General features: G+C 41.6%; 1 protein-coding gene, 1 long non-coding RNA gene and 1 pseudogene across 5 annotated transcripts; 1 reads left to right on the plus strand and 2 right to left on the minus strand.

Moving 5' to 3' along the window:
- Positions 1-15,288: 15,288 nt before the first annotated feature.
- On the minus strand, positions 15,289-30,750 carry LOC134382053 (uncharacterized). The gene is made up of 3 exons (XR_010024042.1): positions 30,612-30,750; positions 17,601-17,728; positions 15,289-17,517 (listed from the first exon to the last, which is right to left on the minus strand). It is a non-coding gene; the product is annotated as an uncharacterized LOC134382053 (long non-coding RNA).
- Positions 30,600-116,885, plus strand: KATNAL1 (katanin catalytic subunit A1 like 1). Of its 4 annotated transcripts, none has more exons than XM_063102168.1 (11): positions 30,600-30,669; positions 47,464-47,639; positions 50,272-50,432; positions 74,452-74,620; positions 85,468-85,595; positions 85,970-86,075; positions 93,866-94,024; positions 94,731-94,857; positions 96,580-96,714; positions 114,068-114,194; positions 115,458-116,885. In XM_063102168.1, exons 2-11 carry the CDS (start codon positions 47,478-47,480, stop codon positions 115,654-115,656), a joined length of 1,473 nt encoding a protein of 490 aa, XP_062958238.1. In that variant the 5' UTR covers positions 30,600-30,669; positions 47,464-47,477; the 3' UTR covers positions 115,657-116,885. The 4 variants fall into 4 exon arrangements, with proteins under 4 accessions (XP_062958238.1, XP_062958237.1, XP_062958239.1 ...); XM_063102167.1 differs by lacking the exon at positions 30,600-30,669 and adding an exon at positions 30,900-31,008; XM_063102169.1 differs by lacking the exon at positions 30,600-30,669 and adding an exon at positions 35,423-35,477.
- LOC134382849 (U6 spliceosomal RNA) lies at positions 48,460-48,552 on the minus strand (annotated as a pseudogene).
- Positions 116,886-288,358: the final 171,473 nt, after the last annotated feature.

Below are 288,358 nucleotides of genomic sequence, written 5' to 3' on the forward strand. Positions count from 1 at the left end.
CAGCTCAGTGCCTTTGGGAGCCAGCCAGGTAACTGTGGGAAGGGGGCCTGGGGTTAAAAGAAGGCAGCTCCCTGGAATGTACGCAATCCCTGCCTAAAGGCACTCAGATTTAAATAAAGAATGAACGAACTTTGGGAAGTAATGGATCTTAGTAATGATCAGCAATGGCTACTCACCTGACAAAAGGAAAGACCACAATTTATCTTGTGCCTTCTGATAGAAGTACACATCTATAGGAGCTTCCAGTCAAGATGGCAGAATACATGGTCCCCAGCATTACTCTCTCCTACAAATCAACGAATTTACAACTATTAAAAAGGAACAACAGCCAAGCTGGGGCTGCTAGAGCTCAGGGGAGTACATGAAGGCAGGAGAAACCACAATGAGAGGAAGAAAGAACTGCTCCAACTGTTTCAAGCTCTGGCTGCTTCCAGGCTGGAGCTTCTGAGCGCGTGGAGCAGGAGCTGGCAAAAGCCACAGCTGTGCCCTTCCTATGAAGTTGCCTGGAGGCGGTAGGGGAGAAGAGGGACTTGGTGTTCCCTAGGACAGCAAGAGCACTAACAGGGTTCCCATGGACCCACACAGGAGCAAGGAGCCAGAACAACTGAAAAAAGGAGCCACTCAGAAGCCAGTGAGTCATTGAGAGGGATCTGCGCATGGCCTGTCCCATGGGAAGTGAATGCAGCATGGGTGGTGAAGGAGATGGGCCCAGGGGGGAACATTGGGGCACAGCAAGGATAGCTGATCTGCCCTCCAGTCCATGCAGGACCACTCTGTGTAGACGGGTCAGGAATATAGAACTGTAGGGGGTGCAGTTTGCTGAAAAGACTCAGGTCCAGACCAGTTTCCACATAACCCAGGTGCACTGGATCTCATGAGACCAAGAAGTACCTACAAAGTCAACCGTTAAACCCTGAGCTTCACAAAAAGCCTTCCCCAGGAAATCAGCAGCAAAGCAGCAATTTAGCTCAACCACAGGGCTCAAGTGCTGGTCCCCACAGGAAGTTCCCTCATTTTAGAAGTAAGCAAAGGACAGCTAATTAGTTCCAGTGCAGAGTTTAAGCAGTGGAGACAGTGAATAATTCAACACAGAACTGAAAGAAAAAACAAAATACCCACAGACCAGAGACAAAGTTTGATATTAACTAGTCAATGTTTCCCTTTACTTCAAAAGGTCTCACTTTACTTCAAAGCACACCTATAAAACCTAGAAGGACTGGAAGTCCCCTGGGCCCCCAAGCCAGGGAGTGGGGGAGGGCCGGGGCCTTGGCCATGCCCCCCAACACCCACAACTAGCCCAGCGATGACCACGAAGCCACCACAAGAAACACCCCAGCTCCTGAGCTGGGGCAGTTGGGGGCTGAGGACTTCAGCCACACCCCCCGACATCTGCATCCAGCCCAGTGATGACCACCGAACCACCAGTGGAAGCCCCCTGGTTTCCCCCGCAGGAATGAGGGGGGTGCCATGGGCCTCAACCATGCCCCCCTCCTTCCTCCTTCTTCCGCCCTATTTCCTACCCCCTTTTCCTCTCCCCCTCCCCAACAACTGCTCTGCAACAACATCTAAGAATGTGAAAATATGGAGCCGGGGACCAACCCCTCCTCCTACAACCAGGCAAGGAGCATGCCAAAAATACCACTTCCATGTGGGTGGCCCACCACAGCCAGCACAATAGCCACGGGAGCTGCAAAAGTGACTAGATGCCACAACCACTGTGCAGATGGGCCACCAGCCACTCAAGTGCACTGACACAAGGGGAGTCACCAGTGGAGACCAAAGAAGAGGATGTCTCTCTCACAAAGCCCATTCCAGAGTGATAGAAGAAGCATCTGCTCTACAGTAATAGTGGGGGACCCGAATATACCTCTCTCAGCACTGAACAGATCATCTAGGCGACAAATCAACAGAGTAACCATTACTCTTTCAGAAGGAGAGAAGAAATCTAGGGTTATCAGAGGTGGGAGGGGGGAGGGAGAGGGTATGGGGAGAGATAGGACAAGGGGCATAAAGAATAAATACAATTCATAATAGTATATATGCTAATAATATTGATTTGATCAACATATGTCAACGTTGAGCCCCCAAAATATGTATAATCAATTATGATTCAATCAATCAATTAATTAATAAATAAATGTGGGGGGAGAAAAAAAGGTACACATCTGTGAAGAATTTGTGTTAAAAAGTCAAACCTGAATCCGATCAAGCTTCTAGATGTAACTACCAGTTTACAGGACATAAATGAGACAAGAAAACAATACCACAGGAACACAATTAGCAAGATCCAGACTGGGGGAAATGCTATGGGACAAAATGACCCAGTTTCTTCAACAAATAAATTGCAAGAAAAAAAATTTTTGGAAGGCAAGCCTATAGATCAAAAGAGACTTAAGAGATATATCAACCAGTTGTATACCTTATTTGGTTCCTGATCTGAACAAACAGTAAAAAAATACTTGAGGCAGAGAAATTTCGATGCTGACCTGATTAGGGAAATTTTTTTAGGTGTGGTAATGATATTGTGGTATGTTTTTGGAAAGAATCCTTATCTTTTAGAGACTCATACTGAAATATTTTAGAGATAAAATGATATTAGGGATTTGCTTCAAATTAACCCAGTATGTATGGAGGGGAGAAGGTGGTTGGTTAATTCATTACAGATGAATTAAGACTAGCTGAGGACAGATGACTGTGGAAGTTAGGTGATAGGTGCATGGAAGATCATTGCCTTAATCTCTCTAATTTTTGGTTCTGTTTGAAATGTTCATAATAAAAAGAAAAAGAAAAAAGACTAAAAGAGGAAAAAAAAAAAAATCACTGGACTGGCCAAACCATATCCACGGCAGACAGAGGTGGGTTTACCAAGCAGCAGATGAAGCACAAGCCTAGAGCCTTTCGTCAGCACAGGCCCCTTCAAGAGAATCCTGTCTTCATAATTTTTCTGCAGGCGGGCTCCCCAGATTGTAAAAGTTTCAGGCCTCACAAACCTTGGATCTACCCCTGATGACAGGCAACCAATTGATTCCTGTTTTAGGAATTCAGTAAGTGTTTGCCAGTATGATTTTTGAAAGCACTTTTTTCACGAAGATCTTCAGGCTTACACAAAAGACACGTTGTAAATGAACATCATGTACCCTTTCCCCAATTCAGGTGACCAACGTTTTGCCATATTTGCATCATCTCTCCCTTTTTTCCCCTCCTCTCTCTCCTCCTTCCCCTTCCTCTTTCTTCTTCTCCCCTAAATAGTTCTACGTTTCTTCATTTTCTTTCCTAACCACAATATCATTATCATACCTAACAAAATTAGCAATAATTCTTTAATGTTACTTAAAATCCAACCCATGTTCAAACTTCCCTAATTGTCTCAAAAACGGTTGGTTCTTAAGCAAAGATCTCCAATTAATGTCCAAAATATGAAATAGGAGCCTTTAATGAGTACTCTTTTTGCATTAAATGTTAACTTAAGTCACACGTTCCTCCTCTAGCGCAGGTGATACTCTATGAAATATTGACTAAAATTGACCTTCTAGTGAAATATAACTGTGCTTGTAAAGTTAAAATAGTTATATTTATCATTGGGCACTGAAGGTGAGTTAACTAGACATAAGCATGTTAGCTAAAAGAAGAGCTTATTTGAACTATAAATAAGACAAAGTATGCATTTGCCCTCTGCTCCTTTTTTTCTGCAGATAATAGGCAGCATTCTGCCTTCAGCTGGGACCTTTACTTCTAGCCCTGCCATTCTGTAATTATTTAATGTTTCATGTATGCTTTGCATACTATGTAGACTATACTATGTAGAATAAATGCATATTTTATGAAGTATGCTAAAAATACTACATTTTAATAGTTTACTAGGCATAACAAGGTTAAGAACCAATGAAAAGCATACATGTTGCATTACTCATCTCGGGCTGCCATAACAAAATACCATCCACTGTGGGCTTAAAACAACAGAAATTTATTTTCTCACAGTTCTGGAGGCTAGAAGTCCGAGATCAAGGTGCTGACAGATTTTGGTTTTCGTGAGGCCTCTCTTCCTGGCTTGCAGATGTCGCCATCTTGCCGTGTCCTCACATAGCCTTTTCTCTATTCATGTGCATGCATGTGCAGAGAAAAAGAGAGGACCCTCTGGTGTCTCTTCCTCTTCTTATAAGGACACCAATCAGATAGGATTAGGTCCTCACCCTTATGACCTTATTTAACCTTAGTTACCTCATTAAAGGCCCTATCTCCAAATACAGGAATGTTGGGGGTAGGGCTTCAACATATGAATTTTGGGGAGGTCACAATTCAGTCCATAACATGTGCGCGCGTGCGCGCGCACACACACACACACACACACACACACACACACACACACACACACACAAACACACACACCCTCAGGATAAAGGGCAATGAGGAAGAGAGAGGGGAAATGCTCATCAGATTTGAAATGAGTAGGTCTTTGGGGACTTTATTTTACCACCTCTGTGATATATAGAGAATAAAATATGTATTGGAAATTATCCAGGAGTGAATTGACTTGTAAACTGAACACTAGGAATTTGTATTTGAAGGGAAGGGGAGATGTATAGGGTCAATGTCAGATTTTTGTCTGCATATATGTGTATTTTAAGAGGAGTGAGTGGGGAACATTGAGTGATAGATACTAGAACTAGAAGGGATCTCAAGAAATCATCGGGTTCAATGGTTGAAGATAAGAGCAAGTGCAGATAAAGAGAACTACTGATTTCAAAATAGAGAAGAGAATTGCTTCCTGGAGGTTGGTGAGATGCTGGCGCTGCAGAGAAAGAGGGTGAGGGAAGGTCGTGATTTCAGAGGCAGATAAAATTCATGTGAAGATGCTGGTGGTCTGGGAGCACTCAATGACTTATCATTTGCAGAAAATGCGTTCGTGAAGAAGTGATTGAAACAAAAGAGGAGGTGACATGTGGGCTGCGGGGGTTGGAATTAAAGTCTTCCTGAGCTCTTTGACTTGGATGACTGTCTAACTTACTATCCCAATGGAGAACAAGAACCCAGATTGTCCCTGGTGAGCTGTATGTACGGGCACCCTGTCACTGTCCCCCTGTTCTTGGCCAGAGATTTGTTTAAGGGTTCTCCAAGTCTTTGCAATGTGGACAGACACTTGTCCTCTGCCTTTCAGAAACCATGGAGGAGAAATGTCCTCCTCTGAGTTTCCATGGGCACAGGATGGAGCAGTGGGCCAACTTTTGAAAATGAAGCAGAGTCCCTTGCCCTTGGGCTACACTATTGATTTCAGCAGCTGAGGCTGAGTTTGATTCTTTTCCTTGTGCTACAGGATCCAGAGATAAGTTTTATCATGTTGGTTCCTGGAATGAAGAGAGTTATCTTTTCCCACCTGGTGCCAACAAAATAACTTTCTAAAAAGTGCAGGAGAATGCTTCCTCAGAGCCCCTAGATCTAGAAATTAACAAATTAACGTGAAAAAGCATTAATTTTTTGAACCCCTGTTTTTAAAACATCTTCTGATTTTAGTATTTGGAAACGTGCGGAGGAAGAATTTTTGCTATTATTCCAGTCACGTAATTGTCAGGAACTTTGCATGCAGTGAGATGTTACTCCACTTGCAAGCCAACAAGTTAGCTTGCTACAGTCTCATGGATGCTGGGAAAGGACACAAGGCTGCTGGATCAGAGAAGATCAGTTAACCCACAGAAATAGCAATAGATAGACTGTCAGCATGACTTTTTAAAAATTTATACTGTTCCCCAAATGTCAACAGAGTGATTGAAGAGGGTCGGATTATGCCTGAACAGGCAGCAGGTTGCATTTCAAGAGAGGAATTCTGAGCTTAGGGGACCTGAATCTTTTCCAAAGGGCACTAAGCATGCATGCCCTTTACTTCAGGAGTAGATATTATCTTTGTCTCGCAAGGATGTAGGCAAACCTGCCCTTTGCTCCAGAGGTAGGCATGATCTCTATTTTTCAAGGTTTTTTGCTATAGAAACATCCTCCAAAAGATAGTCCAGAACAAAGGGCAGCCAATGTCTTTGCTCAAGATGTACAGAAATGCAAGAGATCCAGAGAGAATTGTATCCCAGCAATAATATGTCATTACAAGCATAAATTCATAATGAATGGAATTAGAATGAATGCAATTTTACTGTACCTTATTTTCAGTTTTACCCCAAATCCTCTATCCAACTCCCCCCTTTTAGAAAACGGTAATTTTGAAGAGTTTTGTGAATATCTTATCATTATTGATGCCCCTGGACTAAAAAAACTTCTTAAACACCGCTGGAGTCTTCTGCATGCCATTGTCTCAGCTTTAATCATTTCTAACTTTGGTATCTCAGATCCCCTCTGGCCTAAATATTCCTTTTCTCATGCCTCTGTCCAAGTGTCTGCCTGCTAGTACCTCTTTCCCACTCATTGCAATCAGCAATGTCTTCTGTCTTCCTATGTGTAACCTTTTTAGGTTTTTCTGGTCATCCTGGGTTTTCCTTCATTTGCTTTTGCCTATAAGATTTATAAAAGAAGACAAAACCCTGACCATGAGCAACTCCACTTCTGAATGCCTGAGCTTTTCTCATTGCATAAAGCTGGGAAGAATCTTAAAAGCTATCTAGTCCAACCTGCTCATTCTATAGATGTGTGGTGCTCTGTGGCCAAATGAATACAGGAAATACAAAGTTTAAAAAGTTAAACAGGCCCAACCACTTCGGAGAACTGTTTGGCAGTTTTTATAAAGTTAAACATATACCTTATAGCTGAGCTATATATTCACTCCTAAATATTCACCAAAGAAAAATGAAAACAATATGTCCACAAAAAGATTTGTATAAGAATGTGTATACCAGCCTTATTCCTAATAGTCAAAACTTGGAAACACTCCAAATGTCTATCAACAGCAGAATGGATAAACAAATACACATATGGATATATAAACTATATATGACACAGTTTTTTTTTATCCACACACACAATGGAATACAGCTCAGCAATCAAAAGAAAAAAAAAGAATGACCTACTGTTTGTTATACACAAAAACATTGATGAAACTCAAAAATCTCACTCTGAGAAAAAGAAGCCAGACACATAAAAATACATGCAGCTTAGTCCAAGAACTAGCAAAACCAGACTGTGGTGATGGGAAGTCACCGGTGGTTGTTCCTGAGTGGGGTCTGGGGTTGATGGGAGTGGGGCAATGGAAATTTTCTGGGGTGATGGAAATATTCTATGTCTTGTTCTGAGTTCTGGTAGATTGAGCCTTCAACTCTCAAAACTCATTGAGCTGAACACTTAAGATCTCTGTCTTAATTACACCATAACTAAATTTAAAAAATGATTAAACATATTTCTTTACTGTGGTACTTTTCAGAGGACTTAATAAGCTAATATGCATTGTGCATCTTTAAGAAGCAGACAGCATACAGAGAGTGGCTTAAACATTTTTGAGGAAGGGACACTATTTGAAGGAGCAGCTCATGGAACAGAGAACACTTTAGAGGATTGATGTTTTGGTTCACACATTGACCTTAGAGTATTTCACTGTGCTTACTGTCTTCTGTTGCAGATTTCCTTCTTTTTGCTCAACGTAGGGATGGACTGCTCACCAATCCATGGGGCAGGGAGATGAGTCACCTGCTGTGGTCAACTCTCTTGCCTCCCATTGCCAGACTGGATCCCTCTATTGGCACTCTCTTCTCTCCCAGGCCATTGGCCTACCACCACTGCCAATGCCTCCTATTAGTAGCAACATGCCCATTGGGAGGGGGAGCATGGCCTTCTGCTATATTTGCAGAACTTTGCCTATGTGGGCCACACTGTTCATCATTCATTCATGAATGCATTCGTTCACTCACAACCTACACTTAAGTGAGCACCTCTGTATGTCTGTCACTGTGCCATTCTCCGGAGACACAAAGCCAAGTAAGGCAAAATTCCTTCCTGAAGCAGGAGAGAGTCATGTAAACACAACTTTTAAACAATACAGAAATGCAGTATTAGAGTGGTGCTAAAGGTTTTCTTTTTATCCCATTCCTTCTCCTGCAAACATGTGATTCTCTTTTCCTCCTATGGGTCTGCCAAAGGCAAAAATAATAATACCAACCACCTGACACAAAGGGAGAATTATTACTCTGACCAAAAGGTATCGGTTGCAACAGAAATACTCTATATGTCAGCTAAGTGGTAGGGTGGTGTGGTAGGCAGGGGCTCCACAGGCTGCTGGGGTTTTGCTGCAGCTAGTAGGAAACTAGCTCCTAGTTTGCGGATACAGCAGCTAGAAGGAAACTCAGAAGTGGGTACTCCAATGATGAGGTGACATCTAGATCTGTAAGTCCCAATCCTGATGAGTCTAATGGTTTTCTTCTTGTTTGGGGGGAGGGAGGTAGGGAGGTGAGCTTTATAGTTTTTATAGAAAGAGGGCTGTCTCAAAAAGTGCCTCCTGGCTTTTTATTCATTGCTCAGCTCAAATACGATATTTTCTTTGCTTGAACTGGCAAAGTTGGAGACAAGTGGGGAGGGCGAATTCAGCTGTGAGCTGCACTCAAGGGCAGCAGAAGCAGCCTGGCACTGACCACGGCAGTGGCCTCATTGATTACCTTCACGAGCAGGCGTCTGAGGGAGGTGGCAAAGCTCCAAGTGTTATTCAAAGACTAGGAGATTCTTAAGGAGCAACATCTCTGTTGGCTTTTTTTAAAAAAAAATTAACATGCAGCAAGATTGACTTTGTGTGTGTATATATAGGATGAAGGATATTTTCTTAGAATATAGAATTCTGGGATGACAATACTTTTCTTGCAGCACCTCAACACTGTTGTGTAACTGCCTTCTCACCTCCAGTAGTTTCAGAAGAGAACTGCACAGTCTAATTGTTGTTTCCCTATAAATAGTGTGTTGTTTTTCTCTGATTGTTTTCATGATTTCTTTGTTTTTAGTTTTTAGCTGTTTGATTAGGATGTGTCTGGGTTTGTTTGGGTTTGTCTGGGGTTTGTCTCATTTGGGGTTCACTGAACTTCTTGAATCTATAGGTTTGTGTCTTTTGCCAGTTTTGGGAAGTTTCCAGTCTTTGTTTTTCAGGTTTTTTTTTTTTTTTTCCCCACCATATTTTTTCCTGTCCTTCTGGGACTCGATGATATAAATATTAGACTTTTGGGGAATTGTTCTACAGGACTCTGAAGCTCTTTCATTTTTTGGTCAATCTTTTTCTCTTTCTTTTTAGGATTGGATAATTTCTATTGTTCTATCTTCAAGCTGACTTACCATTTCCTTTGCCATCTCTCTTTTGTTATTGAGCTCATTAGGTGGGCTTTTAAATTTTTATTATTGTATTGTTCAATTCTAAAATATCTAGATATCTACAGTATTTGGCTGCTCTCTCTCTCTCGCGCTGAGCTTTCTAGAGTGTTTATCTTTATTTCTTGGAGATTTTTATAATAGTAGTTTTAAAGTCTTTGTCAGATAACTTTCACGTCTGTGTCATCTTGGCATTGACATCCATTCATTGTCTTTTCCCTTGTGAGTTGAGATTTTTCTGGTTCATATGCTGAGTGTTTTGGGGTCATATCATGGACATTTTGAATATTATATTATAGATACTGGGTCCTGTTTAAATCCTGTAGAGAATGATGTTTGTTTACGGTTTTTTTTTTTTTTTTTTTTTTTTTTTGGCAAGCAATTGACACAATTGGTTTAGACTACAAGTTCTGACCAGCCTTCTGTGGGTTGTGGTTGCAATGTCAGTTCTGTTTTCCAAGTCTTTGCAGTGCTATTCAGATTTCTCCTGATGCCCACTATCTTAAGGTCAGGCTGGACCTAGATGGTCATGTAGCTGTTAATTCAGTTCAAATCCAAGCATGCGCAGCTTAGGGTTGAGCCCATAAATTAGCAAATAACTTTATGGGTTTGTTTTCCCAAGCTCCTTTCTCTCCATGATCTCCCTGGTACTTTCCAGTTTCCTGGGGTTCTCCTTTTTAGTTGTCCATCCAGAAAGCTGGAGCCTTATTTACCATGCTCTTCTGTGTACTTCTTATGACTCTGACCCTGTCTGGAACTAAGTGGTGGGAGCACAGAGAGAAGAAAAAGCATGCTCTTGGAACCACCGCTCCTTTGATTAGGGAGGAAGGTTCCCCTTCCTCAGCATTTCATCCGCTGTGGGCCTTCCATGAAGCTGTCACTGCCAGAAGACTCCCTTTTCTCATCTTGAGCCTAAACTAGAGGGTTTATGCTAGCACTCTCTCTCCCCACACTGATGCCCACTTCTGGGTTTCAGGCTGCCTTGAGTTCTGTCTAGAGAATACTGGAAGGGGAGAAAAAACAACAACAAAAAATGGTAAATTCACAACCAGTTTGCTGATACTTTAAATTCTGGTTTTCTTCCCCAATCTACCTTCTACTGTCTACTTTTTCAAGAGTCCTCAAGTGGCTGCTCCATGTATTCTGTTCAGGTATTATAGCTACATTCAGCGGGAAAAACAGAACCATTCCTTAATGTTAAAAATGTTAAAAACTATTCTTTAATGTTTGCTGAACCACTTCTCCAATATCCCTTTGTTCTAAGAACTGGGGACATTTTCCTGGTTACAAAGGTAGAATAGATATGACATCCTGGGAGTTCATGATGGCAATTGTCAAATTCATGAGTTTGTATATTTGTGTGTATAGGAGTGCTTCTTAAGTGCTGAAAAAAGACATTGCAGGCCATTACAGGCAATATAAAAGTTAGGAGGGATGAAACTCTTGTCATAGACTGCAGTGTGGTCACCTCCTTTTATCCTAGCCACTTCTGATGGGAAGAGAGCTTCCTCTGCCTGGGCAACAATTATGGTACTGTGGGCAACAGCTTGCTGCAGATCTGTCATTAATGGCCTATTGGGCACATATGATATGCTAGATATGGAGCCATCAGCCCTGCACCTCTCTGTGGGTCCCATCTGAAACTTTCTTTTCTTTTCTTTTTCTTTTATCCATTTCTTCTCCCTGCCCCTTGTTATGAAGTAATGTGATGTTAGGATGGAATGATTAGATCCAAATAATAGAAGGGGATGGGTGTAGTGTTTATGTGAAGGAATGAGGTTCTTACATGTTGTAAATGTTGTGATATAGGCTGGGGCAGTTTTTGTTGGGGGAAAAAGCTGCAGCGTAGAAAACCCTTGATTGATGAAGATACAGCTGTGCTTGCCAATATCACCCAAGGGATAAACAGCTTGCCTGCCATAAAATCTCATTAGTCCTGCCAGGTGAATGAAGAAATGTGAAGATTTGTGGCCTCCATCTAAATAAAGCCATTATCTCAAGAAGGTGTCAATGATGTATTATAGATTTATTTGAAGATTTCAATTTACCTGTGGTAGGGTTGCTTTCTTTTCTTCCACTGGAGGAAAACATTCAGGCTGTTTTATTGTTTGGGCTTCATTTTCAGAGGACTGAAACTATTGTAGCACTCTCCAAAAATAATAAACAAACAAACAAACAAACAAATAAATAAATAAAAACACCAACTTCTTGGCTGTTGTCCCCCAGCACACACAATATTAAAGAAGATTTCAGTTTGTGCAGTGATGGTCAGTTTGGTAGATGTACAAGTTCAGTGATACGGTTGACACAGTTATGAATCTATTTGTGGTTGAAAAACATGCTGAGAATCTAAAAATATCAGAGAGTCTTTGAAAAAGACTTTGTAAATATTGTATTATTTTTCTTCGTTATATATTCGGTGAGTACAAGAAACACCAATTCTTTGAGCAGATGTTTACTAAGTACCTCTGAATGCATGGTTGGTGTTAGAAGCTGCAGGAGATGTAGAGAACACACTAAGACCCTTGTTCTCTCAGAGCTTGCAATCTGCTTGTGAAGACGAGACACACTCGCAGGTGGTGCTGTCTGAGCCTGCACTCAGAGGGCGTGGCCAAGCTCCAACCTGGCTGGTTCCTCATTTCCCACATTCAATCAGCTGTCAAGTCCTCTTGATCTTATTTCCAAAATCCTCCTCAAATTTGCTTTGTTTTCCTTGTCCCACTACCGCTGTGCTCTATCAGGCCACTACTTGCTATAATTGCCTGGACTATAGCAATTTCCTCCTAACCCAGTCACAACTCTCCCCTATCAAAATGTCTTCATGGCTCTTTATTATACCTGGAATAAGGCCCAAACTCCTTAGCACATTGTTCTAGTGCAGCATCTGGCCCCAACTTCCTCTTTCGTGTCTGTCTTCCCCTGGACCTAGGATATTAGTTGCTCTCTGAAAAGGCCAAATATTTGCCCACCCCGTGTCTTTGTTCTTGTTATTTTTCTGTTTATAATTCTCTCCTTCTCCCTCTCTCTCTCTCTCTTTTTTTTTTTTGCCAAGTAAAATAAGATTAGTCTTTCAATACCCAGGTCAAGTGCTAAATGCTACCCCTCCAGTGTGGCCAGTCAATGGTTATAGCTCACATTTCCAGGCTCCTGTAGAACTTTGCTTTATTTCATTCATTCATTCATGATCTATTTATTAAACAATACCTTATTGCGGGGCAATAGACCAAATACTGAAAATGCAAAGATAAGACGCAATTCCTGCCCTTAAGAGACTAGTCTAGTCCAGTGGAGAGATGGATTTGAGTATAAACATGTACAATGAGAGAAGATAATGGCTATAATGCTGTAATGGATGTATATACAAAGGTGTATGTGTGTATGTATGTGCGTGCATATGCATGTATGGGGGGATTCAGGAGAAGAAGCTTCCTAATCTGCCTAAGGGATCCTACAGGAGCTCCTAGAGGACAGATCATTTGAGCTGAGGCTCGAACGTTGGGAGGGTTTTGCCTGGTAGACAAGTGGATGGAGGGAATTTCAAGTAGTAGGAAGTGCACATGTAAAGTCACTGAACTGGGACAGACCAAGGACCTTTAGGATGGAGGGTGGCTGTAGGTTTGTAAGGTAGCATGCAGGACACTCACGGATACCAAGGCAGAGACAAGATGGCTCCTGGAGACTACATGCTGCGATTAGATTCCAGGAGCAAAAGCATTTCAGGAAGACGTGTGCTTTTAAAAATGTAGATAAGTAATGTCTGTTGGAACTATTTTTAATCAAAAGGGTACTCTCACTCCCCAAACGATAGCAGTATTTATGCCAGAGGAGAGGGTCTGGGGAGGCCGGACAGATGGCCTCAACCCACCCCATCCTCCTACCACATTCTTGACGGTGCAGCGGAAAGAATTCAACAGCAGAGTCACGGTAGAAAGTGAGAATATGTTTAATGTAACAAATAAGAGATACAGACTTCACAGAGAAAGTGAAGCCTAGCTCCAGAGACTGAGCACGGCACACAAATACCAAGTTTAATACAAAAGTAAGAAATACACAATCCACAGGCAGAGTTCAGGCTGACCCCAGAGAGAGTGAGCAACAGACGCACCTACTGCTGAGATTTGGCTTTTATAGTTTTGCTGTCTAATATATGTTCATAATATCTAATGAATATTCAATAAAGGGGGTGGTTCCCAGTTATGTAACTTAGTCTTGCATATGCTCAGTTGGTGTCCTTTTAGGGCATGTTCATTGGTCAAATTCTATCTCCTGCACCAAACATATTTAAGAATATTTTGTGCTCTTTAGCACCCCTAGTGGAAGGTCAATCAAAGGATAAATTCCACTTTACTGAGAGCATGCTTGGCTATTCGGGCATCCTCTCTCCTGAGCATGCCCAGCCACTGAATGTGTATAAGTCAGCTCTCTGAGGTCTCAATTTCTCCATGTTGGTGCCAAAAATAGGTCCAATAAGCAACAGTAACTCTCTTCTAGGGGAGGGCCTATAGGAGGTATTGAGACCTTGGGGAGTGGCTTGCAGCCCAGAGGTGTGTCCTGACACAAAAATCCTATCTTAGTATTAGTAAAAGAGTAAGATAATTGTTTCTGAGTGCTTAGACCAATAAGAGGGTACTTCAAAAAGTTCATGGAAAAATAGAATTAAAAGATAATACAAATCTTCTTATGAACTTTTTGGAGACCCTTTGCATATAAATTAAATTAGGTCTTCCCACTCTCTTTCCCTCTTTTCCCTTTCCCTTCTTTCTTCCCTTCCTAGGAATTACCATAAGGTAGTACTTAAGGTATGTATTCAAGTGTTGTTAAATTTTGACCAGAAATATTAAGTTCTAAAATTTAAAAATAGAGGAATATCCCATGTCTATTACTATAAATAACTAAATTTACCTTCTTTTTAGCCATGTGACTCTTCATTATGTTTTTGCTTCTGACCTCGTGTGTGCACTGTGGCTTACACACACACACACACACACACACACACACACACACACACACACACACACACACACACAGCTTCCACATCCCATAAATCACAATCGCTGGATTCCCCACCGGCTCTGGAGGACAAAAGTGAGGCTCAAGAATTTACAACACAAGCTCCCAGATGACGCTGATGCTGCCAATCCAGAGGCCACTCTTTGAGCAGCACTTCTGTACGTGCTGCTATCTTCATAGTTAAGTTCAGCACAGAAAACACTAATCCATGTGCTACTTGCTGAGATGAAAGACAGTTTGAGGTTATCTACACTAATCATCACTGTATGCGACTATCCAAGAGACTACTCCATCAAGGTGTTAAACAAAAGCAGATAACTGTAGTTTCATGTCCTTATACTCATAGAAAGAGAACTTGGTTGTCCTGGTTAGTTATTACATTTTGTTAATCTTGCATAAGAAATGATCCCATGACACAGTATGAGATTCGTTATCATACACATAACTAATGACATAACCTTCCAAACTTCAAAAGCTAATGCCTTGAGACTAGGGTAACTGATCAGTGAAACTTTTTTACTTGACCTTCAAGCTGTAATTGCCACCTATCTGCATCTTCCATCATAAAACCGTTTTTTTTTTTTCTCATCAACTCTATTGAGGAATTATTTAGGTACAATAAACTGCATTCATTTAAAGTGTGTACTACTCTAACCTTTTAAACTACTAAATTATTAATGACATTAATTTAAAATTATTCACCAACAATAAAAAAAAGTTATTCACCAATAGAAATAGAAAATAATTTTTTAAAACCCTACACAATTGGAAAGTACTACATGGCCTTTAGAGGAAGAAAGGCATGAATATGATCTTATCTTACTGCTTGGACTCTATTGGGTACACCACACATGATCTGGCAAGAGGGAGTAAGTGGGAATCAGGATGAGACAGTCTACAGGAACCTTGGAACAGTTTCTTGGGGCTTGTGGGGTCTTTGTACTGTAGCACCTAAGAAAGGGGAGAGGAAGCCTAGGGCCCAGACACCCTGGGAAACCTTGGAAATGCACCTGGTGCTCCTGGGCTTGGCCTAGTATGCTCAGATAACAAAAACTGGTCCAGGGGAGTGTCGGGCTAGATTTCAGATCCTTCTGCCCCTTCCTGTGCAGGTTGCATGTCAGGTAATTGAAAGAAGATTCTGGCAGCTTCATGCAAGGTAGATATATTTTATTCTTCAGATATGAGCTTCATAGACATGCTTTATTCTCAGACATGAGCTCTGCTGCCCAGTGGTTCAGAGCAGTTACCTTTATACTCTTAGTACACAATAGCAGCCACAAACCAAGCATTACATAATTATAATTGTGCTGAATCAGTAAATGGGCACACATGTGCAGTTACACTACTTTTATAACTTGTTTTCAGTGAATTTGCTGAATCTTGCCCATTTGTAACATATGTAAGGTGAGAGATCCTGACTAAGCTTTTTCTACTTTCCTTACAGGGAGATTTTGGCTTTGAGGGTGAAATGAATGGGACAAGTCTTTATCATGCTTTTATGGCGGTCACTTCCTTTTTATTCTCAATGTCTCCACCTTGGCAGGACCACATCTGGTTATACCTAGACTATTAATAAAGGCCATCTAACTTTTCTCCTTGCTTATTCTCTCTCCCGTACAAGCCTATCTTGCATATATTTTTTTGCCATTTTGCAACTAACAAAACTTCAGGGACTCTCAGGGTAAAGTTGGTCTGGCATTTGAAGCCCTCACAGTGTGATCTGGGCCCAGAATAGCTTTGCTGACCTATCTCACCTAATTTCAAACACAGATTACCAGTTCCAGATGAATGACTTTGTTTACTTGCCCTCACTGCACGTCTTCCTCTCTGCTGGAAAAGCTCTTCATTTTCTCCACCTGTATTTTATGATCCAAATGCAGTTCTCTGGCAACTTCATGCACACAACGAAGATTTGATTCCTCAGAATTCCTTCTCCTGCACATTTTTGTAGCTCTTATGGTCTGAACTACTCACCTTACACATAATCATGAACTATTTTGAATTTTTCTTTAAAGTTCCACAGGCGTATGCTCTGTGTCTCACGTGGAGTATAAACTGCTTGAGGTCAGGGACCACACTGTAGAATACTTCCTGGGTTCTAGGTTTGTATGTAATAATAAAAAAAACCCTTAAGTTTATAACTAAATATGTTGTTTAGACTTTCCACATAAATGAATCCACAAATCTGCAAAAAATCTTTTGTTAGACCATGGTCTTGTTTTTCTTCTACAAATATGCTAACTATTTTTATAGGCACTAAGGGAAATGCAAAGAGTAGTGATAATAATAGAGAACATTCATTGAGTTCTTACTGTGTGTTGGGCAATTTTCCTAGTGCTTTTCATTGTGATAACTGATTTAACCCTCCTGACCACCCAAAGAGACTGGTACTATTGTTATCCCCATTCTATAGCCAAGGAAACCAAGGCACGAAGAGGTGAAGTCATTGCCAAAGTCAGAAAGCCAGACTTTAGGCAGCTGGCCCTGGTGTCTATGGGCTTAACCACAGCACACACTGCATCTCTATCATGTAAGGAACATATGAAATGAAGGCTGTGTTGAGGAATAAATAGCAGAATTGTAATTAGAGGCCAGAGGAAAAGATTGTGAAGACCGTGTCAAGATTTATGCCTGAGAGATGGTGAGATGGAACATGTCCTCTGTGTGATGAAGGTGCTATGTTCTAATGAATGCAGGGGAAAGAAGAGTTCATTATCTGTAGTGTCTGTTTTTAGATCCTTTTCCTTATGTCATTATAAAGAAAATATAAAGTCTCTGATTTAATTACTCTGTATATGATAGGTCTGATCTTAATTATTATTTTTTTAAGATGCTCTAACCAAACTCTGCACTTTGCTGAGTTTTTCCATTAAAAATCTCCTTTTCAAACATAGGAAATGCTTAATCTTTTCCACTTCAATAGCTGCAAATTCTCCCTTGGGGGTCCTAAGCTCTTTAAATATTTTTAGGTTGCCAGATTTCTTCTGTTGGCTCTCCAGGAAGCCAATTTTGTTGCTAAGCCCCTGAGAGTAGTCCAGCTCCATCTTCTGCACATTGACTGCCTCACAATAAAATGCTGCCTAATTACAGTCTTTGTGGGATCCCAGAGGTGTGAATATTTGTCTCCAGGCTATTGCTGTGGACTATAAACTCTTCTCAGATGAGAGATAAACCTCTTCATTATTTAAATCCCAGGTCTTGTAACTGGGGTTGACTCTATCCAAACTGTTTCCACTGTTATAAAAAAAAGAGATCAGATGAGACATTGCAACTCATCTTGAGATAATTTCCAAAGGGAACAATTTTAGGGAATGTACCTTTTGGGTGGTGCTGAGCTCAAAAGAGGGATACTGAAAAGTCAAATCCTTTTATTATTTTGTTTCTTCATTCCTGGTATGAGAAAGGAGTTCGGAGGTGAATAGATGAGGAAGTGTTACTTTCTCTCCTGTGAAGACACAAAGTTAAAGTCTAATTATAGCTCTACTCTGGATTTTAACTGGATATTTTCTTCTGGTAATGGTTTCTTTAAGAAATTTGAGCTAAATAGCTAAATCTATGATTTTATTAGAAACTACTTTTAATATATAAGAAATATATCACATTTATATTTATAAAGTAAATTTATGCTTGTTTGGGTTAACCCTAAAATGAAACATCATACAGAACATGCATAATTTGCAAGTACATTGGAATTCAATGGAAAAAGTTAATATTAAACAATGCATGATTATTTCCGTATTATAAGTGGGAAAAATTATAGGATTGGCCTCTAGCTGGCTATGTGCTTATCCTCTGAGATTTCTTTTAAAATAAAGGTATTCAATTTCTAATCACTATGACATAGGGAAGTTACTGTGGACTATTTTTGAGAAGCAGATCACAGTGGAGGAACAGTGATGGGGAAGGGGGGCTCTGTACTGTCAGGATTCTTCACTGTGTTCCTCACCCCATCCACAGATACATCTGGCCCATGCTTCCCTCTGACAGCCCGCTACATGGGGATGGTGGGATTTTAGATTCTTTGTGGTTCGAGCTCAAGGTCCAATTCCTGGATTCTTTCCCAAGTAACCTCAAACCTAATTGACTTATATGCTTCCCTCTCTGAAACAAATGGATGGATTTTTCCAGTAACAAGCTGTGTCCTTTTAAACCTGACATCACTTTTGGCAGCCACTAAGATGCATAAATAGTCTCAATAGCAGTGCTTCCTAACCTTAGCTGCATATTAGAATCGCTAGGGAAACTTTAAAAATATTGATGCCCAGTTCCTCCCCTGCAGATTAAATTTTAATTGGTTAGGGTGTGGCCTAGACATTGTAAGTTTAAAGCTCCTCAGGTGATTCCAATGTGCTACAACATTGAGAATCCCTGTTTAAAGTCACGCTGAGAAGAAAAAGCTCCCCCTTTCCTTCACGGGCTGGCTGCTGGGGCATCTTTAGAAATGGTAGCAACAGGGGTGTTACGTAGATAATAACAAGCTGCAAAAGTATTGAATGGCTGCAATGAAGTCACTGTCAAAGTAAAAGGATTATAACAAGAATCACTCTTACTATTTTGTTAGAAAAGACATCAGTGGATTACTATCTCAGTAATAAAGCACATTTACCACTGTTTCGTCCTCATAAGCAACCTGTGAGGCTTATAGGGAAGACATTATGACGCACATTTTTTATAAGTGAGGAAATGAAGTTCAGAAAGTTTGAATGACATGTCCAAGATCACACAGCTTAATAGCGAGCAGCCTTGGGTTAGAACTCAGGTTTCTGATTGTGATTCCCTTGTAACAAACTGGTACTATTATAAATTAGAATCCCAAACAGTTCTAGTCACTCACTTGCTGTGTGGCCCACGGACAGTTGTTTAACTTCTCTGAACCTCAGTTTCCTCACCTATGAAATGGGGAAAATGCATGTACCTACCTCATAGGGCCACTCCAAAGATCAAATGAGATAAAGCACCTCGTAGACTATAAAACTTGGTACAAATATAAGCTGTTGCTATTATTAACTAGAGAGATAAAGCAGCAGTTTGAGAGTGGTCAGGTTATTTATAATGCTGTTACCCTGCTCTTGGGATTTTAAATTAAGCCCAAAGCATCATTTGCTACCTTACAATGTTTTAGTCTTTTTAAATACAGTCTTCATCTGTTTTCAGCCTGGTTTGTTCATTAATTTTACCAGCCAGGGTTGCAGAAGTGACCTGAACTGACTGAGCTTCCCAGAGTAAAAGAAGCGTCTGAAGGTGAGACACTGACTCTATTTGGTATTCACACTCCTCCTTTACCGCATTCCTGAATTTTCTGGCTCATAACGGCATCTGAAGCAGCTGGTGTATGTGTCCTTAACCACCCTTGAAGTCCGTAACATGCCATATTACCTCATTTTGGCTCCCTGGGACTATTTTGGAGGGCCTGAATTTAATCAAGTGAGGTACTTGATCAAAAATCACTTGAACGGCTCTGTTCTTTTGCTCAACACTGGGCCTCACTGTTTGAGAGCAGACTTGGGTTGGGAGAGCAGTGTGTGAGGGATGTCTGAGGTTTCTGTCACAAGAGATAAAACAAGGGAATCAGTTAAGAGACGGGATGAAAGAAATGAGTCCTTTCTATCCTACTTTTGCTCATCAATCCACCGACAGTGAGACATCTGATGGTACTCAGTTGTAGATATAGAGTCCTTATTTATAGATACAGGTCATTCTATATCTATTTTTTAAAATTTAGCACTGTCAAGTTCCACATTTTTTTCATAATTCTCTCCAGCATGATGCTCTGCGTACAATGGATTTTCGGTAAATGTTGTCAGGAACTCTTTCCTGTAAGAAGACATTCATTCATTTATTTATTCATACAAGAAACACTTATAAAGTTTTGACTTCATGTCAGGCACTGTGCTTGGGCTGGGGATACAAAACTGTAAAGACATAGTCCCCATTCTCAAAAAACTTTTCGTTTAGTGGGAAATCAGAGAAGTGAACAGATGATTAGAATTAGCATAAGTGCCCTGATGGTGGAACACAGGAGGGTCTATGGCACATACAGAAGGAGAACTGGGGGTCAGAGAATGGGGCCATGCCTAAGCTGATTCTTGATGGGCAAAAAGCAGCTGGGCAGGTGAAAAGCTCAGTGGGGGAAAGTGGCTATAGGCAGGAGGAGGAGGAGTGTTGACACAGAAGTCTGGGAGCATGAGGAGATTGGAGTGCAGAGAGCAAGTAAAAGCAAGGGGGCCAGGTCACCACATAATGTACACTGCATCCTGTGTTTTCCTGCACATACTAGAGGTTCATGAATTAAATGTAAATGAAATAGGACAGAGAATATTGGAGCACATGACAGGCAGTAAGGGCAAGTGTTGTTTCATGGAATTTATGTTTCAGTTATAGATACAAAGGTACTTCAAAGTTCATGGAAAGATTCATATTGTCTTTCAATTCTATTTTTCCACAAACTTTTAAAAGTACTCTCGTACATGGTTGAGTGCATGTGTGTGGGGGGTGGGTGCGTACATATATGTTTGTACTAATTACAGGGGTTAATGATAAAAAAATGTTTGGCCTACTCCTTTACAGGCTGGAACTGCCACTGAAGAGTTTTACCCAGAGAAATTACATGACCAGATTTGCATTTTAGCACAGTTATTCTGGCTACAGTAGGGAGAATGGATTTGAGTGGCTGGAACACAGCACAGTGGCCAGTGCTGGGTCAGCTATCTTGTGAGTGCCTTGTGAGGTAGAAACCATGTGTGGTGAATGGCAGATCAATGAGCTAGAAGGAGCATGGGACGCTGATGCTCATGGAGCTGCCATACCAGTTCTACACTGCCTATCCAGACTTTTAAGTTAGAGATAAATTAATCTCCAGTCTTGTTTAGGCCACTATTACCTGGGTCTGTAATGGCAGACTAACCTCTATCCTTAACTATTACACCTGCCTGTGGAGGAAAGACTCTATGATGTCTTGAACAATCCCCATCTAGTATCTGCACTGGGTAATCCCCTTAAGTATGGGTGGGACCTGTGGCTTGCTTCTAACCAAAATAATATGCAAAGGATGACATTTCCATGAACAGATTATTTAAGATTATGATTTCCATCTTGCTAGCAAGTCTCACCCTTGCTGGATTTGATGAAGCAAGTTGGTATGTTATGAGCTGCCCTGTGAAGAGCTCATATAGCAAAGAACTGAAGGTAGCCTCTGCCTTTGGAGTCAGCAAGGAACTGAGGACCTCAGTCCAACTGCTGGCAAGGAACTGAATCCCGGCAACAACCATGTGAGCTTGGAAGCAGATCCTTCCCCCATCAAACCTTCAGATAAGACCCCAGCCCTGGCCAACACTTTGATTGTGGCCTCATGAGACATCCTGGAGCACAGAACCCCACTAAGCTGTGCCTGGATTCCTTACCCACAGGAACTGTGAGATAATAAATGTGTGTTGCTTTGAGCCTATAAGTTTGTGGTAATTTGCTATGCAGCAATAAATAACTTATATGCTGCCTAATCTATATTTGACTTCTTCTGCTTTCTTGGCTTCAGCCTCATATTTTTGACTTGACAACACTTACACTGTGACACTCACATTACACTCAGACACACTTTCATACTTTTACACTCACCAGACCAGCAAAAATAGAAATATTGGATAATTACAAGATATGGTGAAGTAGGAATTCTTACATTGCTGTTGAGTGCACATGGATACAACCACTTTGCGGAACAATTGGTAAAATCTAGGAAAATTGAAGATGAACATGCTTTGCTATCCATTATTTTACTTCTTAGATAAAGCCTACCAAACTTTTCACATATACGTAAAAGGAAATATCCAAGAATGTTCACTGTACAATCTTTAATATTGTGAAGGATAGAAACAAACTAAATATCTGTCAATAGGAAATCGATGAATTGTATTACATAGTTACAGCAATTACAATGAATGAACTAAATCTACATTTACCAACATGGATAAATCTCAAACACAATGTTGAGCCAAAAAAGGGCGATCTCAAGAAAGCATAACATTTATTTAAAGTTTGAAAACACACAAAACCATATTTCATAAAGTTTATAATATAGAGATATGTAATGATACTAAAAAACATGTAACCAAAAAATAACATCAAAATCAGGAAATGGTGGGTAACAGGTTTTTTTGTTGTTGTTGTTATGCAACTCTATAATTTTTTTATGTTTTATTTTTATTTTACTTTTTAAAAATTGAAACATATTTGATTGCACATATCTGTGGGGTACAGAGTTGATAGAGTTGAATATCAATACCTGTGTGCAATATGATGCTCAAATTGGATAACTAGTATATTTAACATTATATGATGTAATTGTTTTTCACGGTCCTTTACCAAGTGCTCCCTTTTTCCCTCATGCCCTCCTTTCTCGTTTCTGGTAACCTCAGTTTTGTTTTCTCCTTTTGAAAGTTCAACATATGATTGTGATTGTTGTATCTTTCTTTCTTTCTTTTCAAAAATTTATTTATTTTTTTTAGCTCTCACTTGTGAGTGAAGACATATGTACTTCTTTCTGTGCCTGATTTATTTCACGTAACACGATTTTCTTTAAGTTCATGCGTGTTGCTGCAAATGTCAGTATTTTTTTTTTATGGCAGAGTAGTATTCCATTGTGTAAATATTCCACATTTTCCTTATCCAGTTGTCTGACAATAGACATTTAGGTTGGTTCCAACTCTTGGCTATTGTAAATAGGGCTGTGATAAACAGGGGAGTACAGACAACTCTTCAACATGATGATTTCCAGTCCTTGGATGATATACACCAGCAGTGGAATTTCTGGATTGGGAAAACTGGACATCCAAACTTTGAAGAACAAAACTAGACCCATACCTCTCACTATATATCAAAATCAACTCAAAATAGATTAGAGACTTAAATATAAGACCTGAAATGATAAAACTCCTAAAAGAAAATATAGGGAAAACATTTCAGAAAGTAGGACTGGGTAAAGACTTTATGAATATGACCCCCAAAGCACAGGCAACAAAAGGAAAAGTAAACAATTGGGATTATATCAAGCTAAAAAGCTTCTGCACAGCAAAAGAAACAATTAACAAAACGAAAAGACAACCTACAGAGTGGGAGAAAATATTTTCAAACTATGCATCTGACAAAGGATTAATATTCAGAATATACAAGGAACTCAAACAATAAAAAAAAAAAATTTTTAAATGGGCAAAGGAGCTAAGTAGGCATTTCTCAAAGGAAGATACACAAAAGGCCAACAGACACATGAAAAAATACTCCACATCACTCAGCATCAGGGAAATGCAAATCAAAGCCACATTGAGATATCATCTCACCCCAGTTAGACTGGCTATCATCAAAAAGACAGAGAATAACAAATGCTGATGAGGATGTAGAGAAAGGGGACCCCTTCTACACTGTTGATGGGACTTTAAGTTGGTGCAACCATTATTGAAAATGGTATGAAGTTTCTTCAGACAACTACAGCTAGAACTGCTATATGACCCAGCAATTCCACTGCTGGTTTTTTTGTTTTCTTTTGTATGTTTTAAATATTAAAAAACCTCAAATGCTTATCTGTCATGAAGGTCAATCCTGGCACATACCAAGAAGGGAGAAACATATGTAATTGTTTCTTATGTAATTGCTGTCCTTACTTTATTTCATCTTAACTTCACTTTCAGATAGTAAGAACAGGTAACCAATGATCTGGGGAAAAGGGACAGAGATGAGGATGAATAAGTGCTATTAGAATTCTTTATTGTCAGCGAGGATTTTTTTGAAATGAGAAATTTGAGGTGAGACTTGAGAAAGGAGACAGCCTGGTGAACATAAGAGAAGAGTATTAAGGAGAAAAGGATGATGAACAGTTTGCTTAACCATTTTGGAATGATTCAAGTAAGCCAACATTTATGATTCTGTATCATTTATGTACATAAATCACAAAGACGACTTAAAATGCATCACAGAAACAAGAGGGAAGAAAGGAAACAGAATTTTCCTGCAAACCTGCCACTCTCAGTTCTCTAAAGCCAAAGTAGAACAGGATACAAGAAAAACAGGAAAAGAAAGGATTTCAGCAAAGGGAGGGGCCCTCTAGCTTGGTTCGTTATCTCCTTCGAAGGGGAACCGGCATACCAGCTGTACTGCTTCTTTTTTCATTCAGACTTGAAATGTTTTGCGGTTGGGGTCGCTTGGCACAACACTGCCTTCTATGAATAGAAAGCCTGATCACAAGCTGCTTTTCCTCTGTGACATGCCACCCACATTGTAACGTGCTTCAGTGGATAAATCAGAAGGTGACATGCTTTTCAAATTCACTAGAGGATATTCTGCATGTCACAAACGAAGTAACTGTTGCCAACATTTGCCTGAGTAATTCACATTTAGTTATGGATTCCTCTACTACATGCAAAGTCCTAAAACAGTTAGTTGAAAGAAATGTTAATGTATTAGTACCTAGCAGAGCATACATGACTTACTGCAGTGCTCAATGAAAATACTATTACTCCAGCTATCACAGATGACTATATATTCATTCACTGAGTTATGTGCCCACAATATTCCAAGTGTTACAAATCCACTTAACAGCCTCTAGTCCTTAGTTTTCTGTTCATATTTCTAAATTAGCATAAAGAAATGCAAAATCACAAGGAGAATCCTCATAGACTACTGCCAAGAGGTTTTGTGTTTATCTTGCATACATAAGAAATATTTTGTATTCTTAAAATGTAGAGTTCTTTTCATTAGGAATATGTGATTAAATGAGTCTTGCTTCTAATGCGAGACTGAGTCATAAGTATAGTTAAGTTCATGAATAAATTAAGAGCAAAAGCTTCATTTTTACTGGATAAAGCAGAAATGTAGGTATAAGGTATTAGGTTCTTCATTTCTTTCTCTTGTTTATTATCTCTTCATATTGTCTGCAACAAAAGGCAGCATCAGAGAGACAAAATTGCCACTCTTAAAATCTGTCTTTGTAATCCTTCCCTTCCACTCATCGAGTTCCACTTCACGTTATGAAGTCTCTTTAACTTTTTGCTTTCTCTGACTTGCTAAGGAGGAGTAAAAGTATAGCAAGTAAAGAAGCTGAGTTTCCACATGTCTGAGAGAGGTCAGAGTACAGATGAAGCTTGGGTTCAGGCCAAACTCTGGTGGACAACTGTAGGTTTCAGCAGTAGTGATCCCAGCAATGACAGCTGGGAATCAGGCCTTTACTCTTCATGGGCCTGAATTCAGAGCAGCTCTATGTGTTAGGACTGGCCCCTTGGCACTCAGGGCACTTGTCTGTTTATTTAAGAACTTCCCACTCTTCTGAGTCAATGTTTCTTAAATCCTTTTGATTGACACTTATAGCAGGAAATAAATTTTACTTCACAATCCATATTAGTCAGGGTCCAGTCAGGAAGAAAGAAACCATAGTAAGTATTTCAACAGAGAGAATTTATCACAGAGAATTGATTAGACAGGTGTTGGAGGACTAAAAAATTAAAAAAGGATAACTGAAGAAACGCGTAGATAATAATTGCAAGAAGTAGCTACAATCTCTCAGGCTGGAGATCAAAGAGAGGAGGGTTATCAGGATGTAGGTTAGAGGACAGGCCCTGTGGAGCTGGGATGCAGACTTCTGAAGAGGGGCACTGCCTGGCTATGCAGATAATGCTCTGGGGCAGAGGGAGAGAAGACCACAAGGCTGATTCTGAAGAGCAGAAGCTAGACAGGAAAAACTGCCATCAGGCTAAAAGGCCACTGCTGGGCTGATGCTAACAAGCATAGTGGGTCAACGGGGTGGAGCAAGTTGCTCTCCTTCTCACCCCCAGCCTTGTGCTCTTCCCTAGTGCCTCCAGGAGCCAGATGACCAAGGACAAGTATGTTCATAGTTCCAGCCCTACCAACACCAAGCAGAGGATAGAGGGTATGTTTGAAGCTAAAAGACAACAGCTCAATTACTGCCATACAATACTTTCCCTATGAGCATACACTCTGAATTTAATTTTCTATTGCATTCTGTTTTACTTAACCCTACACAACCTTATCATATTTGAAATAAATCAAAGCTGGAAGAGATCCATCACATTGATTTCATGACCTAATAGCAGGCTGTGACCCATAGTGAGGAAAACTCTGCTCTAGGAGATATTCAGGGGTAGTGGGACTGAGCATTGAAATTCAGTGCTACTTACCTCTTGAAGTCCTACCATAGCAACAGTGACAAAGGAATTGCCTTCCAAGGTACTCCTCCACCATAAACATATGGGGGCCCACACTTCCATAGGCTTTAGGGATATTAAAGGGCTGAAAATACCCTGTAGTGTACTAGAAGGGGGACAGCTACCAGATGGTGGAGGTTTTGCTAAGAAGGAAAGTTAAGGAACCACCAATCAAAAATATTTATTGTGTTCTTATTATATATAAGGTATTAGAAAGCTGTTTTGGGGGGATATCTAGGAATGTACATCAGAGGAGCTTGAGGTATAGTGAGGAGAAAAGAAAAAGCTAATGAGCAAACAACAGATAAGCTACCACTAGGCAGTATGGTTAGTTGTCGAGTGATACAGGCAGGAAATATTGTTAGTACAGAGCAGGTGATACAAGGAATGATCTGGAAAGGTTTCATGTAAAGGTATGAGTTATTTTTTGCAGAATAGGTAGAATTTAGATGGGGTAACAGAATGGCATCTCAGGTGAAGAGAACAGCAGAAGCAATAGAACAAGGTAGGGAAGCACGAGGCATGCTGGGAGCAGTACTGGAACTTTGAGATCAGAACTAACAAGAGAGATCTGAGCATCAACCAAAGCTCAGAAGTGACACCTTAGAAATGGAAAGCATGTAGAGATTGAACCTTGGGAACATAAGGAACAGGTAGAAGAGCTGTGAACAAAATGAAGTCTGGATGGAAAGCTTTGAAGAGAACCAAGGTCGTGGGACACCAAGGAGGTGGACAGCAAAGTCAAATGCTACAGAACTCAGGAAAGGCCTCTGACTTTGAACCAGATACACCAAGTCTCTTTAACGAAGGTGGTGGCTCTTGACCACACTGCCTATCTGTGTGACTTAAACTGTTACTACTTTTAGCTCCATTTTTTGGATTCGCAGTGTGTTCACTGTCTCTTCACTTGAATAGGTCCAAAGTATCCGGTGAAGACAATAGTTTCTTGTCGGTCTTTATTTCTTCCCAGCTGTCCACAACCATGCAAGATGTTTTAAGACTGTGTTTCCATGGATCATGCTCTTCCCTGGCCTAACTGCCCACCTCCAGCTCACTGCAAAGCAGCTGTTTCTGTTCACTGTTGTCATCCATTCTCAAGTGGCTTGACCTGCTGAGCCGATTCTCTGGGATCCTGGTTTCAAAAAACAAGGAGGATTATACATTGGGACCTTGCCTTTGGAGATTTCTTCATGGCTGTAGACTGCACTACAACCCTGGCCAGTTGCCTTGCAAAGACAAGCGACTGGTCACAAGGGAAACCAGATGAGGGATAGATGGATCAGGTGAACCTATCATCCCCACTACAAAAACATGTGTTAAGCTGGTAGTAGATCATTATCATCTTCTCCAGGAGTAAAGAAGAACCTATTCATATGCTCATTACATATGCAGAGTTGTGACCAAATTGCTATCAGTGACAGGTCCAGGTGCTGCTTCTGTAAGGATGTCAATCAGGGCTTAATAGTCAGATTTTGTTCTGGATTTTATGGCTTAAATGCTGTCATTTCTTCAGCACAATATAAGCTATAATTAGACAGACTTTGGTTTCTTTTCTTCCTCCTTGACAACAGACTCCAGCTATTATCACCTGCTTTATCATTTATACTAAATAGGGTATACTATTATGGATGTAATAGTTTTCATAATTGAACCCACTAAGAAGGTAGCCTGGACAGGTCATGTATGCGAGCTGCTTAATATTTATTGAATAATTACATTGTGGACTAGACAGATATATTTAATAGAATATAAAGATATATACTGGGGTGAAATATATTATTTTAGTAGCTGGCACCAGAGTTCCTCTTGGGGAAGGTGCTTTCTTTGTGTAGGAAAATACTTTGACAAACAGTTTAGGAATGGTATGTATCCATGAAGGCATAGATTAGGAGATGGACATAACTAAAAATATTGTATAAAGAGAAAAAAGAAGAGAGAGATGAAACCAGAGAGATGGTGGATAGTGGGAAGTTGCAACTTATGCTGAAGGGATGATGGTTGGTGGACAAAAATGCCATGGGTGGAACTGAAGGACTTTTAAGAGCAGGGAATTCTAACTGCAGGTTTTTTCATCCTTCACTTAAAACCCCTCAGCTGCACCAAACCTTCAGAAGAGTCTGCTATACTAACAATCAAAGAAAAGCAGTTGATTCCCACATTATGTCAGGAGTAGAGAGAAAAGAGTTGCACGTAGGATATGAGGGAGTCTAAGTGTTCAGAGAAAGCTGGAACTCAGAGCCAGAAGTGACCCTGAGATCATAAGCTCCAGAGACTGTGCAGTAGTGGAGAAAGCATCGGCCTTTCCACAAGAGGCGGATAAAGGAACTCAATTTCAACAAAATCTCTGTGGACAGGGTGACCTTGACTGACAACTGAATTACATACATAGATTGTTATTTTCAATCATAATTTCTCAAAAGACATTTATCAATAGAAAATGACAGGGTCAGTCATTCACTCCCCCGCCCCTCTTTTTTTCTATTAAATCTTTAGGCCTCACTTTCCTTATCTGGACATTGGGCCTAGAATATCTCTATGTTTTCTATCAGAGTCTACAGCTCTAGTAATATTTCTAGTAACTGTCAGAGACCCTTCAAATCCATTGTACAGACTGGGTCACAGACGCCTCACATGCCAGGTTGGGTCACCAGACCCTCCACATACAGGTCGCGAGCTAGGTAACTAGGAAAGATCCCAGGAGCTGTTGACAGAGTTGACATGTTCATTCCAACGCGAGCTCAGTTATCAGAAGCAGCAGCAGCGGTGGCCTCCTGGCACATCCCAGGGGCCCTGGCAGCAACAGCCTCCACCAGCATCCCCCTCCACCGGGCATCCTGGGGGTGGGGGAGGGGGAGGCACTGTGGATCAGAGCTGCTCCTCCTTTATACTTAAGTCTGATAACCCAGGAACACCTGGGCGGAGTCAGACAACCAAAGAACACTTGGGTGCACGTGCATATTTACATCAAATGCTCGGCAAGATTCTGAACATCTGAGGGACCTTGACCATTTATTTCATTTTTTGTACTTTCTAGGAAAATTTATAGTGAAATGTATAAATCTTAACTGTACCATTCCATGAGTTTTGACATGCATATACTTCTATACCCTAAACTCTTACCAAGATATAGAGCTTTCTCATCACTACAGAAAATTCCTTCCTCGGTCAAACCCCACCGCCACAGCCAGCCAACCACTCTTCTGACTTTCATCACGATGGATAAAGTAACAAATATTTAACAGCTATTGCTAAATGCCAGACTTTGTTTTATAGTACTTCATCACAAGAACTGTGAGATATCTCCATTTTGCAGGTTAAAACGTCGAGGATCAGAGCAGTAAGGTGCCCGTGGTCATCAGCCACCAAGTACAGCGTCAGGATGTGAACTAAGTATCACTTGTAGAGGCCCACGCTCTTAACCTCATTTTATGCTGTACTGCCTGCCTCTCTGAGACTATCCTGGTGAGTCCACAAACGATTTGCCTAAGAAATACGATAGATCCAAATTCAACCGAAATCCATGACACTTACAAGTTCTAAAGCCTCTTGAATCAACCTAAAGACCCACGCATCCTATGATTGGTTTCTATCCCCCTCCCCAGAGAAAGGCAGAAAGGAGGTGTGAAGGGCTGCAAATTCGATTTGACGGGTGGAAAACACACACAGAGGTGGCTTAGGTTCCACGCCCCACGGGGGCAGGGCCGGCGGCGGGCAGCTGGTCCACACGCCCGGTAGGAAGCCGAGCGCGGCGTCGCTCCGGGCGTTCCTTCCTCAGACGCCGCAGGCATCCTCTCGGGATACGGCAGGCGCAGAGCGCCCCGCCACGGGGACTGGACACAGCCGAGGCTGGGCTCACCAGGCACGACGAGAGCTCAGTCAGCCACCCGTCCTCCCCAATGTCGCCGTCTCCCTCCTCTCCCAGGACGCGCCCTCCCTTCCTCCGCATGCGTGCGGGCTTCCCAGGCTCCTCCCTGAGCTGACTCAGGGCCCGCGCGCCCCCTCCCCGCAGACCCGCGGCTGCCGTGGCAACCGTACGCCGCCGCCGCCTCTTCACGCACGTCGCGAACTAACGGACTTCGCGGCGGCGGAGGCGGCCTGCGCCCCACCCCCACCCCCACCCCGACCCACCTAGACCGTGGCACCTCGGTAATGAAACCGAGGGAGCGAGGCGCGAGCGGGAGAGCAGGTAAGTTGGCAGCTTCGCTCCATCTCCCGCCGCGGGAGGCGTCAGGGCAGTGCACAGCGGGGGGCGTCGGGCTCGGGCCGCCGTTCGGGAGGGGGAGCGCGGCGAGAGCGCGAGGCTCGCGGGGCACCATGGGGATTGTAGTTCAGCGGCTTCTCGGGTTCGCGGCCTCGGCGGAGTGGCTCTAACTGGCGAACTACAAAGCCCGGAGGCCCTGACCGCTGGGAAGACCGATAAACTTTGAGCGGACGAGGGGAGAGAAAGTCTCTCTGTCTTTGCCTTGAGGGGGGCTCTTGGGTGGTCGCGGAACTAGGCACTGTGCGCTGGCAAAGGGAAGCGGAGGTGAGACTAGGGCTTCCCGCCTTGTCGTTTGGCCCGCCCCGGCTGCAGCGCTCAGCCCCACCCTGGCCGGGCCACCGCATTGCATAGTCTCAGGGATGAGCAGCCGCCCAAGCTGCAGGGCCTTGGGCCTTCGGCGCCTCTCACCCTCCCAGGTTGCTGCCTCTCGGTGCAGAACCGTATGTATGTCACACATTTGATGCGAGACCCGAGAAACAATGTTTTAACAGGCTTTTCTCCTTTCCCTGATACGTTTATTTCTAGTTATTTAATCATGTTTATTTTAAACTACCTTAGAGGTGTTTGCATATTAGCCCATCAATTAATAATTACTCAAAGGGCAGTAACGTTTAAAAGTTAAGCGTGGAAGTGCATAAAAGATATCATTGTTATTATATAGTGATATCTGGTATTTTTACAATTTTGCATTTTATTTATTAAGGTTCAAGGCTGTGAAATGAGCCCCTTCCCCCATACCTCACCAGCCTGAATACTGCCTTCACATTTTGATTCTGTTTTGAAGATTAGTTCAGCTTTAAATAGCTAGTAACTTTTAAAACACAGACTTTTTTTTTTTAAGGCAGTGGGTAGTGGTAATTATTTCCTTAATTACTTCAGTGTTTTTCACAATTTCTCAGGAGCATGTTTTCAGAACAAAAAATGCCATTTCTAGTTGTTTCTTTTTAAAATGCTCTGGAATATGCCTTAATCCTTAGCGTTGACTCAGGGCCTGATGTTAAGGAAACAGACACAGATTTCGAAAATCTGCCTTGGCTACCCTTTAAAATGTTTCTATAGTTAGATAACCATCCTAGAAATTTGGTATTTTATGGAGTAAGTTGGAAAATTATTGATAGCATGGTGGGTTTATTTTTGCATGTTTTTAGGAATGAAAAACATAAGACCATGTATACTATAAATTTTTTTCTCTCAATTAAAATGAACTTGATGTCTGTAAATATTAAAGTAGCAATTTCACACAACAAGGAGATGGAAAGTAGGGTTAATAAGACCATTAGAAAAAAAATGAGGCCTAATGTTTAATAGTATAGTGACTTGAAGTATTTTATTTATTCATTTGAAATTGAAGAACCTATTATTTACTAGGCATTTATGCTAGGTGGTGGGAATAAAGAGATGAATAGAAAGTAGTCTGTGTCCTGTGTGGGTAAACAGTCACGTCATCACAATAGTGTGATAGAGATATGTACAAGTTCTATAGGAGCCCCGAGTGGGAAAAAATATTCCTATAACAGCATTTATTGAATACTTACTCTGTCTGAGGCACTGCATGAGTATTTTGCATTCAGCTCCTTGTTTAATCCTCAGACAATCCTGTGAAGTAGTTACTGTTATTTAGAGATGAGGAAAAGAAGTTTAGAGACATTGCCCAAAGTCATAGCTGGTAAAGTGTAAAGTCGCAGCTGGTAAACCCCACACAACCTGGGATTTCAACCCAATGGGTCTATATTACTCATGATGTGAGTCATGATCTCCACCACTGACGCCGTTTTCTGTACCATTTAGTAGAAAGATCCTGACTGTCTGAGGAGGTTGGGGAGGTCTTCAGCATGATGTGACTTTTGACTTGTGTTAAAAAAGCTGAATAACTTTCATTGAAGAGAGGATGAGGAAAGTCATTCAAGGCAAATAGCACAACATGAGCACAGGATAGATTTAAGAATGAGTGTTTTGCATTTGGGGAATCCTAGGTAGTTCTGAATGACTGGATCCCAGAATACTTTCAGTTTAGTGGGAGAGGCAAGATCTTAAAGTATTTGGTATCATAATCAGACCTTAGAATTTTTCTTAACATTGGGCGATTGAAGAATTTCTGATAGAGTGGTAGTGTCATCAGGTGTGTGTTTTAGAAAGATAACTCCAGCGTGGAGAATGGATTTAGGAGAGGAAAGATTAGAGTGGTGGTAGGGAAGCCAGGGTAGGAAAAAAAAGTCAGGTAGAGAAGCGAAGAGAGTCTGAACTAAGCGGTTGGAGTTACAGAAGGAGATGGATTTGAGGACTATTTCAGAGGTAAAATTGACTTGACTTAAGGGTTTGGATGTTGGGAGCTAAAGAGGTTTGGAACCTTAAGGCAAATGATTTGTAGGTTTCTGGCTAAGATGACTAAGAGGATAGTGAAACCATTGATTGAGATGAGGAGCAGGTTTTTCTTGGGATGAAAGATAAAGATAAATTAGTTCAGTTTTGAGTATTTGTTCAAGGTTCCTAAGGGATATTCAGGTGGGGATGCATTTGGGTCTGGAGTTCAGAGGGATCAGGGCTGGAAGTAGAGGTTGTATATAGAAAAGTAGTTGAAGTTTTAGGAGAGGACGGACTGGCTCACCTAAGAGGAATGTGAAGAAATAAAAAAGGAAGAGGTTTGAGTATGGAACACTCTGGAGGCAATATCATGTAAAGGGGGTGGGGGGTGTTCGGGGGAGGGGCCACGTTTGAGAAGAAGTGGGAGAAGAGCCCACAATGAGACTAAAGAGGTAGAAGAACTGGGAGAGAGCATAAAAACAACAGAGGAGAGGAAAGTAAGAAGCAGGGAGTGGTCCAGGGCGCCAGGTGCCTCAGAGAGGGCAGGGAAGGCAAAGATTGAGAAGTGTCCAAAACTTGCAAAAATGAGGCGGAATCAGTGAGCATAGTACTTTAAAAATGCTTGAATTTTCTCATAATAATACAAAAGAAGAGAAAATAGAATAATAAGCCTCCATGTAACCATCACCTAGCCTGAAGAATGAACACATAACTAATTTTGTTTCATCTATAACCCCTACCCCCCAACTGGATTGTTTTGAAACTTACTCAGATATCATATTTTTTTATCTGTAATTATTTCAATATGTATCTTTAAAAGTTAAGGATTCTTTTTTTTTTTTTTTGAAGTAACTAATATCATTATCCTACTTGACAGTACTTTCTTAATATAAAATTTCCAGTCACTTTTTTTTAAAGGAGCTTGGATGTGGAGAGGAAACGAGTTGAGGCAGTAAGTAGAAAAAGGTTTGTAGAGCTGGTTTTTCTTTTTGAAGATTGATAAAAAGCTGTTAGGGAAAAAGCCAATAAAAAGGAAATGTTTGAAGATGTAGGAGATGAAGAGAGGAGAGCTAATGGAAGTCCGTGAATATGTAGGAAGGGATGGGATCAGCAGGGTGATAGAATTGGTCTTGAATTAATTTGTAACAGGTATCAATTAAGTGCTGCTTGTATTCGTAGGCAGTGGGCTAGTGTTCATAGGAGGAGAGATGCTCTGAAAAAGGAAGTGAGAATGGATATAGATATTTATATGTTGGGTGGTAAAAAGTTGAAAGAGTTCAAAGCTTAAAAGGTGGGTAGGAATAGAGGTCAATTGTTGAGTGAAGAGATTGCAGTTACGAAAGGAGAGTGATGGAGATTTGGAATAGCCATTGCAGAAAAGAAACTAAGCTAAAACAGGCAAGAATAGTCTATTTTGTGTAAATATAACAGTAAAACTAGAAGGCCCTTATGTATTGTTTGGATTAATACTTTATATTTTATTTTCTTAACACTGACAGCGATATCCTTTTATAGAGAACATTTCCCCAAGTGTCATTTACTGAATGTATTGTAGTGGAAAGAGTCAAACAGATCCGTTGTCTGATTCTGGAGCTATAACCTATTTTCTGTGTGATCATAGGCAAATTTTCAAACCTGTATCCTTATCTCGTAAAAGGTGTTAGTATTATCTATTTTATGTGATTTGGGGAAGATTAAACAGTTTAATGGAGGAAAACCATTAACTGCTCCGTAACTGAAAATATTTCTCTTGTCCTTCCCCTTCCTAATAACAATGTGGTAGGACTATCAGTTCTGTATGACAAATAGGCCAAGTTCTGTGACTTTACCTCACCATATTAAGCAGGTAGGTCAGGTGGTATTATATCGCAAAATGATTATTTGATTCTACAAAAGGATTAGTCAGTTATTCTTTTAAATGAAGCTTCCTTTGATACTATTATAAAATGTTATTTTATAAGCCTTTAGTAATGTGATTTTGCCTTGTTTTCATCTTCAAAGGAACAGGAAGTTCCACTGGATGATCTGAGATCCCAATAGCTCTAAAATTCTTTGAATTTATGACTATTTCTTAGTTCTGGACTGGTTTATATTATGATTTCACTCATATTTGACCATCTCTTTGTAAGTGAAAAAATATATGTATATTTTAATGTGCTCAATATTATTTTAAACATTTTTCTCTCTGATGATAACTGTACTTACATATGGTAGACACAGGGAAATTATGCCTTAAGGTACATAGTAAAAGTCAGGTATATACAGGCATTTGCCAGATAAATTCAAGTCATAGATTGTGAGAGTAGTTAAAAAATGCAGTAGTTTTTCGTGGTGGGTTTAATCTCCACTGGATGTCTTTAAATGTGTTTCTTTTGCTAGGATGGTTTAATTGCGGTCCTACTTGAGGGTGTGGAAAAAGAAGAAGCGACCTTGTAAGTCCCCTTCTTTTTTTTTTTTCTGACCGGTAAGGAGGTCGTAACCCTCGGCATGGTATGGTCTGCACTACGCTCAGCCAGTGAGTGCACTGGCCATCCCTATGTAGGATCCGAACCCGCGGCCTCGGCGCTACCAGCGCCGCACGCTCCCGAGTGAGCCACGGGGCTGGCCCAGTCCCCTGCTAACTCTATTTCCCTCCATTAGTAATTGTTAAAAGTTCTTATTAAGCAACCTATTAAAAAGGGAACTTTAGTTTGAAATCTTTATTCTTTTTAATATTCTTTGGTATGAAGCTATTTTTAGTAAACACTTTTTATAGCTTATAATTACATCATGTCTAAGGATTTTTTGTGTGTTTTGTAGAGAGTTTTGTGCTTAGTTATTGACCACCAGTGGTATTTACTTCCCAAAGTATTCTAGAACTTTCTAGAATGATAATTTTATGGACATTTTTCAAGCACATGTGCCTTGTTCAGGAAACATTATTGTGTGTCTCTGTGTCAAACATTGCCCCTAACTCTGATGATACACAAATAAGATCTGGCCCCTCTCTCAAAGGATCTTACAGTCTAGTCAGTGCTTAATAAATATCTACTTATGGTATACCCAGTCTTTATCTCTAAGGAGATAGTCTCCAAAAGAACAGTATTTTATTTCTAACTTTTATCACTTTCGTGTGTTTGAGGGATAAATAATATAACTTTATTTGCTTTATTTTAATACCACGTTCCTTTATTCTCATTTTTTCCTCTATCCCTATTAGTGTTTTTATACTTCAGTAACCTTTTCTTTCTGATGTTCTCCCTTTCCTTCTATTTTTCCTGGTGATTAGGAGGTAGGGAGAGAAAATGAATGAGAAAGAGGGAATCAGTAGGTTCTGTTATATTTTTCTTACCTACTTATGGGAGAATATGGATGAGAGTGGTATTTAATGCATGCTTCCAGGTATGAGTGTAGGTATTTTATACTCTAATTTCTTCTGCATTATTATATATTCTTTGAAGTCAAGAATTATGTTAGTGAACTCCATGTGGCCTTACGTAGTCTCTTACATATATATATATATATATATATGTATATATATATGTATATGTATTTGCTTAATGGGGTGGGTGCTTACTAAATAATGTAAATTGGATAAGTGAATACATATGATAATAAAATTACTTGTTTAAAAACTACTTTATAAAATAAAGTAATATGAGGCAGATGGTTTTGAAAGGTTTATGTTATTCAAAACACTATGAAATTAAGAAACAAGTAGTGTTTAATTATTATATAGGCAACTGGAACAAAATACATAATTTCATCTCTACTAATGAGCCTTTTATTTTTATTTTTGGATTAGCTGGATAACCTTAAAGGAATGTGTTTTGAAGGAATTAGAGGCAGTAGCATATAATGAGCTAGGAGGGCAGACTTCGAGTTAGACACATCTGGGTTCACATCCAGGCTCTATGGGCAAGTTGTTTCAATTCTTTAAAGATTCAGCTGCCTCTGTTAAATGGGGGGTAAGTAACCGTTTTTGTTTCGTAGTGTTGTGAGGATTAAATGAGATAATGGCAGGAAAGCTGTTCTTATCCTATTGCCTAATATGGAATAAGCACTCATTAAATGTTGTTACTATTATTTTCGTACTGAAAGAGTATTTATGCACTTAAGATAAAATTTATGGTTAAGCTGCAATCTTGAGAGAAAGTGGCAGATGATACACATTTTCTATCTTTTGTAATGTCTTAAAGATGTCAGTAGAATTCAGTACATGGGAAGAAATTATTGTAATGATTACTTCTGAGAAACATTTTTCTTAGAACCTTATATCTAGATTCTTTTATGTTTTATGGGCAGTTATATTCTAAAATATTTGAGAAATGAGCTCATGTAAGGAAATAAATGAGAAGGCTTCATTGCTGCAGACATTCTTCTGTTATCTCTGGGTTTGTGATTAAGTTATGTTCTCTATTATTTGTGGCAAGCTACAGTACTTGAGATTATTACTCAACATCAAGAGATGGGAGATACTGTAATTTTAAAGTTAACTTTTGGTGATGAGTACTCACATATAATTAATTTATTGCTATTAAAACATATTTTAAGATGCGTTAATTTGAGAAGTTGTAGTTAAGTATTTTCTTAATTGCTTGTATTTATAGCAGTCATTGCATGAAATAAACTGGACTTTGATGATTTGAAGAAACAATTTTTTAGAAAATATATAAAACCTAGACATATTGCTAGAATTCAGTGTGGTACAAAATGATGAAAATCAAACTTGATTGGTTGGTTTGCTACCACTGTTCTAACTAGTGTTTATTTAGTTCACATTACTAAAGTTAAGGCTGCTTCAGTGTTTCTAAAATGAGCATCTGCTTTTAGGAATTTACAACTCATAGAAGGAAAGGAACAATATTAGAGAAAAATGGACGTGTGAGAATGAAAATAGTTTAAAGCAGAACTTTTTTTTCTTATCCCATATGTATTGTAGGTATAAGTGAATTAAGTAGACATCACTCGCATAAAGTTAGTGTGAAAAAAATTTTTTTTCCTATTTAAAACCATTTCCGTGGAGACAAAAGAATTATAAATATTATGATTTTATTAAAAAAATTATTAGTGACATCCAGGCAATATTGGGTTCTGGATACAAGCTAGCTTTTAATTTTCACAATTATATGCCTTAGTCTTGCTATGAGATAAAAATTCAGGTGTGTTGGGAGAGAAAGCTGTGTATGTGCGCGCATGTGCATTTTGTGTGGGATGGTAGATTTAAAGGAGAGAAGGGAATGGTTGAAGATATAGCTGAGGAGGTAGGTTGGAACCATGGCTTTATGTGTTATGTTTAGATTTGAGTCAGGAAAGAGTGACACATAATAGTTATCTGGGACCAAATCAGGCAGTATTTCTTCTTGGTCTGAGCATGAACTTGAACTGGGCTCTTCTCAGTCTGAGCATAGAACTCTCCTTGAGGATATTACTTGGATCATTCTGAATAGGACAACTTTATTGCATTAGATCAGCAGTAAATATTGCAAGATGCTGAATTCATTTTTGAATACATGTTAAACTCAAAGTAAGAGATGTATTGTCATATATTAGACGTTGTTAAAATATTTCCTGTCTTTAGATTTAACCTGACCTTTTAAAAATCCTGGAAACTCTTTTAATTTATGTTAAAGGAGATTTTGAAAAAACTGTTTCAAGATTATGATAAAAGTAATTAAAGTTATAGTGTAGCTTCTAGGAATTTATAGTGAAAACTGTATCAGTTGATTTCTTATGTATGAGGAAAAATTAATTGCTTCAATCTTCTGTGTTAATGTTGAGCATGGAGTAAAACTAACACCTTACTTTGATTCAGTGCTTATTATATAGGCCAGGAATGGTGCTAACATGTGTATTACATTTGATTGTCAAAATAACTTTGTGATGATAAATACTATTTTCCCTGTTTTATAGGTAAAGAACTGAGACCTAGAGAAATTATGTGGTTTGCCGGAGGTCACAACTAAAAATTTGTGGTGCCTGGATTTATACACAGGTTTTTCTGTCTGTTTGTGTTGCCTTCATAAAACATAAACTTGAGTAGTTTAGTTTGGTATACAATTCTAGGTTGGCAGCCTCCCACTCTCACCCCACTTTACCACTTGGAAGATATTATTCTGCTGTCTCCAGGCTTCCAGTGTTCCTCTTGAAAAGTTAGCTATTAATACAATTATTTTTCCTTTGTATATAATCTGTCATTTCTCTCTATTGCTCTAATGTTCTTCATTCTTACTACATTGTCTGTAGGTGTGAGCTTATCTTTCATTTGTTTTGAAACTGACGATTATTGTCTTCTATTAATTTTGGAAAATTCTCAGCCATTATGTGCTTGAATATTACCTCTCTCCCCTATTCTCCTTCTGGAATTCATGATAGGCATATGATGGACCTTTTCTACTCTCTGCATTTCTTAACCTTATTTACTGATTCTATCTTTATTTGCTGTATTCTGTACAATTTCTATAGCTCTGTCTTCTGGTTTATTGATTCTCCTTTCATCTGTGTCTAATCTCCTTCCCCAGTCCACTGAGATTTTCATTTTAGTGACTATATATTTTAATGTTAGGAGTTCTTTTCTGATTATTTTTCAAATATGCTTATTCATTTTTTAATATCTTACCCTATGTTTTTAAATATTCTTATTTTATAGTATATAGCTAATGGATTATCAAGTGCTTTAGGTAGGGCATTAATTTGGCTATATGTTGTGCTATTTGACTCTCTCTTATGATGTTTTCTTTGTTATCTTGTAATTTTAGATGTAACCTCCATGGAAATACTGTGAGACCTGGGTCAGAGATATATCTTGTGCTTCTCTGTGTTTGTTTCTGCAAAGTGCCTTAGGGAGAACTGATGAGTGAATAGACAAATTTTAGTATATCCATGTAACAGGATACTACTCAGCAATAAAAAGCAACCAATTACCAATATGTGCAAAGACACGGTTGAATTGCAAAAGCATTATTCTAAATGAAACAAATCTGACACCATTGTAAATACTATATTATTCTATTTATGTAACATTCTAGAATAGACAGAACTGTAGTGATAAGTGAACAGTCGGAATGCATGGTGAGGTTTGGGGATTGACTGCAAAAGTGGCAGAAGGGAGTTTTCTGGGATGATGGAAATGTTCTTTATCTTGATTGTGGTGGTGGTTATGCAATTTATACATTCTTGAAAACTTATCAACTTACACACTTAAAATTAGTGAGTTTAATTGTGTGAAAATTACATTTCAGTAATGCTGATTTAAAAAAAAAGACAAAACTCATCAATGATGACAGAAATCAGAATAATGATTACTCTAGAGGAGAAATGCTATGGGAGGATGTGAAGGGTCCTTCTGGGGAGATGGAAGTGTTCTGTATCTTTATGTAGGCATTACTGGGGTTTATACAATGTATGAGGATCCTTCAAAAAAGTTGGTATTATCTTTTAATTCTATTTTTTCACAAACTTTTTGAAGTACTTTTGTATGTACCCAATATAAAAACTCATTGAGCTGTACGCTTAAGACTTGTGTACTTTATGTAAGTTATATACCTCAATAAAAAATAAAGAAGGAAAAACAGTTTTCGAGAAGGATTAGAATATAAAGTTGAGAATATTTCCAAGAAAGTAGAGCAGAAGGACAAAGAAATGGAAAATAAAAAGGATAAGAAAATTAGAGGATCAGCCTAGGAAGTCTAATATCTGAGTAAAAGTTGTTTCAGAAGGAGAGAACAGAAAAAATGGTAATAAGTTATCAATGAAATAATTCAGAGAACTTCCCAAAATTGAAAGACATTAATTTCTACATCAAAAGCCCCCCAGATAGACCCTTTTTAAAGCACATATCAAAAATTTTAAACTCATGTCAGGGAAGATCTTACAAATTTCCAGAAAAGGGGAAAAACAGGTGATATATAAAGGATCAGGAATTTGAATGACTTCAGTCTTTTCAACCTAATGTTGAAACCTAAAAGGCGATAGAGTTAATGACTTCAAAATTCTCAAGAAAAGCTACTTCCAAACTAGGATTCAGTAGCCAAACTATCACTGAGGTATGAGGGTAGACTAAAGATGTTTTCAGACATGCACAGTCCCCAAAATGTTACCTCCCTTCTATGGAAAATGTGCTCCATTAAGATAAGGGAGTAAACCAAGAAAAAGAAAGATATGTGATAGATGAAAAAAGTACAACATAGATGAGGCAAAGGGGCTCCCCAGGATGAAGGGCAGTACCAAGTTGAACAGCCTTGGAGGGTAGACAGATATAGTGTCTTCCTTCATAGCAAAGGCTGGGTTTGCTTACAGCCTTGGAAGATTTAGTACCTCCCTTTGGAACAAAGGATAGTTGTATATACTGTTCAGTATAATAGACTCAGATTCAGTAAGCTTAGTTTAGTGTTCCTTTCCTGTAATTTAGCCTACTGCATATGCGGATGTTGCCTGGCCCTTTTCGAATTGCCCTGTGGGAATTGGAGAACTGGTACAAAAAATTATCTTGGGTTAGAAACTTTATAGTTCCCTATAAAGAAATATAGTTTCCTGTATAGAACTTGGGTCTGGAAACTTTATAGTTTTAACTCTTAGGTTTGGGTCAGTAATCCATTTTGAGTTAATTTTTCTTCTGACGTGTAAAGTAAGGGTTGAGGTTCAGAGTTTTTTTTTTTTTTTTTTTGCACATGGACATCCAGTTGTTTCAGCATCCTTTTGTTACAAAAAACTGTCCTTCCCTCATTAAATTGCTTTGGCACCTTTGTCAAAAATTAATTGCTTATGGAAGTACGGATATATTCCTGGACTGTTTAATTTGTCTATTGGTCTATGTGTTTATGTCAATCCCACACTGTCTTGATTACTGTAACTTTATAGTAAATTTTGAAATCAGATAGTATAAGTCCTCCTACTTTACTCTTCTTGTTCAGAACCGTCTATTCTGTCCTTTGTATTCCCATACAAATTTTGGAATCAGCTTGTCAATTTTTACAAAAAGGGCAGCTAGGATTTTGATTGGGATTGCACTGACTCACTTGCAAGAGAATTGACATTTTGTTAAATTTATCCCTGAGTATTTAATATTTTTGAATGATTTCAGTTTTTTGATTTTAGTTTCCAATTATTTGTTGTTAGTATGTGGGAATATGAGTATAATCGATTTCTGTATATTGACCTATTGATTTTTTTGTATATTAACCTTGTATCCTTGCAACCTTACACAACTCATTTATTAGTTTTAGAGCTATTTGCAGATTCCCTAGAATTTTCTCTATTGATGATCATGTTGTCTGTGAATAAAAGCAATTTTACTTCGTCTTTTACAGTTTGTGTGTCTTTTATTTTTGTATTGACTTGTTGCACTTGTCAGAATCTCTAGTTCTAATGTTGAATAGAAGGGGTAAGAACACATATCCCAGTCTTGTTCTTTGGGGGAGAGCATTCAGTCTTTTATAATAAATATGATGCTAGTTGTAGGTATTTTTATAGATGCCCTTTACTACGTTGAGGGAATTCTTTTATTCTTAGTTTGTTAAATGTTCTTATCATGAATTGTGTTGAATTTTCTACATCCATTGCTTTTTCTACATCTATTGAGATGATTATATGATGTTTCATTTCTGTTCTCTTAAAATTATATTGTTTTTAAAATATAAACCATATCGAATTCTTGGGCTAAACTCAACTGGGTCATAATGCGTTATCCTTTTTATGTATTACTGGATTCGATTAGCTAAAATTTAAAGATTTTTTTATCTGTGTTCATGAGGGATATTGGTATGTAATTTTCTTATAATGTCTCTTTCTGGTTTGGGTATCAGGGTATTGCTGGCCTTAAAATATGAGTTGGAAGTGTTTCCACCGCTTCTATTTTCTGGGAGAGTTTGTTTAGAATTGGTTTTATTTCTTCCTTAAATACTTGGCAGAATTTACTAGTGCAACCATTTGGGTCTGGAATAGTTTTGTGGTTTTTTGTTTGCTTGCTTGTTTTGTGGGAAGGTTTTAAATTACATCTTAATTTCATTGATTAATGTAGGACCTCAGATTAACTACTCTATTTTTTCTTGAGTAAGCTTTGGTATGTTGTGACTGTCATGAATTTATTCATTTCATTAAGCCCTCTTTTGCCTTTTCATATCTCTAAGGTTTGTAGTGATAGCCCTCCATTTCTGATTTTGGTAATTAGTGTTTTTTTCTCTTCCTTTCCTGGTCAGCCTTACTAGAGGTTTATTTTATTGATCTTTCCAAAGAACCTGCTTTTGGCTACATTGAAATTTTTTATTGTTTTTCTGTTTACTATTTTGTTGATTTCTTCTCTTTATGTCCTTCTTTCTGCTGCTTTTGGGCTTAATTTGCTTAAGAATCTCAGGTTCTTAAGATAGAAGCTGAAAGTAGGAGTAAGCAAACTATAATCCAGGAGCTAAATCTAGCCCACTGCCTGTTCATGAATGGCCTATGAACTAGGAATGGTTTTTTGCATTTTTAAATGGTTGAAAAAAATCAAAGACAATTACTGTTTTATGGCACGTTAGAAATTAAATAAAATTCAGATCTTGGTGTCCATAAATAAAGTTTTATTGCAGCACAACCACACTTAGTTGTCTACATATTGTCTGTGGCTGTTTAGTTGTGACAGAGAATATATGGTATTCTCATTCCTTTACCCTGCTGCTTGGTGCACTGTAATCAGTGTTTTAAGAGCTATGTATATCATTGTACCGTCATAGTTTATTTATAATCAATGCATATACATCATTGGATTAGAAAAGATTAAAAAAATAGGCTTGAAATGTTATACTTTTAAAGCACAATGGAGCATGGATTATTTAGTTAGGTGACAAAACATTGTGTTTATTATGCAGTGACACTATAGCTGTGCTAAAGAAATACAGTATACACTGATAGTATCAGACTAAGCACTCATCACAGTACTCACAACTCACAGGAAAGTAATAGTCAAAAAAATTAGAAAACTTAAAAAGGAGTATCTTATTCCAGTAGAATGTCTTCACAAAATTAAAAAATGAAAATGAGAGGGCTGGCCCTGTGGCTCACTCGGGAGAGTGCGGCGCTGGTAGTGCCAAGGCTGTGGGTTCGGATCCTATATAGAGATGGCCAGTGCGCTCACTGGCTGAGCGTGGTGCAGACCACACTATGCTGAGGGTTGCGATCCCCTTACTGGTCAGGAAAAAAAAAAAAAGGAAAGAAAAGAAAAAGAAAATGAGGCTGCACCCAAAATAAATTTCTGAGTGGCTCATTTGTTAGCCAAGCAAAGAAATCATTTGCTGATGGCAAGTTAATTAAATTTTGTTTGATCACAGCAAGCACAGAATTGTGTTCAGAGAAAATAAACTTGCTTAAGGCTAGTATCTTTTTGGCAAGAACTGTTGTCTAAAGAGGTGAAGACAACAATAATCAATTAAAAAACATGTCATATGATTTTGAGTGGTTTTCTTTGGCTCTTGATGAATTGACAGATGTTACCAATACTGCTCAGTTGTCATTTATTTGAGAAGACAATGCTAAGTTTGAAGTTATTGAAGAATTAGTCCTAATGAATAGTGTGTGTGGAACAACTACAGATGAGTATTTTCAAAAAGTTAAGAAAACACTAATTCCATACAATCTGAGAGGGAATCTACTAAGATGTATTATAACTGATAGTGGTAAAATTTTGTGTAGAACAGAAAAAAAGCTCAGGTGGACAGATATATAATGCTGTGAAAATGTAAGATGTTTAAAGCCTATGGTTATTCCTGTTTTATGTCTTAGCAGGTATTTTGCAGAAAATATTTGAATTCATTATGCTATTTGGAACCAGCAGTGTCAACATTTGCCCTTGTGAACTTAGCCATTGTCAGCTTCATGAAATATCATCAGAAATAGAAGCTGAATATCCTCACTTGCTCCATATCACACAGCACTTTGATGGCTTAGTGTAGTGGTAAGGTTTTATTGCAAACTTTTGAGCTTAGGGCTGAAATCGAAATTTTTATGAATAAGAGGAACTGCTCTCAACCACTATTATTTAGAACACTGAATGGCTTTAGAAATCAGTTTTTCCTGCAGACTTGATAATGTTTGTTAATGAATTCAACCTGAGATTCATTACAAATGAATTTCAAGAATTAGAAGGCAAAATACTGTTTATTTAAAAACTAATACTGCAGTAAAGTTATTTCGATGCCAGCTAATGCTGTTTGAATCACAAGTAATATCAAGCTCTTTTATAAGAGCTTTCTATGCTGTCAAAAATTAAAACAAAGAAGAGAGATCTCTATTCCCACCCTGAGTCGCAGAAGGTATATTTTCTGAGCTCAAAGTACAGTTTCAGCAGTGTTTTTCAGACTTTGATGCAAGTGCAAAGGAAATTTCTGTGTTACAGAATCCATTTAACTCTGCACTTCCACCTAAATTCTTATTGGAAGTTACTAATCTGCAATGTAATGACATGCTAAAGGGCAAATACTAAGAGAAGAAGAAATTCTTTAAGTACCTTCCAAACAATGAAAATGCTGAATTGAAATCATATGCTTGTGGCTTGATATCAGGACATGGCTGTACTTAACTGATACTTTTTGAAAAAGACATTTGCTAAGATGATATATGTGAAATCTTACTAAATATTTCAATAACATGTCTAATTTGCATTAATAACATGTCAACATTTGTAATTGATTTTGATGATAGGGAACACTAACTCTGAATCCCAACTAAGTGAAAAGTTGTCCACTCTTCTCATTAGTGGACCTGGCTTACAGAAAATTGTACTCTGTTACAACAATTACTATAATATTTTGAATTTCATCAGTAAAAATTATGGAAAATGTCTCATTATATTAGTACCTATGTAATGTCTTCCAGTTTGCTTTTTAGCCCTCACAGCCTAAACTATTTACTGTGTGGCCCTTTACAGAAAAAAGTTTGCCAACCCCTACTTTACATCAAGATATTTTTATCCTGCATAGTTGTGTACCTGCATTTACTAGCAGAATTAATGCTTTTGTCTCACAGCAACCTAAAGAAAATACTTTATGGAGTAGCTTTGTTTCTGCTGGATTAATTAATTGCAGCTTAATCACTGTAATAAGACCATGTTGTTTTGTGTTAATGTTCCAGATTTGAAGAAGAGGCTTTGCATGGTTATCCTGTACTTTGTGAATAGATCTACTGAACACTGAAATTTCTTATTGTGTAAAATTAGCTTACTATTTGCTGCAGAGTGAGTCTCAAGTAACATAATGCTGCCTTCAAGGAACCTATATTGGAATAAGGGGCAAATAATATGTCAAGCCACATAAAGGGAACAGCCTTTGTTTCAAGAATGTACTGCAGTCAGTTGAAATGCCTACATTTAGTTATCGTTAATTTTGAGGAAGAATTTTTGAGCCCCTTAAGAACAGATAAGAAATTCAGAGTCAGGAAGAGTCACGTTACCCAAACCAAAATTTAATTCCCTCAGAAAGGCAGAGAAAAGTATTTTGATTTCTCCACTAAGCGTATTCATTGGTTTACTGTTCCAGGAAGTCAGAGTAGGGCAATTTGGACTCTTTTCCAGCATATCTTTCTTCTGTATCTTAGTATTTCATATTCTTTCTAGTTTTGGGAGGAAAGAAGCCTTGGATGATTCTAGGAGACTTTTGGAAGATCTGGAAGAAAAGCCAGAATTACTGGGCTGGAGGACTTTGGTGGAAACCAGAGGTTCGGAGGGTATTCTTCCTGGCATCTTATAGAAAGGGAAAGATTAATGATAGTTTTTTGCACAGCTGGAAAGCTATGGAGAATGACAGGATCATAAAAGGTTAGAGGTTGAAAAGCAAAATAGGTTCAGATAGTTTAATTCACAGGTTTTTGTTTAGAGTTAAGTTGTATGGAGCAATTCAATGTTTAAATTTAATTTAAATTTAAATTAAATGTTAAATTAAATGATGAATGGACAGCTCTAGACTGTTCCTTTAAAATGTGTTCCTTAAGTATGACTTTTTATTCTTGGAGCCAAAAAGTTAGTGAGAAGTAATTTCTGCAGTTTTAACTGATGTCCCTAGAAAATATAACATATTTATATTTTTATGGTATTCATATATTTCTATTTTGTCAAGAGTAAGTTGAATAAAACACAGCAAGGTCATCTTTACAATTATTGCAGCTTCTGGTAATTACAAATGAGCAAGGAAAACTAATGTCCAATTTATGTACCTGTAAATAAATCAGTAGTTTAGAGCTGTATAACTTCTCTCCCTACTATCTCCATGGTGTTTTCTTGTGATCTCTTTTGTATTTACGAAATTCGAAAATTTGTTCAGTATTATAAGATGCATTCAGATAACCTCAAAGAATGAAAGATAATTATTTTGAGTTTTAAGGTACTTTTAAGCAGATATTTTAAAGAATAATAAAAAATGTTTTAAAGTTGGTGCTGAAAACTTTAAAAAAAAGTCATTATATTTTATGTATTAGGTCTCTAAAAGAAAATGAATTTGGCTGAGATTTGTGACAATGCAAAGAAAGGAAGAGAATATGCACTTCTTGGAAATTATGACTCATCAATGGTGTACTACCAGGGGGTGATACAGCAGATTCAGAGACATTGCCAGTCAGTCAGAGACCCGGCTATCAAAGGCAAATGGCAACAGGTGAGATCACATTGACATATTGTATATGAGGGCATCAGTCGTCTATTATACTTGAGAAATTAGAATTAGAAAATTACTTTGAGATTTTGTAAATAGTTATTTGAATACTAAAATATATTTAAAATGTACTCTGAATAATTTTATTATGTCTTGACTAGTTAGTTTTTTGTATTTTTGATCATATACTCCATGAGGTATATTTTGAAGATATTATATTGTAATTGAATGTACTTTTAATTTTTAAAAAAATTTTTGTGTTCGGTTACCTAAAATGTAATTTATAAATTACATTTAAAATTTGTGTATCTACAAAGTTTTGAACTAAGGTTTTACTTGCCCTTTCCCCTTTTATATTTACATGTAATTTTAACCCATTTCATAAAACTTTCCTTTAAGAAATTTTCCTCATCTTTTGAAAAACTCCTTACAAATACAAATGAGTCAGTAATCTAATAAATAACACGAATGTTTGTTGTCTTTTGACTATACAACTTGATTATGTAATAGTACAAAAACTTGAATTATTTCCTTACTCCATTTTTTATTAATTTTAATTTAATGTTTTAATTGATCAGTATCTTTTAACATAATTCTTGTTTCAGTGCCCCAATTCCAAATTCATTGTAACTTAAAAAAAATTTTTTTTTACAAATAGTACTTATAAGCAATGTTTTTCTTTAAGAAAATAATTAAATAAAACCATCTGTCTTTAAGTTAAATAAAATTGTCTTTTGTTTTATAAGGGTTTATTAATTGTTTGTATTTTTTGCCTGTTATAAACTAAAACAAGATACTGTACTTTTTAGAAAATTTTAAGTGAAAATATATGAAACACTTCATGAGTTTGTGTGTCATCCATGCTAATCTTCTCTTACTATTCCAATTTTAGTGTATGTGCTACCAAAGAGAGCACGTCCCACTTATTGTTAAAACTTAAAATTCTTTTAAAATTAAGTACAAAGTCAAACATTTCTTTGTCATTTTTATTTTATGTACTAATGCCTTTCAAGTGTTTCTTCTAATTTTTCCACTCATAAGAAATTGATATTTTACTAAGTTTTGAGGGTAAATTTAGTTTATTTTCCAGCTTAAGTGTTACCAAATTATGTTAAGTGAAAACAGCATACCTGCTCTAACTCAGGCTGAAATTTTTAGTTGTTTTCTTATATTCTTAGTGCTAGCCACATGCAGGGTGGTTTATTAATCTATCATGGGAATATTTTTGACATATTCTTTCTTAATGGTATGTTAAATAGTAATCATTTCTATTTAGATACTTCTACTGTGTTTCTTTCCGTTGGGTTCTGAAATTTTATTTCTCCTGGTATAGCATATTATGTATGAATAATTGCATATATTAGCATTTGAATTTTACCTAGATGTTTCTTTGGTTCTGTAACTCCTTCATATGTTCCTTTTATTATGTTATTCAAGATAAAGATAAGGGAAAGTTTCTTATGCTTTGCTTTAAAGTGAGATGTGCTGGTTAAAAAATATTAGAATTTCCAAGATGAATTTATAAATGTAATTTTTAATCTTCATCTGTTTGCTTTTGAAGATTAGTTTGGGTTCAGAATTTGAAAACTTAGGAATTTCCACATAGTAGGCGCTCAGTTAAATTTTTTTTTTTTTTTAAATTTTATTTTGTCGATATACATTGTAGCTGATTAATGCTCCCCATCACCAAAACCTCCCTCCCTTCTCCCTCCCCCCTCCCCCCCAACAATGTCCTTTCTGTTTGCTTGTTGTATCAACTTCAAATAATTGTGGTTGTTATATCTTCTTCCCTCCCCCCCCGATTTGTGTGTGTGTGTGTGTGTATGTGTGTGTGTGAATTTATATATTAATGTTTAGCTCCCTCCAATAAGTGAGAACATGTGGTATTTCTCTTTCTGTGCCTGACTTGTTTCACTTAATATAATTCTCTCAAGGTCCATCCATGTTGTTGCAAATGGCAGTATTTCATTCGTTTTTATAGCTGAGTAGTATTCCATTGTGTAGATTAAATTTTTTAAATATAGGAAAAATCTTGCCTTTGGACTCAAAGTAAACTTTACCCAGGACTTGAAAATTTAAACGAGGTCAGAAAAATTCAGATTTTGGTGGAGAATTTAAATAAAAATTGGAAGTGTGTAATTCATAGTATTAGACTGCTTCAGGCTTTCAGACATTCATGACAGGCATTTCATATTTAGTGATATTGGGGACAGGAAGTGTTTGTAAAAATTTTGGCAGACAATTTTTTGGAATTTATTTACAGATATATTACAAAGATTTAGCATAACATTATAGATTTCTGGTAATTGTTAACTTGTTACCGACTTAGTTGCTTCTTTTAAATTGTATTAATGATCATCACTTTCTTTGGTAGAAACAACGTTCCGTTATGAGAGATATATAACTGCTTACCTTATGAAAAGGTATACTGATCATGTCTTTTTTCAAACCAATCTCTGCCTTTCTCTTTCTGTTACTTTAAAAGCTTTGTGTTTTTGGTTATGCTTTAGTGATTCATTTTGAATACTTTCAATGATGTTGAAAATTTATTATTTCATTCTGTAGCAATTTATTATTTACAACTTATAATAAAATCATTAAACAGTTTATAGCATAAAGGCTATTTTCTTTTAAGGTTCGGCAGGAATTATTGGAAGAATATGAACAAGTAAAAAGTATTGTCAGCACTTTAGAAAGTTTTAAAATCGACAGGCCCCCAGATTTCCCTGTGTCTTGTCAAGATGAACCATTTAGAGATCCTGCTGTTTGGCCGCCACCTGTTCCTGCAGAACACAGGTAAATGAGAGTTTAAATATCTCTTTAGGTACTTCTAATTAATTGATATTCAGAGTAAAGCTTTATTTGAACAAAGCATTTTTGGGAGCATGTAAATTTAATATCTGTTTATGATTTTAACACCTCTCTGGTTTTGCATAGTTTGTATTTAAGTAAGAGCAGAAGTAAATCACTTATCATATATCTTGCTTTTAGAATGCTTTACTACTGTAATAATAACAATAGAAGTCTACTGATAGTCCTAAAATTTATTAGTGAAGAGAGGTCTTTTAGGTTTCATAATATCAGCATCAGAACTTGGCTACTTTTGCTTTTTTGCTTGAAGAGACTCTAATAATTTCAAATGAAATGCTAGAGAAATTGGAATCATTTGGTTGGGACTACAGCCAATTTCCAGAATCTTAGTGTAGATAAAACTTTTCCAATAATGTTTAAGTGACTTATCATTGCTTAGAGGTCACATTCCTTCGTGTGACATTTAAGGCTCTAAGTTAATCTCCTACCAGTTTTCTCTGACACCCAGCCTATGCATCATCTACGTTAAACCTCTTTTTTCTGCCCTTTCTTGTCTTGTTTGTACATGGTCTATTCTTTCTTCAAGAAATACCCTTAATCTCCATTTCCAACTAAGCAACTCATATTCATTCTTCAAGTCTCGGTTCAACTGATTGTCCTCTCTGCAGCCTTTTTGGATGTGTGTAGGCATAGCAATATGTTCATAGCAATTGTCATGTTGTATTTATTTGTCTCTTCACAAGATTAGGAGCTTTTCAAGGGTAAGGACCATGTAACAAAATAACAAACTTCCATTACTAACACAGTGTTTGGCACATAGTAGACATTCAACCAACGTGGAATGAGTAACTCCTTAAACTCACAAGTGAGGAAATTGAGGCTGAGAGACCCTTACTTTTAAATTAGGCTTGATCAGGATCTGAGTTTTTAGGGCTTTCTGTCCACTTTATTATTTTTTTTTCTGGGTTTCACAAGGCTTTTTAATATGTTAATATGATTAAGTATCTCTAAGGTGAAGCTATGTTTGTTACATGAGTTTTCCAAATTTAGTTTGTCATAGAAAGTTGTTTTGTGGAACAGCTCAAAGTAAAATGAGGATCTTGTTGGAATTTTTTTTTCACATTTAAGACTATCTTATTTGTTTTATTTTAACTTATCAATATACAGTGTGGTTGATTTTCGTGTCCCTTTACCAGTTCCTCTTTCCTTCCTTCCTCTCCCCACTCTCCTCCATCAACATCATATATGTTCAGTTGTCATAACAAGTTAGAGGAATTGTTGTGATTGTTGTGTCTTCTTCCCCCCACTGTTTATTTGTTTATTTATTTATTTTTAGCTCCCACAGATAAGTGAGAACATGTGGTATTTCTCTTTCTGTGCCTGACTTGTTTCACTTAATATAATTTTCTCTAAGTTCCTCCATGTTGCTGCGAATGGTAGTATTTCATTCTTTTTTATAGGAGAGCAGTATTCCATTGTGTAGATATAACACATTTTCCTTATCCACTCATCTGACAATGGACATTCGGGCTGGTCCATCCCTTCGCTATTGTAAATAGTGCTGCAGTAAATATGGGAGTACAGGTATCCCTTGAACATGATGATTTCCATTCCTCTGGGTATATTCCCGGCAGTGGAATAGCTGGGTCATATGGTAGATCTATCTATAATTGTTTGAGGAACCTCCATACCATTTTCTGTAAAGACTGCACCATTTTGCAGTCCCACCAAGTGTAGGAGGGTTCCTTTTTCTCTGCAGCCCCACCAGCATTTGTCATTCTCAGTCTTTTGGATATGAGCCATCCTAACTGGAGTGAGATAGTCTCCCAGAGTGATTTTGATTTGCATTTCCCGAATGCTGAGTGATGTTGAGCATTTTTTCATGTGTCTGTTGGCCATTTGTATATCTTCCTTTGAGAAATGCCTGTTCAGCCCCTTTGCCCATCTTTTAATTGGGTTACTTGTTTTTTTGCTGTAAAGTTGTTTGAGTTCCTTGTATAATCTGGATATTAATCCTTTGTCAGATGTGTATTTTGCACATATTTTCTCCCACTCTGTTGGTTGTCTTTTCACTCTGTTGTTTCTTTTTCTGTGCAGAAGCTATTTAGATTGATATAATCCCATTTGTTTATTTTTCCTTTGGTTGCCTGTGTTTTGGGGATCATATTTATGAATTCTGTAGCCAATCCTACTTCCTGGAGTGTTTCTTCTATGTTTTCTTTTAGGAGTTTTATTGTTTCAGGATGTATATTTAATTCTTTAATCTATTTTGAGTTGATTTTGGTAGATGGTGAGAGGTACGGTTCTAGTTTCATTCTCCTACATATGAATATACAGTTTTCCCAGCACCATTTGCTGAAGAGGCAGTCTCTTCCCCAGTGTGCAGACTTGAAGGCTTTGTCAAAGATCAGATGGCTGTAGGTGTATGGGTTGATTTCAGGATTCTCTATTGTATTCCATTGATCTGTGTGTCTGTTTTTATGCCAGTGCTATGCTGTTTTGGTTATAGCTTTGTAGTATAGTTTAAAGTCAGGTAGTGTTATATCCCAAATTTATTTTTTTTTGCTCAGGATTGTTTTGGCTATTCATGCTATTTTGTTATTCCATATAAATGTCAGGATGGTTTTTTCCATTTCTGAGAAAAATGTTATTGGGATTTTGATGGGGATTGCATTGAATCTATAGATAACTTTGGGTAGTATGGACATTTTCACCAGTGTTAATCCACGAGCATGGAATATCATTCCATCTTCTTGTGTCCTCTTTAATTTCTCTCAACAGTGGTTTGTAGTTCTCATTGTAGAGATTTTTCATATCCTTGGTTAACTTTATTCCTAACTGTTTTATATTTTTGGTGGCTATTGTAAATGGGCCAACTTTCTTGATTTCTTTTTCTGCATGTTCACTGTTGGAGTGTAGAAATGCTACTGATTTTTGTGTGTCAATTTTGTATCCTGCAACTTTGCTAAAATCATTTATCAACCCTAAGAGTTTTTTTGTAGAGGCTTTAGTCTCTTCCATGTATAGGATCATATCATCTGCAAACAGGGACAGTTTGACTTCACCTTTTCCAATTTGGATGCCCTTTATTTCCTTCTCTTCCCTGATTGCTCTGGCTGGTACTTCCAACACTATGTTGAATAAGAGTGGTGAGAATGGGCATCCTTGTCTAGTTCCTGTTCTTAAGGGAAAAGCTGAAAGCTTTTCGGGATGATATTGGCAGTGGGCTTATCATATATGGCTTTAATTGTTTTGAGGTACTTTCTGTCTATACCTAACTTATAGAGAGTCTTTGTCATGAACAAATGTTGAATTTTGTCAAATGCTTTTCCAGCATCTATAGAGATGATCATATGGTTTTTGTCTTTGATTTTATTGATGTGATATATCACGTTTATTGATTTGCATATGTTGAACCAAACTTGCATCTCTGGGATGAATCCCCCTTGATCATGGTGTATAATTTTGTGTATGTGTTGCTGTATTCTGTTAGCTAGCATTTTATTGAGGACTTTTTCATCTATATTCATCAAGGATATTGGCCTGTAGTTCTTTTCTTGTTGTATCTTTATCTGGTTTTGATATCAGGGCGATGTTTGTTTTCCTCATAGAATGTGTTTGGGAGAATGGCCTCTGTTTTAGTCTTTTGGAATAGTTTGTAGAGAATTGATATCAATTCTTCTTTGAAGGTTTGGTAGAATTCTCCAGTGAACCCATCCAGTCCTGTGCTGTTCTTTGTTGGGAGACTTCTGATAACAGCTTCAATCTCTTTTATTGTTATTTTTCTGTTCAGATTTTATTGATTTTTTTGCCTAGATGATCTGTCCAATGTTGAGAGTGGGGTGTTCAGGTCCCCTGCTATTATGGTATTAGTGTCTATTTCATTCTTTAGGTCTAATAGTGTTTGCTTTATAAATCTGGCTGCTCCGATATTGGGTGTGTATATATTTATGATTGTTACGTCTTCTTGATGGATAGATCCTTTTATCATTATATAGTGTCCTTCTTTATCTCTTTTTATGGTTTTTATTTTAAAGTCTATTTTACCTGATACAAGAATAGCTACTCCAGCTCATTTTTCATTTCTATTTGCATGGTATATCTTTTTCCATCCTTTCACTCTTAGTCTATTTGTCTCTTTACAGGTGAGGTGAGTCTCTTAAAAGCAGCATGTTGTTGGGGCCATCTTTTTAATCCAGTCAGTCTGTGTCTTTTGAGTTGGGGGATTTAATCCTTTTACATTTACAGTTATTATTGAAAGGTGTTGATTTACTCCTAGCATTTTATTGATTTTTGTTTGGATGTCCTAAATATCTTTTGTTGCTTTCTTTCTGATTTTCTGTTTGTCTTCTGTGTTTGTTGGTTTCTTGGGGTGGTAGATAAACTATTTTTTCTCCTTATTGTTAGCATTTTTATTTTACTGATGGGTTTTGTTCTTTCTTGAGTATTCATGGCATTGATGGTTGTGTTTCAGGTACCAAACTCAGTACTCCCTTGATAGTTTTTTGTAAGGCTGGTCGTGTGGTAGTGAACTCCTGCAGTTTTTGTTTGTCTGAGAAATATACTCTTTGTCCTTCATTTTGGAAGGATAGCCTTGCTGGGTAAAGTATTCTTGGCTGGCAATTTTTGTCTTTTAGTATTTTGACTATATCATCCCATTCTTTTCAGGCTTTTAGGGTTTCTGATGAAAAGTCTGATGTTAGTCTGATTGGGACTCCCTTATAGGTAACTTGACGCTTCTCTCTTTTAAAATTCTCTCTTTGTCTTTGAGTTTTGCCAGTTTGAATATAACATGTCTTGGAGAGGACCTTTTTGGGTTGAATATGTTTGGGGATCTTTGAGCCTCCTGAATGTGAAGATCTGTGTCTTTGCCTATACCTGGGAAGTTTTCTGCTATTATTTTGTAGAATATGTTTTCAATGCCATTTCCTTTTTCCTCCCCTTCTGGAATACCCATGATTCAGGTATTTGAGTGGTTAAAGTTGTCTGTTATCTCTCTTAGATTTTTAAAAATTTTTTAAATTCTTTTTTCTTTGTCCACTTGTGTTATTTTGAACAGCCCATCTTCAAGGTCAGAAATTCTCTCTTCTGCTTGTTTTAGCCTGCTGGTTAAACTCTCTGTTGTGTTTTTTATTTCACTGAATGAATCCGTCAGCTCCACAAGCTCTGCTATATTCTTTTTCAGGGCATTGATTTCTTTGTACATTTCTTCTTTCAGGTCCTGTATACTTTTTCTCATTTCATTGTGTTGTCTAACTGAGTTTTCTTGTATCTCATTTAGTTTCCTTAGAATTGTTGCTTGAAATACCTTGTCAGTCATTTCAAGGACTTCCTGTTCTATAGGATTTAGATGTTGAGAGTTATTATTTTCCTTTGGTTGTGTTGTACTTTCTTGATTTTTCATATTTCTGGTATCTTTCCTTTGATGTTTGGTCATGGTGGCTGGGGGTATCACGGTCCACTCTTTCCACCCTGATGTCTGGCCTGGACCCTGAAGAGATCGCCAGTTCTGGGCAGCGGGGACTGGCCTGGGCTGGAGGTCCTGTGGCATGGTACCTGCCTGTTCCAGTGCAGCTAGTTTGGGGTGTGTGGACCTGGCCTCTCTGGGTGGTGGGGACTGGCCTGAGTTCTGTCCACTTTATTCGAAGTGGTATTGTGGCCGGAGTATTGCACCATAGAAAATAAGTTTTCATTTGGTCAGTAGCTGTGATCATCTGTTTAACTTATTGATCTCTTGAGGTTTTATGAAAACATTTAAAGAACTGCAAAAGTGTCTAATTTATTCCTTCAGGATTTTTTCCACTGAGTTACAGATATTTTTTTAATTCCTAATGTAAAAACACTAGATACCTTTTTAAGGTCTACAACAATGTAGTTTTTGCTGCTGATGTAAACATCTTCATGTGTTTTGGATTAAGGTAACCCTTATCATGCAAAAGAGAGTGTTTCAAGATCCCTAGGATTGTTATTATGGAAGTTTCAAAGCCAATACTGAAAAAAAGAAATAATGGCATTTTGATCTATCAGAACCTGAAATTTTTCTGTGTGTGCGTGTATAATGAAATACCTTGTTTTTTTCTGAAAATCATTAATCCTGAAATAAACTTCTAGCTTAAAGCTAAAAGCTTACAATAACTTTAAATATATGTTCTGAATTGCTAGAGCACCGTGATTCATTTCAAAAAGCGGTATCCACAGATAATAACCCTAATATTTATGGCTCAAACTGAATAAAAAATTGTGGATGGCATTTTATCATTGATGAATATTAACCTGAAAACTTCTTCTAACTAGAGAAACACTAGGCCAGTTATTATTTCCTTTTCTTTGTCCTTCCTTAACTGCCTGTAACAGAGATGGTTTATTTTTATACTTGTTCTTTAATCCTTTTCCTTAATGAATGTAAAAAATGAATAGACCTGAATGTATTTCTGTAAACCTCCTTTCTCCATACTAAATTTTAAGGTAGAGTTTCCCTTGTGTTTAGCCATTGCGTGTGTAGTTTTTTTTCCTCTGTGGATCAGAAATCCTTAATAGAAGCAAATCCAAGGCTGTATATTGCCCAGGAGAAAAAAAAAAGAAATGATCCCATTCTCACATATATTAACAACAATAAGGATATATGCAACAACTCTAGGAGATTCTCCTCGAGAAGGAATTATGTTTAATGCCTTGAGTAATAGTATGGGATTAGTAGTTTTAAGTTTCATGAATAAAGTCTTTATATAAGCAAAACAATAGGTCATCAATTAATAATGTTATAGTGACGTATATAAGGCAGATGTTAATGAAGTAAACTTCACACTGGTTCGTGGCACAGAATGTGTGCAAAGGCTGATAAAATAAGTAAATATTAAGATTGTAAGTTTAAGGTTAAAAGTTGTGGGAGGTTAGAGTTAGTTGTATAGTATTTTTCTCCCTTTACAAACTTTGTTTCTTCTCCTGGCTATGTAAAACAGACATAAGAAAATTTTCACCTAGCGTTAGTAAATAGTGAATATAGTCCTTGGATATTCTTGGCTTAATGGAAAGACACTTGATTTGAGTCGATGAGATTTGAATGTGACTTCTCCTTCTGATGCCTACTTGCTTTATGAGCTTGAGCAGGTTATTTAACATCTCTAAACATTAGTTTCACTATCTGTAAAATGGGAATCTCTACCTCATGGAATTAAACAAGAGTATTTAATGTCTGAGACAGTAACTGGTATGTGATATGTAATTAAAATAAATGGTCAACTCTGAAATAAGGTACTACAGTGTTCTTTCAGATAAAAAACAAGAGAATAACAGAATTAGCAAATGGTAGGCTTACTCCTAAAATTCTTCATTTATTTTTTCCCTGCAAATTCTATGTAAATCCTTAGTTTTCTGAAACATTTTGAATAACTGCAGTGAGGATATGGCTTTTTAAATGTCCAAGTCTCATGAAGTTGGTAATCATTTTCAGGGAAAGGATGATAGCTAATAATTATTAGTCACTTCCTATATGTTTTACAAGCATTGTCTTAATTAAACCTTCAGTGATCTCATAAAGTAGGTACTGTTATTGTATACCCGTATTATAGTTGCTGATTTATTATCATGAACCCCATTTACAGCTGAGGAAATTGAAGCTTATAGAGTTTATTTTTCCAAAGTCATCTGAACAGGAAAGTGGTGGAACCAGGGTTTGAATCCAGATCGCCTCAATTTCAGTAGTTTTATTTTATTCATTCTGCTGTATTACTTTTGCACACATACTCAGTGGTATATGTATGGTTGTATTTTAATATACAACTATATATCCTAATAATATCTGTTTGTTAAATTCTTATTAGTGTGGTAGGAGAATAAAGAAACTGAAAATGCTTAATGAAATAAATATTGGTGTTTTAAAATTTTTTCTATGGGAGTACCACACTAAAATTATGATTTAAGCCAATATGAAAATGTAATTTACTTTACCTTGTTTTTTACAAAGCATTTTAGGGATGCATCTGATGTGTTTGGCATTAGTCCCGTTTGGTAGCCCTGTTTGTGGTTCTATTCTTTTCACTTCATAGACTTTTAACACAAAACTTCTCCATCTCTATTGCTGCATACCATGGTAACCTGTATACTGTAGTATTCCACTAGTGGTTTTGCCATATTGTTTGAAATTATTCCTTCTATGTCATGCATCTGTTGAGTTTAATCATGATCATGTTTTAAATCACCAGCATCTGCATGGATAACTCAAAACAGTCTTTTAAAATAAATTAGATTCATTGCCTTTAAATGTGAGGAAATTGAGCTACAAAAGTAGGATCATGATGAGAGGTAGTGGCAGTATTAGAATTATACTGCAAAGAGATAAAGCCTCTGGATTACTCTTAGTGTCCTAAGTTAAAGGGTTTTTTGTATTAGTTAAATGATTTCATAATATTTTACATGTAGGTTTATTAAGTACATTTTCTTTAATAAAGTGGTCTCTCCCAGTGAGACCTGAAGCTATAAAATTAAGATTTTCTGTATTGGAGCAGTATTTGACATAGCACATGTTCAACAAACTATTCTTTATCCAACTTTAAAAATATGAGAGTACTTCAGAAAGTTTCTGGAAAGATGGAATTAAAAGATAATGCAAATCTTTCCATGAACTTTTTGAAGACGTTTGTAAATAGATAGGTCTTTTTCCCCCCAGGTTCAATGAGGTATAGTTGACAATTAAAAATTGTATATATCTGCTGTTGAGTTCCTTATGTATTCTGGATATTAGCCCCTCATCAGATACATAGTTTGCAAACACTTTCTGCCATTCTGCAGGTTGTCTCTTTGCTTGTTGATTATTTTCTTTGTTGTGCAGAAGCTTTTTGGTTTGATGTAATCCCAATCATCTATTTTTGCTTCTGTTGCCTGTGCCTTTGAAGTCTTGTTGAAAAAGTGTTGCCCACTCCAATTTTATGTAGCATTTCCCTTATGTTTTCTTTTGGTCGTTTCATAGTTTTGGGCCTTAAATTTAAGTCTTTTGATTTATTTTGAGTTGATTTTTGTGTATGGTGAGAGGGGTCTAGTTTTAATCTTCTGCATGTGGCTATCCAATTTTCTCCACACTATTATTGAAGAGGCTGTCCTTTTTCTAATGTATATTCTTGTCACCTTTGTCGAAAATCACTTGGCTGTAAATGCATGGATTTATTTCTGGGTCTCTGTTCCAGTTGGACTATTTATCTGTTTTTGTGCCAGTCCCATGCTGTTTTGGTTACTGTAGCTTTATAGTATATTTTGAAGTCAGGTAATGTAATGCCTGCAACTCACTCATATGAGGAATCCAAAATAAAAAAGTAGTTCTCATTGAAGTAGAGAGCAGAACAATGTTTACCAGAGGCTAAGAAGAGAAGAGTAGGGCTGGGTGGAGGGAAAGAGGTGGATTAACAGGTAGATAGGAAGAATAAGTCCTGGTGTTCAAGGCTGACTAGAGCTAATAATATTATATATTTCTAAATAGCTAGAAAAGAAGATCTTGAATGGAAATGTTTCAGGGACGGATATGCTATCTATGCTAAGTGAATCATTGTATAATATATGCATGTATTGAAACAATGCACTGTACCCCACAAATATGTACAACTAAAAAAAAACATTGTGTATATTTGAGGTGTACAACTTGATTTGATATACATTTTGAAATATTCTTTGCAAGCTAATTTACCGTATTAAGTTCACATAGTTTACAATTTTTTTCTTTTATTTTACTTTTTCTGGTGAGGACATTGACAACCTACCCTCTTGGCAAATTTCAAGTATACAGTACAATATTAACTGTAGTCATCTTACTGTACATTAATCTCCAGAACTTATTCATCTTGCATAACTAAAACTTTGTACCCCTTCGCCAACAGCACCCATTTCCCTGTCTCTTCAGTCCCTGGTAACCACCATTCTACTCTGTTTCTGAGTTTGACTATTTTAGATTCCACATATAAGTGAGAACATGTAGTATTTGTCTTTCTGCATATGGCTTATTTTACTTAGCATAATATCCGCCAGGTTCACCCATATTTTGCAAATGGCAAGATTTCTTTTCTTTTTTTTTTTAAGGCTGAATAATATTCCATTGTATGTATCCACACCACATGTTCTTTATACATTCATCTGTTGACTGAAGTTTAGGTTATTTCCGTATCTTGGCTATTGTTGATAGCTGAAATGCTGAAATGAATGTGGAAGTGCATATATCTCTTTGACATATTGATTTTATTTCCTTTGGGTATATTCTCAGGAGTGGGGTCGCTGAATTATAAGGTAGTTTTATTTTTAACTTTTTGAGGAACCTCCATACTATTCTCCGTAATAGTTATACCAATTTACATTCCCAAGTGACAGGTCTTTTTAAATTACATCTTTTGGGAGAGGTGGCAGTAAGAATAGGGTATATAAGTCTGAAATCAATCATTTGGCTTGTTCTCCATAGGTAAACTAAATCTCTAATAGACCTTCTAATGTTATTTCATCAAGAACTGAGGGAAATGTGTTTCTGTGTACATACAGATAGGAAGATTGATTTTTATCAAATTAGTGCTATTCTGTAGAATTTCAGCAAAGAGGAAATTCTTATTGACTTGCTATTAAAGTTGTTGCCTTGTGTTTGTTTGGATACCCAAATAGATGAAGTAACTGGTAGCATTTTAAATCCCAGTTTATGGTGAAACAGATGACCAAAGTCAGTTATGACCAAAGTCAGGTACTGAAAGTAAACTACCATCTCATCCATCCAGGTATTTCAGCCAGGCTCTGGCTCAGTTACTTTCTTGGGATTAGAAGGTTGGAGAATAAATTTTTGTATCAGTTCTACTGCTAATTGACTGATTTACCAGATTCACTTCTCTGTGTCTCATTTTTCCCTCTGTAAAATGTATATTGTAATGAGATTGCTTTGTAAGATTGCTTTGAAGTCTTAGGAAGAAAAGCACTGTGTCATTGATCTACCCAACACATATTTTATGAACATTCATCATATGCTAGAAATTATCTTCAGCCCTGTGGGAAGTATAGCAGTAATAAAAAACCTCACAGATCTTGGCCTTAAGAAACCAATAAAAGAAAATAATCCAAGCATCCTGGAAAGCTTGAGCTAGGATGCTGGCACCTGTGATATGATGTGTGCCAAGTTCTGTCCCACATATGGTGAGATATAGAAACATACATGGTCCCTGCCCTTTTAAGCATATGGTCTTGTAGTTGGGTGTGAGAGCCATTACTGAGGTAGAAGGGACTGGATTTGGTAATTAATGAGATATAGAGGATGAGAGAAACACTAGAGCACATAATTAAATGTCTACAACATACTTTTGAATAGGAATTAAATATGAGAAACAGACTTTGAGAGAGAAAGGGATTAGTGGTAGTTTTTTAGGAATCATCAAACAACTAAGACCAGGAAAGAAATTTTAAGGTCATTCTTTATATGATGGAATAGGTTATTTGCCTAAAAGTATGGGCAGGTTGAGATTATATTCATTTTCTTAACATTCTGGAGTAATATTATGTTCCAAAATTCTGTTTCTGGTACATGTGATGGACTCTATTTTTAGAGTGTGATTAGAATGTAGGTAGCAGGGCCGATTAACCATAATAATAACTGACATTTATTTGGTTCTTACCTGTGAACCAGGTACTTTGCTAATAAACTCTTTACATGGTTTATTTCTTATTTAATTTTCACAACCACCCTCTAAAATAGGTACTATTACTATCACCCCTATATTTTAGAAGAAGAAACTGAAGTTTAAAGATGCTAAGTTAGTTTATCAAATGCTGCACATAAGTCAAGTAGGTTAGGGATTGAGAGTTGGATTGTATTTAGCAGCATGAGCTCACCGGTGGCCTTGATGTACAGTTTTGATGGAATGGTAGAGAATGATGGAGTGGGTTTAGAGAATGGGAAGAGAGGAATGTAAGATGAGTGTATATAATTCTTTCTATGAGTCTTGCTGAAAAGGGGAGCAGAGAAATTGGTAGTTGGGGAAGACAAGGGGTCAAGGTCTGTTGCTTTAGAGAGGAAAGGAATAGCAGGATGTCTGTATGCTGATGGGAATGCTGCGGTAGAAAGGGGAACATTGATGTGTGGTGACTGGTGGAGCAATGTCCTTGAGTAGAAAGAGGAGATGGGATCTGATGCAGATGTGCAGGGAGTGTGTGGACAGCTGGCTCAGTCACGGTGAGATGGCAGGTGGTTAAAGCTGTGGGTGCGGAGAGGTGGGAAGATACAGAGGTGAGAGCTTGTGGAAGTTCTTTTGTGACCATTTCAGTGAGGAAAAAAAAAGCAAGCAAAACTTAAAGCAAAGATAGAGGGAGCAGGTGTGGTGTTTTTTGGTCTAAATTCTGATCTAAAGTGTTCTAAGGGTAGGAGGACATTCCATTTGGCCTTTTTGTTTTATTTTTATTTATTTTATTTTATTGTTTCTTCTATGTAAGTTTTCTCTAGGGAGCATTTGTCCTATTTTATACAACTCAGTAGTCACCCATTTGAAATTTCTGTTTTGAAATTCTAGATATTTATTACAATAAGTGCCTAAAAACTTGATAGCTCTTTTTTTTTTTTTAATGTTTCAGAAAAGTTACCTTAAAGATAGAAATTGTAATTAATTAGAGATAAATTAAGGAGCAAGAACAAGATAGTGGTAAGTCAGAAAGAAGTCATAACGCATTACTTTTACATTTTTATTAAAAAAAATTTTTGCCTTGCTGCAGTTTAGCACTGTCATTTCTCTTTGTTTGGCAGACTGCAGTACTGTAATGTATGTGTGCATCTGTTGCCTTTCCCTGCCCTTTCTTCCTTACTTACCAGAAATCCTGGATCTCACTCATTGCAGCATTGGCAATGAAATCTTAAAGATATTGCTGACTTCTTAATTTAATAATGAAATGCCTTTTCTCAGGGCTTATTCTTTTTAACCTTTGTAAGATTTGATAATGTTTACCATCTTCTTTGGAACTCTCTTCTTTCTTAGGGTCTCTGTGACATTACACTGTTCTGCTTTTCCTCCTCTTTTGCTTTTTTCTGACTGTGGCCTCTTTCTCTTATCTACTCCTCTTGTTGTCCCCTGGTCCTCAGCCCTCTGCTCTTTCTGTATTCAGTTCAGCTCAACATATTCAGCACCCATTATGTGCTGGCACTACAGCTGCAAAGATGAGTAGAGGAAGGTCCTTGCCCCTCAGGAGCTCACGTTCTAGGAATGTTGTCCTTTGCCCAGAGCTTGATCATTAACCAGGCTATGAGGTTGTCATCCTAGCTCTGCCACGTGGTGTCTGTGAGGACAAATCATTCAACCTCTTCCTCATTTTCCTCCTCTATAAAATGGGGATCAATTTGACAATTACCTCACAGGTTATTGTGAGAATTAAATGATTTAATGCAAGAAAGTGTAAAAAACAGCCTAGCCCATAAGAAGTGCTGAAGAAATGTTTGCAGTTTTCATTACCCACCCCCTACTCCCACCCCACTGATACTCAGATGGCTGATGCCCTCACCTCCTTTAGGTCTTTTATGAGATGTCACCTAGAGAGTCTTAACCCTGACTCCCCTATTTAAAATGTTTACCCCTTCACCTGTCATCACTCTGTCCCCTCACTCTGCTTTATTTTTCTTCATAGTACTTACTGTTACCTTATGTTATGTTGTGTGTGTGTTTATTGTCCCTTCTGGATTGTAAATTCTGTAAGGTCAGGGCCTTTGATTTGTTCACTGCTATACCCCAGCTCCAAGAATGTGCCTGGCACCATGTAGGCATTCAATAAATATTTGTTGAAGGAATGAATAAATAAAATGCTTACTTAGATTTATCCGTACGTTTACCAATTATTTTGTTCACCATTGCTTGCGTTTCACTCTTTCTGTATTCATTTTCATCTTTGTGAAGATGAAAACGAATAGCTCTTACAGCAAAGGTCTCCGTTAGTGGTAAACTGTAATTTTTTGTCTCAAAATATCTGTACTTTCCTGTCACTCTTAAATGATATTCTAGTATAGAGTACTAGGTTGGTAGTTATTTATTCTCTACACTTTGAACATGACATTAGTATTATTTTGCCTTCTGGCTTGTATTATCAGTCTAGTTGTTTATAGGTAACTTCTCTTTTCTCTCTCATTGTTTTTAAGATTTTATTTTTTTGTCTTTGGTGTTAAATGGTTATTATGAATTATCTAGGTGTGGATTTATTTTTATTTATACTGCTTAAGACTTGTGCTTCTTATGTGTAAAATTATTTTTTTGTACTTTTAATCATTTTAAACATGTATTTTATAGTCCGTAAACTGACAGTTTATTTTCAGAAGTTATCGGGACTCTTATCTTGCTTTTGTTGTTTCTGATGACTCTTGTTTGTGGTAAAGTTGAACATGACTCTTCAGCAAGGTTTTAATTAGTCATTCCAATGTGTGGCTTGTTTACAGGGGGTGTCAATCCAGAGACGGTCTGTATTTGTTTCAGCTAGGTGCCTTAGAGATGTCATTTGCCCAGGACCACTTTTAGGTAACATTCTTTGCTTAGGGTAGTTGAAAATTGAGTCCTGAATCACATGAGGATGGTCCTTAGCTACTATTTCTAGGAGCCTCACACTACAAATATAGAATATAGGTCCAGATAGGCTTATTTCTTCTCTATGTTTTAAATTCTACCCATTCTCTGAGGTCGTTGCCTTTTGAGGATCCTGGCTTTTATGTGGACGTTTCATTTCTACTTCTTTGACTTTGGTGGGCCTAAGTCCCTGTCTCAGGTTTCACTTTAGATCTCAAGCTCTCAGATGTCTGAGGCCCGCAAACCCTAAAGGACTGCAAATGTGCTTATGGTTCGTTCATTCGTTCTTTTTCTCCTTTTTTTTTCCATTAAGTATTTCTCTCTTACCTTCTGATAAAATCAGCTATGCATATAAAATATTTGTTACATTTTATCCAGCATTCCTGCATATTTTGTGGGAAGGTTTTTGCTTATTTTTGTTGTTACTATATATTATTTTTGTAGTTCTGTTATCATAGGTTCTTACCTACGTTTGTTGTTTTTGACAACTCATGTTTGAGTTGAGAACCCTTCTTCAGCAAGGCTTTAGTTGTAGGATTTATGTGTGAACAGAAAGGGATGTCCAATATAATTCTAAAATATGTATGTGTTTTCAGCTAAAATATAGGCTTCTTGAATGCTGGGACTGTGTCATATGCTTTTAGTACCCCTCTGTTTTACAGATCAGTAGAATAACCTTAGAAGTTGATTAAAAGCTAGATGAAGACCTGTGAAGGTCTAAAGTTCAGGTGATATTATTTTATTATCTGTAATATAATATTATCCTGATAACCTGAAAGAACACCATCATTCGTCTAGTTTTAAAGTCTTTAGGGTTAGGCAGAAAATAAACGTCTTAGGTTTTTCAAGTTCTAAGTTCTTTAGAATGAAATGGAAAAGACAAGGGCCTGTCTTTAGAGCCAGAGAAAAGCAAGGTACAGTCAAGTGATTAACCTGCCTGGGAGTGGTTAAATTCTACCATCAGACTAAAGAATTAATAATGTTTTCATCCCCCGCCTCATTCTTTGAAATGACTGAATGACTGACATAGCAACTTTAAATAAGATTTAGTTTGGCTCATGGAGTCACTGACAAGAATCCACTCAATGTCCCAGCTTAAATAACTGGGTGTGGGTAATATCAGAATGCTAAGAAGGTAACCTCCAACATGTTGAATGAGTTTGTATAATATTTGGTGTGAGAAGTACGTTTGCAGCTCCAGATCTCATAGGAACTGAAATTTCTGGTTAACTGTTACCTTGGCTAACTGGAATGATAAGGGTCTTCTGTAGTGGTTAAGCATATTTCAACTATAGCATTTTCACCATTTAAAATTAAGAATAGACATATCTAAGAGAACCAAAACTATAGTAATAATATTTTTCTGTTAAGGAATATGTGCATATTTGTTATTTTTATGTACTTGGAATACTTAAAAAAATATGGCTAATGAAGGTGATATGCACGCAGTCTACTTTAAATGTGTTATAGAATCAGATTTGTGATTTTTCTTACATAAAAATTTATGTTAAATACTTTATTGGGACATTTAGGAGGAATTTATGATTATGATATTTATAAGTTTTATTTATTATTATCAGATTTATAAAAGTATTTTTATGTAAATATGCTCTATTAAGTAGTAAGACAGTGGAATAACTAAGAAGGAAATAAAATGTATTACATTTATAAATGTAAGTAAAAAAATTTGGTGGCATTTTTTTAACCAAGTTTGTAAATGGGGCCAAATATTATTTGGAAGTTTCTTAAAAGTGACTTCTATCATCTGCTAGTCTCATACATAGGAAAAGATTTGTAGCAGAATCTAAAAACTTTAAGGAAGGACTAAATTTGTGCATTTTTAACTTTGATAAGTTGAATATTTTAATTATCAAAGTAAGACTCTGAAGAATATTTTTTGCACAAAAAGCACCCTTGAGGAAAAGACAATTCATATCATCATTGCCTTGAGTACTCAATATATTTCTGAACGTGATGGATTTGTTTACATAATGATGGAAGAGTTAACTTAATACAGGCTTTTATATTGTGTAGCACAGTGCCTTGCATTCATTCAGTAAAAGTTCAGATATTGGAAAGAATTAATAAATAGTATTCTAAATAGACTCCTGCTTATTATGTGTTTATAATCTTCTGATAGCAAACCAGTAAAAATTTCTAGTCTTTTTTTAGAGCTGGAACTTTTCATTAAAGATTAAATTCTTTGAAGTCATTTGATTTGTGAAGAAAGCACCACTGCAATTCAGTAGGGCATGGTGGATCTTGTCAGTAAATACTTCTGGGTTAACTGAATATCCGTGGGGTGGGAGGGGGGAGGAAAATCTTGACACTCCCTTCCCCATCTCATACCATACAGAAAAATTAATTTGAAGTAGATCATTACCTAAAATATAGAAAGTAATAAAGCTTCTAGAAGAAAACATGGGAGGATATAATCATGGTCTTGGTGTAGACAAAGATTTATTAAATTGGACACTAAACCATTAAAGATAAAAGATTGGTAAGTTGTTTTTTTTTTATTGATTATTCTTGCTGTAACAATGTGGCATATGGTGGTCGCTTACGTATGTGAGAGGTAATCCAATTCATTCCTTTATGTCTAGAAAACCCAACACATGAATTAACCTTAAGACATTCCTAGCCTGGTAACTTAAACAAAGAATGGTATTAACGTTTATTGAATACATAAATAAATACATTAAAAATTGTTAATGAAATAATAAATTTAATAAAATAGAATGATAATCCCATTAGTAGGAGTAGAAAATCAAATTGTATCATCAAAATTCCTTTTTTCCTGTATTCTTGTCCTTTTAGCAAGACATCAAGTTTGTAGAAAGTTAACCTAGCTAGTATGTATAAAAAGATTGGTAAGTTGGATTTCTAAAATTATGACCACTTGTTCATCAAGAGAGATACCATTAAGAGAGTAAAAACACAAACCACATACTGGGAGAAGATGTTTGCAATGCGTATATCTGGCAGAGGACTTGTATCTAGAATACATAAAGAACTATAAAGAACTATAGTCAATAAATCAATAAGAAAAAGACAATCTTTTTCTAAAAAAAATAGACAAAAGACTGGAAAATATTCACATGGCCAATAAGCATATGAAAAGTGCTCAACATCTGTAGTCATTCATGAAAGACAAAAACCACAATGAAACAGCACTACATCCCCACCAGAATGGCTAGGATGGAACAACTGGCACTCATAAATTGCTGGTGAGAGTGTAAAATGGCATCAGCACTTTGGCAGATTGTTTGGCTGTATCTGCTAAAGCTAATCCTTCATATATCCTTTGACCCAGCAATTCCACTCATGAGTGTATACCCCAGAGAAATGAATGCTTCTCTTCATTATATGAACATAATGCTTATATTCATAGCAGCTTTAATAATAACCTCAAACAGGAAACAACCCAAATATCCATCAACAGTAGAAGAGAAAACTAATGTATTTATGAAAAAAAAGTTAATTAATGCTCTATGCAGTAGTAACATGGATGAATTTTACAGGTAATGTTAAAAAAAAGAAATCAGACATAGAGTTTATACTATAGAATTATTTATATGAAACTCAAGAACAGGTAAAACTAGTCTATGATATTGAGGTCAAATAGCAGTTACCTTTAGAGGCTGGTATTGACTAAGAGAGGGTGCATGAAAGAATTTTCTGGGATGTTGGGAAATGTTCTATGTTTTGATCTACTGGTGATTACATGGTACAAATTTTTTTGAGTTGTATACTTTATGTTCATTTTACTGTATGTTATACCTTAATGAAAAATAAACTTTAAAAATTCTGTGAAATATTATCATCTCCATTTACAGAGGAAGAATGTGAGGCTTATAGAAGTTAAGTGATATACTCATATAACCAGTAATTGGTAGACCTGGAAGTAAAAAGGTACCCAAGGTTTTAGGATTCTAAATCTAGTGCTGACTTTAGATCACCATTCTGTTTTGCTGTGAAGGTAGGAATAGTGCTTGCAATATTTTTATGCCAACCGTAACATCTAGAATAGTTCCTGTACTTATTAGGTACACAATAAATATTAACTAATTTGGAAAAGTAGCAGTTATATATTTGATGAGTAGATATTAAAATTCATAATCATTAATGTTTAATTTCAAATCATAGGTTTAAACTTTGTTTTCTGCCTGCTAATTTTTCACCAAATAATTTCTCTTGGATTTGGAAGTCTCAGATATTAACTCCAAGTCCTTATGGTGAGAATATCAGTGTAAACTACTTGGAATTCAAATTTCATATCTTTTTATTGTCTATGGAGAAAGATGTTTTTCTGTTTAATTCTAAAGCTAGATAGATGAATGAGGAAAAAACAAACTGTTATTTCTATTCTCTCTTACCACAACAATCAACATAGTAGACAGACTTCTGTGTCCAAATGTGTGGAGATTTCTCCTCACCAATAAGCAAGTCACCAGTTCTGCAGCAAACACCAGTGTCCTCTGATTCAGTTCAGTTCGGACAGTGTCTACCTGGAGATAGTGTCAGTCCCATGGGTCGAGGGCTCAGTCCCTAAGACTGCTCCCCAGCCCCTGCTTCTGATGCCAGTTACAAGTTCTAGGCTGTTTTACTTGTGCTTCTGGCTGACATGCTATAAATTGAGGTCCCCACAACCCCTTCCTCTGATTTGATTGATTTGCTTAGGGGCTCACATAACTCAGGGAAACACGTAGTTACATTTACCTGTTTATTATAAAGGATAGCACAAAGGATACAGATGAAGAAATGCATAGGGCAAGGTATGATGGAAGGGGTGTGGAGCTTCCACACCCTCCCTGGGCACCACCCTTCAGGAACCACCACGTGTTCAGCTATCCAGAAGCTCCCTGAATCCTGTGCTCTTGGGTTTTTAAGGAAGCTTCATTATATAGATATGCTTGAAGCATAGACAACCGTCTAGAAATGTGATTGGACAAAAGGGTCTGATCTAACAGACTGGGTGGAAAAATCCAGCAAGGCCTATTCGTTCAGGTTCTTCATGGCCTCTCTGTGCGGCATTTCTTCCTCTCTGGTGTGGGGTGGGACCTCTTCTCAAAAGGGGGTCTTATGACCTACAATCAGATAAGATAGGTCAGAGAATTTCTTTATGGCCAGCTCCAAGACAGGTGGGGGAGGGTTAGAACAAACCAGGAACCATGGATGAAAACCAAGATATACACATCATAATATCACAGTAGGTTAATGTAATAGCAAGGTAAGATTATCTTTATTTCTTTTCCAGAAGTTAACTTTAAGTGTTTTTGGTTATAGTCTTGGGCAAAAATCGTGCCTGTTCCACATTATTTAACTAATACCCGAATTCTAACAATGTAGTACAAACAGATATCACCAAAGAATTTAAAAATCATCATCAAACGGAAAGGTAGGGGAAGTGGAAACAGTTCTTAAGAAGGAGCTTTTATAGCTATTGAAGAAAATGGTTACAGTCCATTAGGCTCTGTTTCTTAATATGGCATGAATGGAGGTATCTTCAGAGAGTATCTCTTTCACTTTGACTTCCTGGAATCATGGAATAGTGGTACCGTAAGACAGACGGTCCTATTTCTATCACCCAGTCTTTTATGAATATTTGCCAGATTCACATCTCGTAGGCTCAGCTTAGGATGTGTACTCTGAGCCTTCATCGCTAGAACATGCCAAAAACTTTGTAGCGACCCTATAATTTCAATTTTTTGGTGCTCAGATATTTTAACGAGTGCTGTAGTATAATTCATATTTAAAATTGTATTAACTACTGAGTAGAAAAAATAATTAAAATTTATGTAAGATATAAAGAATCAGTACAATAGCAACTATGTACCCACCTGATACAGTTTGGATATGTTTGTACCTCCAAAGCTCACGTTGAGATCTGATTCCCAATGTGGCAGTGTTGGGAGCTGTTTGGGTCATGGGGGCAGATCCTTCCTGAATAGATTGATGCCTTTGGGGGTGGGAGATAAAGAATGAGTTCTGCCTCTACTTGTTCCTGTGAGAGCTGGTTGTTAAAAGGAGCCTGGCACCTCCTCTCTCTCTTGCTTCCTCTTGCCATGTGATCTCATAGCCACTGGCTGCCTACCACTTTCCACCATGAGTAGAAGCAGCCTGAGGCCCATGCCAGATGCAGCTGTCCCAGAACTGTGAGCAAAATAAACCTCTTTTCTTTTTAAATTACCTAGTCTCAGGTATTCTGTTATAGCAACACAAAAATGAACTAATACACCACCTCTGACTTTAAGATAAAGCACTTTACCATTACCTTTGAATTCCCGTATGTGCCTCTCCACATGTTATTCCCTCCTCTCACTTTTCAGAGATAAATACTGTCCTGAATTTGGAGTTTCTCTTTCTTTATTCTTTGACTACATATGTTTGTATCACCAAACAATACTTTTTTTCTGCTTGGAATCATACTGTATGTATTCTTTGAACTCTCTTCAGCATTGGGGTCCTGAGATTTATCTGTTGTTTTTGCATGTAGCTATAATTCATGTTCCCTTGTGTATGGTATTCCACTATGTGAATATGTAATAATTTATTTATTATACTTGTTCTTATAATGGACATTTGATTGTTTCCAGGTGTTTATTACAAGCAGTGCTGATAAGAACATTTACATATAATATTGATATTTAATGTAGCTTAGAAAGAGGAAGTATGAGATTTTGGAGGAAATTAGGCTTATTTGCATGTGATAGAATAAGGCATATTTCTTCCCATTCCTATAGGGAAATCTCAAATAGGAGAACTGAGCACAGTGTAGACATTTTTGTCTTTTATCTGCAGATCAGTTATTCTCTGTATTTAAAATGCTGCAAGATAGTACAGTGTCAGTTTATTTGACCATTAGGGCAGAGGTCAATAATGCTGTGTAACGCTACTAAAGTCTTTTTTTAAAGAGAGACTAGTCAGAGAAGCCTTGAGACTTTCATTGTTTACACAGCCTGGAAGCTGTCACTGAGTCCTTAAATTGAGGCATGACATTGTGCAGTGATGCACTAATGGACAAAGAAGCACAGAACAGAATCAAGGATGTCCTTTGGGAAGTTGACAGAGTCTGTTACAAATGTAATATCAAACTGCAGTGAGATGGAACTGAAGACTTACAAAGCACAGGCACACTTCCCGTGAAACATGGGACTTGCCACAAGTGGCACATCTGGCTTCTTGAGCAGCTTCCTTCAGACCATTTATGAGCCCATCAGAATATTGAGTGGGAGGACAAGGTCAGTGGCAGCAAAGACTTGGAATGCAGCCTATGTACGAGCTTTGAAATAATTCTACAACACAGCTCTGCTGAGCTGGGGGTGTGGGCAAAATGGACTGCAGTGTGACTCCTGAGTGCCTGTTAAATAGCAAGCTGAGGTGGGGAAAGCACAAGCTGAGAAGGCAGAAGAACTGTCTCAGGATTCACTGCAGTTCACCCCTCAGCAATGAGGTCTAAGTGGGCAAGCCCAGCTGCTCATGAGCAGCCTGGCTGCAGCTGTAAGGGATGGGCTTGCTGTTTGTAAGCAAAGACTTTAGGCTGGCTGTTGAGCCTAAATTGCAGGACCACAAACAATGACAGACTATTTAAATAGCAGGCACAAGTGCTAACAAAAGGGCAGACCTGACGTGTGTTCCGTGTGGAAGAGATTGTTGTTTGCATTTTATTGTCTTTGGCTGTACCCATTGACTCTGATTCAGGAAAGACATTTGTACATACACAAATATATATAAATTAAAGTTGTACTCTACTACTTTCCACTCCTTCATCAAAACAAACAACAGTGATTGTGTTAAAATACTGGAAATAAAGCAATTCCACATTTTTAGTTTTTATTCTTTACCAGTCTCATCACAATTTTATTTTACTCATAGGATGATTAAAAGACTAATAATGCCCTAGAACTAATACTGTAATAATACTTTAAATTTCAAATTGCTATATAGTCATTTTAGTATGCATTATTTCTAGCTCCTTTCCTGTAGATTTCTTTCACAAGATTGCATATTTGTCTTTGTCTCCTTTTAGGGCCAACACATTAGAGGGCTGTATACTACCTAATGGGTGTTCAGTAGTAATTATTTAACTGGACTGAACTACAAGGATGAAGATGTCATTGTAACCAGCCGTTCTTATTTTTAGCAATTTCATGTAGTAGTCTAATTCCAACAATCTGAGGATGCTATCTTGTTATGTTTGGAACATGTTAACACTTTTTTACCTTTTTTGTTCCCAGTTTGCAACATTCATGGCTTTTCATCCATTTTCCTGTCTTTCTAGATTCATTGAATTATGTACGTGGGTCACCTTTTCTGATGCCAGGAGTGAAACTCCATGATGAGTTAGGTGAATTAAAAGCATGAGGCTGGAAAGGGATAATAATAGATATGGCATGTGGATGAAAAAGGAGTACACTTATGAGATCTGAAGGGCTACAAATACAGGCACAGCTATAGAGAGAGAAAAGGTAGGAAAACAGAGGTAGAGACAGTTAAAGAAAGCAGCAGTAAGATTAAACACCAAGTGATAGAGTCCCTCAGCCAAGACCCAAAGAGAGACAAATTAATATGTGCTGAGAAACCTAAAAACTTCACTGTTTGAAGGAGATATGTTTTACAGTACGTTAAACAAAAAATATGCCATTTTGTATACTTAGTTACATTTATGTATTTATTGAAATTCTTAATCACGTTTGGAGGGCTGTATAATTTGAATGATCCTGTGATTATTGACACCTTCAAAGCATGAATAGTGTTTTTTACATAGAGATTACTTTGTTTACAAGAAGATGTCATTGTTGAGCCCTGCCATTTGTAATTTGATAATGAAGTGTTGAATTTCCCAGTACAGAAGCAGAGAAAATCATCTTGGTTGTAAAAAAAAATAAATTAGTAAACTGTGCACGTAGACATATTTTGAGTTCCCTGTCCTTTCAGCTTTAAAAAAAATTTTTTTTGGCAGCTATCTGGTACAGGGATTGAACCTTGGACCTTGGGCTTTGGTATTATTGGCACCACACTCTAACCAACTGAGCACTTTCAGCTTTTAGTGCTTTCTTTTTTTTTAAGTTACTTTTAATGCTTTTGTGTGTGTGTGTGTGTGTGTGTGTGCTTTGTCTTTAGTTTTGGTTTAGGACAGTAGTGAATAAAATGATTGACTTTCCATTATACTATTAAGATTATTAGATGGGGATAGTCTGTGTTGACTTTTATTGGTGATTAACTGTTACTTTTGACAAAATAATTGCTGCTGTATGTGTCATTTATAAGTGCTTAATAACTGTATCAACCAGTATATTTTAGAGAAAAGAAATTTTAAAAACCAACTTAATAGGTGTGGCTATTAGTTGGCAAAAGGTGGAAAAATGAAATTTTGGGTTTCTCGATTTAACAGTTTTATTGACTAAGGTATTATTTGAAATACTTTTGCCTTTGATTAATTTGTATTTTACTTTTTTTTTCAGAGCTTCACCTCAAATCAGGCGTCCCAATCGAGAAGTAAGACCTCTGAGGAAAGAAACGGCAGGAGTAGGAGCCCGGGGACCTGTAGGCCGAGCACATCCTATATCAAAGAGTGAAAAACCTTCTACAAGTAGGGACAAGGATAATAGAGCAAGAGGGAGAGATGACAAGGCAAGACCATCTCTTTGTAATTTACTCACTTGAAGCCCATGACTTTTGGTGGATATTATTTTTGTTGGCTTTTCAAGGTATCCTGGTTTTGACATGGAAGAGTTTAAAAAAAAAAGTCTGATTCAAAACCTAAGCAGTCTTTGTATTTTAAAGGCCATGCTGAAATGCAAATCATCTCAGAGGTATAGTAAATATATATATACACACACAAGTGTAAAAATATTTAGTAAAATAGACCCTTTGTAGCAGTGTTCAAAATAGAGTTTTGAAATTTAAAAAAAAAATATTTTAAGAGGTATTCTGAGTTAAAATGAATAATAAATGAAAACGTAATTGTAGGAGAAAGACTGATAAGAACATAGATATATACACAGAATAAGATGGAGGGATATGATTTACTACTGCTAAAAATAAAAAATATCTTTGATTTATCTGTAAATTATAGAGTAGAAGATTTTTTTTTCCTTAATGAGAAAATTTTCCTTGGTGAGAGTTGATTGTGCACATTTACTTTTCTGGGAAATTGATTGGTGAATAGTACTGGGTGGAAATTCTGTATTGCCCTTAACGTGAGTTGATGATAATATTGCAGAGTACAGAGCTAGCCAGGATGATCTGATGCACCTCTTAGTCTTAATTGTAGTGAAAAAACAAAACAATGTAGTGATACATTTCCCATTTCTATTGTGATGTCATAAATGAATGATAATGTAATTGAATTGCCACAAAGACGTTTTGTTTTACTAGTTAGGAATTCAGGATTTGTCATCACATTCATGCCATGATATATAATGAAGATAAAACTTAACTGATAACAAGTGGTTATCTTTCAATATTGTATACTATAATTTTAATATTTTTACTACATGTAATTTTGATCAGTATGTAAGGACTCTAAACCATGATAGAATAAAACTGGTGTTTTCTGAGTATTAATGAGATAGATTCAAAGACATTCAACCTCTCTGCCTCACTAGGACACTGAAAATGAATGAATTTTTTTTAATATTTGAATTTGTTGGAGCTTTTATGCCGTAAAACAGTAAGTCTCATCTCAGATCCTTTTTCTGTTAGTAAAGGGTACTAATAAATAAATAAATAAATAAATAAATGATTTTTCCTGCTGATGAAGTTGAACTAGTTCTCCCCCATTATCAAAAGCCACATAAATGGATACTTGAAAACCTGTATCTCAGGTGTCATCTTTGAATAAAGTAGGGTCTGAAGTCCAACCCTCTTTTTGCTCACAGCTTTTAGGTAAACTTGTAGGACAGACAGTGTGAGGTGCTTTCAGTCTTTAATTTCACATAACACAGAGAACTGTGGTCATGGTTTATTGGATGCTTCTTTGCTAGGCACCATTCAGAGTGATTACATAATAATTCATGAAACAATCCCATGAAGTAGGCATCTTATTATCCCCATTTTACAGGTGAAAGAACTGTGGTACAGAGAGCTAAAGTAACTTGTAAAGTCATATATCTTTCTCTGATTATCTTAAGATTTTTCATATTATAAAGTATCCCTTCTAAGCTAGATTAAAAATCTGTATTGGATTTGAAAAAAGAGATCCAGAACAATTAAGTAAATGTTGATTTTTAAATGTGACTCAAGCAAAGAACAAAACAAACAGCATTTGTTAAATATCAAATACATTTTTCTGGAGATTGTAAATTGTCTTTCATTTATAATGATGCCAAACAATTTTCTAAATCTTAGTTATTCTTTCACCGATATGCAGGTAATCAGAATGTTACTGGAAAGTAAGCTGTTCATTTAAAGAAAAACAACTCTATAGTTGTTTGGAGATAAAAGATATTTTCTGAGTCACTGTGGAAGCAAAAGGACTACAGTTTTAAAAAACAGACTCATAGAAACTTCATTAGAATTTGAAAAGTGTACTCAGTTATGATTATTTTAACCACTCAAATATTTATTTGAATACTGGAGTCCCTAAAACTCACTGAAGGCTGTGACAGGTTTGAGGCAGCTAAGGTGAAACTGATAGATATCTACTTCCATTGAAAGCTAATTTAAAAATGAGTATTGGAAGGGTCTTCAGAGGTGCAGTCCTCGGTGTTTGTTTGTTTTAATCAGATTTGTGTGTTCCAAGCTTTGAAAAAATGAAGTAGACTGGAAACTTCAGAGTTCATTGCCCATAGTGAAAGTATTATTTTGAGAAAAAAATTGTTATATAAATATATTAAAAATTTAGTCATATAAACATATATGTTTGTATATACTAGCTCATGATCTGAAGTGCATTTATTACTCTATGTCATGGTCAGAATTTTGAAAGCTGCTGCTATACTCCAACCACTCATTTAACTTTTTAGGTGTAAAAAAAGTGAAGATAAGAGAAGTTACATATTTTGTTCAAGGTCTGAGGTGTATTTGGATGTTTTTAATTTTAGTGTTGAAGCACTGCATGATGGAACAACTAATAATAGCAGTAGGCACAAATGTTACTCTTCCTTTAGCACACTTACCCTTTTTGAAGCTTTCCACGAAAAAGCTCCTTTTGAAGCTTTCTACATAAATTGGTTTATTTGATCCCTACACACTCCTGCGAGCTCAGCATTATTTTCCCTGTTTTATGTGTGAAGAAATTGAGGCACTGAAGGCTTACCTTGCAAGTAGGTGGTAGAACTAGAATTTGAACCTTGTCTAACTGTAATTCCTGAGCTTTTAGTCATTACGCTAATCAGCCTTTTATTTGAAAATGTTTACTATCTTGTTGTAATGTATCATGAGTACTTATTTTTATTTCTTATAAGAGTAGCAGTTCATTTTCAGATAGCGATTACATCTTTTTTTTTTTTTGGTTACTGGCTGGTATGGGGATCTGAACACCCTGACCTCTTCTTTTTTTTAAACTGCTGACAGACTTCAAGTTATGTCCAGGCTTAAAATTCTGTTTTTCAAAAAGTAGCAGTCACTTTGGATAGTGATCTGTTGTTGAGGCTTTGTAGATTTTTTTCCTCCTAAGGTCCACAGGGTCATCTAGTCTGTATCGCATTTCTTTAATACATCTTTATTAAATGCATACTTTGTGTCAGTCCTAACTTCTGTGTGCTGGAAATACAGACTTTAATAAAACGTGACCCCCGGCCTCAGGTTGATTATTTTTTTCATTGTTGAGAGGGAGTCAGATGAATAAATTAACTTTTAAGCTATATTTTTTAGTCTTATTAAAATGTACCTGATACTGATATCTTAGTCTGTTTGGGCTATTATAACAAAATACCTTAGACTAGGTAAATTATATACAATAGGAATTTATTTTTCACAGTTCCGGAAGCTGGGAAGTCCAAGATCAAGGCACCAATAGATTCAGTATCTGGCGAGGGCTGTTCCTCACAGATGGAGCCTCCTGTGTGTCTTCACATAGTGGAGGGTCCAACATACTCCCTTGGGCATCTTTTATAAGTGCCTAATCACCTCCCAGAGGTGTACCTCTTAATACCATCACAATGGTGATTTGGTTTCAACATGAATTTTGGAGGGACAAATTCAGACCATAGCACCTGGGAAAATTGGATTTATTATTTTGCTGTTTAAGCTTAGGGTCAGTATAGAAATATACACAGAAATAACAACTGCATTTTTTATTTAAAAAAGATAGTGTAAAAGTAAAAGATTAGGTAGTAGAAGAAATGTATTTGTATTATAACCAAAAATAAATATAAATTTAATTCATTCAACTCTGATTATCAAGTATTGTTGTTAGCTTTATCCTTAATTAATTCTTAGTGAAATGAGCAGTGCTTCCATTATGATCACATGATTAAAGCTGTATATGCTTTTAAATAGAATTTGCTGAATTCATTTTAAAGTCACTATACTTAAGGGACTCCATTTCCTTGCATTATATATAACAAATGGCCATTTATGAATGCTTTTTTTCTCATGAGTAAGTCTAAGGATATCTGATATGGAGAGATGTTGCAAACTGGATTGGAGTATTCTTTTGAGAGGTATTGATTGATACCTCTCAAGATGAACAGTGACTTTTAAATGAACAGTGACTTTTAAAAAACCTTTTTATTGAAGAAAAGTGCACAAATTATAAGGGTGCAATTTGATGAATGATGATCATCTGTCTAACCAGTGGTGTGTTGGTGTATGCTTAATAACTACTTATATGGGAAATAAAGTGTGTGTATATATGCACATTCACATACAGTTTTTTGTAAATCTGACTTATATAAAGGATGTGTAGCACATAATTTATAAATAATAAAATGTCCAATACTCTTTGTTATAAATTTCATAGAGCCAGTGGACTCTTAATAGAATGCTTTTGCTGTTTTTTGCTCAACTCTTGTGTTTGTTGCCAACGTATGGTTGCATTTGATGGAGGAATGTAGTACCTGACATGAATATTGGTTGATAATTTATTTTCATTAGTGAGTAAGATGAGAGAGCAAAGCAATAAAAACATGTTGAAACTTCACTCATTCATCAGTGACTTGAGCAGCTTTGATGAATCAGATAATAGTTTTCAAATACTGGAAGAATATTCCATTTTTTGTGCTGTTTACAATGTAACAGCAACAGCAAGGACACACTTTTAAGTTTATTCTGAATCATTAACATTTTTCCCATCACTTTCTAAGTCTAGAAAAGTCTAGACAGTCAACAAAACCATAAATCAAGCCCTGAATTGTAGCATTTGCTAAATTTCTATGGTATAAATACTTCCACTATGACAGATTTCAACATGATGTCACTGAACTCAGAGTTGAGATGAGATGGGTAGCAGTCTACCATTATGTAGTGTTTCCAACATACAGGTACAATAAACTCAAGTAACTTCAGGAGCATAGATAATAGTAAAATAATTAGGAAGTGAGGAGTTCTGAGTATTTATTTCCTTTTAAAAAATATAATTCTAAGTTTGTATGATTTAATTTTTGTTAATGGCTGTGTTTCATAGCCGGCCCATAAAATTACTGAAAATTTAATAATTGGCACTCACAAACCAGTAAGGAACACTTTCAGCATACCACTGCATGTAACCGTTGTAACTATTGTGTAACTGTTACATAGTCCATGTAACAACCATCAGCTCAGGGGTCAAGAAATGGAATATTTGGCATCTCAGAGGCTATGTTCATGATCTCTCCCAATCCTTTCCACTTCCCTCTTTCCCAAAGATAACCACTGTTCTGATTTCTAATGCTGTAAATTAGTTATTCCTATTTTGACATTTTCTGTACAGTAAGTATTCTTTCATGTCTTTTTTTTTTTTTTTGCTCAACATTTATTTCTGAGATTCCTCCATGCTATTGTGTATATCTGTAGTTTATTCATTGTTCTGCAGTCATATCACAGTTAAATCTGTTTTCTTGTTGATGTATATTTGGGCTACTTTTAATTTGAGACTGTTATGAGTAGTGTTGCTTTGGATAGTTTTATACATATCCTTTGAGATATATATATATATATATCTGCGCATGCATTTCTAATGAGCATGTACCTAGGAGCAGAATTGCTGGGTCATAGGATATGCATAAGCTAAACTTTAGTAGATAACACCAAATAGTTTTCCAAAGTGATTATACCAATTTCCATTCCTACTGGCAGAGTAAAAGTTCCATTTGCTCCACATCTTTGTCAGCACTTGATATTGTCAGTCTTTTGTAGGTGTAATGGTATCTCATTTTGATTTTATCATCATATTTGCTGTGTATTGTGTATTTACCTGATAACTTAAGAGATTGAAAGCCCTTTCATATGTTTCCCGGACATTTGTATTATCAGTGATTTGTTTTTAAGAAGTACCTTGTCTGCCCTTCGTTATTAAATAGCTCCACAAATTCCTTCTCTGATGGCTGCTAATTTATCGTGCCAGTTTTTGTTTTATTTATTTATTTTTTACCTTATTGGATTAGATTACAGAAAAGTAGTTTTTATACCTAAAAAAACTCTTTGACTGAAGTTATGATTTGGAATTCCAAACCTGTTTGTGGAAGTTTGTGCTATCCTGTTTTTTTATCCACTGTTGATTTTCTTTTCCTGTGTGTCAGCTCAGTCTTGGACAGGGGACACACTTTTAGGTCATAGGAAGATCTGTGTCCAAATATTTTAATCTCTTGTTCAAAAGACTATTCAACATATTTTCCTTAGACTGAACAGTTTTACTGTATTCTAACCTTGCCCAGTAAGCATTCTTTAGCTACTTGATTTTAGAATTTGCATAACCTTATTGAACTATCCTGTTTCCCACTTTCAGGGCTGTCTTAATGGGAGTTCATGAGCTCTGTTTCAGTGTGATGTTTCTTATTATAGTAAGATTAAATGTGGAATCTTAGTAGCCATATTTAAAATTTTTCTTATCCTTTCTCAGAATCCACCACTCATTTTAGCCATCCTGTATACAGAAAATATAAAATAAAACATGAGAGAACCCATTGCCTCCTGGCCTTTTGCAGCACATCAGCGAGAGTGTTCTATTAAACATAGGTCAGATTGTGTCTCTCCCCTCTGCTCAATACCTTCCGGTGATTTTCCATCTTAGATTAAAAGCCAAAGTCTATAATGGTCTGCAAGGCACTGCATGGGCTGGCATGCATGTCCTCTTTGACCTCATCTCCTACTTCTCCCCTCATCTCAATCCTTTCTGTTGGTCTCCTTGCAGTTTCTGGAACTTGTCAAGTACACTCCCACCTTGAGGCATTTGTACTTGCTGTTCTGTCCCTAAATGTTTTACTATATATTTTACTTACTTGTGTATCATGTCCCCTAACTTGAATGTGTGCCTCATGAAGGCAGGGCTTTCTGTCTGTTTGGTTCATTGCTGTATCCCCAGTTCCTAGAATAGTGCCTGGCACATGTAAGTACTCACAAATATTGTTGAAAGAACAGATATATTGGTAAGTATGCAGAATGCTATGGATTCATTACTTCGACCTAAATGTATTTTATTAACGCTCCAACGCAGGGCATGACACTGAAATTAGTAAGCACTGTTTTACATTTATCAACCTATTTTACTTTTTAAAATAATAATGTCTTAGAGTGGGATGTAATTTAGAGATCTTGTCTAACTTTTCCTGTGTTTGCTTTTCACACTGAGGTAGGAGTAGCCCAGGAGTGTGCAGCAGTATGCCCTAATTCTGGAACTGGTTTGTCAAGGATCTAGCTGTGTCTTTGGACAATTTACTTACCCTCGCTATGCCTCAGTTTTCTCATCTATGAGGTGTAAATAATAAGAGTACCTACGTATCTCATAGGACTTTTAGGATGAAAAAGTGAGTTGATGTTTGTCAAGTGCTTAGAACAATGCCTGGCACATAGTAAATAGTAAATGAATTTTAGCTGTCAAAGTAACATGAAAGCAGGGACTTACACAGATAGGAAACAGATTACAAAAATCATTCTTTAAAAAGAGAAATAATAAGATTTCCAAGAAATTTGCACTTGCTTTGGGCCATTGAATTCAGGCAACAGATGAATAACTTGAGCAAGTGAGATGCAGTGGCTTTACAGAAAGAACCAAAGGTCAGCTATAATTCAGCTTAGACATCCCTGCGACTGTGGGCCAGTGCTTTTTTATTACTAATTAGCCAGAAATTCTGATGTTGGGCAGCTCACCACCTAAAAAAGAGTTGCCTCTTGTTGGGCAGAACCCATTGTTAGAAAATTCTTTGTTCTGCTGATCTGAAATCTGCCTCTTTTGTTACTTTATATTGGTCCTGGTTCTTTTCTTTGGAGTAATATAGAGTAGGTCAGTTGGTTGTGTTGCTTCATTAACATTTTCTTCTTTATCTTAAATTTCTCTAGTTTCCTTGGTCCTCCTCCAAATGACATGGTTTTTGAATCCCTTATTAACCCTAGTCATCCTTCCCTGGGTGTAATTAATTTGTCAGTATTCCTCTTAAAATAGAGACCAAGAGCTAGTAACTGACCGTGTTTCACTTAATCTGCCAACATGAGAGACTGCACAGTAAAATGCAAAAACCATTATTTGCATTTTGGGCCAAGCTGTGTCATTAATTGACTCTTTACTATTTTATTAGTTACTTTGAGCCTTGTTTTCCTCAAAAAGAATGATTAGCCAATACTAATAAAAGATCACTAACAAAGCTTTTTTGATATGGGCAATTCAGATATTAGCAAAAAGGAGCTAAAATATTTTGCTTTCCTGAAAAAAAAAAAATCAGTCCTTATGCTAAATATCAACTTCTTGCTAATGTTGACCTTAGAATTCTTTCCCTAGATTTTCAAATTAGTTGACTTAGATCATTTTCGTGACATTGCTGCTAATATTATGTACAGGTGATAATATCTTGGATGAGGTTAGTTTTATTGCCTGAAAAGTAACAGTTTCTTTTAGGTACTGTAGTTAACCCAGCTGGTTAACTGATACCACAGTTATTCATATTTGATAGCTCTATTCAAGTTTATTTAAGTGTTTATTATGAAGGATAATTGTCACCCATTTTACTGATATCCTGATGTAACCAAATTAGTTACTTAATTTTAGTTTTCCTAAGTCTGTTTTTTTTTTATAACCTTATCATTGTGGTTTGAAAAAGTTCCTGGAATCGTCTGAGTACTCAATGTGTATTCAAGTCTCATCTCTACCACTGAGAAACTATGGATTCTTGGGCAAATCATTTAACTGGCTTGTACACACATTTCCTCTTCTGTACAGTTGAGAGGCTTTCACTTCTTTGATTCTCCTCCTCCTCCTGCACCCCATCTTTGTTCCATACAGCAGCCAGAAGGGTCATCTAGAAATGTAAATCAGTTCATGTCGCTCCCAGGCACTTAGAATAAAATCCAGACTCACCTCTGTCCATCTCTGCAATCTTTTCCTTCCTTCTGCTCAATACCTTTTAGCCACACTGATTACTCAGTTTTTTCAGGCACCTACAGTTAATAATTACGTGTGTTTTTGCTTTGTTTACTTGTTACTTGTTTCCCCCACTAGACTAGATGCTTGATGAGGGCAGATAATGTATTTCCATCCACTGCTCTAAAAACTAATGCACAGTAAAATGTGTTACACATAGTAGCTGCTCAGATAGTCACTGTTCTTAAAATCTTATGATTCCTATTACTTTCAGATAGGTGTGCAGTTTTTTCTTTCTCTTGGTGTAGTTAATCAAGTCGTCCTTTGCCACTTGGACATTCATATTAAAATAAAATTTTAGTTTTAATTTTAATTTAGTAAGTTTCAAGTGACAATGCCATGTGAAGGCTTGTTAAGTCCCAGATATGTCAGTTTCTGTTGCATTCTTCAGTTGATTTATTTCTAGAATGGTCCTAAAATGATTACAGAGTATTCCCAGTGATTTGTTTGACTGTGACTTTGTAGCCTGGCCTGTCTGTACTGTAAAACATAATTCTGGCCTGAGCTTATTTTAAATTTGTTGATGTTATGTTTGTTGTGTTGGTATGTCAGAAATTTACTCCTTTTAATAGTGTCAATATTGATATGTCATCTGAAATGCAAGAATCCTAAGGAAAGCTTAGCTTCATACTACTGCCATACTGCCCAGAAACAATAAATTGTTCATTTTTTTTTGAGCCAAGTCACCAGAATATTGTTTAGTCATTTTCCCAGTGGCTTAAAAGAACTAAAACATCTGCGAAAGGGAGCCATTTAGTTCCCTATCAGCCCTTATGATTGAGCCTTTCATTTATCTCAGAAAAAGTGGGGTCAGAGAAATTCATCCTGTTTTATTATCTCTTTTCACATTAAAGTTAGGAGATTGACTCACTTTGACCATTTTCCCCGTTCATTTCTACATTGGACAGTTACTGTGGGGCCGAAGCTCTGGGGAGGTGCTTGGCTCTGCCTGCTTAAGTAGTTCCAGTAGTTGAACTGTCTCTGGCAAATGAGTGGGTTTCATTTAAAGCTCTTCAAAGCTGAGTAAATCTTGGCAGAACCTAATAGAAACCATAGTATATAATTCTTTCTTAAAGCCACCATATTATTAAATTAAGAATTTGGGGTAAAGCATATTGCTTTAATGATCTTAATTACTATTTAAAAAGGTCCTTTACCATTGTCATTATGGTGACTTTATGATGTGGCCCAAGGACTTTACTAGGAAGAAACACTGAATCCTGAGGGTATACTTATAGTAACAGGGAAAAGGCTTTGTAAGATGCAGTTGCAGAGTCCCTCTTTCCTCATCTGCAGCCTCTTTTTTGGATGTTTTAGAGTGATAGTTCTGCCATACACAAGCCACTCTTAAGCTTTAAGCAGGTCAGCCAGGCATGAGGCCATTTGTTGCTGTGGAAGGGCATGGGTTTAGGGAGACAGGAGAACCTGAGTTAAAATATCTATCCTGACACTTACTAGTGATCTTAAGTTACTTACCTTTCTGGGTCCTAGTTTCCTTATCTGTAAAAAAAAGAAAAAATAATATCTACCCTGTAGGGTTGTTGAATTAAATGAGATTATTATGTGATTGTTATTGTTATTGTCATGTGAGATTTTTTGCCACGTAGTAGATTCTCACTAAATTAATTTTCTTTCCTCCTCTACATTAATATTCTAAATATATCTAGCAGTGGTGGAAATCATCTGCCTTCACTAATTCATGAGTAGGCTTTCCCTATCTGTTAGGATCTAGCAATGATCATTTTAGTCTTACCTGTAACTGTCCCCCCCAAGAATGTAGAATTGGAGAAGTTTATAATAAAGTTGACCACTTCATCTGTTTCTGATGAATTAAATAGGAGAGGATGACATTCAAGAAAATATCATCTTAAAATAATAAACATTATTTAAAAAGCAGTTACATTATAATATTTTGAAAGCTTAATGATGTTAATTAAAATTATCCTGTTATTGACCAGTACTTTTTTTTAATGCCTGTCTTCAGGGAAGGAAAAATATGCAAGATGGTGCAAGTGATGGTGAAATTCCAAAATTTGATGGTGCTGGATATGATAAGGATCTGGTGGAAGCTCTTGAGAGAGACATTGTCTCCAGGAATCCTAGCATTCATTGGTTAGAGTCTTTTATTGAATTAAAATAGAGGAGAAACAAGTTATGGGGTTGGGTTGGTGTGAGTCTTCTCTTGTTATCTGTTAATCTTCTGATAATGACTTCATCCATAACACGAGTACATAGAATTGGCAGGACAGTTCTGTCAGAATGTAACCAAGGACAATTTGCATGTTGATTTGATGTTGACATAATTGACAAAGGTTGTTAATTGAATAACATGTCCTAATTAATAAGTGCAATATGTTTTCACTTATTTTATGCAGTGTTAGAAAAATGTTCTTAATATAAGAATAAAAAAAATTTTTTTAAATTACTTTTGACTGTAAATCAAAGGTGTTCCTGATTAAACATGAAACTTTGCTGTTCTTGCAAAGGGATGACATAGCAGATCTGGAAGAAGCAAAGAAGTTGCTAAGGGAAGCTGTAGTTCTTCCAATGTGGATGCCTGACTTTTTCAAAGGGATTAGAAGGCCATGGAAGGTGAGAATTTATTAAAACAGTTTCGACATAATGCTGCTTGCATTACTGTAGTTTTTATGTTTAACACTGTTTGTAAAGGTTGGGGGAGGTTTGTATACATGCAGAACCACCTGGATTTGAATTTGTAGTTGAGGTGTGCTACATCTGTATGGCAGGAGAGATGGGCTTGACATGTTTAAAACTATAGTCTTTAAAGTCACTACCCTTGGGGTGAGCTAGAGATTTTAAGAGTTTGATCAAATAAATTCCTTTCTAAAAGTTGGCCTATTTCTCACTAATCATTAATTATATTTGTCATTGTTTAATCTAGGCTTGGTATAATTATCAGACATAATCAGAATGTTCATTTCTCTTTAACTTGTGCTCTGCCTTAGAGTTTAAAACCCACCCAGGACTAGTTCCCCCTAAGCTTAGCATTTTCATTTTAGCATATTAAAAACCTGTCCCAAGCTTCCTGGAAGCTCCCACCTTTGTAGCTGCCTGGAACTTTTTTTTTTGTCTTAGCCATAGGCAGAGTCTTCCTTTACTTTGACTAGTAGAATGGAATGAAAACGTGATCTTACTTTGTTCTTCTCAGTTAGCTAGGAAGGTCCATTTCTCTGCTCAGTACCTCCTTCTCTGTTCATGTGTCTAGAAGCAGAGGGGAGAAATTGTTTATTTACATAAATAGCTTGAAACACTCGTGGCATTTTGATTGTCTCTCACGACTTGAAAACAGCCCACATTTTTGTAGATTTACCTTATTTTAATAACATATTACCAAAAATTCCCTCTTTGCTATAACTTTTAAAACCATAAATGTTTTTAAAAGGTGTTTGAAATCCATTAATCATATATATTATTGTATACTTATGCCCTTTAAATGAAACATTTATTACAATGATTGATGTTGTAATTCAAAAGCATTCATTTGTTCTAATAAAGCTGTGAGTCATAAAGTAACACATAATAGGATAGGTGAAGAAAGAATCTAATTTTAAGTGTGGTATTTATAAAACTAAAAATAAATGGTTGAATTAAATAGCTGATACCTCAGGTCCTTTTAGAAAATTTAAAATTCAGTGTTTCCCAGACTTAGTTTCTTTTTTTAGTATCAGTTTTATCACCAATCCAAATATTTGAATCACAGCAAAACAAAACAAAGCATAAAACAAGCACAACTGCTTTGGACAGCTGAGTAGTAATGCCCATCTGTGGCTTCTGGTGTTTGTGAGGTCAGTCTTGATGCTTTCTGAATCTGTCGGTCTATCATTTGACGTTTCCAGCTTCTTTTTATATGTTATTCTCTACCTTTGCTTTAACCTGTGATAGGGTAATGTTTGAGTTATTTTTCTAAAGATTGCTTAATTATGCAAGAATATTACAGGATTTGCTATTCCATTTACCTGTAATTGTAGAGGTTGATAAAATTGAAGTAAAGAAAATGAATATTTTATTATTTCAAATCATCACACTGTAGCTTATTTTTGATAAAATTTGTTCCTTTTTAACCTGCCCTGCTGTAGGAGACAGTGTATTCTGGAAGCCATTCCCAACTTTAAACATGAAAAAGTAAAAGTAAGATGTAGGACAAATGAAGAGAAAGTAGTTTTGTAGTACTGGACCTAGATTGTGACATGAGATCCATCTTCACTGCTCTTAGGGGTAGCTTCCCCAGTGAAGGGCTTGCAACAGAAATGTATAAGTGTGTCCCTCATGGAAGTTGATGTTCCCAGTCAGGTGTCACAGTGGGCATGTGGAATGAGGGGGGCAGAAGCTTCTTCTGAGCAGCCAAAGGTGATTGTAATTTGCAGCCAACATTTTTTGAACCTTCAAAAGTTCAATATACTTTGAGTTGTTACGTTTTTTTCTATAAAGATCTTTAGCTGTTTTTAAAAAAACTATTTCTTATTATCATTGTTACAAAAATATGATCTGGCTTTATTTACTCCTTGCTGTGCTTTTGTAGTATTTATTGGCAAACTGGATTAACAAAAAAATGTAAAAATTTATTTGCAAAGAATTTTATTCCTGGGCTAATACATTTTTTTTTTTTTTTTTTTTACCTCCATCAATAGAATAAAATTCTGGAATATAGCACTATTATTCTTTTTTATAGAGGTAATGTTTGACATTTTTAGAGATTTGTGAGAATAAGATTATTTACTAAAATGGGATAATAAATAAGTTTTAAAGATGTGAAAATAAGGAGGCCACAGAAATTTGTTGAACTTATAAAATTTGTCTTAAAATCTAAATTCTAGAATTTCAGAACTGGAATGAACCTTTGAGATCATCTTATCAAATCCTCACAATTTGACAGACTAGAAAGTTGAGATCCAAATAGGTTGTGACACACATAATATAGAAGATTTAAAATTCGATGTGTCTTAGCTTCTTATGAATATGTGTGCTTTTCCCTCCTCAGCATACTTTCTTCTGCATGGTATGATGTCATTTATTTATTTATCCATCAGATACTTATTTTGCCCTGTTACATGTAAGGTTCCTTGTTAAAGTCCTTGGAAAATGTATAGGTTTTTCAAGACATGGTCCCTGGGCTATGAGACATCTTGGATGGAGAGTTAGGTGGATCCAGGCAGCTTTCAGTATTGGGCAGCAGAGGAGCCTAGTGGGTGGTACAGGCTGTACCTGCTCTGCAAGCTCTGCAAAGAGCAGACACGCCATGATTGGAGAGGGCTTCCTGCCTGAGGATGTGGGATTTGAGCTGGGATTTGCAGGTCTGTGAGGATTTCATTATGTTGGGGAAGATATTTCAGATGATGTAGGAGCTTGGGAAGGATTAATGATGTGAGCAGTGGAATGTAGGTGAGAAGGTATAAGTATGTTTGAGAAATAAATGCGTTGGAGTTTTGTAAGGGAGAGAGCATAGTGTATTAGTAAAGGGCACCGACCCTGGATCTAGACTGTTTGAGTGCCAATTTTAGTGCTTTCCCACTTACTTGCTCTGTGATCTTGAGCAAGTTAGTAAACTTCTCCATTCCTCTGTTTTCTTATCTATAAAATGGTAATAATAATAGTTATAGGATATTGTGAGGATAAAATGAGTTAAGGAGGCATTAGAACAGTATCTGACAATAGTTAGCACTATGTAAATGTTAAGTAAGTGAATTAGGGGAAAGATAGGTTGAGCCTGGATTGTGTTTTCCAGGAGTTTGATCTTTTTCCTATAGGCATTGGAGAGACCTCTTTGAGTAACTATGTTACTTAGGTAACATGTTTAAACCAGTAATCTAAGAAAAACAGTCTGGTTGCAATGAATGGAAAAAGATGGGAGGCAAAGAGTATGTTCAGAAGCAAGTGGTGGTAGTTTAGGCTTAAAATTCAAAGGTCCTGAGTTAGGATGGTGATTATGAGAATGGGAATGGAAGGACATATGCTAGTAATATTTAGTGGAGGCAATTGGTAACCTTTTGGATGAATATATATATATGAAGAAGAAGGCAGGGGCAAAGATAATATCAAGGATTTGCCTCTGAGTAAATAGCGATGATAACATAAATGTGGAGCTCAGAAGGACGAAGACAGGGGTTTGCTGTTGAAAGTCTGGCAGGAGCTGGGGGTGCTTCAGTAGAAGGAGATAATGAATATTTTTGAGTTTGAGATTTTGGTAAATATTCATGTGAAAGTACACTATTGGAAGTTGGAAATGCAGGGATGAAGCTAATGAGAGAGGTTAAGGACGGGGATATTAAGTTCATCTTCAAAAGTGTTTATCTCTGGGGTGAAATTTTCTCTAATAGAATAATAGTAAGGTGCTTCCTTATAAGCTTGAAGTTCAGATTAAGTGATTCTTTTTCAAGGCAGTGTTTTAAATTATACTCAGAAAATGAGATGCCAAGGAAATAGACTGCTGTATTTTTCAGTGGCTTAAGTGTGTGTGTGTGTGTATGTACATATATGCACATATATGTATATACATGAGTGTGTGTGTGTATACACATCTCTATATGCTTGAATCACTCTTACAGTGAGACTTTATTCACCTGCTCATTTACCATCCAGCCTGTCTTAGCACTTTTAAAACTGTACCGTAATTTATTTATCTGTGTCCTCTAGAAGACTAAAAGTTTCTTGAGGATTTATGTGTGATTCCTAACTCATTCACCTTAGTATCCTCAGAGTGTGGCACTTAGTAAGAGTTCAGTAAATGTGCATTGGGTAAATATACATTTATTGAGTATTTACCATGTGTCAAGTGTTAGACTAAGTGCAGAGGGTACCAAGATGAGTAAATGAAAGTCCCCAAGAAGCTCATGGTCTTTGTAGGAATAAGCATGTATTATAATGGAGGCAATGTGCTGAGTGTAGTATTTGTTTAGGACAGTGTGACTAGTGCAGTGATAGAGTAACGAACAAGCTGCTCTGGCAGCAGAGAGGAGGAGTAACTAAGTCTGCTGTGGAGAATAATATCAGGGACAGCCTCCCAGAGCACATGGCTCTGAGCTGAGACTTGAAAGATAAATAGAAGGTCAACAGGCAGATGTGATGAGGAAAGGCTCTAAGGCAGAATGAATGTCATGTACAAACGTGAAAAATTTAAGAGGATATAGTATATATGGAGAATCATGTATAGTTCAGTGTGGCTGCAAGTGTAGTGTTTATGTGGGACATAGTAACAAAAGACACTGCCGTTGTGCTGGGTGTGACCTACCTCTCACGAAGAGCCCTCTATGCCATGCTAAAGATGTCAGTGAGCCATTGAAAAGTTTTTATGGGAGGGTGATGTGCAAATGTAGAGAGAGCATGTTTCTACAGCAATGTAGAGTATGGGTTGGAGATGGACGTAGGTTGGATATAGATAAGGAATCTGATCAGGAGGCTGTTGTAACAATCTAGCCAGCCAGTGAGGACCTGAACAAAGACATTGAGTATTTGGCTAGTGAAAAATGGATGGATTTGTGAGAGGTGTTTAGAATGTATAAGTGACTGATTGTTTATAGGGATGAAGGAGAGGGACAAGTTGGATGACTCCCAGATTCCAGGTGTGAATTGAGGAAAGAATGCAGTGAGTTCTGACACTGCCTACCCAGAGTTGGGCCAGACTTCACAGGCTGAGAGCACAGTTTTCCACAAGAATGCCCTCCCTTCAGACCTGCTGCAAACTTGGGGGATTTGCAGGTCACCCTCACTTATAACCGGCTGGCTACAAATTGAGGTATTCCTACTTACCCCCCACCCCTCCGCCCCGCTCAGGGTCGATAATTCTCTAGAATGATGCACAGAACTCAGGAATGTGTCATAGTTATGATTACAGGTTTATTATAGGCAAAAGGTACAAATCAGAACCAGCCAAAAGGAGAAATGCATAGGGCAAGGTCTGGAAGGATGCTGAATGTGATGCTTCTTCTGTCCTCTCTCCATGAAGTCAGAATGCTTTACTCCCCTGACACATGGATGTGTGACAATACACATAGTATTGCCAATCAGGGAAGCTAACTCAAGCTTCAGTGTCTAGAGATTTTATTGGGGTTTTATTATGAAGGCGTGATCGATTGAGTCATTGCCCATGGGTCTCAATTTCCTGTCCCTTTCCTTTTCCCAGAGGTTGAATTGATATCACATGGCTCAAGGTCCCAACTCTCTAATCAGATGGTTAGTTTTTCTGGCGTTGTCCGCCCCCATCCTGAATCATCTTGTAAGCAAGGGGCCCACCATGAGTCACCTCATTGGCATAAAATTTCAGGGCCCACCGTGAATAACAATTTCTTGTCACTCTGGAAATTCCAGGGATTTAGGGGCTACCTCCCAGGAACTTGGGACAAAGGCCAGCTAAATTCTTCATTATACAGGCAGAGTGAACTGATACTGGAATTGAGAGAGGAGCAGGTTTAAATAGAAACAAAATGTGTTTAGGTAAATACTCACCAGGTAATTGGAAATAGAGGTCTGGAGCTTAGGAGAGAATTTGAGTTTAAATTGAAATTGTGAGATATAAGTGGTGGTTGATGATATGGGTACAGATGAATTTGTTCGAGGAGTTTTATAAAGGAAAAGAGCAAAAGACTTAGAATTGCTTTGGGAATGTAAAGGATGGGGAAAGAGGAGATCTGAAAGACACTGAAAATAGCCAGAGAGTAGAAGTGTCAGGAACAGAGCGAGTCACAGAACCCATCTAAGGGAGAAGGGATTTCAGGGAGAAGAGAAGCAACTTCATAGATCAGCAATGTCAGAGGTTGGAGAGAAGACAAGGAGGTACAATTGAAGAGTGACCATTGCATCAGTATATTAGGTATTTTTAGTGAAGTGTTGGAGGCAGAAGTCAGCGTGTAGCTTGTGAAGAAGAAATAGTAAGCATAAACCATTTCTTTATGAAGGTTGGCTGTGAAGGGAAGGGAAGGTGGATAGTAGCTAGAAGATTTGAAGGGTTAAGTGAAGGATTTTTTTTTTTAATAGGATAGATTTAAGTATGCTTATACTCATACTGTGGGGAAATTTCGTGCCAGGAGACGAGGAGATACAGGAAAGAGAGGAGATAATTGATGGAGTGATGTCATAAGGAGTGAAATTTGTAAATACTGTACTGTATCTGTGAGCCGTATCATAGATGCTAATGTTGGAAATAAACTCCTGTTGGAAATGGCCACATTATAGGTATTACAGAAACTGAGGGCATTGAAAGGGGATACTAGAAAGAGAAATAGGAACTTGCCTGTAGCTATACCTATAACAGTGCTTATAGCATTAGTTAGTTGTTTGCACAGTTTTCAGTCTCAACCTCATGCAGTTAAAGGCTCCCTACAAAGCAAAAAAAAAAATTTTTTTAAAATAAAATTAGTGTGTCAAATCCTAGTTATCCCTGGTTGTGTGTATCAAAATTCTATAGCTAGAAAAGGGTTTGGAGAGTTTCTAAATTGGAGATTATGAGACTTTGACATACACGTAGTTTTCAAAGTTTAAACCCCCAGAAGTTCTCAAACTTAGCAGCTGGGTCAGAATTCCTCTTAAGGAATCAGCAACTATTATGCAAAAAAAATGTAATGTTAGCTTTGTATCTGAACTCCCATTAAAAGTGTAAGAAGAAAATAACAATTATTTTAAAATCCATTAGTGTTGAAGACTAGACGATTGGTTTCCTTGAATAATTTTTATCCATCACTGATTTGTTTTTATAGAGTACTTTTATGTTTATTTGTTTTCAAAGGTAAAAAGTAACTAAAATTTAGTTTTCAATCTATATTTAGTGTCTCTTTCATCCCTTGCACTATTTTATGTAAACCGTCTAGCACGTTAAACTGATAAATTTTAGCTAATTTGATTAAGCTTGAGTTACCACTGGGTTTTACCGTTACCTTATTAACTCAGAAATGGATCTTTATTTTTGACTAAAAGCTGTATACTATAAGTGCATTGTGGGAGATAGGTTTTGTCCCTTAAGAGGGCAAGGAGTGTATAATTCTACTACTTCATGTGGTAGGAAATGTCTTCTTATTTTCATTGTTTAAACTGAGCAGTCACTCTGAAGTGGTGCTTAAGACTGTACATATATATCTTGTGCCAGGTTCAAGAAAATTGGGTAGATCCTTTCTAAATGTATGAGAAGATTCTTTATTGTCTAGACCCTTTGTTAGCTTATCTCTGACTACCTCTGATTTGAGACATTTTGTGAAATCACTCTTCATCTTTTCTATCTATAAAATGATTCTCTTGTCAAATGCACCATGACTTTACTCTGACAATTGAGTTTATCTGTTGATGGGAAAATCTTCATGTATGTTAATAGTTAATGGTAATTTGCAGAAAAGCTTTTTAATCTGATGAGCCATTTAATTCATTTTTTGCCATTTCAGGGTGTGCTGATGGTTGGACCTCCAGGCACTGGTAAGACCATGCTCGCTAAAGCTGTTGCCACTGAGTGCGGCACAACGTTCTTCAACGTTTCCTCCTCTACGCTGACATCTAAGTATAGAGGTGAATCTGAGAAATTAGTTCGTCTGTTGTTTGAAATGGTGAGTGATGATGTGTTCAGAGTACTGTTAGTGCAGATACATGATGCCAGTATAGTCTGGGTGGGTTCACTTAGGAATCTTTTTTAAAAAGGGAAGTTTAGTTGTATTTTAATAATTTTTGACATACTAACAAGAGACATGGGGTGGTGGATTTATAGGGTAGTTGGTGTGTCTTCAGCATGTCTTTCTCTTGGGATAAAAGAAGCTCCTTTGACGTCCTGTTTGGTGAGGGTAGAAGAAGAGACTTTGGCTGTGTGTGTGGGTTGACTGGTATTTCTGGATTTCTAGTGAGCTGGTAGAGCAGAATATTTTAATACATATTTTAAAAATCAGAACTGATCTGTCATTGTTTGTTTCTTTTTCTAAAGGGATTTGCAGTAATTGCTTCAGAATGCATGTTTGAGGATAGAGGTTGATTTACCTCTTAAAAAATTCTTTATTATGGAAATTTCTAAGCACAAAAGTAGAAAGAATAGTACAGCGAATCCCCATGTATCTGTCACCCAACTTCACCAACCGTATAACTTTTATTTTTAGAAATTTACTTTTTCTGATATGAACAACTGATTTTTACCAGATAGTGACATTAAAGCAGTGAGAAATTACTGCTCTTTTTTGCCATTGTTTTAAAAGGAGAAAATGGTATTTAAAAAATATTCAGATTATTTTATGAGATCAATGAATAATTTCTTTAATTTTCACAAAGGCTAGATTTTATGCCCCTACCACGATCTTCATTGACGAGATAGACTCTATCTGCAGTCGAAGAGGAACCTCTGATGAACATGAAGCAAGTCGCAGAGTCAAGTCTGAACTACTCATTCAGATGGATGGTAATTGATATTTAATGACTGTCTCAAAACTATGTTCTTTCCTTTTTGAATTGTATGCAGACTCATACCTTGGAAATTCTCAATGAGTGGACTAGAAGGCAGCCCGAATTGATTTTTAATCATTTGTTCATCCACCCATTTGTTCATTTGTTCATGCACTCAAAAAGCATTTATTGCACACTTGTTATAAGTCGTGCACCATTTCATGTTCTGAAGTTACAAAGAAAAGGATTGTCATTGCCTTCAGGGAGCTTCCTATTTAGAGCAACGGTTCTAGAGTTGTGATTCAGAGTCCCAGGGGTCCTTGAGACTCTCTTAAAGTGTCTGTAAGTTCTAAACTGTTTTCATGGTAATATCAAGATATTATTTGCCTTTTTCAACTCTCATTCTCTCCCAAGCAAAAAGTGGAGTTTCCCAGACTCTACAAGACGCGTGATATAAAAGATGGAAAGCAGAAGCATATATGAGAATTCAGCTATTCTTTATTTAGTCAGACATTAAAAAGAGTTACAAAAATATTCTTTAAAATGCTACTCTTCTTACTAATTTCTTTTGGTTTTGAAAAACATACTTATTTTTTATAAAAATATGTTAACAAGTAATGGATTTATTATTATTTTTAAATGAATTAATATTTTTAAGGTTTCTTTTTAAATTTCTCATGGTGAATATTGATAGATATACTTCACAGATACAAGCTTTTTGGAGCTCGCAATAATTTTTAAGCATGTGAATAGGTCCTGACCAAAGTGTTTGAGAACCACTGATCTAGATGGGAAGCAGGCAACTGATGAGATAATTATAGTACATTATGATAAGTTCTGTGGTAAAATTTAGTAAAATCTTTATTAGAAAATACCATATTAAACTGGGTTGCTGTAAGTTCACCACTTTGTTATGCCAAGCTAGAGAGTCTTATCAATAAAGTTGGTGGGTTTTTAATTTTTATTATTTTACTACATATTTTCCAGTTTCTTTTGTGTGACCTGAAATTTTTTATTCTAAAATTTAAATTCTGAAAAATTAGACTCTATATACATACAAATAGTTGGTTTGGTTATAAAAGGAAACAGTATTTTCATCAGTGATTATTAGATTCATTTTTAAATTTCTTTTTTATTTTTTACAAGTCACTTAAACATTCAAAGGATGAAATAACCGTAGTATAACCCAGCTTTGAAAATTATGATTATTTCCTGGTATGTTAAGTAAATTCTCTTCTGTTCTTACTTCTTGAGAAAATCAAATAAGTTAGACTAAAAACTAAAGAAAAAATCTAGCTGGTACAGGGATTAAACCCTGGACTTTGGTGTTATCGGCAACACGCTGTAACCAACCAAGCTAACCAGCCAGCTGTAAATAAAATTTTTTTTGGAGGAACTTCATGATTTAAAAAAATAAGAAAGGAATAAAACAGAGACTACTCTCCCATGCCTTTTCTTTTCAGAGGAAATATACATTCATTTTCTTATAGAAAAATTGGTTTTTCTTATTGGGTCAGACTCCTCCACTAGATTATGTGAATTCTGGCCCTTCCTTGGTCTGTAGTTATCTGCTGGTGTGTCTGGTTTTGCCACCACACAGCGAGGTCAGGACTGTACTGCTCTCATCATTGATCCTGCCACCCAGTGCTGTGGCTAACGCTTAGAGATGTTACTTGGATGACAAAATAAAGGACTGTAAGAAAAACGTTATGTCTTTTTCTTCCCTTACTGTTTGTAGGAGTTGGAGGAGCTTTAGAAAATGATGATCCTTCCAAAATGGTTATGGTGTTGGCTGCTACTAATTTCCCGTGGGACATTGATGAAGCTTTACGAAGGAGATTAGAAAAAAGGATATATATACCTCTCCCAACAGGTATGATGCCTGCCTTCTACTGTATTTTGAGCTTTCTGTTAATTCCTGTTACCTTTTTCTATTTACCTAAATCTTTATTCCATTGTCATTCTGCTTAAAGAAGTTTTTAGCATCACAAAACCAATTTGTAATAGATGGAAACAGAGACCACAGTATTCTATTAAAGTTCCTTACATTTCAGAGAAATTTTTATATTCAGAGCAATATTAATGTTCATAAATTTGGTGGCACTTTTAAGTTTTTACTTTTAAACTTGAAGAGTCTTCATTAAACCTCATTTAAGTGATTAAAAATAAAGTTCTCTTGGGATCTTTCTCAAAATATGCTGTTTTGGAAAATATGAGGATACTTCAAAAAGTCTGTGGAAAACAGAATTGAAAGATGCTATGGGGGCCGGCCCCATGGCTCACTAGGGAGAGTGCGGTGCTGGTAGCGCTGAGGCCCTGGGTTCGGATCCTATATGGGGATGGCCAGTGCGCTTGCTGGCTGAGTGGGGTGTGGACAACACCGTGCCAAGGGTCGCGATCCCCTTACTGGTCAAAAAAAAAGAAAGATGCTATGAATATTTCCATGAACTTTTTGAAGTACCCTTGTATAATTTCATACTGTTAGGAATGTTGAAATTTTCGTAACTGAATCTTTTCTTTTTCTTTTCAGATAAAATTTACATATAGTGAAATGTACATATCTTAAGTATATATAGAATTTGATGAGTTTTGACATATGTATACTCCTGTTTAATCATTGTCCTAATCAAGATATAGGACATTTCTATCCAAAAAGTTTGTATACACCCCTACCAGTTAATTCAAACCTCCATTAGGCATTCACTTTACCTGATCTTTATTACCATAGGTTAATTTTACCTTTTGTTAAACTTCATGTAAGTGGAATCACAGAGTACATAAAATATGTACTCTCTGTGTCTGGCTGTTTTCACTCAAAATAATTTTTCTAGATTCATTCATGTGATTACATGTATCAGTAGTTTATTCTTGGTATGATTATACCACAATTTGTTTTTTGTGTTGATGGGTATTTTGAGTTGCTTGTAGCTTTTGGCTGTTATGAATTTAGCTATAAACCTATTTGTACAAATCTTTTTATGGATGAGTGTTTTCAGTTCTTTTGGGTTATATAATAAGAATAGAATATATGGGTAATAGGATAGTTATATGTTTAACCTTATAAGAAATATCCAAACTATTTTCCAGAGTGTTTATACCATTTTTTACTCCCATCATCAGTGAATGAGAATTCCAGTACTCCCATATCCTTGTCAACACTTGATATTGCCCATATTTTAATTTTAGTCATTCTAGTAAGTGTGAAATACCTATCTCATTATGCTTTTAATTTATATTTTTATAATGACTTATGATGTTCAGTACCTTTTCATGTGCTTATTGGTCATTGATATCTTTTGAGTAGTGTCTTTTTAAATCTTTTACCCAGTTTTAAGTTGGGTTATTTATTATTTTATTAATGCTTTTTATGAGTTCTATGTCAGATATGTGCATTGTGAACATTTTCTTCCAGTTTGACTTTCAATTTGCTCTTTCTTTTTTAATTTTTAAATTTATTATTAGCATATTCATGACTTTCAGTTTTCTTTACAGTATCTTTTGACAAGCAGAAGTTTAATTTATTTTATTTTATTTTATTTTGTCGATATACAATGTGGTTGAATATTGTGGCCCATTACCGAAACCTCCCTTCCTCCTCTCTCTCCCCGCTCCCTCCCAACAGTGTCCTTTCTGTTCGCTTGTCGTATCAACTTCAAGGAAATGCAATTGTTATGTCATCTTCCCCCCCACCCCCGGGTTTTTTGTGTGTGTGTGTGTGTGTGTGTGTGTGTGTGTGTGTGAATTTATTTATTGATTTTTAGCTCCCACCAATAAGTGAGAACATGTGATATTTTTCTTTCTGTGCCTGACTTGTTTCAGTTAATATAATTCTCTCTACATCCATCCATGTTGTTGCAAATGGCAGTACTTCATTCTTTTTTATAGCTGAGTAGTATTCCATTGTGTAGATATACCACATTTTCTGTATCCACTCATCTGATGATGGATATTTGGGTTGGTTCCAACTCTTAGCTATTGTGAAGAGTGCTGCGATGAACAAAAGACCATGCATAGCCAAAGCAACGCTGAGCAAAAAAAATAAAGCTGGAGGCATAACACTACCTGACTTTAAACTATACTACAAAGCTATAATAACCAAAATAGTATGGTACTGGCATAAAAACAGACACACTGATCAATGGAATAGAATAGAGAATCCAGAAATCAACCCACACACCTACAGCCATCTGATCTTTGACAAAGGCACCAAGCCTATACACTGGGGAAGAGACTGCCTCTTCAGCAAATGGTGCTGGGAGAACTGGATATCAATATGCAGGAGAATGAAACTAGACCCTTACCTTTCACCATACACTAAAGTCAACTCAAAATGGATTAAGGATTTAAATATACACCCTGAAACAATAAAACTTCTTAAAGAAAACATAGGAGAAACACTTCAGGAAATAGGACTGGACACAGACTTCATGAATATGACCCCAAAAGCATGGGCAACCATAGGACAAGCAGAAGTTTTTAATTTTGATGAAGTCCTCTTGTCAAGGTTTTCTTTCTTTTGTGGGTAGTGCTTTATGTGTCTTAAGAAATTTTTTCTTACCATAAGGCTGCAAAGAAAATTCTCCTGTACATTTTTAAAAACTTTTAAAAAGTTTTATATTTTGTAAAATTTATTTATCATCATTATTATTTTTTACATTCAAATATGTGGAGCAGTAGGAGGGGCAGGTGGGAGGGGGTTAGGGAAATGGAGGTGGACGTGGAGGTGGGGGGGTGGAGCTGGCCTCGTTGCAGAGGGTGGAGGGGGGCATAGATGAGGCCCTTGTATCCTCCCCACCCCAGCTTGGGAGCCTGGGAGCTGCTGGTGGTGGCTTGGTCATCATTGGGCTGGATCCAGATATCGGGGTGGGGGGGTGGGGGTGTGTGTGGCTGAGGCCCCTGGGCTCCCTTCACCCTGGCTCAGGATCCTGGAGGTCTTCTGGCTCTTTTAGATTTTTTAGGTTTTCTCTCGTGGTGTTAGACCTTTACTGGTTAATATCAGAACTTTGTCTCTGATCTGTGGGTGTTTTGTGTTTTCTTTCACTTCTGTGTTAGATTATTAGCTATCCCCACCACTTAAACTCTGCACTGGAACTAATTTGTTGTCCTTTGGTTACTTCTAAAATGGGAGATCTTCCTGTGGGAAACAGCACTTGAGCTCTGTGGTTGGGCTAAATTGCTGCTTTGCTGCTGATTCCTTGGGGAAGGCTTTTTGTGCAGCTCAGGTTTTAATTGTTGACCTTGTAAGCACTTCCAGATCTTGTGAGCCCTGATACACCTGGATTGTGTGGAAACTCTGGTCTGGGCCTGAGTCTTTTCAGCAAATTGCACCCCCTGCAGTTCTGTATTCCTGACCAGTCACCACTAAGTGGCCCTGTGCTAGAGGACAGATCAGCTGTTCATGCTGTGCTCCAGTGTTCCCCTGGTGTACCTGTCTCCCCCACCACCCACATTCCAAACACTTTCGATGGGGCGGGCCATGCACTGGTCCCTTGCAATAACTCACTGGCATTTGTGTGGTTCCTTTTTTTCAGTTGTCTGTGGCCCCTTTCTCCTATGTGGGTCCACGAGAACCCTGTCAGTGGTCTTGCTGGCCTGGGGTCCACCAAGGCCCTCCTCTCCCAAGCATTCTCCAAGCAATTTCCACAAAGGGAACAGCTGTGGTTTTTGCTAGCTATTGCTCTGTGTGCTCACCAAGGCCAACCTTGAAGTGGCCAGGGTTTGAAACAGTTGGAGCAATCCCTTCTTTCTCTACTTGCAGCTTCTCCCACCTTCATGAACTCCATAGGTCTCTCCTCTTCCCCTGAGCTAGTGGCCCCAGCTTGGCAGTCATTATTTTTTCAATAGTTGTAAATTGGTCAATTGTGGGAGAGAGTGATGCTGGGGACCATCTGTTCCATCATCTTGACTCTGAAAAAAGCTTCTCCTGTATTTTCTTTAGAAACTATTTAGATCTGTGTTCTCTCGAATTAATTTCATGTGTGTATCAGGTAGGGATCAGATTTCATTTTTTTTTCCCATATGTATATTCAGTTGTTCTAGCACCACTTGTTGAAAGGACTTTTCTTTTTCTGTTGAATAACTTTGGCACCTTTGTTGAAAATTATTTTGCTATGTAGGTATGGATCTATTTCTGAACTCTGTTCTGTTCCATTGATTTTTTTCAAATAGATATAGGGCTATCTATTCAAATTATCTATTTCTTTTATCTACCATAAGCTTTGGTAGCCCGTTTCTTTCAAAGAATCTCTCCATTTCCTCTAAGTTGTCAAATTTATTTGGATTTGACTTAATACAAATGTGGAAGCTTGCTAAACAGTTTATGTGAAACTGTTGATTTCAAGTCTGGTTCTGGAACCTGAAGTCAGTTAGGGAGAGCACTCAGGAGGAGAAGACGAGTGTGAAGTGGTAGAAGTAAGGATAGTACTGAACCCTAAATATACTATACTTTTCCCCATACATACATGCCTGTAATTAATTTTTAAATTAGGCACAGTAAGAGATTAACAACAGTAAGTAATAACTAATAATAAAATAGAACAATTATAACAATATGTCAGTATCACTACTCTTACACTTTGGGGCCATTATTAAGTAAAATAAGGGTTACTTGAACACAAGCACTGTGATACCACCACAGTCAGTCTGAAAACTGAGATGGCTAGTAGGTGATTAATGGGCAGGTAGTGAATACAGGATGGATACACTGAACAAAGGGATGATTCATGATCCAGGGTGAGACAGAGTGGGATGGTGCAAGATTTTATCGTGCTACTCAGAATGGTGCACAGTTTAAATCTTATGAATTGTTTATTTCTGAAAATTTCAATATTCAATATTTTTGGACTGTGGTTGACTGCAGTTAACTAAAACTGCAAAATGTGAAACCATAGATAAGGGAGGACTACTGTATAGCCTCATCATCATTCTTTTGCCTACTGTTTGCATGATATATATCTGCTTCTTTCATTTTCACTCTCTCTTTATTTACGTGCAGTTCTTATAGACAACATATAGTTGGGTTTTGCTATTTATCCAGTCTATCTCTGCTTTTTCGTTGAAGTATTTAATCCATTTAAATTTCATGTACTTATTAGTATGGCGGTGTTTAAGTCTGCCATCTTGTTATTTGTCCTGTTTGTTTCTCTGTACCTCCTTTCCTAATTTCTTTTGGGTTAATAGACTGCTTTTAAGTGTTCGTTTTAATGCCATTATTGGATTTTTAGTTATATCTAACTGTATTTTTTAGTAGTTGTTTAGAAATTACAGTATGCATAGTTTCATATAGTTACTTTTTATGCTTTTATCTTTTAAATTCTATACCTAAATTTAAAATGATTTATGCATTGCCATTATTGTATTACAGGATTCTGTATTTGTCTGCATATTTTACTTTACCAGAGAGCTTTTTATTTTTGTTTACTTTTGTGTTGCTTTCTAGCTTCTTTTTGTTTCAACTTGAAGGACTCTCTTTAGCATTTTTTGTAAGGTAGGTCTCTTGATAATAAACTCCTTCAGCTTTTGTTTATCTGGGAAAGTGTTTATTTCCACTTTGTTTTGAAGGGCAGTTGCTCGATATAGTACTCTTGGTTGGTAGGCTTTTTCTTTCAGTATTTGAATTTATTGTGCCACTGCTGTCTGGCCTGTAATGTCTCTGCTAAGAAATCTGCTGAAAATCTTATGGGAGCTCCCTTGTAGGTGACAAATCTCTTTTCTCTTGATGCTTTCAAGATTCTCTCTTTGTCTTTGACTTTTGACAGTTTGATTATAATGTGTGTCAGTGTGGGCTTCTTTGTATTCAACCTATTGGCGTCCTTTTGAAATTCTTGAATTTGGATGTCCATTTTCTCTCTCAAATTTGGAAATTGTTTGGCCATTATTTCTTCAAATAAGCTCTTTATCCCTCTCTTATTGTCTTTCCTTCTGAAATTCCTATAATATGCATATTGGTCTGTTTTATGATGTCTCATAAGTCCTTTAGTCTTTCTTACTTTTCTTCATTCTTTTTCTCTTTTTGTTCCTATGACTCAATAATTTAAAATGACCTATCTTTGACTACACTGATTTTTTTCCTTCTGCTTCATCAAGTCTGCTGTTGATCCGTTATATGAATTTTTCAATTCAGGTATTGTATTCTTTGGCTCCAGAATTTCTGTTTGCTTCTTTTTATAGTTTCTCTCTCTGTTGAATTCTCATTTATGCATCATTTTCCTGATTTAATTTAGTTGTTTATCTGTGTTCTTTTATATAGCACTGAGGTTGGGTTTCCCCCCCCCCTTTTAAAATTTTTCATTTTTAAGTTGATACATAAAAATTGTGCATATTTATGGGGTACATGTGATATTTTCATACATGTTTACAACAGGGTACTTAGGATATCCATCAACCATGGAGGTTCTTTAAGATGATTATTTTGAATTCTTTGCCAGATAATTTATAGATCTTTGTTTTTTAGGGTTAGTTCCTAGAAATAAATTTCTTTTTTTTTGATTGGACCACATTTCTCTGTTTCTTCATATATGCCTTGTTTTTTTTTTTTTTTTAATTTTTATTTTATCGATATACATTGTGGCTGATTATTGCTCCCCATCACCAAAACCTCCCTCCCTCCTCCCCCCCCCCCCCCCAATAATGTCCTTTCTGTTTGTGTGTTGTATCAACTTCAAGTAGTTGTGGTTGTTATATCTTCTTCCCCCCCCTCCCCGGTTTGTGTGTGTGTGTGTGTCTGTGTGTGTGTGTGAATTTATATATTAATTTTTAGCTCCCTCCAGTAAGTGAGAACATGTGGTATTTCTCTTTCTGTGCTTGACTTGTTTCACTTAATATAATTCTCTCAAGGTCCATCCATGTTGTTGCAAATGGCAGTATTTCATTCGTTTTTATAGCTGAGTAGTATTCCATTGTGTAGATGTACCACATTTTCCGTATCCACTCATCTGATGATGGACATTTGGGCTGGTTCCAACTCTTGGCTATTGTAAAGAGTGCTGCGGTGAACATTGGGGAACAGGTATACCTTCGACTTGATGATTTCCATTCCTCTGGGTATATTCCCAACAGTGGGATAGCTGGGTCGTATGGTAGATCTATCTGCAATTGTTTGAGGAACCTCCATACCATTTTCCATAGAGGCTGCACCATTTTGCAGTCCCACCAACAATGTATGAGAGTTCCTTTTTCTCCGCAACCTCGCCAGCATTTATCGTTCAGAGTCTTTTGGATTTTAGCCATCCTAACTGGGGTTAGATGGTATCTCAATGTGGTTTTGATTTGCATTTCCCGGATGCTGAGTGATGTTGAGCATTTTTTCATATGTCTGTTGGCCATTTGTATATCTTCCTTAGAGAAATGCCTGCTTAGCTCTTTTGCCCATTTTTTAATTGGGTTGCATGTTTTTTTCTTGTAAAGTTGTTTGAGTTCCTTATATATTCTGGATATTAATCCTTTGTCACATGTATATTTTGCAAATATTTTCTCCCACTCTGTTGGTTGTTTTTTAACTCTGTTAATTGTTTCTTTTGCTGTGCAGAAGCTTTTTAGTTTGATATAATCCCATTTATTTATTTTTCCTTTGGTTGCCCGTGCTTTTGGGGTCGTATTCATGAAGTCTGTGCCCAGTCCTATTTCCTGAAGTGTTTCTCCTATGTTTTCTTTAAGAAGTTTTATTGTTTCAGGATGTATATTTAAATCCTTAATCCATTTTGAGTTGATTTTAGTATACGGTGAGAGATATGGATCTAGTTTCATTCTCCTGCATATGGATATCCAGTTCTCCCAGCACCATTTGCTGAAGAGGCAGTCCCTTCCCCAGTGAATAGGCTTGGTGCCTTTGTCAAAGATCAGATGGCAGTAAGTGTGTGGGTTGATTTCTGGATTCTCTATTCTATTCCATTGATCAGTGTGTCTGTTTTTATGCCAGTACCATACTGTTTTGGTTATTATAGCTTTGTAGTATAGCTTAAAGTCAGGTAGTGTTATGCCTCCAGCTTTATTTATTTTTTTGCTCAGCATTCCTTTGGCTATGCGTGGTCTTTTATTATTCCATATAAATGTCTGGATAGTATTTTCCATTTCTGAGAAAAAAGTCATTGGAATTTTTATGGGGATTGCATTGAATTTGTATATCACTTTGGGTGGTATGGACATTTTCACTATGTTGATTTTTCCAATCCAAGAGCATGGGATATCTTTCCATCTTCTTGTATCCTCTCTAATTTCTCTCAGCAGTGGTTTGTAGTTCTCATTATAGAGATTTTTCACCTCCTTGGTTAACTCAATTCCTAAGTATTTTATTTTTGGGGGGGCTATTGTAAATGGGCAGGCTTTCTTGATTTCTCATTCTGCATATTCACTATTAGAGAAAAGAAATGCTACTGACTTTTGTGTGTTAATTTTGTATACTGCTACTTTGCTGAAATCATTTATCAACTCCAAGAGTTTTTTTGTAGAGGCTTTAGGCTGTTCGATATATAGGATCATGTCATCTGCAAACAGGGACAGTTTGACTTCATCTTTTCCAATCTGGATTCCCTTTATTTCCTTCTCTTCTCTGATTGCTCTGGCTAGTACTTCCAACACTATGTTGAATAGGAGTGGTAAGAGTGGTCATACTTGTCTAGTTCCTGTTCTTAAAGGAAAAGCTTTCAGCTTTTCCCCATTCAGGATGATATTGGCAGTGGGTTATTCATATATGGCTTTAATTATGTTGAGATACCTTCCATCTTTACCTAACTTATAGAGGGTCTTTGTCATGAATGAGTGCTGAATTTTATCAAATGATTTTTCAGCATCTATAGAGATGGTCCTTGTGTTTGATTTTATTAAAATGGTGTATCACATTTATTGATTTGCATATGTTGAACCAACCTTGCATCCCTGGGATGAATCCCACTTGATCGTGGTGAATAATTTTACGTTTGTGTTGCTGTATTCTGTTTGCTAGTATTTTAGTGAGGATTTTTGCATCTATGTTCATCAAGGATATCGGCCTGTAGTTTTCCTTTTTGGTTATATCTTTACCTGGTTTCGGTATCAGGATGATGTTTGCTTCATAGAATGAGTTTGGGAGATTTGCGTCTGTTTCAATCTTTTGGAATAGTTTGTAAAGAATTGGTGTCAATTGCTCTTTGAATGTTTGGTAAAATTCTGCTGTGAATCCATCTGGTCCTGGGCTTTTCTTTGTTGGGAGCCTTCTGATAACAGCTTCAATCTCCTTTATTGTTATTGGTCTGTTCAAATTTTCTACGTCTTCATGGTTCAGTTTTGGGAGCTTGTGTGTGTCCAGAAATTTATCCATTTCCTCCAGATTTTCAAATTTGTTGGCATATAGTTGTTTATAGTGGTCTCGAATGATTCCTTGTATTTCAGATGAATCAGTTGTAATATCGCCTTTTTCATTTCTAATTTTTGTTATTCGAATCTTCTCTCATCTTTTTTTTCATTAGCCATGCTAATGGTTTGTCAATTTTATTTATCCTTTCAAAAAACCAACTTTTTGATTCATTGATCTTTTGTATTGTTGTTTGGGTTTCGATTTCATTAAGTTCTGCTCTGATCTTAATGATTTCTTTCCGTCTGCTAACTTTGGATTGTTCTTGTTTTTCTAGTTCTTTAAGGTGAAGTGTTAGGTTGTTCACTTGCCATCTTTCCATTCTTCTGAGGTGACATTTAATGCAATAAATTTCCCCCTTAATACTGCTTTTGCAGTATCCCACAGGTTTTGGTATGATGTATCATTATTTTCATTAGTTTCAATAAATTTTTTGATTTCTTGCTTGATTTCTTCTTGGACCCATATGTCATTAAATAGAATGCTGTTTAATTTCCATGTGTTTGTAGAGTTTCCAGAATTTCATTTGTTATTAATTTCTAGTTTTAATCCATTGTGGTCTGAGAAAATACATGAGATGATTCCAGTTTTTTTGAATTTGTTGAGACTTGATTTGTGACCCAATATGTGATCTATTCTGGAGAATGATCCATGTGCTGATGAGAAGAGTGAATATTCTGAGGTTGTTGGATGGAATATTCTGTAGATATCTGCCAAGTCCAATTGGTCTAGAGTATTGTTTAGATTTTGTGTTTCTCTGCTGATTCTTTGCCTAGATGATCTGTCCAATATTGACAGTGGGGTGTTCAGGTCCCCTGCTATTATGGTATTAGTGTCTATTTCCTTCTTTAGGTCTAATAGAGTTTGTTTTATAAATCTGGCTGCTCCAACATTGGGTGCATACATATTTATGATTGTTATGTCTTCTTCATGGAGCAGTCCTTTTATCATTACGTAGTGTCCTTCATTGTCTTGTTTTATGGTTTTTAGTTTAAAGTCTACTTTTTCAGATATAAGAATAGCTACTCCAGCTCGTTTTTCTTTTCTGTTTGCATGGTAAATCTTTTTCCATCCTTTCACTCTTAGTGTATGTGAGTCTTTATAGGTGAGGTGGGTCTCTTGAAGGCAGCACATAGTTGGGTCCTCCTTTTTAATCCAGTCAGCCATTCTGTGTCTTTTGATTGGGGGATTTAAGCCTTTTACATTAAGAGTTGTTATTGAAAAGTGTTGATTTATTCCTAGCATTTTATTGATTGTTTGGTTGTCTTAAGTGTCTTTTGTTCCTTGCTTTCTGATTTACTGTTTGTTTTCTGTGTTTGTTGGTTCCTTAGTTTGTAGATAGCCTTTTTGTTTGTTTGTTTTCTCTTCATGAATGCCATTTTTAATATACTAGTGGGTTTTGATTTTTCTTGGGTTTTTGTGGCAGTGGTTATTTTTCAGGAACCAAACCCAATACTCCCTTGAGAATTTCTTGTAAGGGTGGTCGTGTGGTGGTGAACTCCCACAGTTTTTATTTGTCTGAGAAATATACTATTTGCCCTTCATTTCGGAAGGATAGCCTTGCAGGGTAGAGTATTCTTGGCTGGCAATCTCTCTTTTAGTATTTTGAATATATCATCTCATTCCTTTCTGGCTTTTAGGGTTTTTGATGACAAGTCTGATGTTAGACTGATTGGGGCTCCCTTATAGGTGATTTGACACTTCTCTCTTGCAGCTTTTAAGATTCTCTCTTTGTCTTTGAGTTTTGCCAATTTGACTATAACATGTCTTGGAGAAGACCTTTTTGGGTTGAATACATTTGGAGAGCGTTGAGCTTCCTGGATCTGAAGATCTGTAGTTTTTCCTATACCTGGGAAATTTTCTGCCACTATGTTGTTGAATATGTTTTCAGTGCAATCTCCTTTTTCCTCCCCTTCTGGAATACCCATGACCCAGATATTTGAGTGCTTAAGGTTGTCTGATATCTATCTCAGATTTTCTTCAATGCCTTTGATTCCTTTTTCTTTTTTTTTTTGTCTGCTTGTGTTATTTCAAACAGCCCATCTTCAAGTTCAGAGGTTCTCTCTTCACCTTCCGCAAGCCTGCTGGTTAAACTCTCCATTGTGTTTTTTATTTCGCTGAATATCTTCTTCAGTTCGGCAAGTTCTGCTACATTTTTTTTCAGGACATTTATTTCCTTGTACATTTCCTCTTTCAGGTCCTGTATACTTTTCCTCGTTTCATCATGATGTCTAGCTGAGTTTTCTTGTATTTCATTCCGTTCCCTTAGAATTATCACTCGCAATTCCTTGTCAGTCATTTCAAGGGCTTCTTGTTCTATAGGATCTAGAGCTTGAGATTTCTTATCTTTTGGTGGTGTACTTTCTTGATTTTTCGTATTTCTGTTATCTTTTTTTGATGTTTATTCATTGTGGCAGGGGGTTTCACAGTCCACAGGTTTGACACTATTGACTAAGATGTTGCTGTGGTTGCCAATTTGGTATGGCTACCGCAGTGACTGCTCAGTTGGCCACTAGTGCCTTGTGTGTGTGGTTGCCTCGGGTCTTGGTCCTCTCCGGGGAGCCACCTCTCTGGTCAGCTTGGACTCTGCCGGGCTGCTGGATCACGGGGCGGTACCGCAGGGTGTGTGGTCTCTGCTGAGCTTCCACCTCCCGTGCTGGACTTCTCCCTGTTCCGTGCGCTCTGGCCTGGGCTGCTGGGATGCACCGAGGCACCACAGAGGGTGTGGTCTCTGCAGAGCTTCCCCTTCCCCTACAGGATGTCTCCCTGCTCTGTGCGCGCTAGGCCTGGCTTGGAATGGAGCCGGGTGGTGGCAGTGAAGCCTACCTGCTGCTGGATCACGCGGTGGCGGCCCTCCCACAGGGTGTGTGGACTCTTCGGAGCTTCTATCTCCCTTGCTGGATGTCTCTGTGCTCCGTATGCATTGGGCCGGGCTGCTGGATCGCGCGGCAGCAGTGTGGTCCCCGTGGAGTTCCCGCCTCCTCTGCCGGATGACTCCATTCTCCGATAGCACTAGGCCGGGCTGGGAATGGAGCCGGGTGCCTGCGGTGAAGCCCACCTGCTAGATCATGCAGTGGCGGCCCCACAGGGTGTGTGGTTTCTGCCGAGCCTCCGCCTCCCTTTCCAGATGTCTCCCCACTCTGTGCACACTGGACTGGGCTGGGAATGGAGCTGGGTGGCGGCGGTGAAGCCTATCTGCCGGATCATGTGACCGCGGCCCCGCAGGGCATCTGGTCTCCGCGGAGCTTCTGCCTCCCCCGCTGGACATCTCTCCATTCCATATGCACTTGTTATGTTTTTATAGTTTAAATCAGTTGATTTGTGGGAGAGAGTGACACTAGGGACCGTCTATTCTGCCATCTTTGGAAGTTGCAATTCTTTATATTATTAACACATTAACCTCTTATTAAATCTTTTCACCAGGTTATTAAATATCACTAATTCAGTTCTCTAGAGCTGATAAATCTTACTTTAGAATCTTCTCACAAATCACTGATATAACGAGTATTAAAAGGTAATTGCTCCCCAAATCATAGTTACTGTAGAAAAAGAGCATGCTTTCTTACTAAGCTTTGGGACCACCAGGTCCTCACTCATGAACAGGTTTATGTTTTAAAGTTCATTTTAAGTTGGCTGTCTGAAACATCGTTTCTTTGGGAGAATACATTATATTAAATTTGGTGTTTAGGTTCTTAGGCCAGGCCACAGTAAAACATTTAATTTACAACAAATACAGTGGTATTGTAATGTTGGGACTATAAAAATTAAGTGATATTTGTTCACTACCGTTCATCTGCTCTGTTGAAGAGTCTGAGATCACTGTGTAATGAGGCTCTCATGTTAGAACTGGGAGTTCTTACTTGGGTATCAGGATCACTACAGCCTTTTGTAGCAGCAAGCACAGGAGCTTTCTCCTTCCCCCTTTCTTCCCCACCCTAGTGGAGGACTTCTTTAGTTCTAAACCACCTATTTATCACATGTACCCTGTTTACTGTACAGTGGGCCTGTTGGCTGGGTTGCAGGATAGGGGGCTCCTAAGATAAAGGAATTCTGAAGGTAAAGGGTTTTTGAGTCACACCCTTTCTTTTTTCTGGCAACCCAAGATAATGCTTGCTTGCATCTCCTTTCTTTACTACTGCTTTTCGTGTGGCTTTGTTTTGCTTTGCTTTGTCTTACTTTGGGAGAGGGGTATTGCTATGGTTTAAATGTGTACCCCCAAAGTTCAAGTATTGGAAACTTGACCCCCATTGTAACTGTTACGAGGGTGGGAAATCCAATTATGGTATTTGAAAGGTGTGGCCTTTGAGAAGTGATTGGATTGTGAGCCCTCCTGATTGGATTTAATAATTCGTGCAGTAAAGAGTTATCACAGGCATGGTTTTGATGGCTTTATAAAGAGAGTGAGTGAGGTTAGCTCTCTTGCTTAGGCCATTCTTCCCCTTTGTTGCCATGGGACCCTGTAGAGAGTTCCCACACAGAACACCCTCACCACATGCGCCCTTGGACCATAGACTTCCCAGCCTCCAGACTGTAAGAAATAAAGTTCATTTATAAAATTACCCAGTTTCAGATATTCTTTTATAAGTGTGAAAAATAACTTAAATACAGAAACATCTAATAAAAGGTTCAGTTTATCCAGTAATTGGCAAAGTGAACAACCGTGTAACCACGTCTAGAACAAAAAATAGAGCATCGTCAGAACTCAGCAGCTCTCCATTGTGTTCCTTCCCTAGCATAGCTCCCTTCCTGCCCCTGCTGGCAAGCACTGTGATTCCTGGTATGGAAGTAATTCATTGCTTTTTCCTTATAATTTTATCATCTAATAAAGCATCCCCAAACAATTTACCTCTTTTTAAATCTACATAGGCTGGCCGGTTAGCTCAGTTGTTTAGAGCATGGTGTTATAACACCAAGTTTAAGGGTTTGGATCCCCATACCAGCCGGCTGCAAAAAATAATAATAATAATAAATTTACATAAATGAAATCACAGTAATTGTGTTCATTTGTATCTTGCTTCTCTTGCTCAGTATGTTTTTAAGGTTCATCCATGTTGCCACATGTTGATGCAGTTTATTCTTGTTGCTGTGTGGTATTCCATCATGTTGGTTTGCTAAGGCTGCCATAACAAATGCCAAAGACTGGGCGCCTTAAACAATAGAAATAGATTGTCTCACAGTTCTGGAGGCTAGAAGTCCAAGATCAAGGTGTCAGGTAGGGTTGGTTTAATTCTGAGCCCTCTCTCCTTGGCTTGGAGATATCCATCTTCTTCCAGTGTCTTCATGAGGTCTTCCACCTTTATGTCCATGTCCTAATCTTCCTCTGCTTGTAAGGATACTAGTCACATTGGATTAGGGCCTGCCTATATGACCTCATTTTATCTTAATCACCTCTTTAAAGGTCCTGTCCCCAAATACAGTCACCTTTTGAGATACTGGGGATTAGGACTTCAGTGTAAGAATTTGGGGGGATGTGATTCAGCCCATAACATCCACTATGTGATTATACCACAATTTATCCATCATATTATTTGATGAACATTTTGATTGTTTTCCATTTTAGGCTCTTATAAACAGTGCTACTGTGAGCATTCTTCTACATGTGTAATGATGAAAATGCCTGAGTTTCTTTAGGTCAGGATGGAGCATTCCATCCTAGGAGTGAATTGCTAGATCATGTTGCAGAACTGCAACATTAATAGATAAATCTGTTTTCCAAAGTGGTTCTTCCAATTTATACTCCTACCAGCAGTATATGAGAGTTTCTGCTGTTTTATGATTTTCCAATACCTGGTATTGCTGGATTCTTTAATTTATACCAATCCATTGGTGTGCAGTGCTCTCATTATGGCTTAAGTTGCATTTTCTTTATTATTAAAGAATTTGAATATCTTTTTCTTTATTGGCCATTGGGATTTTGTGATATATCTAAGTCTTTTGCCTGTTTTTCTACTGGGTAGACTGACTTTTATTGATTTGTAGGAGTTCTTTAAATACTCTGGATACAAGTCCTTTGTTACTTACATATGTTATAAATATCTTCTCAAGCTTTGTAGCTTGTCTGTTTTCATTGTACTTAGATTGTCTTTTTTTTTCCTTTTTTTTTTTGGCAGCTGCCAGATATGGGGGTTTTGGTGTCTTTTGATGAATAGAAGTTCCTAATTTTAATGTGGTCAATTTATCAGTCTTTTCCTTTGTTGTTGACTTTTTGAATATATATCTTGAGAATACTTCCCTGAGATTATTAAGATATTTTCCTGTATTATCTTCTAAAACTTGTAATTTTGCATTTTATATTTAGATGTACTAAATCTGGCACTGATTTTTTTTATGTATGGTATGAGGTTAGTACCTAGTTTCATTTTTTTTTCCTGTGGATAGTCAGTTGTTCTGACATTTTGAAAAGACACTTCTTTTTCCCACTGCCTGAACCACCTCTGTCATAATTCAAGTCTCCATAGTATGTGCTTCAGTCTGCTTCTAGCCTCCCTATTCTTTGTCATTGATCTATTTGGCCGTCTGCACAAGATTGTCACAGTAGTTTGGATCCCATTACTTTGAAATAAGTCTTGAAGTCTGATAGAGTAATTCCTCCCACCTTGCCTTTGTTCTTCCAGAGTATCTTGGTGGTTCTTGTTTCTTTCCATTTTTATAAACATTTTAGTATCTGCCTGTCAGTTTCCACAAACAGACCTGTTAGGAGGATCTTTATTGGAATGCTTTGGCCCTATAAGATCAGTTGGGGGAGAATTGTCAATGTTATTAAAGACAAAACAGAACAAAAGTAAATACTGATGAACTGTTTTAAATGAAAGAAGACTGATGAAATGTGGTAACTAACTGCAATGTGTGATGGTTTGTGAAAGTTATAAAGGCCTGTGGCAAATGGGGAAATTTTACTTCTAATTGTGTATTAGGTGATACTAATATATCAAGGTTAAATTTCCTGATGAGGGTCATAGTTGTATGTATACCTTTGTTCTTAGGAGATACATGCTGAAGAATTTAAGGTAAACTATCGTGATGCGTATAGCTAGTGCTCAATTTGGGGTTGGGGGAGGAGGCAGCTACAGTGATAATTAGAGGGGTAATAGCAAAATGTTAACAACTTGTGAATCTCAATGAAAGGTAAAGGGGTGTTCACTGATCTTTCCTGTAGATTTAAGATTTTTCAAAATAAAAGTTGAGGAAAACCAAATTTCATTTTGTATCTCAGGAAATAGTAGAGAGCCAAATAAACTAATTATGTTTTATCTTAGTGTGCTGCATTAGGCAGATTTGCCACTAAAAGCAATAGTGAAATGGCAAGCATGATTGTTATTTAAAACTTTTTCTAGTTTGTTTGAGCTTAATTACATTTAAATCATACTGGAACAGAAGATTCTGTGGTCTGGCTCTCTAAGTAAAAAATATAATAATGAGCCTTTTGTGCCAATTGCTGATTTCCAGGAAATTTTTCTTAAACTACTGATGAGACTTCCAGAAATCTTCTCCTGTTTCATATTAAAAGGTGAGAAAAGTAATTCATGGAGTTACACTCCATACAGTTTAGTTTTGTAAAATCAGGCTAAATATTTTTTTTTACTATAAGCATTTCTGGTGCTTGAATACTAATACTATATTTTTCATAAAGGATCTCAGATCTTTTATTGTCATAGCAAGTATCCTTACAATCTATAAGGAAAACTCTGAGTTTTGTTTCAATTTTTAGTTATTGCAGCAAAGGCACACAGGAATTTAAAAGATTCCATGAGTCATGCAGTGAATTGGTAATATTAGTGGACTCCCAGTTATTGACTCTTTGCATTGGTCTCTTTCTTTTCCTGAATGTTAATATGTGATTTCTTGGCAAAATGATTTGTAAAGTAAAACATCTAACAACAACAACAAAATATTCTGACAGCAAAAGGAAGAGCTGAGCTTCTGAAGATCAATCTTCGCGAGGTTGAATTAGACCCTGATATTCAACTGGAAGATATAGCAGAGAAGATTGAGGGCTATTCTGGTGCTGACATAACTAATGTTTGCAGGTATTTTTTTTTTTTTTTTAATGATTATAGATTTGGCAAGGAGGGACTGGTCTTAAAGTCAGTATAATTAAGCCCTTGATATGAAAGCAGCCAACCATTTTTTTGAGATCGTTTCTCATTTGTCTTGGGGTTTTTTTTTTTATATAACTTTATTGGTCATTGTTAGATGAGTAATTACATAGCAATGTGATCACTTATGCTTTTGATCCTTTGATTTTTAAGAAATTGTTGTGATGACTTTGACAACCTAAGGTTAGTTTAGCTCCATGCTAGAGCCTACTTTTATCAACATGAAGTAATATCATTTAGTTTTGGTTGGCATTATTTGACCACATGCAAATGAGCAAAGTTGATCAGTTTAAGCTGTGGAAGACACACACACACGCACGCACGCACTCACTCAAATACATTTTTAAATTTCCCTTTCAGTTTAGCGATATCAATTATAAACAATTCCATTACTCAGTGGAGTGGACTTTTCTTTCAGTCTTGTTTTTCTAACTATACTTAAATTAACTTCAGTAGCCTTTCTTTAAAGCCATAACATCTGTTTTTCTCACTTTTTCTGCTACTGTTTTTCTTATGTGCATCTAACACGCAATAAGCTCACAATAGTTTCTACTGTCACTGTAGTATAATATTTAAAAATTTGAAGTTTGGTTGGGTTGGCCTTCCTAATAGCTTTTTTGTGAGTACAAATCACCCATTTCTTACAAACCTTTTTATTTATTTACTATTGGTCAGCTAGAGTTGAATATGGCATCAGAAGAAGCCAGAGTTTATACCTTTAGTTGCCCACAAATACTCCATGTAGGGAATTCCATGTCCATGATGTGTAGATATGTTCATGTTCCAGAGAGAGAGATTCTTGTAATTAGGCTGTGGACAAACTGGTATATAGTTTGGATTATCTTAACATTAGTTCATTTCCAAGTGTATAATTCAATATTGCAAAATTCGAGTTTAGTTTCCTAAATTTCTTGGTTGTCTTTTAAGAGCAGGTGGGGAAAAGAAAATTCAGTACTGTCTGAGCTCATCCTAGACTATTAGTGTTTATTAACTATACATTTTGTGTTTTAAATCCTTTGCATCTATTTTAACCTCTCCTAAACCCTCAGGATGTCTCTTAAGTGGAAAATTCTAAGCAGCGTTATAAAAACATATGAAATAATTTTTTGAATGTTTTCCCACAACTTTGTTAGAATTTAAAGTGTTTAAAGCATTTACAAAAATTACTATTGACTTATTTTGGTATATTTTTAGGGATGCCTCTCTCATGGCAATGAGACGGCGTATCAATGGCTTAGGTCCAGAAGAGATCCGTGCACTTTCTAAAGAGGAACTTCAGATGCCTGTTACCAAAGGAGACTTTGAACTGGCTCTTAAGAAAATTGCTAAGTCTGTCTCTGCTGCAGACTTGGAGAAGTATGAAAAATGGATGGTCGAATTTGGATCTGCTTGAATTTCTGTCAGCTCTTTCATTTCTGGTATTTTTGTTTATAAAATGTGAAGAAATTCATGCAATTTTTTTAAAAACAGGTTTGGAATTTTTCATTGGAGAGATTTGCACTGAAAGGAAAAAAATATAAAACCACAAAGAATACAAAATATAGTTGAGAAATAAGAAAAGCTTATCCTGATAGTCTCTGTCCCCAGGCTTTGTGCTGGTATTCCACATATTCATGCATAAATATTGCACACCCAAACCAGTATGTCAGGAAAGCTGAAGAAAGTGAGCAGTGTGCTATTTTAGGAACTTGTAAACAAAAGATTTAGAAGGTCCTCTTATTTCTCACTTGTGTTTGTCTTTTTTTTTTTTTTTTTTTAATTCTTTGCTTTGTGCACATGAGGGACCTACATATATTGGCTTTTAACATCAAAACTGGGTTTGTCAAATTTATTTGTTGTTAAGAGAAGAATGATAGTAAATTTTGGAGGAAATAATGAATTTGTTAGTTAAACCTTTAGAATTCAATTATTACTTACGGTTAGAGTCTGTCATATAGTTAGAATTTTTACTTCTTCCTCCCCTGACCGTTTCTTCTGTTAGGTATTTAATCATTTCTGGGGCTTTGTCAAGGAATATCCTCATACTCTGTGGTTTTTGAATCATTTTTCCAGGTTATTTCTCTGGTTCTTTAGTATTTTGGGGGGGTGCTTCTTATATCTCATATTGGAAAGTTGGGAAGAAATACCGATTGCATTAGATGAACTTCTTCATTCTAGACTTCTAAGTTTGTTTTTACTTTTCTTGTCTTTCAGTATGTTCAAACAGATACAGCCGTTATTTTTCTCAGCACCGACATTGTATGATTTTCATTGAATTTGACTTTATTATTTGAGATAAATACTTTGGCATTCTAAACAAGTTCACTCTTTTGTGGCAAATGCAAGACAAACAAAAATCTTTATAGTTTTCTAGACAGTTTGTTTAACAGAACAGCACCATACATAATGAACGATGTTCATTTGAAAATTTGAAAATTTTTCCTTGTCTCAATTGAGAACTTGTACACACAATAAGTCTAGGATAACCATCTGGCATGCTCACTCAGTTCAGCAGGAATTAGACAATAGAAAGAAGCCACAAAAAGTGAATGGCACAAATTCAATCTCAGGTAGAGTATTCTGGTGTTAGTTTTTTATAATTATATTTATCCTATTTTAGTTATTAGGCAATCTATGCTTTAATGGTCAAGCTTTTTAAAATTTGTATTTGATCACATCTTGCATTCTCAATTCTGGATAGCACCTCCTAGTTTAAAACTAAAAATAATAGAACTTTTTGGATGCTTAAAAACTTTTAGTATCTTGCTTACAAGATTTCATTATTTTTTCCCTTCTAAGAACTATGTTCTTATGTCTTATGTTCTTTTCAGATAACTTAAGTCTGACACTATATAAACTCCAGTATTCATCTGATGCTATAAATTTGAGACACAGAATATAAGAATTGTTTTGTTAACTTTTTTTTAATGTTGCAATAGCAACATTATCAAAGAAGAAATAGTTTGATTCCTTTAATTTCTCTGAAAACATGGGTATTTTGGTTTCTGCATATAGTCCCTTCGTTCAGCAGATTTGTATTTTTTTGTTACTGTGTATAACACACAGTGGGGGGTGACGGGGTGGGGGAGAGGTCTGTGGTTTACAAAGCCAGACCAGACAGTATGGTTCCAGCTTGGAATTTTCTCTAATTCCTCTGGGTAGCTTCTGCCTTCTACTACTGGAGCAGTAGTTTAGATCATAGAAGGAGAGGCATAGTAATCTGTGTGTGTTTTGGAAAGATAATATATACAAGTTTTTTTCCTCTTTAAGTGTTTTAAAATTAGAACTGATATTCACTTGTTGGAACAATGTAACTATTGTAGATCTGACTTAGTGAACAATTTTTTTATTTTTTAATCTCCATGTTTATTGTCAACATGTACAAATGTAATTATGGTAAACATATACACATGTTACATGTTTACTGTAACATTTTGCTACCATAATTATTTTTTTAAGGAAATTAATATTGGTGAAATGTACCAGACAAATGGCTCTTTAATGGAGACTGCAACCTCCTAGTTATCCAAGCAGAAAACAGATGATGGCATCACAGACTTTATTCTTCTAGTCAGTAGCAGTGTTGTTGTTCCATAATGACCAAAGCACACTTTAGGCTTTGACCATTACCTCCAAAAATAATAAGCCATCTTGGAAAGGGAAATATGCTGTGGTCTGACTGTGATGGCTAGAGTCTTCATTTGAATATCTGAGATTGCAGTTTTTGTGATGTGAAATTTGACTCTCAAAAAATAGGTTGAAATCACCACTCAAAAAGTGAGCAAGCAAGCATCTGGTAAATCTGGAATGAACAGACATACAGATATATCAGGGGAAAATGTGTGCATACAGCCCAAATTTGCTGTATAATTGTCACTTTTTCACTTTGCTATGTGTAACCTGACTGTTGAACATAAAATTGTTGACACTCTTTAGGTTTTGGCTAGCCTGAGTTCATTTGAATTCCTTCCTTTGAAGTAAGTTTCTCTATACGCTACTGAATCTGTGATGAGAATCATAAAACAATAACCGGTTGCCATAGTTATGTTTTACTTTCCCCCAGAATAGCTTGAGATAAAGTGAAGAACATAAGCAGGTATTTTCCATGTTGTGTAAGTGGGCTCTGGCTGCCTTCAGTATTGTCTTGGTTATTGAGTCTTTTATTGCATAATAGTAGATTTATACTCTTCCTTTTATCTTATTAATAGTAAATCACCTTAGGATACATCCTGTACGATAGGCATAAAATGTTAAGGGTATATGTTGGCCTTTTCCAAGAAAAGGCCCCACCTTGTATGGAGGAAAAATAGTAACTATCGTTAACTTTTTTGTGTGTCTTTTGTTCCTTAATTGTTTTGATTGTGTAGTATTTTGTACATACCAGTTAACTTGGGATGCACATAATATTTATGTGAATCTAAGAATCTGTCACAATAGAAAAAAATAGCAATTACAGTTGGAGGACATGTTAGGGGGATAAAAATATGTAAACCTCAAATGTTTTATTCTCATCTTCACTATTTTTGCAGAAAAAGCTAAAATCACTGTTGTAATTACTACAAGTTTACTTATTTATACTTTTAAATTAGGCTTTTCATATTTATTTATTTTTTTTGGACATTTGTTCTTAATATTGTTTCTTAATGTGGAAACTGTGTGAGTATTTAAAAAATCAAATCTTTAAGATAATAGATATGTTTTTAAACATTCCCATATTAACAATAATTTTTTGAATTTTTATTAGACTTTTTGGCTCCAGACAACTCTTTAGCTTTAATGATATTTCTAAATTTCCATGTGACTTGTTAATAAAAACAGGAAAAATATTAAGGTAATGTCATAAAAATTATTTTTATTTTACTTTCTCATTTCTTGAGGAAAATAAGTAAAAATAAAACTTTATCACCAGAAAAGTGTAGGTTTTGGTACATTTGAAACTTTGGCACAACAAATAGGGAATTAATATAGACAAATTTCCCTCGTGTAAAAGGGAACCCATTTGATTTCATGTTCAAAAGTATAACATGCACTTTTACTTTACAGTTTCTGAAATGACTAAATATTGCCCTTTGGAATCCTTGCATATGTTATTCCAAGTCTACCTCAGTTAACCAGGCTTAGTTTTAGGCAGGAATGAATTGATTTAAATTCCACTCATTATCTACACGATTTGTTTCTTTAAGCACTTCTTTCCCTTCTGCCCTTGCCCTCTTCCATTAACTTTCTTTTTTAACCCTGAAATTTTTATTTAAATATTTTGCCTTTCTTCCTCTGGCAAAGCCGTATCTTCCAAATGAAGCTTCTGTGAAATGTCTGAGTTACGCGTCCCCTCTTTGTCACGTCCAGCTTCATTACCTGGATATATTTAATTCTAAGCAGCAGTTTCAAACACAGTACATTCTACTATTTTCTCATAGCTTTTTAAATCAAACTAATTTGATAACATTAAAAATTTTGGAGCCGAACTGTGTTGGAGCCTGTGTTCATTCTCTAAGAACCTAAGTACTTTATGAAAACACACACACAAGTGGACAAATGTCTGTTCATGTGGTGTGGCAGCAGGGACCTTCACTTAACGTGGTTGTGGATGCAGTTCCAGTGGGATCGCTACATGTTATGATGGTTTATAAGTGTGTTAAGATTTTTGCTCCAGTGTTTGTATCCCAGTATTTGAACCTTACTTAAAGAAAAAGACATTTTTAAATTGTATTTATTAAACGTGTTTTTCCCTTTCATTTTGTGCTGCTACTTTGCTAGTCTCATGAGCTTAGTTGTGTTTGTGAGTAGGATGTAATTTGATAATAAATTTTTAGAGTGTTGGCTGTGGTGTTTTCTTTATGGTTCATTTTTGATCTATAGTAAATGGTACATTTATTGCTACCAGTGGGAGCAACAGACCCCTACTAGTAAGGAATGACTTTTCCCAGATTTTTGCTCTCATAAAGTCACATACTGTAAACTTTGTTTTGTGTTTGCTGTGCATTATACTAATAATTTCAGTTGATGCAGGTAAGGTAAATGTGGTTTTTCAGTGAATTCTAACTGGTTTAATAAATACACTCATCTCATTTGTGTAGCACTATTGCAAAATGGATATTCCATATGGTGAATTTTCCAGATGACTGAGTCTTATGACCCCCCCAAGATCATTATTTTAAATTAATAGACTTTATTTTTTTTAGACCAGTTTTAAGTTTACAGAAAATTTGAGCAGAAAGTATGGAGTTCTTATATACTCCCTCACCTACCCCCCCAGTTTACCTTTCTATTAACATTGTGCATTAGTGTAGTACATTTGTTTTGATGAACTGATATTTTTAATTGGTGAACTGATATTGGTCCATTTTTATCACTAAAGACCGTAGTTTACATTAGAATTCACTCTGTTACAGTTTTATGGGTTTTGACAAAAGCATAATGTCATATGTTCATCATTCCAATACCATGGACAGGATAGTTTGACTGCTCTAAAAATCTTCTGTGCTCTACCTATTCATCTTTCTCTCCTTCCAACCCCTGGCATCCACTGATCTTTTTACTATCTCCTATAGTTTTGCTTTTTCCAGAATGGCATATGGTTGGAATTATATAGTATGTAGTCTTTTCAGACAGTTTCTTTCACTTAGCAATATGCTTTTGAGGCTCGTCCATGTCTTCCCGTGACTTGATAGCTCTTTTTTTTTTTAAGCACTGAATAACATTCCACTGTTTGGATGTACCACAGTTGTTTATCCATTCACCTACTGAAGGACATACTTTTGGTTCCAAGTTTTAGCAAGTACGAGTAAAGCTGCTAGAAACATTCATGTGCAGGTTTCTGTGTGCATGGAAGTTTTCAAATCATTGAGTAAAAAAGTGTTATTGCTGGGACATATGGTAAGAGTATGTATAGTTTTATAAGAAACTACCAAAGTGGCATACCATTTTGCATTCCCACCAGCAATGAAGGAGAGATCCTGTTTTTCCTCTTCCTCACCAGCATTGGGTGGTGTTGGCGTTTTGGATTTTGCCTTTCTAATGAGTGTGTAGTTGTTTTAATTTACAATTCCCTAATTGACAGATGATATTGAGCATCATTTCATATGCTTATCAACTTTCTATTAGTTTTGATTGAAACCTTGCTAAAATGTATTACAGTGGTAAACTAGAGAATTTGAACTTACCCTATTCTTTGTGATGCAGGATTGTCGTTTCGGGCATCAGTCGCTTGTTCTGTGCTACTCACAGCAGCTAGTGGAGGGATAGCAGGGCTTTTTTGCCTCTCACTGATGGGTTTTTGGTTTTGGTGTTTGGTTTTATAACATTTCTACTGGCCTGTGTCAGGCTGTCAGCCTTTCCTCCTCTTCCAATGTCTTACTTCCAGGCTTCAATGAATGCAGTTAAACAGTTAGGCTTGTTAGAATTAAGGGTAAATTCGTATAGCAGTTTGGGGATGAGGAGTGGTGAGGGGGTCTATTCTTTGAGATTTATTGTTTTGTGTCGTTTCTTTGAACCATCTATAGCCTTTTTAGCTTTATCATTGATTTCTATAAGTGTTCAGGTAGAATAAATGTGAAGCAGATATTTATGCATAATTATGTTGTCATAATTTGTGTAATATTTGCAACTAGAAGGCACCTAGAAACAATTTCATTCCATTTACCACCCCCACCCCCCACACACACTTTTTTTTCCTATGACCATTAATGAGGTGTTGATCTCTTGAAGGTTATAAAAGAATTAGGTGAGACAAAAATAGGAAATATTTTTGGCTAGAGTCTTCGCACTCTCCCTTCATTCCTCTCTATTTTCTCCAGTGCATGTGGCCAGGACTGCCTAGTGAGGTGACATGGCAAATGGCTCATATGGCAGAGCATGGTTCAGTGTTGGGTGTCTGCCCAGAGAAGCCAGAAATTAACTGGAAACTCTGAGGGAAGATACAAGCATTGCCTGGTTACTTCCCTTCCCAGCATCAGCTGTCACCTCCCTTATTGACAGGCAGACAGGCAGGGTGGGCTCAAGTCTCACCTGGCTGGTTCCATCAACTCATGCTCAGGTGCTGAGGGTCTTCCCTCCTCCTTAAATGGCTATTATCACAGTTGGCTGCACCTGACCCAGACAGACATGGAGCTTCACCTGGGCATTCCTCTCTCCTTCCTTACAGCCACTGCTCCTGTTACACCCAGAACAGGTGGGAAAGGGGTCAAGGACGAGAGCACAAGTGTTCATTGGCTACTTCCTATCCTCTTTATAACCAGAAAAGCTTAATGGTCAACTCTTTCCGAGTTTACTTTCTCTTAATATCTTCTTAAGACCCTCCATGTAAGTTTTGAGAGGCTCACCAGCAACCTACAGCATTGAAGGCTGAAATTGGGAGCAAATGACTTGGTCCAGTCCCCTCATAGATGAAGAGATGAACTCATGCAGATTTTAAAATGTGTTCAAGATCACATTCTAACCTAGGAAATAGGACTTATATCTATTTCTGATCTTGAAGAATGCTGCAAATAAGGCTTAAAGAAAGCAAGTCAGACAGCATAATATTTATTAAGGACCATTAAGACTGTGTAGCATGGTACTAATACAGACTTTCACCCAAGCTGATGACAGTTAAGAATAAGAAATACAAGATAAATTGACATCGTAGGATGGGAACTAACATTTATAATGTGTACTGTGTGCTGGATACTTCTATTGTTTCATTAAATTCATACATTAGCTCTAAGGTGTATTTACTGTTATTTTTCTTCTGCAGAGGAGCAAACTGAGACAGAGTGACTTGCTCTAGTTGCATGCCTCCTGAGAAATGAAAAAAGGATTGGAACCCAGGTCAGTTTAGTTCCAGAGCCGATTCCTTTGCTATATTCCAAGCTTACTCTCAACAGTCTTAAACACACCAAGAAAAGTACTCTATTCTTGAAATAAGTATGTTGCATTCACCTATTTTTCTGAGGTTATTATTAATCATTCTTTTTATCCCTTTCGCTTAATGCTCCTTTACCAGTAGATTTTTTAGGTAGACTGCCATGATATGCTCAGTTACAGTATTTATGTTAATAATGATAGGGAGAAATAGGAGGGCTTTTGTGTCATGGGATTTAACTGAATTTGGGACTATTGCTGCCATTTGCTATATCAGAGTGCAGCTCGTATATACATACTGTTTTTCAGGGTGAAACTTCATGAAATGATCTAACTGTTCTAAGACTTTCCATGAATTACATTTAGGTCACCAACTTAAGTGACATAGTACTCTACCAGTTATTTTTATTACTAAGATTCCCAGCAGGCTCTGCTAACTGGATGATAGCTCCAGAGACCTTAGCTGGAAATATGGTTGTCATCGGTTACAAGGCACCGGGCTTAGAGTTCGTATTTGAAACACTACCCCAGAGCTCAATTTAGTTCTGAATGTTCAGAATGTCTTTCAATTAGCACGTCTTAAATAATTTTTAAAGAAATAACCATGGTATGACTACTATATTCTAAACATAAACCCGAAACTGTAGTGTTAGTAATTATTATGTAATTAGAGATGAATGAATTGAGCTTCATTTGGGGTTTGTAAAATACCTCAAGCAATTTTTCAAACATTTTGAAATATATTTCATAACATTTCTCAAACATACTTTACCAAACATATTTCCTCTAATTTTTAAACTTTTTTTATTTTAAGGGAAATTTAAATCATTTGCACTTAACTCATCAAAGTTGTTTTTTTAAGAACTATTTTGTTTCCAAGAAGCCTTAGGAACCCTTCCATGAATTGTCAGCCTTTAAGAAAGCCTTTTCCCCAGTCGAAACTTATTTTCCCCAAAGATAAATAAATGTGGGTGAAATGTTTTCAGTTTATAATACAGAGCCCACATTTCAAAATCTAAGCTGGTTCTGAATTTAGGATAATAAATTATTCTTCCTTTACTGTAAGAACTCACTTCCTTTGTTGCTCTTCAAAGCCCTGCACAGGACTTGTATTAACTGTGTGCTCCCTTGAAAACACAAGAGCGTTTTCTAGACTGTCTTCCCAAATCCATAGCAAAGGTGGGTTAATCAAACATGTCAAACTAAATCAGCTAGTTATTGGGGATCTTTCATGTATGCTAAATGCTGAACATATACACATATTCACACATTCATATATACATGTAAAAATACTCATTTAAATTCTTATAGGTTAACTTTTTACCTGTACTTACAAATTTTAACAAGACATTAGTGTATTCTGGATTAAATTAATAATTTATTGTGAAGTGACTATAATTGTTCTCATCTCTCTTTAGAGATGTTTTTCACTTGAGGTTTATTAGTTCAACAGGTTTTTGTTGCCTAGCAGTAGGTTTTTGAGAACAGCTTTTGTGTAGTTTTAATTGAACAGGTTGGTTGTATGAAATATTCTTAGAAAAATTAAGGTCATTGAAGTGAAGGTAAAAGAAAATATACTGACAGCTAATTGGACAGAATGTCATAAACCACAGCGACACTGGAAAAGATTTGCAGAAACATAGCAAAAGAATGGAGTTTACTCAAGGCAGCTAGAAACTGCATTCAGAAATATTCATGTTAACAGAAAGGCATCATTATTGTCAGTTCTAGTTAGGAAATTGTGTAAAATACATACAAGGGTCTTCAAAAAGTTCATGGAAAGATTCGTATTATCTTTTAATTCCAATTTTCCACGAATTGTTTTAAGTACTCTCATTTGCTAATCACAAAAGATAACCTCTTCAGTCTCTACTTTTAATGGGAACTGTTTCAATTTTTCCCTGAATTCTTTAGTATGTGATTATTAGACAATAAAAACTTTTCTGTGCGTTTTAAATGTATTAGTTTTTGCTATAAATGAAGTCTTAATATTTTAGGAAAAGCTTTTATGATAGATAAATTCCTTTTAAGAATTAACACTTAAAATTTTCTTTATTCAACCCAAAATGCAAAACCTCTTGTATTAGAGGAGATTTACCTTTTACTTTGTATTTTTTCCATACAATAATTATTTTACTTTACAAAAGAAATATACTTATAAAATTATAAAGGTTTTAAAAAGCAATATTTGTAGAAGTCAAGTCAGTGTTTGTCCTTACTGTCTTCCAAAAGCCCTTGGCCTAAGAATCAGTCATGGCTCCTGATCCTGTTTCATTTGACCCAAAGGGCGGGATTGTGCTGGTTACTGATGTGCTAACTTAGGACAGTGCTCGCCACACTTCTTTGACAGTGCCTCTCCAGCAATTACATGTTTGTGAGTTACACACTATTACTATATTGATAGTTTTAGAATATTTGTAATTTATAGTAGTATTTATATGTCATTTATAGGAATGTTCACAAAATAGAGAAATTTTAAAGACTAAACATAAAAACACTGAAAAGTAATTTTATTTGTACAAAACCCTTCCAAAAGTTGTGAATAGTATTTGTATTGAGAGCCATGGGATTAAATATGCTTTATTATTATTTTTTTTAATCTTGGGATAACTGTTTAAGGACAGTGATTTAGTTTATTTCATTGCTTAGTTCTGGTGACTGTTATAGCTGAAAAAGTCACTTGACAAAGGAGTGTAGAACCAGGTAGAAGAAACAAATTATTGGCTGCAATTATAAGTCATGAGCTATGTTTTTTTTAATAATGTCCACTAATTATGAAAAAGTTTTTGTTAACGTTGGCTGTTAAATTTGCATCTTCCTTGATGTCAGTCAGTTCTTGGAAACTAATTAGAAGGTTGCATTTTAAAATTAATAGTTCAAAACCCACTGAACCTCTTCATTTGGAAGATTTTTAAATAAACAGGAAAAGTATTATAAGTTGCACATATTAGAGTTTTTAATAAGAGACTCAGTGTGCTTAGCAACAAAATCATGTAACAATGAGAACATTTCCCAACATCAATTTTCTCCACATAATATGGATTTCTTTCAAATAATAGTTATTTTCTCATGCATTTTTTTTAACTACTCAATATACATTGTAGTTGATTTTCATGACCCTTTACCCGTTCCTCTTTCCCCGCTCTCTCTCTCGCCTCCCCCCACCACATCATATCTGTTCACTTGTCTTAACAAGTTCAAGGAATTGTTGATTATTGTGTCTTCTTCTCCCCCCTTATTTGTTTGTGTGTTTATTTATTTTTAGCTCCCACAAATAAGTGAGGATGTGGTTATTTCTCTTTCTGTGCCTGACTTGTCTCACGTAATATAATTTTCTCTAAGTTCATCCATGTTGTTGCGAATGGTAGTATTTCATTCTTTTTTATAGCAGAGCATTTTTAAAAAGAATGAAGTTGTAGATAATTGAGAGTAAGCATGTCATTTTACATAGATAGGTGTAGTTAGTGTGTGTGTATATATGCACACATACACAGCAAAAGTTTAATAAAATAATTTTTGCCCTTATTACATGTAATACCACTCCAATATTTTCTAATTGGTTCCATTTTGTGAGATTTTTGGACCTGACCCAGGAAGTCGATTTCATTACATGTAGTGGCTGGCAGCTTGCAATCAAAAAAGCCCCTCCTGAACTGGAAGGCCCTGGGTGCAGCCCTGGCCCTCTTGGCACGTCTGTGCTGATTATAGTTACTTAGTGACCCATTTTAGAAGTGGACTGGTGAGCAGCAGTAGCCTATGCGTTGTTTCCTGCGCACCCAGGGGCCTGTCCTTCACCATGCTGTTCCTGACAGGTCTTTGAGAGTCTGTTTATCGCTTGAACCTGGCTGTCAAGTTCTCAAGGTCAGGCACTTGGTGTTTGCCTCTGTCCTCTGCATCCTTGACCCTCATATGCCCAGGAATTCCAGCTGTTCAACTCCCTGATTGTTTTCCTGATTTTGCTTGGTCTAGACATGATAGACCTTGGATAACTTAGGACGAGCTTAATTCCTGTTGAGTTTTCATTTCTCCTCAGTCTTAAAATAATTCCTGACTTCCAGATACGATATGAATATGTCAGTGATCCCCGTGCCAATGTTCATAACAGTTTCTCCAACTTCTGTTAGAAAGGTGCCCCGGGGAGGGACCAGGTCATTGTGATTCTTGTACTAGGGTGAGAAGTTTAGACAGCTATCAGCTCCCTAAGGCTGCACAGCTGCTTGCTGACCCCTCCTTGTTCATGGAGGAGGAATAGAGCTCTTCAGTTACATGGGACTGGAACTGTTCCAGGGAGGACCAAGAGAAGAGCAGAGACTCTTGGTTACTAACAGGCAAGTGTTAGGTGTGAGAGTCAGAGTGGAAGGAAGAACCGAGGAAGGAGGGTATGGAGTTTTCAAAGGAAAGAAATCCTAGAGTTTTCTGCTGTGACTGAGTGAAGAAGATTGACAGAGCCACAATTGTTGGTCTTATTTGGACTGTGACTCCTCTGGCCAGAGTGTCATTCCTGCTCATTCTAATAGATACCTATTAGCTGTTTAAAACAAAGCATCTGTTAGTTGGATCATGAGAGGCATTTTGGTATTGTGAGAACTTCAACTCTGGATTCTACCCCCAGCTCCACTACTTCCAAGCTGTGGGACTTTGGGCAAGTTACTTATCCTCTCTGAGCCTGTGTTCTCTTAACTTAAAATGGAGATATAATAGTACTTTACTTACAGGACTGGTGGGAAGGTTAAATGAGATATTGAATTTAAAGTGCTTATGAGTTTCTGGCACCATAATAAACCCATAATAAATGTTAGCTGCAACGGTGTGCTAGGGCTGGTGCACACCAAGCTTTCCCAGAAGCGATTGTTGAATATTAAGGAATGTGACAAGCCTTTTAACCATTGATAGGATGAAATTAGCCATGGTGAGAGTAGTTACACCATGGAAATCTGCAAACACTACACCAGTCAGGGCTTTCTCCATCTCCAGCCCCCTTGGAGAGCTAGTTTACCAGGTATCATTGGTTAGCTATTTTTATTTTGTGAGGTTTTTCCCCCTTGCAGATAAGCTTTGGATGCCTAGCTTCTCTGTCACTCCTGAAACAAGTGGATGCAGTGGTGAACACTACTCCCAACCCTTGCCAGTCACACTGAATGGGGTCAGTTTGGCTTTCAGTGAGTCATTTTTGACTGAAAGAGTGAATGGCTGTGTTGGGATATGCCAAAATGAGGGGCCACTCTCTTCTCTCAAGTAGACGATACTCTGGTACTTTTATTGCACTGTTACAGAAATCTTAAGATACCAGAAGTAGATCGCAGTGTTCCACTTCCCCCTGACACATAAATCTGAACTATATCTAGGCAATACCCACACTGTTTTCAGCCTTTTGCCAAAGGTGGGATTCTTTAATGGTCCAAAAGGTTCTGGACCCCACAAATGGCACGCCTTACCTGATGATCGTGGTAGATGCGGGCACACGGGAGTATTTTGCCGAGTGCTTTTGAGAATGTATTTGGCTACTTTTCTAGCAAAGGTGGAAGAGGCAAGAGGAAGAGGGGTGTTCTGTTCTCGTTTCTTTTAGTACCTTTCTGAAACCAAGAAATGGGGATTGGTGGTAGCACTCTGAATTCTCTTGCCTCGTTTAGCACACCAAGGGTCAAATTTCTCTCTATTTCCAATAGAAACAAAAAAGCAAGCATAATTTCTCAGTGAAGAAGCACTTTAGATAGAGAATTTACAAACATTACACATGCTTTCCTTGTTGCAAATATAATACATATCTTCTAGAAAGAGTTACACAGATCTTGCTTGATCTAAAGCCACGATTTGTTAGTCCCATTTCCCTTTCACAAGAAAAAAGGAGCACTATGCGATGTCAGAGAGTCTCAGCTTCCATTAAGGGGATTTTCTCAAGGTCTTCCATAAGAAAGCTTTCTGTGTAATCTGTAGGGGATTACATACGGAGGGGGTCTGGAAGGTTTAGTCAGGACTTAATTTTCCATCTATTCTAATTTGAATCTTATACAAATATTTATTTATGTAGATCTATTTATTTAGAGCTACATAAAATCAGTTCAACTTAATGCCCGGTAGATCTGAGGCCCAACCCCTGCCCTCAGGGAACACATGTCCTGGTAGAGAAAGCCATGAAACAATTAGTCAGAGTACCATGTGCGGTAATAAGTTAGCATGCAGCTGAGAAACGGTCTGGAGGAGGACAAAGGAGTCTCCACAGAGGAGGAGGTGATGTTGGGCGTGTTCTGAAGCAAGCAGAGGAGTTTAGCAGGTGGCAAGGAGGGGAGTACTTATCCAGGCATACGTAACAGTTGCCACCTTCCTGGTAACTTGTATTATCAGAGTTGCATTTTCCTCTTATTAGAGTGAGTTCCTTGACACAGCTGTTACTTCACTAGATGGTGAGCTCTGTGAGGGCAGGGAGCATTGTCTCACCACCACCACCACCCCACCCCCTACAGGGTTTTGCAGGTTGTGGGTGCTCAGTCCCCAGTGGGCAATGAGAATGTAATCAAACAAGGTCTGCCTTCTTCTTGTGACCCTGTAAGCAAAGCAGTTCTGAAGAACACTGACATTAAGGAACATATTTACTGCATGATGCTAGTAAAGCTGAGATTTGGAATCAGCTCCTAAGCAGAAAGCCAGAGCAAAATCCAATGTCTAGTCTGTGGATATACAAAACTTCATTTTTATGTAGCTTAAAGGTACCTTATTGTGATTACTGGTCGTTGAGTTGACAAACTATTTTGCCTGCTTTCTCAAGAGGAAAAAGTGTCTGCCCTGGCCACAGCAGTCTCTTTCCCTGCAGCCATGCAGGCACGGCAATAACGTCCCTCAGTGGCTCAATTTTTATGTGCCAGGGATGATGATGCAGGTCTATAGTCACAATGGTTTTTTAGTGCTATGAAATTCCCCTCCATTTTTCCAGGTCCGCATGTAGTCTGTTAGCCCATCTTGGACTTGTCTGTGGGGTAGAATTTTTTCCATTAGTGAATCAAGCCCACTTTGAAAATCAAAAGGCGCTTCCTAATTTGCAGTTGTATATTAAATTCACACATTTCAGACTGAATTTCACACGATCTATTTGCATCACTCACACTTAATAGTAATTTCTTTTGGTATTGCCCTCAGGCTATATAAGAATGAAAAAATAGATTTGAGCTCTTTATTTTGACTACATTCACAGATTGTAAATCTAATTGGTTCTCTGAGTTTTTTTTCCTTTAAAGTAACACACACATTGCTCTCTGAACAAAAACTGCTAAGTAGGGGCAGGTTTGCCTTATAACCATGTTCCTCTTACCTAAATTATCCTGTCAATTCACTTGGAAAGTGTATTTGTTTTTTCTGTCCTAATTTGCTGCATCAGATTGATGTGTGCCACTAATAGATAAGGTATCCTCTTGTGAAATGCTGAGGAAAATCATGTCCAGAGTAGGTAATGCAGTAAGATGCATCCGTTCTAGAGCTGGAGGGGACCTTACAGATCATTCATTGAATCCAGTGTTTCTCAGACTGAACTAGAGAGTCCATTTGTTCTATAAGAAATTTTTATTTTTATTTTATTTTATTTTATTTTAATGTTTTTAATTTTTTTATTGGTTATGGATATTCATGAGATACAAAGCTGATTGTCACCCCTCGTGCCCATGATGTGAGGGCCAGATTCATACTGGCAGCATACCCCTTACCACAAATTGCATTTGTGCCCTGTAGTCCCTGCCCAGTTATCCCCAACTTCCCTTTTTCCCGCCACTCGACTTTGTAGCCCAAGAAATGTTCTCTCCCTCTGCAAGTCCAATGTACTACCGTGGTCTTTCTTTCCTTCCTTCTTTCTCTCTTAGCTCCCACATATGAGTGAGTACATGTGATATTTATCCCTGTATCCTTTGCTTATTTCACTCAACATAAGTTTCTCCAGGCTTATTCATGTTGTTGCAAATGGGAGTATTTCATTCTTTTTTACGACAGAGTAGTATTCCATGGTGTGTATATACCACAGTTTTCTTATCCAATCCATCAATGGACATTTAGGTTGGTTCCATGTCTTGGTTATTGTAAACAGAGCTATGACGAACGTGGGAGTGCAGGTATCCCTTCAACATGATAATTTCCATTCTTCTGGGTATATACCCAGAAGTGGGATTGCTGGATCATATGGAAGATCTATCTGTAGTTGTTTGAGAAACCTCCATACTGTTTTCCATAGTGGTTGTACTAATATACAGTCCCACCAACAGTGTAGGAGTGTTCCCTTCTCTCCACACCCTCGCCAGCATTTGTTATTCACCGTCTTTTTTATTATAACCAGTCTAACTGGGGTAAGGTGCTATCTCAGTGTAGTTTTAAATTGCATTTCCCTGATAACTAGTGATGTTGAGCATTTTTTCATGTACCTGTTGGCCACATGTATGTCTTCCTTTGAAAAATGTCTATTCAGCTCCTTTGCCCATTTTTTAATTGTTTTTTTTTTTGTTTTTTTACTGTATATTTGCTTGAGTTCCTTGTATATTATGGATTTTAATCCCTTGTCGGGTGCATAGTTAGCAAAAATTTTCTCCCACTCTGTAGGTTGTCATTTCACTCTGTTGATTGTTTCCTTTGCTGTGCAGAACCTTTTTAGTTTGATGTAGTCCCATCTGTTTATTTTTTCTTTTACTGCTTGTGCTTTCAGGCTCATGTTCATAAAGTCTGTGCCCAGATGTAGTTGCTGAAGTGTTTCACCTATATTTTACCTTAGTAATGTTACAATTTCAGGTCTTATACTTTAGTCTTTAATCCATTTTGAGTTGATTATAGTGTATGGTGAGAGGTGCATACCTACTTTCATTTTTCTGCATATGGATGTCCAGTTTTCCCAGCACCACTTGTTGAAGAGGCAGTCTTTTCCCCAATGTAGATTTCTGTTTCCTTTGTCCAATATCAGATGGCTGTAAGCCTGAGGGGTGATTTCTGGGTTCTCAATTCTACTCCACTGGTCTGAATGTCTATTTTTATACCAGTAACATGCTGTTTTGGTTACAATAGTTTTGTACTATAATTTTGAAGTCAGGTAGTGCTATGCCTTTGGCTTTAATTTTCTTGTTCAGGATTGCTTTGGCTCTTCGGGGTCTTTTGTTGTTCCATAAGAAGGGCAAGATTGTTTTTTTCCATTTCCGTGAAGAATGTCATTGGTATTTTGATGGGGATTGCATTGAATCTGTAGGTTGCTTTGGGTAGTATAGACATTTCCACAATGTTAATTCTTCCAATCCAAGTGCATGGAACATCTTTCCATCTTTTTGTGTCTTCTTTAATTCTTTCAGAAGTGGTTTGTAGTTTCTCATTGTAGAGGTCTTTCATCTCCTTGGTTAAATTGATCCCTAGGTATTTTATCTTTTTCGTGACAATTGTAAATGGGCTTACTTGCTTTATTTCTCTTTCTGTTAGTTCATTATTTGAGTATATAAATGCAACTGATTTGGGCATTTATTTTGTATCCTGCAATGTTACTGAAGTTATTAGCCAGCTCTAGGAGTTTTTTGATAGAGTCTTTAGTTTTTTCTATATATAGTATCATGTCATCTGCAAATAGTGAAAGTTTGACTTGGTCTTTTCCAATCTGGATTCCCTTTATTTCTTTGTCTTGCCTGATTTCTCTGGCTAGTACCTCCAGTACTATGTCAAATAGAAGTGGTGAGAGTGGGCATCCTTGTCTTGTTCCTGTTCTTAAGGGAAAGGCCCTCAGTTTTTCCCCATTCAGAACGATACTGGCAGTGGGCTTGTCATAAATGGCTTTTTTTGTGTTGTTTTCCTCCTATACCTAATTTGTTGAGAGTCTTTATCATGAAGGGATGTTAAGATTTGTCAAATGTTTTTTCAGCATCTATTGAGATAATCATATGGTCTTTGTTCTTGAGTTTGTTGATGTGATGTATCACATTTATTGACATTCATATGTTGAACCATCCCTGGGATGAATCCCACTTGATCATAGTGTATAATTTTTAAAAAATGTTTCTGTATTCTGATTGCTAATATTTTGTTGAGGATTTTTACATCTAGGTTCATCAGGGATATTGGCCTGTAATTTTCTTTTTTGTTGTTGTGTCTTTATCTGGTTTTGGTATCAGAGTTATGTTGGCCTCATAGAATGAGTTTGGGAGAGAAGCTTCTGTTTCAATTGTCTGGAATAGTTCGAGGAGAATTGGTATTAGCTCCTCTTTAAAAGTTTGATAGAATTCAACTGTAAAGCCATCTGGACCTGGACTTTTGTTTGTTGGAAGATTGCTAATTACCACTTCAGTCTCCTTGCTTGTTATTGGTCTGTTCAGATTTTCTATCTCTTCTTGGTTCAGTCTTGGTAGTTTGTATGTGTCTAGAAATTTATCCATATCTTGCAGATTTTCATATTTGTTGTCATACAGTTGTTTATAATAGTCTCTAAATGATTCTTTATATTTCTGTGGTATTATTTGTAATGTCTCCCTTTCCATTTCTCATTATTGTTATTTGGGTCTTCTGTCTTCTTTTTTTGGTTAACCTAGCTAATGGTTTGTCTATTTTACTCGTCTTCTCAAAAACACAAGTTTTTGTTTTGTTGATCTCTTCTATTGTTTCTTGAGGTCTCTATTTTATTTAGTTCTGCTCAGATCTTAATTATTTCTTATCGTCTACTACCTTTAGGATTGGATTCTTGTTGATTTTCAAGTTCTTTGAGGCATAGTGTTAGGTCATTTATTTGAAGTCTTTCTTTTGATGTAAGCATTTATTGCAATAAATATGCCTCTTAGTACTGCTTTTGCAGTATCCCACAGGTTTTTGTATGATATATCTTTATTTTCATTATTTTCTAGAAATTTTTCAATTTTCTGTTTAATTTCTTCTTGGACCCATAGGTCATTCAGGAGCCTATTATTTAGTTTCCACATATTTGTATAGTTTCCAGAGTTTTGCTTATTATTAATTTCCAATTTTAGTCCATTGTGGTCTGAAAAGATAGTTGGAATGATTTTAGTTTTTTAAAATTTGCTGAAGCTAGATTTGTGACCTAATATGTGGTCTATCCTGGAGAATGTTCCATGAGCTGATGAGAAGAAAGTATATTCTTTAGTTGTTGGGTGAAATGTTCTGTATATATCTGCCAGGTCCAGTTGGTCTAATGAGTAGTTTAAATCCTGTGTCTCTTTGTTGATTTGTTGCCTGAAAGGTCTGTCTCATACTGAGAGAGGGGTGTTCAGGTCACTCACTATTAATGTATTAGAGCCTATTTCTTTTTTTAGGTCTAAGAGTGTTGTTTTATATATCTGGGTGCTCCAGTATTGGGTGCATATATATTTATGATTGCTATGTCTTCTAGCTGGATTGACCTTTTATCATTATATAGTGGCCTTCTTTGTCTCTTTTTGTTTTTTGGTTTAGAGTCTATTTTATCTGATATAAGAATAGCTCCTCCTGCTCGTTTTTGGTTTCCATTTGCACAGTATATCTTTTTCCATCCCTTCACTTATAGTCTGTGTGTGTTTCTTTATGTGAGATGGGTCTCTTGGAGACAGCATATACTTGGGTCTGGCTTTTTAATCCAATCAGTCAGTCTGTGCCTTTTGAATGGGGAGGTTAATCCATTCACATTTAGGGTGGTCATTGACAGATATTAATTCCTGTCATTTAATTGCTTTTTGTTTAGATGTTTTAAATATCTTTTGATCCTTACTTCCCCTTTTATTTCTCTTCTTCAATGTTAGTTGGATATTTGAGGTGGCATGATTTAGCTTCTTGCTCTTTCTATGAGAAATTTTTAAGTATTATGTTTTCATTTAGAGGAACAACCAAAAAAAATATTTAAGCACACTCTGGCCTATGAGGTTGACCTCTCTGAATTTAGAACTAATGTGATTTTTCCAAGGTCGTGTGACTTGGCTCCAGGGATAAGATCAAAATCTGCAGACCTAGAGGGATTCAGCAATTAGGGAGTGGCCTGGGGCCTCTAGAAGATGAGTACAGGGTCCCTCTTCACCAAATTGGACTCCTATTAGAGGTACTGTGTGCAGCCTTGTAACACCAAGGTCACAGGTTTGGATCCCTGTACTGGCCAGCTGCCAAAAAAAAAAAAAAAAAAAGAAAAGAAAAGAAAAATGGTGAATTGAGGGCATGACCATGGTAGCTGTGACATGCTGGCCCCAAATTCCTGTGGGATGGAGCTGGCACTAGCTACTACCTATTTGAATAGTTGTGCATCTCCAGTGTCCACAGCACTATCAGAATTACAAGGCCTCTGCTGCCAGGAGCTCCTATTCTAAGGGCACATGTGAGTCAAGCCATCCATTATGTGTATTATTCATATATGCCTAGTACAGGGTGATGGATCAGTCAGCTTTCTCTAGGTGAGACTGAGGTAATGAAATAAGCCCAAAATTTCAGTGGTTTGCAGTTACAAAGGTATATTTCTTGTTTACATATACATGTATATATAAAAAAGTCCCCTGCTGTTGTGCCTTGACTATGATTCTGCTCTGTGCACTGTCTCATTTTGAGATCCACAGTGCCTTCAATAGCCTCTAGTCTCATGGCGTAAGGAAACAAGCAAGAAGGCTCAGAAACATTCAAGGCCTCTTAAAACTTCTCTTCAGATGTGGCATGTTTCACTTCTGCTCATGTCCCATTGGCCAAAACAAATCATATGGCCAAACCCATTGTCACTGGAACAGGGAAATACTGTTTTCTCTGCATGGCTTCACATGGCAGGGGGTGGAGATGTACAGTCCTCTTCCAGGGGAAGGTTGAATAACTGTGAACAGTAGTGCCCTCTGCTGCAGGTGCTGTCCGTCCACCCATGCACCTCGCAGCCAGCCACTCATCGCTGTGGTTGGCTGGGTAAACAGTTTGACTTTTTGTTTTTAATGTTTATTTTTTTAATTTGGATGCTTTACAATTGGAAAGTCAGGAAGCTTCAGAGCTGGGTGGACATTTGGATATCTTATCCAATGCTCTTGATTTTGTAGTAAGGAACGGAGGCCTAGTGAAGTGACTGGCCCAAGACCACGCAGTAGGACTTTGCTACAGTTGCTTTCTTCACAACATCAACTTGGGAAAATGTTAGAGAAGGATTGTTACTTTGCTAATTGTAAAATAAAATGAGATATTGTTCCTGAAATCCTTCCACTTCAGGGAGACAGTAAAATAAAACAACCTGAGGGGTCAGTTTTTGAATGAAAACCAGCTCATTTTTCTATCAGTTTTTTTCCCAGCCACGTTTATATTACAGAGAATTTTTAAAAATTTAATATGTAGCATCAATAGAGCACCAGGAGTTGTTTAGTATTTTAATAAGTCACAGTTCCTGCCAAGGCAAATTGCATCTCTATTTTATAAATAGTCTGCACCCTGTGCTGATTTGATTTAAAATATAACCTGCATGTAGTGTTTGATGTGTTTCCTTTCAGTCTTTGTGTGGGGGAACACTAGGTGGATGACCCTTAATATTGGAGACATTCAACTGGGTGAGAGCTATTCAGTGGGCTTCTAATGTTCTCATGGTACTCAACTGATAAGGAATAACAAAGCCCAGTACTGCCTGTGTGAAATGTGGATAACCTTTATTCAGTCACTGACTTTCCCAGCACCCCACTTCTGCTCTTCAGAGATTTCAAATTCTAAGGTCAATGACCACTGAAAAAGTAATAAATAGATGGAAGATACTGGAAGAGTTCCCGGGTAGAGTCCTGAGGTTGGTAGAAAATAGAAAGAGACAAAATAGGAGCTGCCACTGATTTGGGGGGAGGGTGGGCTTATTGCATGAGAGGCTTCCAGATAAAATTAAAAAAGAAAATGAACGGAATGATTGCTGGTGTGCCCCAGCAAGGCTGTAATGCACAGTGTAATCCTTTTCTCTGAGGGAAGCTCATGAGCAAGCAGCTACTGATGAATGACTACACAAGTCTTCACAATCCTGTTGCACATTCTACAGTCTCTTACATCTGTGACCAATGTCATTTAAATATGTTTGCTTTTGTCAGTGTCTTAGACAACATATGTTCCCAAAGTATGGATTTCCTGTAAAGTTGCTAGCCTGGTTGAGGTTAAGTGGCACACATTGGCAGTGTTCTAGGGTAGGGAGAGCACTGCTCCCTGGATGCACACACGGTTTCCTTTAGCTTACAGCCGTCAAAACAGAGAGGAGTTATGAGGAAGTACGCAGGAAAGAAAAAAAAGGGGGGAGGAGGAGGACACACCTAAAAGGAGTTAATGGAAACTTCTTTGGCATCTAGGGACTGGCAGCAAAATTAGTCTGACTAAATTTTGAAAAGGGCTCTTTGTTTTTCCACTTCCTTTCACCTGTAGGGGCAGAAAAATTCTACCTCATCCTATTAGGGTCCCTGCTGGCTTTGAGAATTAAATTGACATAACATAGATTAACAGGAGAAAAGTGTAATGCAAGTTTTACGTGGCAGGTGAATCTCATAAAGAAGTAAGGACCTGAAGAAGCAGTTAGAGTCAGTTACTTACATACTGAATTGGACAAAGAATAGTAAACTGTGAGAATGTGATAAGGCAAAGGGACTTGGGCCAGGGTAGTTAACTGGGTAGAGAAATGACTAGGAAGTTTAGGGTTAGTTAAACAAGGCTTGTTTGTACAGAATTACTTTAGCCTCAACTTTCTCATCCTTGGCAATAAGGAAGTTGTATCTTTGTAATATAGGAAGGGTGTTTTTCACGTACCAAATTCATTTTCTGCTTTTAAGACGCAGCATGAAGGTCAAAGTGATCTTCTTGTACCTTCTGTTCTTCAAGTGTCTTTACTTTTAGTAATCGATATGCCAGAATAGCATATTTTAACCCCTTCAATATCTTAAAACGTCTCCTGTCATCAAGTGCCCAGTTCACTTGGTTTTCCAAAGCCTCCTGTTGTGACGACCCATTCGGCCTGCTACATGTCATGTCAAAATAATGTCCCCGCCCACTGTGTCAGTCAGAACGTCTTTTGCCTGAGGAAGGGTGTTAGGAAAGCGATCTGACTAAGCTGTGCTGTGCACATTGAAGTCCGAGCACTTTGTGTGTCCTACCTCTTCATTTTGCCTTCCCCAATCTTTCTTCTCTCTCTGGCTGTAATTTCTGATTATCTCTGGATACAGAATCTGTACACATAGTGGTTCTCAACCAGGGTGATTATCAGGACCACTTGGGGAGATTTTAAAAATACACATGCCTAAACCCCCTTCCTTGAGATTGTGATTTGGTAGGTTTTGGAGTGTCTGAATTCTTAAAAAGCTTCTTAGGTTTTTTGAATAAATACCTCTGGTGAAAAAGTCTTGCATAGGAAAGTCTGCTTTCCTCTTGTTGCTTGAATTAATAGATGGAGGCACTTACCTTTACATTAGTTTCTTAATAATACAGTGTATTAGAATCAGTTTCCCAGGAAGCAATTCTTTAATTTCTTTTCTCTTGGAAGATTGAACAAATATTCTTATACTCTGTTCTCCTGCCCAAATTCCTAACTTGCAAATTCATGCACCTCCAGGCATTGGAAACACTTGGATATAAGATACACTGTAATCCTTGGAACTGCTTGGTTTAAAGAAGGGCAGAAGTCACCCCTGAACCTGATCTTACAGATGGCTTAATTCCCTCCTTCACATCCTTTCTTCCTTCTTTTAGGATGTCTCTTTACCCAGTTCACATCGCAGGTATTTTTAACTGTGTAAGGAAATTATTTCAATTATTGTGAATGTCTTGTTATTCCTATTTAATTACCATACAGCACTGTTATGACTGTGCATATCATTAAAATGTATTAGATTCACATTATTGTAAAGTTTATCTAATGCAGTCACTGAACTCTGTTTATGTGTTGCTCTGATACCACATCCGTCTGCTCACAAATTTAAAAAAAAGGTGGGGGGATAATTGGTAACATTTCACTTGCTCGACAGTTTGGCACCATGCAACAGGGCCCAAGTGTAAACAAAAGGCCTGAGTTTACTACCAGCATGGCCAGAACCAGATAGTTGGGTAGTCTCCCTTCACTTCACATTTTGACTTTCAAAGCAACTGCCATCTCCCCAGCCTTCTTCCAGGGTAGGTGTGTGTGTGTGTTTGTGTGTGTGTGTGTGTCTTTGAGGATGGAAGAAGGGTCTTTGCCAAGGCATTTGGTAACATCTCCAATGATGTCCTTGTGGACACGGTGGAGAAATGCAACCTGGTTGACAGTCGTGTGGGTTCTTGACTGGTGAATGACTACATCAAAGGATGTTAATTAATGGGTCTATTCTGGACTAGAAAGAAGTCTTTAATTTCATTCTATATGGCCTTGTACTCGACCCTCTTCTCCAAGTGTTTTAATTGAAGGTGAAAAGGTGGAGATGTCAGATTTCTAAATGACCCAAGCTGGAGAAGGACAGATTATGTTTAATTTATTAAAATAACATTTAAAAAGAGCTCAGTAGGATGGAAGGGAGAATTGAAATGAGCAGAATGAAATGTAAAGAAATGAAGTGAGGTAGGAACAGATGTAAAGTCCCACACTTATCCATTGCCTGCAGGGAGACCTGGTATAACAGTGCTATACGACAAAGGCCTGCTCCAGTGTGTGTCACTGAGGGATTCCAGCTTCCCAGAAATTGGTTGTGAGGGTCCCAGAGAAGCTTTAGGCAGGTCAGTGGATCTGGGGTCTCTTGAGGGCTCTAGTCATCTAAAAGGTGAGTGAGAGGAACCTTTGAACCCTCACGCCCACCCAGTAATCCATCATTCACAGCATTTTGTACCTCTCCTGAGTCTAGCAGTTACGACAGATTATTTGCGCATCTTTCTTGGATCCTAAACCATAAACTCCTCTAGGATAAAGACCATGTTTTACCCCTTCCAAGTTCCCAGGGCCATAGTGCCTACATGAGCACAGAACAGGGAGTCCCCACAGGCAGGAATTGTCTATTTCGTTTTGTTCACTGTTGTATCCACAGGACTTAGAACAATGCTTGGCACAAGTAGATCTCAATACACGTCTGTCGAAAGAGTCAGTGACATGTACAGATGCCCAATAAATCTTAGCTATTCATTCTCAATGTGGTGTGGCATGTCCTGTTAATAAGTCACTACTTGGCTATTCTAAAGGCTTTAGGAACCTCACATCTTTTTTCTTTCTTTTGCTGCTCAGTTCTTAGTCTGTTCTCATTTCTGATTATAGTGTGGGTTTAGTCAGAAAAGCCGACATAGGACAAAAAAAGTTTGGTAATCCCTTGTAAAGACATACTCCATATGTAATGACTCATCTCCCATTAGCAGGGAGTTAGTGCACAGGCTGAAGTCAGCTGGATCTGGGTTCAAGTTCTGACTTGGACAGAGATTTATGACTGGGAAAAATCTCATTTTCTTGAAGCTTTGGTTTTCTCATAAATGTGGATAAAACACATATCCAAAGTATAGATGTGGTATGTATAACACAAAGTACTGGCTTAATAAATGTCACTATTATTATTTCACCAGGGCATTGGCTCCAATAAGAGCCATGAGTACAGAGGGCAAAAACCCTAGGAAGAATCAAGGAAAAAGGCATTGGAATGTGCTGAAGGCTTGCCTTCAAAGGCTTGATTCTTTTGTATGTCAAAGCGCCTGCTCCTATTAGACAAGTAAGCTCCTCAGAGGGGGGAAACAGAGGCCCTGCATTGCTGAGGGAGCTCTGGTCTCCATGGTAACAGCACATTAGATTTTGATGCAGGCACACCTGGTATTCTCAGGTTGCTCCACCATATGGCACCTCATATATTTCATCAGGGAAAAAAACCCACCTTGACCTCCCCGTTACTGCACACAAACTCACAAGCACATGCACACACATGCCCCCCAACACCCTCTCTGTCTAATCCACAGCCACCGACGTGGTATAAGTCTCCGTCACAGAGATTGGAAACACAGTTCCGAAAGCCATTCAATCAAGCAAAGGGCCAGAACAGTTATTCTTGCTTCAAAGTGTTGCCCAGAAGAGAGGCACTTGACAATGCGTTGGCAATGTGCTTTTTCTATGAGACTGATGTAGAAGTGGGTGATCCCCACCCAGGCTTGTTGATAAAGCAGCCTCATTCATAACCTGCCCAAAGAGGAGTCATGCTCTTGACCGTGGCTCATCTCATGACACTGTTGGTAAAAGTGGCCTCGCAAATTCTCCCTATTTTTAAATGGCTGTTAATGCTCTGCTTTGAACTAGTTTAAAAGGAAAAAGATTTCCTGGGAGGATTTTAAAAAGTGCAGACAGCCTGTAGTTGCCATGTGACACAACCAAAGGACTATGGCTGCTTAGAGATTTCCTGCTCTGCTTCAGAAACAGATGTTTAGAGACTTCATGTTAAAAAAGATGTCAGAAATTGAGGACAGAAGTCACTGTTCCTTGCAGCATATCAAAGTCTTCCTTTTCAATGGGTGGCTTATTAATTTGGTTTCTTCACACTGCATTCCCGGAAAGCCCATTTAAATTAAGCACGCATGCCCCTCCAGCATGCTTGGGTGCAACCATAGTCCCTTGTGTGTTTTATGCCTTGTAAAGGTCCTTTGAAGACAATGTCTTAAAAAGCCACAGTTAAGAAATGTTAGAACTTAGGATTTAGAAATGTTGGCTTACTTATGGTACTCATGGTATTTTTCTAAAGAACCGTGGGTACCTTGGATAATGATGACCAAATGTGTCCACCCAACATGGGAAAGTGAGCTGTGCTCTGTGAAGTATGCAGTTTATGTTTTGAAACTGGCTCAATGTGCAGGGTTCCTGGATCATTACTCAATTTTAATTCGTGGAAAAGGCATTATGTTTAAAGCAATAAAAACATTTCCTTCCATGTCACAGCAACCTTTTGGCAAGCTCCCTGGCTCTTTCTCTCAGCTACTGCTCCACCCAACTTGGTCCCAAGGGAACTTGCTGATTGCCTTATAACCTCAAAGGGAACCACAGGGCTCTTGGAGCATGTCTGACCTCTCCTAAACATGACAATTGGAATCAGACTTTTGATTCCAACCAAGATGAAGTAGCCCTATTTCTCCCAGATCCTCCTCTTACAAGAGAAACATTCAACATGGTACAACAAACAAGCAGAGGAAGACTCTGGAGGGCCAAAAAATATGGCAGACTTCCCAGGGTTCTCAGGACTGAAGGAACAACTCAGCGGTGCATCCCTGGGGATTCCTTATCCCCTCCTGTATATCCCAGACAGGGATCCAACATAAGACTCCAAGCTGGAACTGCAGAAGAGCCTCTTCCCATAGCCAAAACACCGAGGAGATGTGACCAAACAGTGGAAAACCTTTCTGGCAATACTCATCCTCCTCCAGCCAAATAACAATGGAGAAGCCACATTTCCCCCTGCCCCCCGCAATTTCAGCCAGGCTGAACAGGGAGCTGTTCTACCGCAGCCCTCCTGCCCCACAGGAGCAGGCAATGACCGTGCTGCAGTCCCCCTGCTCAGCGGGGCTCAGCAGAGACCCCTCCTCCATCTCTGATGTACTATGGAGGGGGCACTCTAATTCCCCACCTGGGTGCTGTCTGTGGGCTGAATGGGTAGTTGATCTTCCAACCTCTGCTCTGTGGAAGCAGACCGTGCCGTGATTTTCCTGCCAGGGTCATGATAATAGAGTCCTGTGGCTAGCCCAGCCTCACTCTTACCCAGCACCCGAGGCAGAATGAGGTGGGAGGCAGGGTGTCCCCTTCCCTGATGTCAGCAGGGCCCAGCAAGGAGCTGTGCTTCACCCCAACCCTGAAGCACAAAGCTGTGGGAATCAGTCCTTTCCTTCCCCACTCCCAGCTGTCAGTGGGGCCCAGGGGGAAACTGAGCTCACACTCACCCTTGCAGGCAGTGGGGCAGCATGAGTTGATGTCCTATTTTTCTGGGAAGATATCCATAGGGTGGAGCCATGAATTCGTGGATTCAGGAAGCTGAGTGAAACTCACGTGGAGTACACACAAATGATGTTAAGAGCTCATGCCAAGACACATCATAATTAAACTTTTAAAAGTTACAGAACCCCCCAAAAGATCTTGAAAGCAGTCAGAAACAACTTTTTATTTGTAGGGTACACCAATTCAAATGACAGTGGCTTTCTCATTTGAAGCCACGGAGGCCAGAAGGAGCTGGCACATTTTCAAATATTGAAAGGAAAGAACTGTCACCCACAAATTCTATATTCATTGAAAATATCTTTTAAGAATGAAGAGGAAACAAAGACATTATCGGATGAAGAAAAACTAAGAGCATTTGTTGCTTTCTTGCTAGCAAACCTGTCCTTTAAGGATGGCTAAGGAAGTTTTTTACACATAAAGGAAATGTTAACAGAAGGTTTGGAACTTCAGGAAGGAAAAAGGAACACCAGGATGGGTAAAAATAGGGGTAAATAGACTATCCCACTTGTCATGAGTTTCTTAAATGATATTTGATGTTTGAGGCAGAAATTAGAATACCATCTGATGTGGTGTTTGATCTATGTGGAGAAAATGCTTAAGACAATTATATTTAAAAAGTGGGGAAGGTAAAGGAACCAAAATGGAAATAAGGTTTCTATTTTGCACTCAAAGTGGTAAACGTTGATACTGGCTAGAGTGTGATAAGTGATGTGTGTATCCTGTGATATCTATAGCAACCACTAAGAAAACGATGCAAAACAAGATATTCCAAAATACTATAAATATATCAAGATGAAATCCTAAAAAATTCAAGTAACCCACAGGAAGATAAGAAAAGAGAAATGGGGGAATTAGAAACAGAGGAAACAAACAGCAAACACATAATAAAATGGCAGATTTAAATCCTAATATATCAGCAATTGCTGAACATATAAACGCTCTAAATACACCAATTAAAAGAAGGAAGTTGAGTGGGTTAAAGAAAAAGTCCTACATATGCTGCCTACAAGAAACTCACTTCAAATACAACAACACAGGTAAATTGGAAGTAAAAGGATAGAAAAAGATATGCCACAGAAGCATTAATGTAAAAAAAGCAGGAGTGGCTTTATTAATATCTGATGAAGTACACTTCAGAACAAAGAAAATTACTAGAGACAAAGAGGGCCATTGCATAATGTCGAAGCCTCAAGCCACCAGGAGGACATGAAGCAGGGAGACAGAGCTGACCCGCTGCTCTGGTTTTGATGGCACATGTCCCTTCCTCCCAGGACTGTAGGAGGCTTGGAGGGCAGGGATCACACCTGTCAGTCTTGCCCTCTCACCCCACCTTCACCCCACCTGCCCCAGGAGGGGCTTAAGAAGTTTTTCAAGTAAATGTGGTGGAAGTCAGTTGCAGTGCAGTCTGGCTCGTAGGTAGCCGCCTTCTCTCCAGGGTGAGCCTCACAGGGGTGAGGAGGCTGTTGGCTCTCCATGGCACCATGTGGACTGTACCAAGTGAGGTATTCTCGGACACAGAGCCAGTGCAACTGGCTGCTCTTGACTTGTGGTGGTGGGCACTTTCTTTTCCTAACACGCCCTTCTTTGGGGTTCATCTGGAGTCTGCCCTTGGGTAGCTGGGCCCTAAATGTGAAGAATCTGCCCTTAAGCTGCTCCACGATCCTCTTTATAGGTCCTCCCAAGAAACCTAGGGGCTCTTATGCAAATAACTTACCAGCTCTCCTGAGAGACATATGCAGATTAGGCCCCACAGTGACCCTACACAAGAAACCATATCCATAAATAATTCCAACTTTAAGACATACTGGGGTCAACCAGCGAACCATTTGATTAACTAATGCATTGAAATGCAGTGAGAGGGCCCACCTCACGATGGGAGCGTAAATCTGAGAGGGACTGGCCAGAAATAAATTGAAATCTTTCTTGTTTGTATGGTTATGATACTTGGTGTTTGGAAAGGAAATTATTTACTTGGGAAATCTCCACAGTGACATTATGAGATCACTGGTATATTGCTAACGATTTCTGTGCTCTTGTTTTATTGTTTAGTATTTGCTCAGTGCCCAAAATTTACAGGATGTGACGTGGCGGCAAGTTTGTCCTGTAACCCCAGCACACCCTGCAGAAGGGAGGTTTTCCCTCGGGGCCCTTTAGGGGAAAATGCTGAGTCCTGGCCTCCCAGTCCAGCGGAACTCAGAGGTCCAGCCCAAACACGTCCTGACTACGTCCTCCTAATGAGCCTGCCCTGGTTCATCCTTCCACAGTGCCATCTTTTATGGTGCCCATTTTACCCTGTCATTTATCCCAGTGCTCCCTAACCCAAGCCTCCTCCAGGATTGGCCTGACCCCATGGCCTCAGGCAGCTGCTCTGACCATGTACCAGCTGGGCCTCCCACACCTCCCCGCAAGGGGCCTTACCTTCCCCTTCCTCGTCCTCGACGGTCTCTCGGCCCCTCCCTGGCTCTGTGCTTGTCCTGCTCCTCAACTTCAGGATTCACCTGGGCTTTCACTTCTCCTGTCACTTCTCTTTTCACTTCTCTCTACTTTTGACCTTTGACGTTGTCTTGGGCCCCCTGGCTGCTCTCAGTCATCACCCACCCTGGCCATAGCCTCTTTGACCTGAGCCCCTGCCTGATGCTCCAGCATCTCCTGCCTTCATTCCTTCCCCACATTCATCTCTCCCGTGGGTAGTCACCCCAAGAATCCAATTTAGCATTTCCATAACCTCACTGTGGTAGCGGTCACCATCCTTTATGACCTGCATACTTCACCAGTGGCCTTGACGCTGAGGGCCAGGGTCTCTGAAGCCCAACTGCTGCCCAATGAATCTTGGTTTCCCCTTTCTCTGGCTGTGGGACCCCGGGTAAGTTAGCGAACCTTCCTCTGCCTAAGGCGACTTATCTATAAAGCCGGGATCACAACAGTAGCTGCCTTATGGGACTGTTGGGAAGGTGAAATGAATGAATCCATATAAAGCATTTAGAACAGGGCCTAGCACATGGCAAGTGCTGTGTGCTTACTATTTTGCTAAGTTAAAACACTCATTTCTGTAGTTTTAGAATGCTGCTTGGCATGCCATGGCCACCCAGCCTGAACAGGGAGGCTGAAATCAAAACCAGGTTTCGATTTTGGAGGCGGAGGGAATTCCGGATGTTTTCCTGTCTGTAATTTTTGAAGAGTGAGCTCTTCCCTGAAAGAGTTGAACTTAATATTAGCTCTTTAAGCAGAAGACTCTTGAAGAACAAATTTTAAAAGAAGAAATGCCTGCAAAAAATGGGCACCGTTTTCTCTAATTCTTCATTGCCTTTGTCAGTCCCCTGGGGACCTTAGCTCTAAAGCTTTCTGAATGGTGCTTCTGGGCTGCAGGAGGCTGGTCCTCATGCACTGGCCTCCTCTTTTGCCTCTCTTTCTTAGCTAAAGGTGGCCTCTGCACCCCACCAAGGATGTTTATGTTTCTTTTAAGGAAGACCTTACCTATTTTACGGTCTTCTCGTGCTCCTAGTTAGCTTCCTTTTTCTAGCAGAAGAGGGAAGAAAGAAGTGCTCCAAAGCTGCCTGTTTCCATTGAGAACAGATGACTTCCTGAGCGAGGCTTGCAAGCCACAGCCAGTGGCCATGTCCCCTGGAGAGCCCTGCCTCTCTGGCTGCCAGCCCACATTCACGTACACCAGCCTCGGATCATCCTTCACACTCTGTGGGACCACGCAGCCCACCGTCCTCATCCTGCCGTGCCACGTGAGTGCAGCTGTCTGCCGAATCGGGGCTGCTGGCTCAGGCTTCAGCCCGGGACCATTTCTTGTGGTGGTGGAAGGACCTGGCTCTTTCTCACAAATTTCCCTGGCCTCACAGCAGGGATCTCGGCAGACTCTGTCCCACAAGCAGGATCAGTACAGAGTGATGAGTGGGACAGAAGGGTGTGGAAGGGAGAGTGGTGGGGATGGGGGATCGAAAGAGGCTTCATCAGAAAGATGATGCCTTGACTGAGTTTTCAGAGATGCGGAGGTGTTCATCAGTCGACTGCGGTGGGTGGAGGGGGGGTGCAGATAGAGGAAACCCCAGGAGCAGAGGGGCAGCAACACAGGTGATATGTGCAGAGGGAGAGTGCAGTGAGAGATGAGCTAGCAGGGGTTACCCAGGGCACCTGGGCAGACTCTGGATGGTAAGCACAGCTCTGTACTTAAGAATCATTCACCCTGGCTGGTGAGACAGCACAGATTTCACCTGCAAAAGAGTGAAAAGTCTCCCTCCACAGAGCCTCAGGGATTTTCTTGAACAAGATCATCCTATGGGTCCAGCTGGAGGTTGGCCAGCGTTGCTAGGCAGGCAGCCTCTGCACCAAGAAGGAAACTGGAGGACCCCTTGGGGAACCCCTTGGAATACCCCCTCAGTCTACAGAACAGGCAGGCATTCTGGGAGAGGCATATAAGGGTCTATAATCCAATCATGCACACCTGCCTTTAGGGCAAGCCAGATGAAACAAATTTTACCCTCCCTCAAGGCAGCAATTCTGAACAACTATCCTGGACAAGTCCTCCGGTAGTGTATAATTATCCATTATAATTGACTAGCTAGTTAGACATTCTATTTAATTAATCAATTAAGCATTTATTAAGTGGTGTCTATACGCCAGGCATTGCATATCCCAGAGCTGATGCAGAGGAGAGTAACGTGTGTTTCCTGCCCCGCAGGAGCTCATAGTTGGAAAGATGGATCCATAAAGGCATTTGAGAAGTCTGGAAGTGTGCCCCACCCATCACAGGCCCTGAGGCTTAGAAGGACTGAGTTGTCCCAGAGGACAGACCTGGGGCACAGCTGCCCTCAGGATCCAGCTCCCTGAATCCTAGCTACTCTGGCTGGAGCAGCCCTGCCTCAAATGGCTCCAAGTGTGGTTCATCCAGCAGCTCTGGAGAATAGAAGCCAGAAACCCAGGTGGTGTCCATGTTGTGTTAAGTCTGTAGGCCAGCAGGACATGAGAGCAGTGGAGGTGTGGCAGCCTCCACCCAGATTTCAGAGGATGTATGGAAAAGCGTGGGGGCCCAGGTAGAGCCCTGCCACAGGGGTGGAGCCACTGCAGAGGCCATCTACTAGAGCAATGCTGAGCAGGAATGAGGGGTCAGAGCTCCCACCATGGAAATATCTAGTAAAGCCAAGGCAGGGGGGCTGCTGCCAGGACCCCTGATCTGTAAGGCCACTGGCAACATGCAGTGTAGGCCTGGAAAAGCCACAGGCACCAGTGCAGCCCACTGGGCTGCACCTGGCAGAGCTGTGGGAGTGAGGCTGCCTGATGCTTTGGGGGCCCAGATGCCCCATTATGCCCAGGACGCAGGAGTTGGAGTCAAAGAACATTATTTTGGAGTTTTAAGACATAATGTCTGCCCTGCTGGGTTTCGGACTTGTTTGGGAATGTCTGTTCTACCCTTGTATCTTGGAAGTAGATAAATTTGTTTTTGATTTTTACAGGTTCACAGCTGGAATGACTTTTGCTTTTGGTCTCAGATGAGACTTTGGACTTTTAAGTTGGTGTTGGAACAAGCTAAGACTTTTGGGACAGTTGGGATGGAATGATTGTATTTTGTATGTGAGAGAGACATGAGTTTCGGGGGGCCAGGGGCAGAATGATGTAGTTTGGATGTGTTGTCCCCTCCAAAACTCGTGGAAATTTGATTCCCAATGTGGCAGTGTTGGAAACTGAGTCATGGGGGCGGATCCCTCATGAATGGATTAATGCTCTCCTTGGGGGGGGATTAATGAGTGAGTTCTCACTCTGTTAGTTCCCATGAAAGCTGGTTGTTTAAAAGACCCTGCCACCTCCCCTCTCTCTTTCTCTTGCTTCCTCTCGCCATGAGCTCTGCTTGTACCCGCTGCTGACTGCCGCTTTCCGCCATAAGTAGAAGCAGCCTGAGGCCCATACCAGGCGCAGCTGTCCCAGAATCATAAGCCAAATAAACCTCTGTTCTTTATAAATTCCCAGTCTCAGATATTTCTGTTATAGCAACACAAAACAGACTAATACAGGGCTCATTAATTCACAGCATGTCAAACCACTCTCCACCTCCTGGGCCCGTGGCAGACGAGCCAATCAACCACAGCAGTCCTTCCCAGTTCTCCTCCACAGAGGGGTCTAGGCAGCTGTACCAGATCTACAGAATCAGTGCTCTTTGCCATTCTGGGATCGGAATTTTTGTGTTGCAAGGTTATAAGATGTTTAGAGAAGAATGGCAGGAGATGAAGTTGGGAAGGTAGTTTGGAGCCAGTGGGTAAAGAGCCTCTGAATTACATTCTTCTGTTGACGACAGAGGCTGCTGAAGGCTTTTAGGTGGGGGAATAACAGTCACACCTGTGTTTCAGAAATAAATCTATGCACAGTTAGGGCACCTGCCCTTCATCTCAGTGCTGCAACTCATTGGTGGTTGATCATGAGCCAGTTAAGGTTAGAGTGTTGAGGTTTGCAAAGAACATCCTCAAAAAAATAAGGAAGGGTGCAGCTCCTTTCAATCACACCAGGAAGGTGGAAACAGCTGGAGCTGTACCTGCTGTACTAACAACCTCACTGATCTTGGGGATCACCTCTGGCCCCTCTTTTGAGTCTGGTAGGCACCAAAAACTGCTACTTGCTTCCTATTTGATAACTTTTTGTTCCTGTTTCATGTTAATTTTATACTCCCTTGCCTCTTTAAGCTTATCTATTAGGCCAATTTAATTCTTGGTCCATCTGTTCTAACAATTCTGCTTTGGGGGTGTCTTAGTCCATTTGGGCTGCTATAACAAAATACCTTAGACTAGGTGGCTTCTAAACAACAGAAATTATTTCTCAGAGTCCTGAAGGCTGGGAAATCCACAATCAAGGCAGATTTGGTGTCTGGTGAGGGCCCTCTTCCTAGTTCGTAGATGGTGCCTTCTGTCCTCACATGGTGGACGGGGCAGGGAGCTCCCTGGTGTCTCTTTTATAAGGGCACTGACCCCATTCATGGGGGCTCTACCCTCATGACCTAATCACCTCCCAGAAACCCCACATCCTAATACCATCACCTTGGAGGTCAGGATTTCAACATGCAAATTGGGGGGGAACACAAACATTCAGACCATAGGAGAGGATGTATACTGTTTGGTTCAATGTCTTTCTTTTGTAGTGACTGTGCTCCTCAGAGGGAGGTTATTTGACTTAGGAGCTTGTATTTTCCTGAAGACATCCGCTTCCCTCTCTGGTAATGTGTGTTAGAGAGAAGCCAGCGATCAGGCCCTAGTGTGTGTAAGGAGAGGGGAGGGAAGGAACCCCAGATTAGAGAGCCCAGAACTACAGAGCCACTGTGGTCCTCCTTTGATTCTCCCTGTTTGCTGCCACCCCGTCACTCATGACCCCACTCACAGTTGTCTCTGTAAAGCCTCAGGCTGGGAAGCAGCATTGGGAGGAGGCAGGTCCCCAGGTCACAAGGCTTCAGTGCTAGGGATCAGGCCTCCCTTGTTTTCAGCAGGTCCTCAGCTCAGCAGAGTGGGGACTGACAGTCCCAAGACCTGGGCTGTTGCCTCCAAGTTCTGTGGCAGCGGGCAGGTGCGGGAGTCCCATGGCAGTGTGAGAGACCAGCGAGAGCCACGCTGGAGACCCTTCCACAGCCTCATCCTGCTTGGTGTCCCAGCGCCCATCACTGTGCTGCCAGCCGCCCCCCGACTACAACTCCCTGCCTCCTGGTCAGCAGCAACCTTCAGTCTGCAGGATTTTCTCACCATTTCGTGTTCCTTCTTCAGATTCATGCTGCTTCCTTCAAACATCTGCTGTTTCCCCAGAATTGATTTCGGGGGAATATTCATGCCCTTGTCAACAGCTCTCTTCTACATAAACCACAGTCCCGAGCCACTCAATTTAATACACCACATGAAGAACAGGCACTCTCAGCACAATTATTCTAAAATGAACTACTGCTACGTTAGTTTCACTTATTTAAGAAAACTTTTGCAATATTGCAACTTTTGCAACTTATTCACCAACCACTGATCTTTGATTCCCTAAATAGAAGTTCCCTTTCTGAGGTTTATTTGATGACCAGCTCACCTGAGCAGGTCACAGGATGTGGCCATTCACAATCAAACTCTACAGAAACCATGTGAAAACTCGTTGGCCTTTTCTCCGTTCCATGGGGTGAAGCCCTGGGGTTCAACTGTGCACTTTAGCATCTGACGCCTCCAGGAAGCTATTCCTGAGAAAAGTCTTGGCTCTGCTTTCAGGTTCTTTGTAATCCATCTTGGGTAGAGATGAGATGAGCTTTTATCTAGGCAAGAGCGTATAATTTGGCTCTTTAATTTTCTCAGGAAAGCTTCCAGTGAAGCTTTGGGCCTTCCTTTCAATCAACTACCCAGAATACCTGCACGTCAGGAAATGCACCTGTTCCTCTCCTGCTTTTTCTTCATGTGCTGATGACCATGGAAACTTCTTTCCACTTGGGCCACCTTAGTACCAAATAATAAAGGAATAAAGTCTGGTGTGACTCACTGTATTGAGAGTGTCAGGAAAGGCGGTTGCACAAGTTCACAGGGAGTGTCATCAAGGAAGTCACCAAAGTCAGTTTCACGGAGGGAGCTGAGACTGGAAGCCAGCGAGTGCAGGTGGGCTGTCCTTGGACTCGACAGACACCACCAAGGCCGTGTACTCACTTCACACTCTTCTCATTTGTTGGCCAGCCTTATGTGTGGACATGTAACATATCACGTCAACTTGACCACGAGGAAGCTATACACCCAGGCTGCATTGTATTAGGGCCCCATGGAAATCCTGTCAAAGACCTACAAATCTATTGCACCCTTGACTTTTTATTTTCTTTGGCTATGTCCTTTTTTGGAAGTTGGTGGCATATCATATTAACAGTTCTCTAGAAATAATTTCACACAGTGGCTTCTATTATAAACGGTCTTATATAAGGGTATCTTTTCCTTTGAACATATAATTTCAAAACATTTAAAAAGATTTAAAATAGCTATATATGCAGGTTTTATTACATGCACACATAGAGCCACAGTCTTAAAAATCTGAAAAGATAGGATACTGTGGACAATATTTTAAAGCAAAGTGACTTTACCACTGGAACACTCCTTTTAAAAATACTATTGACATTCATTTTGTTCAAATTCCTCATTTTCATACCCTGATTCTGAGCAAGAAGAAGAGTCATCGCGATCAGTGCAGTGTATTGGGTGCCCACTATGTTCCAGGTACTGTGCTAGATGCTTCAATGATGTTATTGCTAACCCCCCTCAACAGCCCTACATAAAAGGAATTATTTAACCTATTTCATCTATTTAAAAGCTGAAGCTCACAAAAGTTGGACACCTTAACTAAGGTCACACAGTTAGTCATCTAATTATCTAATAATAATCAGGTTTTTAATCATTATGTCAAACCTAATGAGTCCTGGGAGGCCATGGTGACTAGTGAATTACCTGTTGACTTAGTAGGCAAGTAACTTTTGCAAACATTGATAGGTTTGTGGGGTGTCTGTGTGTGTGCGTGCATGTGTGTGTGTGTTTGTATGTGTAAGATAACTTTGGACCATCTTGTTATTGTCTCATGGTGCATAGTCCCGTTTCAAACTGTTTTTCTAATCTGTCTTATCAGAATTCCTAAAAAGGCTATAGGATCCCAGCCTCTACTGCTTGGCAGATCCTCATTTCCTCTCACCTCACCCATTCTGTACCTCAGGACTGCAGTTTCCAACAGCAGGATGCCTTGTTTTTAGGTGACATTAATGAGTTAAGAGCAGATCTATAAACATGTGGGTTTCTTATTAGGCTAAAAGCTGTTTGATTTTAATTTTTTGGTAACCCTGTGTTTAGTCATCCTAAAATCAAATTGTCTTTTTCAACCCAAATAAGCTATTTCCTTCTTAGATCCAAGAGCTTTCAAGCTTTGAAGATAAAAGGACAGGCTGTTTCACAGCTCAAAACTTTCCATGACACATTGCTGAGACAGGAAGTGAATCTGCAATCTTTGACGCATCCTAAGAGGTTCATTCTAGAGATAGGCGTATGATTCAAAAGCAGCCACTCTTGCTTTTCTGAGCTGCAGAGGACACCTCACTGCTCCGAAGTCCTCAGAGTCAGAAGTGAGCACATGCTGGAACTGCACTGGGCACTGACGCCACCACTTGGTGAAGCCAAAAGGAGAACGCCACTGAGAAGCTGGACTGCGCCCAGCCTCGATGACATCTTAAAGGGAAAGGGCAGCATCCGGTTGGAAAATGGGAAACTCAAATCTGTCAATAACAACATTAAAAAAGTTAAAGGCCTTGTGTAGGAAAAGTTGATTAAAATACAATATTGAATATATTAGTGTTTTATCTTTTCAATGAGAACTGAGCAGTGATGATTCACACATTCGTTTGCTCAACAGAGCCGTAAGGGACATTGACACAGAGCATTAAACATCGTCTATTAAAGACCCGTGTTTCACAACAGTGAGCAAAAGGAAAAAACATTAGCAAACAAAGGACACTATTCTTCCCCCAGTTTATTTTCCTGCTTAAACCGTGCTCTTAGTTACAAGAGGGGAAAAAAGATGAAGTTAAAAGCTCTTAAAATTTAGGACATAATAGAATTGTTTCCTCTTGTGAAATACTGTTTTGAGCCTGTTTGTTTCAAAGTCAGGTCAGAATGCCGCCTTAAGGTAGTGAAATGCAATGGATTCTAACAGCACATTCCTTAGTTGTCAGCCAGGGACCTTGAGAATGTCTTTACCTTTGCACAACTACAGGAGTATATTTAGACAACATATTCGAGTTTTTAAAAGTTATTGAACACAAGCAAAAATTTGCCAGTTCATGGTTGAGCCATTTTTTAAAATGGTTGCTTGGCCCCCACCTGCTAGTTGGGCATTAAATAGACCCATGGAGAAACCAACTGAGCCTGTGGGTGAGGTAGGAAGGGGCTGACCCAGACGTCACACGCTTCCAAAAGGAAACCTGTTGAAATGGTGCATGAAAGGGAATGGACTTGGACAACCGGACTCTAGTGACTTTTCCAGAGGCCACAGGACTTGTCAACTCAACAAGGTTTACAAAGTATCCGGTGTGGCTGGAGACTGTCACACAACTGTGGGGTATGTAAATCAGGCCAAAGACCAATTCTGCTCTTTCAAGATGTATAAACAACTAGTGTCGCACATGGTAGGTTTGACCCTAATTTTAGTACAATTAATATAATTCTTATCTCTTTCTGAAAAAACGTGTTTAACTGTTGAAGACTTTCAGCAGCTTGCAAGTATTTTAAAGGCACGTGCAGGTGGTCACCGTGCATATTTGCCTAACAGTGAAGAGTGAGGTCACTAGAGTCAGACTCCCTGAGCTCCTTCCTGGCTTTGGTGCCCCTTCCTGGGTATATGACCCTGGCAAGTGACTTAACCTCATTTTCTCTTCCTGCTGTCACCTTTCTTGTTAGGGCCAAACTGCCTGGTGTCTGGACTGCTGGTCTCCCTTCCTCCACTGTCTACCCACCCTGCTTACCCCTGCCTGCTTAACCTTCAGAAAATGTCACTTGGCATGCACATCCTTCTCCTTAGCTCAAAAACATTTAATGGCTCCCAAGTGACTACAGGAAAAAAATCGAACTTGTTGGCATGATATTTACAACCCTCCTAAATGAGCCTCATCTACCCTCCCACTCCTCATCGTCTCCCCCACACTTCACCGTCCTTACCCCGCCCTTCCAGCTTCTCCTGCGGGACAACCCTCCCTCCTTTTCATCAGCTCCTTTGGGTGAAAATTCTGTCCTCCGAGGAGCTGCTCCACCTCGAGCACAGTTCCTGCACCCTGGAGCAGTGCCTGCTGACCTCACTTCCTTGACTCCGATTTGAGGTTTCCTAGAAGTGACATGACTGTCTTTACAAAGGGAGAGTTCTCATTGGGACTGGGATAAAGTGATCAAAAGTAGCTCTGGAAATCCTGGCAATTTAGGACCTCACCTTATCCTGAGGTCATTTATCCAGCACATGTTGGTGTGCCCCTGCTAGTAAGAGGCTCCATGCAATTCCCTGGAATCACAGGTCCTGTCTCCCAGGACTGGGAAGAGAGGCAAGCAAATGATGGGCTTTTTTTTCCAGGGTTGGAAGTGCTGCAGGAGCACAGGCATGTGGTAATGCAGGCAGACATGGTTTCCTTCAGTTCTTTAGCACATGTAAAATAACTGATGTAAAGTCTTTGTCTAGTAAGTATCTGGGCTTCCTCGGGGAAAGTTTCTATTCACGGTTTTGTTTTGTTTCTGGTGTACAGCCTACACTTTATTTTTTCTTTGCATTTTTTTTTGTTGAAAAATGGACATTTAAAATAATATAATGTGACAACTCTGGAAGTCAAATTCTGCCCTGTCCCCAGAGTTGTTGTTATTACTGTTTTGTTAGGTGACTTTTCTGAACTAATTCTGTAAAGTCTATGTTCTTTGTCATGTTTAGCCACTGAAATCTGTACTTAGTAAGCTCAGTGGTCAGTTAATGAATGGACAGATTTCCTTGAACACCTACAGCCAAAAAATCTCCAAGTCTTTGCCAAGAGGTCTGTCTGTGTGCACATCAGGACGCTCCCTCACACCCAGCCAGCCAGGTGGCAGCTGTGCCTTAGCTTCCACTTCTGGTGTGCAGAGCCTCAAGGTCAGCCAGAAGTGAGAGCTTTGGGCCTTCTTGGGTCTTTCCTGAACATATGCACAGCCATGGACACATGCCCATGGCCTTCTAGATGCCCAGGAATAAGTCAAAGCTTTTCAAAGGCCCTATGGAGGTCTCATTCCTCAGATTTTCCTTTTAAGCTTTCTGGTTAGCTAATTGTTTGCTCCAACTGTTATCCACTGTCTCAGGCAGCCACAAAGCACCCAGCCAGATTGCCTCTTTTTATAAAGTAAATACCTGTTGAGAAAAGGCTTTTTGCACTGGGCTCTAAGTCTGGTCAAATGCAGGCTGGCTGGTTAGCTCAGTTGGCTAGAGCACCGCCTTCTAACACCAGCGTCAAGGGTTCAGATCCCTGTACCAACCAGGTGAGAAAAAAAAAAATGTGTGTATATATATATATATACACAGAGAGAGAGAGAGAGAGATGCCAGGTCAAACAAAGATGGCTTTGCAAATGGGGTCTTCCAGGGAACCACCAGAAAGGCCAACTAGTGGCAATTCCCTGGTATGAGGTGTTATGGTGCCAGGCTGCTGTCTCCTACTGTGATTATTGACTTTCTAGGCAACCGTGGGGTAGGAGACAGGAATAGGGCAAATTGAACACCACAAAGCTCATTGTTCTTGCCAAGACCCAGCTATTTTTACTGAATAAAAGCTTCCCAGATTACTGCCAGCCTTTGGTTAATTTTCAAATTTTAGAAAAGTGATTTTGACAATTTTTGTGCCTATTTTCTTGTTGATTTTTGGAGGAGAGATTTTTTGGATTATCAATTAATTGACTTATCAATATCAACTGATTGATTTATTAATTATCCACCAAATTGGATTATCTGTTATCAATCAGATTCATATTTTGGAGGATCACTCTGGCCCTAGTGTGTAGAAGACACTGGGGTTTGGGGTAGACTGGAGTCAGAGATGAGTCAGGAGTTTCGTGGTCAACAGGCAACAATGATGGAGACCTGCACTGAGGAGCAGCAGTGGGTTATCACACCTACAGTAAATCATGTGTGTCGAATGATGAGTTTGTCAGGTTCTATGCTCAGTGCTTTATGTACTTGTATGTACATCATCATACCTATTTTAAAGATGATAAAACCACAGGTAGAGAAGTTTGCTACCTTGCCCAAAGCCATAAAATGGGTGAGAGCAGGTTTTTTGAACACACATTAGTCTGGTCTAACTTTAAAATCCGTGATGATAGTCACTACCCTATACTTCTAGAAGCAGTCTGAATGACTACAGTAAAAAAAAAAAAAAAAAGAAACTTCAGCAAATATTCATTGATGACCAACTATGTACCAGGTACTGTTCCAGGGGCTGGGGATATAATAGTAAACAAGGTCAAAAAAAAAAAAAAAAAAAAAAGCTCTGTTCTCATGGACTTTACATTCTAGTTGACAAAGACAGACGGTAAACGAGATATATAAGCAAACTATCTTATGCTGGGTGGTGATAACTATTAAAATAGAGTAAGGAGAGAGAGAAAAAATGCATTGGATGGGTTGGGGGCGTGCAGATGTTGAAATAAAGTGGACAGGTAAGACATCACTAGAGAGTAATACCTGAAAAAGGACCTGAAGCTGAGGGATAGCATTGCAGGCAGAGGAAATAGCAGGTGCAAAGGCCCTGAGGCAGGAATCTGTCTAGCTTGTAAGAGGAACAGCAAGGGGCCAGGGTGCAAGTGAACTGAGTGAGCAAGGTGGGAGAATGAGGAGCCAGGCCAGACGTAATGGGGACCCAGAGCACATGGGTCTTACAGGTCACTGAAAGGTGTTTGAGGAGTGACGTGATTAAAAGGATTACTCTGTGTTACATGTTGAGAACAGGAAGACAAGACCAGAACATGAGAGCCCAGGTAGAAAGCTTTGCAGTAAACCAGGAAAGAGGAGGCAGTGGCTTGAACCATGGTGGTGGCCACGGGGGAGGTGAGAAGTGATCAGCTTCTGGATATACCCTGACGGTCACGCTCACAGGAGTTACTGGTGGCCCAGAGGGAGGGAGTGAGGAAAGAGAGCTGTTGAGAATGACTCCAGTTTTGGGGCTTGAGCAACTGGAAAGATGGGGCCAAGATGGGGAAGAGTAGGAGGAAGAGGGGTGGGGACAGAGCAGGTGCTGAGTCTGGGGGTGTTCTGTGTCAGTCACCTATTCAATGTCCTCATGGAGCTTTTTCATAGGCAGTTGTATACACAAGTCTGTGGTTCAGGGAAGGCATGGACTATATACATAGACTTTACATACTATCTATAAAGCCCTGAGCCCAGATGAGCAAGAGTAGGGTAGAAGAGAGGACCAAAGAATGACGGTTAGTAGCCTCATGGTGAAGGGGGGATAGAAATCATAGACATGAATACTGAAAAAGCACAGCTCTTTGTACCTCCTCAACCTGATTGCCCAGCTGTCTGCCTCTACAGAGGTATCACTCCGTCCACAATGTTCATGTTGGTAACCTCGATTTACAAAAACAAACGAATAAATAAATAAAGCAACAAGCCCAGGCGCTGCCAGAAGCTTCCTCTGTGCTCAGTTCAGGCTCCTAATCCATACCACTAACGGTCCCTGTATGCCCAGAGAGCAGAGAATTCTGACGTTCATTTTTAAAAGACTTCTACAAGAAAAAGTTCAACTTTAAATAAATGGACATTTGGAATTCAAATGGGTAAGCTTCAGTGTTCGGTAAAATGAGTTCGTGTGGCCTAGCTCTTGCCCAGGGATGTTGGGCGAGTGAGATTTTGCTGCTTGTTAGTGAAATCCAGGTGGGAAGAGTTGGGATGCAGGGGAGGAACTGGGGACACACTTATTCAAGTCCTCCTAATCCAGGATCAATGCCCATTCATTACTCAGCACTCTCTCCAGGCCGATGGTGGGCACAGTTTGCCAGAGAGAGTTCACATTCCCTGCTCGTGTTAATCTTCCCTCTCCAGGGAGCTTGCCAGTCTGCTGAGAAAAACACCCTCATGTCAGCATTCCCGATGTAAACCACGCCGCTCTCCCAGCAGGGATCCATGTTTGCAGATCCATTGGTTGCCACATGTGGTTGGCTCCACCCAACCACGCTTTTCTCTGTAGCGTCTTGTTGCTGCAAACTGTGGTTACAGTTTTTAAAGAGTGAATAGATGTGTCTTTCTCTCCCCGAGGAATGAAGATTTTCACATGGTCTTGTTTTCTGCCGTCGTGTTTTGGTGGTGGTTGCAGAAATGGAGCAGAAAATTGCTGTTGCTCCATTCTTGCCCAATGCCCACTTCCAGTCTTCGGGAAGAAAATCAATTGTTTTCACAAATTTTATTTAGACATTTGGGTTATTATTTGCTGAAATCTTCCCCACTCTTTCCTCTTACCAATCCATGGCTCCATGATGGAAAAAGAAACCACAATTCCTATATCAATGAAAACTTGGCTGCGCCTATCTCCTCGCATTATTTCACAGCATATCACTTTGTCTCAGGATATGAATGACGTAGATGAAATGTTTGTGCCTATCTGTCATGCAACTGTGAATTTCTTGACTATTCTTGAGCTTTACCTATGTGCCAAACACAATGCTTACAGATAATTCAGTCTTCACACCAAGCAGCGAGGAAGCTGTTTTTAATCCCATTTTAGTGATGAGACAACTGAAGCCAAAGAGCTCGAATATTTTGCCTGGGGCCACACACAAGCCAGTGAGTGCTCTTCACAAAGTGTCCCCTGCCTCTCATGAGCTCAATATCTCCTCCCAGGAAGTTCTTATTTTTTGAGTTTTTGCATTTTGCATAGCAATCATAATTTGAACCAAAATACTTCATGCTTCATTTTTGCCAGAGATTTTAGTACAGTGTGTGTCAACTACTGAAGAAATACTGCACAGATGCAGTGTTCAATTACACTAAGAGAAACAGGTTTATGTAGGATAGCAAAGCTTAGAACTCCTTTTAAGTGGTTTGTTTTTCTAGCCTGTAGCCCTGATTTAGAGAAGACATTTGGTACCATTTGAAAGTTTTTGATTGTGTACAACCAAGTTATTATAAAATTTGGGCGTGAAAAATTAACTCCAGTCAAGAGGCTCAGGTGAAAGAAAGACATTCACGGTGGCAACTAGCAATTTCAATTCAACCTTAATTCTTTCAGATTACTAGCAGTTACTCTGTAGAAGAGGGCGAGTTGGTCAAAAATGGCTTAAAGTCTTTGGCAGACATTGGGAGCATGTGCTTACTAAGGTTCTAGATTGGATAATTAGGGACGGATTTTGACACTGTTCTTGACTTAGTCACCAACTTACTTAGTGAAATCGGACAAGTCACTGACTCAGGGATGTCTCAGTTCTGGTAGGAGCTAGAACAAGGGTCTCCACAGGCAAGTGGGAGAGGGGAGGGGCAAGCAGCAGGCTGAAAGGGGCAGTTGGGACCAGGCAGGGTAGGCATCGCCTGACCTAGTTTCTGCAACTTACAATGAACTCCACCACAAGGTAGACAGAATAGTGGGGCTAGGAGCTGGAGAACCCAGAAGGCTGTATAAGTATAAGGCGGGAAGGATTTGATTCAAATGGTAGAGACTTCCGTTCTCTGTCCAATCAGTATAAAGGTTGTTGTATTGGTTTGCTAGGGCTGCCATCACAGCCTGGGGGACTTAAACCATGGAAATTTATTGTCTCACAGTTCTGGAGGCTGGAAGTCTCAGGTCAAAGTGTCGGCAGGGTTGGTTTCTTCTGAGGCCTCTCTCCTCGTCTCGCAGATGGCCATCTTTTCTGTGTCCTCACATGGTCTCCACTCTGTGCGAGTCTGTCCTAATCTCCTCTTCTTATTCGGACATAAGTTACATTGGATCAGGGCACATCCCGATGACCTCTTCTTAACCTAATTACTACTTTAAAGGCCTGTCTCCAAATATAGTCACATTCTGAGGTACTGGGGTCTTCAACATGAATTTGGGGAACACACTTCAGCCCATAGCAATTGTTTTACAGTGGTCTCCAGATTAATTTTGTAGTGTGTCCCCCTGGAAAAAACGTTTTGAGCATGAGCATACAATAAATCTAGTTAATTATTACAAAGTGTATTCTAATAGACTAATATATTTTGCACATTATAAAGCATACCCATATATAGAAAATTTAAAGGATAAGCAAGATATAAACAGAAGTTCTAAAAGTAGTCCCTTAACCCAATGGATCATCTTGTACCTACTGGGATGGAGGCCCCTGCCTTGGGGACCCCTGTCTTTGTGGTCCCCACATCTGTCTCACTGATTTTTAGTTTTTCTAGGCTTCCTCTGGGAACCTTCTGCACTCCAGACTGACATGCTTTCCTTAGATATGAATACCTTTGACCAGATGGTGGTGGAGTCTCCTGGCCTTGGAGCTGCTCTCTCTCTCTTACAGCAGACTCTCTCCATGCTGATCTGGCCTGCACTGATTTGTAAGTTGCCTCTTTCTTTTTGTAAGTTCCTGCAGTTCTGAGTCCTGGGGGGTGCCTGTGAGACTCTGGCGAGGCTCACCGACTGCACTTCAATTCGCCACCTAACTCTCTCCTCTGGTGAGTTTACCCCACCTAGGCTGTAAACTCTACAGGGGGAGGTCTGGATTAGTCTAAAATCTGTCTGTTTTCCTGGTGCCAGGCATGGTACTTGGGGACAGTAGGGGTTTCAATAAAGACTGTTGATATTATAACTTCCCATATCATCATATGGTCAAATAGAAAATTAACATCTCACTGTTGCTTCAGAGGTTATCGATTCAAGGTTTGCAATTAAGCATAAAGGTACATATGATTGTAACACCATTGGAAAAAAAAGATTCTCACATTAATAGCCTTCCTAGTTGCCCTTCTGGAGAGTCCTTGGGGAGAAAAAGACATAAAACTCACTACAATACATTTGGTCTGGGTTGGAGTTGCCAGTGCACAGGGCTATGGGCGAGGGGCTTCCGGCCTCAACTTCAGTCCAGAGTTGCTGCAGAGAACTGACCTTAGGTGCTGCCTGAACTGTCACTGACAGAAGAGCGAAGACAGGATTGGAGGGATCTGGGAGAAGTTAGGAGAGGAAGCCTCCCTGGCACTGCCCCCAGAGGAAAGAAACTCATAGCTATTGAGCATCTATTGTGTGTCAGGCACTGTTCTGGAACTTCTCCTATATGACTTCCTTTCCTTTCATCCTTACACCACCACCAGATGAACAATGCCTGTGTTTTACAGATGTGTCTTCTTAGAGAAGTTATGTCATTTTCTCCATGTCACAGAGCTGGTAGGTGAATGGAAGAGCCAAGATTTGAACCCAGAGCTGTGCTAATTGGGGAGACTTGGGCTTCATCGAGTGTCCCACCTAGACCTGTGGCTTCAGGAAATGGCCCACTCTCTAACATCTTTCCTTGACTCTCCTACTGTATCAGAAAGTGTCTCTGTCCTATTCCCCTGGTAGAGCTCTCTTCTAATTAAGGTCTGCTGACAGTATCAAGGTGGTAATTAGTGATCACAGGCCCACATCCCTCCCTGGCAATCTAGGTACATTCTGACATGGGTCTCTTGGGGACTGTGCCTAACACAACTGTGGAAGGACATATTTGAGGGCAGACCAGCCTGTGGGTCTTTCTCAGATCGTGTCGTGCGAGCAGCGGTCTCTTGTGATTCATATCTACGTGTGCTGATGTTTGTCAGGTTTAAGTCCCGACAGCAGTGGGAGACTAATTATGGGATACTACACTCTCACTAGCCCTTACCTCGGGCTACGATGTTAGGACCTCCAACGCACAGAACGCATTCTATTTGTTGCTTAATCAGAATGGACGATCAGTGCTTTAAAAGAGTGTTTCTCCTTGCACTGGCCCTCCCTTCATTTTTAATGAGGGATTTAGAATGGTGGGTGCTTTGCAGTGATCTCAGTGAACCTTGCTCACTGATAGCTGGCCATGGGTTTTAGTTCTTCCAAAGACACCTCCTGCCAACAGACTTCAGCTTCTTGGATAAAGTCACTGAAAGGGGTGTAAAGGGGCTCTTAATACTATATAGAACTGCACACCTCTTCCCTGGAGGGGACTTCAGGCATTTTAACATCCTGTATGTATCCTGCCCGCTGGCCTTTCTAAGCTGAGGAAGAATAGTCACTGCTCTTCTGAGCCCCATTCAAACTTAAAAACACAATCAAAATGTCAGCTAGTCCACAGTACCAGTTGAGTGCCTCTGTGTGCATAGCCCCGTAGTAGGTTCAGGGATGGGGCAAGTGGAAGGTACTCTCTCTAATGCTGAGCAGTGATAGCAGGCCACCTGCATGCAAGCACTTGGTGCTCTGCACCCTTCTTTCATTTACTCTCCACATCAATGAGAAAGGCATCACTACCCCCATTTTACAGATAAGGAAGCTGAGGGTCAGAGACTGAGTTACACAGTTGTTAAAGAGGCAGGATCTGAACCCAGGCCTGGCTCCAAAGCTAATGCTCATTCCACAGCCTTTGGACTCAGGAGAACGTGTGACCTTCAGGTGTAGACAGGGAGGGCCAAGGGCTGGTCCCCAGCTATTGCACAGGCAGAGGACTTTATTTGTAGTTCTCTACACATATTTCTGTATTGGAAGCTATCATTTTGTTCTTTCCTCCACTGAAGTGTCCGTCCATCCAGCCCTGAGTCAACACACCCAGCCAGGTGTGTTTTAGGGTCTGACAGACATCAGGCAACTCCACCTTCTTGAACCAGTTGGTACTTCTGTTCATTTACTCTATTGAGATAGGAATTAGAGGACATGAAAGGACAGAGACCAGCTGATAGGTTTCACATTCCATTTTTTCCCTACTAAGTGCGATGTCAAGTAATACCCACGTCATACCTGAATGTCTCCAGCTTGCTGCCAAGAGTGGGATTCTTCAGTGGTCCAAACAGTCCCAGGCTCCAGGGCTGCTGCTGACCCCTAGTGAGGAGGGGAGACAAACAGATTTGCTGGCACATTTCAACCCAGTCTTTGCATGGACAGCCATGGCCTGTTCCAGCAGAAGGTTGTGTGTGTGTGTGAGTGTGTGTGTGTGTGCATGTGCTGTGACCTTTTTCCTGGAGCAGAACTAGTGGTAACATCTCGTCATAGGTTAATTTTATCTTATTCAAAGGGACGAGCCTAAGTCATTGTCAGAGAGCAAATAGAATGATTCCTAAAGAGGGCACAGGGGTCTTTAAGCAGAGGATTTGCATGTTATTTTTCTCTTCCCTGGAGGAAGAGATGCATCTCCTCCCTTGGAAAGGACCGATATAACCTTGGTTTGTTGATGTCATTGGCTTCCCAAGAGGAATGATTGTTATGTGTGCTATCAGGGTGATTCAGGCTGCACTGGGGGATTCTCCCAAGAGCCTCCCACAAAATGCAAAGATCTTTAGCCTTCTGATTTTCTCATTTTATGGAGGAGAAAACTGAGACCAGAGAGGTGATGTGACTGTCAGTGTCACACAAGGGAGTCAGGAGCTCTGAGACAAGCCCCAGGCAGGGCTTGTCTCAGGCAGGGTCCTGGGCAGGGCACTGTTGAGCCTCCAGTTATCCTGGAGGCTTTGGCTTCCCTTCAGGAGAATGACAACAGCCATGTTCACTTCTTGTCCTCAGGGAGTTTGTGAAAAGAGTCCATCTAGCTCCACAACAAGGCACAGAGCAGTGATCTTTAAAAGAAACATTTTTCTAAAATAAAGAGCTTCTGGGAAACTGCCTCTCCAAGAGACAGTGTGGGATGGTGGACAGAGCGTGGAATGGGGTCAGAACAGTTTTTGTCTCGGTTTTACCATGAAACATTTGTGTGACTTCAGGAAAGTCACCTTATCTGCAGGGGCCTCGATTGGTTTATCTATAAAATGAAGCAGTGGAACTTAGTGAGTGATTTTCTGACTTGTTTGGTAGTGGAACAACTTCTCAGATTCCACAATGGTGGAAAACCTTTCTCAGAAACCCATTATATAAAATGGATAAAATGGGAGCTGCACTGGTCGAAGCTGAGGTGAAGACCAAGATGGGAATCCCAGCTCTGAACACCTTCCCGATCCCGAACTTCCCAGTGGCCCGCGGGTTCCACAGTGTTAGAATGTCTGTGAGTCTTCAGCACGTGGCCACATTTCTCACCAGGAGATGGCCCTCTTACCTCATTTCCACTCTGTATTATTTGGGGGAGACATCATTAAACAAACCAGTTTGTGGACTTGCGGAGGAAAAATGTCTTCTGAATTCAACAATGGAGGAAACCTCCAATGTGACTTCTGTGACCTTGCACCATGACTGATGACAACATGCCACCTGCATCCACGACTTGAGATCCTCCTATCATTCTACTTCTCTGCTTCTTGAGATATGAGATTCTAGACTAGAAACGTGGATTCTCATTTCCCCACTGAGATCTTTAGCAGCACCACGCTCTAAGCAAGTGAACTAACTGGCCAGCCTTTGGAATTTCTTTAAATTCATGAAGCGTAAGGCTAAGGTCTAAATTCGCGTGTTGAAATCCCAACCCCTAAGGTGATGGTAGTAGGAGGTGAGGCCTGGGGGAGGTCAGGAGGATGGAGCCCTCATGAATGGCTGCTGAGAGCTCCTAGTCCTTCCACCATGTAGGACATATGGAAGGCACCATTTGTGAGGAATGAGCCCTCCCCCGACTCTGAATCTGCTGGTGCCTTGATCTTGGACTTCCCAGACTCCAGAACTGTGAGAAACAAATGTTTGTTGTTTATAAGCCACCTAGTTTATGGTATTTTTGTTATAGCTGCCCAAATGGACTAAAACTTTTAGAAAAACAGAATAATCTTAGAGACTTTCACTTCCAATATGATGGACTATGCTGGACTTCTCAGACCAACATCACCTTGAGAACCACTAGAAAAACTGGATAAAATATTTTTAAAACTCTGTTGAAGGTATCGAGGGTTACCCACGCAGCAGGGCTTGAGGAGGCAAACTCGAGGGGCAGGGGAGTTACAGAGAGAGAAGTGAGCCTCACGTTCAGGTCCACTCTCCCCACCGAGGCACCTGCCAATTTTAAAGTGCCACTCGAGAGGCCGAGAACTTCCAGCAGTCCCATTGCACTGGGAAAACACACATTCCCTTCAGGGCCTGCCATGGAAGGGGGCCTCGTAAATGCTGCAGGCTTTCAGGCGGGGCAGCGGAGGGGCTACCCCCAGGCGTAAGGTGAAGCAGAAGTGGACCCGCCTTCACAGAGATGGAAACCAGCTTTGAATCAGCTCATCCAGGCTGGATTAAGTTAATCCGCCCCAGGCCTACATGCCTGCCAACAGCAAAACAAATCCTCTGGAGACCGGCAGATGACGTCACCTAGAGCCTCCGATGATCCCTGCCATTCTGTATTCAGAGCATCTAGCATGCACAGCACACGGAGAGGTGTATGAGCCAGGTTAGGAACTGGCCTGGGTGTTGCTTCAGTGTTCCGTGTGGCATGTGCATGTGTCTCCCCAGGAGGGCAGCTGCTGAGCCGACCACTGCCCTGCTAACCTGTGCCGCAGCACTGGGCACGGCCTGGGCAGTGCTGTGCTCTCCACTGCCAGATGAGAAGGTGGGCCGAGGGCAGAGCCCGCATCCCCACAAGGTGTTCTTCTTCTAGAATGTTGGAGGGTGACGGGCTTGAGGTGGATACTCAATCTGTGACTGAGCATCAGTGCCTGGCTTAAGACTTGCCAAAGGAAACACTCATTTATCAGGCCCCACACATAGACAGACAACTCCTGTACTTAGACCCCACAGAGAATGCGGTATGTGCAGAGCCAGCACATCACACCATGTGGTTGGGACTCAAGTGTCAACTCAAAGGCAACTCTTCCTGCTGGGTGACAGTAGCCTGGACATGGGACTGAAGTCCCTGGCCTCCTGGGAGGCCTGCCTAGAAGGTGAGAGCGATGCCTCCACAGCCCTGAGGACCATGCAGGAGTCCCACTCTGTCCCCAGGCCCCTTGCAGTGGGTTTCTCAGCCTCCAAAGAGCCCAGGCTGAAACCCGGAGCCCTGAGCAAGCTGCTCAAGGGAAGTCACTCAGAGCCATAGGATGTGCTGGGTGACACCTGGTTCAGGGGTTTCAAGTCAGGCTGCTCAGGGCCTTGGAGCAGTGGTGGTAAGGGCAGCTGGCAGAAGTGATAGGGGCCCGGCCCTGGCCAGCCCCGCATCAGCAGGGCTCCATGCTGACCTGCTTTCCACATGGATGCGCCACGTGAGATTTCACTGCTTAAAGTTTTTCATTGATTTGTTTTTATTTTATTTTTTTATTTTAAAGAAGGGTCCCATTGTTTGAAAAAATGTTGAAAGACTGCCTTTCTAATCTAACTTCCTTATTTGAGAGATGACAAATCTCAAGCGCAGCGAGGGTAACTGATGCGGCCTAAACCACACGTGGGGGCAGGGACAGAGCCACCATCCTGGCCTCCCTGACAACTTCTGTGCTGCAAAGACAGTAGCATGACCAGATGGTGTGTGTCGACACTGAGCCCAAAGGACAGACCATACTGTCCTCTATGCCAGACCTCGGTAGGTATGGGCCTGCTGGATACAAGTGCTTTTTAACCGTGGGCTGGGATGAACGGCTAGGAAGTCCCCTTCTGCTGAAATGGTTGGCCCCACAGCACAATGCTGCCACCTCTGGTCCAGAGCCCCTGCCTTCGTGGGCAGAGTGGTGAGGTCCAGGGCCAGTGCCACCTGCTCCTGGCAGGGGTGGCCCAGCCCCACTCTCAGCTGCCTCCTTCACTCTTCTCCCTGAGCCTCCACCCTCAGAAGGTGGCAGCGTCGGAGCCTCTTCCAGTTTTCACCTCCCCTTCCAGAGCCTCTCTGAACCCACCCACGACTTTTAGCAAAATTATCAGTTTAACTTTGGGATTCATGCAATCAATCTGAGTAAAAATTTTAGGGAGAAGAGGATTTCAATTTGCCTCCATCCACTGTGTCCCTTGCACAGGTGTCCCTTGGTATCTGTGGGTATTGGTTCCAGAACCTTCTGAGAATACAGAAATCCACGGATGCCCAAAATCCTGATATGAAATGCTGTAGGATTTGCATATCACCTACGCACATCCTCCCGGATACTTTAAATTATGTCTAGATTACTCATAATGCCTAATACAATGTAAATGTGAGTAATTAGTTGTTCTACTGTGTCGCTTAAGGAATAGTGACAAGAAAAAAAATCTGAGTGTGTTCAGCACAGATGCAGTTTTTTTCTTTCAAATATTTTCAATCTGCTGTTGGTTGAATCCATGGGTGTGGAACCCACAGATACGGAGCCCACGGGAAGGGAGCCCACAGAGGTGGAACCCACAGGTACAGAGCCCATGGGAAGGGGGCCCACAGAGGTGGAACCCAGAGATACAGAGCCCATGGGAAGGGAGCCCACAGAGGTGGAACCCACAGGTACAGAGCCCATGGGAAGGGAGCCCACAGAGGTGGAACCCACAGATGTGGAGGGCCAACTGTATTGCTCGGGTGGCCAGCTAATGCGTGAGCTGCTTGGCCTCTTATGAATTTTAAGATTATTTTTTGCCCCCCTCCTCTTTTTTCTCCTTTAATGACATTTCCTATAAATTTCCTGGTACTTTAAATACTTAAGTTTGACTGTTTTTCCTTTAACCAGACATTACCCTTTCTGAGAGCAGGATAGCTACTTCTCTCACTTTCTTTTTTTCTTTTTTCTTTTTTTTTTTTTTTTTGTGGCTGGCCAATAACAGGGATGGAACCCCAGCCCTTGGTGTTACCAGTGCCATGCTCTAGCCACCTGAGCTGACTGCCAGCCCTTCTCCTCACTTCCACCCCAGCGCCTGCCCCTTGGCCTCGGCATGTGCACAGCAGTCTCCACTCCCCACCTGCCATCAGTCACCCCTCCTAAGTCTTTCTTTAGTCTGTCCCCTTTTCTCCATCTCGTCTCTTGCCAGCACGTTCCCCTCTCCAGATTGGCTGGTAATTATCCACCCCTCAGGGGTAGAGATGGGTCACTGAGCTCTGTTTTGGGCCACACGCTGCCTCTGCACCAATGCTCATCTGTTCTGTTCATCACGTAGACACCGAACAGCCCCCGTGCGCTGGCATTGTGCTGTCCGGCATAAACCACAGAAAAGGTAAGAGACGTGGATGTGTCCTCTGGGGTCTTGTAGACTAACTGGGGAGATTGACCACAACCAGGAGACAAACAAATCCCTGCTCTGCCTACAACTGTGCTATGTGTTATGAAGAAGGGCCATCCTCCAGACCAAGGGGTCCGGGTGTCCTCTAGGGGGAGGACTATTCAGACAAGAATGTTCAGAAGACTTGGGGCAGAGGACACGTGCTGTGCATCAAATGTTCTCCCAAACTCTGAGACTTAACCCCCACTGTGACAGTGTTAACAGGGTGGGAAATCCTATTATGGTAACTGAAAGGGGGTGCCTTGAAGAGAGGATTAGATTGTGAGGACCATGCCCCCACTGATGGTTTAATGGTGGTCATGGGCGTAGCTATGATGGCTTTATAAGGAGAGCGAATGAGGAGGTTAACTGTCTTCCTCCTGCCATTTTACCATATGATACCCTGTGTCACTGTAGAGTCCCCACCCAAAAACAAGGCCATCATCAAGTATGTTCTCTGGTCTTTGGACTTCCCAGCTTCCAAAACTGTAAGAAATAAATTTTGTTTTCTTATAAATTACCCAGTTTCAGGTATTTTGTTATAAGCAACAAAAACGGACTAATACAGTACAGCACATGCAAAGGCCCCGAGGCAGGCATGTGCTCGCCTGATATAGGAAGGCCTGGGTGAGTGGAGCTGGGGTAGGATCTGGAACAACCTAGCGTGGGGTAAGTGTATGGACTTGGGATCTGACTGCCTAGATCGAAATCCTGGTTCTACCCCTCTTTGGTCAGTGAATTGGGGCAAGATCCTTAACCTCTCTTGACCTGCTGCCTCATCCATAAAATGGGGATGGTATGGTAACAGATATCTTCCCTTACAGGGTTGTCATGGGGCCTAAACGAATTAATATCCCTAAAGCGTCTAGTACAGTGCCGGCAGAGTGGTGAGCATGGTCCTGCTAAATGAAGGATTTCCCACAGACAAGCAACGCAGCCTGCGTCGTGCTTTTGAGGCTCGTTTGCTGTCATGTGGAGCGTGCACAGCCATGCGGGCAGGGGTGGAAGCTGGAGCCCAGTGAGGGCTGGTGCAGACCTCCAGGTAAGGGCGATGGCAACTGGCAAGGGCGTGGGGGGAGGTGATGGGGAGCTGCAGGGGGTGGGCAGGCTGGAGAGATGCTATGGGACAGGAGCTAAAGGAAGTGCTGATGGATTCTATACAGGGTTGTGGTGCAGAGAGGGAAACTGGTCCTCAGGTCTGTGGCTTTGGAAACTGGAAGTGTGATGAGATTGCACTTCTGAGAAGTTTCTGTGACTTGCCCAAAATCATACAGGGTGTAAGTGGCAGAGCTGGATCTGGATTGTGTCGTTCTGACAACAGAGGCGCTGTTCTTTCCAATGCATAAGCCAAGTTCTGGGGATTATGGGTCTTCTGGTCAGAGGGACCCCAGAAAGCATCGGTGAGCCCTGTGTCTTCTGGAAGGAGAACCTCCACTTTACAAAAAGAAGCCAGAGGCTAAGTGGTCTGCTGGGCCCACACAGCCATGGAGGAGAGAAGGCAGGAGGGCGCCCCCTACCCCTGCCCCGGCCTGCAGGCACTGTCTGTTCCATGCTATGCGGAAACTCGCTAACCAGAAGAACCCACACAGCCCTTCTGAAAAGCTCTGCACAGCTCTTCTGTGATAAACAGCCTGCTCAGGAAGGGTTGGAGGGGAGCCACTCCTCTGTCTCTTTGCACAAGGTTACCTCGGTGGCCAGGCTCAATTAAACCATCACCAATGGGGGTGCTGGTGTTCCAAGTACAGCCTGCTGATCATGCGGCAGGGGAATAGCCCCACACAGGCTCCGGGGGCACAGTCTGGTCATCCCCCAGAGCTCACGGGACTAAGAAGCATCCGTGTGGTGAAATCCTGACCCAGCTCTTCATTTATAAAGCTGATCGTGCCGCTCACAATTCATCGTGATTTTATATGGCTGAGCTCTCTGCAAAGCGCATGCAGACTGGCTGATGTCCATCACAGCTCCCTTTCATTGTGACGTGAGGGCCCTCTGTCCCCCAGCTAGGCTTGCTATAGAGTGTGTCCTCTCTCCAGGTTGTCATGACAATTTCCACTGAGAAGCTGTTTCTGGAGAGGGAGCAGGAAAAGAAACGGGGGGAAATTCTTATTAAAGCCAGACCTAGTGAATCTGAGGATTCCAAAAGTGTTAATACATTTTTCAAAGGCTTTCTCATGAAAAATTGGAATTTCTGTGCTCTATCAGCTAGCTGCCAGGAACTTTGCTATTGTATAGTGACAAAGCCTTAAGTCCAGAATCTATTACATTATACTAATTACAGTAATAATGACAGTAACAATCAAACATAAGCCTTCAAAGTCAGGTCCCCTCTGGCATAATCCACTAAGAAGAATGGGTGATATTGTTCAGGCAACAGAGGCACAGCACAATTTTGTGGGGTGGTCAGTGTTTTCTTGAAAACGATCTCACTCTTTACCCCTTCGTCACTGGCCATCTGGCCTTACAATGTCTTTCTTCCCAGACCTGAGCCATCTGTCAAGTAATGTCTCACTAATCCTTGCAAACAACTCCGTGTAGAAGTAAAGTAAAGGATAGAGAAGAAAGTAAAGAAGAAAGTAAAGGATAACACCCCATTTCACACATTAGTCATTGAGTCCCTCAACAAACAGTGAGGAAACTCAGGGAAAGTGACCCTTGGGCGAATGTGTCCTACAGAAGAGCAGGACCCCGGGCTCTGTTTGGGCAAGGCAAGGTGAAAATGACCATCTTTGTGAGGTTTATACTTTTCTCTATTTTTTTCTCATCACTAAACAAATGCATTTTTTTATCCATTGTGGTAAATTTGAAAACTACAGAAAAGCCTGAAAATAAGGTAAAAATCATCCAAAATCCTAATACCTGGGTTTAATCCTAATACCAAGGAAGGAAGGATTAGATTTACAAATAGCTTGCCCTTGTCCACCCCAGCTTGGCAAGTGACATGAGTCAGGACAGGAGGGTCCAGAGGCTGCCTGAAGGTCGACCTGGGTGCAGCTATGTCTTAATGGCCCCTCGCTGGTTGGTGCAGATCTCTGGAGGGTCAAATCCATGCCCACCCAGCTCCAAAACATCCACCCTGTGTCCAGCCATGTGTTGCTTGAGGTTCTGAATCTGCATGTGCTTCAGCTCATTAGAACTCAGGGGCAAAGTAGAAACCGTGGTTTCCTGCCAAAGAAGATCCAACTTTCAATCCGTCCATCCAACATTTTCTGAGGCATTGTGAGGAGAGATATGAAGAAGCTGTATCCTTATTCTTAAGGAGCTCACAGACTAGCCTGGGAAACACACACTTGAATCAATCAGTTAAACGATGCTCAGCAATGCACTTCAGTTTACAGATGAGCAGGTGGAGGCAGAGGTGCGAAATGGTTGTCAGGGTCTGGGTGTGGCAAGTTCCAGCTCTGAGATCAAATAGGAGGTGGTAGACAACCTCCCAGAGAGTCCCCAGGAATCCTCGTCTCCTAACACTGGCACCTTGTGCAGTCTCCTCCACATGGTGTCAGGACTGGTCTAGGGGCCGGCAGTCCAAGGCTGGGCATGAGGGCACTGAGGCTTCCACCTTGTTCTCATGGATTGCTTGTTCCAGGGGAGTCAGCCAACACATATTCTGGACCCTCAAGCAGCCCTGTGGGGAGGCTAGCACTGAGAAGACTGAGGTCTCCTGCTAAAAGCCAGCACCAACTCATCAGTCACAGAGGTGAGTCACCTTGGGGTGACTCAGGCTCAGTTGAGCCTTCAGATGAGACCACAGCCCCAGCTGAATCTGACTGCAACCTCAGGGGAGATTCTCAGCCAGAGCCCCCAGCCAAGCCACCACAGAAACTGTAGTAGATGTAAATAAATTGTTATTGCTGTTTTGAAGCCACCAAGCTTTAAGATAATTTGTTATGTAGCATTAGACAACAAATACAGTGTCTCTTGCTTCTTTCCTGGGAAGAAATTCCATATTAGCTTCCACTTACAGTGTGCTTATTTTGTGCTATGTACTAGGCTGAAGGATTAACACTCATTGTTTTATTTAATCCTCACAGCAGTGAGGCAGGAAAGGCCATGAGGTGAGTATCGTTTTTATTTTGACCTAACAGATGAGAATGTGAGGATGGAGAGGGGAGCGGGCATGGCAGGGGCAGGCATTTAACTCAGTGCTGCCTGACCCCAAAGCCCAAGCTCTAACCACAATGCTTATTATATTTTCTTGTAAATGCTCAATTTAGGAAATATTTATTGAGATCCTGCTATGTGCCAAGCACACTTCCAGGCCCTGGGTGTGAGACCTATGGGGCTAGGAGAGTAGGCTCTGGTGGCATCCATGTAGCCTACAGCCCCTGCAATGCAGGCTCCATGACCCCTCCTCCAGCACATGGCCCCCTTCCTCAAATCAGGCCTGAAACCTCACCCTGCCTTCCTTCTCCCAGAAAGGGCTGCTCACGCCTTGAGTCTCTTTCCCCCTGCCTCTCCCCTGCTGGTGGCCGTGAGACACAGAGTCTCGGCGGCCCCCGAAGACACGCCCACAGACCCTGTTCATGTGAAGGGTTTTCTTACGAATTGCTGCCAGGCAACATGCCTGGAAAATGAAAATAAGCAACAGTGGAGAAATCACAAAGGTCACAGATGCTCGCAATGCTTTTGGAGTCCTGGTCCTTCATGCAACAAAATTTGTTACACATCGACCCTGTGCCAGGCACCATTATGGGCACATCGGGCACATTAGTGAAAAAAGCAAAGAGCCCGCCCTGGAGTGGTTTAAATGGGGAGAGGTGGCAGACGGTAAATAATCAACTCAGTTAAACAGTATGTTAGAAGGTGAAAAGTGCTATGGAACAGGGAAGTGGAGAGGAGAGAAAAGGGGCTGGAAATGCTGGGGAGGGTGGTGACAGGCTGCAGCAGGAGTGGACTGATCAGCGAGGCCTCTCATACAAGGGCAAGGAGCTGATAGAGTGACCAGCTGTCCCTGTTTGCCCAGGACTAAGGGGATGTGGGAGTTTCTATGCTAAAACCCAGAAAATCCTGGCCGGGATGAGGCAGTTATCCTAGAAGTTGGCCAAGCGGATATTGGGGACGATTACTCAAGGAAATAGCTGGACCAGTGGTTCTCAACCAGAGGTGATTTTGACCCCTGGGAACATTTGGCAATATCTGGCGACGTTTTGGTTGCCAAACTTGGCAGGGGGGTGGGATGCTACTGGCATCTAGTGGGTAGGGCCAGGGATGCTGCTAAACACCCTACGGTGCATGGGGCAGCCCCACAAAAAAGGAATTAATAATCTGGCCCAAAATGTGCATAGTGCAAAGTTGAGATATCTTGAGCTAGATTCTTGGTCTTTAGTTTCTGATTCACCTCTGAAATGTCATTGCCTCTGCTTTCCCTTTCTATTCCTGAGGGAGGAATACTCCTCTGGTCCCTCCTAAAGATAAAGGCCTTGTCCCCTCTTCCTTCAGAATGTGCCCCCACTCGTAAATACTTCAGCACAGGGATGTGAAATGCCAACCCAGAGTGGCTAGCAGAGGCCTCCTTGCTGGGTGCTGGTCCCATCTCCCTGTGCCTCTCTTCCAGTCACCGTTAGCTCATCTTCTCAAAGAGGATCTCATAGCCTCCCTCAGTGCCAGGCCACGCAGCAGTTCCTCCAGTCTTTCCGGGAGGCCACAGACGTGAGCTGGATCCTCCTCCACATTAGGCCTGCCTCGTCGGTGCTGGATGGGAGCTCTGCAGCAGAAAGTTCTGGGAAGGTCTGTGGGTTCTGTCTTAGATGGCCAGGCTACATGAAAAAGACAGCATATTGTGTTTGCCCTTTTTCTACATCAGGAATATGAGGAGTCAAGATATCTTCCCAGTCCCGTAGAAAAAAATTGGGGCCAAAATTTCCTGGCATCAGGCATTTGAGAATACCTCCCTCCCTCCCCTTCCCAGCTCTTCACTCCCATGCACATCCTGGTGCTGCAGAGTCTGACACTCACTCCTCTGCCTCTGACCGACCCTGTGCTGCTGGCACATAAGGGAAGTGGCAGCAAAGATGTCTTAAGCCACGAGCAGCCTGAGTCCTTTGCCTCATGGACAATTTGTGAGGCAGATGCTGAGTTTCTTAGAGCCTCAGTTTCACTGGAATATTCTCAGGACATCAGGAATTAGAATGCATTCAGGTTGCAGGTTTCAGATCCCATGGGGTCTTAATATAGGTTTGGTGAGGGCTGAGGTCCTTTAAAAATTTGTCAGTGAAACCCAAACTCCCTGAACTGTACCCGGCCTGTAGCAGAGGCTTTATAAAAATGGGTTGAAATGAATATCATTCATTAATAGATGCTGCGACTTGAACAGCTCCCTCCTGAGCTCCAGGAGGAGCTCTGCCAAAAGCTCCTCCTTGGGCAGATGAGCCTCAGGGACACATGCTCCTTGCCTGACCTCCTCGGTGCCTGACTCTTCATTCCAGAAGCGGTTCTTACTGTCCCCTGGTGAGCACTGGATGCTTCTGCACTTCTGTCACCAGGCTGAGCACTGAGCACATCAGTAAATAGTGGTTGGTTGATTAACGAAATGAATGAATGAGTGATGTAGGCTCTGGTCAAGTTCTCTTTAGCTCTATACCCATATAGAGAGCCAACCAGGATGGGCCAGGGACATAGCTCTTCACTCAGAGCTAGGAGCTTGACAACTCTTGGCTTCTACATATTTTATACAAGTCCTGCTTCTTGGATGTGATGCATGCGTCAGGCTCCCTGGCTCCCCACCCCCTTGCCTCTTTCCATCACAAGGCCCGGCATTGCCACCGTGATAATGCTGGCCAATGAGCCTGTCCCTTGTGAGTGAGGCGCTGGCACCTCAGAGCACCAGGCTTCTGCTTCCAGTGCATTCGGGGCTGTGAGTTTGGAGAGGATCCACCACTTAACAGAGTGGAGCTGCCGGAGTGACAAGCAGCAGCCTCCCGCCAGGAGAGCCTTCCTGCCCAAAACGTATGGTGCGTGTCCAAGGGCTCTCAAGGTACCCGAAACCATGCCAATTTGCAGTAATTAAGCAGTAAGACCCAAGTGAATGGGTTTGCTGTGCTGCATGACAGATGCCTGGGGTGTGAACCGAGGCCCAGCACACAGCTCTCCACATCAAAATGAAAACTGTCTTGTTGAAACTATAAAATCATCAGTGATGACACAGGGAACAGTCATGAGGGTGGTTTGATGCTAACATGGCAGCTCAGCCCAGGGCCTTTCCATACTTCATTTCCTTCACTCTGGTGACATCTCAGATGGCAAGGACCTGGCATGGCCTCTGCCCTCTGTCATCTCAACAGGTAGCTTGCCACACAGATCTGGCCTCAGCCAAAGTGCACCTGCCCAGGTGGACATAGATGCTCCTGAACGCCCTCAAGCCCCGTCTTTGCCTCGTGCTTTGTGGGGGAGGAGGGGGCGGCTACGAGTGCCAGGCTCTGGGTAAGCACTTCTCAGACATCACCTGTTTCGAGTGTCATAACAGCTCTACGAAGCAGGATCGAGTTATCCCCATTCCACAGCTGAGAAAACTGAGGCTCAGAGGTGATATTTACCCAGCTCACAGAGTTAGTAGTTACAGAGGTGGGACTGGAGAACAGGTCTGCAGGACTCTCGAGCCTGGGCTCTCAACAACCACAATTTTCCACCTCTTTTAAACAAACAAAAGTGGGCGTTAGAACTGGGTGTTGTACAAGGGTACTTCAAAAAGTTCATGGAAAAATAGAATTAAAAGATAATACGAATCTTTCTATAAACTTTTGGAAGTATCCTCATGTTAGTTTCCTAGAGCTGTTGTAACAAAGTCCTGCAGACTGGGTGGCTTCAGACAACAGAAATGTATTCTCACAGTTCTGGAGGCTACAAGTCCGAGATCAAGGAGTCTGCAGGGCTCTTTTGAAGGCCCCAGGCATGAAGCTGTTCCATGCCTCTCTCTCAGCTTCCGGTGTTCCCAGCAATCCTTGGTGTTGCTTGCCTGGCAGCTGCGTGACTCCCAGCCCTCTATCTTCGTGTGGCGTTTTTCCTGTGCTTGTCTCCACAAGGCCACCTTCTTATCAGGACACAAATCATACTGGATTAAGGGTCCACCCTACTCCAGTAAGACCATATTTTAATTTAACTAATTACATTTCCAGCAACCTTATTTCTAAATAAGGTCACATTCAGAGACACAGGGGGTTAGGACTGCAACATATCTATTTTGGGGAGGCACAGTTCACTCCATAACAGATGTTATAATAGGTTTAAATCTACATTGAACATAAAGCAAAGGGGAAATAACTTTGACTTATAGCTGGATGTACATGACCCGAAGGGAAAGGACAAAAGTGACCCAATCATGAAGGGCAATTTCCTAAGAGCTGAGGCAGCCCCTTCCCTGGACTTCACAAACATGAATGCCAGCCATCTGCCCAGGGCCGGGGGGCCCCAGAGATATCTCTAACCTCCCAGTTCTGCAAAATCTCCTTGGGCTAAATTTGATATATTGGCCATCAGCTCTCTCCCCCAACAGCCCCGCCCCTGCAGCCAAAAAAAATTAAAAAAATGCCCAAAACAAAAACAACCCTATGACAGCCAGGATGCCTTTATCAGAATAGCACTTTGAAGAGAAGAAAGAGATGACACGCAGAGATTTGTCAGGAGTGGAAGGAAGGCAAAGACAGCACGACTTATTGTTGGTGACACAAATTCATCTTATTAAGGAGTAATGAATGGTTTTGCTTGGCAATTAATCACCAAAGCCTTCTCCCTGGAGTTAGAAGAAATAGGAAATGCCAAAATAAAGGCATGTGGGAAAGAGCTGTGACAGCAGTTTCAGCAGAGGTTCCTGATGGAGGCTGCACATCGGAGTCACCTAGTGGGGATTTCAAAAGCACCGGTGCCCAGACTGCGCCCCAGAACGATGAAAACAAGATCTCTGGGGTAGGATGCAGGCATCGGTCCTTTTCTATAGCTCCCCAGGTGATTCCAGTGTGCAGCCCAAGCTGGGAGCCACTGAGCTGTGAGCCTCGTCCAGTGCCTCTTGACTTCCACTGTTACCAAAAGGCAGGGGACGTGCTGAGACAAGAAGTGTGGAAGCAGGAGGTCACTTCCCCTCTGCTGAGCCTTCCCCCCACTTCCTGCTCATCTGCAGCCAAGAGGGTGCTTCTTATTGACACGTTGCTTTTCCTAGCCCTGTTTCCTTGGGCGTTGGGGTGAAACGGGATTCTGAGAAAGTCATTTTGATATGGCCATCTTGGGTGGTTATTCTGCACAGAAAGATTCAGAACAGAGTGTAAAAACAGATTTTTTCATTGCTGACAACTTGGCACAGCAGCCCTTACTGAGCCGTAAGCACCCTGGTCCCCAGAGGGTGGGGGGTGGCCTGGTGTGAGACAGACTGAGCCTAGGCACGGTGGGGCATCTGCTTCGTTTGTTAGTTGGTCATATAAACAGTGGAAAGCTCAATGGTTTCTGTCCAAATCTCACGTCCTTGGGTCAAAACAAGAGTAAAGAAAGCGTGTCAGAATGTCCCTGATAACAAAATGACTGTATCAAATTGTCAAGAATCCTCCTGAGAGAGGCCTCGGGGACAACTGGGGGAAGCCGAAAGCCAGAAGCAGGACTCTGTGGTGGGACTCTCCATCCATGCCCTTCTGTTGTTGCAGAGACGAAGTTCATTCTCTGGGACCTACCCATTCCCGTTTGAGTCTATGCCCACAACCAGGGATGGCCGAGTAAATTGAAAGCAGCCAGTTGGGGTGGAACTAGTCTGTAAGTCAGATGAGATGTAGCTGCAGAAGCAGCACATGGGGACCGTGGTCAGCCTCATTCGCACCCAGGAAAGCCCCAGGCCAACGTCCTGGCAGAGGTTCTCCCCAAACAGCCAGCAGCCCCTTTGATGACACATATTTTATAACTTTCCTTTATTCTCCCAAAATGAAATTCATAATTAAAAACAAAAAAAAACCCTTGATTACTCTAACAACTATATATAAAGAAAATCTAAAGGAAAAGTAATTAATAAAATATTACACTTACAAAATGTAAATGCTCAGGCATGTCTAGCCTAGACAACCTAACCAGGAACTCAGAAACTTGGACATAAACATAAAATCACTATGAATGTGACAACAAATGAAGACTGAATTTTCCCAATGACAAGTCAAATACCATGAATGAAGCCACCACTGTTGACATATATTTTTGAAATTGTGAACCACTCTTGGGAGAGTTCTGAAAAAAATTAGGTAATTGCATTTCTGGAAATTTCAGTGTATATTTAAACAGCTCAAAAAATGTTTTGTGTTTTTAGGTAAAATAGAGTTTGTTTCTAAGCTCAGATAGTTATAGACATCAATATCCCAAGGACTTGAGGAAACTCTTTCACTGTGTGAAACTCATGTTTAGTGATACTCACCAGGGTCACTGTTCTCTAAGTCCAGTAACGTTCCTCTGATCATTGTGATGACTAAAATGCTCCTGCAAAGGGGAGCTCTGTCCCTGTTGGGAATCAGCTCACCTGTCTATTGAGTCTTCGCTTCCTGAAGCCCAGCCCCGTGAAGGCTCTGGTGCTGGAAACTTCAGTTCTCCTGCTTTTCTTCTTGTTCCTTTTCATTTCTCAGATGGTCCCAGCAGCAATCTGACTCTCCTGGGGGTGGTCAGCACTTACGTGATGTTGGTCTGCTCACCTCTCTCCTTTGGCCTCACCACTGAGGCTGCTCCCCTGCCTTTGCCACAGTGGAGAAGGCTATTTTCCCCTCCAATGACCATTGATTTTTATTGATTTACCAGAAGACAGCAGGCCTTCCCTTGAAGACCTTGGACCAGCTCCCCAAGATGGGGTCAGACAATGTGCATGGCACTTACCAATGTCACAAGCAGTAATGTCCTAAATGCCTTCTTCCCTCACTTATTACTTACTATTAGTTCTACTACCATATGATCCAGAAAACCCACTGCTGGGTATATACCCAAAGGAATGGAAGTCATCACGTCAAAGGGATACCTGCACTCCCATGTTTGTTGCAGCTCTGTTTACAATAGCCAAGATATGGAACCAAACTAAATGTCCATCAATGGATGATTGGATAAGGAAACTGTGGTATATACACACAATGGAATACTACTCAGCCATAAAAAAAGAATGAAATTCTGCCATTTGCAGCAACATGGATGAACTTGGAGAAAATTATGTTAAGTGAAATAAGTGAGACAGAAAAAGAAAGACCACATGTTCTCACTCATAAATGGGTGGACGGAAGGAAGGAAGGAAGGAAGGAAGGAAGGGCAGACAGACCACAATAATATGTTGAACTTTCAGAAGGAGAGAACAAACCTATGGTTACTAAGAGTGGGAAAGGGGGAGGAAGAGGGGGGATTAGGGAGAAATCAGGTAAGGGGCACAAAGAATAATTACTATTTGTAGTAATGAATATGCTAATAAAAAAATACATTGAATAATAAAAATTGTGGGATGCAGCTAAAGCAGTACTGACAGGGAAGTACATAGCACTAAATGTTTACATTAGAAAAGAGGGAAACCCTCAAGAAACTAGATAAGTAAGAGCAAAATAAACCCAGAACAAGCATAGGAAATCAAATAATATAGATAGGAGCAGAAATCAATTAAATTGAATAAAACAGACAAAAAATAATTACTGTTAGTTCTAATAATCTCACATCTGGCAGTCTCAGAAGTGTTCTTCCCCTAATTTCTCTGAGATAGACTAAATAGTGGACATGAAATTTTAGGGTGCATAAGAATGACCTGGAAAGTGTGTCTATATTTCATATTCTTAAAACTCACCCCTAGAGTTTTATTTATTTATATTTTTAAAAATAGTGATTTTTTATTATTTTCATAAAAGTGACACCTAATCAATTGGAGGAAAAAAGGAAAGAAACATAAAAAGCACACACACACAGAGAGAAAATTTCATCACCCAGAATTAACCAACATATTAGAGTTGCATTATTTCAAATATTTCTTATGGATTGATAGATTAAAATATAAAAATAGGATTATACTGTAAATATCATTTTAATAAAATACCTTAAATAAAACTTTGCATAAATTGAAAATAATTTTCCTCCCTCTTCCTTCCCTCTTTCCCTCTCTTCCTCTTTTTTCTTTTTTTTTTGTTGGTCCATTTGTCTTTCATTTATCTGTCTTTCGGACTTTTCATCTTTATACTTTCTCCTTATCTGTACCTTCTTTTCCAAGTTTATAACATTATGTTTCATCCTCTTTCCTTTTTAATTTTTGTTAGTAATTTTTGCTAGTTTTTACTATTTTTTTGGTTCATTTTACCAACTACTGGAAAAGACACATTTTGTGATCTGGCTTATTTCTCAATGTCAACACGAAAATACTTTCAACCTGCTTCATGAATTTGATATATTCTTTCTGTTTTTTGTTTTCTTTTTTCAGTTTTTAAAATTCTTCATTACATTTCCATTAACAATAAATAACAAAGAATTGTGAACTTTTTGGAGGAAAAAGGGAGAGAGGGAAGACCACCTATATATTCTAGAAGAAATGAAATCTCTATTTTTATTATTTTTTATTTTTATTTTTATTTATTTTTGTCATATTTATAATATAACCTCAGTCTATTTCAAATGTTGTAAATGATGAGAATGAATTGATAACACATGAGAATAAAAAATGACCAATTAGAATTAAAAATAGAATAAATTTTAAAAGTTAGATATAACTGAAATGTATTCAACAAAACTGAAAGAAATATTAATGACTAACCTAGACATAAAAAATCAATTATAATACAGCAAATGGGATAAACTATTAGGAAAAAAGGTAAGGAAGAGATATGAGGATACAAAAAGTTCTAACAATAAACTAATTAAGGATATAATTATTTTTGCTTCCCTCTTCATTTTATTCATTTATTTATTTTTAATTTAATATTTAGATAGAAAATTATTTTCTCAATGTAGAAACAAAGGAAAACACAACTTGAATTTAAAGTCAATTGATAAGGAACAAATTTAACACTCAAAGATTAACATCCTTAATGCAAAAAGAACTCTTAAAAATGAATTAGAAAAATCAAAGCAGAAATTCGGTGAAGGGACATGAGCAGATAGGTCACACCCGCCCCCCCAAACACATGTGGCTAATAAGTACATTCTAAGATGTCGTTGCAGGGCGGGGTTGAGGCCTATTGCCTGGTCTCAGGACCCCCAGCAGCTGGCTCCATTGCTTGCCTGGCTGTTGACAGGGGTGGGGCTGAGGCCCACCGTCCAGTCTCAGGACCCTAGGTGGCTGGCTTCACCCCCAGAGTTGTAAATCCAGTGAGTCTGGTGTGGGATTCAGGAATCTGCATCATTAACAAGCACTTCAAGACTGCACTTTAAGAAACATGGAGGGAAGGGGGTGAATGTGGCAAGGGTCTTCATCAAAATAGGACTGAGGAGACTACCCTGATAATTAAGAACTCCCAAAGTGGGTATTTACTTAGGATCTTACCCCTTGGGACATTAACGCACATGTATATTTGGGGTGGCATTACTTAGGATCTTGTACCTTGGGACATTAATACACACGCATATGTGGATTGGTAGAGTTCTGTGGCAGAGATTTCTATCAATTCTCCCCTCCTTTTAGAACTTACCCCAACCTTTTGCTGGGTACAGTCCACGTGGGATAAAGACTACATTTGTCATCACTCCTTTCAGTTCGATGCAGCCATGGGACCAAATTCTGGCCAATGGAATGTAAGCAGAAGGGTGGCTGACTTCCACCAATTGCCCTTAGAGAGGGGCTGTGTCCTTTCATGCCCCTTCTCTTTCCTGCTTGCTAGAATAGGAATATAGATACCCAAGGAGACCTCAGGAACAGAAGACATACATAGCAGAGCCACAACATGGAAGTAGCCTGGGTCCTTGGCTCCAGGGTCCCCGTAACTGCCTGGGACTGTAGAGAGACACATTACTCTTGGTTGAGCCTAATGTTAACTAAAACAGGGTCTCAACTGAAGATTAACCAGCCCCCAACCTAGGATTTCGTCCCGTCAGGAGAACTGCCCAGAGGGTCTGAGGTTTCTCAAAGAATGGAGTCCCCCCAGTACCTCACTGAGGAAGAGTGTGTGTGGCCACACTTCTTCTCTGCCCCTGTCCCACTCACCCTTTACACACTTTAGGGCTGAGTCAGAGCTTGGGAGGTTGAAGGTCTGAATAAGAAAACAAGGCAGAAGGAAAGGAGAGGGGCGAGAGATGCTTCCAGCTTGGCTCAGGATGTGCAGACGCCCTGAGGCACCAGCAGGGTCCATGATTGCTGTGCTAATGGGGGACAGTGTCCAGCACAGGTCTAACGAGGGCCCCTGTGCACTTGACAGCGCAGTAAACTTAGGACAGCAGCCGGGCATCATCTCGAGCGCGCAGCCTTGGGTAGCACCAGCAGCGACAGGAGCGGCGGAGGCCTCCGGCAGCTCAGGGCTTGCCCGAGCGCGAGCGCGTGTCACACGGCCTTAGAGACCCTGAGAAGTCACCGGAGGGGAGCGGTTTCCAAGCCCTGAGAAACATCCGGCGGAACCAGAGCAGGAGAGACACCCGAGCCTCAGGGACGTGGCCTGCGGAATGCGGACCACACAGGGGTCCCCGTCAAGCAGATCAGCGGGGCCAAATGTGGGCGCCCCCCGCGGAGCTCTGCGCCCCGCCCCACCTGCCCTCCACAGAGCTCCCAGGCCCCCTCTGGTGTGAGGACGAGTCTGTTTATCAGAGGCTCTGCTTCCCTGGAGGTGCAGAGCATTCTCCGCCAGTGCACATACCTCCAGGTAGCAGGGCCCACGAGTCTCCGGAGAGAAGGGTTTAATGACTCATGGGGACACGTGCTTGGCAGCCCCCTTTGTTTCTTTTCATAGGAGGAACAGGACACCCCTGGAGATGGCCCAATGGTTTATGAATGGACGCCCTATAAAATCGCAACGTCTGTTGTTCCCGACCTGGGGAATCACGGGAATCCTGAAGCTGAATTCAAGAGCAGTGTTTAAAAGGAAGCCTGCAGGACAGGCTGCCGCCATGGGCTTGGCAGGCACGTGGGCTTGGTAGCATTTTTGTGGCTCGGTGTCAAGAGCAGTGAAGTTGGATGATGCCCTCTGGGAAGGGGTCGAGGGTTGGAGGATGCTCTGAATATTTCAGGGAGACACCCGCTGGCTTTTTGGCTGTGTTGTCATCAAGATTAACCTGCATTTGGGCTGATGGAGGAACTTGTGGATTCTGCTGCAGAAACACTCAGCCGGGGTTTCAGGCCACAGACGTCGGTTTTCATGGCTGAGACTCTCCTCCTCAGCCCTTCCCTCCCACCCCATGCCCCGTCATACATGGAGATGGCCCGGTGACACCTCGTGTGAATTGCTCTTTCCCTCCCTCCTAACTGTCTTTTTTGGGCTAAAACATCTGGGAGCTGCTTTCTGGTTGCCTGGGATACCAAATAGCTTAATAACCCTGATGAGTCCGAGAGAGTATAAAACAGTGATCAGAAGGAAAATCGCCCTTGAGATGTCCTCTGAGCCGAGCAGATGTCACGTGTGAGCAAACGAGGCATCTCCCATGCCGGTCACCCTCTAAAAGCCAGATGTGAAAGAAATCAGGCCAGGCCAGAGAAATCAGGCCACGGGCCAATCAGGATGCTAATAAAAAGAGAAAACGTGAGGCCCCAGCTGTACCCTTTTTCGTAAATCCAAGTGTTTCCAAAACAGAGCTGTTCAGGTGTATGGGTGCGCAAGCCCAAGTCCCCCCACCTCACACGCTGACTTCATTGATCTGCACACCTGACTTTACACAGGCCAAAGGGAAAGATCATCTCAGTTCCAGCACAGCAAGCTACTACACCCAGGTGAACTGCCTTACCTCTTGGTTCTCAGGTTCTTCTGGTGAAAATAAGGCTGTTTGGGTGTTCTGTGGGTTCTCTTCAGTTGTCAATGTTTTATTCTCCAAGATTTTCTTCAGATTGATTTCTCGAAACAATCAAATATCTACTAAGTCAGGCACAATGGTAGGCATTGGAGCTAAACAGTGAATAAGACGTTCCCCGTGCTTCAGAGCCCAGTGGAAGAAACAGACCTAGAAGTAAGTTCTCAGAATATAATGAGGGAAAGGATATACTGGAATTACACACAAGTTGCTGTGGGAGCCCAGGAAACAGTGTCCAGCTGAGTTTGGTGGGGTATGGCAGGCGGGTAGTCAGACATCCTGTTTGGGGTTCTGCAAATGGTTTATTAAGAAGGAGGAATGAGGAAATTCCAGAACCTGAGGCTAAGTATAGAGGGACCTTGTGTCCACTGCAAAGAGACACGATCAGATCTGTATTCTAAGATCATTGTGTGGGAAGCGTGGAGGCTATTTTGGAAGCAGCAGGACTGAAAGCTTGGAGACCAGATAGAAATCCATATGGAAACAGATAAGAACCTGTGCTAGGCAGTGGATGGAACGGAGGGACGAGGATGAGATGTCAGCAGGACTTGGGCGGCTGCCGGGATCTGGGGAATGGGTGAGGTGGAGGAGTCAGGAGGATGCCTTGATGTTAGGCGACCACCTGGACAGAGGAGCCCTTGACCTGGAAAAGAAACAGGGGAGAAGAGCTGATTTGGGGTGTGGGTGTAGGTAACGTGCTTAATTAAACGTGCTTTATTTGGGGGTTTGCTGGGTCGAAAGTGACTAGAGGGGGTGTAAACGGAGGTGTCTGATTGAGAGCTAAGGACAAACACCTGTACACTGGGAAACCCACTAGGACCAAAGGTACAGACTTGGGGTGGACAGCATGTGGCAGCTGCCCTGAGAGAGTGGGACGAAGGCACCCAGGCCTGATCATTGGAAATGTCAAGATTTGGGGAGTTTGGATAAGAGACCAAAGGAGACCAAGAAGGCACAGCCTAGAGCAGGAGGGAAACCAGGAGCAACATGAAGCCTGCGGGAAGAGCGCATTTCACGACAGAGGAAGGGTCAGGGCATCGGGTGCCCCCAAGAGGCCTCGGCCGAGACAGTTTAACACCACACTGGGTGGAAGAGGGACTCTGAGAAGACGAAAGAGGACAGCGTTGACTCCTCTTCAAATAATGTGAACAACTCAAGTGGACTGTTGTCAACTCGGAGAGCTGAACGAGGGCCAGGTCCTCTGCACTAGCTCTTCCCAGATGGCGTGGGCTCCGCCATCAGGCCTGAAGCGTGTCCTTTAGTCCGGTGGGCTCCCCTGCTCCCCTTCTCTATGGAGACTATACTCAGGAACGTGGCAAAAGATTTCTCTTCGGCCCTGAGATGCTGTGCTTGGCCTCCCCTGTCTCTCTGGACTTCTCAAGTCTCTCCCTAGAGCACTGAGCTCCAAGCCGGCCTGGGGCAGAGCCCTGTGCTCGGGACAGAGATTAGGGAGAGTCACGGCCAACACAGCCCCAGATCTCAGCCCACTCCAGTGTTCCCCCCCACTCATGATGTTGCTGGTTGCAAAATCTAATCCCTTTACTTCATTTTGGGTAGCACTATGGATTTTGGAAGTTTTAAAAATTCAATGTGTTATCTATTAACCATCATTATTGTTTTTGATGGCCATATTGTCCCAAATTTGGTCAGTAGGAGCCTCTTCAAGCTGGCTCCTGTGTATTTCTGACATGTCCCCGTTAATCTGGGCACTTCCTTGCTTTCTGGAACAGCAAAATGTTCTATGCTCACCTGGTGTTTTTCTTGTTCCCAGCATGGAAATGGCCATTTCTCTAAGGAGACCTGACATCTTTTAGTGGGGAACAGTATTTAGAAAACAAAACATGAGTGTCAGTGTGTTGATTACTCTTGGATGTCATTGCTTCTAGGCCCTTCAGTGATTTATGATAAGCTAAAGCTTGTCATCAGGCCCCATGCTAAGCTGTTCATATGCATCATTTTATTTAATCCTCACAACAACCCTGTGAGGCAGGTACTGTTGTCACTCTTGTTCTACATTTGTGCAAACCAAGTACAAAAGTATGGAGGAACCTACTGGAATCAGAATCCAAGTGTGCCTGGCTCCAGGATTCACTCTCCTAACCACAACCTACATTCATTGCCACTAATCTTGCAATAACACTACAAAGACAGGTGTTCCTGTTACACAGATGGGGAACCTGAGGCTCAGAGAGGGCAGGTGATGTGCCTTAGGTTGTCAGTACTAAAGACAGAGCCAGAGTATGGATTCTGGCCACAGCCCCTGCCTCTGATCCCCAAACCCGGCCCTCACGTTGTCTCCCACCTGGGCTCTGGGGCAGGGTGTCTCAGGGGAGGTGTGGCTGGGGCAGCATGCGGGGCCCTCTTGGCTCCCACTTGCCTCCGCAGCTTCTCCCCACCTCCTGCAACCATGGATGGGACTGAGACGCCGGAAGGAGCAAGGACCAAGTGGCCACATTGCCACGTTCCTGCATCGGGCTTCCGATTTCTCTGTGCGCTTGTGGCAGTGGTGGTGATTCCCTAACTGAGGACATGCTTGGGAACAGATGTCCGACTTCATCTTCTCTGGGGCTGCTCTGGAGGCCTGAGGAGCCCAGATCTGAGTGGGGAGGATGGGCCTGCTATGTGGATAGTAAGGTCCCTGGAGCCAACAGACGTGGGTTTGAATCTCATCTGTCACTTGTTATCTGTGAGAAGTTGGGTTAATTACTCTCTAAAATCCCCAAGCCTCAGTTACCTTATCTGGAAAATGGGGATAATAGTATTTACCTACGTCCCAGGGTCATTGGGAGGACAGAAAGAGGCGAAACATACAAAGTGCGTGGCACAGGGCCTGACCCACTGCGAATGCTTGAATCACTTAGTTCTACTCCATTAAAGGAGTAGACCCGTTACAGCAAGGCCGGCCACTGCTGGGCTCAATGGCTTCCTAATCAGGCCAGTCCCTCCACAACTGAGCCGGTGGCTTTCTAAAAAATTAATTACTTTTAAATTAAGTTCAGGACAGAAAACAGTTTTGGAGCTGCCTTGTGCCCTGGTGTGACTCGCTGCTGTCACAATGGGAGAGGTGGCTGAGTCGAGAGTGGGGAAGGGGCTGAAGGTACAAAGGGAGAGGGGAGGGGACAAGAAGGGAAGGAGGTCGCCGCGGTCTCCAGAGTGCTGCAGGTGGACATGGGAAGCCCTTAGCAACTCTCCTGGAGTGTTTTCTCCAACTGCCTACTTGACATCTCTGCTTGGAGGTTGGCAGGCATCGCATACAAAATAAAATAAACAGAACTCTTGAATTTTCCTCCAAATCAGGGCCCCAGTCTTTTTGTCTCAGTAAATGGTCGTCCAGTCATCCACTTACTTAGGCCCTAACCTCACAGGCGTCCTTAACCCCTCACTCCTCATCCCCACAACCGGGCCGGGGCTGGCTCCTTCTCCAAGGCCATTCCCGAATATGTCATCCTCTGCTGTGGTTTTAAGGGCCCCTACTTCCCTCAAATGCAGGTGTTGGGCAGAGGGAGGCCAACCCAGCAGCTGCGCCATTTAGCCTGGGCTGGGGAAAGGTCTCGGAGCAGCTTCTCTCCTGAGTCAGGCAGACCCGCTCACCAGACCCAGTCACAGGACGGTCCCAACGTGCGCCCACCCCAGGGGCACAGCCCCTGCCCCTGACAAGGACAGCGAACAGAAAGTGCCTTCCCTGGGGAACAGAGGTGAGAAGGAAGCTGCGTGGGGCCATCTCTTGCTCCTCCCCTCTTCATCCACTTCCCCTTGGGCTGGAAATGGCCTCCCCCTACGATTCTCCTGGGAGAGATGTGGAAGTCCCCCATCTATGGGGCATGAGCCGTGGGGACCTTTTCCTCCCACGCTGCTCCAAGTGCGAGCCACATCCTTCTCGCTGGGACCACTGATGTCAGCTGAACCATGACTTCTAGTTTCCTCTCCTGCCTGTCTGTGGCATATCCTGCAGCCAGCAGCCAGCATGACCTCCTAAAATCACATTGCTCACCAGCCCCATGCCTATTCCTGCCCAGGACCTTTGCTTGGCCCTTGGCTGGTTAAAGAGCTGTTCCTTCTAGAATGATGTTCTGAACAATTGATTCCGACTCGGCTCCATCCCACTGCCCCAGGAAGGCCACCCGCACCACCCAAACCAAAGCTGCCCCCACTGGCCCAGCGCTCTGTCCGCACCAGCCTGCTTCTACCGCACCCTCACACACGGGATTTATCTTGCTCGTTTCTTCACTGACTTGCTTATGGTAATGGCTTGCTGTCTTCTTCCACCTAGAGCATGAGTTCGTTAGAGTAAGGGCTTGGTCTTGTTCCCCGCATAGAGTAGTTGCTCAATTAAACATTTGTTGGGAGGTGGGCAGATGACAGGGAAAATGCTGCCCACGGCTTTCTTCTTCCAGGGGACTAAATAAAGCCTTAAAAGATGGTTTGGTGCTCCCCAAAGGAGGAAGCTTCTGCAGGAGCTCCTTTAAGACTTCATAACCCTCCAAATAAGGAAATTCTTTCTACTTGGCCAGGCTCATATTTGTTTTTACAGCATCATGTTCTTACAGCTGAAGCAGCAGAGCACAGTGGTTAAGACTAGAGCAGGGGTTTGGGAGACAGTTAAATCTGGGTTTAAATGCAGGTTCTGCAGCTTACTGGCTTTGCAAACCTCAGAAAGCTACTCAACCTCCGTTTTCTTGGCTATAAATTAGGGAATCTTAACAGTTGTGACAATTTGATAAATGATGTAAGGAAAGCACTTAGCACAGTGCATTTCACCCAGAAGGGCCATAGAGTCTTTTCCTATTATTCTAAGATCTGAAGGTGGTGGGGGAGGGGGACGGTGCCTGGGCTGATGCTGAGGCCCCCAGAGGAACCGTGAATGCCACAGAGCAGCAGAATCTAGGAACCCTGCCCCCTGGCCACTTCTGACAGAAGGAGATGTTGGGACAAGCCTCCCTGGTGGCAGGAGCCCTGTCCCTGTGATCCTTGGTTACTGTGCAGTCATTGCCTGGTGTCTTGTCACCAGCCTGGATAAGGCTGCCCTGTTTTGGTCATTAACTACTGCTTTTTCAATATAAAGAGAAGCCACAATTGAGCTGCTCTTTACAAAAGCTATTTTTAGGTTTCTGGATTCATAACAACACTGGAATTTCCTATTTTCTCCCACTCCTTTTTTTTTTTTTTTTTTTTTCCTTTAAAGAGGACAAGTCAACCTAAAACATTGAATAAATAACTCACCAGAGACAGCACTGTATGGTGAGATGAGCCCAGAATCTGGAGCGAAAAAACATATCCCTTATAACCGGGTGATCTAAGGAAGTTAATGGACCTCTTTGGTTACAATAGTCCCACCTGTCCCAAGACACCTTCAGGACATAGACCTCCACTATGAAGTCCCAGCCCAGGACCCAGGTGGCTGGAGGGGGTGAGTGTCACCCAGGGCAGCAGGCACTGGACCCGTGTTTCAACATGTGCTTGCTTTCTGGTCTGGGCTGTATCAAGGGGGCCAAGAGAAAGGCAGCCATTTAGGGGCAGACTCTCAAAGGAAGGAAAGGCTGCATTTCACAGGCTCGTGGCACAGCTGGTCCCCATTAAAAAGCATGCAAGTTCTGTTTTTCTGCTTCAGAGGGAAGACCAGGGCCAGTAACTTCTCCAGGATATAAATGTGGCCCCAGAATCATACGGCTCCTGGCAAAGGTCAAAAAGTGATAAAACAAAAAGACACAAAACGCTCAGCTCAGGCTGCCAGCAGGGGCCCTTAGGGACCCTAGGGGACAGGCACAAGTCAGCCTAACAGCAGAACTGCCTGCACCAGGCTGTGGCCCGATTGGTTGACAGCCATGCGTAGAAATCAGCCTGCTTTAGGTGGCCAAGGAAGGGAAGGAGTGGACTCAGAACAGCCTCCCAGTGGACAAGGAAGCCACATGGCTGGTCCTGCAGGACGGGAGGAGAGAAGAAAAGGTAAACCAAGGAATCCCAGCCCACTGGCTCTACTAAAAAGAGGGTGGGTGGAGAGTCTGCTCCAGGGGCCTAGGGGAGCAGACCACTGGGGTCTTCCCCTAAGCACCGGCCCCAGGGAGGGGATGGTAGGTCATTGCACCAACCCGGCTGTTTGTCCTGCCTCCGGGCTCCCCCTGCTCCCGCCCGAAGCCGGAGCCCCCGAGGGCCGGGCGGGTCGTGTCCCCGCCGTCCTCGCAGCAGCCTCCCGCCCACACTCGGGCAGCGGCCGCGACAGCTGAATCATGAACACGTGTGCCGGGGACCCTGGGAAGGGGTCGTGTCTCCACCCGCCCTTTCTTGCTTTCTCCGTGGAGGCAAAGGCGAAGAGATGTATTTCCGTTCGTGGGGGAGGGCCTGGGCTCAGGCGAGCCGCGTTCAAACCCGCAGTCTCCGGGCATACGCCGCTCACAGAGCAGGCTTGGGCTTCAACGGGGAGACACCGCCCTCTGCTGGCCACGCGGGGTAGCGCCACCCACCGCCATGCCCGAGGCCTCTGGAAGGGAGGAGCCAGCCTGCTGGGATGTAGGCAGCCCTTTAGGTTTTAAAAGCTGAGACTTTCCTCCTCCCTTTTCTAATTTACTCATTTCTTTCCTAGTGCCCCGTACCCCTCCCCTGCCCTCCGCGTCCCCCGCTCCTGCCAATTCCAACTGTTGACCCTGTGATTGCCTCTTGAAAGTTAGCAATGGGGTTGGATATCATTTCATCTCAGAAGACCAGAAAACAGTTAACAACTATAGGAAAATAATAAAGTCACTAAACTCAAACTTGACACCAGGGTTATGAATTTTTAGAACTGATCGTTTATTTCCACATAACAGAGAAACTATTATCCATTGTTGGGGGGCTATTTCCTCCCTTCAGCAACAGGAAAGCGAATGTGTTTATTAATAACTGATATTCGACAAGTGCATGTGCATTCTTATTTGTGGGTATGTTTGGTTAACATCTAGTCTTTTGATAAAGGTCCGCTCTTCAAATTGGGGTCCATGTGCCTGGCCTGGCCATGGGGACTGCGAGGTCTTGGAGAATGTTGAATTATTCCTTATGCCCGGTTTCAGAATTCAGATCAAGGTTTTTAATGTTTTTATTGTGATCGTGTTAAGTAACTTACACCACGAAGGGTGTCCAGAACGTGTGCTGAGATGACATGAATAAAGACTCAGATGTCCCTGCAAGGTCCCTTCTGCAAACAGAGCAACCCAACACCTGGGGATAAGTCCCAGCAATTTGGGGAGAGAACTTCTTTCACACTAACCAGCTCAGGTGCAAAGGGCGTGGGCTTTGGAGTCAGGCCTCTGTCCATATCTTGGCTTTGCCATTTGCTAGCTGGGACTAAGGCCACTCACTTCTTTTGCTTCTCTGAGCCTGATTCCTCTTCTATAAAATCCAGGTAGTGACATGCGAATCATATGGTAGTCATAAGAATCACGAGTAGCATTTGAAAAGGTGATGGTCACCACATTCAGTGGTGACCAGTCATTGTTAACACTGGCTGACTACTATTGGTTCTGAGTGTCAGATATGCCTACAGCACAAGGGAATTTGACTTCTGTCAGCTGAAAAATCTAGAATAGTTTCCCAATGTGAATATGTGGTTAGAGTCCTCAGAGAGATCCTTTCTTCTTTTCTGGAGGGACACTCTGCTGCAAGGCAGTCTGTGACCGTCTCAGGGTGACTGGAGCCGTCCTCCAGGCCTGTGCCTCCCACCCTCGCCCACATAAAGTGGATTGGCTGTCCTCTCCCTAAGTTAGTAGTCTCCAAACTAGTCTGACTACGCTCCTCTAGCATTAAAAAATTTTGAGCATGTATACTCCTGATACATACATGTTTATTTTAAATTATATGCATGTGTATATACACACACACCTATATTCTATGGTCAGTCTATATACCAAATATTTATGTAACTGAAGTTTTTATTCACACACAAAATGATTACAAATAGAATTTCCGATTTTATCCTCCCACATCTCAGAAGATTTGCTTGGAGACCACACACATGTCTTCAGGGTCTGGGAAAGGTCAACTTATCCAGACTTTGAGACACCATTATTCCTGTCATCCTACCATCAACACCGTCACCACCGTCCTACAGCCCGGTGGAAGCTGAGTTTCTATCAGTTCCTAGGGTGTCCACGTCTTGATGACAGGGATTCGGCTGCCATCCACGCATTTTCTCAGTCATTAGCTTTTCAGATGTTCACAGGCAGTGTACTGCTGAAGAAACACCATGCTGGGCTCAGGGGTAAAGGAAGGAGGAAGAAGGCGTTTCGTTGCGAGGCCCAGCAGCTACCGTGCACGTAGAGCTCTCAGGGCAGAGACAGCAGCGGGCACTCCAGGAGGGTATCACTCCCGCATGCCACATCTACGTCTCTACCGAGTGGGATCCCCACGACAATACCTGCACCTGCACCAATATCTCCCCAAGAACGGCTGAACATAAGGTGCTGTGACTGCCCTCGCCAATGAACGTTCAAGAAAGTGATCACATTGGTTATGACTGAAATTTTGATACTGATAGATAACAACTTTTAGTGGTTCTTTGGAAGGATTATATGCATTTCTAGATTTTATTTAACCAGAGGTTTAAAAGTTTTAAGCAACTAAAAATACTGAATTGTGTATAAGAAGTCTGAAGGGTGTAGAAATGGTAATCGAACATTGGAAGAGAGATCATATAGACTGTGAGAACAAAATGAAGCTTCATGAAGACAGACCAAAAGCGTGGAGGAAAGAGGAGAGTGGCTAGAGAGGCAAGAGGTGGGACGTGCAGGATTGATCCAGCAGAAGAACCAGATGGGACGCCAACCAGCAGTATCAACTTGGAGGCTCCGAGACAGGAGATGCGAGCAAGGAGCACGAGCCAAGCGAGAACTGGGGGGAACCTTCCACCTGTAGAATGCACACGGTGGCGAGCATGTTCTGCCAAGTGACATCCCACACCAGACACAGCTAGTTATTGTCATTGCCACCACTACTGCAACTGCTACCTTGAGAAGTCCAGGGCCTAACAGGGAAGGCAACCCTAGAAAAGTTGCAAGTGTCCAGCTCATTTATTAGTATGATACATGTGATGCATGCAAGGAAATACCACCTGGGAGCAGGGAAGATTCTGGAAGAGAGGTGACATTTGAACTGTGCTTGCAGACCAAGTAGGAGCTCATGGGGTCGAGAAGGGGAGAAGCACCTCCTGGTAGGGGGCAGCCGTGCCAAGACCCAGATCACGGGGACTGGCAGGTCCTGGGGAGGGAAGGATGGGAGAAGAGAAGGGAGAGTGTGTGGGTCCGATGGAAAAGAAGCTGGTAAAGCAGGTGGTGAAGAGGCCGTTGTGCTGTGCTGAGGCACCGCCTCTGCTATTTTGGCAATAAAGGGCAACGCTTAAGATTTTAAAGGAGGCACTGATGAGATTGTCACACGCACTGGCCAATTTCTGAGGACAGAGTTCTGCCCGCAGGCGAGTGGGGCTACTGGAGTCGCCCTGGATGCAGCCGCACCCCTTTGGTCCCGGCCTCTGGTCAGGCGTGTGCAGGACGTGGCTCTAAGGCGCAGTGTGACTTCTGCCGGGATGGGTGCCGGAATCCCATCACTGCCAGGTGGGTTTGGAGGAGCCTCCAGAAGCATTTGTACTGGAGGCCCTCAGGGTACCTGGAGGTTCCAGACATAGCTTGTGTCCTCAACCAGCTCCCATGCTCCACTCGTGGAAGTTTCCTTCTGACCGATGACCAGCAGCTGGTCTCTGGGGAGGGTTAGGTGTTGAGAGAGAGACTGAGTCAGGTCTGCCATTTGACTTGGCATTTGCTGCCCTCAACTGAGTCCCAGCCTGCGGCTGCATCTGACACTCAGGCTGGGAGTGAGAGGTGGCCAGACGCCAAGGGAGATCCCAAGTCATGGTAGCCCCATGCGGCGGAGGACGGAGTGGCCGCCTCCTCAGCTTCAGGAAGGATCCACACAGGAAAGAGCCAGTGGTGTAAGTGGTTGACGAGAGTCTTCATTTGGAGTCAAGCAAATCTAGGTTTGTATTCTATCTCAGCCACGTACTAATGATATGACCTTACTAATGACTTACCTCCCCGTGCCTCAGTTTCTGCTCTGTAAAGCGGAATGGAATAACTTTCTTATTAGGTTCCAGTGCAGATTAATTGCAATTTAATGAGATAATTTACACAAAATGCTTAGCATAGAGACCAGCACCCTGTAATTAATAAATAGTAGCTATTATTGACTTATTAAGATATAGCCTCTTTAACGATGCCCTTCCCCCTGGCTTTGCTTCTCTGTGTGCCTGGCACCTGGCCACCACCCCTTTGTAAACTCTGGCTACTCAGCTTTGCTGCCCAGAAAAGACCAGCCAGGCTCAGCATCTCCATGGGTTCTGATCTAGCTTCTAAAACAGAAACTGTCAAGACTTTGACAAGGAGTTCTTGAGCCTGGGTGTGTGACAGAAGCTCCCAGGCATGTTGTCAGCCTTTGGCTGGCTGTGGCTTATGGGCTGGGTAGATTTGGAGCTTGTGGCCATGCAGGAAGAGATCTTCAAGGAGCTCTGTTATGGGAGCAGCCCTCTTAGGAGTGGTGCGGGGAGGCCAGAGGGTATTCTCCCCCTGTGCTGTACCCCAGCCCAGGTTTAGGAAAATGTCATCCTTTGCAGAAATGAGGGGTAAGCTCAGATGATGATATTGTTTTGGGAGGTTGTTATGAGCCGGAACCCATACAGGCATCTGTAGGGCTTGGAGTTAAATTGGTATGCTTTTTATTGCCTCTTCTAGGCCTGACATTTAGTCCAGAGGCAGGATAGGATTCACAGAAACATTAGATTCTGAATTCTCTAGGTTCTAGCAGTAGGCAAATAAAGAGGCAGTGATACAGGAGGAAGCCACACAAGACCAATCCAATTATGATTAATAAAAAGAAGACTTTTGTTAACACTCAATACTCCTTAGAGATGGACAGGCCCTCTTGAGAGCTAGTGAGCATTCCAGACTGCATGGATTTGAGCACAGCAGTGGTCAGGTTGTAAAAGGGGCATGCATTTTCAGGGGGTTGGACTAATTTGATCTTTAAAACTCTTCAAACCATCAGAGGCTATGATTAAAGACATTGAGAGATTGGATTCCTTTTAGCTTGCTGTGTGCCTTTGACCAAATCTTAATATCTCTAGGCCTCAGATCTCACTATAATAGGAAGGGACTGAAGTGGATGATTTCTACAGTGCCTTCCAGCTCTCAAATCTCATGATTACACGTAATGATCTGGGGGGAAAAATCGTAGAAAAACCGCACTTTTTCCTTTTTCCTAAGAGGTTTTTGTTTTTAAATCAAAAAATGAAATACTTTGGATGAAGAATTTTTGGAAAAAACAATAAAATCTTTCAGTGGAGTTATTTGCATATTATTCCTAGCCCCAATTCTCCCAACATTACTTACTTTTGAAAATAGACAATTAAAATTGTTTTATGTATCAGATCTGTACAAGTCCTGAATGCCGGGAGCATTCTGTATGCACCAGCCAACAGACTCAAGAGCAAGATGCACTTCTGTGTGCTTTCAAAGACGTTTCACTGTGCTCTGACTTATCCTTGCTAAACCTCTGAGGATGACTCACAGTCGGCCAGCACCTCTCACCCATCCACAGTCCTTTTCCAAGCTGTGTTTATAAAGGGATCCCTTCACCACCCTTATGTAATGCCTAGCAGTGGTAGAAACAACTGGCAACAGAGAACTGTTATTAGTTCAATATGCATGTACATGCATGCACACACTCACATGCACACAAACACACGTGTGCACACACACGCAGGCACACACAAATATGCATAAACACACACACACGCATGCACACATGTACCCCCATGCAGCACTCTGGGCAAAATAACTCCCAAGCAATTGGCTACCAGCATTTGGTCATGGCAGGCAGAAAACTGTTTCTTCAGAGAACCAAGTTAATGCACTGCTGAGAAGTGGACAAGAAGAGAGAAATGAATATTTATGGAGTGTCCATTATGTCTCAGGCACTGCTGGAACTGTCACATATGTGAATAGAAATGTGGGTGAGTTTACTGCTTAGGCAGAATAAGTGACAGGAGTGTGCAGATAATGGCTTCCTGGTGTGGGGACCTGTGCAAGCTGCCTACTACTCTGTGCCTCGGTTTCCTCACTTATAAGTAGGGATAACCACAGTCCCAATGTTATAGGATTGTTGTAAGAATTAGGTAAGATAACACATGTAAATAACTTAGCACAGTGTCTGGCTCATACTAAGCACCAATACATGTTAGCTTTTATTTTTAAGTTATTTAATCTTCACAACTCCCTGTGAAACTGGCAATGTCAGCCCTATTTTGTAAATTAGAAAATTGCAGTTCAGAAGAGTATGCTATGACCCAGGTGGCTTGGCTAGTGGGTGAGCTTAGAGCCCAGGTCTTCCCTTCCCAAGCGATCCTCTGCCAGCACTGAGCAGGGTCCCCAACACCCCAGGCACGGACAGACTCACCTTGGCCTCTTGGTGCTTGTAGTTTTGTTCTCTCTGTGGGAAGAGTAAACTGGGCACCTAACGGCCTTCAGTCACTTCCTCACCAAAGTCTGTTTCAAAAGAAGGTTGTCCTGGGAGCAAAATGCACTTGCAGAGCCTTAGAGGGCTTTCGAGATCATTTCAATCCTACCCCACAGTTTCATGAGAAGAAAATCAGGGCCCAGAGAAACAGGCGCCGAGCTGTCTTTGAGCCACGGTCAGCAGAGCAGGGACCAGAATCCGGTCACCCACAGCTCTGCAGGGGTCCTTCTGCCACAGCCCCCACGCTTGTCACAGGCTGGTCTTCATTCCCATCTGCTCTTCAGTCGTTTGTCCTACTGGTCTCTCCTTCGGGAGACTGTCACTGTGTCTCACCCAGGGAAAGAGCACTACCGTTTTTAACAACCTGCTACACGTTGCTCATTCATTCATCAGATATTTATCCAGTACTGAGTGCACATCAGGCTCTGTGCTATGCTCAGGGAGACCCGTGAGTGCCAGATAGATAGGTCCCCAGACCCACGGAGCACTCCTTGTAGTGGGATGGGCATCTGAGGTTTGTGAGGAGCGCTCTGCACATAGAGAAAGCGGCTGGCACAGGACTGGGGGGCTTCAGTGCCTCCCCTCTGAGCAGCAACGTTCAACCTGAGATCTAAGTCATGACAAAGGGCTGTCTTGTGAAAGAGCGAGAGACTCATTCCAGGCAAAGGGAAGAGCCAGTGCTGGGGACGACAGACCAGAAAGAGCTCTGGGAGTGCCAGGAGCAGAGGCCGGGCAGAGTGGGTGGGGTTGGAGGCTGGTGTGGAAGGAGGCCAGGGCCGGGAGGGCATCGTGAGCCGGCGCCAGAGGCTGGGCCTTTGCTCAAAGTGCCACGGGCAGCCACCAAGGGTGCGAAGCAGGGAGTGATTTGTGGGAATTATTATTTTGAACAATAACTTAACAGCTACCGTGGAGAACAGGTTTTAGGGAACTTCTGAGTAAGCTTTGCTTACTTTTAGTAGGATACGACCCCCAGGGGGGCCCACATTTACTGGGATGAACATTGAGTTCCTGCTCACATTTCTGGAAGGCTATGGGCTGGCCCGTGCCCTGCTGCAGCTGCTGCTGACTCCAGGCTGAGGCCGAAAGCAGAAAGAAAAGCCCGGGCTGAGCGCAGAGGCAGAGGCCAGGAGGTACAGTCCTCCCAGGAGGAAGGGAAAAGTGAATCACTGCAAGCAAGGATGCAACCTACCCAGGGAGTCAGGCGGAAGCCAGCAGCCCAGTGAGGCCATGGCTGTGTCGTTGAAGGGAGGGCCCAGGCCCTGTGATGAGTGTGGAGATGGACAGAAAAGGCTGGGCCGGGCATGTGTTTGGGAGGTAGAGGAGAAACATTCAGTGTGGGAAGGGGTATGGGGAGAGGGAAGAAGCAAGAGCAACTTCTGGATTTTCGGAATGATTGACTGGGTGGGCGGTGGTGCCACTCGCTGACACCAGGAAGGCTGACGGTCTCTTCGGCCACGTTCAGTCAAGCTGTGAACTCCCCGGGGAGAAGGGCCCGGTGAGGGGTGCCCTGCGCAAGCAGACCGGGTGGTGGTGGGCGTGAGGCATTGGCCACTTACGGGGAGAATGATCAGATAAGTAAACATATTAAGGACAATGGGAGCCAAGTTTCTCGCCATCAGGGAAAGAAGATGCAAGTATGGAAAGGGAGAAAACTAGAAGCGCAGGTGGAGGCCTTCGTGGGAGCTCGGTCCTCGACAGACGGGTAATGCACTCGTCTGCTCAGCTGCCGTAGCAAGCACCACAGACTGGGGCTTAAAGTCTGGCCACCTGTCCTCACGATTCTGCAGCCTGGGAAGTCCACGCTCCAGGTGCCAGCAGGGCTGGTTTCTGGGAAGGGCTCTCTCCGGGCTTGCAGATGGTTCCCTTGTCTTTGTGTGCCCACAGGGCCTTTCCTCTGTGTGTGCGGGGGCAGTGGAGGGATATCTGGCGTCTCTTCCTCTTCTTATAAGGGCACCACTCCTGTTAAATTAGGGCCCCACCCTTAAGACTTCACTTAACCTTAATTACCTCCCTAAAATACAGTTGTATTGGGGGTGAGAGCTTCAACATAGAAATTTGGGAGGGTGGGGCTGACACAGGTCAGTCCATAACAGGCATAGAAATAATACGGCTGTAAATGCGTGTATGTATCTATGTATATTTAGATCTCTATGTATGTGTGTGCATGCATCTGTAACTATATGTCTAGATCTCTGTATATTTCTCTATCTGCATCTCTGCGTACAGTATATCTATATATCTATATTAGTGAATCTATATCCGTATCTATCTGTATCTGTGTGTCTATACACCTATATCTATGTACCTGTAGCTGTATCTGCATGTCTATATCTGCAGCTAATCTATACAAAGACTCCCCAGCTCTGCCCACCGGGCAGTCTGAGAGCAGTGTCCCCCTCATACAACAGTGAGCACATTGAATGCCCAGGTCTTGGTTTCTAAAGTACAAAAGGCAGCTTAGAGGGGCTCCCAATAGCCAAATCAGGGACATTATGAGCATCAAAATACAAAATGATAGAAATAGATAACCTGAATAAAATAGGAAGCCATGAGTATATATAGATATAAGTGAATGAATATGTGGGAAGTTTGATGAAGAACATGGTATTTATACAGTTTGAAAATACCTCCTTAAAAAATAGTTCTAACAAAGGAGGGATGAGCAATTTCACAGGGAAGCCTGGCTGTCACCACTCCGATGAGGTGATCAAACTGAACATCACCAGCGAGAGGACAAATCAAATTCTGTCCCACCTGACAGGGTACAAGGAGAACGCAGCGTCACACTGGTGATATTCCTTCTGGAGATGCCAGACCTGTCTGTAACCACGAGGAAACATCAGGCAAACCCAATTGGAGAGACATTCTACAAAACAACTGGCCTGTCCTCTTCAAAAGTGTCACGGACAGACTGAGGACAGCTCCGGACTGAAGGAGACTGAGGAGACAGGACAGCCAGAGGTGACTCGTGACTCAGGAGTGGATCCTTTTTCTGGAAAGGGTGGGTGGTGTAACCTGATGGGCTCTGCGGCTCTAATGCGCCCATGCTCACTTCCTGACGCTCACGGCCGCACTGTGGTTGTGCAGAGAATGTCGTCGCTTGTGGGAACTATGCACGAAGATGTGCAGGCCCGGTGCTCCAGCTGGCTTTGGCTATGTGTTCTCAGATGGTTCCAGAACAAAAAGAGTTCTTTGAACTGAGTGTATAATTCATGACTCATAAAAAGTTTAAGGGCATTTTATTCAGATTAAATGAATTGTGGAGCTGAGAGACCATCCAGTGTAAATTGCCTCAATTTTAGAGATGAGGCAATTCAGGCCCAGAGAACATATGTGAGCTCCCTGGGTCACACAGCTGGTTAATGAGCGAGCCAGACCCAGTGCTCCTGTTTCCTGTCACCTGGACCACACAATGCCCCATGACAGCGGATCCCCAAGAGAAGGGGACTCACAAAAGCAATGTGTCAGGAGCCAGAAGGCAGAGAAAGAGCAGTGTCCCTGATAAGCCTCTGACAGTGGGTCTTTAAAAGGATGCAAAAGCTCCAGACTATTTTCATGAAAACCTTCTAATTGACTATATACCTTCAGTCTATATGTTAACATTTGGTCTTTTTTACCAAAACAAAGCAAAAACAAAACAAAACATCATTTAAAAAATTCAAGCAATTCAGAAAATGTAAAGAAGAAAGTTTTAAAAATCATCCCAGCTGTCACAACCTTGGAAAATAACCACTGTTGATTTTGAGTGAGTGTCCTTTCAGATACCTTTCTGTGCATAGACAGTTGACGTATGATTTTTCACAAATGCCACAGTTCTATACGTCAGTGGACGTAGATCTACGTGGGACTGATGCTGTGCTGGAACGTTCTGGCAGAGCCCTCTGGCTGTGGCTGCCTCTGTTCTGCTTGGTCAGGGCTTACGCCCTCCTGGTTGTTAAATATTCTAGACACCACCCCATTGACCTACACTGTCATACTTAATGTTTGTCATCATTATGTTTAATGGCTATAGATGGCTATGTTTTATATGAGGGTACTGAAATTTATTTAACTAACCTCCTATTGACACGTATTTAGGTTGTTCCCTATTACCTAGTATAAATAATGCTGAGATACACTTATACATTTATATTCATAATCTTTGTATGCTTGCCCGATTAATGAATTTTCTTTAAAAATTTTTTTTAAAAAACAAACACTGAACCCAAAGGCTACACAGGTGCCCATTTAGAGTCAACTTTAAGCAACCTGGTGTTTTAGAGCTGGCTAACTTATCTCAAGTTATTTAAATTAGAAAAGGTTCAAGGGCTGGTCCTACTCCCAACCAGTGCAGGAATCTTTCCTAAACCATTGTCTAGACAGAGATTGCTCAACCTCTGCTCACACACTTCCAGAGACTTACTGGGAGCCCCTTCCCTCTGGAGATACTCTGTTCTGTTGTGGACCATATCGTGGGGGCCCTAACTTTGTCAATCCCACACTTGGGGTCTAGGTTTGCTTTCTGGCGATTCTCTAAGCATATCTAGTTCCTCTTTCATTCACGATAACTTTGGTTATTTGAAGATGGCAATTGTTCTCCCTCAGAGGCTTGTATTTTATACTCCTAACACCTCTGATTCCTTATATCACTTTATATGATTTTATAATAATAAAAATAAAACATAACATTAATAATGATTACTTCTATTTATTGAGTTTCTCCAGTGTGCTAGGCTCTGTCACAAACATTCTGCATGCTTTAGTTTATTGAATTCTGCCCTCTAGGTTAACTGCTGTCATCCTAAATTCATACATAAGGATGTTAAAGCACAGAGATGCTAAGTATGTGTCCAAAGTCACAGAGCCAGTGAGTGATGGCTCCAGGACTCAAACTCAGGCTGCCTGCTTCTGAACCTTCACTCCCTGAGGGCTGGGGGCACGGATCCCCCCAGGAGTCTCTGGCCAAGTGGCTTCCACCAGCCATGGCAAGTCTGAGGTCACAGGTGTGAGCCCTGAGCAGCAGCACTCATGACAGCTGGGGCATGGGAGCACAGGCTGGCCAAAGGAACTGGTGGCACCAATGGGGTTGACTAGGGACAGGGACTGCATCTCCATCTACTCACAGTTAGCAACATCCCTCCCAAAGAAGGGCTGTAATTGGCCCAGTTTAGGTCCCACCCCTGTATCAACCTGGGGAAAAGTAAAAATACACAGGCTCCTGAGTCCCAATGCCACAGCACCCCTTGGTGCTGAGGTCTGGAAACTCTTTTTATGAAAGGTCCTTAAGTGATTCTGGACCTTTCTTAAGTGAGTCTTAAGCAAGCTTTGACAATACTTACTACTTTTCCTACTGACGTATCAGAATAGTCCACCCCTGGAGATTCTTACTCAGGTCTCAGTGGTGGAAATCCGTGGTTACAAACTCATCCTTGCACTCGTTTTTTGGCTTTGATCCACGGCTACAGGGCTCATACTCCCCTCCTCACTCCCCCCCACAGATATTGCACATGCGAATTTGTATATGCCTGCGTATATTTTTCTGGGAAGAGGGACCAAAACTTTTATAAGATTCTCAAAGAGTACAAGCCTGAAAACTCTAAAGAACCACAGCCACAGACAATTAAATGGATGAACTAAGTTTTGCTGGATTTAGTTGCTTAGCTAGCTCAAACCGCTCATCTAGCACTTCTTCTACTGCTCTTTTCACAGGGATCCTGCCAACGCTTTGCTGAAAAAATGCAATGCTATGTCTAATGACATTTTTGATCTACTAGTTTGGTAGGGCCATACAATTCTTTTAAGAAATTTGTGTCTTATGACTTTAGCTTTATAATCCATAATAGGCTCCTCGAAGTTCCACTTTGACTACTGCTCATAAATCATCTGCTTAATATTCAGGCCTGGAATTGCCTTGGTAATTGATGCAGAGCTTAAGAGGTCTGTTTATTTTGTGCTCAGAAGCAGAAGATCGAGTTAATCATTCTCTTCAGTTTATGGTACACTCTATCGTGGGCTCCTGCAGCACCCTTCCTCATGCATTCATTCATTCATGCACTCATTCATTCACTCACACACTCTTTCATTCATTCAAGCATGCATTTATTTTCTCAGCTCCCATTGCCCACTTCCTTCCCTTTTGCCCTCAGAGGCAACCATTCTACTGTGTTCTATGTATATTGCTATCAGCATGTGCTCCACCAAAAATGTAGTGTTTGGTGTGCACATATTATTAAATGAGCACGAATGTCTGTCCTACAGCTCATTGCTTCTCCCTTTCTTGACTCAGTATTATATTTTAAAGGCCCTACTCGTGTTGCCACATGAACATGTCGTCTGTTCTTTCTGACTCTGCAGGGTGCCTCAGTGTTCCTCTTCCTCTTGCACCTATCCACCCCCATGATGGACGCCTACTGCCACAAACAAAACCGCAGTGAGCCCCTTCGTGCATGGTCCCTTAGGATGGGTACATGCCCAGGGGTGGCATTGCTGGGCCACAGAAGGCAGGCACATTTAATTTGGTGAAGTTCTGCTCTCCAATTGCCTGCACCAGGCTACCACCCCACAGCAGGGCCCGAGAATTCCAATACTCTCACATCCTGGCCACCACTTAGCATTATCTAACTTCCCAATTTTTGCCAACCAGATGGATGTAAATATCTCATAGTTATTGTATTTGTATTTCTCTAGTTGCTAATGGGTTTGAGTATCTCTCCACATGCCTGTTATTCCTCTCTGTGGATTGCCTCTTCTGATTCTTTGCTCTTTTGAGGAGAAGCGGTTTCTAACCTCTTTTGTTGACTTGCAGGGTTCTTGCATCTTCTAGATACTAATCCCTAGTCAGTTCTCCCAATCTGTCATGTGTCTGACAACCTTGTCCTTCTTTGGATAGGACCCTTTAATTGTGACGTGGTCAAATCCATTCAGCTTTTACCTTATGCTTTGCAGTTTTGAGGTTTTGTTTAAGAAGTGCTTGCCCGCCTCTAGGCCACCAAGGTCCTCTATGGAGATTTTGTAACCGCATTCAAACTGAGCATGACAACCACTAAGCATTGTGCCTTTTGCACGTCTTGCACCTCGTGCCTTTTGCCTGCAGCCTCAGCTTCAAGCCTAGCCTTCAAGTCTGGGCCACTCGTTCACCCTTTCCTATGGTTTCCCACACAAATCCAACCGGTATTTGTCACACTGCTTCAAGAGAGAGTGTCCCTCCGCCCGCCACCCCTCTGCTGCTGGCGGGCTCACTCCTCCTTCTGAAGTGGCCTTTCCTCTTCTCTTAACTAGATCTGACCATCTTTCAAAGCCCACACCCTCAAAAACAAATCCAACACCTTTGATAAATCCAGCCCTCTTCATACCTTCCTTCCTGCCCTTTTACCCATATAAAAATGTATCATTATTAGGACCTTATTTCCTAATTATTGTGTGTGCTCTGTGCTCTCCCTGGCGATCTTTGTCCATCTTATATTTATTTTACCCATGGCTCCTGGGTCGATGCTCTCACGAGGCACCTAATAAATACTCTACTCTCTCCAAATTTGAGTTGCTGCCAAAGACTAATTACTTAAACCTCCAAAACCTTTTTAAAAATGCATTCCTTCCTCTTCTTCTCCAAAGCCACATCCATGCCTGCATGTAATCATTGCACACTCAGACTTTTATAGCTGTGAGCACCTTCTTTCTTCCCGTCTGCCTGGGCTCCAGTGAGAGCAGAGAACTGCTGTAAAATCACAGGCTCGAGATCTCTGGGTTCGAAGGGGCCTTTTACAGCATCTCATTGCCCTGCCACTGGGGCTTGAACTCCGTTGCAACATTCACATTCCTAGCGAATGGCTGCTCAGTCTCTGCTTGAATACACAGCCACAGGGAGTCACTACCTCTGAGGCTACTCATTCCTTCTTTGCCCAGAGATTGCTTCCTTATTTTAAGCCGAAACTTGTCACCTTGCAGCTCACAAATATTAGTCCTAACTTTTCCTGTTGGGACCATTCAGAAAACTCTTAATGCCTCTTTTGGTAACTGTATCTCCCAAAGTGGGCTACTCATGGCCAAACACAGTACCACCAAGTACAGAATGGAACCATCTTCTCTCTCCTTCTATTCATTTCCTGGGGCTGCTGTAACAATTTACCACAAACTTGGTGGTTTAAACAAAAGAATTTTGTTCTCTCACAGTTCTGGAGACCAAAATTCCAAAATCAGTATCACTGGGACAAAACCAGTTGTCAGCAGGGCTGTGTTCCCTCTAGAGTCTCTAGGGGAGAATCTGTTCCTTGCCTCTTCCAGCTTCTGGTGGCTGCCAGCATTCATTGGCTTGTGGCTGCGTCACTCTAATCTTTAAGGCCAACAACTCCAAATCTCTCTCTGCTCTGTCTTCATATACCTTCTCTATTGTGTGTAGTCAGATCACCCTCTGCCGCTCTCTTCTAAGAATGCATGTGACTGCGTTTAGGACCCACTGCATAATACAGGATAACCTCCCTGTTGTACTAAGCAGGATTGAAGCCATGTTGGGACCTAAACTGCATGGGCTCTAAAAGATTTTAAAAGGACACAGTTTTTTTTCTTGGCATGCATTTCCCTGCATTCCCTCTTTTCCAATTGTTATTTGATACTTTGAACCTCGGTTATAGGGCAAGATGGCATTATTTACATAAACGTAAAGTTGTTTTCCAGCCAGCCTGAAGCTGCTGACTTGCCACAAGACACATTCTATGCAGACCCTGAGAAACCAGGGAAGACATCAGTACAGCTGTGCTGATTCCATCCTCCAGCAGGACCCTGAGATAACAGCAGGGATGCGGGCAGAAACCAACGGAGCCTCATAAAGACCTTGCACCTGGCTCCTTGCGCAGAACCCTCGTGGCTCAAACCCCCTCCCTCCTGCTTTTCATTTCCCACGTTCCATTCCCTCAGCCCCCTCTTTAAAAACCCCTCCGTAAATCCAAGTCTTGGAGTTGGATTTAGTTTGGACATTCTCCTTAAGGTTTACCAGAGAGGCAGGTTAACCTAACATCTCTTCTCAGGTCACCAGTATTCCTGAATAAAAGCTGACTTCCTATTTTCACCAGCACTTGACTCTCACGTTGTTTGTTTTTATTTGGGGGCAGGCAGCTGGACTTGGGCCCAGTGACATTCCCATCTCAAAACCCTTAATTTAGTCACATCTGCAAAGAGTCCCCCCACCCCCTCCTTTCCACATAAGGTAACAGTCACAGGTTCCGGGGATTACAGTGTGGATATTTTGGGGGGACATTTTTCGGTCTACCACACATCCCTTAAAAGACAACACTTCCTTGAAGAGGGCCTAGCATCTTATTCGCTTTTCTGGTGGTCACATCATACTATTTTGTACTGAGCTTATTGTCTTTACAGACCTGAATTAATTTGGATTGGTGCTGTTGGTTGCTTGGTCCTGTTATCTTTAAACCACTGATCCAATTCTGTTGATATCCTTTTAGATCTACCACTCAGATATTTGGGATTTCTTCCAATTCGACTAAATCTGTAAATTTTAAATTTGGTAAGCACTTTAGTTTTATCAGTGATTGAGATATTTAGGGGCTGGCTGAAAGCAGAGCCCTGTGGCACATCACCAGAAACCTCTCTCCGGGTTCTATTAAGCCTGTTCTCTTTCCCTTTCATCCTATCTGTCACTTCTCATAGGCTCCTTGTTGCTTTATGGAGGATGTCTTGCACTGAGTAGGAGTTGGGAGTGATGATTTCATACATCAAGAAATCATTTATTTATTTCCCATATTACGAACCCTATCTTAAATCCTTTACTTTTGGATCTACTCTGACTTTTAAACCTAGTTAAACATTTGGCACTGTAAGAAGATATGATGTAAGGCAGTGGTTCTCGAACTTCAGGGTGCATCAGAATCACCTGGAGGGCTTGTTAACACACAGGTTGCTGGCTCCCATCTGCAGGGTTTCTGAGTCAGTAGGTCTAGAGAGGGACCTGAGAATCTTCATTTCCAATACGTTTGCAGGTGACACTGCTGCTGCTTGTCTGAGAACCACACTTTGAGAACCACTGCTGTAAAGTATATTAGGTCTTCACATAAACGAAGATGTCCGGACATTTATTGCTTCCTCTAATAATGTTTGGCCACAACAGGTGTTTAATACAGGTATTTGCTAAATAGTAACGGAGAGAGGCTGGCTGTCTTTGGCATTACACAGCCTCAGTTAGATAAGAAAACATATTCTTTTATCAACATTAGATAGCAGAATACCTTCTTCATTCTTTGTCTTCAGATTATTCCATGTCCTCTCAAATTGAAAGCATGTGAAAACACTTGATGACCTGAATTAAAAGGCTTAATACAAAGACTAAAGCATTATGGATACTATTTTTAACCCAAATTATGTAGATTTAAGAAGACCACTTTCCATCTGCACTCCTGAGGCTTCTCTGCTCCTGAGATTCATTTCAACCTCAGTGGTCCAGGCCCTTCCATTTCTCCTATCTAACCCCGACCCCAGGACTGTCACTCAGATGAGGTCAGCGTAATGGCAGGGCCAGTGACAGCTGAATGATGGAAAGAGAGCCTGACTGGCTGTTCTAGGGAACGGTGGAGGACAGTCTCCACGGAGAGCCTTGGGCCTCCCAGGAGATCCACCATCTGTCTTAGCTTCTCCCCCCTTTCTGCTGTTCTTTGGGCTGAGGACCCCAGACCCAGGAGGACACATCCCAGCCCTGCTGATTTGGTCTAAAAAGGATATATCTGTCAATTTTCTTTGCAAAGTAGGTAATTGATATTTATTTTCTCCTCCTCCTCCTTTTGTGGTACCATCCAGATGCTCGCTGCTGCTTCAGCTTTTGTGAGATTCCAGTGTGTGCACAATCAACGGCACAGATGTCCACACGCAGAGTAAGCTGCAGGAGAGGGTCCATGTCATGGGGACTAATTGCCTGACTTACGTGACTGAAATTCCCAGGCATTTTTTCACATTTATATATTTTATTAAGAGAATGAAACACAAGGCCAGTTCTATGGTCTGGATGTTTTTGTCCGCCCAAAATTCACATGTTAAAACCTAATTACCAACATGATGGTATTAGGAGGTGGGGCCTTTGGTAGGTGATTAGGTCATCGGGTCAGAGTCCTCATGAATGGGATTAGTGATTTTTTAAAAAAAGGTCCCAGAGAGCTTCCTTGTCCGCTCGGCCAGGTAGGGGCACAGGCAGAAGGTACCATTTATGAACCAGAATGTGGTCCCTCGCAAGACACCGAATCTGCCCTTGATCTTGGACCTCCCAGCCTCGGCAACTGCAAGAAGTAGATTTCTGCTGTTTACAAACTCCCCAGTGTGGTGTTTTGTTACAACAGCCCTACTGGACTAAGACAGCCAGAGTTGGGTTGCCATTTTGAGTTATAAACTTTTTCAGATGTTCATATAAAGATATTTTACTATCATTTCTGTTTCCATCAAACCAACTACAGTAAATAAAAACTTTTAAAGTTACTCAACCTGTGTTCTGTGGTGCTTTAATTTAACTCTCTTACTCCTTGACCCTACATTACTCATTCCTGGTTTCAGACGAAAGCCTTGTTGAAGGCCTGTATTACATATTCAGTGTATTTAAGAAAACCAGTTGCGGTTGTAACAAAATCATTTCTTGCCAAAGTACATGCGATTCCCGGAGAGAAGCCAACACTACTATATCTCCGGGCAGACAAGTACAGACTGAATACTGAATATTCATTCAGTTGCTACTTGGTTCATACATAGCATGGCATTCTCTCTCTGTGTGCTCTTCCCAAGCCTTACCAATCTTCCTTTTTATTGCATCTCCGTGTTTTTTGTTTGTTTGTTTTTTGTTTTTACTCCTTAGCCTGTGTGAATCTTGCCACCAAGTCCTCTGAGGCACCCAGTGGGAAAATCCCTCAACTATTTTCTTTAGCTAAAAGCAACCCCTTAACTACTCCTGAGCAAAGTTGGAAAATCGCCAGGGAAGCGCTAGGGCACTGGTGGCCACCAGGGGGCGCCCTGCTTCTGTCTGGGCGTCGCCAGAGCCTGGAAGCGACAGCGGCGCGGGGACGCACCGCGCGTGCCTAACGCGCTGAGAGGTGACTCCGACTCGGAGGGATGCCGTGGGCTCTCGCCTGCCTCGGCCGCGATGCAGCCAGAGGCCCGGGCCTGGAGCACAGCCGGGCGACAGGCGACAGTGCCTGTGCGGCCGGCGATAGGCGGCGCGGCGCCGGGCAGCGAGCTCCCGGGCGGTGGCGCGCTCGGGGAACGGGGTCACAGAGTCACTAATGGCCCCCGCGCCCCCCTCCGCCTCCCGGAGCCCGGCCGCGCGCCGGAGGAAATGGCCCTGCCGCAGGATTGATCTCCGTGGAAGTGGCCGAGTCGGCGCGGCGGCCCCGGGGAGTCTGGCAGCCGCGCGCAGCAGAAGCCCCTCCGCGCCCCGCCCCTGGCGCCCGCGTGCGTCCCAGCCTTGATTTTTCTCTTTTTGGTGGTAAAAACGTGTTACTAAATTTCCGTCCAGGAGCCCCTGTCCTCAATAGGAGAGCTGTCTCTCACTGAGGTTCTTGGACTCAAAGGTCACTGGAAGCAATTTTCTAAACTTCGCTTTTTTCCCGGGGACATCCACTAGGGACTGCGGCCAAGGGCGAGCAGGGGTGTCTGGATGTCCACAGACATCCACAACCCTGTCCCTTGAAGATAAAGGGGAGATCGGGGTTCTGGACACTTTCACTTGAGGAAGTTCGGGGATTCTGACGTGCACCCCCCGGCTTAGGAGTGGCCCTTGGACATGTATGGAGCAGATCGGACGTGCCACTGCTGTGCCACACTAGATGGGCACCCGCGTCTCCCCAGCAATCCCATCACTCTGTTTACACAGGACGAAGCCAGGGCTCAGCAAAGGGCAGTGACCTTCCAAAGCTTGGTCACCCAACTCCCCCACTGAGAATGGGTATCTAGTCCCCTAAACTCCACCCAGAAAACCAGTTCCGGGATAGGTTCAGAAGACAACAGTTCTTCTACTCACGGGGGTGAAGGGTGGTCCCAGAACCATTGCCAGACCCTGCTGGGTTCAAGATTCATTGTGTGTGAACTGAGGGGACACAGAGCTTGCTTCATGCACTGTTAACTTCAATGTGACCAACGTTTCCTCCAGTCTCCTCATAGTTCTTCGGTGGGGGTGGGGGTGGGGGAGAGAAGTTTAGGGGCTATTAGTTTTTGAGCATAACAAAATACCACATACTGGGGCTTAAACAGCAGAAATGTATTTTCTCACAGTTCTGGAGGCTGGATGTCCAAGATCAAGGTGCCTGCAGGTTTTGTTTCTCCTGAGGCCTCCCTCTTTGGCTTGCAGATGGTGGTCTTCTTGCTATGTCTCTTACATGGTCTTTCTCCCATACCTGCACAGGTCTGTGTCCAGATTTCTTTCCTCTGATAAGTACACCAGTCAGACTGGATTAGGGCCCATGCTAAAGACCTCATTTTAACTGAACTCCTTAAAGATCTTATATTCAGGGCCGGCCCGTGGCTCACTTGGGAGAGTGTGGTGCTGATAACACCAAGGCCACGGGTTCAGATCCCTATATAGGGATGGCTGGTTGGCTCACTTGGGAGAGCGTGGTGCTGACAACACCAAGTCAAGGGTTAAGATCCCCTTACCGGTCGTCTTTAAAAAAAGACACACACACACACACACACACACACACACACACACACACACACACACACACACACACACACACAGATTTTATATTCAAATACAGTCACATGCTGAAGTACTAGGGTTTAGGACTTCAACATATAAATTTGGGGGAGGGGGAGACACAATTCAGCCTCGAACAGAGGCCCAAATAAGTTTTAACTGTATGATGCCACACCCTGAAAAACGTGTGCAAATCAGCCAAATGGAAATCAAGCAGATTTTTATGTGTGCATATAAACATGTTTCCTAAAAACAGCGGCCATGAGAAAAACGCCTCAACCCTCTATCCTCTGCCTATTCATTGCTTTTAAGTCATGAGTCTTTGGTTTGGCTCAAGCAAAATCATGTGTGAAATCCAGTAAACGGGAAGTCCTTATTGCTCAACAGCTTTTGAAAAATGTGTGTCATCGGGGCCAAATTTTTTTCTCCTATCAGGTCTCATGATTTTCTATGAAAGCAGCTCTTTGCAGGGAAAGGCTTTTTTTTTTTTTTTTTTTTTTTGCACATAGGCTGGAGAGTGTAGGACGGGCCGGAGGACGCTAGATGGCGCCCCGGGTAGCGGCACGGCGGAGACAAAATGTCTGCAGGCTCAGCTCAGGCTCCTGATGTGCTGTGCATGAAGATTGCCTTCAGCCGTTCTTGAAGTTGGATTTCTTCAATCAAAATAAAACCTACTGCTCTGACTCCAGCGGAAAAGACAGTTGCGGTTTTTCTGGTGGTAACGTGCAGTCTGTAATCTCGGGATTATAACTGAACGAGGCTGAAATGGTTACTACTAGGATCCCGTTCTGCTGTGTCAGAAATGTTAGGGATCTTCAGTGGCTGCTGTCTTTGGGACTGCACGCGCTTCCAAATCTCTTCCTGCCCGGCTCGCACAAGGCTCCCTGCCTCCCAGCTGCAGCTCTCCCTCCACAGTTGCTGAGCAAAGTCTCGCGTCGCTGCTGAATGTTCTGGCTTGTCTGTCTGCAGAGGACCGTATCAATGGAGTCTAATAGAATAATGCTGAAAGGAGGGGGCATCCATGGAGACGGGGAGGACACGGTGTTTCTGCAATGGGAAGCATATTGTGTCACATTCCCCAGGCCACGCACTGCGGAGCTGCACCTTAATTTAAGTTCTGAGGTCGGAGCTATGCAGCATCAGGATATTGCTACAGAAATGATTCCCACAGACGCTCATTCATTTGTTCCCCCAGGCTATTGTGGGTGGGTGGCTGGGGGCTCTAGAATACAGTCATATTCCCTCCATCTTGGTGGGTGAAGGTGAGAGCAGGACAATAGATGGTCTACACATTACTCGAAAATATTCTCCTGGGCTGTCCCTAATCTGCTGGGTCGGAAGTCATGTTGGGCTTTTCAACACCAAGGGCTCTGGTGTTTGCATTGACTGGGAAAAGCCGGATACTGCAGGGATTCCCAATTCTGGCTGCACATTTTACTAACCATGCTGGATGGTCTCTAATTGCCCATCTCCCCCCTCCCCCAATTCATTCTCACCCTTCACCCTGCTCAGGGCCCTGGGCTGTCCTCTGTGGGTGAGGCTTCAGGCTTCTGGATGAAACAGCTTCGGGCTGTGCCATCCTGACTGGTTTCTTTATGCCTGTCTAGGTCTCTGTAAATGGCTTCTTCATTAAATTCTTTTTAGTCGGCCCTTTGGGGGCTTTGAGGGGCTGGCTCTTTCCTGCAAGCGTTTGATTTTCCAAGCAAAGTGGGGTTCACAGCTTAACCTCTCTGAGCCTTCGTTACCTTTCTAAAATGGGAAGATGAGTACCTACCTTATTGGTTGTGAGGATTCAATGTAATAAGCACTATAAAACAAGTGACGTTCGAAAATATTAATTTCATATAAAATTTCTAGTTGCCAGCAAAATGAATGGCATAGGTTAGGTACTGGATAAATGTTTTTATTCCTTTGTTTTTATTATTGTCATGAATGGATAGATTGGTGAATGAATTCATGCTCAAGCACCTGAGAAGGTGTGAACAGTAAGCCAGCGAGTGCTTCGGGCTTCCCTGACTGCAGAACAGCCATGGTTCAGAGATGAGACCCCAGAACCAGACCGCCTGCGGGAAAACTCTGGGCCCTTACAAGCTCCGCGGGACTGGTCTGTGTCTCAGTGTCCTCATCTGCGAAGTGCGGCTAATGGTAGGAGTCCTCCTCACGTGGTGGGAGAGAGGACTAAAGGAAGTAATATATGTAAAGCATGTGATTTGCTTATTTCTGGAATGTGGTAAACCAATGTTGCCCCTCCCTCTTCCTTCTTAGTGGCTCCTCCCCCAAAATGGAAGTTGCCAAAGTCCAATTGCACGCAGACCCCACACTGCTCTGAGACAAAGCAGCAGCACTGAGCCGGGACCTTGCAGATGGCAGAGCCCACTGGGAGGGGGCGGCCTGGGGTCTACTTCTCCCAGCTGTAGCTCAAAACTGGGCCCCTGTCACCCTGTGGCAGCAAGTTAGAGGCTGTGTGAGGATGGCTGAGTGCAGAGACTAGACTCAGGCTGTTCACCGTATCAGGGAGCAGGTTGGAAGGTTCTGGACCCAGGGCTCAGAGTCAGCAAACAGGCCAGATGGAGCAAGAGGCCAGATGGCAGGAGCGCATGGCGTCTCTCTGGCTATTTGGTGCCCATTCTGCCCGGGAAGAGGGGCAGATCCTGAGCAGAGAAGCTTCTGAGCCATCTCAGGCTTCCCCATGGACCACTCGGGATGGAAGTTCCTGCCAGTTGCAGTTTGCCTGCCTGCCCCAGCAGAAGGCTGTCCTCTTGTCCATGAGGCCCCGGGGGCGGGTTGGGATTTCCCATGGATTTTATCATCCATGCTCTGCAGACTTCTTCATGACGGCTCACTCAGATGCAAGTTCCGTGAGGATGAGGGCGAAGCCCCTCCTGTTTGTCGCGGGGGGCCTAGGGTTTCCATGACGCTGGTGTCCAGTGGGTGCCACAGATCTTTGTTAAGTGTTGCTGTTGCAGAGAAGAGGCCGCCAGCCATTTTGTTGGTTTCTGGGAGGGACAGTGGGACCACTTTGCAGATGAAACTCCTGTTAATATTATCTCAGTGCTTTATTAACTAAACCTCCTAAGATAAGGTCCATAAAGACCCATATCAAACAGAAATCTGCACCCATGAGCCCAGAATTCCTGAGAACACCGAGTGGATTATCAGGTGGCACCAGCTCTCACCTGCCTTTGTGCAGAGGGAATATTTATAAATACTCCTTCCTTCCTTCATTCCCAAACTGTTCCAGCCCTTGGTTGTTTTGTTTACTGTTCACAGACCCTACCTAACTTTTCCATACCTTTCCAAAACTTCAATTCTTAGCACTAGAATAATTATTTCTTGGTACATTCTTTTATTCTTAATTTCTTAAATTCTTTTGACATAAACCCACATAGATTATGTTAGAGTTTTTTGTTCTGTTTTGTTTTAAAATGACATTTTATTATAAAGGCACGTCTGACCTGAGATGCAATCTGACCTCCTGGGCCTTTTAATATTTAACCCTTTGTTCATACTTTGTGTCTCTAGCTTTTTGCAGGTTCCCAAATGGGCCATCTCCCCTTGTCCCTATTGAATGTCATCTTGTCAAGTCGTTTCTCTGATCTCCGAATGTCTTTTTGACATCTCAGCCACTGTGCAAAGAAGCCAATATCCACTCTCCCCTTCTTATGTTCCCTGAAAATTTAAGGGGCTGGTCCTCAATTTCATTACTTCAGTTGTGGGTAGAAATATGAAGAAGTTCATGCTCCAGGTCTGATCCCTTTGCAGGGACCCCTGTGAGGCAGACACCTGCCTGGAATGAGCCCCGTGACCGTGACCTCCCCGCTGGCCTGTTGGACAGTGGGACCTCTGTTGGGCTCATTTCCCCTCCAGGCTGACCCTGGGGCCTGTGACAACAGAACTCAATCTCCTGTCCTGTGCCAAGGTGAGTCTGCTTCCGCGGAGATTTATTACCAGATGAACCTGAGGGAGGAAGGCCAGGTATTTCCCAAACGTCATGGAACATGAGACCCAGGTGACTCAGGCAGGTCAGAGTCTGCGGTGCTGGCGGTGGCAGCCGCGACTGGCAGGTGGGAGCCTGGGGGAGGTGAGGTGTTAGTGACTGACTGCCTCCTCCCCGCCTGCCTCTCTCTGCCCTGCCGAGCCTGTGATTTCATCATGAACACCTTTGTAAACAATCCATTTAGCAACCAAATTATACACTGGTAATTATAGCTTCCAGCCTAGTGTCAGGAGCCCCAGCTCAACAACCTGCTCCTGGTGATACCGCCACCTGGAACAGGGGGACTTGCTTTTGCTAAAGTCTTGATGAGACATCGGAGAGAGCAAGGACGTGCCGGGTGGGTTGCCCTGACTTGTGTTAATTGTCTGTGTCAGGTCTGCGGGGCTTGTTTTGACAGTCCCGAAATTGTGTTTGGACTGTTGATTAGATCAGTATGGGAAGCCCAGCCAGAGCAGTTCTCTTTGAGGAAAAACCGATCCAGGTAAGAGGAGATGTGCTGGTGTGAAGGAGGGAGTTCTTTTCACAGCCCCATCCCCTACCTCCTCTCCCTCGAAGCTGTTCTTCTCTGCACCAGCTCTTAAGTGGACGCAGGAAACACCGGCAGAGGGCGGGAGCTATCCGGGCCAGGCCAGGACTCCAGGCCAGCCCGTGCATTGAGAGGACGTATGTGAGGGTTTATTCTGAGCCCTCCCTGAGGGGCCCTCAGGAGTGGGGAAGACTTGGATAGTAGCCACAGGCTAAAGAAAACTGAGAATGGCCCTGTGCCAGGGAGGAGGTGCATTTCTCAGATTTATTAAAAATGATGTCTGCTGGTGATGACCGTGTCATTCACTAAGATCTGATGATTCTTTACACCTCAGGCGACAGAAAGATTTCATGACTGGAGCTGGGTACAGGGAGCCCCACAGCTGTTCACAGGTGTTGCGTTCCAAAGCAAGGAGGGCTGTCCAACCTATCCTGTGGCTGCCGTGGTTCCCACTGCAGATGCACGGTCGCTGGCTGCAGAGGCTCACGGGCTGGTGCATGGGAGGCAATGGTGCGTGCAATGGGAATGCACGGGCGTGAGAGTCACTGGCTCCCTCCTCGGTCCACTGCAGACATCTCAGCTGACTAGATTCGGCCACCCTGCCCTGCTTTGCTTACCCAGGCAAAGGGCTGTGGAGCAGTTCTTCAGGAAGTTTTGTGAAGAGAGGTGCCAGAATACAAGGGAACAAGATAGAAAAGGGAATTTAAAGAAGTCGTGCTGTGGACCCTGTGTCTCTGTGTTTAAGAAATGCATATAAAAAGCTTCAATTATTTTGAGATTACTCTGGGGTTGCTGGGTGGTGTTTGTTGACTCCAGCACTGGTCTGAGACTGGACCACATGGATCACAGCGTCAGTAGGATTACAGAACTACAGTACATGGAAACCCATGACGGACAGCCCCTGTAACTTTCTTTGTCTTTCTGGAGAGCCTGGGAATAAAGGTCTTCTGGATCCATCTCCATCCTTGGGAGCTTTAGGACACAGGCAGACCCAGGGATACAGGCTCTGATCTGAACCAGAAGGCTCAGCGGGAACTGAGGGGAGAACATTCATTTCCCTGGGAATCTCTCAACACATGTGCATAAAAGCTCGCCAAAAAGCTGTGTCTCTAAGGCCAAGTTCACTGTGCATTTACAGGACTCTGCCCATTGTTTCTAAGTCCATTTCTGAAACTCTTTATCAGAACTATGATCCCATTTTAAAATTCGTCTGAGTGCTTCCTTAAATGCACTGGATAATTAGCTTAGCTATATTATTAGCTTAACTTTGCATATTTGTCTCATAATTAAAATATGAGTAAGAATAAAAAGCTAATGACAACAAAATTGCATGAGTCGCCATGATTAAAACAGTATGCAATAACTTTACTTACTGGTTTCAAAATCCTGAGTGATCTGTTATTCATCATTACAGACTCTTTGTCACCATGCTTTTATTGTGTAGTTAATGTGATGGTGGGAGGACTCCAGGTGCTGTCGAGTGTGCCTGGGCCACAGGAAGACCAGAATTGAATGGACGGAAGAAAATCAATCAGATGGATGCATGGAGAAATTGCACCCACGCTCACACAGGATTGGGCTCAGGCACCTTTAGGACTGTTGCCAGGACTACAGGTCTTAGGTTGGGTGGCAGGTTTATTATGTTTCATAATCAAGTAATATTATTGGATACATAATTATATAAATGTTATTGGATTCTGTTGAATGTACTGAATATTACTCTTTTTTGGATTGAGCAAGAGTGCCTGCCATACTTCAGGGGAAGATGTGGACCTAGGCTGGTGCTCTAAAATCAGTCTCTTTTCAATTAGAGCAAACTTGGAAGAGCTGTTGATTTTTCTTCATAGTAAGGACCCCAATTTTCTTGAGAATGCAGAGTTCGAAAGAGTTAGCTTTTAGGAGCATAGAAAGCAGAAAGTCATAACTTGTACCCATTTTTTAGGAGGCTCCTGGAGGAACAACTCGCTCAGGCAACTTTACGTAAATAAAGTAATAAAGCCGAGGCAGAGTCCTGCTCCTGGCCTTCATGGACGACCTGTCCACGAAGTGACATGTACACTGTGAGAGCAGAGGTGCTCTGCTTGGCAGCAGGCCCTGGGATTTAAGCCATCACAGTCATGCTACCTCTTTCACAATGAATGAAAACATGACTTTTGAACCTTCTAATGAGACTCAGTTCCTGAGGTTGAGGCCTGCAGATTCTCACATCAGCTCTGTGAGGTGTGTTGAGTCACAGGTTGGAAATTGGAGCAGCAAGAATGGGCCCTGCACCTGTACGCCCTTCAGTCCCTGCTTGCCGCGGCTCCTGCACCTTAGGGGCTGCCACAGCAAGGGCTTGCAGGTGTCAGGGAGTCGAGAAGGGCCAGTGGTGCCTCTGAGGCAGCTCCAACCTCTCCCTCTGCTTCATCCTCCCCATCTAGTCTCCAAATCCTGTCCCTTCCTCCTTTGCTGTTCCTCCCCCTTCCCACTGCCACCACCCTCGCCTCAGAACCCATCGGCTCATGCCCGGGTTGGTATGACAGCTTCCTAAGTGATCTCTCTGCCTCTGGGCACGTCCCTCCCAATCTGTGATACCCAGGGCTGTCAGACCGTGTCATCTCCCTGCCCAGAAAACCCTAGGCCCTTCCCATTTCCTGTAGGACAAAAGTCTCAGTGCAGCCTTTGGTGATGTGGCTCCAACCTCCCCACGTGCCTTGATGCAGACATTGCTTGTGAATGTTCCTCTGCCCCAGCGGGTCCTGTATCCTCTGTGATCTCAGCTCAGGGCTCAGGCCCAGAGCCTGGCTCCTGCCTGCACGATTGTCTTGGTGTCTTGTCTTTTTGACTTTTCCCGTTGGCATCCTAGGTGCTCAAAGAAGGCCAAGTGTGGGACTACAGAGGTGTTAAGAACATCCTAGCAGGTTAGAGGAATGAGGAAGATCTAATAAGCACAGACTGTCATGGGGGAGCAGGTAAGCCGGGCATTTGGGCACAGATCCTCAGGCCACCCAGGACTGTCAACCTCCTCTCACCTCCCCTCCCCTCTGCCCAGCCCACCTCCAGGACAGATCAGTACAGGTCCCTTCAAGTCTTCTTTTACCAGGCTTCTTGGACCTGCCTTCTTTCCCAATTTCATTGTCCCAACCTTCGCCCATACACGAAACCACCTCTTGTCTGGGTGTTTTCAAATTTCTTCCTAACGTCTAACCCATCCCCCTTACTGTCACCAAACAAGTCTTCCTAAGACACAGATTTCAGCCACGTCTCCCCCTGAAGGCAGTCACCAATGACTTCACATTGTGGACACACGCAGACCTGTATTCCTTGGCCCTGGCATTGGGCTCCCGCTTGCTTTTCCATTTGTGCTTTCCTCAAAGAATCTTTCACAGGACCTGTCTCGGTCCTGTGAGTATGATTTTGTGTTCTTACCTCTGTACGCCCGTGATGGTTTAGACCAACACCGTGCAGCACAGCCACGTCGAGCATCCTTTCTCACTGGCAGAGGAAGGAAGTGGTCCTCATCCTTAGTCTTGCCAGGCCCAACTCAAATCCTTTCCCATCGATGACTGACCGATTCATTCATTCATTCAAGATACAGCTCATCTAGGACACTTTTCTACAAGCTGTGAGGGATACGATAAAGAGCTGAGTCGACTCCAGTCCTCTCCCTCCAGAGGCCCTGCTAGAAACCTCTTTGGCTTTCTCCATGAAGCTTTATGCCCCACCCTGCCCAAGCCCACAGAAATATAGCTTTTCTCTCAGTTCCTACAGCTTTACATGAATCAGCGTCTTTGGACGGCAAGGAGCAGAAATGGACTCGAGTGCTCTTTTTGTTACTTGATTGTTTAAGGTTAGACAAGATATGCAGGAAGGGAGTCTTCACCTCATGGCATGTCCAGAAGAAGGCAGGTTCAGCCCTACAGCTGGGTTCCCAGGCCCCGGAGGGCAGGCTGGGGATGGATGGTGTCTAAGGCAGCTCTGAGACCTGGGGTTTGTGCCCCCTGGTGAGTTGACTCAGCCTGTGGGCTTGGCTTCTACTGCCCGGCATTGTCACCCCAGCTACCCACCCCCCACCTTTGCTGTGTGGCTGGCTTTTCTCTGCTGTTTGCTGCCTCGTGGGGTCTGTTGATGGGAAGCCCCCTAGGAGAGGACCATGCCCTGAGCAGGCATTCTGAGGCTGGCCAATCTGCATTGCTCCTGTGGAACTTTCCAGATAGTGTCCTCTATAACTCATTCTCCTTTATGTACAGACTCTTCTCTCTCCCACGCAGCTGTAAATCCCCAAAGAGCAGGGGCTGTGCTGTGTTCCTTATCTATATCCTGTAAGGCAGTAACTCCCAAACCTGGCAGAATCACTAGGGAAGTTTTAAAAACTAGATTCTTCCAGAAACATTAAAGGCAAAAATTTTAAAATGTCACCAGATAAAAACAAAACAAAAACCTCTGTATAGCTAAACAAACAAACTAACGAATCAGTCAGAAGAAATTATAAACAAGGGGAAAAAAAAGTATTTGGAACACAGATGAACACTGCTAATTTCTTTCATTTGCAAAGAGCTCCTATAAATAAGAAAAATACAGACAACCAATAAATGCTGGGCAGAGGATCTGAACTGGCAGAGCAAGGAGGAGAAACACCGATGGCCAATAAGCTTACAAAGAGCTGCTCAACCTTCCTCGGAAGTGAGGAGGTACAAATCACAACAATCCATTTTTCATGAATCCGATTAGCAAAAATTATAAAGTTTCATAATACCCATTGCTGGTGACTGTGTGGGGTCCATGGCAAAGATTTAACCTTGGTGGATCTTCACACCTGGGCAGTGGCCCTCCCTCCTGAAGGAGCTTTAGAATCACATGATGAGCTCTTAAAAATGTGGATGCCCAGCCCCCCACCCCCACCCCCGTGCCACCGTAAGTACCCACATGTAATTAAGGGCAGCATTTGTGAAGTTTCAAATGACAATAGAGACTGGATTAGTGAACCCCAGCAGAAGGGATTCTGACAACGTACATGAACATTTTAAGAAAGGAGCAGCCTTTGACCCAGCAATTCCATGCTAGGAGCTTTTGTGAGAATCCCCATCAAAGCACGTTAGCGTCAAAGGACGTGAGCCATGGCACCGTTTGTGGGCAAACAGCCCGCATGCCCGTCAGCAGAAACCTGGTTAAATAACCTATGTACATCCTTACATCTCTTAAGAAGGTTTAAGAGGATCTCCCTTCACAGAGAGAGAGCGGTCTGACTTACGCTGTGTAATGAGAAAAGCAATAAGCAGAACAGTATAAACAGTGTGATCCATTTTCCATAAAATTTTTAAAATAATACACGATGTATTTTGGTAAGTGCACAAATTCTTTTTTAATGGAAAATATACAAGAAGCTGATAACAGTGACTCCTTTGGGGGAAGGGAAAGAAAGAGAAGTTTTCAGATTTTATTCTATACTGTTCGATTTTCTTAATGCATTGATTAGTTTTATCAGAAAACTTCAATTTGTCATCTGGATGGTGGAGTTATGGGACAGTTTTGGTTTCTCCTTTATAGTTTTCTGTAAAAGAAATTCAAGAATGGCAGATTCTCAGTCTATTCACCAGATACGCCAAGTTTGGGGGCAGAGGTGCTGGGATGGAGTGCTAGGAATCAGCTTGTCCTGTGATTCTGCTGATCAGTCAGCTTTGAGAATCACTGCAGAAGCTTCTGGAAAAAAGGTGCTCTCTTCTGTAGCTCAGGGTGGTATGAGGACATGAGGTCTGGATGGCTGCAACCCTTATGCTTCCTGAGTGACCATGTGCAGCCTAAAGACAGAGCAATGCATGGTTGGCAGGCCAGTGGCAGAGAGGAGCAGGATGCTGGTGACATCATCAGGCCATAGAATCATGCCTCATCCTAAGAAGGACAGCCCTGTCTCTAGACTTTTCAGTTATGAAGCCAATATATCCTCTGTTGTGTAAGGCAACTTGAATTAGGTCTTTTGTCACATGCAATTTCAAGAGTCCTAACTGATAGACCTCTACTAACTGAGACAAGTTGATATGTCTTTACCCCTTGCAGCCTAAAATTGTCTAATTTATAAAGTATTCAATGATGTTTCCAAGATAAACCCTTGTCTGGCACCACATCTGATTGCCTGCTGTATTTTTACCTCTAGAAATGAACTGTCAAGCCAAGAAATATTTCCTTAGAATGTGTCTTCCCTGCTAGTGAAAAAATGACGTGTTTCAGTTACTCTTCATCATGTAACTCTTGAATAAATTTGGATTCAACAGATTACAGGCATAACCAGGAAATAGTTCTTGTGATTTAACTGATATTGGTTTGTTCATTTAATCATTCCTTTGACAAATGTGTTTTGAGGGCTTACTGTACGCTGAGTACCTTGCCAGGCACTGGGTGGTTATACAATGGCAAACAAAGCAGACATAGAAGTTATAGGCTAATGGGGAAGACTGACATTAAACCAATAACCAGTAATTACACAGATAAACAAGAAATGTACATTTAGATAACTGTATGAAAGAAAAGTACTGAGTACTACTAGAAAGCATAGCAGGGGTTTCTAATCTATATGAAGAGGGTAAAAAGACCCTTCTAAGGAGATGACTTCAAGCTGAGAGCTGAAGAATGTAGAGCTGTTAATTAGACAAAGAGAGGAGATAAGAGCATTCCAAGCAGGAAGAATGGCTTGTGCAAAGGTCCTGAGGCATGGAAGAGCTTGACTCATTTGAGAGCCAGAAAAAGGTCTGTGTTGCCAGTGAAGTGAGTGAAGGTTGCTGCAAGGAGAGGGCTGGAGGGACAGCAGGAGCCCAACACAGGAGTCATGCCGTCCACGTTAAGGAGTCACTGTTTTGTCCCTAGTGAAATGGGAACCACTGAGGGCAGTGAAACGAAGCAGGAGATTGACATAATCTGAGTTGTGTTTTTAAAAAGATCTCTTTGTCTACTGTGTAGACAAATGGATCAGAGAGACCCAGAGCAGAGGCAGTGAGACCAGCTAAGGGGAGTTGCAGAAATCCAGGCAAGAGATTCTGGGGCCTTGGACTCGGACGGTTGTGTAGGGTGGAGAGAGTGGAAGGATTTGAGAGGTACATTTTTTGGTAGAATCCATAAGGCTCGGGGAAGAACTGGTTGTGCGTATGTTGGCAGAAGGGAGGGAGAGAGGCGGCTGCCCAGGAGGACCCCAGTTTTCTGACTGGAGCCATTTGATTGACTGCAGAGGGGCCAGGGGACATTGAGAGTTCATTTTGGGTTTTATCTTATGTGGATGTACTATTTTGCCAGGACAGGTAAAAATTTCATCTTCCTGTCTCAACTGATTGACCATATCCAAGACAGGCTTTTCTCAACTTGTCTAGAAGTCACTCAATTGTGGAATAACGAGTCCCACTCCTCCTTCAGAAGAGCAGGAAAAGAAAGGAGGCCAGAAGCCAATGCAGCACCAGGGAAATAGGGGTGCAGAACTGGGCCTCGGAGATGAGAAAGTATTGAGAACCAGCTCCCCCTGCACCCGCCGCGCTCTCAGTCTGGGCCCTCGTTGCTTTTCATGTGACCTTTGCAGCAGCCTCCCCCTCGGTCTAGGACAGCCTTTCCACCGGGGGACATCCCCGAGTCATCAGAGTGATCTCTCTTATTTTCAATTTCTTTAAGATTTTCATTCTCTTGGCATATAAGTACCAGAGACATCTAGGACTCCCTTTTTCAATTAATTAATTAATTAATTAATTATTTTTTGTTTTACAGACTGTAGTAACAACTGTATAAAAGAAATTTGGGGGGGGGGGGAAGGAGGAAAACATGATCACAATCCCGTTACCCAAGTACACCAACGGTCTTCCTTATTTTAAAATTTATTTTGCATATAATCTCCCAGTCCTCAATACCTTCCTTCAGTTCACAAAATTCTTACGGAACACTTACTGTGTGCCAAGCATTGTCCTCAGTACCAGGGACACAGATGTGAACAAAGCAGACCAAAGTCACCGAGCATGCATATTTCCAATAGTTATAGTATAAAATGCCGTTTTAAATCTTTATGAATTTTGAATGGTATTTAGATTTTTCTTAATTACCATTTAATGCTCTTGTGTTATGCCAACATACTAAGAATATAATTTATTAAAACCTCTGCCTGCTGGGACCATTGGCTCTTTGAAAATAGGGATCAGGGATAACTTTTCACCACTGTACTCCCAGCCCCTGTACAATGCTCCGCAGATTGCAGGTGCTCAGCAAACACTAGCTGGAAGGGCTCTTTGTTTCTAGTTTTAGAGCAGCGATAATGCCATAACCATTATCTTTGTTCCTAGAGGCTTTGTTGGATTATTTCCCGAAGACAGACCTTTTCAAATTTTCACAGCAAAGTTCTTCTAACAGCAGTAGAAAGTGAATATTTGGGAAATCAAGGGCGATAAGTGGTGTCTATAATATATATGTATACATATAATTAAGTGACATATTAATATAAGTAAACATTTATTAAAATTACGTCTTCATATAGATTAGAAACCCCTGCTATGCCTTCTAGTAGTACTTAGTACTTTTTTTTCATACAGTTACTAAATGTCCAATACATATAATTAAAATGACAGGTTCAGGAAAATGTTTGTAACCTATAGCACTGAGTCTTTTCTGTTCATTTTTGTATACCCCTGGGGACACTAACATCCTGATTTGACCTACACAGCAGGTTTAAGATACATCCCTAAGAGTGGGATCTCTGGGCCAAGAGATATTCATTTTGATAGTTATTGCTGCATATTGCATAATGCTTCCCTAACATTTTATAGCTATTTTTACTGCTGGAAACATCATTGTATAAGCAGACCAGTTTCACCTGACCTTGCTAGAGCTGGGTATTATTGTGGGTTAGATTGTGTCTTCCCAAAAGATGTTGAAATCCTAACCACCAGGACCTATAAATATGACCTTTTCTGGAAATAGAGTTTTTGCAGACAATGAGTTTAAGATGAGGTCTTTAGGGTGGGCACTAATCTAGTATGATTGCTGTCCTTATAAAAAGAGGAAATTTGAACACAGAGACAAGTGCACAACCAGGACCATGTGTTGTGTGAAGGCAGAGATCAGGGTAAAGCATCTTATAGCCAAGGAACACAAATATTGCCAGTAAACCCTAGAAGCTGGGAGACAGAGGCCTGGAACAGATTCTTCCTCACAATCCTCAGAGGAAACCAGCTCTACCAACATCTTGATCTTGGACTTCTGGTCTCCTGAACTGTGAGATAATAAATTTCTATTGTTTAAGCCATTCAGTTTATGGTACTTTGCCATGGCAGCCCTAGCAAACTAATACAGATGTTTTATACAAAAACTTAAAAAAAAAAAAAAAAACAATTAGTGGGTATAAGATGACTTCTCAAGCCTGCTTCAATCTTCTATTTCAGAACTTGAGAGACACACACTTTTCCATGAGTGGTTTGCTTATTGTACTTTTACTTGACTGTGTGTTTCCTGGGGCGGGGTCTTTCTCCCACTCAGGATGTGCCTGGGTCAGTATTTGCTCATTAAATGAAGAATTAAGAATCAATTAACAGCCTAATTGAATTTAATTCGATGAAACATCTGTGCAACTTAGTGTGAAAGAAGAAAGTACACTCTTTAATGCTAATATTTCCTGTCAGCACCCACGGTTGCTCTTGATTTGCTGAAACAAGAGCTTTGAGACAATTCCTCAGAGATAATTATTTTGCTCACACCATCTAGACAGATCTGTTCAGGAGCTAGTTGATTATGTGTCTGTCTTGCCCTAATAGACTGTACAATCCTTTAAGGCAGGTACAGGGAGGGATTAACTCACCATCTTAGTCTGTTTTCTGTTGCTTATAACAGAATACCTGAAACTGGGTAGTTTATAAAAAACAAAATTTATACTTACGGTTCTGGAGACTGGGAAGTCCAAAGTCGAGGTGATACGTCTGATGAGGGCTTTCTTGCTGGTGGGGGACTCTGCAGAATCCCGAGGTGGCACAGGGCATAACATGGCAAGAGGGTTGAGTGTAGCTTAGGTCTCTCTTCCTCTTCTCATAAAGCCACCAGTTTTACTACCATAATAACCCATTAATACGTTAACACATTAATACATTCATTTGTGAATGAATTAATTTATTAATGAGCAAAGCCCACATGACCCAATCACCTTTTGAAGACCTGACCTCTCAATACTGCCACAGTAGGGACTAAGTTTCAACATGAGTTTTGGTGGGACAAAGCCTATTTAAACTATAGCACTCACCTTTCTAATTCCAGGCCCAGTAGTACCTGGCACATAAAAGGGCTCCATGCAAGCTTAAGAAATGAACATGAGACAATAAATTGCACCAATGACCTGCTTCTGAGAACCTGAAATGCGCTCTCTGTAAACTGATCCCACATTAGTTCTGAGCACTAATGCTAGCTGTCACAATTGACAAACCTTCACATCTCACAAAGTCTGAGGCAGGTCAGGTGGCCCTTCTCTTTCTTGCAGCTGTACTATCTACAGACGATGAGAGGGATGGAGGCCTCCAGGGCAGGGGAAAAAAAGAGACGGAGAAGTCACATGTGCTTAACTGCCTCAGCCTGGAAGTGAAACCCCGGCTGCTGCTAACGTTCCACTGGCCAGAACGAGTCCCATGTCCCAGCCTGGGGGGTGGGGGGGATTGGTGGCAAGATTTAGAGGAGTCTGAGTGAGCGTCATCTCTGCCTCAGTCTTGCTGAAAAGCAACTGGCCAGGTGAATTTATTTGTGCTGGTGCAAGGATGTTCATAATGAAACTCTCTTTAAAAGTAGCCTTGAAATAATCAGAGTTTTCATGGTAGAGATCTGAAAGCTTTCCCTGTCTCCCATGGAAGCAATTCTCTTGTTCCTCCTTTGGAGAACAGAATTTGAGATAAGTGAACTGAAACCCAGTGGCCAGCTGGAAACCTGAAATGAGCCTAAGTGCAGAAAAAAAAAACTATTCATGCACATGTGAAGGTGCTTAGACATACACGGGCCACTTAGAGAGGGTGTATGCCCCTGTGGGGTTGGGCTGGTGCATTCATGAGTTTAGTGTGAGGGACCTCCCAAGCTCTGATGTGTGGGCTTCTGGCAACTTTCTTAATCCCACAGTGGCTTAGTGTAGGCTATGAGGATAATAAATGAATGTTTGTTTGGTTGCAAAGTGGATTTCCAGGAGGAGTGTCTTGTTATAGTAGTAGCTATGCCAGTTGTCTGGTTGGGGTTATTGTCGGACTCCTGCCGACGAAGCCAACTGTAAAGCTATGTGACTACGCCAATTGTATGGCTAGGCAATTAATAACTAAAGCCAAAATGTTTCATTATTTTAGTTACACTAAATTTGCCATCTGTATTGTCAGGGTTAGGGGTTAGGGCCCACACACCCTTCAAACCCATTGTACAGACTGGGTCACCAGACCCCTCACATGAAGGTCCATGCTGGGTAATTGGGAAAGATCCTGGGAGCCACTGGCAGATGACACGAGCTCAGTCCTCAGCAGTAGCAGCAGCAGCAGCAGCGGTGGTGGCCTCTCAGGGCATCCTAGGGGCACTGACAGCGACAGCTTGCAGAAACAGCAACAGCCTCCAGCAGCAGCCTCCAGCAGCAGCAGCAGCCACCTTCCTGTGGCCCCCCAGGGGCATCCTGGGGGCAGGGGGCACTGTGGATCAGAGCCACTTGTCCTTTATGCTTAAGTCTGATAACCCAGGAACACCTGGGTGGAGTCAGACAACCAAAGAACACCTGGGCGCATGTGCATATTTACATCAAATACTGGGCAAGATTCTGAACATCTGAGGGGCCCTGACCATTTTCCTATATTTTCCCTACAAGGAGTAAGAAGGTAAAAATGTTCTATCTCATGTCCACATTGCCTGATTTCCAGAATAAAAAAGCAGAAGGATGGTTTGCTCTTGAGATGCTGAAAATCTCCTTGAGAGAACTTGTCCTGGGTGGCTAAGCAGAGCCCAAGAGTTCCCAGTAAGGGGATCGCTGGAGGGTGGAAGGATTTTGCGGGTGGTGACCCTTCCTGGTGGGAGGGGGTGCTTTCTGGCTCTGAGTGTCCAGCTGCTATTCAACACCCACTCAGCACTCAGGCCAAAGACCCTGGAAGTATGGCCAGTCCCAGCACCTTTCCAACTCTGCCTTTCCTCTCTGAGATAAGTGGCAGCTATTGATCAGCAAAAGTTGCTGCTTCCACTTAAGGCCCATAGTCCCTTCTAATCATGCCTCCACCTGGATGTCTTTTTAAACTCCCTGAACCAGAGGGAAGTTGGTCTGGACCACAGTGAGGGGGTCGGGTCTTGCTGCACGGGCTCTGCCAGCCCCCCTTCAGCAAAGCATCTGGGATGCTCGAGTTTATGTAGTGAGAGTATTGGCCTGTCTGACAATTGTATCACAAAGCTAAGACTCATAAAACTAGAATTTGAGGAGGATTTCTGCTATTTAAGTGCCTGTTGCGTGGCGGGGCCCTGTGCTAGGTGCTTCATGCATGTCATCTCTAAATGTCACAAAGTCAGGATTATGATCATACTCATACATTAAAAACAATTGGAACTTTCAAGTTGGAACTTTGTATCTGAAGTGGGAGCAGTCTTTTGGGACTAAGCTCTTAACCTGTAGGGTCGGATGCTATCTCCAGGTTGACAGTGTCAGAACTGAAATCAATTATAGATATCCAGCTAGTCTCCGCTGCAAAATGGATTGGTGTCGGGGTGGGGAGAGGTCCCCACACATCTGGTGTCAGAAATATTGTATGAGGAATGAATGAGGAAAACACTGAGTTTTTCTTTTCTTTTAACATCCAACATTGGACTCTTATGGCCATTGATTTAAGGTGTGTTGGATTTAGTAAAAAGAGAGCAAGAGAGGAAAGTAAGAAACTTGAGAAGAGACTAACTTTCATAAGGTGTTATGAACTGAATGTTTATGCCCCCCCAATTCATATGTTGAAATCCTAACCCCCCAACATGCTGATATTAGGAGGTGGGGGCTTTGGGAAGTGATTAGGTCATGAGGGTGGAGCCCTCATGGATGGGATTAGTGCCCTTATAAAAGGGACCCCAGAGTGCTCCTGCACCCTTTCCACCATGTGAGGACACAGGGAGAAGATGGCAGTTGACAATCAGGAAGGGGGCCCTCACCAGAACCTCACCATCCTGGCACCCTGATCTCAGACCTCCAGCCTCCCACACTGTGAGAAACAAATTTCTGTTGTCTGTAAAAGCCACCCAGTCTGTGGTACATTGTTAGAGCAGCCTGCATGGACTAAGATGTGAGGTTATCTTCTAGTGACATGAGCAACCCTTGACCCAGGCTGTAGGGAAAGTAAGTTTAAATGGTCAGGGCCCGGTCAGATGTTCTGAATCTTGCAGAGCATTTGATGTAAATATCCACGTGTGGCCAGGTGATCCTTGGTTATTGTCTAATGTATTTGACATTGTGCACCCAGGTGTCCTGGGTTATGGACTTAAGTATAAAGGATGAGTGGCTCTGATCTACAGCGCCCCCTGCCCCTGGGATGCCCCTGGGGGGGGCCACGGGGAGGCTGCTACTGCCAGGGCCCCCGGGACCCTCTGGGAGGCCACCACCGCTGCTGCTGCTGAGGACTGAGCTTGTGTATGAAATGCCACCCATACAATTAGTGTAGCTATTGCCTCAACCCGACACAGGCCAACTGTGGCCACCCTCGCACGCTGGGCACTTCACGCCTCTTCACAGGGTTACCACAGTGACGAAATGCTAGGTATTCTGTCACACATGTGTACCAGGAAGCAGCCTGGAGTGGCTCTGGTCAGCCAGTCTGGGGGTTTTATCTCGGCCCTCAGCAGTGAGAACCCATGCGGTCAGGGCAAAGCTCCCTTCTCCCATGCTCCAGACGGGTGTTGAGCGTGGGCTGTGGGCAGCTCAGTGTGGGGCACAATGGCCAGACTGCTTTAGAGCCAAGCGGTCAGCATGAAGCGACTCATCCCATCTCAATCCTGTGAGGTGGCATTACGATGAATGGAATTCCTAACTGACTGTGGCATAAATGATACAGTCATTCATTGCCTAAGTTAACGAGAGGCCTGGAGGTAAGATTCCAGAACTGTCAGGGGTTCAACAACATATTGGCATCTCTGAGATTCTTCAGGCCACTCATAGTGACAAGATGCTGCGGTGGGGCCAAGCATGTCACTCTCACATGACAGTATCCATCTCCGATCAGGGAGGAAAGCTGACTTTCCCTCACAGCTCACAGGCCAAGCTGGGTGACGTGACACCCGGGACAATGTCAGGCAGAGGGAAGGGATTTGCTGCCAGTGCTCAGGGCAGGCCTGATTCATGCCACATGAGACCCGCCTCTGGAGCAGGTGGGGCAGGGCTGCTCCACAGCCAGCCTGTGGGCACTGCCACACGTCCTTCTCCTGAAATGTGCACGTATCACTGGGGGCAACAAGGGGGAAGGGGGGGACATCATGTGACAAATTATAATACAGTTATGTAGGTACGTAAACACAACAGCGTTGCCTGGGAGAAAAGTATGGGGCAACTCTGCAGTGCTGTTTCAGACGGTCCTGAAAGGTACACAGAAGGTGCGTGTAGAAGGAAGTCACGAGAGAGGTGGTCCACGCAGAAGAACATGTGCATGAAGGCATGCTGTATGAGTTTATCATGAGCACGTAGGATGGAGGGGCAGAAAACGAAGCTGCAAGGCTGGTTGAGGCCCGACGAAGGGTCTTCCAGATGAGATAGGGGAGGGGCCAGGAACGATGGAGTGAGAAAAGGAGATAAGATGTCACTCAGTTACCCAGTGCCTGCTGTAGGCTGCTGAAGGCATCTACGAGTATGTTTCACATTTAACCCTGCAAATAACTGGCTGACATGGTGTTTTAGTCAGGTCGGCTGCCATAATAACCACAGACTGGGTGGCTTACAGAAATTTATTTCTCGCAGTTCTGGAAGCTGGAAGTCTGAGATCAGGGTGCCAGCATGCGAGTTCTGGTGAAGACCCTCTTCTTAGCTTGTAGACGGCCACCTTCTTGCCGTGTCCTCATTTGGTAAGGAGAGAAAGAGAGAAATCTTTCCTCTTCTTACAGGGCCACACTCCTATTAGATTAGGGTCCTACACTTATGACCTCATTTAACCTTAATTGCCTCCTACAGGTTCTATCTTCAGATAGTCACATATGGCTTAGGGCTTCAACATATGAATTTGTGGGGGGGACACAATTCAGTCTGTAGCAGATGGGAATTAGAACCCCCCTTTTACAGATGAGAAGACTGAGGCTCAGAGAAGCAACCACTTGTCTGAGGCCACCTGGTGGTCATTGGTGCAGCTGTGGCTTCAGGCTGTCTTCCGGAGAACCCCAGATTCCTAGAGGTGCTTCAGGGCAGGGATGGGTGTTTGGAGGTGTTGTGGGGGGGGAGGCTGAGAGAGGGGGCTCACCACGCTTCAAGCAGATGAGCTCCACTTTGATGGCTTTTATAGGTTACAATTTTACATAAAATTTCCTTCCGTATAAAAAGGGTTCCACAGCTAAAAAAATAAGTTTGAAAATCACTTTGGTCTGTTAGGCTATCTTTTTACATTGGAAAACCACGATACTTGAGAACTGGAGGCAGGAAGCTGGAGACCACCAAACTCGTCCTTCACACCGCCATCTAAATCTCATTGTGCAGAATGAGTCTGAATTGGGGGCGACTGGCCCACAAACTAGTCTCCTGACCCCCCATCCAGGGCCTTCTCCAAGTCAGGTCCCTGAATCCCTGGAGAGGTGGTATGTGAGTTTCCTAGGGCTGCCTTTAAAGATTGCCCCCAAACAACAGAAATTTACTCTATCACATATCTGGAGTCTGAAATCGAGGTGTCATTGGCAAGGCTGGTTCTTTCTGGGGGTGCCGAGGTAGAACCCGTTCCTGCCTCTCTTCTAACCTCTGGTGGTCCCAGGCAGTCCTTGGTGTGCAGACACATCCCTCCAGTCTCTGCCTCTGTCTGCACATTGCCTTCCCCTCCGGGCCTTCTCCTGTCTCTCTGAGCATCTCAAATCTTCTCCTTTCTCTTATAGGGACACCCGATGACTCTCGTTTTGAGATTTTTAGCTTAATTACAACTGCAAAGACCCTATTCTCAAATAAGCCACACTCACAAGTACTGAGGATTAGGACCTGGACATATCTTTTTCGAGGGACACAATATAATCACTGCACTTGGTCATCCAGTTTACCGAATCCAAGGCCAACACGGCGGATCAGAAGGGAGCCGTTTCCTGCTGTGCGCTTCTTCTGGCCCTCTGTGCAGTTGCTACCTAAGATAATTTGTCTGTGTGACTGAGGAACTCACTGTCACGAGCCAGGTTCCTTCTGTTCTTCTGGTTGGGTGGGGATCAGCAAGAGGGCTACAGAGGACAGGAGCGCATGGAGTGTGAGGGGCGCTGGGGTGGAGCGGGGCTGACTTAGCCCAGGACACTTTCTGCAGGCTGGTGTCTTGCCTCCTACATCCACAACTGCCTCCCTCCTGGCATCACACTGGCCCTGCTTGAGACAAGCACCTGAGGTGAGAGAACGACAAGGAAATTTAATAAAGAGAAATGAAATGCTCAGTAGAGCCCTGAATTGCTTTTCTGGATGCACTGTCAAATACAGTGTGCAATGGGGCAGGCTGTGCTTCAGGCAGGCGGTGGGAGATGCTTACAACATTGCATGGGCTGATCGGTGCGAGCAGACGGATCCCAAAGCTCCCCATGAGGAAGCCCTGCCAGTCTTGGCTTCACAGGGCAAGGCCAGCAAGGCCACAGCAGTGCAGTGGCCAGTGACAGGCAGGACGTGACACAGCCCCTCAGTCACCAGCGCCTCCCCGTCCTCCCTGCTCGTTTCTCTTGTTTCTCTCTCATTCGGGAAATTTCCATGTCTGCCACTGATGCTCCTGGCAGAGGCTCAGGGCGAGGGTGAGCCGGGGAGAAGTGTCCGCAGAGCACATGCACCCTTCCCGCAGTTCTTAGGTAACATTTCCATTTATCAGCTTATTGAAGTATAATTTACATAAAATGAACAGTCCATTTTAGTGCCTATATGATGAGTTTTGATAAACGTAAACAGCTGTTTAAACAACACAGACACAATAGAGAAGTTTGCATCGCCCTAAGAAGTCCCCGCAGGCCCCGCTGCAGTCCACAGCCTTCCCATAGCCACGGCTCCTGGTAAGTTTCCCCTGTAGTTTTGACATTTCTGGAATTCCTTATAAATGGAATCCGATAGTGTATGGCCTTTTGTGCCTGGCTTCTCTCCTCTAGCATAATGCTATTGGGGTTCATGTCATCGTTTTTATCATAGCTCCTTCCTCCCCCCCCCCACTAAATTGTGCTAAAATACACACACTTACCACTTTAACCATTTTTTAAATGCACAGTTCAGTGGTGTGAAGTATACACTGTGTTGTGCAACCCTCACCACCACCCACCTCCAGAACTTTATCTTCCCAAACAAACTGGACGCATTATGCACTAACCCTCCATCCCCTTTCCCAGGCCCTTCTTGAACAATTTTTAAGCAGCAGGTTGACATGGTGCTTGTTAGGCTCTAGGTATGAGAAGCAGTGATGTGGAGGCAGGATGGCAAGGTGGGCAGAGAAGGGGCCAGGGGCTCCCTCCTCACGTATCCTTCCCTCGCCAACCCAAAGCATGGCCCTGCCACTGTGCCCACCCACCCATCCCATCCCACCCTCACCCCCGCCAGCTGCCTCCTGTGTTCGAGCCTGGCCATGCCACAAGGGTCTTTGGTGGAACTGCACAAGGGAAGGAAGAGTGGGTGGCTGATCTATCGCACGGGATCTGCCATTGCCTGAAAGAAAGGCATTCTCAGCAGTGACATAACAGAGCAACTTATCCCCAACAACCTTCCCTGTCACCGAGGGCCTCACTGTCTGGAGGAGCCCATGCAGTGAATGCTTAGGGGAGGAGCTGACGAGGTGCCTTTTCCCACCGAAGCCAATTGTCATTTCCATATCATCAGATGCAACACTCACATTCACCAGGAAGGAAACTGCTGGGACAGCCAGCATCGGGTCTGCTGGGGGTTGGTGCTCCTCAAATTTCTGACCCACTTAAAATCCTGCTGTGACAAGTTGGGGTCATCACAGTGATTGTGCAGCCATGGAGGATTTGAAAATCAGGACAATGCGGACACAGAGGTGCACTTGGGGAGTCTTGTGCAAATAAATGGAGCGTAGGTTCTACTGGAAACAGAGGCCCAGGAGGGGTGTGTGTGGGGCCATAACAGGAGTCACCTCTTGACCACAGCCACTTTGAACTTTAACACGGTTATAAAAAAAAAATGCCTAAAGCGGTGAACCTGCACCATGAAGTGTCACCAAAAGCAAAGGGGCGTACAAACTCTACTTCACAGGATAGCTTCAGGCATGCCGAAGTGTCTCACTGTTCACTTTACGTCATGAGCTTCCCAATCTAAGCAACTTCATGCTCTCTTAGCAAAACAAACAAAATGGGGGTGGGCGGGGGCTGAACAAGAGAGAGCCCTGTTTCTGGCAGTGAGAGGGACTCAAACCGTGGTCACCACAAGCCCCTGTTGTTGTGGGAAAGTGCCATCGAGATGGGAATCACATCGGTGCCCTCACTGGAAGCCCCAAGACCTGGCACTCTGTCACCATATGGGGTGAAGACACTTGCTGATGACAGGACAAGTGGAGAAACAGGTTCACGCAGTCCCTCCATGAGCACAGTGGCTGGTGCATTGGGGCTGAACAAAGGTGGTGTTTACGGCCACACCAGCCACTGCTCAGAATTTTAAATTTCACAAGCAGACAGGAGCCTGAGAGTATGTGGGCTGCAGTTCACCCCGCGGCTGCCTCAGCTGCCATCATTCTGTGACTCCAGGATCTGTTGGATGCACGTTGTGGATCCCAATGTGTGGGGGAAGGGTGTGGGGGGTCATAGCAGGAGGCACCCCTTGATCACAACAACTTTGAACTTCAACGTGGTTTTAAAAAAATGTCTAAAGCAGTGAACCTGTGCCATGAAGTATCCCCCAAACCAAAGGGGAGTACAAACTCTACAAAGGCAGGAGCTTGGAGGTTTTGTTTATTACTGTATTCCCAGAGCCTGGAATAATGTCTGGCATACAGTAGGTGCTGAAAGAAATATGATTTTTGAATGAATAAATGAATGAGTGGGAAGCTCCTGCTATAAATGCGTTACATAAGAAACTTTATTTCACCGTCTTTGAAGATTATTTAGACATGATAACTTCTGCTGAATCTGCAGATGAGAAAACACAACGCACAGATTCTGTAAGAAAGTCCCCCTTGAGAGTGTGTGCCACCAAAACCCGCCTGAGTGGAGCTGGGAGGTGCCGGGGCGGGCCACACCCTGGCACCTGGTGCACTGGATTGGCCTCATAACAGCAAAAGACCAGGGCCTGGAACTGCCTTATCAAGTTCAAGGCAAGGACAGCCCTGGGTTCTGGCAGGATAAAAGTGGCACCAGGACAGATCAAAGGAAATTTCATGAAGGGACTATTCACAAAAGGTGTGGGTGAGATCAAGAGAACCAGCAAGGGCTGGTGAAGTGCCCCAAGGCCAGCAACAGTGGGAGCTGGCCCCACCCAGGGCCTGCAGGGACAGGGGCAGGGCACGGCTTCCTGAGCCCTGAGAGAGCAGGTGGAGTTGCAGGAGGCAATGGCCTGGAAGGAGCCCTGGCTCTGAAGTCCTCCTGAAGACCGGCAGGGCAGGAGCTGGGGGAATAAACACCTCAGCCCTGTTCTCCTCTGTCCTCTGGTCTCTATGGGCTGAATCCACCTAGAAGCCAGAAAGCAAGGGAACCCACTGTGTAGCCCATAAAGGTCACCTTTGGGAGGTGTAAAGCTGCATGACTACTCCAGTTGTCGAGTTACAGCAATAGCTACACTAATTGTCTGGTTAGGCAATTATATTGTTAAGGCAATTCATAACTAAAACCAGAATGTTTCATTATTTTAGTTATACTAAGTATCCATCCTGTATTGTCAGGGCTAGGGCTCAGACCCTTCAAACCTATTGTACAGACTGGGTCACCAGATCTCTCACATGCCAGGCTGGGTCACCAGACCCCTCACACACAGATCCTTGCTAGGTAATTAGGAAGATCCTGGGAGCCATTGGCAGACAACATGAACTCAGTCCTCAGCAGTAGCAGTAGAAGCAGCAGTGGCAGGGCCTCTTGGGGGCACTGGCAGCAACAGCTTGCAGCAGCAGCCTCCAGCAGCATTAGCGGCCTCCCTGTGACCCCCCTGGGGGCATCCTGGGGGTTGGTGGCCTGCTAGATCAGAGCCATTCACCCTTTGTACCTAAGTCCATAACCCAGGACACCTGGGTGCACATGCACAATTACATTAGACAACAGCCAAGGAACACCTGGGCGCACGTTCCTATTTACATCACATGCTCAGCAAGATTCTGAGCATGAGGGGCCCTGACCGTTTTCCTTCACTTTCCCTACAATCCATCCCTTTAGGGTCCCATGCTGTACAATCTACTTGTCCAGAATCTTCCGTGATGTTCCCTTAGTGAGGATAAATGACCCTTGCATTCACATATTACACATTCTATCCCAACCATCCCAAAAGTCTTTAGCTTGTTCCAGCATCAACTCAAAAGTCCAAAGTCTCATCTGAGACTAAAGGCAAAACTCTTTTCAGCTGTGAATCTGTAAAGAATCAAAAACAAATTTATCTACTTCTAAGATACAGTGGGACAGACACTGGGTACACATTCCTGTCCTAAAAGGGAGGAATAGACCAGGAAAGAGGAAAAACAGGCCACAAACAAATCCAGAACCCAAACAGGGCAAACACTAAGCACACTGGGGCATCTGGGCCCCCAAAGCATTGGGCGGCCTCACTCCTACACCTCCACCAGGTGCAGCCTATTGAGCTGCCCTGGTGTCTGCCCTGGTGTCTGCAGCTTTTCCAGACCAATGCTATGCGTTGCCAGCAGCCCCACAGTTGTGGGCTCCTAGTGGCAGTCCCAGTATCCTGGCTGCACTAAACATTTCTCCAGTGGAGGCTTTCTGTGGGTGCTCCAACCCCACTTTTCTGCTCCACAGTGCTCCCTAGAGGACCTCCTCAGCAGCTCCACCCCTGCAGCAGGTCTCTGCCTAAATCCCCCGGCTTTTTCATTTATCTTCCAAAATCTGGGTAGAGGCTGCCACGCCTCCACTGCTCTCAAGTTCAGCTGGCCTGTACTCTTAACGTGAACGCCACCAAGGTCTCTGACTTGTGCTCTCCAGAGCTGCTGCACGAACCACACTTGGGGCCACCCAAGGCACGGCTGCACCATCCAGAGTGGCTGGGATGCAGGGAGCAGGTTCCTGAGGGCAGCAGCACCCCAGGTCTGTTCTCTGGGAAAACTCAGTTCTCCCAGGCCTCAGGGTCTGTGATGGGAGAGGTGCTCTCCCAAACTTCTGAAAGGCCCTCAGGGCCTTTCCCACTGTCTTGGCTATTAGCATCTAGCAGTCCCATCTCTGGCTCTTGAATCACTTGAATCAGCTTGGCTTACACCAGTTACTCACTCACAGTCTCAGGCAGTTCTGCAGCATTTGCCCACACAGTTCAAACAGCTACATTCACTCATTCCATCAAGGAGTGGCTGCCCTTTCCCATGCATATCTGCGGCTATCCTGTAACTGCTGTCACAGAAATGGTAGCATAGTAATGGAGGCTAACTTTTCCACTTTTTCACCAGGTAAAAACACACTTGAAATTCTGCAGGGGCACACTGCTGACTACACCAATTATAAAGCTACATGACTATGCCAGTTGTTGGGTTACAGCAATAGCTATGCTAATTGTCTGGTTAGGCAATTATATTGTTAAGGCAATTCACAACTAAAGCCAAAACATTTCATTATTTTAGTTATACTAAGTTTACATTTGTATTGTCAGGGCTAGGGCTCCGACCCTTCAAACCCATTGTACAGACTGGGTCACCAGACCACACACGTGTCAGGGGGGTCACCAGACCACTCACACGCAGATGGGTAATTGGGAAAGATCCTGGGAGCCATTAGCAGACAACATGAGTTCAGTCCTCATCAGTAGCAGCAGCAGCTTACAGGAGCAGTAGCAGCAAAAGCAACAGCAGCGGTGGCCTCTCAGTGCATCCTGGGGGCACTGGCAGCAACAGCCTCCAGCAGCAGTAACGCCTCCCCGTGACTCCCCCGGGGGCATCCTGGGGGCAGGGTCCCCATGGATCAGAGCTACTTGTCCTTTATACTTAAGGCCATAACCCAGGACACCTGGGCGCACATGTGCAATTACCTCGGAAAACAGCCAAGGAACACCTGGATGCACGTGCATATTTACATCAAATGCTCAGCAAGATTCTGAACATCTGAGGGGCCGTGACCATTTTCCTTCACTTTCATTGTAGGACATCAGAGCAGGGTATTCAAATGGAGAGTGGAGCTGGAGGGATGTTAACAAAAGCCTTGCCCAAACTCTTATGGGGCCTCTTGGAAGGCAGGGCCCCTGGTTAGAATGGACACAACTGGGCCATCAGGAAATGGTTCTTTGGAAGTTACCAGAACCACCTGCTCTCGATATTTGACCTTCCTGTTAATTTCCCAAGATGTCCCTTGGCATGCTCACCTTTACAATGTGGAATGCCTGCCGGAGGCTCTTTCATTCTCTCCACCTGCATTTTCAGAGTCGGCCCATGCTTTTCTCCGCTTTCCATAACCACTAAACCAGTCTACACCAGACCTTACCTCTGCCCTCCCCCACTGTCTGTGGGTACCTAAAACACAGACACGAACTTTGCTGGGGCTCAGCTTTCCTTCTACTAAAAGGGAACCACTGCTGAATCTCTTCATTGCCTGCCAGAAAAGGCATTGATCTTGCCAGAATGTGGACACTTCTTTAGCAAGGTGAGCAGCTATGCATGACCAAGACTACTTTGTGATGGACATAAATCATTGGCTCCCACCCCCTCTGTAGAGAAAATATAGGAAAATGGTCAGGGCCCCTCAGATGTTCAGAATCTTGCTGAACATTTGCTGTAAAAATCCACATGCACCCAGGTGTTCCTTGGTTACTATCTAATGTAATTGTGTGTGGGCATCCAGGTGTCTTGGGTTATGGACCTAAGTATAAAGGACTAACGGCTCTGATACATGGTGCTTCTTGGGATGCTCCAGGAGGCCACTAGGGTGGCTGCTCCTAGCTCTGAATAAAACCTATTAATTTTTTATCCCCAGCTCCCAGGATCTTTTTTCCTATTACCTAGCTCATGGACCTGCGTGTGAACGGGTTTGAGAGGTCTGTGAGCCCTAGCCCTAGCTTGACACCCCCTATTCCCCTGCCCCCATTCTTCCCTTTGCTCTGGGGGAGCTGTGCCCAGACACATGAATGTGTTGGTACCAACTGCCCACTGCTCAAGAGCGACTTCACCTGTGAGAATCAGCCTCCAGTGATCTTGGCCCCTGGGGTTCACACCTTGCATAGTCCCCTTTCATGAACAACCAGGGCCATGGGAGCGAGCAGCCTTAGAAGTGGACCCTCCAGCCCCAGTCAAGTTTGCAGATCAGAACACTGCTCCAGCTGACATCTGTTTGCAACCTTTCAAGAGAGACCTCGAGCCCAAACCAGCCAGCTAAGCTGCTCCCAAATCCTGACCCACAGAAGTTAAGAAAGAAAGATATGAAATGTGTATTATTACTTTAAGCTGCTAAGTTTTGGAGTGATTTGTTAAAGCAACATATAACAAATAAATCACCCTTAGGCCTATTCCTAAAATGACAATGACACCTTTGATGTGTCACATGAATCAAGAAATCTGACAGGGTGGAAGCAGGATCAAGATAGTGAAATAGGCAGTCCCCAACATCACTGAGTAACAATCAACCAATTTATAACTATTAAAAAGCAACTACTGCCAAGCTGGGGCTGCTAGAGCTCAAGGGAAGAGGAGGAGGGACCTATATAGTTCAAGAAGGCAGGAGAAGCCATGGTGAGAGAAAGGAAGGACCACTCTGACTGTTTTGATTCCCAAACACTTCAACGCTGGCCCTGGTGAGCACACGGAGCAAGAGCTGGCAAAAACTGCACTGAGCCCTTTGTATGAAGTTGCTTGGAGTCTGCAGGGAAGAAGAGGGCCTCAGTGGCCCCTAGACCAGCAAGACCACTAACAGGGTCACCATGGACCCACAGAGGAGCAAGGAGCTACAGAAAGTTGGAAAAAGGAGCCATTCAGAGGCTGGTGAGTCATTGCAAGGAACCAGTGCACAGCCCACCCCATGGGAAGTGTTTGGAGTGTGGGCAGTGGGGGAGATGGGCCCACTGAGGGAACATTGGGCACAGCATGGACAGGTGACCTGCCCTCCAATCACCATAGGACCACTCTGTGGAGACTGGTCAGGAATATAGAACTGCAGAGGGAGGAGTTTCCTGAAAGGACTCAGGCCCAGACCAGAGATTCCACACGACCCAGCTGTACTGGACCTCACAAGACCTGAAAGTGCTTACGAGGTCAACAATCAAACCTGAGCTTACAAAAAGCCTTCCCCAGGGAATCAGCAACAAAGCAGCAATTTAGCTCAATCACAGGGCTCAAGTGCTGGTTCCCACAGGAAGTTTCCCCATTTTAGAAGTAAGCAAAGGACAACAAATTAGTTCCAGTGCAGGGTTTAAGTGGTGGAAACAGCAAACAATCCAACACAGAACTGAAAGAAATAACAAAAACCCCACAGATCAAAGTTCTGATATTAACCAATAAAGTTCTGACACCACTAAAGAACACCTATAAAACCTAGAAGGCCCAGAAGCCCCCCAGGCTCCTAAGCCAGGGCTGGGGGCACCGAGGGCCTCAGCCATGTCCCCCAATATCCACATCCAGTCCAGTGACAATCACTGAGCCACCACCAGAAGTGCCCAGGGCTCCCAGGGTGAGGGGCACTGAGGGCCTCAGGTACACCCCCTTGAAGCCCACATCCATCCCAGCCATGACCCAGCTGCTGCTGGAAGCCCCTGGGCTCCCCTGCTGGAATGAGGGGGGTGCCATGGGCCTCGACCACACCCCCTCCCTCCTTCCTCCTCCTCCCACCTTATCCCCCTGCCCTTTCCCCTCTCCCTGCAACTGCTCCACAACATCTTAGAATGTAAAAATAATAATAATAATAAATTTTTTAAAAAGAGAAATCTCACAGCTATTTATACAATTATGTATTCAGTTTGTAGTCACCAAAGCATTTTAGGGACTGTTTTCTAAGGGTAAAGCCAAGAACATGCACAGTCCTGGGTCCTCTTGTTCATGGCTTCTGGGTGGACACATGGCTTTAAGCCAGAAAAGGGGGAATCTAATGCTGATGGCCTAGCATGCCTGCCACTGCAAGTCCTGGAATGACTTTGTGACTGCTGTATGCAAAGTTTTAATGCTAGGAAACTTTTCTACCCACCGGGTAACTAAATCACACTAGTAATCATAGGTTCACTCATGATTAAACAGAGAATGGAGGAACACTCAGTAGAAACACTTCCTGCAGAACTTAAGCAACACCCCCACCAGCCCAAATCAAGTCTTCAGATAGATGAGACTGCAGCCCCAGCCAATATCTTATTTGCAACTGCAAATGACACTCCCCTCTCTTTCAAGAGAGACTCCCCTCTCTTTTAATGCCTGTATTAAATATTTATCATCTTTTCAACTGCTGAGCATTTAAGTCCCTTTTATAAGTCTGAAGAATTCCTTTCCATAGGGTCTGGGTGGGAGAGTCTGTTTCCCAGCATGGAAACTAAAAGGACCACATACTTGTTTTCTGTAGCAGAGACACTAGCCAACCGCGACACCCACTTCCCAGCCTACCTTGCAGTTGGGCCACGGGACTGAATTCCAGCCAGGGGCATGGAGCCACTTGCACGCTTGGCTGAATAAACCTGCCTGCATGACACCCTCTCTTTTTCACTTTCTTTCCTGTTCTCTGAATGTTGATTCTCTGGACAGCCTTAGAAGCCATCTGCTGAAGATGATGGAGCCTCGGTCCTTGTAAATGGTGTGGATTGGAGGGCCTCCACCCCCTGGTTGGGCATTCTGTGAGATTCTCAGCCAGGATCAATTTCTGTTGCTAAGAATCCAGACTTATACACCATCAGTAAAAATGATCTGCCTATAAAGAATTTATTTTATGGGTAAATTTGATTGTTAGCCCAGAATACGGTGATCACGGTAGCTGGTCATAATTCACATGGCACTTGTGGGAATTGTCAACACAGCACCACTGGCTGTTAGCTGGGACTTGTGGCCTGGAATTAATTCTGACTTTGAAAAGCCTGTCTACCAGGATAACAGGTCATATATCAAACACTTTAGACTCGTTTCCTGGAGAGGGGAAGGGAGGTAGAAATCAGGGAAGAAGAGGAAGTTGAAGTGACCAAAAATAATAACGATACAGCAAATACTGCGTAGCTCCTACCCTGCGCCAGCCGTGGAGGTGGGTGTTCCATGTGCCATTGACTCATTTTGCCCCCACGACAGGCATATGGCTGTGGGTACCATTGTTAATCCTAGTTACCTGAGGTGGAGCATGCCACCCAAGGCCACATGGGCACTAAGTGGTTTGAACTCAGCAGCTCTTAAGCTCGACTGTGATGACAATTAGGGACTGAGGAGGAATGTGACTAACTCAGTCTCCTCTTAAAGTACATTCAGGACAACGAAAAAGAACTAAGAAAATAAAATAAAGCTAGTAATACTTGGCAGGGCACTTGGGATAATCTGCCCAATTTCCCCCCTGAATATCACTGAGAATCTTTATTTCATAGGTCATTTCAGGCGAAGAAAAATGGTCTGAAGCGCTCCGGACTCCCTGTCCAATCTGGCCACAGCCCAAGGCTCTGCCTTGCTTATTTGCAACACCCAGGTTGTCAGAGCCAAGGACCTCTGCAAATCGTCTCCTTCTGCTGTTGAGCTGACCGCCTGTGTGGGTGGGAAGCCTGCGCGAAGCATATCTGTAGCTTCCCCGGGAAAAGGCTGAAGTGGGGAGGTGGTCCTGGGGGGCAGGGGTGGGGTCAAGTGGATTGTTGGGAGGAAGAAGACATAACTGTTGCTGAGTTGCATCTGACCCTGAAGGGTACAATCCCCCTGGGGCTGGAAGGGCGAATATAGTTGGCTGTGGTTTATGGAGACGGCAAAGGGGAAGCTTTGGAGGAGAGAAGCTATATAGGCCTCGTTTTCGTTTTATAAGCATATAGGGATGTTTCCCTGGACCAGGCCACACCAGCCACCAGAGATGTTCTCCAGGGCCATGTGGGGTGTTAGCCAGGCCCTCTGAGGGCACCAAGCCACAGCTCTCAGGCAGTACTCACTCAATGTGCAGGTGGAGACACCTGATATTCTACCCGGGGCGGTTTCTCAAAAGGCAAAGTCCTTCTGGTTAAAAGATCTGGAGCTAATAGGAGGGGTGTTATCTCTGCTGGAGGCTCAGGTTCCATGCGACAGTGGCGGGGCCATTCACAGCTGCAGACAGAGCAGCTGACAGAGTCCCTTCTCCGCCCACCCGTGGAAGGCCTGCCAGTTTCTCCCCTGCCTGCCACCTCCTCCTTTTTTTTTCACAGCTTGCCACACTCAATCAGAGTGTGAACACTGTTCAACTTTTGAACCCTGTTCAAACGGAGGCTGAACCCTGTTCAACTTTTCCAAGACGCGTGGCTTTCTATGGAAGAATCCAGAACTGCTTGTCCTGTGCTGTGCTGCTAGTCACTGCCCCCTCTCTCTGCCATGGTGCCTGGTACCAGGGAACCATCCTTGTCACAGGTTCCAGACTTGGGCTATGAGGAAGGGCGTCCCAGCTTTGGCACTTCTGGTCACGTCATCTCTGTCTTAAGCTCCCGTGCCTCAGTTTCCTTCTAGTATGACAGTCATTACTTCATAAGAAGGCTGTGAGCACGAAGTGAGTTCATGTGTAGACAGGCCATGGAGCGTGGCATGTGGTGAGCGCTAGGCAAGTGTTAGCTGTTGTGATTGCAGCTTCCTTTCTTGTGGCAAGAGTGCAAGAGTTCATTAATAATCCTAAAGACACAAACGTTAGAAGCCATACCTCCCTAGTGCTCTCTGTGCCCTGAGGGCCTCCTCAGCCCCCACCCCTGTGCCTGATTAATTCCTCCTCAGTCTTTGCGCCCCTGCTCAAGTGTTGACTCTGAGGCTGGAGAGGGCTCCTCCTCTGTCCCCATAACACCCCTTACTTAAGTTTAATATGACACCCACTACCCTGTGCTGTTGTTTCTTCTCATCCTAAGTAAGCTCCCAGAGGGTGCGGACTGGGCCTTTTATTGCCTCATCTGCAGCTTCCAGCACCGTCTAGATGCACAGGGTTTGCTGAGGGAATGAGGATTTTCCTAGCCTCAGCTGCCAGGAGCGCCTCCGTCGTTACTTCTAGTTTGCAGAAGGAACTTCATCAGCCTACGTTAAGAGTTAAGATCGGCCAGGGCTGGGGAGGCTTCTGAATCCACAGGCTTCCTGCTCAAGGTCACAGCCCTACCAGCAGGCAGCAGAGGGCCTTGTTGACGGACTCCTAAACTGCAGTGGGCCCCAGGCCAGTCACTCACCGCTGCCCTTCACCAGATCTAAAGTTATTTGGAGCAAGAAAGAATAGCCAGTCCTCAGTGGAAGCTTCATAAGATAAGTGTATTTCAGATGTAATTGGGGTTGGCGAGGGGGCAGCCGGGCCTGATAAATAAAAATACCCATTCAGTCTCATTAAGCTCTCCCTGTGAGCCTCGGTGCCCCATGGAACAGAAAAGACTCTCCAGATTGGCTCTGAGTGGCTCCTATCTTAAAAATTCATTTAATGCAAACAGTTACATTAATGCAAGAGGCAAGCCATTGACACTATAAATAACTGAAGCTGAGTCCTGCTGACAGCAGGAAGTCTGACACGTGAAATACTGCAATGTTCTCGGTTCTGAATGAGGCAGAGACATATACATTCTCTTCCCGGATTCAAAGACAGGGCCTGCAGTTGCCCAGCAAGCCCCTGGTAAGGTGGCATCTTCTCCACCAGACCCATGAGAGGAGCTTTAAAAAGGAGGTGTGGCAGGCAGAATAATGACACCCCTCTCCCCCCAAGATGTCCCCATTCAAATTCTTGGAACATGTAAATATGTTACATTACATGGCAAAAGGGACTTTGCAGATGTGATGAAAGACCTTGACATGGAGAGATTATACTGGATTATCAGGATGAGCCCAATGTCATCTCAAGGGCCCTTATAAAGGAAGAAGGAGGCAGGAGATTCAGAGATGTGAGGATGGAAGCAGAGGTCAGAGAGTGGAGAGATTGGAAGATGCTGCGCTGCTGTCTTTGAAGATGGAGGATGGGCCATGAGCCAAGAAATGCAGGAGGCTATAAAAACTGGAAAAGGCAAATAAATGTATCTTCCCCTAAAACCAGCAGAGGAACACAGCCCTACTGAAACTTTGATTTTAGAACTTCAGAGCTGTTAGATAATGAGTTTGCCTTTTAAGCCACTGAATTTGTGGTAATTTGTTAACGTCAGCTAGAGGAAATGTATACAGTAGGCAATTGCTCTAATTTGAACCCTTTGTTCAGCATGCATTCCTTTTCCACTTCTTCCTTGGTTTCTGGAACAGGTTGGGAGGTGGGAAGGAGGGTTCAGGAGGAGGTGAGGGGAACCTAAACACTAGCCACCCACCCACCCATATGGGGTGAAGTTTTACAGCTCGGCAAAACTTTCAAAAGCAGTTGTCATTTTGTCTTATTTTGTTTCTGATGGGGGGAAAAATCCTTATTTCTAACAGTTTTATGCTGGCAAATACTTCTGCACGACTACTGTCCTCCCATACTCCTTACCCCCCTTCTTGGTTGCTCTGTCTAATGAGACCCTAGCTCCCCACCCCTGCACCCAGCCACCAACATTCTCCAAATATGGAAGATAACATTTGTGAGTTACACTGAGGCAGAGTCTTGAGGCTGCTGGTGGAGGTGACTGGCTCAGAGACTCTGGCTCAAACTTTAATGTTGCCAAGTCAATCTGAGGATCTTATTAAAGTGCAGCTTTGATGTAGTGAGTCTGGAGTGGGGATGAGATTGTGCATTTCTAACAAGCTTCAGGGGATGCCCACGGTGCCAGTTCTGGACCACACTTTGAGTAGTCACAGTGTAGACACTTAGGGCTAAGGTTCAATATTTAAGCAGAGCTGAAACTCATTCATACAGCTTTGGTAGAATCTCGCCACTCAAAGTGTGGTCCTCAGAGAAGCAGCACTGGCGTATCCTGAGTGCTTGTTGGAAATGCAGACTCCCAGGCCCCATTCCCCCAGACCTACTGAATCAGACAGTTTAACAAGATCCTCAGGAGATTCCTGTGCACGTTGAACCTGGAGAAGCACTGCCTTAGAGCCTGGTTCTCAATATTTAGCATGCATCAGAAACATGCTGTGAGCTTTTTAAATGACATCGCTGGGCCCCACTCCCAGAATTTGATTCACTACGTCATAGATGAAGCCCAAGAACTGGTTTCTCTAAAAAGTTCCCAGTTGATGCTGATACAGCTGGTCCAGGGAGCCCATGGTGAGAACTGCTGCCTTTGAAAAGCCATATCTCAGCACTCAAGAAAGCCAACACACCCCAACCAGAAGTTCTAGAATGGACCCTAGGGACACAGCTGCTCCAGCATTTGGCTTCTGAGATCTATTCATTTTCTCTAACCTTAAATTCTTGATGGCTTTATATAAATAGTGTATGCATTTTCATTTTATGGGATTTTTATAAGATGAAACAACAGGTGCTAGCTGCAGCTCCAAAGGCAAATGTTTGACCTTGACAAGGAATTCTGCATCTCTGGGCCTCCATTTCTTCATCCGGAGGAGTGAGAATCATAACTATGCTTTAGAACCTGCTTCCACTCTATCAGGTGAAGGCAGAAGTTTAAAATTACTAAATCTTGGCTTCTTCATCATTTCTTGTTCGTATCCGTGATTTATTTAAGTCAGGAAAGCAACCCTCAACTGTAAGTGGTGCGATGAAATAAAAAAAGCACTTTTCCTCCCAATTTTATTTACTGTGAAAACAGCATTATGAAATAGTAAAGGCAATTTAAGAGATTAAAAACTTCACTCTCACCCAGCAGCGGTTTTCATTTTGCTGCGTTCCCTTCCCGCACGTGTATGACCGCGGAGTCTGTGAGCGTTGTATTTGCTGCTTCACTTGGCATCTGATCACAAACGTGCCACCAGCAGTACGTACATAAATTAGCTTCACTATGAAGTCACAACCATTGGCATTCAACTTTGTTTGGCTTATGTGATGAATGTAATTGGTACCATGTTGATGTTTTAAGTTGTAACTTTTTATTATTGGAGATATTGACCATTTTTTCCATGAGTTAGTTTATTTCATGCATTCACTGACTTTTCTTAGCTGTGGATTGTTTGTTCATGTTTAATTGAGAAAACCACTGAAAAGTGCCGAGCACAAGGGCTGGCAGCCAATAACAATGTCAACAATATCGGTTTGCCACCTTTCTGAGCCTCGTTTCCTCCTCTGGGAAATACTAGGGCAGTGGGATGGTTGGACAAGACAGTTGGTAACAAGGGTCTCGTACAGGGTCTGGCATCTAGAAAGAGTGGCTCTTCAGTCTTCTTTGCCCATCTGCCAGGGCTTAGTGTTCTAAGTTTAACTGATATCCACTTTAACAGTGATGTTTCCATGAACATACTTGGGGAAAAAGTGACATCTTGTTGAATTCATTAGCTCAGTTTTCCTCATTTGCAAAATGGGAATAATAACATCCCTTCTCATTGAGTTGTGAGGATGGAATGAGGTGATCCGTGTACAACACTTAGCTTGGTGCCTGGCACATAAGGAACATTCAATGAATGTTAGCTTCATTATATGCTCTGTCACATTTATATCCAAAGAGATTATTATTTTTAATTTTAATAAACTTTGCCAGATTGCTTTCCAAAAATTTAAAGTGGATCTCATTTATATTTAGAATCTTCTGAACTTTGAGTTGAAAGACTTATTTGCATTTTGAAAGTCTCAAGCAACACATTGTACTAAGCCTGTTCCCAAAGCTCCCGTTTAAGAAACAACGAGAAAACATTGTTGACATAAAGGCATTTGCATAGTGTCAAGCAGAAATAACTATGGTCAAGAAGAAAGCATCTTTTAAAAATTCCTATTTGTTCGTGGCAAACACTGCTTTTTTCCATCTTTGCATATATATCAATAGAATCTCTTGAAGGAATTTCATTCAGCATTACAAAAAGATTTACATGGAACTTGGATTAACCATGAAGCCATATATACATATATATTTTTTTCATATGTGCCTGAAAATAGGGGACACTAAGGAGGAGCTGTCTCATTTCCTACGACACAGCAAATCAATAACAACAGCTTGTGTGTCTAAAGTGCTTTATGGTCTACAAAGCATGTTCTCATACATCTTCTGATTTGATTCTTACAATGCTGGATGAGGGAGATGAAGCAGGTTTTACAATCCTTAGCGACAGGGACACTGACCTGCAAAGAAGTTCTGGTTTGTTCAAGATCCCATAGCAAGTAACAGAATGGGGTCTGTGCATAGGTTCATTGGCTCTAGACCTAGCGCTCTGCTCACCACATCAGCTCCACTAAAACTTATTGATCTTGGTCAAACACATCCAAGTCAATGTGGGTGTGGAAAGAACATTTCTGAACCTCTAAACACAATCCATAATTTTCAAAAGACAAGCATTGCCAATAAAGACAAGAATGCGCTAACTGCCATGGAGGATGGTAAGACAGGTACTTTTGTGCCACCTGGCCTGATTCCACCTGGAGCTGCCACTGTAATTCATTTGGCCATGTCACAATGCACATTCCTTAGTTTTCTGGGATTTGGAGATCTCTTAAATAAGCACAGGGCGTGTTTGGTAAAGATGCTGATATGGCAAAGGAACAGTCCACAGATCTATGCCCTGAGGAGGACTTCCCACAGGTGAGGGCTTGCGAGGTCTCCTACCTGATGCCCTCTGTGGAGTCAGCAGACTGGGATTAGGAAAGGCACCTTATTGATATCGAGGAAGGACACATCATGCACCACCACCTCCTCCCTGCAGTAGCGATGTTTATGGACATTCTTTGGGCCAAGTGACCTAGAGTAATGCCCTGAAACTAGCACTGAAGGCTCCAGACGAGGTGATAAGATTACTGGCAAATGCTGGCTGTTTCAAGCAAGGTTAGACAAACAGCCTTCTTAGATATATATGGTAAATATTGATGACCATGTGTTCATATATGTTTTATGTCACAGGCAGAGTTCTTTCCTGCCTGCATAGTTGCCCCTTCCTGGAAAGACACCACTGGCCACTTTCTGTTACTGCTGCTACTTTCCCTGTCATATCCTCTGGGGTATCTGCTGAGACCTCTAGACCTCAAGAGTGCTGGGGAGAGACAGGTTCCACCAGCCACAGTTGCGTGGTTTAGGGCAAGGCAGATAACAGGTTTGGGCTCTGCTTCCTTAACACTGGAGAAAACATTGTTTATTCTTCTTACACAGATGGGAGGGTGAAGATAGTAATGCATGTGAAAGAGGATTGACAATCTGAAAGAGCTATTTTTTTCCTGGAAATTTTTTTTATTTGATGCTTTTCAGATTAGGAAGGTATGACATGGTGAAACAGTTACTTTGTTTCCAGGTTTTCTTACCCCACTACAAAGAGTGACGAATTAAAGCAACCTTACATTTTCAAATTGATTAGTTTATTTCTTGGGCTAGATTCCCCAAGAGTGAGATTGTTGGCTTATAAAGCATGCAGTTTTATATTTCTATCAGTAGTGTTAGAGGGTACTCTTTTTCCCAGTGTCACTGAGAGCAATTGTTAATAATGTTCTTTCATAATTTTTGTGAGTCAGATGGATGTAAAGTGCAAACTTACTTACCGTTACTTCTTTTGTTTTCCTGACCTAATTCGCATTTGAACATCATTTCATGTTTTTGGTCATTTGGATTTGGCAGTTTAGCACACATTCTGAATCTAAGATGCCTGGGTTAAAATCATGGCTCTGTCACTCACTAATTGTGTGATTTTTCCATGCCTCAGTTTCCCCACATATAAAATAAGAATAGAAATAAGACCTCCTAAGGCTGTTGTAAAAATTAAATGAATTAATATATGCAAATCCCATAGAGCAGTGCCTTGCATACAGTAGGTACTGGAAAAGTGTTACCTACTTTATTTTATAAACTTCATAGTTATAGCTTTTGTCCATTTTAACATTGGCTTGTTTGCCTTGCCAATTTGTAGGTGCACTTTACAAGTTATTGATCTTGGCCTTTCGTTATTTGCAAGTCAATTGTTTTTCTATCAACCTTTTTTTTTTTTTTTTTGTCTTTTTCGTGACCAGCACTCAGCCAGTGAGGGCACCGGCCATTCCTATATAGGATGCGAACCCACGGCGGGAGCGTTGCTGCGCTCCCAGCACCGCACTCTCCCGAGTGCACCACGGGCTCGGCCCTCTATTGACCTTTTTTATAACACCTTTCACTGTTTAAAAAAGTTTCTTTTTTGTATATAATCAAATATGTCTATTTTTTCTTTAAAACCTTCTGGGTTTTCTTTTCTTCCTTTTTTTTAAATTTATTGAAACATAATTGATTGTACCCATCTGTGGGGTACAGCGTTGAATATCAATACCTGTGTGCAATATGTGATGTTCAAATCGGGATAATCAGTATATTCAACATTACACAATGTAATCATTTTTGTAGCCCTTTACCAATTTCTCACTAATCTGGGTTTTCTGCCTTTGCTAAAAAGAGCTTTTCCGCATCTGCATTTTATGGATAGTCCCCTAGACTTCCTTTAAAATTTTTACTGTTTTATTTTTTGCATCTAAGTCATTAATTTCAAGTGGGTATTATTTACATTTATAGTCTGAAACTGGAGTCCAGATATTCTTTCTAATGAATAATCAGTGTGATAGCATCATTTATTAAGTTTTTTTATTGAATTTAATGTTGCTTTGCTGTATATTAAATTCCTTGTGTATTAAGATCTATATCTGGATTCTTTATTCTGCTCTATTAAACTATTATTTTTCTCTGTGGCTGTACAATATTAATTTGATTACAGTGATTTTCTAGTATGCTCTGATACCTGGTAAAAAAATAAATAAAACCTCTCTCATCATTACTTTTTTAGTTTTGTGGGCTATTCTCGGATATTTATCCTTCCAAATGAAACTGAGTACTTAATTCAAATAAAATACTCACACATTGGTTATTTCTGATTTGAATTCATTAAATATATATGACAAGATCTGAAGACTTTGTATTTTTATATTTAGCCTTTCTGTCCAAGAAGTTAGTATGTCTTTCCCTTTATTCTGATCTTGTTTTATGCCTTTTGATAAGATGTAGATATTTTTATGTAGGGCCTCTGTCTTTCTTGTATTTCTTCAGAACCTTATAGATTTTGTCTTTATCATAAATGGATTTCTTCTCCTATTTCTATTTTAAGTGCTTATTACTATAAACAAAAAAACGCTATTCATATCTATAAAACCAGGCTCTCTTACTAATCTTAGTGGTTTTGCTGTCTTTGTTCCACATTATTTTTGTATCTAACCACATTACCAAACTCTCCTATTCTAGTAGTTTTTATTTTATTTTTTATATTTTATTTTATTTTATTTTATTTTACTTCTCAAAATACATTGTGCTTGATTTTCATGCCCCTTTACTCATTCCTCTCCACCCCTCCCCTCCCCTGACACATCCTATCTGTGCCCTGTCTTAAATAGTTCAAGGAATTTTTGTGGTTATTCTGTCTTCTTCCCCCCAACACACCCTTGATTTGTTTGTATGTTTATTTATTTATTAATTTTTATCTCCCACAAATAAGTGAGAACATGTAGTATTTCTCTTTCTGTGCCTGACTTGTTTCATTTAATATAATTTTCTCTAAGTCCATCCATGTTGTTGTGAATGGTAGTATTTTGTTCTTTTTTATAGCAGAGTAGTATTCCATTGTGTAGATATACCACAGTTTCCTTATCCACTCTTCTGGTGATGGACATTTGGGCTGGTTTCAGATCTTGGCTATTGTATATAGAGCTGCAATAAACATTGGAGTACAGGTATCCCTTCAACATGTTTCCATTCCTCTGGGTATATTCCCAGCAGTGGGATAGCTGAGTCATATGGTAGATCTATCTGTAATTGTTTGAGGGACCTCCATATCATTTTCCATAAAGGCTGCACCATTTTGCGGTCCCACCAACAGTGTATGAGAGTTCCTTTTTCTCCACAACCTCTCCAACACTTATCATTCTCAGTCTTGTGAATGTTAGCCATCCTAACTGGAGTGAGAGGGTATCTTACTGTGGTTTTGATTTGCATTTCCCAGATGGTGAGTGATGCTGAGCATTTTTTCATGTGTCTGTTGGCCATTCGTATATCTTCCTTTGAGAAATGCCTGTTCAGCTCCTTTGCCCATTTTTTAATTGGTTTATTTGTTTTTTTGTTTTTGTTGTAAAGTTGTTTGAGTTCCTTGTATATTCTGGATATTAATCCTTTGTCAGATGTATATTTTGCAAATATTTTCTCCCATTCTCTTGGTTGTTTTTTACTCTGTTGATTGTTTCTTTTGCTGTGCAGAAGCTTTTTAGTTTAATATAATCCCATTTGTTTATTTTACCTTTAGTTTCCTGTACTTTTGGGATACTATTCATGAATTCTGTACCCACTCCTACTTCCTGGAGTATTTCCCCTATGTTTTCTTTAAGGAGTTTTATTGTTTCAGGATGTGTATTTAATTCTTTAATCCATTTTGAGTTGACTTTGGTATATGGTGAAAGATACAGGTCTAGTTTCATTCTCTTACATATGAGTATCCAGTTGTCCCAGCACCACTTGTTGAAAAGGCAATCTCTTCCCCAGTGTGTAGCTTTGCTACCTTTGTCAAAGATCAGATGGCTGTAGGTGTGTGGATTGATTTCTGGGTTCTCTATTTTATTCAGTTGGTCTGTCTATTTTTATGCCAGTGCCATGCTGTTTTGGTTATTATAGCTTTGTAATATAGTTTAAAGTCAGGTAGTGTTATGCCTCCAGCTTTATTTATTTATTTATTTATTTGCTGGGGATTGCTTTGGCTATGTGTGGTCTTTTGTTGTTCCATATAAATGTCTGGATAGCTTTTTCCATCTCAGAGAAACTGTCATTGGAATTTTGATGGGGATTGCATTGAATCTGTAGATCACTTTGGGTAATATGGACATTTTCACAATGTTAATTATTCCAATCCAAGAGCATGGGAATCTTTCCATCTTCTTGTGCCCTCTTTAATTTCTCTCAACAGTGGTTTGTAGTTCTCTTCATAGAGATTTTTCACATCCTTGGTCAGCTTTATTCCTAACTATTTTATTTTTTTGGTGGCTATTGTAAATGGGCTAGTTTTCTTGATTTCTTTTTCTTCACGTTCACTGTTGGAGTATAGAAATGCTACTGATTTTTGTGTGTTGATTTTGTAACCTGCAACTTTGCTGAAATCATTTGTCAACTTTAAGAGTTTTTTGTAGAGGCTTTAGGCTGTCTGATATATAGGATCATGTCATCTGCAAAAAGGGACAGCTTGACTTCATCCTTTCCATTCTGGATGCCCTTTATTTCCTTCTCTTCTCTGATTGTTCTGGCTAGTACTTCCAACAGTATGTTGAAAAGGAGTGGTGAGAGTGGGCATCCTTGTCTAGTCCTTGTTTTTAAGGGAAAAGCTTTCAGCTTTACCCTGTTCAGGATGATATAGGCAGTGGGCTTAACATATATGGCTTTAATTATGTTGAGATACTTTCCATCTATGCCTAACTTGTAGAGAGTCTTTATCATGAAAGGATGTGAATTTTTGTCAAATGCTTTTTCAGTATCAATAGAGACGATCATGTGGTTTTTGTCTTTGCTTATATTAACATGATGTATCACATTTATTGATTTGCATATGTTGAACCAACCTTGCATCCCTGGGATGAATCCCACTTGATCATGGTGTGTAATTTTCTGTATGTGTTGCTGTATTCTGTTAGCTAGTATTTTATTGAGGATTTTTGCATCTGTATTCATCAAGGATATTGGCCTGTAGTTTTCTATTTTTGATGTATCTTTGTCTGGTTTTGGTATCAGGGTGATATTTGCCTCATAGAATGAGTTTGGGAGAATGGCCTCTGTTTCAATCTTTTGGAACAGTTTGTAGAGAATTGGTATCATTTCCTCTTTGAAGATTTGGCAGAACTCTGCAGTGAAACCATCTGCTCCTGGGCTTTTCTTTGTTGGGAGCCTACTGGTAACAGTTCCAATCTCTTTTATGGTTATTGGTCTGTTCAGATATTCTATATCTTCTTGGCTCAGTTTCGGTAATTTGTATGCATCCAGAAACTTATCCATTTCTTCCTGATTTTCAAATTCATTGGCATATAGATGTTTATAGTAGTCTCTAATGATTCCTTGTATTTCTGAGGTGTCAGTTGTAATATCACCTTTTTCATTTCTAATTTTTGTTATTTGGATCTTCTCCTTTTCTTAGTTATTCTTGCTAAAGATTTGTCAATTTTATTAATCTTTTCAAAAAACCAACTTTTTGTTTCATTGATCTTTTGTATTGCTTTTCATGTTTCTATTTCATTTAGTTCTACTCTGATCTTAATTCTTTCTTTCTGTCTACTAACTTTAGGTTTGGACTGTTCTTATTTTTATAGATATTTAAGGTGAAGTGTTAGGTTATTTATTTGCCATCTTTCCATTCTTCTGAAGTAAGCATTTAATGCAATAAATTTCCCCCTTAATACTGCTTTTGCAGTATCCCACAGGTTTTGGTGTGATGTGTCATTATTTTCATTAGTTTCAAAAAATTTTTTGATTTCCTGTTTTATTTCTTCTTGGACCTACATGTTATTAAGTAGAATGCTGTTTAATTTCCATGAGTTTGTATAGTTTTCAGAGTTTCATTTATTATTGATTTCTTATTTTAATCCATTGTGATCAGAAAAAATACATGGAATAATTCCATTTAAAAAAAAATTTTTTCTTAAGACTTGCTTTGTGACCTAACATGTGGTCTATCCTGGAGAATGTTCCATGTGCTGATGAAAGGAATGAATATTCTGAGGTTGTTGGGTGGATTATTCTGTAGATATCTGCCAAATCCAATTGGTCTAAAGTATTTTTTAAATCTTGTGTTTCTCTGTTGATTTTTTGCCTAGATGCTCTGTCCAATGATGAGAGAGGGGTGTTTATGTGCCCTGCTATTATGGTGTTAGTGTCTATTTCTTTCCTTAGATCTAATAGTGTTTGCTTTGTAAATCTGGCTGCTCTGACATTAGGTGCATATATTTTTATTATTGTTATGTCTTCTTGATGGATAGATCCTTTTATCATTATATACTGGCCATCTTTCTCTCTTTTAATGGTTTTTGCTTTAAAGTCTATTTTATCTGATATAAGAATAGCTACTCCAGCTTGTTTTTCATTTGTACTTGCATGATATATCTTTTTCCATCCTTTCACTCTTAGTCTATGTGTGTCTTTACAGGTTGAGTCTCTTGGAGACAGCATATTGTTGGGTCCATCTTTTTAATCCAGTCAGTCAGTCTGTGTCTTTTGAATGGGGAATTTAGTCCCTTTACATTCAGAGTTATTATTGAAAGGTGTTGATTTACTGCTAGCATTATACTGATTTTTGTTTAGATGTCTTAAGTATTTCTGATTCCTTTCTTTCAAATTTTCTGTTTGTCTTGTGTATTTGTTGGTTTCTTGGGGTGAAAGATAAACTATCTTTTTTCTCCTTTTTTAGCTTTTTGTTTTGCTGGTAGGTATTGTTCCTTCTTGTGTATTCATGGCAGTGGTGGTTGTTTTTGTGGTATCAAACCCTACTGGGGGTTCCTTGAGAATTTCTTGTAGGGCTGGTTGTGTGGTAGTGAACTCCCACAGTTTTTGTTTGTCTGAGAAATATACTATTTGTCCTTCATTTCAGAAGGATAGCCTTGCTGGGTAAAGTATTCTTGGTTGGCAATTTTTGTTCTTTATTGTTTTGAATATATCATCCCATTCTTTTCTGGCTTATAGAGTTTCTGATGAAAAGTCTGATGTTATTCTGATTGGGGCTCCCTTACAGGTGACTTGCTGCGTCTCTCTTACAGCTTTTAAGATTCTCTCTGTCTTTGAATTTTGTCAGTTTGATTATCACATGTCTTGGAGAGGAACTTTTTAGGTTGAATGCGTTATGTGATCTTTGAGCTTCCTGAATCTGGGGATCTGTGACTCTCCCTGTACCTGGGAAGTTTTCTGCTATTATCTCATTGAATATGTTTTCAATGCCATTTCCTTTTTCCTCCCCTTTTGGAATACCCATGATTCGAATATTTGAGTGCTTAAGATTGCCAGTTGTCTCTTTTAAATATTCTTCAATTTTTTGATTCTTTTCTCTGGTCTGCCTGTGATAACTCAAACAGCCTAGCCTGTCTTTAGGTCAGAAATTCTCTCTTCTGCTTGTTCGAGTCTGCTGGTTAAACTCTCTGTTGTGTTTTTTATTTTGTTGAATGAACCCTTTAGCTCCACAAGCTCAGCTACACTCTTTTTCAAGGCATTGATATCTTTGCACATTTCTTCTTTCAGATCCTGTATATTTTTTCTCATTTCATTGTGTTGTTTCACTGAGTTTTCTTGTATCTCATTCAGCTTCCTTAGAATAGTTACTCTAAACTCCTTGTCTGTCATTTCAAAGATTTCCTATTCTATAGGCTCTAGCACTTGAAAGTTATTAATTTCCTTTGGTGGCAATGTACTTTCCTGATTTTTCATGTTTATGGTTTCTTTCCTTTGGTGTTTGTCATTGTGGCTGGGGGTATCACAGTCCATACGTTTCACCCTGATGTCTGGCTTGGATCCTGAAGGGACTGCTGCTTCTGGACAGCAGAAACTAGCCTGAACCAGAAGTCCTGCCCCACCTGCCTTCACCGGCTCGTCTGGCTCGGGGCTTGGGAGCCTAGAGCCCTTCAGGTTACTCATGGAGATGGGACAGCCTAGGCTGGAAGTCTCTAGCAGTTTTTAAAATTTGTTTTTTGGTATCTTAGCAGTGTCTCCACCCACCTGTGAAGTAGCTAGTGGAGGGGAGTGAGGAGGTGATTTTAGAAAGGAAAGGCAGCTGTGTTGAATGCATTTACTGAGCAGGTACCACAGTCAGCTACTGGTTTAATCCTGGGCAGGAATACTTATACCCCTGCATATGCCAGTCACTGTTTAATGGCTCCCCTAGGACCGGGACCCATCTGACACTTATTGTGCCTTTCCATGAAGTCCCTTGGAGGCAGCAGAGCATAAATCCTGGCTCTGGGAGTCACGTGTACAGCCCAAGGCAGCCAGCTACTGCAAGCTGGAAATTCCTAGACGTCACATTTCCCTTTGAACTTCACATGAATTTTGTAATCTTCTCCATAGGTTTTTTTTTAACTGAAAAAAATAATGATTTAAATTATTTCACCATGAAAGATTTTAATTAAAATAACAACCACCACGGAGCCTGCAGGAAGATGCTGTCCATGGATCTTGCAGCCTGGAGTGGTCAAGTCCCTGCTGTGGTCAGGGCAGCCCTGCAGGCAGGGCAGTGGAACTGGTGGGATCTGCTCCTGCCATCCTGACCTCCCTCGAGGCTCTATACCCTTACTTCCAACTGCTAGATGAAATTATGTGACACGCTCCACAGCCTCCCAAACCAACTTGTCCTCTCTGCCTCCCCACATGCTTCTCATGACAATCGTAAGTGCAAAGCACCTGCCTGCACCTGGTGACCCCTCATGACTCTCCTCCTTCCTCCTCCCAGGAATTGCCCATTGAGCCCATCCCTCCATCATCCCTGTCACTGTCGAGTCCAGATCCTCAACCTTTCCTCCTAGAGCCTTACGGTAGCCTAGGGCTCTCCATCCTTACATTCTTGCCCTCATCAACCTTTTCTCCTCACTGCCATGTACATTTGCTCCTTAAAATCCTTGGCTAACTCCCCATGGTCCACAGGACTACAGACCAATAATTCCCGATGCCATGTTTCGGTCCTCCCGTCTGTCCACTCCCTACAGCCCAGGCGTCACCCCGTGTCTGGCCATTCCTAAGTACCGTGGCTGGTGCGCTCAAACTGTAAGTAGGTTCTGATGTTCGTCCCTGAGAACCTTGGCTGACCCAGTAAACGAGGTGGAAGGTATTTCCTTTCTATGGAGAAAACTTTGGATTAGTGATGAGTTACAGGTTCAACAATTAGTGAATACTCAATATTGCTATTATAAGGAAAGGGGAGTGGTTAATAGGAAGATGGTGTGTGCTTCTATTTTTAATAGATGAGAGGCATGAAGGATAGAAAAATGAGGAACTGGGGCCTTCCAGACTCGCAGATTCACAGTGAGGGAGCTCTTGCAGAGGGTCCAGGGGACTGCTGTCAGTGGTGGCTTGGGGAGTCACAATCATCTGCACTGCACAGCTCCCTCCACAGCACAGCCACAGCAAGTGCAAGGCTGGCCCCCACACCTCCCAGCCTGGCCCACCAATGCCCTGGAACCAGGACAACTTTTCTCTCCTTGGGGCTTTCCTTATTTCCTACGGAGAAGAAAGGGAGCAGGAGAGGGCCCTGTCTTCTGTGCTCCCAGGAACTGCCTCACGGTTTGGTGTCACCAAGTGCCCTTACTGAGGAGGTGGTCAGATCCAGGCAAGAACTCACTGACCACCCTGGTGCTGAGAACCAGGTTCTGGAAACACCCATGAATACATAAGGTCCCTGCCCAGGATGTGCATACCTTCTGGAGGGGTGTACAACTATGGCCAGGGCTCACAGACCCCTCAAGCCCGTTGTACAGACTGTGTCACAAACCCTCCACATGCAGGTCTATGAGCTAGGTAACAGGAAAAGGTCCTGGGAGCCACAGGTGAAGAAATAATAGGCTTTATTCGGAGCTAGGAGCAGCTGATCTAATGGCTCCCGGAGCATCTCTAGAAGCTTTGCGAATCTGCGCCGTTAGTCCTTTAGCCTCAAGTCTATAATCCAAAACACCTTCAGAGACACAGAACCCAAGCTCTGAATCCTAGCAGCAGCCTGGTGAGGTCTCAGCACCAGAAAGTTCCCAGGGGAAAGATGGCGGGAGTGGGCGGAGCCGCACATGCATAATCACATTAGACAATAACAAGGATCACCTGTGCGCAGGTGCATATTTACATTGGATGCGACGCTCCCAAGATTCTGAACTTCTGAGGGGCACTGACCATTTTTTATATTTTCCCAAGAAGGGGAAAGACACAGGAAACAATAAATGTCATAAAGAAGTTCCTTGGTAGTTATACAACACTGTGAATGTACTTTACACCACCCAACTGCACACTTAGAAATGGTTCAAATGGCAACTTTTATGTTATGGATAGTTTATCACAACAAGATAAATAATTTTTTTTAAAAAAAAGTGAATTGTATAGAATGTTCAAAGGTGATAAGTGCGATGGGAAGGACAGACAAAAGAATAAGGGAGACGGGACCTGGGGGCTGTGCGCACGTGCGGTGGAGCCGCGGTGACGTTCAGCACGTTATGAGCGTGTGCGGTGCAGGTCTGCAACCTCAGACGGGGCCAGTCCAGGTGGGGGGATTCGAGGAGGGTTTCTACTGTTTAGGCCTATGGGATGTCAGTGGAATTTTGCAGATCCTTGAAAGCAACTTTTGGGAACAACAACAACAAAAAAATAGTTGAGAGTTCTTTTGTTACTTCATTTAATATTTAATTTATCAAAGTGATACATTTTTTAAAGATCTCACTTCTTGGGCTTTGAAGTTTTAGTTACAAATCTCTTAATTCTGTTCTAAATATCAAATTTAAACAAGTATTATCAAAAAGCTTTTACAATTTAGTTAATTAATTTTCCTTGACGGGACGCAGGATACGCTACTCCAAAGTATGGCACCTGACACACGGAATATTTTAAGCTGAAGGAATTGGAGAGACAGAACTTGCCAGGTCTCTCTGACCTTCCCCGCCTGCCTTCTCCCGTGAAGCAGATCCTAAAACCCTCCTGTGAGAGGTGCCTCCCTGAACCTGGAAGAAAGGAGTGTCTTTATCTCTGAAGACACAGTGTCACAGAGAGGAATCTGAACAAACAGGCCTGCTGAGTTCCCTCCAGTTTACTGTGTTTAGTTCCTGCCCCCTTTGTAGTATCATGTCTCCACGGCTCTCCAGGCTTCCTCAAAGCTAGTGTAAGAACAGCCAGGTTTGACTGTTTCTTCGGGTCTTCATTTCCTTATGAAGGCTCCTGAGTCACATAAAACTTATATTAAATACATTCGTATGTGGTCACTCTGTCTTTCATTTCAGGGGCCTCAGCCATGAACCTAGCCGATGGTGAAAAAGAGAAGTCTTTGCTCACCTACCTGTACCTCTCTATTGTTACAGGACCCAGCCAATGAAACTAAGATGGGCAGAAGGAAAAGATGTTTTTCCTACCGGACGGCCTTAAGCATTTATACATAATTCTATTTAATTTTCTTTCTTAGTACTCCAAGCAGACTAACACAGCCTTCCCAAAAACTTAAGTAATTTCTATAAATGAGTCAAACTTATACATATGATGACTCAAAAATTCTCTTTGACATTCCAGTATTGTTTACTAGCTTTATTTCCTACACTTGTCAGCTTAAAATCTTAAAATCTTAAGTCTAAATCAATCAGTCAATTACGTTTCAATCGGAATTACGAGGCTCACCTGTTGGGTGCTCCAGCATACCAACTGCTCTCAAACCCGACTGACAGTGTCCGTACCGAGTATGCTGGGCTATTCCTACACCGATACAGAAGGAGGTGGCTTCGATTTCCTTCGTCACCTCAACACGCAGTCCCATCCTTCTCGGAGTGAACGTCACTTACCTACTAAGGAGACAGTTGTCGGTAGCAAGTTGAGGTTTTCATCTTGGGAGGGCAGTTTTGATATTCTTCAGAGATTTTTGGCCAGAGGACAGGATTTGATTTGTGCCCAAGACGGTGGTGTGACACTATGAAGCTGTCACTGGGATGGTGAGACACATAAGGACAGGCTCCCCTAATTCTTCCTTCTCCTGTGGATTTTTCACCTCTTCCCTAGGTGTGGACAAACTGCTTCACTGATTGGCTGATTTTACATTTCTTGGAAAGAAGTTTGCATTTCTCTGTCTTCTCTTAAGACATTTTGATGTATTCCTGTCTGGCTCTAAAGACCCTTTAAGACTATTAGCCTCTCTGTCAGGCCTTAGGATTCTTTTACCTCTTATCTTCATCGCCTGATTTGGCAAAAGAATGCTGCATTATTTTCATATTTCTCATCCGGCAGGTCCATGACTCTTATAGTTACTTAAAAAGCATTCAGTGGGATGCTTAGTAGCCCTCTTGTTTTTTACTTTATGGTCATGGAAGGAAGAAAACTATTTCTTTTCCTCACCAATTGCTAGGTTCATGGCTGAGACCTCTGTAACAAAAGAAAGGTTAACAAGAGAAAAGCATACAAATTTATTTAATGTAAGTTTTAAGGGACATGAGAGACTTCTGAAATGAAGACTTCAAGAAACAGGTAGACCTGGGTGTTTTTTATGGTGAGGCGGACAGTCGCGAAGTATAATTGGATATGAAAGTATGCTCTGACGTAACGAACTGGGGGAACTCAGCAAGGCCTGTTTGTTCAGATTCTTCTCTGTGACCTTGGGTCTCCAGAGATAAGGATGTTCCTTCCCTCTGGGCGTAGGTGGGGCACCTCCCACGTGAGGGTTGATGACCTGCTGCAGGGGAGAAAGAGAAGGGAAAGGTGAGGGTGGACCTCCTGCACCTGCTGTGTTCCCGGATGCCAATGCGTCATATTTTGAGGTAGCATGTCCTGAACCCCATGATTCACAGCACTAAAATCATACCAGTGACAAGGGGAAAAGCTCTGTTACTCTTGATGTCTTTCTGTCTTTAAAAGATTATTTGAATAGATAATACATGTGAGTGTTTGAACATTCACAACCACAAACGAGCAGAGAATGGAAAAGGAAGACTTCCCCCCGCCTCTGTCCCAGCCTGGAGGCAAACACTGTGACCATGATTTGTGCTTCCTTCTAGAGATATTCTGTGCATTTAGGGGAATATATGTGTACATGCACACACACACACACACACACACACACACACACACACACACACACACACACACACACACACACACACACACACACACACACACACACACACACACACACACACACACACACACTTAGGGTAGCAGACACATGGTGGCATGCTATACCTATTGCTCTGCACCCGGCTTGTTTGTTTGCTGCTTAACAGTATATGTTGGTAATAGATCCTTAGCAATACATGCAGAGCTGCCTCATTCTTCTTCATGACTGCTAGCTGCTGTTTCTTCTTCCAAACTAACTCAAGCTCAGATTCGTTGGGGACCACAGCATGCAGCTTCCCTCATGCAAGGCGTGGCCACATGCCTTCTTGTGGTCAGTGAGGTATAAGCATGAGTGTGTGGAGCTTCTGGGAAAGCTGCTATTTTCCAGATAAAAAGGAACAGGCTTTCTGTCCTTCCTCCTCCTCCTTCTTCCTTTCTAGAATGCAGTTCTGGTGCCTAAACGCACAGTAGCCATGTTGTGACAGTGTTGGAGTGAGCAGGACTGAAGCCGTTTGGGGACCTAAAACCGCATGAGTGCTCAAAGATTTTAAAAGGACACAGTTTTTTTCTTGGCATGCATTTCTCTGAGTTTGCTCTTTTCCCGTGGTTATTTGATATTTTGAACCTTGGTTATGGGGCAAGATAACATTATTTACATGAATATAAAGTTGTTTTCTAGCCAGCCTGAAGCTGCAGACTTCAGACCCTGGGAAACCAAGAGGACATGAATAAAGCTCTGCTGATCTTCCCTCCAGCAGGACCTGAAGTAACAGCAAAGATGGGAGCAGAAACCGGACGGTCCTGGTGAGACTTTGCACCTGGCCCCTTGAGTGTCCCTCTCCCTCCTACTTTTCATTTCCCACATTCCATTCCCTTGGCGCTCTCTTTAAAAGCCCCCTCAGTAAATCTGAGTCTTTGAGATGGTTTTAGTCTGGCCATTGTCCTTCAGGTGAACTGGAAAGATGGGTTAGCCTAACATCTAATAACAGGTCACTAGTATTCCTGAATAAAAGCTGACTTCCATTTTCACCAACATTTGACTTTTGAGTGGTTTGCTTTTAAAAAGGGGCAAGCAGCTGGACCTGTGTGCCCTATAACAAATTTTGGCCAGCCAGCCAGGAGCTGAGTGGCCCCACTAACAAAAGCTCATGCCCAGGATGCAAGCAGAAGAGTAGAAGTGACTGGGCAGAGCCATGACATCTACTCCAGGCCATCTACCTGGAAAAAGAGACTTCTTATTTGTTAAAGCCAGAGTATCAGATTTCTGTTACACGCAGTAGAACCAATCCTAAGTGATGTAATAGTATTTCATTGTCTAGAGGTATCATTATTTATTTAACTAGTCTTCTATAACTGAAAAATGCTATGATTAAAAAACTTGTGCTATGCAGTTTTTCATGTATGAGAATATTATCTATAGGATAAATGTCTATAATTAGGACCACTGGATCAAAGGGTAGATGTACTTTAAAATTTGGTCAGTATTGATGAATTTCTCTCCATAGTGGTTGTACCACTTTTCAGAGAATTCTTAATGTGCGGGGGAAAAGTCATTCATATTAAGACTTCAGAACATGTCTGATCAGAAGCTTAACTCTATTTTAGAATTTCTCCTGGTGAAGTAATTTGCTTTCGTCTTTGGAATACAGAGGCTTCGATAGACCCTGTAACCGAGCACAAGATACTATAAAATTCATTACTAATTTAGAGGGATTTATCAAAGAAATACTGATGATCATGAGCTGTGAAATCCTTTCCCAGAACTGATCTTAGGGCCATGTATTAGATCCTAATCATAATTCTTTTTAGCAATGACCCTCATCCCTCCTTTTCTGACACAATAGGCTACTGATGCAATTACTCATATTTTGGGCTCCCATTGAGTGTCAGGCACCAAGCTTGGTGCATAAAAGAGATGGATACTGTAGTGGATTGAACTAAGTCTCTCAGAAAGATATATTCAAGCCCTAATCCCTGGAATCCGTGAATGGAACCTTATTAGAAACAGGGTCTTTGCAGATGTTATCAAGTTCAAATGAAATTGTGCTGAATTAATGTGGGCCTTAAATCCAATGAATGGTATCTTTATAAAAGAAAAGAGAGGGAGATGTGGATACAAAGGTGCAAAGAGAAGAAGGTCACATGGGGACAGAGTCTGAGGTTGGTTATGCTCCTACTAACCAAGAGACGCCAAGGATTGCCAGGAGCCACCAGAATCCAGGAAGAGGCAGGGAAGGGTCCTCTCCTAGGGCCTCCCTGCTAGCACCTGGGTTTTGGACCTCCAGCTTCCTGAGCAGTGAGAGAATACATTTCTGTTGTTTTAAGCCACTTTGTTTGCGCTTCTTTGTTATGGCAGCCCTAGCAAACTAATACAGATACCAGAGTTGAATCCTTCTAGGAAGTGGAGGGGCCAAGCTTTCCTTCATGACTTTGGAGATGTCCATTATGAACCAAGTCACATATGGATCATTACCTGTTTTCGTGTCTATCTCCCCCTCTAGATTGGGAAAGTGGCTGACGTGTGGCCGATGTTCACTAAGTATGAACAGATCCTGTCTATCGATTGATGGATCAATCTTCTGTCCCTAAAGGAGGAGAAGCCTGGCGAACGTGTGGGGTTGAAGAACGCTGTCATCACGTGGTGTGCGCTCTGATTTGCTGGCCTTGACAGGGCTCTAGCTCCTCACTTTTCCCTTCCTGCCAGTGGTATTGCCGTTCTCCCTGTCTACAGGAGCAAACAAGTCACCCTGGCCTTGCCCTCTCCCTGCAGTAGTCAGACACCAGTTTCTGCCCAGCCTCCTTTGACTTGTCTCTAACCCTTTCTCTCTCTAAACGCCCTCCCAGCACCTCGTCTTCCCATGGCCCGTCCTCATTGGCGATCCCCATTTTCAGCTCCATGCCAATCATGTCCACATCCTTTCATGGGCTCAGCTGACCTGACTCCCAGACTCAGCTCTCCAACCCCTCCCCCTGTCGGAACTGATCTCCCCGCTGAAGGATTCCTAACTCCGTAATTGACTGTGTAATCTCCCCACTTGCTCACCCCAGAAGCTTCGTCCCTCTATCCTCCCTCACCTGCCACATCTCGCTGATGACCAAGGCTTGGGCAGTCAACCTCTCCATATCCCGAGAGTCCTCTGACTTTCTCCACCACCACCACCCAGTTCAGGCCTCCTAGCCGGGCTTCTTAACTCTAGCCTTGCTGCTCTGTCACCCCTTCTCCAGACTGTACCGAGAGTGATTAAAAGCAAAAGAAACCCCTCAATCTGACATGTAACTCCCCTGGAAAGGAGACAGACGCCCTTTCTGTGGTGTGCAAAGCCCTTCCCAACCTGGTACCAGCTTCTGGCTGCTCTGGTGTGCTCTGTTCCAACGATATTAAAATTTCCTTCAGTTCCTCAAACTCTCTCTCACTTCTTGACCTTTGCACATACTGTTCCTTCTGCCTGGAATATTCCTCTCCCTTTCCTTAATCTGACTGCCCTCAACTCAGTCTTCCAGTCTCAGTCCAGAAGTCCCACTGCCTTAGGGAAGAGTCTCCTGATTACCCACACTGCTTAACTTCCTGTTGCGCGACTCCATCGCGACTTGCTGCTTCTTTCTCACTGTGTTACACTGATAATTACTAGTTTTAAGATCTATATTCCTTCCTAGCCTGAAAAATTCCATGGAAAGGGACCATTGTGTCTCCAGAGCCTAGCACACATAGCACATGCTCAATAAATATTAGTCTAATGAATAAATAAATGAATCTTCCAGGATACATAGTAAATGCTCAAATAAGAATGGGTTGAATTAATGAATGTAAGTAGATTTTTGTATATTTCAGTTACAATCACTTTAAGCCTTTATTAACTCGAACTGGAGTTTGGCAGTGTCACCTTTACTGGTCTCTCTGCTTCAAACTACACTATATAACACATCCAGATTAATTGTCACACAGCATCACTTTGGCAACTCAAGAAGAAAATTCATTCACAGCTTCCCAGGAAATCCAGAGCAAAGTCCAAACTCCATGGCTATGCCAAGCCCTACAGAATATTTAGCATAGCTGCTTCAGAAGTTCTTTACTAGAGTTAAGATGTGTATTGATGGGCTTCTGTGGGCCAGCCTGGTGTCTAACCCCTGGCGTCTAACCAGCACTGTCTGTTTGGAGAAATATCTCCTTTATCCCAAGCACCCTACTTACAAATGAATGTTTGGAAACACAGACTGTTATTAGGTCGAGGGTTGCTTGGTGTTTGAACTTGATTGCTCCTAAAGGTCACCATGGAATGTCTCCAAGCCGTCAGCAGAAATGGGCACGTGGACTTTCAATAATCTTTAATTAGTGGTCATGCTTGGGAAGGTTTAAAAGAGTAAGAGGACATGTTTGGCATCTATTTGGATGGCTAACTCTCCTGAAGCTTTCAAACTTTAAATGGAATGGTTACGTATTTGATACACTTTTTAAAAAAATTAGCTCATCGTTCTTGGACTCAGGAATACGTGGGTCTCACCCTTCCTGATTTGCAAGAAGCTGTCCCTGCAGCCTTTGTGGTATCAGGTGGCTGACTGCAGCTGACCAAGGTGGGAGGAGGCATGGCAGGCAGCTTCTCTTTGGCCCTGGGTGTAATGGTTGGTCTGGGTGTGGACCACGGCCTCGTCTACAAACACCTGGAAGCCCCAGCATAAACCATCTCTGGGCACTTCCTCTGCCTGAACGTGCCCAGCTGGAAGCACACGGACAGAGCGCTGAGTGAAGAGTAAAACTGCGGGCTCTATCTCTGGCAGCTGAGTCGTCCTTTTTTAGTACCTCTTACCTCTGGGCACCCTCCATTCTTGCTATCCCAAGCCCTTTATCCCACCAAAAGAGGAAATCATCTGACGTCAGTCCTTTATGTCAGAAACAGGACAGTGTGGCTAAAAGGGAGCCCTCTGGCACCAGCCAAACCCGGGTTTTCATCTGAGCTCTACCACTTCATGCACTGTGAACCACAGGCAACGTAACCTCTCTAGCCTCAGAGTCCTCATCTGTACAACACAGATAATATTAGTTTTTACAGCTATTTTGAGAATTAGATGCAATGGTTTGAGACTGGATTTGCCTGGGACATACAGGTTGAGTATCCCTTATCCCAAATGCTTCGGACCAGAAGTGTTTTGGATTTCAATTTTTTTCTGATTTTGGATTATTTGCAGAATGCATAGTAGTTGAGCATCCCTAATGTGAAGACCCAAAATCCAGAAAGCTGTGAGCATTTTGGATTTCTTGTTAAGCATCAGCTATTATTACTACATATACTTCAGTGTGATTGATTTGTGTTTGAATTTTAAGCTTGGTTGCCAGGTCTAAAGTGGGAGGGCATTGTTATTGCTGGAGCCAGTGGTAAGATGTAGGAGGCTGTGAGGTACATTAGGGGCAGGTTCCTCTCTTAGGGTAGCTGATAGGGTCACACTCTTACTGAAGACCTATTCCCAGGAGTTGCTGGGACCTGAGGGACAGACACATGACTGACCATTTTGGGGCACACTGGAACATGGTGTGTAATGACTCACTACTTGCCAAAGGCCACCTTCTCCATCCCTCATCCTGCTCCTCTTTTCCTACATCCTGGAATCTGCATGTTTGAAATTCAGAATTCATCTCTGAATTGTGCCTTGTGCTACCACTCCTGGGCCAGCTGTCACCAACCTAAGTGCTGTTGTGACCATGCTGGTGACCCTGCCCCATGCAACACACACAGCTTGTGACCAAGGTTCCTGTTACTTCAGACCTGGGAGATAAATGTGACAGGTGCCCCAAGTCCACAGGGACTTGTGGCACTCTAGAACTACAAGCATCATAACAAGGGTGAGGAATATTGGACACATTGCAGGCATGACCTAATTAATTCTGCTTTGTGGCTTGTAAAACATTCCCACCCACATCATCTTAAAGGCATCATCTGGCACCTGGCAACAGATGTCCGACTTGTCTTCCTCCCATGCCCTAAGTGGGACCAGCGTTGGAAGCCACACTGGGGTTTATTGTTAGAGTAATAGCATACAGTTTCTGTTTATCAAGCTCTGTGTGTTGCAAACACATTCATTAAATGCATTCTCTTCTTTAACACTCACAACAAACTAATAACTAAGCTACTATTATTACCTCCATTTTACAGATGAGGAAATGGAGGCTTAGAGAGCTTAACTAGCTTAAAGTTAATTAAGGTTACTGAGCTAGTTAGTTTTCCTAGGTCTGGCTCATAGACGCCCAAGCTTGGAATCACTGCATGTATTACTTTCTGATTGTTCACTGGCTGCTGGTGTCCTTGCAATGGGACAGAAATTTTGGGACCTCAGGTGCGTCTCCGAGATGCCCATTCCTGCCATTCCTTCATGCTCCCTCCCTGCCTGACTTGCTCTGGCTGCAGAGTCTCCATGGATCACCTGGCCTGGGTCGTGGCTTGCCCTCATCATGGTGTCTATTCTTCCAGCCTGACCTTTCTTAGCTGCCCAGTCCTGCTTCCATTATTCCCACACCTGTGCTGTCAGCTCCATATCAGCCCGTTATGCTTCTCGTACCTGTTCCCAGATGTGGCCTTGCCTTGGCCTCCTTCTCTAGGCTCCTGGTCAGCCCAAATTGCCCTCTTCCCTCTCTACCATCCCTGAGGCCCCCAATCATGATGTCACCCCTTCCCTGCCAGAGCAGCATCTCTTTCCCAGCCCCCACTCTCAGAGACCTGCTCTTCTGCTAAGTTCTCCAGGCCCAAAAGACAGGGCTGCAGTGAGAGAGTAGGGGTACATGGCTCCAGGTCTGTAGAGTTCATCTATATCTCTGTCTTCTACCTAATTATGAGTGCATATGACAGTAGAGAAAACAGGGACCACCAAGTTTGATTCCAAATTCACAAGAAAAACTATAAACTCCTATAGCAGGTCAATCACAGATTTGTTAATGGACCCACAACATTAATAGATTGCATTTCTGTGTAATATCATGTAGTATGATGAAAAATTTGTCCTTGAGTAATATTAGTCTTATTAGACTATTTTAATTTTTCTTTATTTATAACAATAAACTCTACCTTACATAACCTTGCCCTTCCTGGAGAGATATGGATTGACCATATTTATTTGGCCACAGCTATAAACTACTAGGTAAAGTTGATCTGACCTAAAATGTCTGTGCTTTGCTGGGGAACTTCCCAGAGAGTTCATGGCCCTAAGAGTGAGTCAGAGGGAGGAGGCTTTCTCGACCCTCTGTTTGCTGTGAAAGAGCATGCAGAAGTGAAAACGGAGTAATGAGGGCAGCCCGCCAAAGCAAGAGGTGGAGATGTGGAGGGATGTGTTTTCTGGGTGATTCTGGCCAATGGTTTTACTATTGTGGAAGAATCCTTTTTGAAAGGGAGGCGGAAGCTCCGCAGAGACCACATGCTCTATAGTGCCGCCGTGTAACCCAACAGCCTGACCCAGTGCGCGTGGAGCACGGAGTCATCCAGCAGGGGAGGCAGAAGCTCTGCAGAGAACACACACCCTGCAGTGCCGCCACCCCACACTCCAGCAGCCTGGCCTAGTGCGCATGGAGCAGGGAGTTGTCCAGCAGGGGAGGCGGAAGCTCCGCAAAGACCACACACCCTGCGGTGCCTCCGCTGCGTGATCCAGCAGCCCAGCCCAGTATGCATGGAGCAGGGAGACATCCAGCAGGGGACACAGAAGCTCCGCAGAGACCACACACTCTGTGGTGTCTCTGCACATCCCAGCAGCCCGGCCCAGTGCACACAGAGCAGGGAGACACCCAGCAGGGGAGGTGGAAGCTCCACAGAGACCACACACACCCTATGGTACTGCCCCATGACCCAGCAGCCTGGCTGAGTGCATGCTGACCAGAGAGGTGGCTCCACAGAGAGGCCCAAGACCCGAGGCAACCACACACGCAAAGTAGTAGTGGCCAACTGAGCAGACACTGAGGTAACCATACCAAATTGGCAACCCCAGCAACATCCTAGTCAGACAATAATGTCAAACCTGTGGACTGTGAAACCCCCTGTCACAATAACTAAACATCAAAGGAAAGATACCAGAAATATGAAAAATCAAGAAAGTATACCACCAAAGGGTAAAAACTCTCAAATTCTAGATCCTATAGAACAAGAAGCCCTTGAAATGTCTGACAAGGAATTTTGGGTGATAATTCTAAGGAAATGAAGGAGATACAAGAAAACTCAGCTAGACAACATGATGAAATGAGGAAAAGAATACAGGACCTGAAAGAAGAAAGGTACAAGGAAATCAACGCCCAGAAAAAGAATGTAGCAGAGCTTGCCGAGCTGAAGAATTCATTCAACAAAATAAAAAATACAACAGAGAGTTTAACCAGCAGGCTTGCAGAAGGAGAAGAGAGAACTTCTGACCTTGAAGATAGGCTGTATGAAATAACACAGGCAGACAAAAAAAAAAAAAGAAAGAAAAGAAAAAAGAATGAAAAGCATTGAAAAAAATCTGAGAGAGATATCAGACAAACTTAAGTGCTCAAATACCTGAGTCATGGGTATTCCAGAAAGGGAGGAAAAAGGAGATTGCATTAAAAACATATTCAACAAAATAGTGACAGAAAAGTTCCCAGGTATAGGGAAAGTCACAGATCTTCAGATTCAGGAAGCTCAAAAATCCACAAACGTATTCAAACCAAAAAGGTCTTCTCCAAGACATTTATAGTCAAATTGGCAAAACTCAAAGACAAAGAGAGATCTTGAAAGATGAAAGAGAGAAGCGTCAAATCACCTATAAGGGAGCCCCAATCAGACTAACATCAGACTTGTCATCACAAACCCTAAAAGCCAGAAAGGAATGGGATGAAATATTCAAAATACTAAAAGACAGATTGCCAGCCAAGAATACTCTACCCCGCAATGCTATCCTTCTGAAATGAAGGGCAAACAGTATATTTCTCAGACAAACAAAAACTGTGGGAGTTCACCACCACACGACCACCCTTACAAGAAATTCTCAATGGAGTACTGTGTTTGGTACCTGAATAATAACAACCACTGCCATAAAAACCCAAGAAAAATCAAAACCAAATAGTATAATGTAAATGGCATTCAAGAAGAGAAAAAAAACAAACAAAAAGGCTATCTACAACCCAAGGAACCAAGAAATACAGAAAACAAACAGTACATCAGAAAGAAAGGAACAAAAGACTCTTAAGACATCCAAACAATAATCAATAAAATGTTAGGAATAAATCAACACTTTTCAATAACAACTCAATGTAAAAGACTTAAATTCCCCAATCAAAAGACACAGACTGGCTGACTGGATTAAAAAGGAGGACCCAACTATATGCTGCCTTCAAGAGACCTACCTCGCCCATAAAGACTCACATAGACTAAGAGTGAAAGGATAGAAAAAGATTTACCATGCAAACAGAAAAGAAAAACGAGCTGGAGTAGCTATTCTTATATCTGATAAAATAGACTTTAAACTAAAAACCATAAAAAGAGACAATGAGGGACACTACGTAATGATAAAAGGATTGATCCATCAAGAAGACATAACAATCATAAATATATATGCACGCAATGTTGGAGCAGCCAGATTTATAAAACAAACTCTATTAGACCTAAAGAAGGAAATAAACACTAATACCATAATAGCAGGGGAACTAGACACCCCACTGTCAATATCGGACAGATCATCTAGGCAAAGAATCAGCAGAGAAACACAAGATCTAAACAATACTCTAGACCAATTGGACTTGGCAGATATCTACAGAACATTCCATCCAACAACCTCAGAATATTCATTCTTCTCATCAGCACATGGATCATTCTCCAGAATAGATCACATATTAGGTCACAAATCAAGTCTCAACAAATTCAAAAAACTTGGAATCATCCCATATATTTTCTCAGACCACAATGGATTAAAATTAGAAATCAATAACAAACAAAATTCTGGAAACTATACAAACACATGGAAAATAAACAGCATTTTACTTAATGACATATGGGTCCAAGAAGAAATCAAGCAGGAAATCAAAAAAATTTATTGAAAATAATGAAAATAATGATACATCATACCAAAACCTGTGGGATACTGCAAAAGCAGTATTAAGGGGGAAATTTATTGCATTAAATGCTAACTGCAGAAGAATGGAAAGATGGCAAGTGAACAACCTAACACTTCACCTTAAAGAACTAGAAAAACAAGAACAATCCAAACCTAAAGTTAGCAGACGGAAAGAAATCATTAAGATCAGAGCAGAACTTAATGAAATTGAAACCCAAAAAACAATACAAAAGTTCAACAAATCAAAAAGTTGGTTTTCTGGAAAGATAAATAAAATTGACAAACCATTAGCATGGCTAACTAAAAAAAGAAGAGAGAAGATCCAAATAACACAAATTAGAAATGAAAAAGATGATATTACAACTGATTCATCTGAAATACAAGGAATCATTCGAGACCACTATAAACATCTCTATGCCAACAAATTTGAAAATCTGGAGGAAATGGATAAATTTCTGGACACACACAAGCTCCCGAAACTGAGCCAAGAAGACTGAGCCAAGAAAATCTGAACAGACCAATAACAATAAAGGAGATTGAAGGTGTTATCAGAAGACTCTCTACAAAGAAAAGCCCAGGACGAGATGGATTCACAGCAGAATTTTACCAAACACTCAAAGAAGAATTGACACCAATTCTTTACAAAATATTCCAAACTATTGAAACAGACGCAAATCTCCCAAACTCATTCTATGAAGCAAACATCAGCCTGATACCAAAACCAGGTAAAGATACAACAAAAAAGAAAACTACAGGCCGATATCCTTGATGAATATAGATGCAAAAATCCTCACTAAAATACTAGCTAACAGAATACAGCAACACATACGTAAAATTATTCACCACGATCAAGTGGGATTCATCCCAGGGATGCAAGGTTGGTTCAACATACACAAATCAATAAATGTGATACACCATATTAATAAAATCAAACACAAGCACCATATGGTCATCTCTATAGATGCTGGAAAAGCATTTGATAAAATTCAACATTCATTCATGACAAAGACCCTCTATAAGTTAAGTATAGATGGAAATTATCTCAACATAATTAAAGCCATAAATGATAAACTCACTGACAATATCATCCTGAATGGGGAAAAGCTGAAAGCTTTTCCTTTAAGAACAGGAACTAGACAAGGATGCCCACTCTCACCACTCCTATTCAACATAGTGTTGGAAGTACTAGCCAGAGCAATCAGAGAAGAGAAGGAAATAAAGGGCATCCAGATTGGAAAAGATGAAGTCAAACTGTCCCTCTTTGCAGATGACATGATCCTATATATTGAACAGCCTAAAACCTCTACAAAAAAATTCTTGGAATTGATAAATGATTTCAGCACAGTAGCAGGATACAAAATCAACACACAAAACTCAGTAGCATTTCTTTTCTCCAATAGTGAACATGCAGAACGAGAAATCAAGAAAGCTTGCCCATTTACAGTAGCCACCAAAAGAAGAAAATACGTAGAAATTGAGTTAACCAAGGAGGTGAAAAATCTCTATAATGAGAACTACAAACCACTGCTGAGAGAAATTAGAGAGGATACAAGAAGATGGAAAGATATCCCATGCTCTTGGATTGGAAAAATCAACATAGTGAAAATGTCCATACTACTCAAAGTGATATACAGATTCAATGCAATCCCCCTCAAAATTCCAATGACATTTTTCTCAGAAATGGAAAGAACTATCCAGACATTTATATGGAATAACAAAAGACCATGCATAGCCAAAGCAATGCTGAGGAAAAAAAAAAAAAGTAAAGCTGGAGGCATAACACTACCTGACTTTAAACTATACTACAAAGCTATAATAACCAAAACAGTATGGTACTGGCATAAAAACAGACACACTGATCAATGGAATAGAATAGAGAATCCAGAAATCAACCCACACACCTACAGCCATCTGATCTTTGACAAAGACACCAAGCCTATACAGTGGGAAGAGACTGCCTCTTCAGCAAATGGTGCTGGGAGAACTGGATATCGATATGCAGGAGAATGAAACTGGGCCCATACTACTCACCATTTACTAAAATCAACTCAAAATGGATTAAAGAATTAAATATACACCTGAAACAATAAAACTTCCTAAAGAAAATATAGAAGAAACACTTCAGGAAATAGGACTGGACACAGACTTCATGAATACGACCCCAAAAGCACGGGCAACCAAAGGAAAAATAAACAAATGGGATTATATCAAACTAAAAAGCTTCTGCACAGCAAAAGAAACAATTAACAGAGTTAAAAGACAACCAACAGAGTGGGAGAAAATATTTGCAAAATATACATCTGACAAAGGATTAATATCCAGAATATAAAAGGAACTCATACAACTTTACAACAATAAAACAAGCAACCCAATTAAAAAATGGGTAAAAGAGCTAAATAGGCATTTCTCTAAGGAAGATATATGAATGGCCAACAGACATATGAAAAAATGCTCCACATCACTCAGCATTCGGCAAATGCAAATCAAAACCACACTGAGATACCATCTCACCCAAGTTAGGATGTCTAATATCCAAAAGACTCTGAACGATAAATGCTGGTGAGGCTGTGGAGAAAAAGGAACTCTCATACATTGCTGATGGGACTGCAAAATGGTGCAGCCTCTATGGAAAATGGTATGGAGTCTCCTCAAACAATTGCAGATAGATCTACCATATGACCCAGCTATCCCATTGCTGGGAATACACCCAGAGGAATGGAAATCATCAAGTCGAAGGTATACCTGTTCCCCAATGTTCATCACAGCACTCTGTACAATAGCTAAGAGTTGGAACCAGCCCAAATGTCCATCATCAGATGAGTGGATATGGAAAATGTGGTATATCTACACAATGGACTACTACTCAGCTATAAAAAAGAATGAAATGCTGCCATTTGCAATGACATGGATGGACCTAGAGAAAATTATATTAAGTGAAACAAGTCAGGCACAGAGAGAGAAATATCACATGTTCTCCCTTATTTGTGGGAGCTAAAAATAAATAAATAAATAAATAAACAAAAAACCGGGGCGGGGGGGAAGAAGACATAACAATTAAAATTCCTTAAAATTGATACAAGCATGCAGAAAGGACATTGTTGGGAGGGAGGGGGGAGAGTGAGGTGGGAGGGAGGTTTCAGTAATTGGCCACAATAATTATCAACACTGTATATTGACAAAATAAAATAAAATAAAATATTAAAAAAATATATTTTATCTTAAAAAAAAAGCAAACCATAAAACCTTTTTGAGTCTATATTGTGATTGACATCAACTAATTAGCCAAATTTAAATTACTTAATTTCACTTGTTAGTGTAGATTTTTCCTTAAGAAATAATTAAAGCAGTCCAGTATTTTATTCTTGGATGAGGAACCAGCCTGTAGAGATGGCCACTGTGTAGCACAGATGGGACCCACCGAATCACCAAGTTGTACCTGAAGGGCAGGGGCAAAGCTGGCCAGGCCCACCCTCTGAAGAGAAGATACTGAATGTGATAAAATCACTGCAAAGGGAAAGAGGCCTCCTTAGCAACATCTTGGGCAGTATGCACCAATTGCAAAGTGAGTAAGCAGAAGGGATCTCATCTAGAGGCTGAGTGCTGAGACCCCAAGGCAGCTCACCCCCACTTTCATGTATATTTAATCGGGTCTCAGGCATGCTTTCTGCACACCTGGCATTAACATCTGTTTCACTGAGCCCATGTTTTAGGTATTGACAACTAGTAATAGACTGATCCTTTAATCCTCCTATATCCTTGGTAGTAGCCCTTCGACGAAATAAGTGATTACATATGTGTGAGAAAGAAATTAGCCCAAGTGCACACCATTCTCAAATATTTATTGATTCTTTTCCAGTTCTGGTCAAGTTTGTAAACTAGAAAGGAGGCAGATTGTAGAGGATTCATAAAGCAAATGTACTTCACAGGGCCTGGTTTTCCAAAGCCTTGCAGTTTCAAATATTGACCCTGCAAAGGACAGGAAATTTTCCCCAGGCTATTGAGTCTCTGTTGCAAGATAAGAATTGTAACACAGCAAGGTTGCTGGCTCAAAGACAGACTGGTTACTGATTGATATGTTAAGTTACTAAAAAGCTGCTGGAGGGAGAAGGAATATTTGCTAAATCAAGCCCTTGTTAGTGGATCACCTAACTGCCTAACAGAATGTCATCCGACTTGTTTTTCCTGAATGTTACCAGCTTCTATTGTAAAAACTTGTTAAACTGTACTTAGCAAAACCTCACCTATGTCTCTTCCTGTAACTTCTTGGTCTGGAGAATAAATGCAGGAAGAGAACCCCAATTCGTGGTTAATTTCCCAAATGGAAGAAATGCCTCATGCTTGAGGAAGTCCTGGGATATTAACCCCTTTCTGGGGCTTCTCAATGCTCAAAAGAGATGAGCTTTGAGTAATTTTTGGCGGCTCTGTTACCCAGGGGAAAAGGGGTGACGAATATATGGGAGGCAAAACAGCAGCAGATGGCTTCCTGAAAATAAAAAAAAAAAGATTTTATCTCCTGAAGTTGTACAGCTTGTTTGAGGGGAAGCAGCCAAAGCCAGTGTTTGAAAGGTTCTGTCTGAAGACACAAGTGGTTTTATGTTGCATGTTGCAGTGAGACAGACAACCGGACATCCATGAGAACAAGTGTTGAGAAGGCTCAGGGTGCTCTGGAGAATGGACTTCTGGGTGGGGCTTTCTTGCCACTTCCAGGGCAGACTTCTGGAGGCAGAGCTGGCTTGTAGGAAAGAACGAGAACACCAGACCCATGCAACTTGGGTTGAATCTTGGTCTAGCCATAGTGTGACCTTTGAGCCTCAGTGTCCTTACCTGTAAGAACGTGTATTAGCAATGTATTGCCGCATAACAAATTACCCCAAAATTTAAAAACAACAACATGGATTATCTCCTTGCCATGGCTCAGGAATCCTGGTGCAGCTGAGCTGGGTCCTCCAACTCAGGGTCTCATGAGAAGACTTCAGCTGAGGTATTGCCAGGTTGTGGTCATCTCCAGGCTCAGTGGGAAAGGATCTGCTTGCAAGCTCGCTTGCATGGTTGTTGGCTGGCCTCAGGTTCTCACTGGCTATTGGACTGAGGCCTCAGACCCTCATGACCAGTTGGCTGGGGTTCTCCCTCGGTTTCTCTCCTTGTGGGTCTCTGCAGAAGGCAGCTCACACATGGAAGCTTGCTTCATCAGAGCAAGTCAGGGAGAAGAGCCAGAGAGAAAGAGTGCCAGCAGGAAACAAGTCACAGTTCTGCAACCTAATCTCAGAAGTGACATCTCATCCCTTCTACCATATTTTATTTGGAAGCAAGATAGTAGATCCAGCCCACCAGCAAAAGGAGGGGATTACACGAGGGTGTGAATGCCAGAGGGCAGGGATTGCTGGGAGCCATTTTTCAAGCAGTCTACTGCATGATGCATACACAAAATACCTGTCTTTGGACTGGCCCATGGCTCACTTGGGAGAGTGTGGTGCTGATAACACCAAGGCCATGGGTTCAGATCCCATATAGGGATGGCTGGTTAGCTCACTGAGTGAGCATGGTGCTGACAACACTGAGTCAAGGGTTAAGATCCTCTTACTGGTCATCTTTAAAAAAAATACCTATCTTTGCTTCACATAGTTGGTGCTCAATTAACACTAGCAGCCTTTCCCACCTAGTTCACAGATTTTATAGCTTTAGTGCTGCAGTAATCCTTGGGAATCTTCTCCAAACCACTCAGAGCTGCACAGATTTTTCAGCCTCCCTTCTCAGCAGTGTGGGACTCTTGAGGGTGTGGGCCCAGAACAGGGGTCAGTGGTGTGCCCAGAGGAAGTAGGCTTTTCTTAGGGAGCTCCTGCTGGAGCTCAAGAGGCCAGAGACAGATTTCCTCCTACCCCATACTTACTGTATGCTCCTACTGTGTGCTGAAAAGCATCAGGGAACAAAACATGTTGCTTTGCCTCCCATGGATTTGTTACCCCTTTTCCTTTGGGTGTGACAGAGCTGCCAAATATTACTCAAAGCCCATCTCTTCTGAGCAGTGAGAAGCCCCCCAAAAGGGTTAATCTCCCAGAATCCTTAAGAGTGAGGCATTCCTTCCATTTGGGAAATTAACCACAAATTGGGATTCTCTTCCCACATTTATTCTTCAGACCAGGAAGTTTCAGGATGAGAATATAGGTGGGGTTTTTGCTAAGTATAGTTTAACAAGTTTAACAATAGGCATTCCATAATGCAATTTTCAAGAAGTTAAATTGATCCACCAATAAAAGCTTGATCTTAGCAAAATTTTCTTCTTACAGCAATTTCCCAGTATCTTTATATATCAATCAGTAACCTGTCTGTCTTTGAGCCAGCAATCTTGCTGTGTTACAATTCTTTATCTTACAACAGAGACTATACAGCCTGTGGAAAATTTCTTGTCCTTTGCAGAGGTCAATATTTGAAACTGCAAGGCTTTGGAAAACCAGGCCCTGTGAAGTACATTTGTTTTATGCCTACTTCACAAAAACAGATGAAAGTTCCTGCTCACATGGAGCTACATTTTAGTGAGGGCAGATCAACCACAAACAAAATAGAAAAGGACAGTGCAAGCATCACCCTCTGAAGGTCAGAAATCTGTTCCTGCAACCAGACGGTCTGTGCAAAAACCCAACTTGGGAGCCCATTTCCATTTACGTTAAATGAGAAAAATGGTGGGTTACAAGTATACCAAAACCTTCAGTCAGTTTCCCAACATGTAACCCAGACACAGTTAACATATGTAGAATATATAATATGAATGCTTAAACCGTCACTTGTCTTGGTCCCTAATCAATTAATAAGGTTTCTAGTAAACAGTCACTGTGTGGGCAGTGACTGTTTGCACTCCATGTCATAAGCATTACCTTTAAGGTGAGTCCTGGCAAATAACTATGATAAATAGCCATCAATTAAAAACTTTTAGGTAAAAATGCAGATGAAACTTAGAGTAAATTTTTATTTTTACAGTAAAAACCATAAAGCCATTTCCTGAAATAAACTGTTATTCACCAAGCAAAGAATTGAGACTGGAGGGTGGAGAAGCAGCGAGAGACACAGCCCTCGGCCATCAAGCAGCAGCCTTCGAGGCAGCTACACACACTTCTGACATGCTACCAGCTGCATCGGATTGTAACTCCTGCACATCCTGTTACCAAAGGAAAATGTGGTTTATACACACAATGGAACACTTCTCTGCCATAAAAAGGAATGAAATTCTGCCATTCGCAGCAACATGGATGAACTTAGAGAAAATTATGTTAAGTGAAATAAGTCAAGCACAGAAAGAGAAATACTGCATATCCTCACTCATACGTGGGAGCTCAAAAAATAAAAAATAGAAAAAGAAAGAAGAATACAACAATCACAATAATTCATTGAACTTTCAAAAGTTGAGAACAGAACTGGGGCCACAAGGGTGGGAGGGGGGAAGATGGAGCAGGGGTTAGCGAGAGATTGGTCAAGGGCCACAGAAAATAACTATGTTGTGTCATGATAAATATAGTAATAATAAAAAAACTGAATAGAAGGGGTATATAAGGTAATGCCTTATTTCTTTGAATAGTCTTCAACTTAAATGCAAATGCACTAAAACAGTGAGTTGTGGATCTTTACAATAAAAAAAAGATGTCACATTGATCTAGAGGAAGATAAGTATACATTTTTCCTACATTAATGTTGATGGAAGAAAATATTGCTTGGAGAGTTTTTCTTTCTTTCCTTTTTGAAGTTTGGGTACTAAAAACCAGAGACATCCTTCCATTAGATTACTAACTTATAGGGGATGTCTTGAGGGGGAGGTGGTGAGATAGAGGGGCTGTGGGGTGGGTGGGGGGCTCTGCACTACCAGTTGTTATCATCCATGTAAGGGCAGAGATGGAGCGTAGGATAGAGCTGCTGTCTCCAGTGAGTTGTGGCCGCCCTGTGTTCCCTGCTGAGCCACGGCCTGCAGGCTCTGCCCTGACTCCCTGCGTGAGCTGCGGCAGGTGCAGCATGGCAGGGGCCTGGCTGCAAGGAGCGTTTGTCCTCCACAGCTTCCTTGTGGAGAGGGGCATGCTCAGGGTTTGTCGCCTCTCTGGGGGGGATCCAGAGACAGTCAACCCGCCGGGATTCTAGAGGTGCTGAGCAGACACCTCCTTCTGCATTTCCCCACACAGGGCCCACTTGCCCTGCTCCCCAATACAGTGCCAAAACCATCCCCTCACCCTTTTGTCTGGTAGTGTAGAGGTGGAGTCCACATGCAGATTGGCACTTGGGGGGTAAGCGCGAGGGAAGGCTTGCTCAGGGACACCTACCATGCTGGGTGCTTTGTATACATGAGCTCACTTAGTCTGCCCAGCAACCTGATGAAGTCATAATTTTTATCCGCATTGTATAGATGAGGAAACCAAGGCTCAGGGGGTAAAGTAACTTAGCCAGGGTCACAAAGCTAGCAAGTTCACGGAATGGGATTCGGACCCTGGAGCTTCTGATGCCGGAGCCAACCTTCTCCCCGCTGTTCTCCACAGACTGATATGTGGCCAGCATCAATTTTGAATATCATGGTTGATTGATGGGATCCGATAAGGGCGAAATCTGGGTTCTAAGTGGCCAGGTGTTTCCTACCTAACAGCGGGTCCCTGTGGAATCCGCTGGGGCAGAGAATGAGCTTGTTTGGCAGGGAAGGGCTTGGGAGTTTGGGGTTGGTTGGGAGTTTGAGCCTGGAGATAGAGGTGGAAATGGAATGTTTTCTGCCTTCTTGGGAGACAAGGGCCAGGCCACTTCTCCACTGGGGGGTCCATCTCCTCCCCAGCCCCCCACCCTCCACATTACGTATTTATTGTATTTAGTTTGGCAATAGTTCAATGATGTAGAGATTCTCTAAATGAATCCACCAACAACACTCAGACATTTAGTGAAAGATCCATTCCTCGGGAAATAGTGCTGAAGAAAAGCCATTTTACAAGAAATTTGGTTCCATGAACCATGTTAAAAAAAAAAATGGGAAAGAAAGGAAAATTTGACATCCTTCCTTTCCCTATTTTCATAACCACCGGGTGATTCCAAATAAACACGGAGTATAAAATCACAGTTGGTTTTTCTTTTAATGCTGAAGTATGGGAAAATCTTTAATTTTACCAGTCCTGGGGGCTGGAGGTATGAAACTTTACTAAATAGAATGCACCCACCAAGCACATTTTATTAGCTCCACTATCCGACGGTGCTTTCAATTTTTAAAACAGTTGCTTTAAAAAGCCTCTGGGGGCATGCACAGCAATCTCAGATAATCCCATAATAATAAAAACCAGTGGCTAAAGTGCTGCTGTAACAATAATGACCAACATACGGGCTTGAAGATAGATTGTGAAAAGGATCTCCTGCCAAGGAGTGTTAGGGATTCACCTCAACTCCCCCTCTTTCCTTAGCAAGCACACCGAGGCTCATGCTTCTTGTCTGGCTTTGCTGAGCTTGCCTGGAGGCAGAGATAGATGCAGTGACCTCTCAGCATAAGTGTGAAAATATCCCTGGCGACCGATCCCAGTGGGAACTGCCTTTTCCATTTGGGGCTGACTGAGTGGAAATTCAACGAAGTTCATTCAACAAACATTCACTGCACAGCCACCGTCTGCAGAGCAGGGAGGTTTGGGGAGGGAATGGATGAAGATCGGGACATTGACCCTGTACTGGAAGAGCCGACATCCAGTGGGAGATAGAGGGATGTTCCTAGGAACTTAAAGTCAAAGGAAATAGGCCTCACAGTAATAGTGGCAGCCATGTGTGTAGGGGGTTTGGAGGAGGAAATAATTTATTCCTCATTCTCAGGGATGGACGAAGCCTTCCAGAGGAGGTGGCATCTGGGATGACTTCAAAAGACAAATGGGATTTTGGTGGCCGGAGAAGGGGAGTAGGGCTCCAGGCGGAGGAAACAGCATCTGTGGAGACACGGGGGTGTGGTTGGGTGGGTTTATTCAGCCTCCTGCCAGGAGAGTAAAGGATGATTGAAGCCACACTCAGGAGTTTGGACATCACCCTGTAGATGATGATGAAGATTTTAAAGGAGGGAATGAGCTAAACTTTTGGAAAGTAAACCCAATGATGTTGTGGAATTAAAAGAAAACAATTTAGGTGCATCTTACATTTTGTGCACAAGGTCAAAGGAACCTAGCCTTGTTGCCAAGTGAGGAAGACCAGCTGTGTGGGAAGCAAGGCATTCACTGGAATTTTCTGAGGAGGTTCCCTTCGTAAGTGCTCATCCAATAGTATTGAAAACAGAATTTTCAGACCCAGAGCTTGTGAAATGCCTCTGGGGGAGTTGTCCTTGCCCCTGGCTTCGGGTTTTACATCCATTGACTTCACGAGGCTCTTAGGTATTATGAGAAAGGATCAGCTCATGACCACACACACACACACACACACACACACACACACAGATATTGGGAATTGATGTAATTATCCACTTTCCAGAGTTATGTTCTGGGATAGGTATATATGGAGCCCAGAAATATGTGACCATATCGATGTATAACCTAAGTCATGACCAGCTTGGGTAGAAAAAAGACATTATTTTCCCTTTAAACATAGAATATTATAATGTAGAATATTATAAAAGTAGAAAGAGAACCAAAGAGAAAGCTGTGAAGAAAAGGAATTGGCCGGAAAAATAGGCTGTAGAAATTCAGAAGGCAGAGTGTTCTCTAGCACTTCCAGAGGTCTCCGCAGGTCTGTACCGTGGCAGGTGGGTTTGATGTGGAGGCCAAGCAGTTGCTGGGAGCCCGAGGTGGAGAGAAAAATGGGTCTAGATTGTCAGGAGGGGATGGGGAAACCCAGGTGGTGGCAGAGCTATCGAGTGTGCTGAGGATTGATGTCAATACGGGGACACGAACCTCCGTGCCAGACACCCAGAATCTTCCCAGGTGCTAGGGTTGCCGTATTTAGCAAAAACCATAACAAAAACAACAGTGATATACAAAAACCAGAAAACCAGGTTAAATTTTAATTCAGACAAACAACAAATAATTTTTGTGTCAATATGACATATTTGGGACATATACTAAAAATTTATTTGTTGTTTATCTGAAATTCAAATTTAACTGAGCACGCTGCATTTGGTCTGGAGACCCTACAGGAAGCCCCACAATGGCCTAGACTAGACCTAATCACAAAACATCATTCAAGGCAAGAGTGCCTTGGGGCCGGACCCCCAGGCCAGCTTCCGAGTGGCACAGTGAGGGATCAGGGGCTCCGAGTCTGATGCTGTTGGTGTCAGTGGTGGGCATAGGGTCGGCTGAAGCAGCCTGTGGCAGAGCAGAAAGATTAAGTTTGTGGGGCTACATGGGGGTGTCTGTATGGTTCTGGTGCAGTGTGGATATGACTCCATCACTTCCACAAGCAATGGCTTTTGTCTCATTGATTTTCATACAGGTTGAGTCCTATTTACAAGGCCATTGAAGCCCATTTTGTTTTATTTTACTTTATTGTTTCACCCTGCCTTGTACTCTACTCCTTGGTCATTACACACAAATGACATTCTGCCATCTCTAGTTGAATATATTGTGTCTGAACTCACTCTGGGCACTAGTGTGGGGGGTTGGCATGGAAGAGAGGCAAGTCTTTCTCCCCATCTCAGGCTACTGCCCTGGTGCAGAGTCAGGTATGCAAGGGCTTGGGTAGACATGGAAACAAAGTCAAATGACCCTCTCAATCCTCCTCCCACCAATTCACCTCGTCATAAATTCATTCAACAAATACTAAGCACCTCCCATGTCGGTCACTGCATCAGATCCTCAGAGAGAGCAGAAGAGAAGCCAGCTTGCTCCTCGCCCTCAATGAAGTTCTCTGTTAACAAGTAATTGGTGTGGGGAGCAGGAGGGTGTGCTGGGGGAGAGGACAGGAGCTGTGGTGGGGTGGGGCGCAGGGGAGGGAAAAGAGAGACATGTGTCCCTGAAATGAGGCTGTGGGAGGTCTGCTCCGGGCTGACAGAACAGCAAACACAAGAGTCTGCAGGCGCTAGAAAGAGGGTGTGTCTGAGGACCTGAGAGAAATTCGGGGTAGCCAGAGAGCAGCAGGGAGAGGAGGCCAGGAGGAAGGCGGGTCTGCATCTGCATGGACCCTGCTGCTGTTCATATCGGCAACCACACAACTCAAGACAGGGCGAGTTCCTTAGCCTCTCGCGCTTCCTCGGTATATAATGAGATTAGGATAATAGACCTGGGCAGACGAGTTTGATGGAACAGTGATGTTCTGTAAACAATCAATTATTAATAATAATAGACAATCAATATAGCCTAAGGAGTTTAGTAACTCCAGGTTCTACAAGACACATCTTTTACCACCTACCATAGAAAAGACCCCAACACACACCCCAAACCCACCAAGCACAGAGCCTGCACTCAATAATGTTGTTGAACTGAACCGAAAGAGAAATGATCAGTCAGTTCACAGACTACAGGAGACAGTGGGGAGAGAGGGGAGAAGGTTTCCAAACGAGCCACAGTTCAGTTTGTCTGGGACTACACGATGGTCTGGTCTTAGAAGCAGCAATGGATCAAACAAGCTGTTTTCTGCCTTCATAATGAGTCTGTAATTCAAATGAAATAAAGTTCCTAAATGGATTCATTCTAACCCAATTCGCTTCACTTCAGTATATTTCAAACTCAGTTTGATAAATACAACTCACTACACTGCAAGGAAATTGTTTATAAATCTTATTGCCTATATAAGATCTTCATCCCTCTAGATACTACAATTAAAAAAAAAAAAACCTTAAGCACAGGATATTCATAAACATTGAAGACAGCTGATCATTACACTGACCAAAAGAGAGCCCTTGTGAGCATTGCCTAAGTAAATTCATTAACAATTTGTTTGTTATTTTCTTCATTTTTTTAAACTGCATGAAAATTATATATGCTCTCAAGAAAAGTATTGGAAACTGTTCGAAAGCTATTTAAAAATATTTAAAACAAAGTGTAATTTTAAATGCTCAGGGGGTACAAACTTCATTTGGAGAACAATTAAGCATTAAACAGAAATACTTTTTTATTTCAACCCTTGTCACTGAAAATTCTTCTAAATTGCTTATTTACGCCACTTTCTTGCCTCAGCGAGTAAAGAACTTTGAGTCTATTTTAATCTTTCTCTGATGACCAAGGATCTTGTCTTGGGCAACATGTGCAGAATGAACATGATTATGAAATCACAGAATTAAGGACTAGAAGACTGAGAAGGAGCAAGAGAAATAACCTTGCATTCTTTTTATTAAAGAAAAAACAGAATTCTGGAGAGGTAAAGGGACTTGCATCAGATCTAGCTAGAGCCTGAACCTGGGATTTCCTCTTCCCGTGCTGGGTTCCTTCCACCAGTCATGTTACACGTCTGTGCAGTCACATTCGAGGGGGCTGGGTATATACTTATCCCAGAACATAAAGACGGAAGGCAGATTTTTACAGAAATACCTGCAATCTGCGCGTATGTGTGTGTGTGTGCATGTGTGTATGTGTGATTTTCATCTTGGGTCCTAGAATATAACTTTTTAAAATACGGTGATTTGAAGATTCGGTTTAGTTATGTTCCTGCAATTTGAAGTTTTACTGTGAATATATTTTACTTTACATTCTTAGTATGAAATGAGTACATAATACTGTTTCTCAGTTTTAAAAGGTTAACACTGTGGATGCTAAACAAATGAAATGACACCTGAATCCTATAGACAGCCTCATGTTTATATGACAGGGTGTACGGGGCCAAAATATATGGGTTTTTAAGTAAGTAAAGCTGAATTTTTTAAAAGAATAAATCAATTTTCTTTTAATCCTTAGAAGACACAATGTAAAGCTGTCATTTGCCCCCAACTTGGCCCATCTTTCTTTTAATCAAATACTTATTGTATGCCAGGAGCTGTTCTAAGGAATTTGCAAACTGAAGCCCTTTGGTCTTGACAATCTCTGCTCCCCGTAGCTTGTGCAGGTTAGGGCAGAAGAAAGATGCCTGGGAGAGTCCCTCAGGCCACTGCACCTGAGGTTCCAACAGCATGGGATATCCTTAGCGTGGGCAAAATGTCTTCAAGACCCTGTCTCAGGCAAGGAAACCCACTGGTGTCTGTTGGGTAGTGGTCTTCTGAGCAGAGACTGGGCTCTTGTTGGTGGAAGAAAGAAACTTACAGTGATCTTCATCCCATACTTATTTTTTTACTTAAATTTTTTATTTATTTTAATTGGGAATTAATTGTGAATTTAATTGGGAATCTGTACATCAGATTTATCATCTTAACCATTTTTGAGTGTACAGTTTAGTTGTATTAAGTCCATTTACATTATCATGCAACCAATCTCCAGCACTTTTTATCTTCCAATACTCAAACTCTGTCCCCATTAAGTAATAACTCCTCTTTGCCCTGTTTTTCCAGGCCCTAGGAACTACCATTCCACAGTCTGTCTCTATGAATTTGCCTATTCTAGGTACCTCATATAAGTGGAATCATATGGTATTTGTCCTTTTGTGACTGGCTTATTTCACTTAGCATAATATCTTCAAGATTCATGCATGTTATAGCATGTGTCAGAATTTCCTTCCTTTTTAAGGCTGAATAATATTCCTTTGTATGGATATGCCACATTTTGTTTATCCATTTATCAGTTGGTGGACAGTTGGGTTGCTTCCACCTCTTGGCTGTTGTGAATTCAACCCGGTAGTTTGAATTGCTTTGTGAATATTGAGGAAGTGGTACTGGGGTGGGAGGAGGGTAGTGGAATGTTTACTGTAGGGCTCCTCTGACTCCCATATACAGGCTAACGAGAGAGAGCTAGATCTAGCTTCAGAAAACAAGGCACATGTTTTCCTGGCCTTTTCACAGGGTAATTTTGCTCCAACACTAAACCCTATAGTCACAAGCTCACTTTTTAAAAAAAAAAATTTTTTTATTGGAAAGGTAGTTTGTCCACTTTATTAGCCTGGAGCTCCTCCTATGCTCCCTGGGCACAGTGAGCAGGGTTGAGGTCTGACAGGTTCAGTCCCCGGCAGCTTGGGACAGCTAGGCCAAGGGAAAGGTACGTGCAAAAGTCCAAATGTTGGCATTTCAGGTGTGACAGGCACCCAGCCAGGCCACCATGGGTGGACAGGGCACCAGGGTCCTCTTCTGGCAAAGGGTCCACCGTGGCAGTGTTCCTTCCTAGGCAGGTGCTAGGAGCAGCTGGTGATTCTAGCCAGGAACTTCTGTGCCCACCACTCATCCAGGTCGATGGGCACAAAGTTCTTTAGCTGGGGATTGGGGGTCTTCTCCATGTACTGCACAGGCCTCGGCCCGCTCTCACCAGCTGGGCCACCATCAAATAAGGATACCCTCAAATAAGGAAAATATATGGAAAAATGGATAAAAAAAAAACCCTGTGGCATACATACACAATGGAATACTATTCAGCTATAATATAAAAAGAAATGATATCCTATCATTTGCAACCACATGAATGGAATTGGAAACCACCATGTTAAGTGAAGTAAGTCAGGCACAGAAAGACAAACACTGCATGATCTCACTCATATGTGGAATCTTAAACAAAACAAAACAAAACAGGGAGGGGTGGGTTCTCATAGCAGTAGAGCATAGAATAATGACTATCAGAGACTGGGGTGTGAAGATTTGGGGGAGGACAAGTGGTGGACTCATGAGTACAAAATTAAGCTTCTACCATAAGTGAATCATTGTGCCATATATGCACGTATTAAAACAACACACTGTACCCCACAAATGTGTACAAGTAAGTGTTAAAGTAGAAAAATTTCACAAAAGGATAAACATATGAACCTCATAAAGACTAACTTCGTGAACTCTGAGAACTTTGCCACCATTTTGATATGATTTTAGGGTAGAATTAATATAAAAGAAATCTTTGCATGCCATGAGGCTCTGAACACAAACTTTAGGTATTAATCCTAACCCCCAGCCCGGGTTCCCCAATTATCACAGACCACTGCACACCAAAGACAGCAGGAGTTTGTCCAATTCACTTCCTGGAAAGTAAGAATTTCTATCTGCCACCGCACAATTTGGTGGTGCAGTCTTTTTCTTCCTTCCTTCCTTCATTCATTTATTCATTCATTTATTCAATAATTATTCATCAAGTGCCCATGATGTTCCAGTCACAGTCCTCAGTGCTTCTTGAGAATTGTTTTCACTTCAGTGCTTGTTGTTTCAGACGTAAGGACCATTGGTGGTGCGTGAACTTCAGTCTCTCGTGGGTGTTGGGTTCCAAGATGGAAACACAATGCAAAGATCCTGTAGCATCTAGTCAAAGCATCCTTGCACATCCAGAAGGAGTTGCTTAGAGAGCTGAGCACCCCTCCTGGGAACAAGGGACAGCTAGTTTTCCTCCCTTGTTTTCGTGGGTTAGTTTGTCTTTCAGCCACATGTGAGAAGCTTCCTTCCTTTTTTTTTCAAAGATGTTTCACTAAACAAAAGTAGTATAAAAAGTCATCGCTCAGTGAATGGTGGCCAGATATTCTCTATTTCAAATAAAACTGTAACAAGTAAATGATCTGCTTTCAAAAACTCTGAAAAATGTAATAAGAGGTTATTTGTTGGCTGTGGAGCCACAATGCCTGAGTTCAAACAATATCTTTACAACTTCCTACCTGTGTGAACTGGGGCAAGTTATTTAACTTTTCTGAGCCTCAGAGAGTCTTAGTTGTCTAAAAACATAGATGGCAATAGTACCTAAATCACTGTTGTTGAAGATTAAATGAGTTGAAACATATGGAACATTTAGAATAGTGCCTGGGAAATCAATTAATCGATTGATAAATAGATGAAGAGCTGCATAGATGCTGTAACAAAGAAAGATCTTTAATACGATGTGTGTTATTTAGGGAGATAATGAAATCATCTTCCTTGAACACATCTATAATAGGATTGGTTCCCAGCTGCCCAGCTCAATGTAGATAAGATTCTTCTTGAGGAGATATCAT

The sequence above is a fragment of the Cynocephalus volans genome, chromosome 7, assembly GCF_027409185.1.
Source record: "Cynocephalus volans isolate mCynVol1 chromosome 7, mCynVol1.pri, whole genome shotgun sequence".
Lineage (NCBI taxonomy): Eukaryota > Metazoa > Chordata > Mammalia > Dermoptera > Cynocephalidae > Cynocephalus > Cynocephalus volans.

What these genes read in the sequence shown, in the direction of transcription:
- KATNAL1 (XM_063102168.1), top strand. Translation starts at nt 47,478, where the DNA reads ATGAATTTGGCTGAGATTTGTGACAATGCAAAGAAAGGAAGAGAATAT. An exon ending in ACTACTCATTCAGATGGATG is followed by an intron (nt 94,858 to 96,579) that starts GTAATTGATATT and finishes TACTGTTTGTAG; the next exon opens with GAGTTGGAGGAGCTTTAGAA. An exon ending in ATATATACCTCTCCCAACAG is followed by an intron (nt 96,715 to 114,067) that starts GTATGATGCCTG and finishes ATATTCTGACAG; the next exon opens with CAAAAGGAAGAGCTGAGCTT.